At 39.8% G+C, this 229028-nt stretch overlaps 2 protein-coding genes across 4 annotated transcripts; one reads left to right on the top strand and one right to left on the bottom strand.

The window, feature by feature from the left end:
• Positions 1 to 46712: 46712 nt before the first annotated feature.
• LOC126188213 (28S ribosomal protein S35, mitochondrial) lies at positions 46713 to 65426 on the bottom strand. The gene is made up of 6 exons (XM_049929764.1): positions 65164 to 65426; positions 59552 to 59639; positions 49716 to 50067; positions 49463 to 49642; positions 49149 to 49344; positions 46713 to 46866 (listed from the first exon to the last, which is right to left on the bottom strand). The coding sequence occupies exons 1-6, from the start codon at positions 65285 to 65287 to the stop codon at positions 46775 to 46777; spliced, it is 1032 nt and encodes a 343-aa protein (XP_049785721.1). The 5' UTR covers positions 65288 to 65426; the 3' UTR covers positions 46713 to 46774.
• Positions 65427 to 111437: 46011 nt separating this feature from the next.
• Positions 111438 to 219350, top strand: LOC126188960 (beta-parvin). Of its 3 annotated transcripts, none has more exons than XM_049930719.1 (9): positions 111438 to 111921; positions 176240 to 176371; positions 179260 to 179349; positions 184801 to 184974; positions 200973 to 201070; positions 203482 to 203643; positions 216682 to 216822; positions 216897 to 217140; positions 217333 to 219350. In XM_049930719.1, exons 1-9 carry the CDS (start codon positions 111453 to 111455, stop codon positions 217407 to 217409), a joined length of 1587 nt encoding a protein of 528 aa, XP_049786676.1. In that variant the 5' UTR covers positions 111438 to 111452; the 3' UTR covers positions 217410 to 219350. The 3 variants fall into 3 exon arrangements, with proteins under 3 accessions (XP_049786676.1, XP_049786678.1, XP_049786677.1); XM_049930721.1 differs by lacking the exon at positions 111438 to 111921 and adding an exon at positions 175682 to 176011; XM_049930720.1 differs by lacking the exon at positions 111438 to 111921 and adding an exon at positions 175683 to 176007.
• The last annotated feature ends 9678 nt before the right edge of the window (positions 219351 to 229028 follow it).

Below are 229028 nucleotides of genomic sequence, written 5' to 3'. Positions count from 1 at the left end.
CTAACGAGAATTTCTTCCACAACTAATGGTTATAAAATATAAAAACATGGAAAAACAAATGTAAATAAATGCCACTTTAATATTAGACTGATTTGCTACGTTGTTACTTAACAAAATCAGATTTCGAGGATATTAATGGCTCTTGATTCATTTCTTGGCGTCATTTTCCACTACTTATTCGTTTAAACGTTTGTGCAAACTTCTTATAGTGAATATTTTAATTTTTTCCTTATGGGACTGAAATCAAAGCCCTTCGTCGTTGTGCCGCACCTTAGGTTCCTCTCTAGATGAAAACAGGAATTGTTTAATTATTTTCCTTTCCTGAATTTTTCGTTAATTGTCAACAATATTGGCATACAGAGCTTGTATGTATGTTGTAGTAACCACAGCATAAAAAGGTGGTCCAAGCGCATTATATGCACCTTCAAGCGCATTATATGCACCTTATATTTCAAGTAAAAGTGTGTAAAACTTCCAGCATTTCATAACCATTTTATTTATACTCCTTTGAAATGGCTGTTTCTGATAATAGTTTGCGAGTTATCTTGCCCGGATTACAGATTTACAAGCGCCTCCCCCCCCCCCCCCTTCCCCCCCCCCCCCCCCCCGCCAACCACTGTAAAGTGGACAGAAAAATGTTTCTTTCACAATTGTTGGCTATTATGCTGATTGTTGAACTATTGTGCAAAATCTATGCACCTTGCATTTTCTGCTCACTTGACTGTTTTAGCTGCAAAGATGAACACACGCCTAAGTGGCTTGAAAGGGGGGGAGGTCAAGAGGGGGGCACTTAACCCACTTGCCCTCCTCCACCCCTCCCCCTCCCATAACGTGGAATAGAGTTTTTACAAAATTCTCATACACCTCTAGGAGCGTGATTCTGCTACACTTTTCATGTAGCCAGTTATAGCATTACGTGGTTGATCACAGTGAGACAGTACTGTGTCTTTAGTAGTTGCTATGTGCATTTTTTTGGTAGTTAGACTGTTAGAGTAGTGCCTCTCCTCCCCCCTACCCCCCCTCCATTCTCACTCCCATCCTCCACCACCGCCAGCTCCTGAATACGTTTCTGTGGGCTCCTGAGTACATATAATCAATTAGTTCCTGTAGTAATTTGCCAACAGATGCTTCTGTGCTTGCTTCTTATTTATGAATTGCATTCTCAAACACCTACCAAGTGAAGTGGCACGAGGGTTAGCACAAGAGAAATGCATACGGGAGGACGATGCTTCAAACTTTCTTACAGCAGGGTCTAGAATGCCAGGAGGTTGTGAGGCAGGGAGGTGAGAAAAATGGAGTGAAAAAGGAGAGGTGCAGGGAAAAGTGGGTGGGTGCATTGGCAGAGGGTGGCAAACAAAAAGGGTGGGAGATGAGTATGGGGTGGAGTTGACTGGATAGAGGGGTGGAAACTGTTGGGTGGAGTGTGTGGGGACAGTATGTTGCTGTAGGTTGAGGCCAGGGTAATTATGGGAGTGGAGAATGTCTTATATGGATAACTCCCATCCGTGCAGTTCAGAAAAGCTAATGGTGGAGGGGAGGATCCAGATGGCTTGGGTAGTGAAGCAGCCATTGAAATCAAGCATGTTTTGTTCGACTGCATGTTGTCCCACAGGGCGGTCTACTTTACTCTTGGCCACAGTTTGGTGGTGGCCATTTATCCTGGTGGACAGCTGTTTGGTAGTCATACTGATATAAAAAGCTGTGCAATGAGTGCAGCAGAGCTGTTAAATGACATGACTATTTTCACAGGTAGCCCGGCCCCTGATGGGGTAGGATAAATCTGTGATAGGAGTGGAACAGGAAGTACTGGGTGGGTGATTTGGGTAGGTCTTGCACCCAGGTCTTCCAAAAAGATAAGACCCTTGTGGCAAGGGGTTGGGATTGGGAATGGCATAGGGATGGACTAGGATGTTGTGCAGGTTGGATGGTTGGTGAAACACTATTAGGAGGGGATGGGAAGGATCTCAGGTAGGCTATCCCTCATTTCAGAGCATGATTGTAGGTAATCATGCCCCATCAGGGACAGGGCCACCTGTGAAAGCTGTCATGTCATTTACCAGCTCTGCTACATCATTGAACAGTTTTTTTTATGTTGGTATGACTACCAACCAGGATGAACAGTCACCACCAGACTGAGGCCAACAGCAAAGTAGACCACCATGTGGCACAAAACCAGCTGAACACAATATGCTTGATTTCAGTGGCTGCTTCACTGCCTGAGCCATCTGGATCCTCTCCTCCACTACCAGCTTTTCTGAATTGTGCAGATGGGAGTTATACTTACAACGCATTCTACATTCCTGTAACTATCCTGACCTCAACCTGCAGTAACATAATGTCCCCACACCATCCACCCAACAGTTTCCATCCCCTCTGTCCTATCACCTCTTACCCATTCCCGTCTACCACCCTCTTTGTCGGCCACCCTCTGCCGTCCATCTATCACTGCACATCTCCTTTTAAAACTGCATTTTCACAATCTCCATGCCCCACAACCTCATGATGCTGCACCTGTTGGCATTGTAGTCCCTGCACAATCCATCAGACAGCTCTGCTCTCTCCCTCCACCTATTCACTGATATCCCTTCCCCTTTGCCTTCTGTGCCCCATCCAGATTGCTACTTCCATCCCATATGGTAGCTGCATCCTGGTCTGAGCTGCTGGAGTTGGCAATCATGTGTGCATGAGGTGTGCTTGCTTTTATGAACGAGTCGTGTGCATTTCTCTTTTTCAGATGAAGGCTGAAGTCAAAAGCTTATGTGTAAGTGTCTTTTAATTGTGCATCTCTGCAACTTAGAATGTTATCTTTACGGTAAGTAATAATCTGTCTTTTCCTACATTGTTAATAGTAACATTAAAATGTCTTCCTTTTTTTACAACTATACCCTTTTCTCATGCATCAGTGTTAATGCCATTTCTCATGCATACAAAATCTCCTATGCTGAATCAACAACTGTTATTAGGTATTAACTTGGGTTAGAGCTTTGATTGGTCATCAATAAATTTGATTAGGCTTAATCAAGTCCTCAAATCCCTCCCGAACATAAGCACGACTGAGCCTTGGCATGTGAAAGCGTGTTCTGCATTGCAGTATGCAGGTAACCAAGTATACAGTTTATAGAGGTTGGATATTTCATCAAACTTACTAGTTTACAGTGCACGCTTAAAACCGCGAATGCTTGCCCAGCTTGACTATTTGTATTAAGATGATAAGTTGTAATAGTCAAATGCTTAATTCAACTTTTCTTCATGCAAAGTTTTTACTAACTAGTTCGATTCCATTGTCTGACACATCACTTTGGGTAGACCAAACTGAGCAGACAAATGAATTAATGCACCTACTAGGACATAAGTGATAGTAGAAGACATCTTGAATACTTCTGACAACATCATGGGCATCCACTAAAATCAAATATACCGTCTAGCGAAACTCTGTAAAACCGGTATGAAGTCTCCCCTATGGTCCTGTAGGCTATTTTGCTGGGTGGTAAACAGCCTTAGCCAGAGCCCTACAGATCCAGAACATTCATAGTAAGCAGCACTAATTTTCCCTACTTTTTTATTCAATTCATGCCCCCATATAATGCTTGGAGCTACTGACATAATTTTTATGATTGCCAAATGGCCTTAGTGTATTGCTTATAAAATCTGAGGTCTAAGACTATTTGCTTTTACAACTATGACCCGTGTAACAATATAGGTATGAGCAACAATTAAATCATTACAGTACTCTGAATACTCTTTAGGAATGTCTGGCAGAGTATCTGGCCACTGGTTATTGTGATGCAATTCAAGATAACTTGAATATTATATATTTTTGCTTGCCATATAACTGGAGCAGAGGCAGTTCCAAAAGCAATGCTAGTAAACATATACAAGCTTCATGGAGTGATGATTTTGTACAGATCGTGTGCTGGTTGAAGCTACATCTACAAACGTACACTGAAAACAACTGTTAAGATGCAAGGCAGAGGGTGCTTAGTATGGCTAATCTATTTCTATTGATAAAACTGCAGTATTTGTTTTATGTGCCACGTCCCACATTTCATTTCCTACAAGAGTTTCACAAGATAAAGAAATTGATCTAGCACGAGGGGCAAAAGGTTGAGCCAATTCTTTCAGCATTATGGTACCTTTGGCTCCTTTTTAGGTCCATAAATAAAAATAAAAAAAATCAGGACGTCCCTTCAAAAGGTTTTTCACAGATTCTGTTTCTGAGTGGAACACTCCAAATTGTTTGACCTGATATATTTTTACAACATTGTTCCAGGTAAGTGAACCCCTTGAACCATTGACCCTGCTAAGATGAGGTGGACTGTATGCCTCAGTGATATAGATAGTCATATCATAGAAGCAACTACAGAGGAGGGGTAACTGTGGAGAGGCCAGACTAAACTATAGTTGCTGAAGAGTGCAGGAGCCTTTTCAGTAGCTGCAGTGGCAACAGTTTGGATGACTGTCTGATCTGGCCTTGTAACATTACCCAAAACGGCCTTGCTGTGCTGGTACTGCGAACATCTGAAAGCAAGGGGAAACTACAGCCGTGATTTTTCCCGAGGGCATGCAGCTTTACTGTATGGTTAAATGATGATGGCCTCCTCTTGGGTAAAATGTTCTGGAGGTAAAATAATCCCCCATTCGGATCTCCCGGTGGGGACTACTCAGGAGTATGTTGTTATCCGGAGAAACAAAACGTATTCTACGGACTGGAGCATGGAATGTCAGATTCCTTAATCAGGCAGATAGGTTAGAAAATTTAAAAAGTGAAATGGATAAGTTAAAGTTAGATATAGTGGGAATTAGCGATGTTCGGTGGCAGGAGGAACAAGACTTTTGGTAAGGCAAATACAGAGTTATAAATACAAAATCAAGTAGGGGTAATGCAGGAGTAGGTTTAATAATTAATAAACAAATAGGAGCATGGGTAAGCTACTATGAACAGTATAGTGAATGCAGTATTGTAGCCAAGATAGGCACGAAGCACACGCCTACCACAGTAGTACAAGTTTATATGAATACTGGCTCTGCAGATGACAAAGAGTGGAAGGAATAAATATATAGAAGGGAGAAGAAACTTGGCGACAACATTACAGAAAGAGAAGAAGATATAGAAGGGAGAAGAAACTTGGAGACAACAATACAGAAATAGAAGAAGATATAGGTGATGATGAATGAGAGATATTATACTGTGAGAAGGATTTGACAGAAGGCTACACGACCTAAGTATCAACATTGGCCTCTGTAGTAAATGACATTTCCTCAGAAGTTCTCAGATTCCTGGGAGAGCCATCCCTGACAAAAATATTCTGTGTGGTGTATAAGAAATACGAGACAGATGAAATACTCTAAGACTTCACAAAGAATGCAATAATTCTGTAGTAGCCACCAGAAAGATCGCGGGAGGCGCACATTGGCACGGCGCGTCATGGACAGTAGTTGCCGCAAGTAGAGTCCCGTCCACCAGAGGGCACGCGAGAATTCGGACGCGCCCTCTGCCGGCGTAACAACAACAACAACTCCGGCAGGACAGGCAGAGTGCAGTCAGTCAACATCGGGCATGCCTAGGACACAGTCCCGGTCTACGCTAAGTGAAGTGCGACGTAACGTGAACAGTGTTACTACACAATTGGCGACGAGTAGGGTCGTTCTTTCGCGTGTTGCGTCGTTGTTCCGGTTTCGCAGTTTCTCCACGGCATGGAGGATTTGGTGCGGGTTTTGGTTGCGCAGCAGACGGAGCTCATGGCCACCATGAAACAAGTGCTTCCGGCGTTGCTCTCACCGCCGTCTGCTCCGGCGCCGTTCCCTCCTCCCTTTCCCCCGTATGACGAGACGGCGGAGGATTGGGACGCATATGAACATCGCCTTCGGCAGCATTTCCAGGCGTTTCATGTTGCCGATGCGGAGGTATGTCGGGCTCTCTTCTTGTCTTGGATATCTCCCTCGCTGTATCAAGTTTTGCGGCAGCTGGCGCCGTTGCAGGAACCCTCGTCCTTGTCTTTTGACGCATTGTGTTCATTGCTGTCTTCATATTATCGCCGCCACACGCATGTTGTGGCGGCTAGGGTCGAGTTCTATCAATGCAAGAAACAGCCCCATCAGTCTTACCGGGCGTGGGCCACAACCCTGCACGGTCTTAGTCGCAAGTGTCATTTTGTCACGGAGCAGTCGCGGGAGTCGTATGCCCATGTTATGGTACGCGACGTCATTGTTCGTTCGGCCCCTGATAGGGAGGTCCGGCAACGGGCCCTGCAGTTAGAAGACCCTTCCCTCGAAGAAGTCCTGTCCATTGCTCAATCGTATGAAGTCTCTCACGCAGCAGGTCAACAGCTGGAAGCGTGGTGCGACGTCACGGAGGTTCAGGGCGGCGCGGCCGCGTCCACTGTGTCCGGGGTGGACGACGTGCGAGCGGTACAATCCGGCCGTTACGGCCGCTCCCGCGCGGCGCGTAAACAGAATTCCGGCCGCCGGCCCCTGTTGCCGTCCTGTGCGTCGTGCTATATACAACACGATCGGTCAAAGTGCCCCCAGCGTTGGGCCGTTTGTCGCAAATGTCATAAAAACGGTCACATTGCTAAAGTTTGCCGCTCAGCCTCAAAGGAATCGAACGAAGCAAGTACAGAGGACATGGACGTTGACATTCAGGAAGTTTCATCGGGCCAGGCTCCCGACGCATCGGCACGCAAACTCTTTATCGAGGTGTCGGTTCGGTCGCGCCGGTTACAGCTGCAGGTAGATACGGGCGCGGCAGTTTCGTTGTTGAATGCACAAACGTATTCCGACCTTGGATCGCCCCCGTTGGCGCCAGTTTACCGGCGTCTACGCGGTTATGGTAAACAGTTCATTCCCCTCCTGGGTCAATTCACTACCGACGTGACTTACAAATCAGTCACTCGGCCTATTACTTTTATTGTTGTCAGTGATGCGAGCTCCGCTAACCTTTTTGGCCTGGATGCCTTTCAAGCTTTCGGTTTTTCTATCGCTGACACCATACAGTTGGTCTCCGAAGACGTTCCTTATCACTCATTGGAATCTTTGATCTCAGACTTTCCCGATATTTTTGAGGAGAGCCTGGGGCGTGTTTCAGATTTTGAAGCTCACTTAACGTTGAAGGCGTCTGCTCGCCCGCGTTTTCTACGCGCGAGGCAGATCCCCTTGGCTCTCCGCCCTCAGGTAAAGGAAGAGCTAGACCGGCTGACAGCCCTAGGGGTCGTTCTTCCCATTTCTTCCAGTGAGTGGGCTTCGCCCCTCGTTATTGTCAAGAAGCCCTCTGGAAAATTACGTCTTTGTGGCGATTTTAAGGCCACCATTAATTCCCAATTGGTGGTGGACACCTATCCTTTGCCTCGTGCTGATGAATTGTTCTCCGCCGTGGCGGGAGGCCACTATTTTTCGAAAATCGATCTGTCAGAGGCTTATCATCAGATACCACTTGATGAGGACTCCAAACGGCTGGCAGTCGTCAACACCCCGTTTGGCCTTTACCAATACCAGCGGTTGGCTTTTGGAATATCCAGTGCCCCGGCGATATTCCAGCGTTATCTTGAGCATGTCACGTCGACAATCCCTCATTGTATTAATTACCTGGATGACATAATTGTCACGGGCCGCAGCACGACGGACCACTTGCACAACCTTCGCACCCTCTTTCTCAAATTCAGGTCTGTGGGCTTGCGTTGCAACCTGCAGAAGTCAACCTTCTTCCAACCGTCCATTGAGTATGTGGGCTACACCATCTCTCGGCATGGCATCCAGCCACTAGGAAGTTTGGTCCAAGGTATCGTCAACCTTCCTCGGCCCACATCGCTGAAGGAGTTACAAGCTTTTTTAGGCAAGATAGCCTATTACCACCGGTTCATTCCCAGGGCTTCCACTATAGCCCACCCCCTGTACTGCCTTCTGCACAAGGGTGTTCCTTTTGATTGGTCGCCGGCATGCGAGCGAGCGTTCACCTCATTGAAGGGCCTCCTCACGTCAGCCCCTTGTTTGGCTACTTTTGATCCCCATAAGCCGTTAGTCCTGGCTACGGATGCTTCACAGTATGGGGTGGGGGCGGTCCTGGCCCATCGCAATGCAGATGGTTCCGAGCAACCACTGGCGTTTGCGTCGAAAACGCTTAGTCCCGCGCAGGCCCATTACTCCCAGGTGGAAAAAGAGGCTTTGGCCATTGTCTACGCTGTTACCAAGTTTCACCCTTTCTTGTATGGCACGAAGTTTCAGTTAATCACTGACCATAAGCCGTTAATATCGTTATTTGGCCCCGCCTCTCAGATTCCGGATAGGGCGGCCCACAGACTACAGCGCTGGGCCTTGTTCCTCTCTAAGTACCATTATGACATTCGTTTTCGCCCTACAGGCCAGCATGCCAACGCCGACGCTCTTTCCCGTCTTCCGGTGGGCCCGGACCCTACATTTGATCGAGAGGAGATTATGTGTTTTTATTTGGATGTGGCGTCCCGCCAGGCGGTTGATGGCTTCCCGATCACTAGTTCTCGAGTCGCCAGGGAAACAGCGGCTGACCCGGTTCTCCGGCAAGTAGTTTGCCTCATTCAGCAGGGGTGGTCGTCCCGCCCTCCGGGCCGGGCCTCGGACCCTCTTCGTAATTATTTTCTTCTACGAGACCGTCTCTCGGTCTTGGAAGGAGTTCTCCTTCTGGCTACCGATGATACAGCTCCTCGCGTGGTTGTTCCTGCAAGTTTACGACGGGAGGTCCTCAAGTTATTACATGCGGGGCACTGGGGTGTTTCCCGTACTAAAACCTTGGCTCGCAGACATGTGTACTGGCCTGGTATTGACAGAGAAATTGAGCACTTGGTGGCCGCCTGTTCCCAGTGTGCGAGCCAACAAGCATCTCCCAGGGCAGCGTTCTCTTCATGGCCGCCGGCAACCCAGGCGTGGGAACGTGTTCACATCGATTTTGCGGGGCCGTTTCTCAATGGCTTTTGGCTCATTGTCATTGATGCTTATTCCCGATTCCCGTATGTGGTTCGCTGCTCCTCAACCACTTCAGACGTTGCAATCCAGGCACTAGCAAAAATCTTTTCTGTGGAAGGTCTGCCAATCACCCTGGTCTCGGACAATGGACCGCAGTTTCGTTCGCAGACCTTCCAGGATTTTTGTAGGCGCTTCGGTATTCGGCACGTTTGCTCTCCCCCCTTCCATCCACAATCGAATGGGGAAGCTGAGCGCATGGTGCGCACCTTTAAGACGCAGATGAAAAAGTATGTGCACGAATTTCCTGCAGAGGAAGCATTGACGTTTTTCTTGACGTCATACCGGACCACACCAATGGGAGACCGCAGCCCCGCAGAGCTCCTCCATGGGCGTCAACCTAGGACTCTGCTGCACCTCCTCCAGCCTGGTCCTCGCCAGTCTTCCCAAAACGGAGTACCTGGCTTTCCACTGGGTATGTCAGTCTGGGCCCGTGGGTTTGGTCGCAATCCACGTTGGATACCGGCGGTGGTCCTGCACCGACATGGCCGCCGGCTCTATACCTTGCAGGTGGGGGACCGGGTGGTACGTCGTCACCAAAATCAGCTACGTCCACGTTCGGGCACCCACCCTCCGCCCTCTCGGACACCGGCTTCCCCATTGCCGGCACCTGTATTGGTTTCACAGGGGACGTTACCTCCTCTCCCCGCTGTGACTCTGCCGCACTGTGATGGTTCTCAGCCTTGGCAGCCTCCAGTGGCTCCAGCACCGGCATCACCGTCATTCGAGCTGCCCCAGCGAGAGCTGGCCCCCCTAGCCGGCCCGGTTTCGCGGGGGGCTAGTTCCCCTGTGGTCGTCCCTTCCCCTTCGTCCCCGCCACTGGGTCTTGCCCTTCCTGAGGTGGAACAGGATCCGGAGTTCAACAGCTTGTCGCCCGTTCTGTCCCGGGCTCCGGTTATGGGACGACGGGGGCCTCTTCGTGTGGGTCATTTCCAGCCATATTCGAAGGTTCCGGCTCGAGGGTTGGCAGATTCCCTCGACTCCGGCCATCCCATGGATGTGGAGGTCATCGCTCCTGCCCGACGCTCCACCTTTCGACGCAGTGGATCACAGTGGCTTCACCCCCCGAAGGAGGAGGAGTGTAGTAGCCACCAGAAAGATCGCGGGAGGCGCACATTGGCACGGCGCGTCATGGACAGTAGTTGCCGCAAGTAGAGTCCCGTCCACCAGAGGGCACGCGAGAATTCGGACGCGCCCTCTGCCGGCGTAACAACAACAACAACTCCGGCAGGACAGGCAGAGCGCAGTCAGTCAACATCGGGCATGCCTAGGACACAGTCCCGGTCTACGCTAAGTGAAGTGCGACGTAACGTGAACAGTGTTACTACAAATTCCATTGTGAATTCTCTGAACAATCAGTTAAATAAGTTACAGTTGCAAAATACTGGAAAGAATTATTTGCATAAGAAAAAAAAAACTTGTAGAAGCTGACCTTTTGGAAGATCGGGTTGGGGTCCAGAGAAATGTTAGAACATGCAAGGCAGTACTGATCCTACAACTTGTCTTAGATGATAGGATGAAGAAATGTATACCCACGTTTGTAGAATTTGCAAATTTTGAGAAAACTTTTGACTCTTTCAAATTATGATGGTAGCAAGCATAAAATAGAGGCAGTGAAAGATTACCTATACCTTGCACAAAAACCAAACTGCAGTTGCAAGAGTCAGTGAATAAGAAAGGGAAGCAGTAGTTGGGAAGGGCCTGAAAGAGATTGTAGACTATCCCCAGTGACATTCAATATGTGCATTGAGCAAATGCTTAAGGAAAACAACATGGAGTTCAAGAAATACAAACCTTGCAATTTGTCAATGACATTGCAATCCTGTTGGAGTTGCTAAGGACTTGGAAGAGCAGCTGAACAGAATGGGTAGTGTCTTGAAAAGATATAAGATGAACATGAATAAAATTTAAGATTGCTGATGCATGTAGCTTAAGTAAATCAGGTGACATCGAGGGAATGAGATTAGGAAATGAGACAGTAAAAGTAGCAGATGAGCTTTGTTATTGCGACAGCAAAATAAGTGACAATGGCCATAGCAGGGAAAACATAGACTGCAAACTGGCAATAGCAAGAAAACAATTTCTGAAAAATGGGAATGTCTTAATATCTAATATAAATTTAAGTATCAGGAAGCCATTTCTGGAGATACACTATGTGATAAAAATTATCTGGACACACGGCTGAAAATGATTTATGTCTTACAAGTTCGTGGTGCCCTCCATTGGTAATGCTGGGATTCAATATGGTGTTGATGACAGCTTCCACTCTTGTAGACATACAATCAATCAGGTGCTGGAAGGTTTCGTGGGGATGGCAGCCAATTCTTCAAAGAGTGCCGCACGGAGGAGAGGTATTGATGTTGGTGGGTGAGGCCTGGCACAAAGTCGGCTTTCCAAAACTTCCCAAAGGTGTTCTATAGGATTCAGGTCAGGACTCCGTGCAGGCCAGTCCATTAGAGGGATGTTATTGTCATGTAACCACTCTGCCACAGGCCATGCATTATGAACAGGTGCTCAATCATGTTGAAAGATGCAATCACCATCACCAAATTGCTCTTCAACCATGGGAAGCAAGAAGGTGCTTAAAACATCAATGTAGGCCTGTGCTGTGATAGTGCCATGCAAAACGACAAGGGATGCAAGCCTCCTCCATGAAAACTATGACCACACCATAACACCACCACCTCTGAATTTTACTGTTGGCACTACAAATACTGGAAGATGACATTTACTGGGCATTCGCCATACCCACATCCTGCCATCAGATTGCCACATTGGGCACCGTGATTCATCACTCCACACAACGTTTTTCCACTGTTCAATTGTCCATTGTTTACACTTTTTACACCAAGCGGGGCATCATTTGGCATTTACCGGCATGATGTGTGGCTTGTGAGCAGCCACTTGACCATAAAATCCAAGTTTTCTCACCTCCAACCTAACTCTCATAGTACTTGCAGTGGATCCTGATGCAGTTTGGAATTCCTGTGTGATGGTCTGGATAGATGTCTGCCTATTACACATTATGACCCTCTTCAACTGTCGGTGGTCTCTGTCAGTCAACAAATGAGGTAGGCCTGTATACTTTTGTACTGCACGTGTCCCTTCATGTTCCTACTTCACTATCACATGGGAAACAGTGGACCTAGGGATGTTTAGGAGTGTGGAAATCTCGCATACAGACGTATGACACAAGTGACACCCAATCATCTGGCCACGTTCGAAGTCCGTGAGTTCCGTGAAGCATCTTGTTCTGCACTCTCATGATGTTTAATGACTACTGAGGTTGCTGAAATGGAGTACCTGAATGTAGATGGCAGCAAAATGCACATAATATGAAAAATGTATGTTTTTGGGGTTATCAGGATACTTTTGATCACATAGTGTAATGCAGGAGTAGGTTTAATAATGAATAGGAAAATAGGAATGCGGGTAAGCTACTACAAACAGCATAGTGAACGCATTATTGTGGCCAAGATAGATACGAAGCCCACACCTACCACAGTAGTACAAGTATATATGCCAACTAGCTCTGCAGATGATGAAGAAATTGAAGAAATGTATGATGAAATAAAAGAAATTATTCAGACAGTGAAGGGAGACGAAAATTTAATAGTCATTGGTGACTGGAATTCGAGTGCAGGAAAAGGGAGAGAAGGAAACATAGTAGGTGAATATGGATTGGGGCTAAGAAATGAAAGAGGAAGCCACCTGGTAGAATTTTGCACAGAGCACAACTTAATCTTAGCTAACACTTGGTTTAAGAATCATGATAGAAGGTTGTATACATGGAAGAACCCTGGAGACACTAAAAGGTATCAGATAGATTATATAATGGTAAGACAGAGATTTAGAAACCAGGTTTTAAATTGTAAGACATTTCCAGGGGCAGATGTGGACTCTGACCACAATCTATTGGTTATGACCTGTAGATTAAAACTGAAGAAATGCCAATTTGGTGGGAATTTAAGGAGATGGGACCTGGATAAACTGAAAGAACCAGAGGTTGTACAGAGTTTCAGGGAGAGCATAAGGGAACAATTGACAGGAATGGGGGAAAGAAATACAGTAGAAGAAGAATGGGTAGCTTTGAGGGATGAAGTAGTGAAGGCAGCAGAGGATCAAGTAGGTAAAAAGACGAGGGCTAGTAGAAATCCTTGGGTAACAGAAGAAATATTGAATTTAATTGATGAAAGGAGAAAATATAAAAATGCAGTAAATGAAGCAGGCAAAAAGGAATACAAACGTCTCAAAAATAAGGTTGACAGGAAGTGCAAAATGGCTAAGCAGGGATGGCTAGAGGACAAATGTAAGGATGTAGAGGCGTATCTCACTAGGGGTAAGATAGATACTGCCTACAGGAAAATAAAGAGACTTTTGGAGATAAGAGAACCACTTGTATGAACATAAAGAGCTCAGACGGAAACCCAGTTCTAAGCAAAGAAGGGAAAGTAGAAAGGTGGAAGGAGTATATAGAGGGTCTATACAAGGGCGATGCACTTGAGGACAATATTATGAAAATGGAAGAGGATGTAGATGAAGATGAAATGGGAGATACGATACTGCGTGAAGAGTTTGACAGAGCACTGAAAGCCCTGGGTCGAAACAAGGCCCCCGGAGTAGACAACATTCCATTGGAACTACTGACGGCCTTGGGAGAGCCAGTCCTGACAAAACTCTACCATCTGGTGAGCAAGATGTATGAAACAGGCGAAATACCCACATACTTCAAGAAGAATATAATAATTCCAATCCCAAAGAAAGCAGGTGCTGACAGATGTGAAAATTACCGAACAATCAGTTTAATAAGCCACAGCTGCAAAATACTAACACGAATTCTTTACAGACGAATGGAAAAACTAGTAGAAGCCAACCTCGGGGAAGATCAGGTTGGATTCCGTAGAAATACTGGAACACGTGAGGTAATACTGACCTTACGACTTATCTTAGAAGAAAGATTAAGGAAAGGCAAACCTACGTTTCTAGCATTTGTAGACTTAGAGAAAGCTTTTGACAATGTTGACTGGAATACTCTCTTTCAAATTCTAAAGGTGGCAGGGGTAAAATACAGGGAGCGAAAGGCTATTTACAATTTGTACAGAAACAAGATGACAGTTATAAGAGTCGAGGGACATGAAAGGGAAGCAGTGGTTGGGAAGGGAGTAAGACAGGGTTGTAGCCTCTCCCCGATGTTATTCAATCTGTATATTGAGCAAGCAGTAAAGGAAACAAAAGAAAAATTCGGGGTAGGTATTAAAATCCATGGAGAAGAAATAAAAACTTTGAGGTTCGCCGATGACATTGTAATTCTGTCAGAGACAGCAAAGGACTTGGAAGAGCAGTTGAACGGAATGGATGGTGTCTTGAAGGGAGGATATAAGATGAACATCAACAAAACGAGAATAATGGAATGTAGTCAAATTAAGTCGGGCGATGTTGAGAGTATTAGATTAGGAAATGAGACACTTAAAGTAGTAAAGGAGTTTTGCTATTTGGGGAGCAAAATAACTGATGATGGTCGAAGTAGAGAGGATATAAAATGTAGACTGGCAATGGCAAGGAAAGCGTTTCTGAAGAAGAGACATTTGTTAACATCGAGTATAGATTTAAGCGTCAGGAAGTCACTTCTGAAAGTATTTGTATGGAGTGTAGCCATGTATGGAAGTGAAACATGGATGGTAAATAGTTTGGACAAGAAGAGAATATAAGCTTTCAAAATGTAGTGCTACAGAAGAATGCTGAAGATTAGATGGGTAGATCACATAACTAATGAGGAAGTATTGAACAGGATTGGGGAGAAGAGAAGTTTGTGGCACAACTTGACCAGAAGAAGGGATCGATTGGTAGGACATGTTCTGAGGCATCAAGGGATCACCAATTTAGTATTGGAGGGTAGCATGGAGGGTAAAAATCGTAGGGGGAGACCAAGAGATGAATACACTAAGCAGATTCAGAAGGAGGTAGGTTGCAGTAGGTACTGGGAGATGAAGAAGCTTGCACAGGATAGAGTAGCATGGAGAGCTGCATCAAACCAGTCTCAGGACTGAAGACCACAACAACAACAGTGTATTTATCTGGAGTGTAGCCTGAAATATGGATGATAGGCAATTCAGGCAAAGAGAAAATGGTTCAAATGGCTCTGAGCACTATGGGACTTAACAGCTATGGTCATCAGTCCCCTAGAACTTAGAACTACTTAAACCTAACTAATCTAAGGACAGCACACAACACCCAGCCATCACGAGGCAGAGAAAATCCCTGACCCCGCCGGGAATTGAACCCGGGCGTGGGAAGCGAGAACGCTACCGCACGACCACGAGATGCGGGCTCAGGCAAAGAGAAGATAGAAACATTTGAAATGTGGTGCTATGGAATAATACTGAAGATTAGATGGTCAGATTGCATAACAACTGAGGAGGTACTGAATCGAACTGGGGGAAAAGGAAATTCATGACACAGCTTGATTAACAGAAGGGATCATTTGGTAGGACACATCCTGTGTGGGGTGGTAAATGGTAGAGGGAGACTAAAGCTTGAATACAGTAAGCAGATTGAAATGGCTGTAGGTTTCAGTAATTAAGCAGAGATGAAGCGACTTGCACATGGTAGACTAGCATGGGGAGCTGCATCAAGCCAGTCTTGGAACTGATGACCAGAACAACAAAAACAACAAGTGAAATGGATCAAAGCCAATTTCTTGCCAGTACAGTCGAGCTGACTGAAGATGTTACAACATACAGAGGCAATGAATAGCTTACTTTGTCAGCATTAACAGCAACATTAACAAAATACACACAGACTCTCACAGGTTACTTATCTTGCTGAATAATGTTTGTATTGACTTTGTACTACTGATCTTTAGGGAAATATTTTCACTGCTCCTGATATGTCATAAAAGAGGCACATGCACCTGTATCCAGTTCAAAATAGATTTTTTTTTCCACCCACAACCACCTCTGCAACCAAGACATGTTCTACTTGTTTAATTATGACAATTTCATACACAATACCTCTCTTTGCCAATCAACACTGTAACTTTCCTTGCGCATACTTACACTTTCTTCACTGAGAGAATTTTTTTTTTTGTACACACTTGTTTGGGTGTACAATTTACTCAGCATGATATTTTTTAGTGGTGCTTGCATGTCTTCTTCCTCACTGTCTGAATATGGTTCCCCTGAACCAGTGTTGGAATTCCTCAGCAGCTTCTACACTTTCTTGAGATTCCTTTTGTCTCTCTTCTTCTTCTTCTTCTTCTTCTTCTATTGATTTCCATTGTACCTCAATTTGTTGACTGTTGACTGCTTGGAATCTGAGCCTTTTCTGTAACGCATTTTTAGACTCTGTGCTTGGAGTCCACAAATTTTGCAGCTGGAACCTTTAAGAGATCATTAAGTGTATGTTCCCATGACAATAATAATATGATTTTCCATATTGCAAAATAAGGTGATCCATTCTGCTTGATGGAGCCTCATTATACCCTCTGCTTGTCATTGCTGAATTAGCTGCTATAGACTCCAGAGTCATGGCAATTTTTTGACATTCATGGAAGGTTAGTTTGCGTTCTCCAAACAGTTTCTTCAGAATTGCTTCATTTCTTAAACTGCACATTTTTCACGGTGTTTCCATATTTTTGTCCAACCCATGTATATCATAGTGAATGTTAAGGGGACCAATCAGGGAAGAAATTGCAATATGTGGTAGAATAGGAAGTATCTTCTGCCATGCAATTCACCATGAATTCCATAGTATGGTTATAGATTTACCTCACAATGTTAGATCCAGATGTTCATGACATGCTTCACAACTGATGGAAAGATTGATTGGCTGTTAGATGACATTTATTTTGTAGTTGAAGACTGGTCAGATTGCAAGATTTGAGACTTAGAAGCACACAGATATGGGTGGAGATTGCGGTGAGCATAATCCTGCTGAAGCTTATTACAGTTAATGTGTCTCATAAAAACTGTCAGACCACAGGTAGGGTTGTCAAAAACTATTCTGACAGAGTGAGTGCCTGAACACTTATATTCAAACCTGTGTGAAAGAACAGTACCTTGCTAAACAAAGTATGGCTAAATACACTGCCCAGCACAATTAAAGTATCACTTTTTCAAAACCTTGTAATTATCTACCATTGTGAGATATAAGTTTGAAATTTGGCTCAGCAGTTAATGTGAGGTGTATAGTGGGTTACTGATGTTGTCATATTCACACCAAATTTCTGCCCAATGCCTTATGGACATGCCACTTAGTGGGAAGGTCATCACACCTCCTCTTATCCATATTTCATTCCTTCCTTTGACACCTCTGTGATGGAGGTCAGAACTGTGTTGCCCGGTACTTAAATCACATGACTTTCTTATGGGTGGCCTAGGAAAACACTTCAGAGACACTGCCACTCTAAACTGACACAGAAAGACCTGAGGAGGTTGCATAAAGAATGCCAATGAAACCACCCCTTCCCTTGGGGTGTTAATACCCACACATGTTGTTGTTGAAAACAACAGTTTGCAGTGAGATGAGCAACAGTGTGACATTATTTACAATGTTTGACACTCCCCAAATTATTCAACCCTTCTGTAAGGACACTGAGGGGCTGCAGTTACACTGAATGCAATCTGATGCTTTTGGAGTATTGTGTGGCTGCAATTTTCACTCTGGTATACAGGGCGCAACCACTATGGACCATTCAAAACCACTCTATGAAATTTGGATGTGACATGATATAACATGGGACTTTTATGCTCTTGCGGCCCTCCTTTTTTCCACTCTTCTGTGGCATGATTGTGGGGGGAGGGTTGACATTGACACATGCATGAATAAAATGGCAAAGGATCCCTCTAAGACCCCAGTTTGACAATACCCTCAGTGCCATTCATGCACCCTCATTATGCACTTTAAAAGTGAACCTGTACAGATATTTTAACAGAATTCACCTAATTGGCTTTCTGCTGCTGCTCTAACACCTGAGAATGGGCAATCCCTTCCATGTCCCTTTGAAGTGTCGAACACTGTCCTATTGCTCATTGCATGCAAAATGTTTTTTACCATGAAATGCTTGGGAATCGACACCTTAAGGGAAGGGATGGTTTCATTGATGCCCTTAATGCCATCTCCTGAGGATACTTGTGTCATTTCCAAGCTGTGGTGTCTCTGAAATATTTTCCTTGGCCATCCATAAGAAAATAGCATGATTTAAATGCTAAGCATCACATTCTGACCTCGATTGCAGAGTGGTGAAATGTGGCTAAGAGGGGGTGTGACTACCTTCCCATCATGTGGCATGTCCATGATGGAGTTGCGCAGCATTGTTGTAAAATTTTGTGCCAATTTGACACCATTTACCTACCTTACACCTCACATGAATTTCTGAGGTTTTTTTTTTTTTTTTGCCCCCCCCCCCCCCCCCCATCAACATGTTGCTGCATGGAGCATTTCCAAGCCCAAGGGTAACATCACAGGGTGCTACATTTTTGCACCATCACAGAGGAAGGTAGTAGGCATGCTTCAATCAAATTACAAACTTAAATATTGCAATGGGAAACAATTATGGGATTTCAGAAAGTGGTCCTTTAATTGTGTTGCACAGTGTAGACAAGCACATAAACACCATTCATTGATTCTGTTAGGTAGATACCATAAAGATGGAGAACCATCAGGGATTAACAACAGGCAAAGAAATTTAATGTGTATTCTGTATTAATAATAAAAGAACCATACTGCTTAATGCTATTTGTACTAGAAACCCAACTGCTTATACTACTTTTTGTTGAGGGACACTGCAATACAGAACTTTAGGTTGTCAAGATGGGACTGTGAAGATGGAAGAAAAGTTAAATAAGGTAAAATAGGATTGTGAGAAGTGCATGGAAATAACAGAGATAATATATAATTAACATAGCAACAAGTGTATTACCATGAAGTAACCAGGCACAAGGAAATACAAGTATGCTTTACTATAAACAAGTTAACTATAAATAACATTCTAGATGCTGAAGGAATCTCAGACTCAATAGCAGGACTTATTTTACAAATAAACAAAAGACATTCCATGGAATCTTTAAAAAGTGTGTAAAATGAGTCTATTTTGACAAGGGGTAGAAGACTTCTGTGAAGATTTACAATAAGTGGTAAATGACACCAAATTTCACTATAAAATAAAAATAGTGGAATTCATACAGAAATGGGATAAAACCTAAAGAATAATTCTTCAGTGGCAAACTGTAGCTATAATAAGAGAAACTGCATAAGTAAAAAAAATGTAGAATCTGGTGATAACAGCAAAATATTTGCCCTTTAGACATCACCCATCAAAAAACAAACTTACAATCAATTTGACAAAAACCAAATAAAACTAAAAATGAGTTCACTATTTTGTCATACAGTAGTGACATGACAGTTCTGAACTACTTTCGAATTTCAAGTGCTCATAAGCTAACAAGATGCAAAGCAAAAACAGACACAAAGTTAGAAAGAAAAACATCATCAGGCAAGAAATTGTATAAGTAGATTGTGAGAATTTATTTAAGGATACAGAGAGATGCCAAAAAAAGTAAGCTTAGAATCTGAATATTATAAAGAGAGAGACAAAAAAGGGCAATTACTTAACAAAGCTACCTATGCAAAAAGTGAAAGATGTTGCACATATGTAGAAACCAAAATAAAAGAAAACTTCAGATGTGACAAACTAGTTGTTAAAGTGAAGAAGAGAGTTTCAAGCAAATGATAATACGAATATGATACAGTGTGTCAAACTAAACAGACCTATTTGGTAATGTCTTTGAGAGGGTATAACAAAAGTTTGTCTAACCGAAAACCATAAGAGTATGGGAAAAACAAAATTGAAATTGTAACCGTTAATATGGCACAACAAATTAACAACAGAAATAAATTTCTAAAAGCATTCTAAGTTTTTTCTGGAAGTTTATAAAGATCAAGAATTGAATCACAAACACAAATAGTTAACAACAGAAATAATGGCATTCTAAAGTAAATTTGCCAGATTATGGCATTTCAAAATTATTTAGTGTGTAGTATAAGTAATACAGAAGAAGCTTGCAAAATTATTAACAGAATGTCTGTGTAACATGCAGGCTCCCCATAACTGTAACATTTTTGCAGTTGTTCTACTTCACAAGAATGGAGACAAACAAGTCATAAAAAGCTAGGGACCTATCAACCTAATTTCCATAATGGACATGGTATTCACTGAAATTATCACCTATTGCATACAGAGAGAAAAGAAACCATCTTTGGATTCTACCATGCAAAGGAACAAGCACATTTCAGAAGAGGATACAGCAAAATGGATAGTGCACAAGTAATGTTTGAAATTATAATATGGAATTATGAATATGAATTACTATATTTTTTAATATCAACCAAATGAAAAGGGTAGATTGCTACTTGCTATATAGAGGAGACATTGATTGGTGACAGCCACAATGAATAAAGACTGCTAGATATTATTTAGCTATTGGACTAAATCCTTTGTCCAATGTAGGGGGAAAAAAAGAAACACAGGGGTACTGTCATCTCTGGACACTGAGTCAGGCTTTAGTCTTCATTGCATTTAGGAACTAGCTTATGCTGAATGCTTCTGTTCCTTCTAGTACAATGCAACAAAAATAAATACTGTAATGAGAGTATTGCATTCACTTTCCACATTAAAAACGGTATCGTTGGTCAGTAAAGGCAAAGGAAGCTGATATTTGCTATACCAAATAGCTGCTAATGTTTCTGAACTAAGAAGAAATAATACAGAAGTATTAATTGTGTGGACCAAGGGGGCTGCTGGGATTGTAGGGAACAAGATGGCTGGCAGACGGTCAAAGAATGGGATCAATATAGATGCACAGCAACCACAGATCTAATCGCTGTAGTCAGAAATGAATGGATGGAGTGGGAGACCAAAGACCTGCACAAAGCCACTTGATACAGACAAATTAAACCATATATATCAAAGACACGCACAGGAAATGGGAACAAGAGGTTATTGATAATGACCATTGCAGATTGAAATTCAACCACTGCAACTACAGGAAGAGCCAGGACATCAACCACCTATACTTGGGCTGTTCCAGGCACAGAACAGAATCAGACTGGCTTCTTGCAGAGTTGGTTGAAATGGAACAAGAACATATCAACACTGTGTGGATATCACTTATTTAGAAACTAGTTTGTTAATCTAAGATGCAGATACTTTTTGGGCACTGACTTAAAGTGTTATTGATAATATCAGTGGGATTTCTGCCACAAATTACATAGTAAATCATGGAAATGAAGCCCTATAAGTCTAAACTGGCCATACTGACGTACCTACAGGCTAAGAAAATAAAAATAACTGCATAGAATAGGCAACTACCCATCATACGTCGTGCAGAGGTCTCTTCAAAGATTTTAGATTTCTTACATTCACTTTCCAGTATATTTAATGCTTAATGGTATTTGTGAACAGTAATAAAATTCATGTTCAGGTGAAATGCAATATACATAAATACTACACAAGACACATAAATTATTCCCATGTAGACTTTGTGCCTACTGTAGCAATCAGAATGGGGTTCTGCATTCTTGTACAAATGTTTTCAATTAACCACTGGCAGAAAAATAAAAAAAGGAATGATGGATACTACACACTCATAACAAAACTAAAAACATACACTATTAGCCACAACTCTTACAAATGTTTAAAATATCTTGATTCAGGAACTGAAAAAATCTGTTGAGAGTATGACATGCAACAATTTGTAGTGTACAGGCCTCTATTCTTGCAGCACCTGTGTAGTTGTTATTCTTTGGTAATTGCTAATTTAATCATTTAAATATCAAACAAGCTATAGCCAGCAAACTGCAGCTATTTAGTATAATAAAGAAACTTGCTGCTTTTTACAATAATAGTAGTGTTCTTGCTGCTTTTGTAAGTTCATTTCAGCTTTTGTAAGTTTGTATTGTATATAGTAGTTTGGTGATTGTTAATACAGTGTACACAATTAGTTTCTGGCAGCTGATTGTTACAATTTATACTTCTCATGCTATAACTGTTGACTTGTTCTTCTACTCAAAAAGTTCTCTTTCATCTTAGGATCTTTCTAAATGTGATGAGTGAATAAATTAATGTACTTAATTTTGTTTATGTAATGACTCTAAGCACCTGTTTGTAATGCAAACATAGTATAATGTTTGTCTATAATTGTGCAAAATGTTGTGCATACTGATCCCAGCACAGTATTGTGTAATTTCATGTACCTAGTACATAAAACTTTCTTGAGATAAAACTGTTACTCCTTCTGCTTACATCATTAAATGTCACTGCACTGTTTATTCATCTACAGCAAACACTGCTAGATGCTACTCAGAGATAGTGCTGTCAGAATCAGTTGCATGTAAGTCTGACAATTTTAATAAGTGAAGCTACTTTGTCTTAATTTTTATGTAGAAACTAAAAGAAATCCTGTACAAATCAGATACAGCATGACAATGGATGGATAACTATTAAATTACAGTATCCAAGTGTAGCAGTTTTTAACACTTTGTATAAATGACATAACTGTGTGTCTGATAAAATGATCAATGACCTAAAAAAATTATTGTGTGGGTGGAGAAAGTAGACCAAGAAAATCTAAGAAACCTTTTAGTGAACTGACAATTCTCTTTCCACATTTTAAATATTGACACAGCTCAGTGTTGTCTTAATTTTAATTAATACTTCTGAGTTTATTTTCCCAGTACTGGATTATGTAATGCAAATACAATAGAGACGTAAGTAGTACTACATATTTCAGAATAATGTTTTGAGTATTTAACGACTCTAAGAATCTCATGATACATATAGTTCTTCTATATATATAAAGTACTGATAAGTTCAGCAAGATAACAGTATCAGGAATCATCTGACACTAGAAGACAACGGACATGGCAGTAATCAATATAAAATATGCTACTAACATTTAGCTGTCATCTACGGAAACTCATTATGTCGAATGTACTCACAGATCTTTAACACAAGAGGCTGAAGGCTGATCTCACACTGTGCACAAGACTGAAATCTAGCTCCTGCTTTCTGGACACTTATATATGGAAGAACAGAATGAGATCATTCTGCATATCGTGTATGTAGCCAGCCAGCCATCAAGAATGTTCTACATAAACTGAAAGGAATGCTCCAATGCAGACAGAAGTAGGTGACCTCTTGATTGCTTCTTGAACCATGTCATAAGGCAGCCAAGTGATACAGCAGGAGACTTAACTTGTCAAGTGCATGCAAAACAGAGACTGCAAACCTGTGTCTGTGAAAGAAGTGTATTTACCTCTATTCCATATGGTAATATGACAGAAATGTATTGAATGAATGTCTATGGAATCACATCTCATTACCAAAACATGTTCAATTACGTCATAATAATTGCATAGTATGTGCTTTTGTAAATATAATTTTTAATAAAGTGGGGAATAGTGTTGGAGTACACTCAGTAGTAAAAAAAAGTATACTCTTTACAAACTGTCAAAACAAAACTTGATATTGTACAGGACAGACCAGAAGAGCAGGTGAAACATTCTGACCTGACCCCCCCCCCCTCCCCCCCTTTCCTTCTCTCACATGCTGCCACTCACCCCAATATTACAAGAGCTGTATGGAATTTATTGATAAAATAGTCACTAACTTTTGGTATTTAAGTCTTCCACTAACAAGAAATAAATATGAAGCAAGACTTTAGGGGTTAATGTGTTGCTAAAACAATAAAGCCTAAATACTATGAACCATATATACACTGTTTTGTTTCTTTTCTTGAACAAAAATAATAAATGAATAAAAGTTTATACTTTTGGTCAATGTAGTATCTTTCTTTCATCTTTCCTGATTCACACAACAATGTGTATGTTTAAAACTATTTCCTCATTATTTCACACATTTGTTTTCATTGTTTCAGAGCTATTCTCATCATCATTATGTTGGTACTTATCATTATATTCAAGGTTTTTTCTTTGAAATTGACATCTGATTTTGAGTTCATTGATGTGTTTATTTTAAAAGCTGAAACAATGAATAACTGCAATGAATAAAAAATACAAACAAACAAAACTCTTTGCTACTGTAATGTGGCAAAAGAATATTTCACTATCACCAATGAAGTTTACTATAAATGTATTAATGGCATGTTTGTTTGTTACATCACCTCAGTTTCATTTGAGTGACTACAATTCCAGTAAAGATAGGACTTATTTATCTCTACTGCTCCCTCTCTGGGAAAGAATATTGTAATGGAATATTCCTTGAATGGGTGGGGTCTTATCTTCCTAATGCAGTATAATAGTTCACACTCCAGAGGTGCTTCACAAGTGCTCTCAGACCGAGAGACCATAAAATATCACTCCATTCTTTACTCACAGCAGTAATCTGTCAGATGTGTTAAGCACCTGTTCAAAAACTGTTTGTTTGCTAATGACACAAGGTTAGTAATCAAGGGCCCAAAGCATCCATGTTAAACAAATCACAGATGGCAACTTATAAGGTCCTCATCTCTTTCATAGCCAATGGTTTAAGTCTACCTCACTCACCCACATGATAGAAAAAAAAAAATGATAAAACTGAATACATGTAATATTTGATATAGAATGTAATATGAACTTAATTAACTGCAGGCATGTCCGTGTTAAAATCCTGCAATTACCATTGATCATTGTGTTAATAATACCTATGTAGTATTAGTGACAAAAAGCTACCCGAAAACAAAAATTAATAGTGATGAAATCTCAAATTCAATTGGAACACACAAATCACAAGGAAAGGCTGGTTGACAATGACGGTGATTGTGAAGGACATTATTGCATCTAATGAAGATTCTGAATGAAATGTAGTTTGAATGTTAACAGTCAAAATTGACTGAACATAGAAACTGTATATTGCAATGATATACTAAATTGAATATTTTTATACACCACTGGCCTCAGGAGCTGTAGTAGCATATCACTTTAGGAGAAGCTTGAAGAAGGTTGCGAGTAAATTTCCTGATGATGTTAGGGTAAAAGAAAGAGATTTCAGCCTACAAGTCATAGACTAGGAGACACTTGTGATAAGAACAGGTAAGGCAGTCAGGAATTCATGTGATGATGCACTTATTGTCTTATATGAAACTTGTCTTGAACATTGAAACAATTTAGGGAAACAGCTTAAATCTTCTAGTTACAAACAGATCTGAACATTTTGACTATTCAGGCAGAGAAGGCCCCAGGCATCAGGAAAGGGGGAGGGGAAGGGGAAGGGGTGAGAGGATGGGCACTTGACCCTCCTCGAATCTGGATACAACCTTTTTATGCATTACAGATTTTTCTCGAAATTCTAGCAGTCATTGTCTGCTACTCCCCAACTTTGAATTTAACATTGACACTTGCAACAGTAAACAGACAGTCTTAACAGTAACTATATATTTGGGTTTTCCTAGGAGTCACGCTGTTTATAAAAAATCACGAAATTCTCTGGTGTGGCTACAGTTTAGGCGCTGTCCTCCAGTCAAGCTGTATGTGATGCTTTATTAGAAATTGCCAAAATAGTGTCTTCAATCTTTCTCTGTCATTTCCTCGATCAGCTCTTACTGAGCTGAAAACAGGAGCTGGTCCAACATCATGGCATGCACATTTGGTTGTCAGTTCCCAACACATTATAAGAATGACAGCAGTATATGTGTGTCATCAACCCCAGTTCACATTAATCATGCCCCCTCCCTATGGTGCACAACGGAATCACAATAAGAGTTTACCATTTTTGTCTGTGAACAAGGAAAACTCATGATGGACTGCTCAGCTTCCATTCTGTTTTACACAACACAGCTATCGTAACACTCGGAAGGGCAGTCATGCTCTATTTTAAGTGTGTACATCTATAATACATCAGTAGGGGGGGGGGGGGGGAATTCTGCCTAGAATTTCAAGGTTGGAAAGTTGCCCTCTCCAGTAGTGGAAGCTTTTCAAAGTTTATGGATGCAACAAGATGCCACACAGATCTTGCAGGCACAGAGCTATGAATTCTGCATTCCAATTGGCATGGCTGCACAATAATGTGACAAACTGGTGGGACAAGGATTACCTTGGTTCAGTCCTAGATTGCTAACTGTTGACTCTGCAGGTCAATATGAGAGTGGGTTTTGGAGGTTTTCCATGTTTATCATGTCAAAATTCATTTTGTTCAACTTCATTCGTGCTAGTACAATAAGAGCTACAGAGCATGAAAGAGAAGTCACAAATCCATTAAAATCATCAGATCTATAGTTTTATAATAAAACAATGTGTTATAGATGGCATTAAATTTCCATAATCCTTCAGTGAAAGCTTTTTTCCCTCTTTGTCCACTATGAGGAGAATTAATGTGACATTTTCTCAGACATGGTGACTTTTTCCCCCATTTCAAATTTTAATTTTCAATTTCAGCCTAACATTATAGGAATGTGAGTAAATATTTATGTGAATATTTTCTAGCTTAAGTTTATAACTCAATGGATATGCTGGATTTAATCCAATGAGGATATGATTTCAGATAGTTGAATCAAAAAGTTGGCACCCAGTTTTATATTAATAACATAAAAACAAACTTTGCATACACTTTTTTAAATATGCTTATCATTTGAGTATCAAAGTAAATTACTATAAAAATGCTAAGTACAGTGTGCAGCACAGTTAAAGGACCACATTTTTGAAACCCTGTAGTTGCCTCCCAATGTAATGCATAAGTTTGAAATTTGTGGGTTAGTGATGTCACATTCGTATTAAATTTCACCACAATTCTGCCCATCACCACCATGGATGTGTGATGGTCAGAACTGTGACACCCAACACTGAAATCACACAGGTTTCTTATGGGTGGCGGAGGAAAACATTTCAGACACACCACCACCCAGAATCGACACACAAAGGCCTTACGGAATGGCATAAGGGGTGTCAATGAAACCATTCCTTTCCCTGAGACATTGATTCCCACACATTTTGCAGTCAAAGATGACAGTTCACAATTAAATGAGCAATGGGAAGATGTTCTTGACAACCATTGGCATTGCTGACACCCTTGGATGTATCAACCCTTCTCTAAGGACACTGTGGGGCTGCATGCCCACCAAATGTGATCGCACCTCTTTGGAGTTCAGCAAGACTGCACTTTTTGCTCTTATGTACAGGTTGTAACCACTAGGGACAATTCAGAACCATTTAACAAAATTTAAGTGTTTTCTACTCTCCTGTTTTCTGCCCTTCTGTGGCATGATCACATGGGAATGCAACATTACCATATTTTACAGACTATAAGATACACTTTTTTTTCTTCTAATAATTGCCTCCAGAAGTCAGGTGTATCTTATACTCAAAATTAATATAAAAATGTCCCGTGTTTGACTTAAAATTACCACCAGTCTTAAAATGGGCATATATTCGATGCAACAGGAAACCTATCACTATCTGGCAGTATTGGATTCAACTGGCAGCAGCAGTGCACAAATACAACGAACATAAGTTGTGGAGATTCACAAGTTGCTAACACTATCTCCCTCCACCTCCACCATCACAAACCTAGAAAACTGTCTACCCTAAGATGTGTCATTTCAGTCTACTGTGCCAGTGAACCTGAATTGAAAGTGATTTGCGTTATTGGTAACAGTGTGACATTTTTGTTAGTAGCTAGTTTCATAATGGAAAAAAAGGTATTCATATGATGTGGGCTATAAATTGAAAGTAACAGCATACACAGAAGAACATAGAAACAGAGCAGATGAGCAGCATTTTGGCCCTCCACCAATGGAAAAAACCATTTGCGACTGGCGGGCTAGTAAAGAAAGAACTAAAAGAAATAAGGAAGACTAAATGTGCAGATAGAGGACTGAATGCAAAATGGCCAAAACTATAATATGATGTACTGAAATGGAGACAAATACAAAAATGATTCCAATACACACCTGTAAGCTAGTGTTACAGTGAAACTTAACAGAGTTTATGGGTGGATTTCATTGGTGCTACAGGCTTATGTAGTGTCATGGATTTAGCATGTGAACCAAAACTAAAATATCTCATAAACTGCTACAAGAGAATGAAGAGAAAATATTATCTTTCCACTGCTTTATTATTCAACATCGGGGGCGAAAAATAAAAACCAACAGTGTGGAACTAAGCCGAATAGCAAATATGGACAAAAATCCTCTGACATTTGATGTGCCAAGTAACAGAACTATTGCCATGAAAGGTGCTAAAAAGAACACGTGGACATTAAAAAAATGCCCTACACTGTAGTCCTCTCATGTTGTGCTGAGGATGTTAAATTAAATCTAATGATCATTTTCAAGTGCAAAACAATGCCAAAACCTTTTGAAATACTGCTGGGAGGTGGTGTTCACACACAGGATGAGGTTGGATGGACAAGACTGGTATGAAATTACAGATTAATAGAATGTGGGAAAGAATGAAGGTGCCTTCTTGAAGAAGAGGTGTCTCCTTGTGCTAGATCAGTTGAGCTGTCATTTCAAAAATTCTGTGGAAGACAAATTGAGACAGGAAAATACAGAGATTGCTGTTATTTTTTGAATAACTTAAGATTTACTTCACAATTGTAACATCTTGATGTCTTGATAAATAAATCATTTAAAGTGTACATGAAGGAGGAATGGAAGAAATTGATGGTGAATGAAACCCAATATGAATTCACACCAAAGGAAGCTTTAAAACAATCTACAATCAAACAAGTTTGTCTGTGGATAAAACAGTCATGGTATAGCCTGAGGAAAGACATTATTATTAAATCTTCAAGAAGAGCATCATAAGTAACATTCTCAATGGCAGTGAAGACCTTATATGTGAAGAGGACAACAATGTTGAGGAAGACGGAGGAGAACAGGATAGTTTAGATGATGATTTTGGAGATTTTAAAGATCAGTTCAGGTTTAGAAACTAAAATTTTTTTAGTCTGGCTTTGCAGTCTAATAACAAAAATGGTAAAAATGATTTTTTTTCAAAGATTGCTTAAAAGTTAAGCTGTGTCTTGTAGTCCATAGCATCTTGTAGTCTGTAAAATATGGTAAAATTTGTATGCATTACAAAGGATCCCTCTAAGACCACCCAGTTCACCGACACCAAATAAGTCTGGCAGCTGCTCTTGCACCTTAAAGATAGGCAATCCCTTTGGCACCCCTTCAGTAGGTTTGTCAACCTTCAGGTGCTACAGCAACTGCCAGGCTGAATTGGTGTCAAAGTTTCTGACATGTACATTTGTAACGTGCTCAACAAAGTTGTGTAGGTGGCACCGAGGGATTGCTGAACTAGGGGCTCTTAGAGGGACCCTTTGCCATTTCATTCACACTCATGGTAATGTAGCACTCCAGTGTGACCATGCCGTTGGAAGGCAGAAACCAGGAGGACTGGAAAAGCATAAGTACCCTTTGCTGCTTTGGACCACACTCAAATTTTGCGGAATGGTTTTGAATAATCCCTACATGAGAGTAAAAATTGCAGTTGTGCTACACTCCAAAGGGGTGTGAACATGTTGAATGGGGATGCAGTCCCACAATGTCCTTAAAGAAGGGTTGAAATGTCTGGGGATGTCAGCAGTGTTACAGGTTGTCAAAAACATCTTCCTGTTGCTCATTGAATTGGGATCTGTTGTTTTTGACCATGAAATGTGTGGAAATCAAAGGGATGGTTTCATTGACACCCTAAATGCTGTCCGTTGAGGCCTTTTCATGTCAATTCTGGGTGGTGGTATGCCTGAAATGTTTTCCTTCAGTAACCATAAAAAAACTGAGTGATTTCATGCTGGGTGTCGTGGTTCTGACCGCCATAGTGGAAGGGGTGACATATGGGTAAGAGGTGCTGTGATGACGTGATCATGTGACACATGCATGGAGCAATGGGCAGAACTGTGGTGAAACTTTATGCCAGTGGGACATCACTAACTCACTTTGCAGCTTACACGAACGTCTGAGGTGTGATCTTTTATCCACATCTACATCTACATCTACATCCATACTCCGCAAGCCACCTGATGGTGTGTGGCGGAGGGTACCCTGAGTACCTCTATCGGTTCTCTCTTCTATTCCAGTCTTGTATTGTTCGTGGAAAGAAGGATTGTCGGTATGCTTCTGTGTGGGCTCTAATCTCTCTGATTTTATCCTCATGGTTTCTTCGCGAGATATACGCAGGAGGGAGCAATATACTGCTTGATTCTTCGGTGAAGGTATGTTCTCAAAACTTTAACAAAAGCCCGTACCGAGCTACTGAGCGTCTCTCCTGCAGAGTCTTCCACTGGAGTTTATCTATCATCTCCGTAACGCTTTTGCAATTACTAAAAGATCCTGTAACGAAGTGCGCTGCTCTCTGTTGGATCTTCTCTATCTCTTCTATCAACCCTATCTGGTACGGATCCCACACTGCTGAGCAGTATTCAAGCAGTGGGCGAACAAGCGTACTGTAACCTACTTCCTTTGTTTTCGGATTGCATTTCCTTAAGATTCTTCCAATGAATCTCAGTCTGGCTTCTGCTTTACCAACGATCAACTTTATATGATCATTCCATTTTAAATCACTCCTAATGCGTACTCCCAGATAATTTATGGAATTAACTGCTTCCAGTTGATGACCTGCTATTTTGTAGCTAAATAATAAGGGATCTATCTTTCTATGTATTCGCAGCACATTACACTTGTCTACATTGAGATTGAATTGGCATTCCCTGCACCATGCGTCAATTCGCTGCAGATCCTCCTGCACTTCAGTACAATTTTCCATTGTTACAACCTCTCGATATACCACAGCATCATCTGCAAAAAGCCTCAGTGAACTTCCGATGTCATCCACAAGGTCATTTATGTATATTGTGAATAGCAACGGTCCTACGACACTCCCCTGCGGCACACCTGAAATCACTCTTACTTTGGAAGACTTCTCTTCATTGAGAATGACATGCTGCATTCTGTTATCTAGGAACCCTTCAATCCAATCACACATGTGTCAACACCTTGCTGTTTGAACCATCAACAAGCCACAGGATGCACTGCAGAGCACCATGCTTTTGTGCCATCACAGATGAAGGTTGTAGGCACCTTTGAGCCAAATTTCAAACTTACGCGTCACAATGGGAGGAAATTACGCAGTTTCAAAAATGTGATCCTTTAATTTTGTTGTGAAGTGTAGAGAACTACAAATCTTTTGACATACAATAAATTTTATGTACTTCTCATCAAATTTAGTTTTTGGGGGATGTCACCTTCTCAAACTCACCCAATCAGTTATTTTAGTTATTTTAAAACTGGCAATTTCCCCCTCTTGGAAAATTTCGGAGGACACCGTAGAGGAGGCTGTTACAGCATCAATGTCTGCAAGTGTTAAAATGTGTACTAAGAAAGGTAGGAAAATGCTTGTGTTTATCTAGGGCAACAAGAAACTGACCGTAGATTACCTGAGCAGCCAGTATCAAATATCTCAGTTGATAAAATTCAAGAGTAATGTAGAAAAAACTGTAGTCAGGTACAAGCTGAGCGAGAATGTAAGGGATTGTTCAAAAGCCATTTTAGAAAGTTGCAGAGAAAGGAAACAGAGTTTCATTGCAGATTTAAATGAACTCAAAAGATTGATGATGAATTTGAAACTAAAATTTTATGTTCTAGTTTGAAAAAAATCCTATGAAGTTTTGTTTTTCTGTAAACTGTATGAGACAAAGTCAACTATCCAATCACTCAAGATCACGGCACCAAAATGGGGAACGACACAGAAAAGACAAAAATATTGAATTCTGTCTTCTAAATCTGTTTCTCTAAGGAAGACCATAGTAAGGTCTTCCCTTCCAGTTGTCATATTAATGCTGGAACCACAGATATTCAGATAGGATGGCACAGAATAATACATCAATTAAACTAGTAATGATGACTGGATTATATGAAAGAATTTGTTTCTCTTTTTACCAGTAATTTACAAAGAAATGGAGAGAGATAGAGGTCGTTCCCATTTTTATGGAAGTTCATTTGACAGATGTGTGATGTTCACATATATTACATTTTACAGCACATTATGACAGTTTTGTAGATTAAACAGCTCCTCTGCAGAAATCAGAGCATAGGCTGTTATGAAAAACAGCAGTCTTTTTAAACTCAGCTTGCTGTGTTGGTCCATGAAATTTAGAAAGCAGCTGAGGCTGGTGCCCAGGTTGGTACTATGTTTCTTGACTTGACAAGAGGTATTTGATACAGTTCTTCATTGTCACCTAATGAGCACAATAAATGGGTTGAAGCCCTTCCAGCCAACAAAGGTAAGTATATTGTTCTTTACAGGGGAAATCAGTGGATGTGACATTAGCTTTAGATATTACCTGAGGGAATTTTATAGTAACATTGCTATTCAAAACCTATATAAAAGTTTAAATTATGGAAATCAGTGTCTTGGTCACATATTAGTCTACCAAAATTCATTTCCAAATATATAAAAATCATGCATAAATTACTTTGTGGATAATGTGAGAAGCTTCGTGAAGCTTTTCAGGGATGATGCTTTTGGTTTTAAGGAAATTGCAATAATAAAAAATTGTTTTAGATTTGTAGACAATCGATAATTAGTGCAGGGACTGGCAGGTGACCTTCAACATACACAAATGTAACATATTGCACATAAACTGGCAGAAAGATGCATTACTTTTTAATTACATGACTGATGTTTAACCACTGCACACAATCACAGCTGTTAAAATCTCAACAAATAATTTAAAACAGAATAAGCACACAAACTAACTGTAGGAAAGACACATGCTAGACAGAGATTCGTTGGGAGAACACTAAGGAAGCACGAGTCTTCACTTTTAACCAATTTTTTTAATTGTTTCACAATATCATGAAAAGGATACATTGCTACTCACCATTTAGCAGAAATGTTGAGGCATGGACACGCACAAAAATAAGCTTTTGGCCAAAACACATTCTTCTGAGTTAGGCCATGTGTTCATGCAAACACAACTCAGACACATATATGTCTGTGCGAGTTGTTTTCGCATGATTTTTGTGTGTGTGTGTGATCTATGATCACTGAAGAAGGTAGAAAATATCTGTAGAAGTGTAGCACTTTCCATGATAGGTCTAATTTAGTAAGCACGAGAGCATCATTAAGAAGCTCATTTAACTGAAATGGCTAATCCTAAAAGGGAGGTGTTGCACATGGCTGGTTTGATGCAGCTACCCACACAATTCTATTCTCTTCACATCTCTGCAAAATTATTGCAACCTATGTCCATAGGAATCTGCTTAATGTAATCAACCCTTGGCCCTTCCTTTACAATTTTTAAACCAACAGACTTCCTTCCATTTCCAAATTTTTGATTTCTTCATGTCTCAGGATGTGTCCCATCACTCAATCTGTCCTTTTAATGAAGTTGTACCACACATCTCTTTTTTTCCTAATTCAACACAATAACTCCTCACTACTTACTCAATCCACCGATGTAATCGTCAGCATTCTTCTACAGCATCGTATGTCAAAATCTTCTATTCTCTTTTTGTCTGTACTGTTTATTGTCCGCATTTCTCTTCCATATAAAACTACACTCTATACAAATACTTTCACAAAAGGATTGCTAACATTTAAATTTATATTTGACACTAAAAAATTTCCTTTTGTTGATGTTACCAGTCTGCATTTTATATCCTTTCTACTTCAGCCATCATCAGTTATTTTGCTGCCCAAATAGCTAAACTGATCAACTACTTTTAGAGTGTCATTTCCTATCTAATTCTATCCGCATCACCTGATTTAATTCCATTCCATTCCATTGTCCTCATTTATTTTTATGTTCATGTTATAAGGTCTTTTCAAGACCTTATCCCTTCCATGCAACTGTTCTGTCGACATCTCTGATAGAATTTCAGTGTCACTAGTGACTCCCAGAGTTGTTATTCTTCTCCTTGAACTTTAATTTCCTCTCCAAATTTCTCCATGGTTTCCTTTACTGCTTCCTCACTGTACAGATTGCGTATAATTGGGGATAAGAAACAGCTCTGTATCACTCCCTTCTCAACCACTGCTTCCCTTTCATACCCTTCAACTCATGTAACTGCAGTCTGGTTTCTGTATGAGTTGTACATAAGCTTTTGCTCCCTACAGTTTACCTCCCCTAATTTCAGAATATGAAAGAGCATATTCCAGTCAACACCGTCAAAAGGTTTCTCTAAATTTAGAAATGCTGTAAATGTGGCTTTACCTTTCTTCAGCTTACAATCTGAGATAAGTTGAAGGATCAGTACTGACTTATGTGTTCCTACCTTTCTCTGGAGCCAAAATTAATTTTCCCAAAGGTCAGTATCTACCAGTTTTCCATTTTTCTGTAAATAATTCAAATCAATATTTTGCAGTCAAGTCTTTTTTTTAACTGATGGTTCAGTAATATTCACACTCAGCACCTGGATTCTTTGAAATATGAATTATTACACTTTTCTTGAAATCTGAGAGTATTTTGCCTGTCTCCTATCTCTTGCATATCAGGTGGAAAAGTTTTGTCATGGATGTTTCTCTCTCCAGGGGATCTCAATACTTCTGACAAAATGTTGTCCTCTCAAGGGCCATTATTTTAACTTGCATGCTTCAGTGCTACATCATACTCTTCTTGCAGTATCTTCCTTCCATCTTATTACGATCTACCACTTTTTCTCTTTCAACAATATTGTCTTAATTTAGTTTTCTTTCCCCTTTTCAGCCTCTCCCTATTTCCTTGGTAATGGCTTGCCATTTGAGCTCTTAATACTTTTACAGGTGCTGTTTTTTTCTGAAATGGCATCATCTATCTTTCTCCTAATCATGATTGCTTCTATAGCCTTGCAATTTTGCACTTTCTGTCAATCTTGTTTGTTTAGACATCTGTTTTCTCTTTTTGTCCGCTACGTTTGATTGATTTTTAGACCCTCCCCATTTGTCAGTATCTCACATGTTATATTGAGCCTTGTCTTTTTGCCTAGTTGATCCTATATTGCCTTCAATATTCCATACCTCAAGAGTACCCATTCATCTTCTAATGTATTCTAATGTAATCTTTTTTCCAGTTCCAATCAATTGTTGCTTAATATTACCTTTGCAACTCTCAACAACTTCTGCTTGCTTCAGTTTATCCATTTCTACCTTTCTGCAATTTCTTCAGTTTCAGTCTGTAGTTCATAACCAATAATTTATCTTCAGACCCACAACAGACATACTAATTAAGCGGCTGAGTTCAGTATGCTGTGCATTCAGAAGTTTATTTCATTCTCTTCACTAGAAGGTAGAGATTGCTATCTTACTTTTACTCCATAATATAGTGGGGTAAGACAGCTTAAGTAAATAAGATATTTATTCACTAAAGCAAGCAAAAAGAATATTGTGAAAAGTAGATAACTGTGTTTTTAAGTATGTTTGAAGAACTTGGAATTCTTATCTTTGTGACTGTTAACAGAAATAGTTTTAATGAACAATAATTTGCACAAGCAAAGTGCAAGACACTGTAATATAATTTCTTTGAACACTTTGCCTCCTTGTCTTACGATTGAGGATGGGACTCTGGATTCTGATGGAAAGGCCTTTATCTAGACGCTTGCAGACATAAAATAAGGCATCAGGGAACTCTACAGGTTCAACAGAAAATTAAAGACAGCGGACGGGCTATTACTTATGCAATCTATCTCATTAATTAAATTCATGAATTTAAAACTGGGTCAGCAGCTTAAGAAGGAGTAATAATGATTCTCAATATGCCTCTATTCTTACAGTACTTCAATAACTATTATTATTTGACAATATGACTGAGAAAGCTAATGAAATTGACACAGTCATCAAAATGTCATTGATGAAATTATTATAGGTGCTACCATTTCTAATAACGGTAATGACTTTAAGGAATTTTAATTTTCTCACTTTCATGTTCTCATGACAAATTCTACACTGTTATTTTCAATCTTCTAAACTGACGTGTGACATATATACTGCAATTTTAAAACTGTTTCAATTTATATGTAAAAATAGGTGTTTGTGTTTTCTGAGGGTTAGTTTTTAACCCACAGTCACTCTACATGAAGCACAAAAACAGTTGCACTTTCTTAATCTGTCAGCATTGCATGAAGGAGATGGTGCTCCTTTACCCAACAAGCTTGGACTAATTACGGTAACAGCTTGAATAATATCTCCAGTACTTCAAGTTGCAGAAGTTAGTTTTATTCCTAATACATCTTAATTGGTTCTCCATGAGTGGATCCCATGTGGTCAGAATTCATGACAAAAGTGGCTCTTGCCCTGAAGCTACCATGACTATTCCACATGAAACACATTACAGTCATCCTCTACCCCTTTTATTCACCAGACATGAGTTGAAGTAGCTATGAAAACTTCTGTGAGTATTGCCCAAGAAACTGACTATTTTCGTTGTGATATATGGTAAGAAACCTACCACCAGAAGCTCTGGAACTGTTGCTTTGGATATTCAGTGAAATGTGTGGATGGGAGAACTTGTGGAGAAATGGACTACAAAAATTATTGCATCTATATTGAAATCTGGTACAAACTCCAATATACATTCTACATATAAAGAAATTGCCTTGGCCTCTTGTATGAAGAAAACTATGGAAAGAATCATCAAAAATCATTTTGAGCTATGGCTGTAAATTAATGAATTAATGTCTCAGTCCTAGTTTGACTTTATAAAAGTTTTAGCAATGCTAGACAACATAAGAAATCTGTGTACTGACATTCTCTCAACTTTCCAAGAAAGGAAGTTCTTAATAACATTATTCTTAGATGTGACATCAGCTTATGGCAATGTTCCAGTCCTCATACATCTGGAAAATTTAGGTGAATTGGACTTCATCAGCTGGATATATAGTATTAGAACTTTCCTTGCAAAGAGACTGATATATGTTAAGACATCACAGCCAATTTATAGTACCTTAAGTCCTATCCAAAGGCTTGCCCCAGTGAGCAATTCTTAGCACTTTTTACATGTACTTTACTCATGGAATCTCCCAACGCTCAAAATGAAAGTATAGGTGGTATCTTGAGCATCATAACATAAATGGGTTCACCTAGAACTGACAAATGAATTGCAATGTGACAGCTATGGTGTGAGTTGTACATTAAACCAACTGTACTATGCAATGTGCACGACCACACAAGTCTGGCAGTCAACAGTTGTGGCATTGTTAGTTAGGTAAGCCCATCCACCATGGCAAGGTTGTAACACATCAGATAGGAAAAATTGCTTTGTAACTATCCTGAGGCCAAAACCCACATAAAAAGCAACAATGGAATAGGTTTTTAACTGTCACGAGACTGGCACAAGACATGTTCAATATGCTGTCCACCATTTTCTGTCACGAGTTGAAACTAAGAAGCAGTGTGTTTCACAACAGATTGGCTTGTTTCAGGTGTCATGTTGAGAATGGGTTGTGTAGTGCTTTCCTTCAATTAAGCTATGTTTGTAATTAGAGCACTGAACACAGCATCTTTCAGATAATCCCACAGCCAGAAGTCACACAGATTAAGATCAGGTGATCTGGACAACCAGACTGTAGGGAAATGACAGCTGATAATGCTTGCATTTCCAAATTGCCTCTGCAGCATCTGCTCCACTGGCTGTGCAAGGTACAGAGGAGTGCATAAAAAGGATCCTACCCATACATCCACACAGCTGAAGGGCTGGAATGATGCTAGTGTATAAAAAACTCATGCAGCATTTAACAGTGACAGAACACACAACAGATCTTCAGGACCCATCTCCTCAAAAAAAACATGGTCCTATGATAAATGATACCGTCAACCCACACCACACAGTTATCTTTGTAGAAAGAAGCGGTACCAGTTGATGTACGAGAGGATTTTCTGTTGCTCGTATTCTGCAATTCTGTGTACTGACATGTCCTTGGAGATGGAAATGGGCCTCATCTGTTCATAGAATGTTCCATGGACACTCGTTGTCTACTTCCATGTGAATAAGAAATTCTAGATTAAATGTTTGTCTTACTGGCAGATAAGCATGAAGCAATTCCTGAACATGGTTAATTATGTATGGGTAGCTATGCAGTATGTTTTGTAGAATTTTATGCACTGTGCTCACAAGCATATCCAAAGTCTGGCAATACCCCATGCATTGCATGTTTGAATTCCACTGCTCAACCCACTCCTATAGTGCTGCAGCTATAGCTTCTACTGACATCGGATCAATTGTTTTCTTCCCTTTGCCACACACCACTTCTACAGAATCTATCTTTTCAAATTTTCTTGATCATTTTCTCCAGACTCTTGGCAGATGTCAGACCAACCCGTTATTTAAACTCTTGAGCATCCGGAACTTCTGCAGACCTACTGGCATGCAATCATCGTTGTCATAAATGGAGCACGTGATCCTGCATTCAGTCAGTCATGTTAAGCATCTCAGATGCAAAATTAGGAGCAGTTGTATACCTTACAGCTTTTATTTGTGCATATTCTGCTGCTTACAGCACCTTCTGTGGGTAAAATTTTCATTAGTTTTTTTTCTTTTTTTCCTTCCATAATGTTTCCTCCTTCAATAATAGTCTGTTCAAATTTGACGTCAGTCTGCTGAGCAGTTGTTCATATTTTTACAGTGTTTTGAAACTGGAATGTCAATTACAGTCATCCAGTATATGCTTTGGATAAAAGCTGAAACAGGCATTCAGTGTAATGAAACAGAAGACCAGCTGGGCAAGGAAGGTGCTGTATCTGGACCTTACTTTAATATCCTGTTATCTTTGCACTTTTTTCTTACGTCAAGTAAACATTGAGGTTCACTGATGACATTGTAATTCTGTCAGAGACAGCAAAGGACTTGCAAGAGCTGTTGAATGGAATGGACAGTGTCTTGAAAGGAGGGTATAAGATGAACATCAACAAAAGCAAAACGAGGATAATGGAATGTAGTCGTATTAAGCTGAGGGAATTAGATTAGGAAATGTGAGACTTAAAGTAGTAAAGGAGTTTTGCTATTTGGGGAGCAAAATAACTGATGATGGTCGAAGTAGAGAGGATATAAAATGTAGACTGGCAATGGCAAGGAAAGTGTTTCTGAAGAAGAGAAATTTGTTAACATCAAGTATTGATTTAAGTGTCAGGAAGTCGTTTCTGAAAGTATTTGTATGGAGTGTAGCCATGTATGGAAGTGAAACATGGATGATACAAAATAGTTTAGACAAGAAGAGAATAGAAGCTTTCGAAATGTGGTGCTGCAGAAGAATGCTGAAGATTAGATGGGTAGATCACATAACTAATGAGCAGGTATTGAATAGAATTGGGGAGAAGAGGAGTTTGTGGCACAACTTGACTAGAAGAAGGGATCGATTGGTAGGACATGTTCTAAATCATCAAGGGATCCCCAATTTAGTACTGGAGGGCAGCGTGGAGGTTAAAAATTGTAGAGGGAGACCAAGAGATGAATACACTAAGCAGGTTCTGAAGGATGTAGGCTGCAGTAGGTACTGGGAGATGAAGAAGCTTGTACAGGATAGGGTAGCATGGAGAGCTGCATCAAGCCAGTCTCAGGACTGAAGACCACAACAACAACAACAACAACAACAGTAAACATGGAAGTCAAATCCCAGTGGGAAGATGGATGGGAAACTTCAAACATAAATGAAGGATAGTAATATGGTTAGGTTCAATCTCCTATACATCACTTACCTCAGTTTCATAACATGTTGGTACATCGCACCTTCCCTTCTTATTTTTATTGCCTACAGTTAAGAAATTCAGACACCTGTGATTTCAACAATTCAATTGTAGATAACAATCATTTAATCTTCACATGTTCCACGTTCCAGCAATGCAGAGAGAAATTCCTCACAGAACTCAGAAAACTCGCGGTTTTATTCCCTACAAACAATACTGGCCTTTTACTACAGAATGATAAGGTAAATTTTAGGTGTCTGATAAGATTTATTTTAGTAAACTATTTTCAGACCTGATAAAACACTTGTAGAGAAGATGCAATCACCATTTGAGTGGTTAATTAACATATCTGTTTGCATTCCAAACAGTAGTGACAATAAGAATCTGTCTGAAAACAATTTTTGTGAAGAAAAATTTAATTAGTACATTTATATTTAGAGATAGAGATAGAGAGAGTAGTAGTTCTGTTTAGTGTTTTTGAATAAAATGCATATTTCTAAGCTTAAAAAAAATCAGTCATTTTTGTAATTGCTGATGACTACATAATATACATATCAAGAATGCCAAATAAATAAATAGCAGATATGTTGAGTCAAAGAGTGTTAAACAAGTTCGCTCTCAGACAAAAGGCCTTCATCCAAATTAGACAACATACACATACACACATTCACACAAATGCAACTCCCACACACATGACCACTGACTCTGGCTGCCGAGCTCAGACTGCGAGCAGCTGCGCATGATGGGAGAAGTGGTCTGGGAGGTGATGGGAATAACGAGAAAGCTGGGACAGGGAAGGGAGGCATAGCATGATAGGGTTGGGGATGGTAAAGTGCTGCTTGTGGGAGGAGGTTTAATGATGGTCAGGAGGGGGAAAGGAAAAGGAGAGAAGTAAAGTGATTCTGTGCTGGTGGAATAGAGGGCTGTGTAGTGCTGGAGTGGGAATGCGGAACGGGATAGGTGGGCGAAAGGCAATGACCAACAAAGGTTAAGGCCCGGAGGGTTATGGAAAAGCAGAATATATTGCAGGAAGGGTTCACACCTGTGCCATTCAGAAAAGCTTGTTTTGGTAGGAAGGACCCTGATGGCACAGGCTGTGAAGCAATCACTACAATTAACAATGTGTTGGGAGCATGCTTGGCAACTAGGTGGTCCAGCTGTTTCTTGGCCACAGTTGGTCGGTGTCCATTCATGTGGATAGAAAGCATGTTGGTTGTCATGCTCATGTAGAACACAGGACAGTGGTTGCAGCTTAGCTTATAGATCACATAATTCGTTTCACAGGTAGCTCTGCCTTTTACGGGATAGGTGATGCTTGTGACCGGACAGGAGTAGGTGGTGGCTGTGGTGGTACATGTTTGGGACAGGTCATGTATCTTTGTCTATTACAGAGATATGAGCCATGAGGCAAGGTGGGAGGAGGGATGAGAATTTTGTGTGTGGAATGCCACATTGAGAGGGTGAGAAGAATAATGGGTAGGGCATTCCTCATTTTAGGACATGATGAGAGGTAGTCAAAACCAGGGTGGAGAATGTGACTCAGTTGCTCCAGTCCTGGGTGGTACTGAGTCATGATGGGAATGCTCCTCTGTGGCTGGATGGTGGGACTTTCGGAGATGGTGGTTGACTGGAGAGATAAGGCACAGGAGACCTGTTTCTGCACAAGGTTGGGTCTGTGAAGACTTTGGTACATTTCGAGAGGGTCTGCTCATCACCACAGATGCGACAGCCATGGGCAGCTACCGTATTTACTCGAATCTAAGCCGCGCTTTTTTTCCGGTTTTTGTAATCCAAAAAACCGCTTGCGGCTTAGAATCGAGTGCAAAGTATACGGAAGTTCTGTAAAATGTTGGTAGGTGCCGCCACAAGTAACTTTTGCCGTCGAATATATGTAGCGCTACACAGGCATGCTTTGCAGGCACAAAGATAAATACTGGCGCCAAAACCTCTGCGTCAGTAAATAAATTAAAAAAAAGAAAAAAGGTGGAAGACGAGCTTTTTTCTACGCCCCGAGTTTCGACCACTGCATTTTCATACATTATCCAACGAAGTAAATACAAATTCCGTATTGTTCATCTTCGAATGTAGCAGCCTTTCAATGTACTACGAAAATCCGACTGGCAAGACTGTTTGGGATGTTTGTCAATATGGCCAACTCTACGTTCTGAATTTTTTCCTACCTGTGACAAGACATGGTTGCTAATAGGAACTTTTATGAATTGTGAATCACATGCATCATAAGAATAATACGAATATAAACATTTCGCCATGCATTCTTTTGTGTTTGCTGCTACTTCATTTAAATCCTGTCTGCCTAATAAACTACGAAACTAGAGTGAGACAACAGCAATCGCGGAAGAATATACATATTAGTATTATTCTTACGTCGATTAGAGATACAGTCAGAAATGAAGCATGACAATTGACTAGATTTTTAAATCTAAGATGACTCTAATTTCTGTGCAGAAGGTAATGTACTAAAGAGGCATCTGCAAAGATATTCAAACGGAGAAAAATTTTTGCTAAACTCTCCTTCACAACATCTTCTATCACACGCAGTCTATTATTTGGTTCTTGTTGATCATTATCAAAGAAAGCAGCAGTGTAAGTAACAACAAATTGCAGTCTCTTGCCATTGTTTCGCTAATGAGACGATTTTATTTATTTATTTATTTTCAATTGGAAGCAGCGGTAGCGCGTATAAAAGCAAGCCGTGCCGCGCGCGGCGACAGGTAAACACTCATTATCAGAATGCGACAAACAATGCGTGACACAATACAATAATGCATTTTCAACTTAGAGTGATGAAACACCTATAACAAAGTAACGGCACTTATCAGATCAAAGAAAAATAAGCAATCGATTCAACCCAGACGAAGCACATGAAAAAGGAAGGGTACCAGTATAAATATGGACGGAGCGCCTGACGTATAGCAATGGCTACTTAGTAATGCTTAACTGCTAAGCTTACGGCTCGAACCAAACTACTGTAGCTGTATCGTCATTCATTCGACCTAAATTGTGGCTCATATTATAATGGACCAACTTTGTTTCGATTTGGACGTGCGGCCTAAAACTTTTCTCTCCCCTTGAATTTTGAATCTCAAATTTCAGGTGCGGCTTAGATTCGGGAAAAATTTTTTTCCTTGATTTCGAGTCTCATTTTTCAGGTGCGGCTTAGATTCGAGTGCGGCTTAGATTCGAGTAAATACGGTAGGCTGTGTAGTAGGGGTGTCTTGTTATGGAATGGGTAGCAGCTGTAGAAGTGGAGGTATTGCTGGTGGTTGGTACATTTTATATGGATGGAGGAACTGATGCAGCCATCTTAGAGGCGGTGGTCAACATTGGGGAAGGTTGCATGTTGTTTTGAGGACGACCAGGTGAAGCGAATATGGGAGAAGGTGCTGAGATTATGGAGGAATGTGGATAGGGTGTCCTCACCTTCAATACCGATCACGAAGATGTCAAAGAATCTGAACTAGGTGAGGGGTTTGGGATTCTGGGGGGTTAGGAAGGATTCCTCCAGACTACCCATGAATAAATTGGCATAGGATGATGCCAAGCTAGTGCCCATTGCCTTACCCTTCATTTGTTGGTAGGTGATGCCTTCAAAGAAGTACCCCATATGGAATCCAGAACCTAAACAGATCCAAAAACAGTCATGTACCTTTCCTCAAAAGCCTTAGCATCATGGAAGTATCAGCCCTTTCCAAAGGCCTCACCTTTTGGCCCCTCAAATTCAATCCTGCAGGACTTTCCTTCCTCCTCTCAGTCCATACAGTGTAAAACTTTTTCGCAACCAATCACCAATCCTATCAACCACACTCAATGAAAGACCAATGTTGAACCCCACCTGACTCAGTTCACTCCTATATCCAACCATAATCCAACCCCATAGCCCCCAAATCTACAGAATTTCTTAACCTTGAAGCTTACATCTGCAGAAAGAACTGCAATCCACCACCTAAAAGCTGATCCTGATATTATAATCCTACTTGCTGATGAAGGCTCCATCATTGTTGTTTTGAATTGCATGGATTTCCTGGCAGGACTCCACTGTCAGATTCATCCACGTAAAAATCCTGCCACAGTGATCACATTCCAGAAATCCAGCAGGATATCCAGTCTCTACTGAGATCCTTAGGCACATTCAAGAACCTCTCTCTGGAGTCTATCTCTCTCCTCACCACTACCACTCCCTGCAGTCCTACCTTCCTAAAGTCCATAAATCCAACCATAAGGATGCCCCATTGTGGCCAGTCACTGTGCCCCCAATGAGAAAATCTCTGCTCTTGTAGACCAATACCTTCAGCCTATTACCCGCAGCCTATCCTTGCATATAAAAAATACCAATCATTTCCTCCACTGACTCTCCACAATTCCTGTTTATTTACCACTGGTGCCCTGCTTGTAACTATTACTACCACCTCCCTTTACACTAACAGCCCTAATGCTCAAGGCCTTGCCACTATTGAACACTACCTTTCTCAACACCCAATGGACTCCAAACCTACAACCTTCTTCCTGGTCACCACGACCTTACCCACAATTACTTCTCCTGTGAAGGCATCACCTACAAACAAATCAGTGGTATGGCAATAGGCACCAGATGGTACCATCTTATGCTGACGTATTCATGGACAATCTAGAAGAATTATTTCTAACCACCTAGAATCCCAAACCCTTCAAGTGGTTCAGATCCACTGAAGACATCTTCATGACTGGGATTGTGGTTGAGGATACCCTATCCACATTCGTCCATAGCCCCAATACTTTCTCCCCCGTTCACTTCACCTGATCATCCTCGATCTAACGAAACACCTTTCTCAATGTTGACCACCGCCTCTAAGATGGCTACATCAGTACCTCCGTCCACAGCAAACCTACCAACCACCAGCAATACCTCCACCTCAACAGCTGCCATCCATTCCATACTAAGAAGTCCCTTCCACACAGCCTAGCCACCTGTGGCCATTTCAGTCCCTCTCAAAATACGCCAAAGGTCTCACTAAGGATTTCACAGCCCGTAATTACCCTCGTGAGCTTGTACAGAAACAGATCTCCTGCGCCTTATCTCTCCAGTCACACACTACCTCCCAAAGTCCCACCATTTGGCCACACAGGACCATTCTATTCATGACCCGGTACTACACAGGACTGGAGCAACTGAACAACTGAATCACATTCTCCATCAGGTTTCTACCTCTCATCATGTCCCACCCACAATTCTTCCCATCCCTTCCACAGTGGTATTCCACCATCCACTAAACCTACACAACTCCCTACTCCCACCTCCTTGCCTCATGGCCCATATCCCTGTAATAAACCTCAATGCAAGACCTGTTCCATACATCCTCCCACTACCAAATACTCCAGTCCAGTCACAAGCATTATGTATCCCATCAAAGGCAGGGCTACCTGTGAAACCAGTCATGTGCTTTACAAGCTAAGGTGCAACTGCTGCACTGTGTTCTACATGGACATTACAACAAACAAGTTGTCTGTCCGAATGTATATCAACCAACAAACTGTGGCCAAGAAACAGTTTGACCACACAGTTTCTGAGCCCACTGCCCAATATAATGTTCTTCATTTTAATGTCTGCTTCACAGCCTGTGCCATCTGGATCCTTCATACCAACACCAGCTTTTATGAATAGCGCAAGTAGGAACTCTCCCTGCAATACACCTACATTCCCATAACCCTTCTGGCCTCACCCTTTGTTAGTCATTGTCCTTCACTCACTTATCCCTGCCCCAGATCCCACTCCAGCACTACACAGCCCTCTATTCCACCAACACACTTACAGTCTTTTTACTTCTCTCCTTTTCTGCTCCCCCCCCCCCCCCTCCCCATGACCCCCTGCCCTCCATTAAACCTCACAACTGCTCCTAGCTATCCTACCCTCTCTCCACCTCATCCCTGTATGCTCCCTCATGCAACACTTTACTGTTCCCCATTGCTAGCCTGCTGTACCTCCCCCACCCCACCCCACCCTCCTCCTTACCCTCGCCAGCCAAATTGCTTCTCCCATCATGTGCAGCTGCTCGCGGTCTGGCCTTGGCAGTCAGGAACAGTTGTCGTGTGTGTGAGTTGAGTTTGCATGAAGAATTTGGTCAAAAAGATACTTGTTTAACAGTCTTTACAATGTGCTTATTTGTGACTCAATGTCTCCGCTATATGGTGAGTAGCAATCTATCTGTTTCATAATATTGTCATTATTCCATCCTGGATTTTCCATTGTTTAATAAATAAAATAGTTTGTCCCACAGCTGCCTGTGTGCAGGGTAAAGCTACTCTCTCATTTCGCACACACATCTTCTTGAAAAGATAAGGACAATGTGAATAAATAACAAACAGGCAGTTTCTAAGTACTTCTTGCTGCATTCTTCCTTGGCAGATAACAGCAGAAATCACTCCCTTAAAACTGCTCCATAGCTTACTTTATAGGGTATCCCCCAGCTATTACAGAAACTTTCAACATTTCGTAACAATGCAGTTCAGGGTATCCAAAGCACTTGCCCAGTCATGTTTTAGTACTATTGAAACAATTAGGATTTTACAAATGGAGAATCAACAGATGAAGTAGAAGTAACTTTTTGGGTGCCAAAGGGAAGTGTTTTTGGACCCTTGCTGCTCATGTTGAATATTAATGACCTTGACAATATTTGTAGCAGAGTCTCAGACTTTGATTTCAGAGTGGTGCTAAGACTGGATAGTTCCTTTAAATTTACAGAAATGCAAAACAGTTCACTTCACAAACCACAGAAAAGCAGTATCCTATTACTACAAAATCAGTTAGTCACAACTGGACTCAGTCACCTCATACAAATAACTGCTTGTAACAATTTGTGGGGATATGAAATGCAATGATCACATATGCTCAGTCATAGATAAGGATTCTATAAAGGAAAATTCTTATAAAAGTCTTACGCATCACATCCTAGAATATCACTCAAGTGTTTATGATCAATATCAAATAGGGCTAAAAGGGGATATTGAACATATATAAAGAAGAGCAGCATAAATGGTCACAGGTTTTAGGGAAGAGAGAAAAATGAATAAAATTATTTTTTCATTAAATGATTTTTTAATTATTTACACATTGTGTTCATGTAACAAAACTATAAAACCATTTTTTTCATCCAGTAACACCAACAACATGCTTGTCTGGAAGTGAGAAAATTTTCTTCGTTATCTCCTTGTATTTTGCAAGAGTATTCTCATTCTCACCTGGAAAAGAAACATTAATTTTATGAGCAAACTACTCTCAGTTTCAAAAATAGGGCATTGTGACCAGCTTACAAAACATATCTATTTATCTCAGTGCTGACATCTGAAGTACTAGTCAAAAACAAAATAAAGCAAAGTAAAACTGCAATACTAAAACTGCTGTTACTGACTCATATAACTCTGTTGAACAATAAAAATCCAAGAAACTATGAATAAAGTGAATATCCTCAAACACTCTTTTAAACAAATCATTGAAAACATTTCTCATTTTTTTCAGTAATAAAAAATGTGAAACTATTTATACACTGTCTATTTTTCCAAAGTATTAAAGACACAAGTACCAAAATAATAGACAGGGTCACTCTCATATGCTTTGCCTTGAAAATTACATAAAACCACAGAAAAAGCATGAGAATACAGTGACAGCAGGTAACGCAAACAGTAAATTTGCAAATAACAAAGTGCTGGTTTTGTTTGTGTGTGTGTGTGTGTGTGTGTGTGTGTGTGCGTGAGAGAGAGAGAGAGAGAGAGAGAGAGAGAGAGAGAGAGAAAACTTTTACTAGAAAAAGAAGACAATCTGAAAAACTAGTGTGAATACTGTTCCCTGTTAGGTGTTTCTGTGCCCCACAGTTCAGTCCACTGTAGGTGAGTGGTTCCCTTTCCCTTACTTCACTTATTGCCTTTATAACTGATTATTTTAACTTGCTGAGTTTTAACTAGATGAGTCAACCAAGTATCAAATAACTTGAACAGGAGAATAATGTACGAAGATTGATAAAACCACTGTATAATGGATTGAAGACCTAACAGAATGAACAGAAAAAGAGATTTGTAAAGGGAAAATACATAAATAAAAGATGTTTTGAACTAAAGAGTATGATGTAGAAGTTAGCAAGTATAAAGAAAATTATGGGAACTTCAACACACTAATTCTCCAATAAGAAGTGGTTCATGGGAATGGAGGCATGCCTAATGGCATTCCAGAAGTAGTCCATCGGGTTTAGACTGGATGAATTTGGTGGCAAAGACATCAATGTGAGTTGACTATCAGGCTCCTCAAACCCCTGAAGCACGATTCTGGCATTTTGACATGGAAAACACCTTCCATTTTTACCACAGGTCCCATCAAAGCCTAAGTGAAATATTCCCTTAAAGCAGAAATCTGTCCCCCACTAACATGTATCCATGGTGTGGTGCATGTTTCAAGCAGCAGCAGCAGCAGCAGCAGATTTTCGCCTGAATGATCATGCATCCGGGCATGACTATCGCCCTGGTGTAACAAGAAATGTGATTCATCCAGCCAGATGAAGCATTTACACTGAATCATGGTCCAGTCTTGATTATCCCATGTGAACTGCAATCATAACTGATCATGTCATTGGATCATTTGTTTCAGAGCCCCATGTTCAACATCGTGTATTGAACGGTGTGCTCTGAAACATTTGTGCCTGTGCCAGCAGTGTACTCTACCATCAGACTTACCAAAGGTCATCATCTATCCTGCTTCACCAAGTGGGCAAGTCTCTGACCTCCATAACCCATGATGAGGCATGGACATCCAACTTGTCTGTTTTGTGGTTTCACCATTTTCTAATGACTTTCCATAGACGCCACAACAGTGGCATGTGAACAACTGACCAGCTTAATGATTTCTGAGATACTTGTTCCCAGCTGCTAGGCAATAATAATCTGCCCTTTGTCAAAGTTTCTAAGGTCAGTAGATTTCCTCTTTTGTGGCCCATATCATCACAAAACTGATTCTCCGCGAGTGTCTGGTCTGCATGTATACTCTTCTTACAGTGTTATATGTCCGCAACACTACCAGGTGTCATGCAAACTCCCCTGATGAGCAATTGTCGTAATGGCTTGACACAACAATGTAGCATCTTGTGTCTTACAGTACTATTTGAAGTATCCAAGAAACCACAGACTTATATGGGCTCCTTAATGTCATCACCTAATCTTGTTCCTCACTCCTTAGCCAGTTGATTCAGTTCCTCATTCAGAAAAATCATTGCAGTATAGGGAACTGATGCATTCCTATAGATTTTTCATGTGGCAATCAGGAAGTGCTATTCCAAATGGACCATTTCATTAATCGAGCAAATAATACCCATTGTGAACATAACAATGCAACTTAGCGTAGCTATCTGAATAGGTAAGACAAAAAGAAACTAAATTGCAGCTCATTTAAATGAAAATAGCATCTTGATACAGAATATATCAATAATCCTTCTATGTTCCATATGAATATAATGCCATGACTGAGAAAACAGACGAACCTTCATTCCATATGTTTGACACAGCATCCCTGTACTCAGATACATTAGGAATGGATGATATATCTTCATTTATGTCTTCTACATCACCGTTTGGCCATTTCAAAAGTTTGAGAATACTATGACGAGATAAATTGGTGTCCCATCTATAATATTCCATGTCAGCTTCCGTTTTCTCTTTTTCCCAGTCCTCAAATTTCTATAAATCAGAAAATGTCAAACATTATCTGTTGTTCTAATTACAACAAATAATTAATTTCTACAAATTCCATAATTTGCAAAAATAAGAATAACAGCAGTATAAATAAAATACATACAAGAGACTCATGTACAACTGCTGTCAAAAGATACATGGCATAATCATAATTCTGTTTCTTCAGTGGACAACGATCAGCTGCAATGGTCAAAACGTCTGTTTTGGCATCATAGCGTTCTTGAACAAGCCTCTGCAATTTGTCTTTTGCATGATCATCTAAACTAAAGTTTTTAACTTTCACCTGAAAGCAAAAACAACAATTAAAATTTACTGAAGACTCAAAAACTACACTAAAGTAACTCATTTGTACCTACCCGAATTGTAACTATCCTAGCCTTGGGATCCCGGATTGTTGGTGATGAATGACAATAGTCTGATGAAATTACTTCTAAAGGAAAATACTGTTCTATCTTTTCATCACTGTCCAACTCTTCAGGCCATGGAGTACAGAATTTTTTAAGTGCATTGCAATGTTTTTTAACTGCTGGAGGAGTTAGATGAAGAAAGTTAGGAATCTTCATCAATTCAGCATTTCCATATTTTCCTGGAACAACTCCTTTTTCAACATACCCCTGTCGAACAGGCAGAGGTACAACTGCAGGATGGAAGGATCGAGGGCCCACCCAGACATTTGACCAGTCTGCATCAGGTGATAGCTGGTTGCTTCTATTAAGTAAAAAAGCAATACATTTTTAATCCCAAGAAATTACTATTTTATAGCTAAATAATTAGTTCAAGTTCTAGCAAATAACGACAATTTATTTGGATAGTAATTTAGAATTGTATTGGATCACTCCATGAAAACTTGTACCAAGGCTGGGATTCCTAGCTTGTCTCCCTCCTCAAGCTAAATTTCCATTCACACATCAGCCCACTTGGTTTTTCTCCTAAATTCGAATAGCATTCGCGTAATGAAACTAATAATCAGCATTCAAGTTTGCAGATCCCTCTCTCCATGCCAACTGTCAGGCAATTTCAGAATGTTTTTTTGTTCGCTAAACAGTAGCTCTGGTAAATACACCGACAGGAGAAAAATGTAAACGACGTTGGAAGGCATGTTGCTACATATAAAAGATGATATCTATTCAAATTTTGCACTAGTCACATAACAGCGATGCTAGTAGTGCCACTGCCGAGGATGAAAATCAGGTTTGCTTTAAATAAACACTGTAACAATTGCGAGCATTACTTACCTTTGAGACTGCTGTTAGTCAACAATTCCTTTAAGTGACAAAAATGCCATTATCGACACCTCACTGTATTTCAGTGAGGTTTTGTGTAATGCAGAAAGACTTGGCAGGAATGTAGCCAGCCACTGTACATGGTTACTGGCAATGGTGGTCACAAGAATATACACTTGCCACCAGGCTCTGGACGGCCAACGAGGCACTACAGAGGAGGAAGGCCTTTGTGTTCAGTGTCTCGCTCTGGCACATCACACTTCATCTGCAGCAACAACTTGTGCAGCAGTTGGCACAACAGTAACACAATAAACTGTTACAAATCAGTTACTTCAAGGACAGCACCAGGCCAGAAGCCCTGTAGCACGCATTACAAACCACCACCATTTGCAAATTCAGTTGTGTCAAGTGAGAAAGCATTTGAGGCAAGGATGAATGTCTTTCGTGTTTTGTGATTAAAGCTGGTTCTGCCTCGGTGCCAGTGATGGCTGTGTGTTGGTCAGGAGGCGACCAGCTGAGGCCCTGAAACCAACATTTCTGCTTGCTCACGCACTGGACATGCACCTGAAGTTATGGTTTTGTAGGACAGCAAAAGAACTCTTGTGGTTATCCCACAAGCCATGACTGCAAATATGTACATCATTCTGGTGATCCAACCTGCTGTGCTGTCATTCATGAACAAAACTCTAGGGAGCATTTTCCAACAGGATAATGTTCACCCACATACCACTCCTGTAACCCGACATGCTCCACAAAGTGTCAACATGTTGCCACAGCGTGTTCAATCAACGTACCTGCCTCCAAGTGAGCACATATGGGACATCATCAGACAACAAATCCACAACCATACACAAACAGCATTAGCTGTCCCTGTACTGACTGACCAAGCGCAACAGGCATGGAACTCCATCCCACAAACTGACATCCAGCACCGGTACAACGCAATGCATGCACGTTTGCATGCTTGCATTCAACATTCTGGCAGTTACACTGCTTATTAATGTACTACCATTTCACATCGGCAATGGCTTATCCCGTGCTTACATTAATCTGTGATATTGCAATGTAAATAATTTGAATGAGTTTCCTGGGCAAACGTATTCCTGAAATTTCATTATTCCACATTAATTATATTTTGGCATTGCAATTTTTCTTACCTGTAAGCATATATTAGGAGCAGCTCAGGCTGCAGGTTATATTCCACATTTTTCTTAACTTGAGTGTTGACATAGTGTTGGCCAGATTGCTTTTGTTGGTATATACAGTGTAATCCCAGTCAGCGGTTACGTAGGGACATTCGTTTTACAGGAATTCCAATAAATGACTGATTGTCATTTCATCATCTTATTCCCCTTTTTTGTGACCCCCCCATCCCCTACATCACACTGAATATCTTAAGGTTATACTCATACATCAATTTTAACAAACTATGAAAACAATCAATTATTGACAAAATTATTTAATTGGATAAATAAAAAATCTACTCGCCAAGCAGCAACAGAACACACACATAAAAGACAGTTGTAATTGGCAAGTTTTTGGAGCCCGTGGCTCCTTCTTCAGGCAGAAGGACTGAAGGGGAAGGACGAAGGGTAAAGGACAGTACTTTTCCTTCACCCTTCTTCCTTCCCCTTCAATCCTCCTACCTGGAGGAGGAGCCAGTGGCTCCGAAAGCTTGCCAATTACAACCGTCTTTTATGTGTGTTCTGCTGTCACTTGCTGACTAGATTTTTTTATCCATCCAATTAAATAGTTATAATAAACTGATAAATGAGTATTAGCTTCCTGCTTCAATATGAAACACATCATCTGCCTGCTATTATCTCCATGGCTACTTAGAAACCAGATGTTACACACCTTTATATTTATCTGCTGCCAAACCCACTGCACAAAGCACAAGTGTAACAACAGGATGCCTAATCAAAACTTCTACCATAAACTTGAATTGTATGGAGTGGTGATTTTTTTCCCCTTTTAGAGTCAAAACTTTCAAAAACTCAATTCTGAACAAAGTCAAAAAAATTATTAAGTTTAATGAAAGTACAGTAGGTATTAGTGAAGACTGAGCTAAATGAGAAATATATAGCAGATAAAATATACCAGTTTATTAGTCGAAGACACAAATATGAGGATAAACATTTGGGATAGAAAATAAGCCAAACAAATATCTTAAATAGAAAATCAATATGAACTGATAGGACAATAAGCAAAAAGACCAAAAGAGAGAGTCAGAAATTTGGAAAAGAAGAGGATGTAACCAAGAAATGACACTGCTTATAAGGAGGATTAGAAGTAGATTCCCAACAGTGAAGTGTGATGGTGATGATATCAAAACAACTGATTTTCAAGTGAGAAGCAATAGCTGATAGAAGCAAGGAATTAGAAACCAATATGACTTTGGACACCTGCTCAAAAAGTAACAAAAAAGAAAAAGGTGTTTAAAATCCTGTTGGTCATTAGAGACAGAGCCCCAACTTGAAAAAATGAGAATGGGGATGGAAACTGCCTATTGTTTTCTAAGTAACTATTCCAGCATTTGCCTTAATCAATTTAGGGTCACTGCCAGTAAACCCTCAATCCTTTGAAGAACTGAACTCCCAAATATGAATCACTTTGAAATGTCTGATTACCTTACAAATGAATTAAAGTGTTATATATTTGTCTTAAAGCATGTAAATGAGAAAAAGTTTAGCAAAAGTTTGAAATTATACTTAAAGTTTGTTGGAAGTTGCTCAGAGCTCTCATTATGAAACACTGGATGAACGTAAACAGAGTAATCTGTGCTCAATTTTAAGCAAATGCTAGTTTTTCACTTGTCTCAATGTTTACATCATCATATACAAAGGCGATGTACTTGAGGACAATATTATGGAAATGGAAGAGGATGTAGATCAAGATGAAATGGGAGATATGATACTGCGTGAAGAGTTTGACAGAGCACTGAAAGACCTGAGTCGAAACAAGGCCCCCGGAGTAGACAACATTCCATTGGAACTACTGACGGCCTTGGGAGAGCCAGTCCTGACAAAACTCTACCATCTGGTGAGCAAGATGTATGAGACAGGCGAAATACCCTCAGACTTCAAGAAGAATATAATAATTCCAATCCCAAAGAAAGCAGGTGCTGACAGATGTGAAAATTACCGAACAATCAGTTTAATAAGCCACAGCTGCAAAATACTAACATGAATTCTTTACAGGCGAATGGAAAAACTAGTAGAAGCCGACCTCGGGGAAGATCAGTTTGGATTCCGTAGAAATACTGGAACACGTGAGGCAATACTGACCTTACGACTTATCTTAGAAGAAAGATTAAGGAAAGGCAAACCTACGTTTCTAGCATTTGTAGACTTAGAGAAAGCTTTTGACAATGTTGACTGAAATACTCTCTTTCAAATTCTAAAGGTGGCAGGGGTAAAATACAGGGAGCGAAAGGCTATTTACAATTTGTACAGAAACCAGGTGGCAGTTATAAGAGTCGAGGGATATGAAAGGGAAGCAGTGGTTGGGAAGGGAGTAAGACAGAGTTGTAGCCTCTCCCCGATGTTATTCAATCTGTATATTGAACAAGCAGTAAAGGAAACAAAAGAAAAATTCGGAGTAGGTATTAAAATCCATGGAGAAGAAATAAAAACTTTGAGGTTCGCCGATGACATTGTAATTCAGTCAGAGACAGCAAAGGACTTGGAAGAGCAGTTGAATGGAATGGATGGTGTCTTGAAGGGAGGATATAAGATGAACATCAACAAAAGCAAAACAAGGATAATGGAATGTAGTCGAATTAAGTCAGGTGATGCTGAGGGTATTAGATTAGGAAATGAGACAGTTAAAGTAGTAAAGGAGTTTTGCTATTTGGGGAGCAAAATAACTGATGATGGTCGAAGTAGAGAGGATATAAAATGTAGACTGGCAATGGCAAGGAAAGCGTTTCTGAAGAAGAGAAATTTGTTAACATCGAGTATAGATTTAAGTGTCAGGAAGTCATTTCTGAAAGTATTTGTATGGAGTGTAGCCATGTATGGAAGTGAAACATGGACGGTAAATAGTTTGGACAAGAAGAGAATAGAAGCTTTCAAAATGTGGTGCTACAGAAGAATGCTGAAGATTAGATGGGTAGATCATATAACTAATGAGGAAGTATTGAATAGGATTGGGGAGAAGAGAAGTTTGTGGCACAACCTGACTAGAAGAAGGGATCGGTTGGTAGGACATGTTCTGAGGCATCAAGGGATCACCAATTTAGTATTGAGGGCAGCGTGGAGGGTAAACATCGTAGGGGGAGACCAAGAGATGAATACACTAAGCAGATTCAGAAGGATGTAGGTTGCAGAAGGTACTGGGAGATGAAGAATCTTGCACAAGATAGAGTAGCATGAAGAGCTGCATCAAACCAGTCTTAGGACTGAAGACCACAACAACAACAACATCTCTCCCAAACTACATATTGTACAATGATTTAATTTTGCAGGTTCATTCAGTCTGCAAACAATATTGCAAATAGTAGTAAAGAAGTAATAAATTAAAACATCATGCCCGATGCTGAAGTTTGACTGCATGAATAGCAAATAATGTAGGAAGCGATAAGCTTTTCCTATCATCATTAATTGGGAGGGTGGGGTTGTCAGTGAGAAAAAAACTACCTATAGCAGACCTGTAACTGGCAAAACATATACTATCAAAGGGAGAGACAATTGTGAAACGACACAGGTCATATACCAGCTCTTATGTAAACACTGTTTGGCCTTTTACATCAGCATGACTACCACCAAATTATCAATTAGGATGAATGGGTACAGGCAGAAGGTATATACTGGCAATATGCAATATCTTGTTGCTGAGCATGCTCTACAATATGACAGTCATGACCTTGGTGCCTGTTTCACCACACGCACCCCAGACACCAGTTTCTCAGAACTCCACAAGTGGGAACTAGTGCTACAACATGTCCTTGATTCTCACCACCCACCTGGTCTTAATTTCCATCAATTTCTTTCATCTCAGCATTTCTTCTCAGTAGCTACTCCGTTTTAGTTTTCTGCATCTTTCATTGTCTTACCCATCTATTTTTCACTGCCCCCCCCCCCCCCCCCTCCCACATCTGTTACGTACAATGCACTTAACTTTTCACTCTTATTAACTCATGCATGAAATTTAAGCAGTAATCTCTGTCTTGCAAATTACCCTGTTTTCCACCTATAAGCTCTCAGGTTTTCAAATCTCATCTGATGCAGTCCCCAACAATCAGTCTTTCCTTCTCATCCCATGCAGTAAGTCTTCCCTGACCCGCAGTACTTGGTGACTTTTCGGAAATCTACTCCTTTTCCCAGACCTCTCCAGTCATTTTCCTTTGCCTCTCTTCCTTCCCCTTCAATACTTCTGTCTGAAGGAGGAGCCACTGGCTCCGAAAGCTTGCCTAATTACAAAACCTCAATCCATAAAACTTCTCACCGCACCCAAACCATGCACCCCCACCTTTTACCTTCTTCGTAAGATCCACAAACCCAATCATCCTGGCCGTCCTATAGTTGCCACTTGGTGAGTAGATTTTTTTATCTACCCAATTAAATATTTTGTCAAAAATTGATTGTTTTCGTTGTTATAAAAGCTAAGACAGCTTAACCCACTTTGAAAAAGTAGTTTATCACAACTGTTATTTAATCTGCACACTGAAGAAGCAAAGAAGAGAGTGAACGCTGTTTTTTGAAGAATTCTCTAATGGAAGGGACAAGTATATGGCAGAAAATTCCCATATATAAACTAAAATGAAAACAAAAGTAATTAAAAGTATCACAACAGATATATTAAAGGTGGGAAGGAGGGAGGAGGCAGAAGATACATGCTGTATATAATGTAGGATTAGACAATATGGCCAATCTGAGAAAGAAAGAAATGCAGAATGCATAGGTGATGCACATATTCTTCAGCTTCAAAAATTTACCATACAACCAGTTTCAGATGTCAAGCACCCATTTTTCTAAGTTTCAATTATTGGTGAAGTAGCTACTACTTGTAATTGGCCATTCCATGTGACAGAATGGGACATTCACATGACATTTTCACATGGCTCTGAGCACTATGGGACTTAACATCTTTGGTCATCAGTCCCCTAGAACTTAGAACTACTTAAACCTAACTAACCTAAGGACATCACACAACACCCAGTCATCACGAGGCAGAGAAAATCCCTGACCCCGCCGGGAATCGAACCCGTGACCCCGGGCGTGCGAAGCGAGAACGCTACCGCACGACCACGAGCTGCGGACCATTTTCACATGTTTCATAATCCAAAATTAAATTTGTATTTAAACAGGAGCACTCTTAGCATGTCCATAAAATGGTATATGTCTAAATATAATTTCAGTAAAATAAAATGATAGAAATATTATCTAGTATTGTGTAAATAACTAAAACAGACTTGTGATGGATCGAGACTCAGACAGGGCATAAAATCCATGTGTGGTAACATGGTATAAAAATTTTGTGAAATTACAGCCAACTACATTCTGACATTTTTCATGCTATTTTGTCAAAAACTGACACTTTGAGATTGTGGCTGTGTACAAAATACAAGTCGACTCTTACATAGAAGATTACAGCAACCAGCCACTTTTTACAATGCTATTTATTTATTTAAACACTGCCGTTACTGGTTTTGAACTGACAAGTTCATCTTCAGATGGCTATTTCATGTTTTACATTAGATTCCACCTTCTGTTTCCCCAACTGACGAAATTTCCTTGGGGTGGTGGTGCCAATGAAGAATTTGTGCTATTATGTTCCAGTGCAGGCTGCTTATGGGGTTGCAGCAGTGAAAACTGTATAGTGCACTTTTTTATGTATAAATATGCACATAATGTTAAGCACCACTCACACACTAAGAAGTTTAATCACATGGAGGTATGTATACATCTTTGCATATGCCTTTCCCATGAACATATGACAATAATTTATTAGGCTAATATTACATAGAATGTTATCATTTAAACTATATTAAGTTCATTCCTAACTGAAGAAGAAATGAAATGAAATGCTCATATGGCACTGCCAGCCGGGAGGCCCCATTCGGCAAACTTCAGCTGCCTAGTGCGAGTCTTATTGCAGTTGATGCCACTTTGGGCGACTCTTGTGCCAGTGATAGGATGAAATAATGATGAGGACAACACAATACCCAATCTACGAGTGGAAAAAATCTCCAACCCAGCCGGGAACTGAACCCGGGTCCACTGCATGGAAGGCAAGCATGTTACCATTCAGCTAAGCAGGCAATATTAAGAGAAACATGTAATATGTCAAACATTATTTAAGACACAAAAATTTTGAAATTTTATTTTATGAAAGTTCTTTTTTAATTTTATTAAAATAACAACTCAAAATTGATTAAAAGCAGGGAATAATTAACTTTTTAGTGTCTGCCAGCTAGTGTTTTGAATTGTGACAAAATGCAACAAGTTATAAAAAAACATAATTTGAAGGTTAAAAATTTTAAGATGCTGATTATTTCCATATGTGATTTTTCCCTAACATTTCTTTCTTATAAAACAAACTTGCATTGAAATAACATTGGATTGAGACTCAGAGAGGGAATAAAATCCACATGTGGTAATATATGAAAATTTCGTGAAATTACAGCCAACTGGATTTTGATATTTTTCGTGCTATTTTGTCAAAAACTGCCTTATTTTTTGTACTGTAACAGAAATAGACAATAAAACATACATTTTATACTGCATTAAATGTTATTCTTGCATTACAGAACAACAATTAAATTTTATATATCAGTGTTAAAATTACTATGTAAAGAATTTATAAAAACCCAAATACAGGAAGTTAATCATAATATACCTTATAAAACATGTCTTACAAAATTGTTGTTCAAGTGTTTGTTTTCTTATTAGAAGATAACTGTCTTCACCCACAATTACAACAAAATTCCCTGTATTTTATACAGATTTAGTAATTTTGAATTTTTCTGCACAAATTTATCTACAATAATGAAGGATTCAATTTTTTATGAGTTTGATTTCACTTTTGGTAGAATGGCCCGAATCTGAAAATGGCATCTGAAAATGTTTATTCAATAAATTTTATTTTGCAGTTTAGTCTGTGTACTACAAACATATCAAATTCTACACCACTTGCTGTTTCTCTGTGGTACCATAACAAATATTACCATGCACATGTAATGGTGCCAACAACAGAGAAGGGCAGAGCCGAATTTTCTGAAAATGTAGATATGTTTGGAGCACACCACTGGATGTAAGTGAAAGAAAATACATGAAAAAAATCAACACTTTTGATATCCCCTGGATATCACTTAAGAATGAAGTAATTGAATACAGAATGGAAATAAATTAATAGATCGGTGAGGAATGAAATGTGTCTCAAAAAACTTACCAGAAAAGGAAATGACTGCTCAGGACAAATGCAAGATGATGTGGAATAATTACACTGGAAATGATGAGACCAGTAGCAGAGGGGTAAAAATCTGTAGTAGGAGCAGATTGTAGTAGTAACAGTGGTGGGAAAGGGGGGAGGAGGAGGAGGAAGAGGAGGAGGAGGAGGAGGAGGAGGAGTGTGAGAAAGATTTTAAAACAGAATAGAGATGACCACAAATATTACAGTTACAAGGTGAATACAAGATCAATACAGGAAAAATGCATGGTAAGGACAACATTATATCAGTGAAATGAATGATGACAGATGGGACAAAAATACAAATTAACATGATGTTGAAAAATAATAACAATGGTTCAAGAAACAACAATCACTCACTGGACATTTGAGCAATTATTAGCAGGTCGGCCTGCAAACATGTATGACACATGTCATGGAAGGTCAGATGCTGAAAATTTTGGGAGGGTAATCTAAGAACTCCTATTTCAACTTCACTGCGGTTTAGAGTGGACGACATGTTACACAGTTATTATCTCTGACAGCCTCCTTTGACCACAACAGCCCATATTCCTTACCGTGGTGGCAGTACTTCTGGTTTTACAATTTTTCTTCTGGATTCTGTTTGCTCCTTCTTTGGTACCAGATTCAGCACCCTGAACTCATCTGCAAAAATAAGTGGTACACTGTATTGTATCTGACTGCTTTACAATTACTCTTTGAAAGAAAACATTATATGCCTGTACATAATAACTACCACTAGATAAGCCATGTGTTAACCGTTTTTACCATTAAATAAAAAAGAATATGCCATGATAACCACCAAAGTGGACTCAGTGGTTATTACTGACAATAAAGTTAGTGTCCAGTCCCTAGTGAATGAGACAGGAACTAAATTTGAGGATACCAAAGCAAAAGCCGAAATGCTGAAGTCCACTTTCAAATGTTCCTTTACAAGGGAGAACCCAGGAGAGTTGTCCCAGTTTAATCCTCATACTGCTGAAAAGATGAATGAAATAAGAATTATAGTTGGTGCCATAAATGATGGTGGTCGAGTTTAGGCTTGTTCTGCGCACCTATGTCACGCATTCTCCAACACCCAATGAGTGTTGCAGTGTTCTGAGTGCTCCCCTGTGAATGTGTTACACAATGTGTTAAACTAAATCGTAACAAGTTATTTCATGTATTTTTACTCAATTTGTTGCAAGTTGCCATCGCCGATGGTGGAGGTAAGCAACAAATTCTACATAAACAAGCGAGACACATAATTTACAGGATATACGCTTTCTTCAAAGGTAAAGCATGCGTATGCATGTACCACAACTACTGCTTTGAACCAGTAACAATGCAATCCCCGTCCAAGCCTAAACCTGTGCGAACCACCACTGTTTGTGAATCAGACTATAGTGCCAATGGTATTGAAATCATTAAAATTCAACAAGGCTCCAGGGTCCAATGGAATCCCTGACAGATTCTATACTGAATCTGCATCTGAGTTAGCTCCTCTTCCAACTATAATCTATCATAGATCCCTCGAACAAAAAGCTTTGCTCAGTTCTTGGAAAAAGACACAGGTCACACCAGTCTACAAGAAGGGGAGTAGAAGTAATCCACAAAATTACCGTCTTGACATCGATTTCTCGTAGAATCTTGAAACATATTCTGAACTCAAACATAATGAGGTATCTTGAAAATAGCAACCTCCTCAACTCCAACCAGCATGGATTCCAAAAACAATGCACTTTTCTCACATGACACACTGAAAGCTTTGGATCAAGGCAGTCAGGTCGACACAGTATTTCTTGATTTCCAAAAAGCATTTGACTCAGTACCACACCCCTGCTTATTGTCAAAAGTATGATCATGTGGGGTATCACGTGAAATCTGCGACTGAATTGAGGACTTTCTGGTAGGGAGGACGCAGCATGTTATTTTGGATGGAGAGTCATCGTCAGATGTAGATGTAACTTCAGGGAAATATGTTGAGACCCTTGCTGTTCATGTTGTATATTAATGAGCTTGTAGACAATATTAATAGTAACCTCAGACTTTTTGCAGACGATGCAGTTATCTGTAATGAAGTACTATCTGAAAGAAGCTGCATAAATATTCACTAAAATCTTGATAAGATTTCAAAGTGGTGCAAAGATTGGCAACCTGCTTTAAATGATCAGAAACGTAAAATTGTGCACTTCACAAAATAAAAAAAATGATGTATGTATGATATGAATGAGTACTCTTGGAACCAGTCAACTGATACAAATACGTGGGTGTAACACTTTCCAGGGATATAAAATGGGATGATCACATAGGCTCAGTCGTGGGTAAAGCAGAAGACAGACTTCATTTTATCGGTAGAATACTGGGGAAGTGCAATCAGTAATCAAAAGAGATTGCTTACAAGTTACTCGTGCAACTGGTTCTAGAATATTGCCCAAGTGTGTGGGACCCATACCAAATAGGACAAACAGTGGAAACTGAACATATAATTACTGAGAAGGACAGCATGAATGGTCACAGGTTTGTTTAATGCATGGGAGAATGTCACAGAAATACTGAAAGAACTGAACTGGGAGACTCCTGAAGATAGACATAGCCGGCCGGTGAGGCCCTGCAGTTCTAGGTGCTTCAGTCTGGAACTGCGTGACCGCTAGGGTTGCAGGTCCGAATCCTGCCTCGGGCATGGATGTGTGTGATGTTCTTAAGTTAGTTAGGTTTAAGTAGTTCTAAGTTCTAGGGGACTGATGGCCACAGATGTTAAGTCCCACAGTGCTCAGAGCCATTTGAACTATTTTTGAAGATAGACATAAACTATCCTGAGAAAGTCAATTAACGAAGTTTGAACAACTGGCTTTAAATGATAAGTTTAGGAATATACTACAATCTCCTATGTATCACTTATATAGGGATCATGAGGATAAAATTAGAATAATTACTAAACTCACAGAGGTATTCAAACAATTATTCTTCACACACTCCATATGTGACTGGAATGGGAAGAAACCCTAATAAGTGGTACAGTGGGACATCCTCTTACACCTGGCATCCCAGCACCCTATTTATTACTCCATGCCTCACTGGATATGATTGTCGAAAGGACAGACTCAGCATACAGGAAAGTCAAAACAACCTTTGGTGACATTAAAAGCAATGGTGGTAACATTAAGAGTGCAATGGGAATTCCACTGTTAAATGCAGCGGAGAGAGCAGATAGGTGGAAAGAATATATTGAAAGCCTCTATGAGGGTGAAGATATGTCTGATGTGATAGAAGAAGAAACAGGAGTCAATTTAGAAGAGATAGGGGATCCAGTATTAGAATCGGAATTAAAAGAGCTTTGGAGGACTTACGGTCAAATAAGGCAGAAGGGATAGATAAAATTCCATCAGAATTTCTAAAGTCATTGGGGGAAGTGGCAACAAAACGACTATTCACGTTGGTGTGTAGAATATATGAGTCTGGCGATACACCATCTGACTTTCGGAAAAGCATCATCCACACAATTCCGAAGACAGCAAGAGCTGACAAGTGCGAGAATTATCGCACAATCAGCTTAACAGTTCATGCATCGAAGCTGCTTACAAGAACAATATACAGAAGAATGGAAAAGAAAATTGAGAATGCGCTAGGTGACGATCAGTTTGGCTTTAGGAAAAGTAAAGGGACGAGAGAGGCAATTATGACGTTACGGCTAATAATGGAAGCAAGGCTAAAGAAAAATCAAGACACTTTCATAGGATTTGTCGACCTGGAAAAAGCATTCGACAATATAAAATGGTGCAAGCTGTTCGAGATTCTGAAAAAAGTAGGGGTAAGCTATAGGGCGAGACGGGTCATATACAATATGTACAACAACCAAGAGGGAATAATAAGAGTGGACGATCAAGAACGAAGTGTTCGTATTAAGAAGGGTGTAAGACAAGGCTGTAGCCTTTCGCCCCTACTCTTCAATCTGTACATCGAGGAAGCAATGATGGAAATAAAAGAAAGGTTTAGGAGTGGAATTAAAATACAAGGTGAAAGGATATCAATGATACGATTCGCTGATGACATTGCTATCCTGAGTGAAAGTGAAGAAGAATTAAATGATCTGCTGAACGGAATGAACAGTCTAATGAGTACACAGTATGGTTTGAGAGTAAATCGGAGAAAGACGAAGGTAATGAGAAGTAGTAGAAATGAGAACAGTGAGAAACTTAACGTCAGGATTGATGGTCACGAAGTCACTGAAGTTAAGGAATTCTGCTACCTAGGCAGTAAAATAACCAATGACGGATGGAGCAAGGAGGACATCAAAAGCAGACTCGCTATGGCAAAATAGGCATTTCTGGCCAAGAGAAGTCTACTAATATCAAATACCGGCCTTAATTTGAGGAAGAAATTTCTGAGGATGTACGTCTGGAGTACAGCATTGTATGGTAGTGAAACATGGACTGTGGGAAAACCGGAACAGAAGAGAATCGAAGCATTTGAGATGTGGTGCTATAGACGAATGTTGAAAATTAGGTGGACTGATAAGGTAAGGAATGAGGAGGTTCTACACAGAATCGGAGAGGAAAGGAATATGTGGAAAACACTGCTAAGGAGAAGGGACAGGATGATAGGCCATCTGCTAAGACATGAGGGAATGACTTCCATGGTACTAGAGGGAGCTGTAGAGGGCAAAAGCTGTAGAGGAAGACAGAGATTGGAATACGTCACGCAAATAATTGAGGATGTAGGTTGCAAGTGCTACTCTGAGATGAAGAGGTTAGCACAGGAAAGGAATTCGTGGCAGGCCGCATCAAACCAGTCAGTAGACTGATGACAAAAAAAAAAAAAAGAAAAAACCTCACTGTACTGGAACTTCTGAATCGTGTTCTCTTCCAGTAGTCTGTCCACCTCCTACAGCACATTGAAATGAGGAACAGCCTCCTCACTATCCTTTACACCAGTTGTTCCCAGCATGGGGTTAGTTACCCCCTGATGGGTAAAACAAGATTTTCTAAGGGATAAAATATCAAAAGTGTGTGATTTTGTTTGTCAAGAAACTAGGTTACTTTTAAAACATCATCATTATTATTATTATCACAATTTTGCAAGACTTTAATACTGATTGTATAAGTTATCAGTAATTACTTTTTCCTCAATTGCTAGCATTAACACATGACATCATGCAGTGGAGGTTACAGGCACATCACATAGAATACCAATTACACAATTACGTATTATTTTGAACAATTCATCTATGAAAGTAAAAACACAACATATGTAACAAACACTAAATATCTCATGAAAATGTGTTCTGCAAGTTGTAGGTAGTTCCTGCAACAGACTAGAAATTGTTTCATTACTTACTTTGAAATGGATATATAAACTAACTGGCAGCACAACACAGTACTGTACACAGAATTATCATCATTATTGTTGTTATTGGAGAGGTCACACACAAAGTGTTAACAACCTGAAGTCTTGCAATGTCTGGCACTTCAGATGTAAGGAGTCCAGCAGACAAATGATTCAGAAACAGTAACTATGGTGCACACATCTTAACTAAGTGGATTTTAAATGGGGATGCATGGTGTAGGTGAAACAAATGTAACTAGGGTGTGGGATAGTACAGAGAAACCACGTTTTACAACAGGTGCCTACTCTGACTGTGAATGATTGTTACCTATCGTGACTGAGTTATTGGTGCGCTCGCAACTCGCTATTCACGGGGAATTGCTCCATCATTCGTTTAGCGCGTGCGAATGTGTGCTGACTTGAAACTCCCTGACAGATTAAAACTGTGTGCAGGGGCAGGACTCGAAACCAGATACTTCGGAAAGCTGTGTGCACAGGTTGTGAACTGTGCGTGGATAACTGTAAAGCAAGTGTCAGCGAAAGACAAATGTTCTGGGTTCGAGTCTCACTCCAGCACGGTTTTAATCTGACAGTAATTTTCATTACAAGCAGTATCTGTTGCAGTTAGCGTCCACATAGCGCGGCTCCCTGTTCTTGGTGCAAGTGTAAAACGTTACACTGTGTGTAAATGAACTATGAGAAATACAAAAGAAACGTCCGGGGAGCAGGGACAGTAACACAAACCTTGACCACAGTTTGCTTACTTCCTTCCCGAAATTTGTAGCATCTTTATTGTGTTATAATAGTTACAAGCACTAAAAAAAAGTGAGCAGTTACTGTCTGCTCCAAAGTCAAATATTCATACCATCAGTGCTTGTTTGCTGTCGTTGAGAATACTGCCGTCTCGCAAAAACACATACTTCAGAAGCAGCTAGTCTAGCCTGAAGCAATGGACAGGCATTATCACATAACCTAACAAATCCTGCCATCACAACACAAATGTAAACACAAACACACGACTGACGGATGCTCAAAATCCTTAGAGCAGAGATAATACACTACGTACACGAGCTCGTAATCCCATAAGTTTTTATTATTCTTACAAATCTAAATTTCGGCTATAAAGAACCACCTTCAGTGCATCTGAGTTATAATTTATCAGACTCGTGGCAGTATATCCTACCATATGTTCTTACAGGTGTATAGGCAAAAGGAACCTGAGATTCCTTTTGCGTATACACCTATAAGAGCATATAGTGACATGTACTGCCGCGAGTCGTCGAATTTTAACTCAAATGCACTGAAGATCGCTATTTATAGCCGAAATCTAGATTTGGAATAGTAATAAAACTAATGGGATTGCGACTGGTTGCTGCATGCCTTTGCTTCGTTGGAGATGGTATTGGCCATAAAATGAAGAAAAAAGTATAAACATAAAGATAGAAATAAACACTTGTTGAAATATGAGCCTCCATCAAACAATCAATCGCCCATTAATCGTTTGTGTTAGGCACTGTTGTTCAAGGTATAGATAATTACGCAGTGCGCCACCCTGCCTAAACCACATCCACTACTCTTCTGCGTAGGTAATGCTCTGCGTTAGCACACGTAATTTTTTGCTCAGAAATTGGCGTAAAGAGCACATATTAATTTCCCCACTAAAGTGTATAACACCATGAAGCTGTCACCCACAATTATCGCTACACGTTATTATAAAGCAACCCTGATGTATTGTTTCCATTACTTATCGTTCTAGGGTTTGCATCTGCCCACATGTGGTTTTCGTGGTATTTTATCATACCATTCCGTGTAGAATCCGTCTCATTCACAAATAAAATTCAAGCTGTGAACTGCATATCTCACCACTCCACCTTACAATAGACCAACAGAACTACAAAGGTACACTGCTACTTCCTGCTATGGTGGCTGGAAGTGGAGGTGACCACAAAACATAAATGTCTACCGTTAGTGCATGTGTATTTTTGAAACTGATTTCTGTAGTGGTGACACCATTCATTTTGTTGTGAACCTCTGTGAAAAAAGGACCATGTACTCATGTTCGCAATATGGACTGTAATACCTTTCTATCTTTCTTTTTTAAGTAAGAAGAGGAGGAAATTATGGTGATAGCTAACAAGCATTAGTTTTAAAAGCATATTCCACACTTTTTCTAGCTCCCCAGCGTGGAGTAACCTACAAAAAGAAGCCCACCAGCCGTCTGCACCCAAGTGCAGGGACAATGGATGAGTCGACCAGTACCAAGCAGGTGCTGACCAGCGATGCTGCAGGCACCGTCTCCACCCCAGGATGCATCAGAAGACGGCGTCTGCACGCCAGGAAGCAAGAAAGAGATTAAGTAGATTGATCCCCCCAAGGGTCAAATCTTGCCACCACAAAGAAGACAACAACACAGTGGCAGGCAGCAGGAGCGTGAATGCTCCAACTGTCATCAGCACCAATGTTTCATTCTCCCCAAACTGGTTGCTCTGTTGGAGGTGCAAGAGCAGCCACTGTCACTGGTGATGACCTGGCTGCCTTCATCGTCTCGCTGTCTGTGGTCATGGACAAGGTGTCTCACATTGTCGGCACATAACAAAGAGTCGTCAAAGTCATGATGTCAGGCTGTGCTGGAAGGCACACTGGCTGCACTCCCAGCAATGTCCACACTTGGAAGATGTGAAGACTGGTTACACATTGCCACTCAAAAGCTGTCAGTATTGCTACCATAACCAAATAAGACACTGGAGGAACAGACCCATGCTTGTACTCTGCACAGACTTGGGAAGAGGGGTGATTCGTGCTGAAGACCTCTCAGTCAGTCCTCCACAGATTCATCTCCTTCTTCTTTCATTATGGCCTCCATATGACTACAGCTAGCCCATCTGTAGATTCGTTTTCTATTTCTCCTTCAAGAATTTTTTCATCCCATCCTTTATAATCTTCTGCTTTTTTTCAAAGATCTTCAATATCAACGTCTCTTGTTCATATCCCTGGCGAATCTTTATCCTTTTCTTGTATCATTCTCTGTTGTTGATGTCTGGCTTAATGATCTGTGTGTATTTTACTACCCTTTCATCTTGATCCCCAGGTCTGGCCAGTCCTTCCTAAGTTTTAACATCCCACTTGGATACAGTTTTTCTTCTTGTCTTACACATTGTTTCCACACATTATCCTAGGCAAGCAGACCTCTGAAATCTTTATGCTTGTAGTCACTCAGAACTTTCAGTGTAATAGATCATGAATATGAAACGATGTCAATGACGCTAATTCAGAGCGGTTATTTAGTGTTTAGACAGGCATTGCACTGGTTCTCGTGCATAGGATGAATCAGTTGCTGTTTGTAAACAGCTGAAAATCGCTCTGACTGCGGTTACGCAAGGAGACAGGCACCAAGAAGAACTCAGGGTATTACCTCCGCATCCCATTGACCATTAAGGTCAATGTGCTGTCTCGCACTGAAACTGATCGTCAGCCAGTAAGAGCCACTGTACCTGATGAGAAACCTACTGTGTGCCTGTGTCCTCTACCATAGGCAACCAAACACAAAAGGGTAAGGTTCTGTTAGTCACTGGTTGTTCAAATGTACAGGCAGTATAGTAGCAATGGATGGGGAGGATCACCTTGTACACCTACGGGCCTAATTCAACATATTGGATAGGCCATACTGGCAGCAGATTGCTTAAATAATAGCCTCTGAAGGTTCTGTGAAAAGCTAAGCTGTGACTTCCTGGACTTGTGCAATAGGGATGCGAACTGTAGGGTCCACCTAAATGTCTCAGGGCTGTACTACACATTAGAGGCTGCTGTCCAGGTGATGGACTGTGTGTGGAGTGCTCACAAGATTCTTTTCTTTTTTTTCTAGATTAGGCGATTCTCCATCTGGTTCAGATAATGACATCTATACGATACTCTAAAGTATTAGGGTAAGATTCAAGAAAATGGCTCCTACGGATGAAACTGCCAAAACATTTATGCAAAGTCCCAGAGTTTGTAGCAACCCTAAAAAGTAGTGGAGTTCACATAATATGAGGTAAGAAAGCTTGACAGGAGAGGGATTTTTGTTGTAAATCTAGGTGTGTATCGAAATACTAGTTATGGGAAATCGAGTTATTGTATTTGTCACAGTGGACAAGAAAACTAAATCTACAAAGAGAGAAACTGAAGATGCATGCGAGACTGCTAGAGCAATACTGTTTGTCAACGGTGGGCAAAAACGTGTAGATATATTGCAACAACCTATGCTGCATGCAATATGACCTCGCAGTTAGTGTCACTCACCGGCTCGCTGCAGGTTGTCAGTTCATATCTGACCACCAGCAATTATTTGTTATTTAGTACTTATCATTTCTGGTAGGTTTTCGAAATTTCATATGTTTGTAATTTTTGCAAATTACGCAATTTTATGTTTGTGTAAATAGCAGCACTCTCCATCCAGGAAATCAGTATTGTTCTGCCAGTATATTAGTGTCATAAACATGATTTTAGTGGTAAATGTTGTACTATATTTAAGATCCTGGTTTAGATTTGGACCTGACTGTAGTTTCAATGTGATATTGTTTGGTGGTGATACCAGGTACTGCAAAGTAGCTACAGTCCCTGGGCAAATTAATGACCACTTAAGGACAGATAAATGACTATTTTTTTGAAAAATTTATTATTATTTGCAGTTTGCAGATTGATTTGTTCGACTGGAGGTATATTAATTTAATTTAATTAGTGGCATATGGCATTTTTAGGATTTCATAAACCATGGTCAGTTCAAAATTAATATTTCATGAACCATAAGGCCTAGAAGACTGTGGTGTTATCTAAATTGTAGTGGAAACCTTGCTGCCAGGGACGGTTCGTTCATAAGGGGCAGAGGGGCCCAGTCATGCCAGAATTTTATAATATAGTTTTATGCTACGCATTTTTTAGTATTATATCAAATACTTTGAGTATGACATGATTTCGCTGTAGTACACCAGAGGTAATTAGGCACAGTTTCCACTGTTCTTTTGCAGAAATTCACGCTGTTAGTCTGAACTGCCAGTAGCAGGCCACGTTTTGCCCTATTCCTACCTCACCCCTCTACTCATCATTCCACAGTGACAGGTCTGTTTTCCTTTCCCTACTTCATTCAGCTAAGGATCGATGACCACTGCCTCATGGCCCATACTCCCCCCACACCCCTGGCCAAGTAAACTGCAGTCGTCAGATGAGAAGGACCCATTTCCCTTCCTCTGTCTTGGCCCTTGCCATGGCATAGTTTGGGGCCACCTCGAGTGGGCCAAGCAGATGGACCAGCTCACAACACATATCCCTTCCCCCCCGCCATCAGTGAACCTACTGCCTGTTATATTACAACTCTCCCACCCGTCTGCACCTGTACAAAGTGTCTGGAGCCAGCCTGCTTGGGCCCTCACCTACATCATTTCACGAACCTTCCTCTAGAGTAATGGGAAATGTCATGAACAGCAAAAGTAAACATCTTTCAGCATAATAGTTGTGATTTTTGTCTGCATTGTGCTTGTGATATTCTTGGTATAATGGAGGATTCAGGAGCTATTGAAGACACTAGTGTCTGATGGCAAGACTATTATGTGTCGTTTGTTAGACAATATCATCAATCAGCTATCAGAATACCGTGGTCAAGGCGTAATAAACATAAAAACAACCTAGGTGATAAAAAAAAGATTGTGTGGGAAACCTATTTCCATAAAATTCAATATATGACAAACCAATTCACAACTTTCGTTGAGATGAGGGGTGTAATTATAAATAAATATATATCAGCAGAAACACACAAGAAATCTTTACCTAAGGTTATTATGTTGGCTAGAAAGCCAGTTTATAGAGATTTGGCAAATTCAGATCTATTGAAGAAATGTCTAATGGGGAAAATACAAAATGTGAATGAGTTATATAAGAATATAGTGTGAACAAAAGTGTCTAAAAATGTATTTGTGAGTTACCATATATTGAAGCTTGGTGAGTATGATGATGTCATCAGACTTAGTTTGCTAATACTGGTAAACTGAAAGTCTTCGAGGGTCTTGGAGTGAAGACTGGTTAGAACATGCGAGCATACTGGAGGAACTGGACAAGGAGCAAGTTGACAAGGCTGCACTACAAGGCCAAAATGTGTCCAAAGTGGCAAAATCTTTGAAGAGGAAGAAGAGGCTGCATTTGAATAATGTATTATATGATGCAGTCTACACTGCTGCCGTATTTTTCCCATTAAAATGTTAAATATAATTTCTATTAATTTGTAATTACAATATCTGAAAATCATTTCTCAGACAAATGACTTGCTGGCCGTTGGTGGCAGAGCAGTTCTAGGCGCTTCAGTCTGGAACCGCGCGACTGCTGCGGTCGCAGGTTCGAATCCTGCCACAGGCATGGATATGTGTGATGTCCTTAGGTTAGTTAGGTTTAAGTAGTTCTAAGTTCTAGAGGACCGATGACCTGAGATGTTAAGTCCCATAGTGCTCATAGCCATTTGAACAAATGACTTGTTTTCCCAGGAACTATAGAAGATAGACCCTTGTGTTTTTACAACTGATTTATAATACCCTAATTACACAACACATATATAATGGTAGAGATAGCTTGTATATTTCCAGCAAAATGCACAAAAATTAAGGAAAAATGCAATTAAGAAAATATAATAGGAAAAATTCTATACTAACTCCCTGAACATACACTATGTGATCAAAAGTATCCGGACACCCCCAGAAAAACATACGTTTTTCACATTTGGTGTACTGTGCTGCAATCTACAGCCTGGTACTCCATATCGCGACCTCAGAAGTCAGTATACATCGTGAGAGAGGAGAATGGGGCACTCCGCGGAATACACGGACTTCGAACATGGTCAGGTGATTGGGTGTCACTTGTCTGTTGACTGACAGAGACTGCCGACAGTTCAAGAGGGTTGTAATGTGCAATAGGCAGACATCTATCCCGACCATCACACAGGAATTCCAAACTGCATCAGTATCCACTGCAAGTACTACGACAGCTAGGTGAGAAAACTTGGATTTTATGGTCAAGTTGCTGCTCATAAGCCACACATCACACTGGTAAATGCCAAATGGTGCCCCACTTGGTGTAAAGAGTGTAAAATTTGGACAATCGAACAGTGGAAAAACGTTGTGTGGAGTGACAAATCACGGTGCACAATGTGGCGATCTGAAGGCAGGATATGGGTATGGCGAATGCCCAGTAAATATCATCTTCCAGCATTTGTAGTGCCAACAGTAAAATTCGGAGGTGGTGGTGTTATGGTGCGGTCATGTTTTTCATGGAGGGGGCTTGCGTCCCTTGTTGTTTTGCATGGCACTATCACAGCACAGGCCTACATTGATGTTTTAAGCACCTTCTTGCTTCCCACTGTCGAAGAGCATTTCGGGGATGGCGATTGCATATTTCAACACGATCGAGCGCCTGTTCATAATGCATGGCGTGTGGCAGAGTGGTTACATGACAATAACATCTCTGTAACGGACTGGCCTGCACAGAGTCCTGACCTGAATCCTATAGAATACCTTTGGGATGTTTTGGAATGCTGACTTCGTGCCAGGCCTCACTGACCGACATCAATACCTCTCCTCAGTGCAGCACTCCATGAAGAATTGGCTGCCATTCCCCAAGAAACCTTTCAGCACCTGGATGAACGTATGCCAGCGAGAGTGGAAGCTGTCATTAAGGCTAAGGGTGGGCCAACACCACACTGAATTCCAGCATTACAAATGGAGGGCGCCACGAACTTGTAAGACATTTTCAGCCAGGCGTCCGGATACTTTTGATGACATAGTGTATACTTCATCTAAACAAGAGAAGTAAATAAACGAAGGAAGTATAAAAACCTGCAAACGTTTCATTAAGCTGCATGAAGCTGTTGTTGAGAAAATAGGTCACGACAGTATAGGCTATTCATACTCCCCTTCAGAAATTGATGAATTGACATAATATTAGATACTTTCTATGTCAAAAAGCTTTTGAAGAAAATGTAGGTATTTGTCATGACTACTTGTATCCTTGTAGAGGGAAATTTCATTAAAACAATTATTTAATTTTGCTAATATTCAGATGTTGGTATTATTTGTGTTTCTAAAAGAAAAGACATACAGATAGTGTTTTCTGTTGTTGATAGCAGTAATTGAAAATTAAATTGTAAATTGGCCCTAAATAAGCATTTTTATTCATGGAACATATTAAAAATAGTTTTTGTTCACTTTAACATTTTCTGGGCAGGATTATTGTTAATATTTTAGGAAACCTAACTTACAAAATTGTTAAGGCTTTCGTGCCCACTTGTTGACAAACTGCCTATTGGCTTCTGTCTCGGGTTCTTCAGCCGACGTTCATCTAATGATTTTTCTGACGTTTCGTCAGCACGAGTGGCTGGCATTGTCAAAGCTTCACCCTCCATACCTGGCGCGTCAACGTCCGAGGGCTTCTCCGCAGACGTTGACGGGCCAGGTACATATAGTCTGTGGCCTCGAGCTCGCCTCCAGTTCACCACCGGCAATGGAGGGTGCAGCTTTGACTATGCCAGCCACTCGTGCTGGCGAAACGTCAGAAAAATCATTAGATGAATGTCGACCGAAGAACCTGAGACAGAAGCCAATAGGCAGTTTGTCAAACCTAACTTAATTTCGAAATGTTTTCAAATATTAGATTAGCTAAAGACCTTTCACCAAGAAGAAAGAGACATGATAAAGGCTTCTTCACTGAAACCATTCTCTCACAACGAAAGTGTGGGACTTAAAAATCATCTTGCACAGCAAAGTATCCTTGACACTCAAAGGGAGTAGTATATATGGCAGAAAAAAATAAGCTATCTGCTCGTGGCATATACCAGTTCCAAGAGACAGTATTGCAAGAGAGAACAGCAACAAATAGCAACATTAGGAATAAACTTGTTGATACAAGGGCTTCCATTGCTACAAGAACAGATCTTAGAGGACTGACTAACTTGGGTTGCAGATCTATTCATAAACATAGACTAAATCTCAGTTTGGTGAAACGATAATTGGACTGGGCAGTTTACTGCAGACTACCAGAGATCAGTACTTTTTTAAAAAAAATTCTCTTTGTCTTGCAAAAATATTCCATTTTCATATAATATAATAGTTTTTTTACAGGTATGCTTCAGTGACAAATGTACTATTCAAATTTTGATGAACAATACACAGTATGTTAGAAGAAAGCCAGAAAAATACAATGAAGATTGTGCCATAAAGACTAATAAGCACCGAACCTCAGTCATGATATGTTCTGCAATTCGTGATAAGCAACTGGGAAGACTTAATGTTGTTCCAGAAACAATGAGACAGCATCAGTACACTGGAGTTTTGCATATGAGCCTGCTTCCACAACAGATGCTAAAATGATAAACATACCGAGTTACTTTAAGGCCCAAGTAACACAAGCCGCTGGTTGAGGCACTAAAGCTGTAAGATATCACGTTATTCATTTAAGATGTCCAAACAGCTTGTCCATCATACGTTCAAAAGTGGCTGGAGTGTTACAAAGTCCAAATGACATAATGTACAACTCATAGAGGCCATTAGGAGCTACGAAGGCAGTTTCCTGCCTGTCCAACTCGTCAGCCTCTATTTGCCAGTAGCACATCTTTATTGAAAAATAATTTGCTTCTTTCAAGGAGCCTATGGAATCATCAACACACACCATCAAGTAGACTTCTTTGCACATGTTTTTATTCATTCATTGGTAGTGGACACAGAAAAGTCGTGTGTAATCTTTCTTCTTCGCAAAGACTACAGGAGAGGATCAAGGACTCACTGAAGCTTCACTGATGCTATCTTGCAACTTCTCGTCCACTTCCTCCTACATCTACATGGATACTCTGCAAATCACATTTAACTGCCTGGCAGAAAGTTCATCGAACCACCTTCACAATTCTCTATTATTCCAATCCTGTATAGCGCACAGAAAGAATAAACACCTATATCTTTCTGTACGAGCTCTGATTTCCCTTATTTTATCGTGGTGATCGTGCCTCCCTCTGTAGGTCGTCGTCAACAAAATATTTTAGCATTCGGAGGAGAAAGTTGGTGATTGGAATTTCGTCAGAAGATTCCGTCGCAAAGAAACACGGCTTTCTTTTGATGCCCAAATCCTGCATCATTTCTGTGACGCTCTCTCCCATATTTCGCGATAATACAAAAAGTACTGCCTTTCTTTGAACTTTTTCAATATACTCCATCAGTCCTATCTGGTAAGGATCCCACTCCATGCAGCAGTATTCTAAAAGAGGATGGACAAGCCTAGTGTAGGCAGTCTTCTTAGTAGATATGTTACATTTTCTAAGTGTTCTGCCAATTAAATGCAGTCTTTGGTTAGGCTTTCCCACAACATTTTTTGTGTGTTCCTTCCAATTTAAGTTGTTCGTAATTGTAATACCTAGGTATTTAGTTGAATTTACGGCTTTTAGATTGGACTGATTTATCGTGTGACCGAAGTTTAATGAGTTCCTTTTAGCACTTATGTGGATGACCTCACACTATTCGTTATTTAGGGTCAACTCCCACTTTTCGCACCATTTAGATGTTTTGTCTAAATCGTTTTGCAGTTGGTTTTAATCTTCTTATGACTTTATTAGTCGATAAACGGCGGCGTCATCTGCAAACAATCGAAGACAGCTGCTCAGATTGTCTCCTAAATCGTTTATATAGATAAGGAACAGCAAAGGGCCTATAACACTACCTTGGGGAACGCCTTAAATCACTTCTGTTTTACTTGATGACTTTCTGTCAATTACTACGAACTGTGACCTCTCTGACATGAAATCACGAATCCAGTCACATAACTGAGACGATATTCCATAAGCACGCAATTTCACTATGAGACGCTTGTGTGGTACAGTGTCAAAAGCCTTCCTGAAATCCAGAAATATAGAATCGATCTGAAACCCCTTGTCATTAGCACTCAACACTTCATGTGAATAAAGAGCTAGTTGTGTTTCACAAGAACAATGTTTTCTAAACCCATGTTGACTGAGTGTCAATAGACCGTTTTCTTCGAGGTAATTCATAATGTTCTGAAATCCTGCTGTATATCGACGTTAACTATATGGGCCTGTAATTTAGTGGATTACTCCTACTACTTTCCTTGAATATTGGTGTGACCTGTGCGACTTTGCAGTCTTTGGGTACGGAACTTTCGTCGAGCGAACGGTTGTATACGACTGTTAAGAATGGAGCTAATGCATCAGCATACTCTGAAATTAACCTAATTAGTATACAGTCTGGACCAGAAGACTTGCTTTTATTAAGTGGTTTAAGTTGCTTCACTATTCCGAGGAAATTTATTTCTACGTTACTCATGTTGGCAGCTGTTCTCTATTCGATTTCTGGAATATTTATTTCGTCTTCTTTTGTTAAAGCATTTCGGAATGCTGTGTTTAGTAACTCTGCTTTGACAGCACTGTCTTCGATAGTAACTCCATTGCTATCGCACAGAAAAGGCATCGATAGTTTCTTGGCGCTAACATACATCACATACAACCAGAATCCCTTTGGATTTTCTGCCAGGTTTCGAGACAAAGTTTCGTTTTGGAAACTGTTATAGATATCTCTCATTGAAGTCCGCGCTAAACTTCGAGCTTCTGTAAACGATCACCCAATCTCGGGGATTTTGCTTCTGTTTAAATTAGGCATTTTGTTTTGTTGTTTCTGCAGCAGTGCTCTAACCCTTTTTGTGTGCCAAGGAGGATCAGCTCCGTCGTTTGTTAATTTATTTGGTATAAATCTCTCAATTTGCTGCTGATACTATTTCTTTGAATTTAAGCCACATCTGGTCTACACTTCTGTTATTAATTTGGAATGAGTGGGGATTGTCTCTCAGGAAGGCGTCAAGTGAATTTTTATCTGCTTTTTTTGAATAGGTATATTTTTTGCTTATTTTTCTACGATTTAGGGATTACAATATTCAATCTCGTTACAACAACTCTGTGTTCACTAATCCCTGAATCGGTTTTGATGTTCGTTACTAATCCTGGATTATTTGTTGCTAAGAGGTCAAGTGTGGTTTCACAACCATTTACTATTAGCGTGGGCTCATAAACTAAATGCTCGAAATGTTTTTCAGAGAATTTCGGATGATATTTTATGCGTACCTCCGGATTTAAACATGTATTTTCGCCAACATATCGAGGGTAAATTAAAGTCACCACCAACTATTATCGTATGAGTTGGGTACGTGTTTGAAATCAAACTCAAGTTTTCTTTGAACCTTTCAGCAACTGTATCATCTGAATTGATTAATCATCGTTTATGTGGGCATACCCTATAAGACCACTGGCTAGTTAGTGAACGATTCACAGTGTGTACGTGGTTTTTTACTGTCTTGCCTCCATTGTTGTCTGAAAACTTGCGCAGATTGGTTGACACTCGCCGGCATTGTTCCTCAGTGAGGCCAGGTCCTATGGGCAGTTCGATAGCAGCTTACTCTGTAGTGGTAGCGGAGTGTGATTCTTTGTTAATGGCACTAAGCTGCCATGTCTGGAATGGTTTCACTGTTTCAATGCATGTAGTTTGTCGATTGTGGCTGCTCATGTCGGTGACCTGAAGTTCTCCTTGACCATCAGTAATGCTTATGATCGTCACTGGAATGTAGATTTCTTTTGTGAGGCTGAGTAGAGTTTTGAAATCGACGAAAGGTTCATAGTTTAACTGAGCATCTAGACCAGTGACTCGAACCCATCTCCCTGATGACAACAGAATAAGAACGTCTTCAGTTACAAACTAATGCCCAGACAATCTTTGTTTTATATGCTTGTTGGAATAGCTTCATCAGTCTAGAGCTCTGACTTGATGACGGCTTGTGACGTCTTCAAGAAATCCCATGTGAGGATAATATTATGACTACATTGCATTAAAACTAAAAATTCTAATTATATTTATTCTTGCAATACATGTTCCCATATTTCAATACATCTTCCTGTCAAGATGCATTTCCTTTTCCGACCTTCAGCTCAATCCTTTTTGTGTAATGGAATGTAGTCTTCTTCATCTGGTGATGATAAGCATTCAACATTAAAGAAAAAGAAGCCTGTGAGTCGGCTAGTACCTGGACAGGTTGGCTGTCGATGGTGATGCCAATGAGATTTCCTGAGATCTCGATAATTGTCATCCATGGTAGACTGATATCTGTGGCCGCCTCACCTCCACAGACCTTCGTCTCATCTTAATTTGGCAGCTAGGCGAGCGATTGGTACCTCTACATGACGATGAGTAACGGTAATGGCGTGTTGAGGAGCGATATCGTCGAGGGTAAGGAGTTTAGATTCTATTCAAATCTCCTTGTTCGAGGGTATGGCGATGGGCTTCTCCTCACAGGCCGATTATAATCGCCTATAGTTGACTGGCGTGAGTAGGACTGTTGTGATGGTTGATGTCTTGCGGCATAATAGCCATTGAAAATTGTCTTTTCTGCAGTAGCATACACATGTTCAGGGTATGCATAGATAAAACGTACTGGCGTGTTGTCGTCTGTCCTAAAAACGTCTGTTCTTCTGCAGGACTTTATAGTTGGCAGATCAGTTGGTTGTACCACTATTGACCGGATATTAGATTGTCGTTTGATGGCTGCAGCACAAGTCCAAGTCGGCTTTATAGCCATTCTCAAGTGCAAGTTGAAATGTCACAAAATATCTGACCTACCTAAAAGACAGAAGTAAGTTATATACCAATGTAGCGACTGATTGGTTAGCAAATGGTTCAAATGGCTCTGAGCACTATGGGACATAACATCTTAGGTCATCAGTCCCCTAGAACTTAGAACTACTTAAACCTAACTAACCTAAGGACATCACACACATCCATGCTCGAGGCAGGATTCGAACCTGCGACCGTAGCAGTCCTGTGGTTCCGGACTGCAGCGCCTAGAACCGCACGGCCACCGCAGCCAGCTGATGGGTTAGCAATGAATACTGTTCTATTTATACACAAATTTATGCAGACAAAACTTTTTCGGAGAGTGCTTGAAATTTATCTTAATAATTAATATCTGTTCGGAAAATGTCTAACTATGTTAAGACAAACACATTTCCGAGGTGTTACTGGGTCTGTAATGACAGTACGAGAAAACATAACACGATGGCACACTTTTTTGACACAAGGATATAACAGTGACGTTGCTCTGTGCCCAGTTTTCATTTGATGCAGCACATATTGTTCCTCATAGAGGAAGAGGAATATACAAGAATATGACCATTTTGTCTGCATTATCCTAAGTTTGTATGTTTTTCGTCTAAAGCGTGGACTATAATGTGAAACTTACTCGTGATATGACTCCTTCTCTAATGGGAAAAACTTGGAACTGTGTAGTTTCAATCAATTTTCGTGTTACACCCTCCGCAGTCTCAAAGAACACAGCTTAGTTAAAGTACATCTAACCCCATTAGTCAGCTGTTTCGCCTTGTTGGTGCTACTTTGCAGCAGCAAGATCATGTACTCATATTCCATACTAACAAGTCACGACTGGCCTTAAACTCCTACATTTTTCAGTAGTAGAGAACAGGGTCGACGAATATGAAGTGACCGCTGCGCCACAGTTTTCGTATTCGTCATACTCGTGGAACTATGGCAGGAATGAAGGAAGCCTGTTAGCACTGATGTAACAGCAACGCCTTGATTTGGATAAAATATGCAACCCGCAACGTTAGACTCGTAATCGCTCAGTTTATCATCTCTAACAGATGGGCTAATAACATAAAAAAACACTAGAAAAATTCCAAAATGAAAATAAAAGAAATATTGTTGTGATACATATCAAACATTTCCATTTGTTCAATGGATTATGAAACTGGAATTGAATTTTGAGGAGGAAAGGTATTACAAGAGTTATTGATGTATCTTTATTGTTTTCTTAGTTAATTAACGGTCAAGAAAGCAAAATCACACAAATAAAACGAGTTATTAGAATAGAGGTAACAGGACCTTGTGCTTTGATTGAAATAGATCAGTTGTTTCGAAAATGCTAAAAAAGGGCTAAATTAAGATGAGCTTTGCAGGATCATTTGATGGGAGCCAACCGTTCGAAAACCTATTATGTCACTGTGAATAATATGTCATTCTGGTTTACAGCACATGTTAGTAAAATTCTAAATAAGAGAACAGATACAAAAACTTGAACAACACAAAGAAAGCTGATGATCACAAGTAAAAAGATCGATATACAAAGGGACAGATAATTTCAAGAATTTTTATGTAGTGGCTGAGAGTATGTATCATGTTACATCAGAACAAACTTTTATTACATAGAATATTCAGTTATAGGTTACAAAAGAGATTTCATCTGGAGCAAACGATTTGCAAATAGATTGTATTTTTCAAAATCGATCTTGGATCTATGAAAAGAGCACGCATTTTCAGTAAAGTTATGTCACAACAGCTGTTACCATGTGAGCAAGAGAGCAATACAGTTTAGACATAACAGCTAATGCAATAAATGAATCTGCAGTAACTGTTTAGTTTAACCCTAATTAAGAGGTATTTGTGTAATTTTCAGTCCTAATAAAACCGCCAATGCACCAAATACCATGTGATCTAGGCTACTATTCTGCACCGAGCGAGGTGGTGCATTGGTTAGCACACTGGGCTCGCATTTGGGAGGACGGTAGTTTGAACCTGCATCTGACCATCCTGATTTACATTTTCCTTGATTTCCCTAAATCGCTTCAGACAAATGCCGGAATGGTTCCTTCGAAACGACATGACCGACTTCCTTCCCAATCCTCCCCCAATCCGATGGTACCAATGATCTAACTGTTTGGTCCCCTCCCACAAATTAACAAACCAACCAACTAAAAGCCCAGTTCCATACTATTTTTCTGCACAAGCTACTTAGCGTTTGGCGCCTCTCCTCCCGTCTTTTCCCTCACTTTTACCCATGTCAGGTTTCCCTGCTAAATAAGATACACAGTGCATGCAAAAATTTTCCAATTGGTCACACCTGGGGTCCTTCCCAGCATCGGACCTGGCCTCACTACGGAATAATGTCAGCAAATGTAAACCGATCTGTGTCAATTTTCAGATCAGAGTGGAGATACGACACACCAAGCGGCCTGTGGTAAAAAACCATACAAACATTGGGAATCATTCAACAACTAACCAGCACTCATATAATGTGTGCTCACATTAACGATGGTCGATCCAGTAGGAAGCTGAGAAGATGCAGCAAGGTAACATCATTGAACCTTCAGAGAGTCCTTGATCCTCTCCTGTAGTATTTGCAAAGAAGAATGATTGCACATAGATTTTATGCATCGACTACCAATGGCTGGACAAAATCATAAGAAAAGAAGTCTACTTAATGCTGTGCACTGAAGACACCTTAGGCTGCTTGAAACAAGCAAATTATTTCTGAACGAGAGATATACCACTAGTAAATAGACGCTGATGAAGTGAATGGGGAGAAGACTACCTTCATAAAACCTAATGGGCTCTATGTTTGAACTTTGTTACACTCTAACCACCTTTCAACATATGATGGGCAAACTGCTTGGACACCTTTGATACGTGATGTCATTATCTTTTATGCGGAGACATTTGAAGAGCATCTAAGCTGTCTGGCAACCATGGTAAAGTATGTTCAGACTGCAGGCTTTTCATCACTCAATATGTAAAAATCATTGGGCATCCATTTAATGGCTTTGAAATCCATTCCGACCCAGAGAAAATAAGAGCAGTCACTGATTTGCCGACTCATTCGTGATGTGAGAAGTTTTTCCAGACTGTGCTCATAGAGCTGACGATTCATAAAGGACTTACGTATTAAGGTGCACCACATACGGGAACTATTGGAGGTAGACACGAAATTTTCCGAGAGTTAGGTGCAAGAAAGATCTTCCCTTGCCCTTAAGGAGACACTAACATTTTCTTCAGTCCTAGCACTGTGAGACAAGAATGTCGAGACATAACTTCACACTGACACTTGCAAGTAGTGAATAGATAAAGATCTAGTTGAAGAAAATGCTGAAAATGTGATGGTTTAAGCTTTCACAATATTCTCCAAGTGCAAGAAAACTTACAACGATGAAAGGATGTGTAGCACTTGTTTGGGCCATCAACAACGATTAAAGTACTCAATAGGAAAGCTTCTTCATAAAAAGGGAGAAAGGGATAATGTAGACAATTTTAGACCTATTTCTATGCCATAAGTGTTCGCTATTATTGAAAAGGCTGTGTATTTAAGGATAGTTATCATTTCATTCCACAAATTTGCTGTCAAATGTACAGTTTGGTTTTGGAAGTGGTTTAACAACTGAAAATGCTATATTCTCTTTTCTCTGTCAGGTTAAAGATGGATGAAATAAAAGATTTCGAACGTCAGCCACTTCTTTTGATTTAACTGAGGGATTTGATTGTGAGGATTACAAAATATTGCTCCAGAATTAGGACCATTAAGGAATACAGGGAGTAGCTCACAATTTGTTCATCTCTTGCTTTAAGAACAGACAGCAAAAGGTCATTCTCTACAGTACTGAGAATGACCTTGGTAGGGGATCCAAGTGGGGCATGATTAAATGGCAGGTGCCCCAGAGATCAGTGCTGGGATCACTCCTGTTCCTTATCTATATAAATGATATCTCTTCTAGTATTGCAGCTGATTATAAAATGTTTCTGTTTGCTGTCATACTAGCTTGGTAGGATGTTGTGTGCAGTGACGGCACTGTTTCTAATGGTGCAGTTCAAAGCATAAATACACGGCTTGTAAAAAGTAAGCTAACTCTGAATCACAGTAAGACTCATTTTTTACAGTTTCTAACACACAGTTCAATAAAACTTGTCATAGTGTAATGAATAATATTATTGTTATTATCATTTTTCTCTCGTATATATATATATATATATATATATATTTATAAGTTATTTAGTACCAGCAATACTATTGGGTCACAAACAAAACAAGTAGAGATATGCGCTTCAATTTTTTAATTTCTCTATATTCACCTGCTTATCTCTATAAGTGGTAGTGGGCAGACATATTACAAATTTCGCTGCATTAATATTGTTCAAAAATGTGTATTCTAACCAGACATTAAAGAAGTGTTATAACAGTTATTATTGAATGGAAATCAATCATCGGGAAGATTTGCAATGTCGACAAAAGGGAATGGATGGGCAGTAGCTGGTAATGACTACATCACTCGTTATGCTGTCATCAAATGTGTGCTGACTGGAAATGACAAGGTTCCTTGTAGAAGACATCATTTGAAAGCAATAAACACCCCGCCAAATGATGTCTGATCATGGAAAAATATTCCAATCAAGACTAGTTTCAAATATAATTTTACACTGAGACATCACCCATGGGATGACAACTGCCTGCCATCCATAGACGAATGGGATCACAGAATACTTTAATAAGACACTAGCGAGTATGCAACCAATGTACACTCAAGTCAAAAGGAGAGATTTGGATACAATACTGCCCTTCATTACATCTGCATATAACACTGCTAAACAAGACACTACAGGCTTCACACTGTTCTCTCTACACTGCGGATGTAAGGTCGAAATGACAATAGGTACACTGTTTCCATTTCAACTGGATGATACCAAGGATGACTATGTAAAACACCTCATCATTTGGACTGAAGAAGCAAGACAGCTGGCTCGCATACAGAGCTTGGATACCCAGCAGAAGAACTAAGACTGCTATAACATCAAGCACCTTCAGTGAGATACAGCCTAGGAGACGTGGTGTGGATTTTTATGCCTGTGCAGAAAATGAAAATATAGGAAAAATTACTAAATGCAGGCTGCTTCATACCCTTCATCACTTGTTGAACATCACACATGAAGTCAAGGATTATGACCATTTATCAGAAAAACAGAATAGTTGTCTTATTCATAAAGTGTCATAAATATTCTTATTACAGGTTGGATTTGCCGCCTCTCAAATAGAATTTCTACAGCAGCCAGACAAGGAAACATCAGACTTCGATATTTAAAAGATACAGGTAGCTTGTCTGAAAGGACACATATACGATACAAAACTACTAATAAAATGAGGTAACGCAAAAATAAGGCACTACAACACTGTGATTAAGCCAGAGTGTCTGTATGCATCTGAATGTTTAGCAATGAACACTAACAAGGAAATGGAAGCTATAGCAAAAAAGGAGCGAAAAATCATTAGAAGAGTACTTGGGCCGAGGTTTGAGAATGGGACTTGGAAGCTTAGAAGTAATAGAGAAGTGTATGACAAAATTGAGAAAGTGGGAGATACTATGAGGAAGAGAAGAGTAAGCTTTTACGCCCATGTGAAAAGAATGAATGATGAAAGGCTGACAAAGAAAATATTCATGTTTTTTGACAAGAACCCCAGAACCCAAATTACCTGGTTCAAAGAAGTCAAAGCAGACTTAGAGGAGATGGGTATAGGAGAAGATAATATAACCAACAGAGACTTAATGAGAGACAAAATTCAACATTTTGAAGGATTTGAAGTGAAGAAGAGAAGAACTGGAGGAACAGTGTGGACAGAAGACCGAAGGGAGCAGCACAGAGAGAGGATGAAGACATATTGGCAGAAGAGAAAAGAGGAGGAGCGCAATAGGAGAAATGTACATTGAAAAATAGTTGTTTAACGCGGTCCCTAGACGGCCAAAATCGGAATAAAAAAAAAATGAAGTAACGGCCATTATGCTTCATCAGTTACCTCCATACTGATCCCTGATATTACAACATGCATACAAGCTGTTTTTGACAGGAGCAATTAGATTCGGTATACTGTCATTTTAAATAAAACACCAATAATTTTGATGACTTATTTTATCAACTAAATAATTGTGCCACATCTGATATGTTACACTAAGACATTCCTCTCAAAACTCTAACAGACAGAACAGAGGAATAATAACTGTAAGTTTTTGTCTTTTGTTTTAGAAATAAAATTACTTGAAATATTATTTCTTGTGCCTATCACATGTACATAAATTAATTCTTTGCCACTACTCAACAAATTTATTCCATACAGAATTTTTCTTTCTACTTAAAAGATTTATTATACTGCCTCCTAAGTAGTGAGCATGAGTGGCAAACTACAGCTGAAATATTTACTTCTAAGATTTTATTACAATATTCTTCAAAAACATACATATGCCAGTTCTCTTTTACATGCATATACAATAATCAGTTTTAAATTCTCGATCCACGCTTTTTTGAGCATTATTGTAGAATACCTCACAGCTGATGTCATGCAATGTTCATATTTCAACAGTTCTTGATATGCACAGTAGTTCACCGTATGCCACTCTTTCCACAGTTCAGTGTGCAATGGTTTAATACTTGTCAAATGTGGTTAAATATTTGTCTCCTTTTATCAAGATCGTCAATAGAAGAGGAAATCATACACTTTAACATAGAAATATCAAGTGAAATATATAAAAGACAATACATTAAATACAATTTCTTTTTAGATGCAATATAAATGTTGTTTATATTTACAATATATATATTGATATCATCAATTTATGATTTTTAAGGTTTTTGCAGATTGTCTATTATATGCTGTGTTTCCTAAGTGCCCAGATAATCTTAAAATCGTTTTAAGGTTAGTGTTTATGAAGTTAACTGTTTATTCGATGTCATTGTTAAAAGATGTTTATTCGATGTCATTGTTAAAAGAGTCTTTTCTTAAAATCCATGTCCATACAATGTTCGCTTTTTTTACGATGCTCCTTTCTTGCAGATATCACACATACAGAATGATACCCATGTGGTGGTCGTTGTGCTGAGAGGTCATTTGAGAACAAGTGCCAGAACACACTCGTTCTTTTTGGAACTGTGCAGAAGAGTGATAGAATTTCTGTGTCGACCCCTGTTTTCAATGCTGCACTTGGCAGATGAGTTGTCCCATTTCTGAGAACATTTCGCTCCCCAAATTCCACATTAGTTCTCACACCCGTAGTATTCTCTTGTTTATACTTGTATACTTGTTTATACTTGTATTTGCCATAGCCTTACACATGTTTCACTGTATTCTACACTGAACTTCATTGTTTGAATTTACTGCATTTTATGGTGCCTTAGAACATTCCTGCCATCATTTGTACGATTTCGTTCATTCTTTTAAAAGTCGGTATAACTACTTCTGTCATTCTGAAAGTCTACTATATATTTGTTTATGCAGCAATTCTACATTTCTTTTATGTCACTATAGGATTTCTTTAATTATTACTGACACCAGAAAGGAAAGATTAGGCACAGCACAAGCCACTTAACAACACATGAGTTCATGTGCATATCTATGAATTAAATACTACAGTTAAAGTTAGAATTAAAATTCCTCTAAATCGAGCTAGAAGATACAGCACTTAATTTGTTTCTGGATCCTTATCTGTTTTCCAATGTTGTGTAATGATTTCGTTCATCTACAGCATTTGCCTGCCTCCTTTGACGTTTTCCATTATGTTCTGAAAGTATGTGATTTCATTCTGTGTTGAAAAGTGGTTCGTTTCTAGGAATGATTTCTGTTTGTGTCAGGTTCATGTGTGCTCAGTTTTCTGTCATAGAAAATTCCAGAGTGATAGGCATAATCTTCATTATGCAGCATAATAAATTTAATAAATCATTTATTGCATAGAGATGATTTAAATTATAATAAAGTTTTCTTCCTCGCCATTTCTTCTTTCTTCTTAGCTGCTGACCTGAAATAAAATATCTTAGACGATTTTGTCTATTTGTAAGCTCCAGTCATGGTGTTGTGCTTTACATTCATGGTTTGTGATTCTCTTACCTGCTTGTCTCTTTATGATTTTGTTTATTCTTTTATATCAAACTTACGTAAGTTTCTGTGGTGCTACAATCCAACTATTTCTTTGTTCTAAAATTCTTTAAAAAATACGACACTGCAAGTGGAATGCGAGCAATGATGTATGGACCTTCATAAAGAAGTGGCCACTTAGCATTACATCGCTTCAACGTACAAGATTTTGCGTGAGTATGCAAAAGAAATTGCATGTCTATTGTAAAATCCTGAATTCGTTTTATAGTTTCTAATTCGTGTTTTTGGTTCTGGTGTTATTTGCTAAGGTAATTAATACATCTCATGTCTTGTAGTAGGATTCCAGTTGTCCAGAAACCTTTGGAAGGGGATCACACCATTTGTTACTTTCCTTTACATCTAACATAGTTTCGTAGGTATATAATTACATATCTTTACATCTAACATAGTTTCGACAGGTGTATAATTAGAGTCATATATTGGCAAATTATTGTAAATCTCCTCAAAAAGAGACAAATAGTTCACCCACTTGGAATGTTTCCCTGATATGTATGTTTGTATAAAACAGCTTAGTTCCTTGAATACCTTTTTACACGAATTAGACTGAGGGCTAAATCTTCAAATAAAGATAATTTTGGTGTCACTATGTCCTACATCAACATGATGCTATAATTGTTCATATGTTCTAGATCATCTACGACTTGGTATAGTTCCTGAGATAGACACAACATTATACTATTTCGAATGGGTAGTTCTGCAAGATCAATGTCCATCACAATAATAGTGTATGTACAAGTTTAGATGACATTAAAAAGGTTAACGCCTGGCAGTCAGTGTATACCTTCACATGTCTTCCAAAAATGTAATAGTTAAATTTCTTAAAGGCCATTTAATTCCCAAGATTTCCAACACTATGGTGAATACGTATGTTTGCACTTACTTACAGTTCGACTAGCAAAACCAAATTTTTTTTCTCTTGGTTATCCCTTGTTCTTATTATCTGAAAAAGACATGATTCAAGCCCTGTGCATGATGCATCGCTTGCAATACAGAAATTTTCATTAAGATCAGGATGACGCAAAATATTGGAACTTATGAATGTTTCCTTTGTTCTGATAAAAACTCGTGTACATTTTTCTGTCGAAACCGAAACATGATTCTTGCTTTAAAACTGGTATCAAGTGTTTACTGTTGAGTAACTGATTTAGCACAAAGCACCTAAAAATGGGGCAAAACCCAGGAAAGTTTTTAATTGTTTTCTGGCACATTGGTAAGGAAAATTCTTATATGCATCCAGTTTACTAGGATCTGGTGTAATGCCATCAGAACTGATTATGTGTTCCAAGTACTTGATCTCATTTCGCGCAAACTTTGATTTCTGTCTATTTTTTGTAACACCAACTTGTGCAAATTTACATAATATCTTTTCTAAAATGTATTTGCGGTCTTCCCATGTCTGTGCGGCTATAAGGATTTTATAAACGTACAAAGCTACCTTTTCCAGTAATTCTGTGCCTAGAACTGTGTCTAGAGCAGTATTTGAAACATCTGAACTCCCACGAACCGAGCGGTAGTACACAAAATTGGCAACTGTGGCCACCAAAAATAAACGCAGTATATTTCCTTGACCCTTTCCTTAATGGCACTTGTAAAAAGATTTTCTTTAAATCAGCAGTTGGTAAGTACTTTACCTCTAACAATTTATGCAATTGTTCGTCGAGATTTTCTGGTTTTGTGTGAACTAGCATGGTGATTTTGTTGATCACACACAGATTCAGAACTATGTGTATATTTCCGTTTGGTTTGATTACAGTTAATAATGGACAGCAATAAGGAGATATTAATGGTTCTGTGATATTCTACTTAATCATTTGCTTGATTTCTTCACCCACTGCAGGCTGCTTGGATAGAGGAATCTTATATGTGTTATAGCAAATGATTTCGTGAGGTTTAACTTCCATATTATATACAAATGTACTGATGACACCTGGTTTCTTTGTAAGTAAGTACATGTAGTTGAGCAATAGTTTGTGTAGTGTTTCTTGTTGTTGCTCATTAATAGCTGTAGTTTCCTTTAGTTTATCATTAATTAGGGATTGTAGGTCTTTCATTTCATGATCAAATACAGATTCATTGCTTGTAGCGTCATCTTATCCACATAATAACTGGATCTTGCATCAAGAACAGTGTTTATTATGGTTCAGTGTCTGCTTATCCACACTAATGTCGATATGAGTGCCATTCTGCTTCATAAAACATTTACCATGTAAGAAGTCAATTGTACTGTCCTTCTCCCTTAATAAATCTACGCTGGTCAGGCCATTTTATTATACCATTTTCTACTTTCATAGTCACAAATATTTGCTTACTTGCCCTATTTGATTTGCATCCAACTGCAGTCAAGATTCGACATTTCTGAACCGGAAATTCGTGTATCGATCCTGCTTCAACATTTTGTTTACAAAAATTATGAGATACGGCGCTAATTGTCGCACCCATGTCAATCATAATACGTGCTGTTTTTCTAGGGGAACGCTGGAGGATGCGTATGCCTAAACATTTTTGTCGCCAAAATAATTTTTGTATGATGTTGAGAAGTTGGAAGAGTGCCAAAGATTTATTTCACGGGCGAAAATTTTTTATCTCATTTTTTCATGTTGATAATTGAAATACGAACGATACCAGTGCAGTTTTTGGTGGGAAAAGTAATGTCATTGACTGTTGCAAGTATTTCGAAGCTGCGGCAACCGTTCTCGACAACTGAATCGCTGGCAGCCAGTTCAACAAGCATGTAGTGACCTCGCCCGCTAATAGTGGGCGATGGTAGTGCTAAACGGATATGCATACACTGAAATGCCAAGCAGACATCTTGCTACTGATAGCAAAAGTAAAGTAATAAGGCAGTCATGAACTAAAGTCAGTTTGGAAACTGTTGTAATACTATTAATGTACGTTTTATAGTTAAATAAATTTTCAGCTGTACTCAAAATTGGATCAGTTGAAGCATGGGATACCATCCATCATCTATGTCATTTCAGGAGCCAAACAAGGTTACAAAAGATTTTTGTGGTGTTGTTTCAATTGTTGTTGATGATAGGTGTGGAAGGTTTTTGTTGTATTGTGTCCTTTACTGGTGTTTTATAGGTTAAAATATGCGTTTGGTAATATTTCCTTAAATTGTTTTGTATGTCGAAGGGTTGATTGGACTCACTTGTTTCATTTGAGTTGTATTATAGGTCAATTGAAGTGTATCATACTATTTGCTTGTATTGTTCAGGGATTGATGGGAATTGCATGCTTCAATAGAGGTGATGTAAACTGAAATGTTCGATACCACATTCTCTTGTATGTTTGGGTGTTTCTCGGTATCGCCTGCTTCATTTGAGCTTTGAAATGAATGGTTCTGGTTCGAACACCATTTTTTGAAGCCTCTCCTGGACTGAAGCTGATCAGAATTTCTTCAGAAAAGCTACCTCGAATTGTTCATAATATGTACAATGTTCAGGAAAGTTACATGGCCATATGGCTGCTTCACCTTGTGTTAATCTGATGACATAACAGATATTTTGCCTATTTGTCCACATAAGGGGAAAAGAGTTTCTAGAAGCTTTGGGAAAAACAGTTGAATGGACTATTCTCTTGTCTTGGATGAAGACTTGGAATTGCCTGTATTTTAATAAACTTTCATCCTGTGACATTTCTGCTACTATATTCCCTGTCCTCAGATTTAAAATATGCTCATTTCCCAAACACATTGGAGACAGTATGTTATTTGTATTACTGCTGTATGACAGTAGTACATTTTCATATGCTTGTTGTTGCTGAATGGGCTTACAGGAATATCTACCATTAGCACTAAACTCATAGCCATTCTGTTCATATGTATGTTTTGTGTGTTCATTACCTACTTACTCATTTGACAGTCTATGTATGTGTCTGTCGATTTTTGGTAGCAAATGTATGGTATGTGTATCACTCCTCAAAATTTCTTCAACTGTATCATTGACAATCGTTGACAAATTTTGTTGTAAACAACTTTCAAACTGCTTATCCTTTTCCACCAGCCAAGCGTGAAAATCATTATTAAATTGACTAAAGTGATTGTCTGTTTCCAACTGCAAACTGTCTCTCAAAGTATCTACCTAGGTATTTAACTCTGTGACACATGTGTTTACAGAAGCGTGTGTCTCAACAACAATTACTACTTGTGTCCATGTATCTTGATTACAACACAACTTGTCAACATCAGATACAAGTATCTTTTGCTGATCCTCTTATTTTTTATTCTGATTAAACAAAGTTTCTATCTCAACAGTTGACTGATCCTGTTGCTCACTAATTGTTTTAATCTGTGGGTGTAAACCTGCAACCTGACCAGTGAGTCGAGTGTTTATTTCGTCAACTTTGGTATTTAGTGCAGTGTTATTGTTTTGCAGTGTGACTAATTTTGGTTTTATCTCATCATGTACAGTTTTTAAAGTAGTGAGATTAGTTTGTATGTTATTAAGTTAAGTTTGGATTGTGTGCAGTTTGCTTCATATGATTTGCAATGGGTCAGTGACGTTTGACATCAGCACACACTGTACCATAGCTGTTGCATCTAACAATAATACATGGGCCTCGATCAAAGGTTCTGACATAGCTTCATTCATCCTACTAAATATATTTCCTAACAGATTTTCATTATTTTCGATGTTTTATGTGGTTACTGTGACAGTCCGTAAAACACATTGGTCGTTTCCATTGTCTACAACACTGTCCTTGTCAAATCTGCATTTTCAATGTTACATTCCATTTATGTTAATTGTCTATGTGTTTTAGCCATACCTACACAAAAATTCTGTTAATAAAATTTCATTTTGGTAGTAAATGTCTGCAATGGAACTTCATAAACTGAAATTAAAAACATTTTCTGTTCCAGTATCATTTTCTTAAAGGCGGTTCGCCATTTTATGAATGATGTAGCCAAACAAAACCAGCTTGTTAGAGCAATGTTTACGTTTCATTGTTATACTCTATTGTTGTGTGAGTGTATGTTATACGAATTTCAAATGAAAAGTGCTGATCAACTTTAAACTAAACAGCATTTCACATAATAAAATTTACTACACGTATGAGCTGTTGCTGATGCGCTGCCGTAAAGCATTGCTGCACCTTACCTTTTCTGGTCCTTCTCTCGAAAATTATCTTCTTAATTTTCTCGTCAGATAAATTTTACTTTTCAGTTTCAGTGGTTCTCCGAACATCAACAGTTTTGTAGCATGAAACAACAAATAAAATAAACATTAGTACAAAATTACAATAGTCCTTTCACACACTTCGCCAATAAAGGTTGTCTTATTCATAAAATTACATAAATGTTCTTATTACAGGTTGGAGTTGCAGTCTCGCAAATAGAATTTCTTCAGTCGCTGGATAAGGAAACATCAGACTTCGATATTTAAAAGATACATGATGCTGGTAGGAAAGGACACATATATGATATGAGGCTAGTAATGAAATGTTGTTTAACGGCCATTAAGCTTCATTAATTATCTTTGCGCTGATTGCTGTGAAATATTACTACCAAATACAAATTGTTTATGACAGAAGCAATTAGGTTCGGTGTAGTGTCATTTTAAATAAAATACTGATACTCCTGATGACTTACTTTATCAACTAAGTAATTGTGCAGCATCTGGTAGATTACACTAAGACGTTCCTCTCAAAATGCTGACAGACACAACAGAAGAATAATAATTGTGGGTTCTTTTCTTTTGTCCTAGAAATAAAATTATTTGAGATATTATCTCTTACACCTAGCACACATATATGTAAATTAATTCTTTTTCAGCTAGTCGGCATATTTATTCCATATAGAATTTTTCTTTTCCCCTAAAAAGATCTAATACAGTTCAGAAACGAGGACTGACAATGGGAGCTTAAAGGAAACTGAAGTCTCACTCTGTGATCATGAAGCTTCAAAGGGAAAGGGGTGGAGGCGGAAGGGGGGAGTTACGTTCTATGCTTATCGTAGCAAAGAGTAGAGGCAATCAACACACTCAGACTCACTCGTTACTCGTGACCTTGGTAGCTGCTCAGGCTCAGGAGTGGTGTAGTGAGTGAAGTCGTCCTCACACACGATGAGGCACCTAATGCTGACGTGCACAGGAAATACAACCTGAGCAGACAGTGCCAACGTCACATGGGACGCACCACTAGTTAAAGTGGTTTGTGACTGTAGTACACACCAGCGGTATCCGTCAGATGTATCTGGCTCCCAAACAACAGTGTTTGTTTATGAAAAAGAATGCATGTAAAAATCTTAATTTAGCTGTATTAAAAAGCAAATTTTCTCCCTTGTCCATATACTTATCATGTTGTTATGTTTGTCGTATACATAAATAATGTCTCCAATATCCATGAACATATTATAAGACAAAAAGGAAACGTCCTTGTCCAGTCAGTCAGGACATCAGCTTATAACAGTTCACGAAACTAGATGCACTCAGTACTGATAGAACGCACACTTATATGTACATAATATCGAATATTACAGAAAATATTTAAGTTAATTTAGTAAATGTACAAAAATTTACTTTTAGAAAATGCGAAGGTGTAACAGGAAATTAAGATTCCGCAAGACGCGAACCTGCCAGATATTGTTTCATAGCTCATTGTCTCTACCAGCTATGTAACACTACACTTTTAAACCAAACGGCCATGTGTTTTGTGTTAGAATTTTCTGAGACAAGTCCTACCAAGAACGACGAATTTCCCATGGATCTTAAATGTATCATTGCCTTAACACAGAGTTGTTTCGTAACACGCGAGCTGTAATACGCAAATAAATAAATACGGAAATTATTTAACCACCAATATAACGTTTCCCGTCATTTTATTACAACCTTACCATTAACGATACATTCCGAGAGGTCCTCAACGCGCTGGTGCTTAGAAACAACATATATTCATAGGGTTAAGTTATAATAAGAAACCCACCAAATATGTGCTGCAGGAAAAAACGACAAATACAGTACGCTGTCTGGCAAGTTCTGCTTTTGAGGTAGATGGCGTTAGAAAACTTACGTGGCGCATTGCCGAAATATTGGAAAACTTATTTTGTGTTTCACTTGTAACGCAATACCTCCTCAGCGTCAAGTAGCAGGAGGTGATGTCACATGACTCGTACAGCTCCATGTCAAAGTTAGCTAATTCTTTCCGTGTGAGGGAAGGTTAACTCTTGCCTTGAGAGCAAGAGTTCGTGAACTAGGCGAATCGAGCATGCCCGCAGTGGAAGGGAAATCGGTGCAGCGTAATACCTAATGAATAGCTTGCAATGGTAAACGTATGATTTTGAGCACACGTTTAATAAATACGTTATTTCGTCATCTGCAATATTTTATCTTTGCATTTTCTATACCTCTTGCTAATAGACATCATACTATCAAAAAACAACTTCAGTTTCTAGGCACCAAGAGCAATATTTTTGTCTGCTGTAATCATACACTTTTGATGAAGTTATCTGTTCATCACATATCCTTTGTGATATGTGAGTAATGATTTATATTCCTCTCTTTGGCGCTGAACGTCAGCCACAGGACTACAAGTGTCATTTTGAGTCACAATCTGAAATTAAAAATGATGTTAATAAACATTTATCTCGTCGACTGCAGCTCCTTTTCTCCATCTCATACCATTTCAAAATAATGAAGCAAATTTTTCGAAACTAAAAATCAAGAAAAAAAGAAAAGACGATAATATTGTGCTGATTATTCCCATAGTACTTCCAAGCTGAAACTTTGTGAGCACTACCTCGGTAAACAAGAAATATTATTCAGATTTTCGATGAAATAAAAGAAAACTTTTTCTAAATCTGTTATCAAACTTTATTTTACATTCCAGATCCCAAGTTACGCTTTCTTCTTAACACGATTTCTAAAGACATTCTCGAAACTTTGTATTTGACCCTCTTAATGCCGAGCAGAGGTAACTTAGAGATGACGAACAAGAGATATTCGTCAGTTTTCATAATTCTAGCAAGCCATTATTCAGAAGCTATAAGAGGTGTGAAAGCAAATTTGGGCACTCTTATTCGAAATCGTTCTAAGAGTGAACAAGGAAAAACTCAGCAAAATCAGATAGCATTGCTCGCCTCGATCGTCAGACATTAAAATAACGCACATTCCTTATAAAATTAAACTTCTAGTAGCTTAAAATAAATCTAGTTGGAACGGCCTAGGCTTATTCTGAGTCTGTCCAGTAGAATAAAAGCCCTTCTGTTAACTTTCATAGGAAGTCCTTCTTCATCATCACAGCACTGTGGCAAACAGCACACGAAGTGTCGAGTCTCGCAGTCTCGCTGCGCCAGATGTCTGTCGCCAGTCTTTTGCTGGGTTCAGTAAACTTCACACTACTTTTTGCAGTCGTGACGTCACTAGTGGCTTTCGACTATCGATTTTTGCGTGTATTTCTTGTGGACGACCACAGTATTAGCTGTGTGCAGGACAAAAGATAAAACTATCGAATTAATACGTAGAGTAGTGAATAACGTCTTGCTTTGCAAAGTTAGAGATGGTAGATTCGAATCTTGTCACACTTCTTTCCATCTGAATATTAACACATTACGAGACTTTGTTATGAATGTAATACAAGTATGTTCTGCAACATTCGGTCTTGTTTAACATTTCCATCTCATTAGAGAACAGAGCATGAAATAAATATTTGGCTGTCCATTTCCGAATAGGTGGTGATTTCCGAATGTGTGGTTAGGCAAGTACCTAAGAGGATAGCTGCGAGTGTAACGAGGAGCAATAAAATTCCTTTTCTTCCTTTTCACAGATACTTCGCTGTTAATTTCCGAATATGTCACGATTTCGAAGAGAGTGGTTAGGCAGGAGCCATAGAGGACAGTTTTAATTGCTGAGACTGAAACGGTGAGCAGTAACATTTTAATTCTCCCTTGTCACAAATATTTCACACATTGCGCAACCAGAAACACATTCCTGTAACGCATTCTCGCTGCAACTGAGATTCTCCTGTCACTAACTCATCCATGAGCGTCTATTCGGTTCTATAGCGAACGATAAATGGATAGCCTCGTTTCTGGCCGCCTTCACATCACCACTACGTCACTATTACGTCAATTCCTGAAAAAAGTAGTTTGAAAACCGTACTCACTCCCAAGTGCATTTATTTGTATATACCACAAACGTCATGTATGTCTATGGTGTATGCGTTACGAAAGATACTGTGGCTCAGTGAGCTCAGTACTAAACTGGAGAGACTATTACACGAAGCAAAGAAGTGATGCGTGACATCACAGTTGCAATGTTAAACTGTAGCAAGGTGTCAAACTGTTCTGCGGTATAAAATAAATGCAATTAGCATTTATGTATACTAAATGACGTTGTGTGTGTTTAGTTTATATCCGACTGTTATCTTCTGCCTTGTACCTTCTAACCCTTACCTGGAAGATCAATTTCGCAATTATTCTGCTGTGTTTACATACGTAATTGCCATACTGGCGCTAAAGCTGCTGACAAACTATGCTTCTCAAAAATCTACCTCTGTGTAAAAGACTTATTGCTTTCACTTTCTTCATTTTATTTCCTTAATGACTAAACTACACTCCTGGAAATGGAAAAAAGAACACATTGACATCGGTGTGTCAGACCCACCATACTTGCTCCGGACACTGCAAGAGGGCTGTACAAGCAATGATCACACGCACGGCACAGCGGACACACCAGGAACCGCGGTGTTGGCCGTCGAATGTCGCTAGCTGCGCAGCATTTGTGCACCGCCGCCGTCAGTGTCAGCCAGTTTGCCGTGGCATACGGAGCTCCATCGCAGTCTTTAACACTGGTAGCATGCCGCGACAGCGTGGACGTGAACCGTATGTGCAGTTGACGGACTTTGAGCGAGGGCGTATAGTGGGCATGCAGGAGGATGGGTGGACGTACCGCCGAATTGCTCAACACGTGGGGCGTGAGGTCTCCAGTGGTCAGCGGAAGGTGCACGTGCCTGTCGACCTGGGACCGGACCGCAGCGACGCACGGATGCACGCCAAGACCATAGGATCCTACGCAGTGCCGTAGGGGACCGCACCACCACTTCCCAGCAAATTAGGGACACTGTTGCTCCTGGGGTATCGGCGAGGACCATTCGCAACCGTCTCCAACCGTCTGGGCTACGGTCCTGCACACCGTTAGGCCGTCTTCCGCTCACGCCCCAACATCGTGCAGCCCGCCTCCAGTGGTGTCGCGACAGGCGTGAATGGAGGGACGAATGGAGACGTGTCGTCTTCAGCGATGAGAGTCGCTTCTGCCTTGGTGCCAATGATGGTCGTATGCGTGTTTGGCGCCATGCAGGTGAGCGCCACAATCAGGACTGCATACGACCGAGGCACACAGGGCCAACACCCGGCATCATGGTGTGGGGAGCGATCTCCTACACTGGCCGTACACCACTGGTGATCGTCGAGGGGACACTGAATAGTGCACGGTACATCCAAACCGTCATCGAACCCATCGTTCTACCATTCCTAGACCGGCAAGGGAACTTGCTGTTCCAACAGGACAATGCACGTCCGCATGTATCCCGTGCCACCCAACGTGCTCTAGAAGGTGTAAGTCAACTACCCTGGCCGGCAAGATCTCCGGATCTGTCCCCCATTGAGCATGTTTGGGACTGGATGAAGTGTCGTCTCACGCGGTCTGCACGTCCAGCACGAACGCTGGTCCAACTGAGGCGCCAGGTGGAAATGGCATGGCAAGCCGTTCCACAGGACTACATCCAGCATCTCTACTATCGTCTCCATGGGAGAATAGCAGCCTGCATTGCTCCGAAAGTTGGATATACACTGTACTAGTGCCGACATTGTGCATGCTCTGTTGCCTGTGTCTATGTGCCTGCAGTTCTGTCAGTGTGATCATGTGATGTATCTGACCCCAGGAATGTGTCAATAAACTTTCCCCTTCCTGGGACAATGAATTCATGGTGTTCTTATTTCAATTTCCAGGAGTGTATATAGCAATACAAAATGACCTAAACATTGACATGAAAAGATTTTCATTATAGTTACTTCAACAGATATGTGGCGAACTTTTACACAATAACACATGTGATGGAAAGTGCATTTCTCTCTGCATATAAAGAGAAAAGTTCTGTACACATCATTAGGCAACAAAACTGCTAAACCATTGCTTTGTTGCTAATTTCAGCTGCTAAAAGGAAAAAAATCTTTGGTGTTTACACGAAACATGTAACAGATTTTTATGTTAGCAATTAACAGGAAAGAATTTTGGGAAAGGATGGAGGTCATCAAATTAGTAAATTGTAAATACCAAGTGTTAATTTTTATTTACTGTTTTTTTTTTCATTCAATATATAATCACATGTATACACATGTCATACATTGGCAAATGTAATTACTGTCTCAAACCTCTGCCCATGCTAGAATAGCTACCCTGAGAAGCAGCTGTTGCTTTTTTGTGTGTGCCTTCAACCTAATCTAAAAGTTCACTATGAAATACATTGTATTAACTGTGACTCATGAATGTGTTCTCAGTCAGTTGCAGAGACCAGTGTGTGTGCTATACAAGATATGTTCAACTAGGAAACAACAACCAGAATTTTTAAGCCTGTAATAAAAATGGTCTGAGTTTAAGGTAAATCTCACTAGAGCAGAACAAAAGCATTTGTCTGTATGCTGCACTATTTTAAACACTGCTACAGATAGGTGAAGCAAACCATCTCTGTCAATCTTTGTAGTAAGGGCAGCCGGATTTGCCATGGGAGTCTTGCAGTAAGTGTGATCATTTGGGCGTATGTAGGGAACAGTAATAACTTCTTTGCACTCAGCACATCTTAACGTTTGCAAAATTTTTCTCACAATATATCTTGATATGTAATAACTAATATTCTCCTAGTATTCACTTTGTAGTGTTGAGTCAAGAGCCTCAAAGTAATTAGTATCTTCATTATCATCAGTGAACTTCTCACTTTGCTTGTTATGGAACATGAATTCATGAACACTGAAAGAGTTCATTTTCTCAATGTTATCTACATCACTCTTGTCACTTGCAGTAACATTGTTCTTGAGCAACATCCTTCTCAGATCCGACTGGAACTGTAATGGGATGGGATTACTGTTCCAACCAAATCTAGATATGATGCAAGAAAAAAAGAGTTCTAGGAGTTCTTATGAAAGTTTGTATGTTAACCCTTAACTCACGAGATGACTTTCCTGTAATGTGTACTATGAGATGTGGTCTCTACGAGCCCTCCTTTTAAACCATGTAAATCATGTGAAAATGTAATTTATGTTTCATAACTTTTATCGTTACAACTGTATAAGTGTTTTTTAAATACTCTTTGTTGATTTTATTGCACTAAATAAAGATAACCGTATTGTATTTTTATGTCAAGCAAAAATAACATACTTTTGTGAAGCTTTTTCAATAGTACACAAAACGAACTGTTAGAGAACTGTATTTTACGTTCTGAAAAATTACGGTATCTCAGTAGAAAGCAAATGTTCGCATAAAACTAATTTCCAGGGTTTAAACTTGGATATAAAAACTGAACTCAATTTCCAGAAAAAGAAAGGCTGCAAAATTAACATTCAGTACTGTGATCTATATATCTATCTACCACCATCCAGAACACATCTAATTTTAACAAACACTCAGTATTTTGTTGGAGAAACAGAAAAGTCCTTATCACCATTGTCCTGAAGTTCTTCCTCTGAATGGTCCTCTTGTGTGCTAGCAGAATTGTGATCACTGGCCACTGAAAAATCGCTGTCTTCTTCGTCTACTTCTTGTTCTATATCATTGACATCATTCTCCATCCACTGACTAAAAATTTCATCGGACTCAGAGAATGTAAAATTGTCATATTGCTGCTAACACATTTTGTACTGAAATGACGGAAGCAGGTGCTTAGTTCATGAGGCGCAGTCTAGGAGACCCCATCATCTGTCAACAACAATCAAATAAGGCGATAACGCAACAGACAATAATAATTTGTAGGGTTGGCGATTAAAAGAGGTAGGTGGTGTATAAAAACGTTCCGCCATAATTGACCTACGAGAGTGATTTGGAAAATTCTGACAGGGTATGAGAGACAACACCTCTTGAGTTAAGAGTTAAAAAATACCTTAGAGGTTCAGTATCCCAAAACAGAAACAGAAACTCCAGCACAAATGTTTTTCATGAATGTAATAACACACACACACACACACACACACACACCATCAATCCTTAATGTTTGAAGGACGTTTTCTGCATAACAAAGAAATTCAGTCCAGTAATTTACATTTTCAGCTCTCAATGGTTGTTTAAAGACTTTAGCATGAACACTCCTAGAGTTGCCCACGTCAAACAGTTTATCAATAATTCTGAAGTATTCTCAGTGGCAGACGTGCCCTAAGAATCTTGGTGCTGGGAACTCTCTAGAAATTGAATGGCAGAAACTCAATGGCATCAGTAACACTGGAGCTGAATGTCTGGGCTGCTAGAGACATTCATGTTCTTGTTATAGACTTTCCCATGAGAAGCAGACAGTGAATTGGCAAATTCACACTCGTGCAGATAATGTAACTTCAAAAGATAGTCCCACTTCACATCTCCAGCTTCACATTCAATAATTTTGTTTTCAGCTAAATTATTATGAGCTAATTTCAGCATATGGCATGGATCAAGAATTGCATGAACATAGCTGTCACTGGCAGGATGCTTGAAGTAAGGGGCAAAATTTTCCACATTCAGTGAGCATCCAAGATTTTTCAACATCTAAATGTTGACAGCAGCACCCTCACATGTCACTGACTTCTCAAGAACACCTACAGAAAACAGTTTCAGTATACAAACGTTCATAGTTTCAGTCATTACATCTGATGACAGTATATTCACAAAGAAATATGCAACTGGGCACTAAATGTTTCAGTATGTAACACTATCTGAAAACGAAAGCTTCAGTAACCAGTTCACTGCATCTATATTCACAATGTTGCACAGATCAACATAGCCTGCATACAGTTTTTTGTTGTTGTTCCACACAAACTGCTTCCTGATTTACATACTATCAAAATTAAGTGCACAGTCTTTAAGATGTAGCTTGTCACTGGTATTATGCTTTAGATTGTTGAACACCTCTTAGTAGATAGCCAGGTTCACAATTTACTGAAGATACCAAACAACAAAGAATACAGGAGTGGAATAAAAGAAACACAGAGCGTACAAATCTATAAATCCTGGGAGAGTAGAAATACAGAATGAGGGCAAATTGTTTAGTTAGTTCACTGTATCGCCTGGTCTCTTTCTTTGTACCATTGTTTTTCAGTTTGACAACTATAAAATCTAAAGGAAAGCCACTAAAACGTTCCTGAAGAACACTTCCAGGTTCACATTTACACAGTTTCTTTCTTTCTACATTGTAATCAATTCTGCCGTTGTTCCCAATTTTCTAATGCCCCTTCAGCTTCATCTGCAATTGTCTTACTTTTTCCCAAGGGTCACAATTCTGTGAGAGACATCAGTCTGAACACTTACATTTCTCATTATTGTCATTGGATTCACAGAACGTATTTCCAGTTTCGAACTCATTCATTTCTCAACACAAAATTAAAAGAATCCATCAGCAACACCTACATGCTACTAAAAATTCAGAAAGATACATTAACAGCATTGTGTATCCTGGGTGCTAGTTAAATAAATGGTTTTACCTCAGAAACTGGTGGTTTATTCCGAACAAGTTGCCTTATCCGATTGATTTTCACTTGCAAATGGCCTGGGAAACTGAATAAACTTCTTATAGCGTCATCCTTCAACAGCTGTCTATCAGCTCCTGGTCGAAACCTGCAGTTGTCTTCTGTAAAACGAGAGCTACAAATGATGCTATATTTCGATGGAGTCCAGTACTTCCTTCGTACGACATACCCCAATTTCTTTACAAGTTCTGGACGTGAGTGTGGAAAACGGAAAAGATTTTAGGTATCTTTTCACAGGATTTGAATTTATCGAACACTATTTCCTTTAACATATATTAAATCATATGTAACTTACACGTGGAATTGAATACCACTTTCTGTTGTCCATCAATTACTGCATCCGTATGTAAAACAACTCTTGAGCACGTTTGTTAAAGAAAGAAACAGAATGACTTTAAAGTCAGAAGTAGAAGAACGACAAGAAATACTAGGCCCCGTTACAATATGGCGACTCCACCAAAGACTATACGATTTTGTAGGCAAAGACACCTTTGAGTAGTCTCTGCAGTTTAGTATTAAGCTCACTGTTGTAACTACATTCCTTTCAAAGATATATTTTGGATGAAGTACCTGGGTGACGCCATATTCGATTTCATCAGGCTCATATCTGGTGTGCTTTATACACTGAAAAGCCAAAGAAACTGGTAAACCTGCCTAATATCGTGTAGAGCCCCTGTGAGCGTGCAGAACTGACGCAACACGATGTGGTATGGACTCGACTAATGTCTGAAGTAGTGCTGGTGGGAAATGACACCTTGAATCCTGCAGGGCTGTCCATAAATACGCAAGAGTACGAGGGGGTGAACAGCATGTTGCAAGGAATCCCACCTATGCTCAATAATGTTCATGTCTGGAGTGTTTAAACTCAGAATAGTGCTCCTGGAGCCCTTCTGTAGCAATTCTGGACGTGTAGGGTGTTGCATTGTCCTGCTGGAATTGCCCAAGTCCATCAGAATGTACAATGGACATGAATGGATGCATGTGATCAGACAGGTTGCTTATGTATGTGTCATCTGCCAGAGTCCTATCCAGAAGTATCATGGATCATATTCCAACTGCACACATGCCACACCATAACAGAGCCTCTACCAGCTTGAACAGCCCCCTACTGACATGCAGGGTACATGGATTCATGAGGTTGTCTCCATACTTATACACATACATCTGGTCGATAAAATTTGAAACGAAACTCGTCCGACATTTTTCCAGTCATCAATAGTCCAATCTCGATGTTGACAGGCCCAGGCAAGGGATAAAGCTTTGTGTCGTGCAGTCATCAAGGTTACACAAATGGGCCTTCAGCTCTGAAAACCCATACTGATGATGTTTCGTTGAATGTTTCACACACTGACACTTGCTGATGGCCCAGCATTGAAATGTGCAGCAATTTGCGGAAGGGTTGCACTTCTGTCACGTTGAACAATTCTCTTCAGTCATCGTTGGTCCCATTCTTGCAGAATCTTTTTCCAGACATAGTGATTTACCGGTTAGTTTAGGTTAGCAGCAATTATGTTTTATCGGATTCCTGTTATTCACGGTGCACTCGTCAAATGGAATTACCGAATCCCGACTTCATCGCTACCTTGGACATGCTACGTCCCAGCACTCGTGTGCCGACTATAACACCACGTTGACACTCACTTAAACGTTGATAACCTGCCATTGTAGCAGCAGTAAGCGATCTAACAACTGCACGACACACTTGTGTTATACTATAGGCGTTGGTGACCACAGCGCCGTATTCTGCCTTTTTATTTATGTCTGTATTTGAATACACATGCCTATACTAGTTTCTTTGGCGCTTCAGTGTATTACAACCAAACATATTGTAACTTATGTCCTATAAATAAATGTTCCAAAACACTAGGACATTGAGGATGTTTCATAGTTACATTTTATCGGTATTAAATGTCAGATAATGCGTTAATGTCATTTGAAGGTTTTAGGAGGTATATGGCAGAGGACAAAGTTACTAGCTGCACATCATCACCGTGATGAAGTGGGTGACATGGCAAACAGTGGGTGAGAAGATGGAACTGCAAGTATGGTAAGTATGGTTAGTGTCCTGTCATCTGCACAAAATTTATTTATTCACCTTCACATTTCTGAAAGCTTGTGGGACTTGACATTGTCAATAATTTCCAAATGAAGCATGAAACATGGAAATGCTAGTCACTATTCAAAACAAGTTTATTATCTGGAAAGAGCAAACTACCACTCATCGCCAGAACAAAAAAAGACTGAAATATGGGAGAAAGTATTAAAAGGTCACTTACATTCACTGTCAGCTGTCTATAAAGTATAAAAGAAAAATTTCAAGTCAGTTGTTTTAGGAGACTTCTTTTCCAAACGAGTAAATTTTCAAACTGAGTACATATGCAGAAGAAATATATTCTGTTACTCATGCGGGTATATTTCCAGTGGTGTTTTTTCTAGTTGTTTCTGTTATTTTCAAGAGCAAAGGAATAAATTTAATTTCCTCAGAGCGACATTTTTAGGGTAAATTGGAACACACTTCACATAACCAGCACACTTATTCGTACTATGTACCGCAATGTAAATAACGAGTATGCTTTTGGCAGGTTGTCACTTTCAAACAAAGAAAAGATAGCAATAGTTTCCAAATTTGTAATGAGTGAACCAGCTGAAAATATAAAGAACTTCGGCTTTAATTCGTCTGCTAGAATGTGTGTTGCAGTCATGACGAATAGCTTGGCAGCAGACACATCTTTCGATGCCTTCGAGAAAGCCAAAGTACTTGGAAGGTGTGCTGTCAAAGCACCTCTCGTGATGCACATACAAATAAAGGCACGTCTCGATCCCTTATTGACCCACAGAAAATCGTGACTGCAAATATCTGTGACGACGAGCTTACAGGTGAGCCTGTAAGCTAAGACGACCATCTCTAGTACAAAGGATGTGGCAACACGATCAGAAAGTGAGGATCCGCCATTGCTGCCATTCAGAGGACCACTACCAAGACCTTGATCCGAAATGCTGTAAATCACCCCAGTGAGAACTTCTGAAACAGCTGGTCACTGTTCTCCAGGAGAAGCAGCAGTGCCATGAGCTGAGATGCATGCAACATGGCATAGCAGTTGATATCGCTAGTTAGCGTGCGGTTAGGTTAGTTTAGGTCAGGTTAGCAGAAATTATTTGTTGCTAGCTGAAAAGTTCGGCTTTGTCTGGCTATTCATTTTGCGAGTTATCTATTAGAAAGGAAAACAAAAAAATGAACTGTACTTGCAGTGTAATATGTAAAAAAAAATTGATTTTTCCGTGTATTAGTGAAACTCCTTTGAAATTATTCAGTACACTTGGTGTGAGATGATACTGGACAGTTGAGATGATACCGGACAGTTTCTGTATGCTGGGCGATCTGCTTCGTATGTGCACAAGGCAACTAGGTAAAAAGTCTCTATGGTAACACGTCTTCATAGCTCTATAGGCAGCTACTGTTTTCACTGCAGCCGTTCGATCTTAGCTGTTCAAAATGGTCAAAAGCGCTGCCATGGATTTCCTGAACTTGACTCGACTGTAAAAATGTCTTGGTAGTAAACTTCATGTGTGATGCGACATTCTTTTAACGCACCTCATGGCGTCATATCTCTTAAACTATGCATCACAGGGATATATTTGTGTAGGAACATTCATCCAGTGGCATATTGTCTGGAAAATATGTTGTGGACATAGTTAGTAGCAAATAAGTAATAAATTTAAACGTCTTGCACAATGCAGCAGTCTACCATGCATATCCGTGTTTATGAAGTCATATCTCCTGAACTATGTGTGGTACCATGATATAATTTTGTATGTGTATTTAACGGCATATGTGTATACGCCTACGAAATTTATTTAATGCGAATAGAGTTAGTAGCACAGAAGTAATATAAATTTAAATGTCATGCATGATGCAGAAGTTTTCCTTCCATCTCATTGTTTATGACGTCATATCTCCTGAACTATGATAGGTGGGTGGCTCTTACTGCTACAACGATTGTTGACTGACAGTACGGGATATATGTACCTAGTATGGTTGCTATCTGTCCAGCGATTTAGGGAAAGATGTGGTACATACATGCATACACACACATATTTGAATCCATCTACATAATATGAATGGGTTTAGTTTTGATATTTCTCATGTTTGTAATACCTACTTTTTTTCGAATATAGAATGTTTCCTACCCCCATGAACCATGGACCTTGCCATTGGTGGGGAGGCTTGCGTGCTTCAGCAATACAGATGGCAATACCATAGGTGCAACCACAACGGAGGGGTATCTGTTGAGAGGCCAGACAAATGTGTGCTTCCTGAAGAGGGGCAGTAGCCTTTTCAGTAGTTGCAGGGGCAACAGTCTGGATGATTGACTGATCTGGCCTTGCAACATTAACCAAAACGGCCTTGCTGTGCTGGTACTGTGAACGGCTGAAAGCAAGGGGAAACTACAGCCGTAATTTTTCCCGAGGGCATGCAGCTTTACTGTATGGTTAAATGATGATGGCGTCCTCTTGGGTAAAATATTCCGGAGGTAAAATAGTCCCCCATTCAGATCTCCGGGCGGGGACTACTCAAGAGGACGTCGTGATCAGGAGAAAGAAAACTGGCGTTCTACGGATCGGAGCGTGGAATGTCAGATCCCTTAATCGGGCAGGTAAGTTAGAATATTTAAAAACGGAAATACACTCCTGGAAATTGAAATAAGAACACCGTGAATTCATTGTCCCAGGAAGGGGAAACTTTATTGACACATTCCTGGGGTCAGATACATCACATGATCACACTGACAGAACCACAGGAACATAGACACAGGCAACAGAACATGCACAATGTCGGCACTAGTACAGTGTATATCCACCTTTCGCAGCAATGCAGGCTGCTATTCTCCCATGGAGACGATCGTAGAGATGCTGGATGTAGTCCTGTGGAATGGCTTGCCATGCCGTTTCCACCTGGCGCCTCAGTTAGACCAGCGTTCGTGCTAGATGTGCAGACCACGTGAGACGACGCTTCATCCAGTCTCAAACATGCTCAATGGGGGACAGATCCGGAGATCTTGCTGGCCAGGGTAGTTGACTTACACCTTCTAGAGCACGTTGGGTGGCATGGGATACATGCGGACGTGCATTGTCCTGTTGGAACAGCAAGTTCCCTTGCCGGTCTAGGAATGGTAGAACGATGGGTTCGATGACGGTTTGGATGTACCGTGCACTATTCAGTGTCCCCTCGACGATCACCAGTGGTGTACGGCCAGTGTAGGAGATCGCTCCCCACACCATGATGCCGGGTGTTGGCCCTGTGTGCCTCGGTCGTATGCAGTCCTGATTGTGGCGCTCACCTGCACGGCGCCAAACACGCATACGACCATCATTCGCACCAAGGCAGAAGCGACTCTCATCGCTGAAGACGACACGCCTCCATTCGTCCCTCCATTCACGCCTGTCGCGACACCTTGGAGGCGGTCTGCATGATGTTGGGGGGTGAGCGGAAGACGGCCTAACGGTGTGCGGGACCGTAGCCCAGCTTCATGGAGACGGTTGCGAATGGTCCTCACCGATACCCCAGGAGCAACAGTGTCCCTAATTTGCTGGGAAGTGGCGGTGCGGTCCCCTACGGCGCTGCGTAGGATCCTACGGTCTTGGCGTGCATCCGTGCGTCGCTGCGGTCCGGTCCCAGGTCGACGGGCACGTGCACCTTCCGCCGACCACTGGCGACAACATAGATGTACTGTGGAGACCTCACGCCCCACGTGTTGAGCAATTCGGCGGTACGTCCACCCGGCCTCCCGCATGCCCGCTATACGCCCTCGCTCCAAGTCCGTCAACTACACATACGGTTCCCGTCCACGCTGTCGCGGCATGCTACCAGTGTTAAAGACTGCGATGGAGCTCCGTGTGCCACGGCAAACTGGCTGACACTGACGGCGGCGGTGCACAAATGCTGCGTAGCTAGCGCCATTCGACGGCCAACACCGCGGTTCCTGGTGTGTCCGCTGTGCCGTGCGTGTGATCATTGCTTGTACAGCCCTCTCGCAGTGTCCGGAGCAAGTATGGTGGGTCTGACACACCGGTGTCAATGTGTTCTTTTTTCCATTTCCAGGAGTGTAGATAGGTTGAAGTTAGATACAGTGGGAATTAGTGAAATTCGGTGGTAGGAAGAAAAAGACTTTTGGTCAAGTGAATACAGGGTTATAAATACAATATCAAATAGGGGTAATGCAGTAGTAGGTTTAATAATGAATAAAAAAGTAGGAGTGCGGGTAAGCTACTACCAACAGCATAGTGAATGCATTATTGTGGCCAAGATAGACACGAAGCCCATGCCTACTACAGTTGTACAAGTTTATATGCCAAATAGCTCTGCAGATGATGAAGAAATTGATGAAATGTATGATGAGATAAAAAAAATTATTCAGGTAGTGAAGGGAGACGAAAATTTAATAGTCATGGGTGACTGGAACTCGAGAGTAGGAAAAGGGAGAGAAGGAAACATAGTAGGTGAATATGGATTGGGGGAGAGAAATGAAAGAGGAAGCCATCTGGTAGAATTTTGCACAGAGCATAACTTAATCATAGCTAACACTTGGTTCAAGAATCATAAAAGTAGGTTGTATACATGGAAGAATCCTGGAGATACTAGAAGGTATCAAATAGATTATATAATGGTAAGACAGAGATTTAGAAACCAGGTTTTAAATTGTAAGACATTTCCAGGGGCAGATGTGGACTCTGACCACAATCTATTGGTTATGAACTGTAGATTAGAACTGAAGAAACTGCAAAAAGGTGGGAATTTAAGGAGATGGGACCTGGATAAACTGACTAAACCAGAGGTTGTACAGAGTTTCAGGGAGAGCATAAGGGAACAATTGACAGGAATGGGGGAAAGAAATACAGTAGAAAAAGAATGGGTAGCTCTGAGGGATGAAGTAGTGAAGGCAGCAGAGGATCAAGTAGGTAAAAAGACGATGGTTAGTAGATATCCTTGGGTAAGAAGAAATATTGAATTTAATTGATGAAAGGAGAAAATATAAAAACGCAGTAAATGAAGCAGGCAAAAAGGAATACAAACATCTCAAAAATGAGATCGACAGGAAGTACAAAATGGCTAAGCAGGGATGGCTAGAGGACAAATGTAAGGATGTAGAGACTTATCTCACTAGGTGTAAGATAGATACTGCCTACAGGAAAATTAAAGAGACCTTTGGAGAAAAGAGAGCCACTTCTATGAATATCAAGAGCTCAGTTGGAAACCCAGTTCTAAGCAAAGAAGGGAAAGCAGAAAGGTGGAAGGAGTATATAGAGGGTCTATACAAGGGCGATGTACTTGAGGACAATATTATGGAAATGGAAGAGGATGTAGATGAGGATGAAATGGGAGATACGATACTGCATGAAGAGTTTGACAGAGCACTGAAAGATCTGAGTCGAAACAAGGCCCCCGGAGTAGACAACATTCCATTGGAACTACTGACGGCCTTGGGAGAGCCAGTCCTGACAAAACTCTACCATCTGGTGAGCAAGATGTATGAGACAGGCGAAATACCCTCAGACTTCAAGAAGAATATAATAATTCCAATCCCAAAGAAAGCAGGTGTTGACAGATATGAAAATTACCGAACTATCAGTTTAATAAGTCACAGCTGCAAAATACTAACGCGATTTCTTTACAGACGAATAGAAAAACTGGTAGAAGCCGACCTCGGGGAAGATCAGTTTGGATTCCACAGAAATGTTGGAACACGTGAGGCAATACTGACCCTACAACTTATCTTAGAAAATAGATTAAGGAAAGGCAAACCTACATTTCTAGCATTTGTAGACTTAGAGAAAGCTTTTGACAATGCTGACTGGAATACTCTCTTTCAAATTCTAAAGGTGGCAGGGGTAAAATACAGGGAGCGAAAGGCTATTTTCAATTTGTACAGAAACCAGACAGCAGTTATAAGAGTCGAGGGGCATGAAAGGGAAGTAGCGGTTGGGAAGGGAGTAAGACAGGGTTGTGGCCTGTCCCCGATGTTATTCAATCTGTATATTGCGCAAGCAGTAAAGGAAACAAAAGAAAAATTCGGAGTAGGTATCAAAGTGCATGGAGAATAAATAAAAACGTTGAGGTTCCTGATGACATTGTAATTCTGTCAGAGACAGCAAAGGACTTGGAAGAGCAGTTGAACGGAATGGACAGTGTCTAGAAAGGAGAATATAAGATGAACATCAACAAAAGCAAAATGAGGATATTGGAATGTAGTTGAATTAAGTCAGGTGATGCTGAAGGAATTAGATTAGGAAATGAGACACTTAAAGAAGTAAAGGAGTTTTGCTATTTGGGGAGCAAAATAACTGATGATGGTCGAAGTAGAGAGGATATCAAATGTAGACTGGCAATGCAAGGAAAGCGTTTCTGAAGAAGAGAAATTTGTTAACATCGAGTATAGTTTAGATGGGTAGATCACATAACTAATGAGGAGGTATTGAATAGAATTGGGGAGAAGAGGAGTTTGTGGCACAACTTGACAAGAAGAAAGGACCAGTTGGTAGGACATGTTCTGAGGCATCAAGGGATCACAAATTTAGCATTGGAGGACAGCGTGGAGGGTAAAAATCGTAGAGGGAGACGAAGAGATGAATACACTAAGCAGATTCAGAAGGATCTAGGATACAGTAAGTACTGGGAGATGAAGAAGCTTGCACAGGATAGAGTAGCATGGAGAGCTGCATCAAACCAGTCTCAGGACCGAAGACAACAACAACAACATAGAATGTTTGTATATATAGCACCACTCTCTGGCCAGGAAGTCAGTTCCATTCTATCTGTTCTTTCGTGTCCATAACAAATATGCTTCCAGTGAAAAGTGCTGTATTTTATTGACGAACCAATTTTCGCATTTGGACTTCACTGTGGTTATGACGTGAGAATATCTCTCTATTGTCCACCAGATTCACTCCCAGATGTAACTGAAAAATTTAGAGCCCACCTCAGTTCGCTGGCACAAATGTTCCTCTTTCATACTGTCATCACTGACAGAGAATCACTTCATGCAACCATCAATTTGGAAAATTACAGTTTTGTTAGTGGTTGTCATGACAAGATATCCAATGAAATATTACTAAAAATGTTCTCTAAAAACTACCTAGATCTGATATAGTTCAGGACCCCACTCATAGTGGATAATACACTAGACCTAATGGCGACATATATAATTGATATTGACGACGACGAACATATTAAAATGGAAATGTTCAATAACCTCTAGTGGCAGACTCCATGAGAGAGGTGTTGTACATCATAGAGACGTTTACTTTTAAATTTCTGAGAGAGTGTGTTCCAGGAAGAGTCATGCAACATATTACTTCCTTCAACATATGTCTCGTGAAATGCCACAACGGTAAAATTCGAGAAACTAGATCTAATGCAGAGGTTTACCCACAGCCATTCTTCCCACGCCCCAGCGAAGTGGAGGTCAGTAAGTAATACCAGAAGTACCTTTCACCACATACTGTCAGATGGCTTGCGGTGTATAGATGTAGATGCAAAACAGATATTAGTGACTGCAAGACAGTTGTAGCAACAATGGTTATAAAATTACATTGGGTAACTAAAACATGTAGGAAGATTTTCAGATTTAGTAAGTTACACAAAGAGGCAGTCCTGTCACATCTTCAAGAGGATCTCAAAATATTTACCACGTATCTTGTGGCAGGTGTACCTAGAAGAACTATAGTTCAAATTGAAAGGAATAAATTGACCATAAACTGGATAGATATGTGTGTAGTTCATAATGGTCGGGGAGGTGGTGGGGGAAGGGAGGAAATAGTCCATGGTATATAGTTATTATAAAGTAACTTCTAAAGAAACAGTACCTTCTGCATAATGAGCAAAAAACAAAGCATAAGACCGTGGATAAAGACATGCTGAATGAAACGTGTTTGGGTGTCAAGAGGGCAATGGGTGAAACCTTCAATGACTAACACAGCAGAGCATTATCAAAAGATTTCTCACAAAACCCAAAGAAATACTGGTTATATGTAGACGATGTAAGTGGCAGCAAAGTTAGTGTCCTGACAGTCATAGATGAAACACGAACCGAAATTGAGCGTGTATAAAAAAAAATAAACATAAATGCTGAACTCAGTATTCAAATTATCATCTACTGAGGAAGATACACATGTAACCTTTGATGTTTAACGATTTTCTCATTTTTAACCTTCTAACTGAAAAAGTAAGGCGCGATTTAAAAGCTAATGTATTTTCATTTATATTTAATGTAATTTGGTAACATTAGATTGTCACAATAGCTAGTGGATAACTGTATCATATGTCAAAGATATAGTCCATTGTCGCTGTAACGAGAAGTTCGCCAGGCAACAGTCGATGGTACAGACGGCATTCCCTTAATTGATCGCATTTTTTCTACTTTTGCGCCAGTTTCAATGACTTTGGTATAATTTCACTAAAGCAGTGTAGTATGATGAATCTGTACTACCGATAATACTCAAAATGTATGTCTCTTGTGAAGTTTTGTATATATTGTTTCCATGGACTCCTAATATGGGCGTCGTCGCGGAAGCTGCGGCCGCCTATATCGGTTCTCTTCCTGTATGACACACGCAGATAAACTGCTGCACCAGTCGCGCTGATTACGTTGAGCGCTATGGAGGGTGAACTGGAAATGCCCGTATCTCGGACACTGTACCGTCAGTCGTCCATTGAAATGCGCGTGCAGCCAGCTTCTCCCACAGCTTCTGAATACGAGGATGAAGGTGAAGATGACAAGCCGCAGCCGCCTCGTGTAATAGACGTTACTCCTAAAATTCCCCAAAACAAACAGTGTGAAACACAGGGTCATACACAGCAAGTAGTGCAAGATGAAAACGAAAAGTTCAAACTTAAGAAAAGCTCGGATGAAACCACACCGACAGAAGTCAACAGTACGCAAGAACAAGCTCCAAGCAGTGAGACAGAAGAACCTGATTATGTCGTACTGGCAGTTAAAAGTGACGTGGAAGAGAAGCCTGAACAAAAGGAAGATAAGGAGGCACCAGAACGAGGACAGAAATCCGACGAGAAAGAAAATTCAAAATACAGAAACAGTCACTGCGAATCAGTTGGGACACTGAAAGGTATGTGATTCACAAGTAATGAGCATATCGGTAAATCTTCATTTCATATGGTGTAATTGACGTGTTTGACGTTAACTATGCAAAAATGTAAACATTCTGCTAGCAGTAGATGAAGCTTCAGGAATTAATATTACACTATACGTTGTGTAAATGTTTCTACGTGTTTCTTAAATAGACTGTACTACATTATAAAAAAAATCAATATGGCTGCCAGTGGTGACTATGTCTCATGCTATGTCTTACGCTGCAGTGATCTGTCGAAACGTGATGAGTAACTAAATTCTTCCGAATGTTTGACATGTGGAGTTATTACATTAAAATGCATTACCCACTATCTCCTTTACGACAAGCTCCGATTTGTGCAGTATTTAGATGCGTCTCGTTTGTAGGTAGAACGGACTAACATCTAAGATTACATCTATTCATGTGCATGTTATATGCACTCTTCCTGTTATCTTTCTTTGTGTTATTTCTAGGAAACTTACTTGTTTTCGTGCTTTCTATTACAGCGTGATGCAGCAAAGCTATTTTTTACATAGATTTTTCCAATGTTATTGAGGCTCATATATGATAACGAGAAAATCATGTGTGAATTAATACCACTAGAGCAATTTGTCTTTGCTGTATTTATCTTTACAAATAATATTTTATATCTGAGGTACATTTACATCTAAATGACTACTCTGCGATTCACACTTCAGTGTTTGGCCGAGGGTTCAACGAACCAAATTCAGACAGTATCACTACCGTTTCACTTTCGAATAGCACGTGGGAAAATCAAGTACCTAAATCTTTCCGTGTAAGCTCTGATTTCAATCATTGTACTACGACGATCATAACTCCATAGGTAGGTGGGAGTCAACAACATATTTTCTCATTCGGAGGAAAATGAAAATGAGCGTTTGGCGTCATTGGCCGGGAGGCCCCTTGTGGGGCAGGTCCGGCCGCCTTGGTGCAGGTCTTATTACATTCGACGCCACATTGGGCGACCTGCGCGCCGAATGGGGATGAAATGACGATGAAGACAACACAACACCCAGTCCCTGAGCGGAGAAAATCTCCGACCCAGCCAAGAATCGAACCTGGGCCCATAGGACGGCATTCCGTCCCGGTGACCACTGAGCTATCGGGGCGTACTCGTTCGGAGGAGAAAGCTGACGATTGAAATTTCGTGAAAAAATCCCACCGGCAAGAAAAACGCCTTTGCTTTAATGATTGCCACCCCAAATCAAGTATCATATTCACGACACTCTCATCCTTCTTTCGCGATAATGTAAAACGTGTGCCCTTCTTTGAACTTTTCTGATATCTTCCACCAAGCCTATCTGGTAAAGATCCCATACCGTGCGCAATACACCAAAAGAGGACAAAAAGGGAGGTGTACACAGTCTTTTTAGTAGATTTGTTGCATCTCGAAAGTGTTGTGCCAATAAAACGTAGTCCTTGGTTTGCCTTTCCCACAACATTTTCCGTGTCATGGTTCCTGTTTAAGTTGTTAGTGATCGTAATTCCAAGGTATTTATTTAAATAGACAACCTTTAAATTTGCGTGATTCATTATGTAACTGAAACGTTATGGTTGTTTTTAGTACTCATGTGGAAGGTATCACACTTTTTGTTGTTTATGATCAGTTGCCACTTTTCGCACCATACACGTTTTTCGCCTAAATCATTTGCAGTCGGTTTTGTTCTTTCGGCGACTTTAGGCTAGACGATAAACGACAGTATCATGTGCAAACAATCTAAAAGGGCTGCTCAGATTACGTCCTAAATCGTTTATATAGAATAGGAACTGCAAAGGACCTATAACACTACCTCGGGGAACGCCAGAAACAACTTCCATTTCACTCGATGATTTTTCATCAGTTACAATAAACTATACCTTTCTGACAGAAAACCACAATCCAGCCACACAACTGTGACGATGCTCTACAGTCAGGAAATTTCGTTAGAAGCTGCTTGTGAGGAACTTGCAAAAACCTTCGAAAAATTTAGAAATATAGAATCAACTTGGGATCCACTGGCGATAGCATTCATTAGTTTATGTGAATAGAGAGCCAGCTGTGTTTCGTTAGAAACGATATTTACTGAATCCTTGTTGTCTATGATGTATAGATGGTTTTCATAGAGGATTTCATAATGTTCAAACACAGTGTGTGTTTCTAAATCGTACTGCGAACTGATGCCAGTGATATGAATCTATAACTTAGCAGATCACTTCTATTTCCTTTCTTCTGGATCTACACCCATTTTCTGCAAAGCACTCTGAAGCACATGAAAGAGGGTACACCTCATTATACAGTTAATAGGACTTCGACCTATTCACTTCAAGCGTGATGTGCGAGAAGAATGACTGTATAAATGAGTCCATGTGTGCTGTAATTAATCTAATCTTATCTTCACAATCGCTACGAGTTGGATACACGGAGGTTGTAGATATTTCTAGATTTCATCATTTAAAATAGTTTCTTGAAATTTGGATGTAGACTTTCTCTGGAGGTTTCCCGTCTATCTTCAGTATCAGGCAGTTAAGCTTCTTCAGCATCTGTGACCCTTTCCCATTGGTCAGACAAACCAGATACCATATGTGCAATCTTTCTTTGTGTGTGTTCAGCATCCCCTGTTAGTCCTATTTGGTATGGATGCTACAAACTTGAGCAGTATTCTAGGAAAGTCACACAAGTGATTTGTAAGCAATTTTCTTTGTGGACTGATTCCATTTCCCTAGTTTTATCAATAAAGCGAAGATTGCCACCTGCTTTACCTACAACTGAACCAGTGTGATCTTTCCATGTCATATACCTAGAAAGAGCTACATCCAGGTATTTGTATGAGTAGACCGATCCCAATAGTGACTCTTATAAACTGTGCTCATAGGAAACTACGTTTCTTAGTTTTAAAAAGCACACAGTTTTAGATTTCTGAATATTTAAAGAAGATTTCCAATCCTTGACTACTTTGATATTTTTTCAAGAATCCACTGAATATTTATCCGGATTTTTTCAGATAGTGCTTCATTAGAAATAACTACATCGTTTGCAAAAAGTTTGAAGTTATTGTTAACATTATCCACAAGACCAACAATATAAACACAAACAGCAAGGGTGTCTGCACACTTCTCTGGGACACATTAAAGCTATTTTTACTTTTGTCAATGACTCTCCAACCAAGATAACATGCCACTTCCTCCCTACCAAGAAACCCTCAATCTAATCGAAATTTCACTTGATACCCCATTCAATTGTACTTTTGACAATAAACATAACTGTGTTAGAGAGTCAAATTTTTTTTCGAAAATGGAAAGGTACTGTTTCTACTTTACATCCCTGATCTTGACCTTGCGTGTTAGATTGACCTGTACCACTTTCCAGTCCTTAGGTACAGATCTTCGAGTGAGCGTTTGTATGTGGTTATTAAATATGGAGTTCTTACAACAGTATACTCCAAAAGAAATTCAGTTCAATCCTTTGGTCAATATTGACCACTTACAGCGAAATGTGTTAAGACATAACTATACAATTAATAACAATTTTACAGAGAAATTCTTATAATTTAATTCCACTTCTTTTAGAAATATTCTTGTAAACTAGCGTTGATAATGTTTATCTCAGATAGTTCTACTTTCTTGTAAAATGCGTTTTTCAGTAACGAGTCATAAATCCGACCTTTGATTATATTACAGCACAAGGATCAGCTACATATAGGAAATGCTTATTTTGTGTGTGGTTGTAGCCTTCGTCAGTATGTGTCATGGTATATGAAAAATCCTGTTTCTGTCCTGTGTTGTGAAGGTATACATTCTCTTTGTATATTCTCATTTAAGTTGCTTTTGACATAAAGCAAAGCTATATATAAATGTATACATTTACAACAGTCAATATGTTGAGCTTGATAAAGTGGGGTCGTTTGTGCTCCTTAGGTTTCACTTTGCATTATTTTGATTAGTTTTTTTTAATTTTCAGAATTTTAGTGAAATAACAGGAACATCCTATATCAGAAGGCCATAGGAAACATGTGACTGAAATAGTCTACAATAGTCCACCTTCAGGTACTCATAAGTGACTACAGCTCCCAGTTTCCAATTGAGATGCACACTCTTGCTATTCACTTGCAGACATGGCTAATATGTCCCTACCTCCATAATTTGAAATCAACATGACAACCTAAAAATATTACTGGTTTATTTTTTACAGCTTTAGTTTACCTCTGAATTAGTACAAGTGTTTTATTAGGATCACAGACACATTGATTAGAAGAAAATCAATTCATTTCTAAATCTAACTTTTCGTATGTTGCCTGATGTCATGGTATGTATTGAGTAGTGTGTCACCTGCATAATACACTACTGAATTGCCTCGTACCTAGTATGGTAAATCGTTAACTGTAATGATGAAAGTACTGGAACATAGACACCTCTGTGGCACTCAAGTCTGAAGCTTCCTTCAACGAAGAGCATCTATTTTTAATTGAGACTAACGTGTCTACTATTCCTTAAATATGACATGATTAGAGCTAAAGATGTGTTTCTTATGCCATAAAATTCTAGTTTTGCAAATAACATGTCTTTGCTGAGATCACAGAGTGCAACAGATACTAGATCCTTATTTTCAAATGCAGTTAACACCTGGTTAACAACTTCAGTGATAGCGTTTGCCGTACTTTTACCATGTTAGAATCCAAACTGTCTGTTGCAGATAAGGTCATGTTTCTAGAAATAAGTATTTGGCTGAAGCCTTGGGAATGTTTCCAGCTAAGCCATGTCTCCGCAATACCCTTTCTTTCAGGAGTGCTACTTCTGCAAGGTTCACAGGAGAGCTTCTGTAAAGTTGGGAAGGTAGGAGACGAGATACTGGCAGAAGTAAAGATGTAAGGAGGGGGTGTGAGTCGTGCATGGGTAGCTCGGATGTTAGAGCACTTGCCCGCGAAAGGCAAAGGTCCCGAGTTCGAGTCTCGGTCTGGCACACAGTTTTAACCTGCCAGGAAGTTTCATATCAGCGCACACTCCGCTGTAGAGTGACAATCTCATTCTGGAAACATCCACAAGGTTTTGGCTAAGCCATGTCTCCGCAATATCCTTTCTTTCAGGAGTGATAGTTCTGCAACGTTCGCAGGAGACGTTTGGAAGGTAGGAGACGAGGAACTGGCAGAAGTAAAGCTGTGAGGACGGTGTGTGAGTAGTGCAGGGGTAGCTCAGATGGTTGAGCACTTTCCCGCAAAAGGCAAAGGTCCCGAGTTCGAGTCTCGGTCCAGCACACAGTTTTAATCTGCCAGGAAGTTTCATACCATCGCACACTCCGCTTCAGAGTGAAAATCTCATTCCAGATATTAAGCTGGTTGTACATCAGATTTCGAGCTTCTGTGTGACACAGGAAATCTTGGAGATATTGCATTCATTTAAATTTGTTATTGTTTCTCGTTTCTTCTGCGACATTGTCCTGACTTGTTTTGTATACCATGGGAGATCTGTTACGTCTCTAATTAATTTATTTGGCATGAATCTCTCAACTGCTGTCAATACTATTTCTTCGAATTTAAGCCACATCTTGGGTACACTTACATAGATAGTTTGAAAGGAACGGAGACTGCCTCTTAGGAAGGTGTCAAGTGAACTTTTATCTGCTTTTATAAACATATGTGGTTATGGTGGTCGAGCAAACGGAGCACTAGACTCTGACCAAGGAATTCCCAGATCAAGCCACAGATAGAGATTTTTCCTCCTTTTAGTCCCTCCAAGACCACCCTAGGTCCACATAGTCATAACTGAATTTTTATTAAGAGTTTAGTTGGCACTTATGGACTTTTTTTTAAAAAAAGGTTTATTGTGTGAAAGCTTTGCTCCAAGAAAAAAATTGAGTTTATATTTCAAAGCTTTTGGAATTTTCATTCTTTTAACTTTTATCTGGTGAATTATTGTACATCCAATTCCCAACGTGGAACAACTTTTATGATAAAAAGTTGTTCCGCACTCAGTCGGGCGGCCCTTCAAACAGTGAGTTGTTGACACACATGAAAAAAAGGCCAGAGCTCAGAAGTTCGTGTGATGTGGGTTAATGATGTCACATATGTACGAAATTTCACCACTATTTTACCCAATGCCACTGTGGACGTGTGACACGACGGGAAGGTCGTCACCCTCCCCCCCCCCCCCCCCCCCAATTAGTCACATCTCACATCTTCTCGTGAAGTTTCTGCGGTAGGGAACAGAACTGAGGTCCAGGAAAACGTTTCATACACACCATCTCTCAGAATCGACACAAAAAGGCCTCAATGGGTGGCCTAAAGTTCCTTTGGGGCGTTCATTCCCATACATTTCAGTCGAAAACGGTAGTGCGCAGTGCAATGAGTACCTGGATGACGTGCTTCGCAATCTTTTACACTGCTGGTCACATACAAATGCTGATGGGTGTCGAAAGGGCTGCCTGTCCCGCCGGTGCTTATGTATAGGTGAACTGGGGGGTCTTCAAGAGCTCCATTGCTGTTTTATTCACGCTCATTTCCGTGTTGCACCCCTAACTGCATACATCCCAGGAGAAAACAATATAGAAGGGCTGAAAGAGCATAAACACCCTTTGCTATTTCTGCTCACAGTCAGATTTCGAGAAATTATTTTGTTTGGTCATTAGTGTTTCCACACTATATACAAGAGCAAAAATTGTGGTCACTAATTTTTTAGAACATTTCTCCTGGAGCACAACGGTTTCTTTATTACTTAAAAATGAACTTCTTTGTGAAGTTACCGGTTTCGGTCTGTTTTAGACAATCTTCAGATCTGACACCAAGATGGCAGACGGTGACTGTGAATGGTGCCGGCGCTAGACTCCACAAAGGCTGCTCAGTTAGCGTTCTTAGAGTTTGGCCCCTGCTTCGTTCACAGTCACCGTCTCCCATCTTGGTGTCAAGCCTATAAAAAAAGGAAGTTTATTGTAGTTAGGACTATCCATGTTCATTTTTAAGTAAAATTGTGGTCAGGCTACACTCGGAACGGGACAGACCACATTCAGTGGGTTGCAGCCCCAGCATGTCCTGAGAGAAGGACTGAATCGTCTGGGAGGTCGTGTCAACAGTGTCCAAGGTTGTGAAGAACTTCGTCCTGTTGTGCGAACTTTCATTTTTCGACAGCGAAATGTGTGGTAATGAACGCCCCAAGAGAAAGCATGGTTTCATTGACACCCCTCATGCCATCTCCTGAGGCCTGAGGCCTTTTCGTGTCTATTGTTAGCAGTGATGTGTCTGAAATGTTTTCCTGCGTCATCTGTAAGAAATCCATGTGATTTCAACGCTGAGTATCGCTGTTCTGGCCTCCACTGCAGAGGATGTGAGACGCAGGTATAAGTACAAGCAAGTCTTCTGGTCCAAACTGTTTACCAGTTAGCTTCCTTTCAGAGTATGTTGATGCAATAGCTCCATGATAGTTAAATCATATACAACCGTTCGCTCGTCGAAAGATCCGTGCACAAAGACTGGGAAGTTGCTCAGGTCACACCAGTATTCAGGAAAGGTAGTAGGGGTAATCCACTAAATTACAGGCCCGTATCATTAATGTCGATATGCAGCAGAATCTTGGGACATATATTGTGATAGAAAATTATGAATTACCTCGAAGAAAACGATCTATTGACAGGCAGTCAGTACGGATTTAGAAAACATCTTTCTTGTGACACACAGCTAGCTCCTTACTCGCATGAAGTGTTGAGTGCTATTGACAAGGGATTTCAAATTGATTCCGTATTTATGGATTTCTGGAAGGCTTTTGATACTGTACCACACAAGCGGCTTGTAGTGAAGTTGCGTGCTTATGGAATATCGTTTCAGTTATGTGACTGGATTCGTGATTTCCTGTCAGAGAGGTCACAGTTTGTAGAAATTGACAGAAAGTCATAAAGTAAAACAGAAGTGATTTCTGGCGTTCCCCAAGGTAGTGTTATAGGCCCTTTGCTGTTCCTTATCTATACAAACGATTTGGGAGACAATCTGAGCAGATATCTTAGATTGTTTGCAGATGACGCTGTCGGTTATTGGCTAGTTAAGACATCAGGAGATCAAAACAAATTGCAAAAAGATTTAGAAAAGATATCTTTTTGGTACGAAAATTGGCAGTTGACCCTAAATAACTAAAAGTGTGAGGTCGTCCACATGAGTGCTAAAAGGAATCCATTAAACTTCTGTCTCTCCCCCCACATCCACCACTGGTGGCAGCTCCTCTCCAACTGCCCAACACTATGTGCTGTTCACATCCAACTGTCCAACACTACAATAGCGAATATTCCAACAATGCCAACCAGCCACAGACTGCATACAGCACAGTCAGTGATTTTCATACAGAGCACTACGGGGTCTTACCAACATAAAAATCTAAACAGCTTACTTATATAGCCCCAATGCTCCCCACAAAAATTTACAAATTGTTTTGGGCAATGGCCACTACATATTTGCTATTTTTTTATATTAACGGTAATAAATATATCAAATGCACACACTTATTGATACACTGTTGGTCAAAAATTGTCCTCACAGCCGATAAAGACAGTCCTGATCATTCATCACAGTAGTACAACATATAAGCAGTAAAAGAAAATGCACACGGAAGTAGTGGATTTCCATGCAGTCTTGAAGAAGTAGTGTTGTTGCTGACTCTTGACATGCAGACAGGTAATGGGCCACAACAAAGCGAACCCATAGCAGAGTGAGTCGAAGTTTTGAAGAATATTGGTAGGTAGGTCATCACAGAGCAGACCCACTGCAGTTCTTGTAGAGATGGCCAGCAGCCATCCATTACAACTGTGCGGTTTCACAATCACCATCGACGAGTCTTATGGATAATATATCAAGTCCATAAACCACCACTTGTGCATTCACATACTTTTTGGAATGTCGTTAGAACCAGCAGTTCTGTCAACCAGTCCCTTGCTGAATTATCAACACATGTGCGAGCACTAACAGTCCCCCTTTTTTCTCACATATTGTGCATATACTGTGACCAACATAAACGTGTGCAGTAACCCTACTATATACTTAATTTGAGGAACTGGCGTTATTCAATTTTATGACATGAGAATACAGTTAAAATGGTACAAAATACATCATTAAAGACCATAATAATACAGATACCATTTGTAGCGTTACAAAAGAATAGAAATAAGCAAATACATCAGTGTTACAGAAATTATGACATAAGTAAATAAATGAGAATATTCAAAGATTAATTTGACATATGATCATTAAAGGAAAACATAACAGAGCAAATAAAATCTAAACATTTTTCCAAAGTATTTGAGGATAACAGTATTCCTCATCATAGTGAATGTAGCTTAGTAGTAGAAAAATTCTACAACATAACTCTTATCAGACAAACACATAAAGACAGGAAGAACACAAATACACAAGGGTACACAGACATATAGCGGAATAACACAAAAGGAAAGGGAAGGTTTTGTTTTCAGGACAACATTTGGTACTGCAATATTTATAGTATTTGATTTGCAAACAAAATTTTCTTTGCTTCTCGGAGATCTCCCTTAGTTCACCATTATTCCAAAAAGTCCTATCTATGCATGCTTTCTGTATGCTATTCATATCCTCTTTCAAACTAATTATTCTTCATTGTACACTACCTTTTTGGCCAAACCTTTTTCTTATATCTTCTCAATGCGGTCTTTCCCAGTTCTTCATACTTAGTTTCTTATATAGTATCCCCCTCTTAAGCTAACTTAAATCTACTGAGCTCCGAAATACACTCCTGGAAATTGAAATAAGAACACCGTGAATTCATTGTCCCAGGAAGGGGAAACTTTATTGACACATTCCTGGGGTCAGATACATCACATGATCACACTGACAGAACCACAGGCACATAGACACAGGCAACAGAGCATGCACAATGTCGGCACTAGTACAGTGTATATCCACCTTTCGCAGCAATGCAGGCTGCTATTCTCCCATGGAGACGATCGTAGAGATGCTGGATGTAGTCCTGTGGAACGGCTTGCCATGCCGTTTCCACCTGGCGCCTCAGTTGGACCAGCGTTCGTGCTGGACGTGCAGACCGCGTGAGACGACGCTTCATCCAGTCCCAAACATGCTCAATGGGGGACAGATCCGGAGATCTTGCTGGCCAGGGTAGTTGACTTACACCTTCTAGAGCACGTTGGGTGGCACGGGATACATGCGGACGTGCATTGTCCTGTTGGAACAGCAAGTTCCCTTGCCGGTCTAGGAGTGGTAGAACGATGGGTTCGATGACGGTTTGGATGTACCGTGCACTATTCAGTGTCCCCTCGACGATCACCAGTGGTGTACGGCCAGTGTAGGAGATCGCTCCCCACACCATGATGCCGGGTGTTGGCCCTGTGTGCCTCGGTCGTATGCAGTCCTGATTGTGGCGCTCACCTGCACGGCGCCAAACACGCATACGACCATCATTGGCACCAAGGCAGAAGCGACTCTCATCGCTGAAGACGACACGTCTCCATTCGTCCCTCCATTCACGCCTGTCGCGACACCACTGGAGGCGGGCTGCACGATGTTGGGGGGTGAGCGGAAGATGGCCTAACGGTGTGCAGGACCGTAGCCCAGCTTCATGGAGACGGTTGCGAATGGTCCTCGCCGATACCCCAGGAGCAACAGTGTCCCTAATTTGCTGGGAAGTGGCGGTGCGGTCCCCTACGGCACTGTGTAGGATCCTACGGTCTTGGCGTGCATCCGTGCGTCGCTGCGGTCCGGTCCCAGGTCGACGGGCACGTGCACCTTCTGCCGACCACTGGCGACAACATCGATGTACTGTGGAGACCTCACGCCCCACGTGTTGAGCAATTCGGCGGTACGTCCACCCGGCCTCCCGCATGCCCACTATACGCCCTCGCTCAAAGTCCGTCAACTGCACATACGGTTCCCGTCCACGCTGTCGCGGCATCCTACCAGTGTTAAAGACTGCGATGGAGCTCTGTATGCCACGGCAAACTGGCTGACACTGACGGCGGCGGTGCACAAATGCTGCGTAGCTAGCGCCATTCGACGGCCAACACCGCGGTTCCTGGTGTGTCCGCTGTGCCGTGCGTGTGATCATTGCTTGTACAGCCCTCTCGCAGTGTCCGGAGCAAGTATGGTGGGTCTGACACACCGGTGTCAATGTGTTCTTTTTTCCATTTCCAGGAGTGTATATACTAGAGAATGAGGCAATGCAGCAGTACAAAACAATTAACGCAAACAAGAATGAGGAAAAAATGCAAAGTGGCAAAGGAAGCAGCAACAAATATGAATTACCAAAGCAAATGCAATGTTACAACTAATATAAGGGAATGTGCAGCAATAAGACAAATAAATCAGTAGTAAAACTGGCTTAGCATAGTAATACAAAGTGAAATACAGTACAATTATGCCAGGCAAATAGCCGCAGCAAATGCAATAACTTATACCTAAACATGACAAAGCTCAAGCAGAAAAAATATTACAGTAAAGATAAAGGAAATGTCTATTTACACCTTAATACCTATGTCACATCTTAACACTAGAGTGATACATCACAATAACTTACTCTACCAAACAAGTTACCAAATCGTCGAAAAAATTATGTATTCATTTCCTGTGAAGAGAGATGTCTATTTGTGCTCCCTTTTTTAAAGAAAGTAGATCAGAAAATTATTATTTACTGGGTCTGTAGAAAGAAAACATTTCTATTTGTACATATATTAAATTTTATTTCAAACAATGCTACAGTGCAGCTAGAAACTAGATATTAAACAAAATAGGCATATATATATATATATATATATATATATATATATATATAAAGCAAAGCATGAAACGTCATTCACTAGCTATATAGCATCTCCTAAGGCAGTGAAAAAATCTCTCAACAAGACAGACAGTCATAATCAGGTGTATAGACGTAAAATATTTCTCATCATTTCATTAGGCATTTCAGAAAATATCAGAAAGTACGAGCTCCAAACTGTAGTCGTATGTTTTCAAGTATGAGCGTGTTGTATTTGCGATGCTTTCTACAAAGGAATGTCAATATCGAGGTTAATGGCTTCGTTTTTCTCCACCTGTGCCTCTGAAAGGCCCACACTGGTGGCTTTTTCTCCAGGCAACTGTCGTGCAGTTGGGCGCCCACAACGCATTACGTCAAGGTCACCTAACTTCCTTACTGAAATATTTACAATAGCAGTTTCTGCTACAGTGACAGTCTCATATAAAAAATGCCCAAAATTTCTGTTAGCATAGTGGTACTCACAGTCACACACACACACTCACCCTTCATAATGATCACAACCACACCGCGACATCACAATACACATCGTCGTCGCAGTAATAACATCATAACACCTCAATCAAATCTCAAAAACGTCGTAGCTTTCTTAAATTATCACAAAACATTAAAAAATTGCTCTCTGCTCGTTTCAATGAAGTCATCTACCTCAAACATGCTTCAAAGATCATGATCCCATACAAAATATAGCATTCAAAGCTCTCATAGTATCACAATGGTTCCAAAAAATATGAACAGTTCACAAAGTAAAAATACAATTTCATAAGTGTGAATAAATTTAACTGTGTAATTACATAAATATGTGTCACTGACATAGTAAAAAAACCTTTTTCTCTTTGTTAAATAATCAGATGGCTGTGTAATTCTGTGCTAGAGAAATATGATACCGATGTGTAAAGTTGTATAAGCAAATACCACATCAGCTAGGGCTCCTAGCGTTTGCCACACGCTTAGTACACAAAGTAAACGTGTACCCCCTGAGGATTAATGTAATTATACCCTCAGGTGTAACAGATCACAGCAATCGAATGAAATGTATCACTGAAAAGCATCCTTGTATATTCGTAATTAGAGAATCTTTCAAAAAAATGTTTTAAGTACAAAAATTAATCACTCAAATGCGTTTCCTGTATCGCCAAACTGTACATCTTGCTGTAAGATAATTTCTGTCATTGGTTAACGGTAAAAATGTGCCACGTGTCCTAGTTGCCGTTGTACACGAGGAAAGTTTTGCAAAAGTCAATGTACTTACCTCATTATAAGCGAAAGTGAAATGCTATGCGTATAGATATCATAGTTATTACACTCATTGCCGTGATCAAGAAAGTGCTGAAATGTATTGTGCTATGGAAAAGGCTGTCACACTGTAGCTATAACACAAAAGTTACTACTAAAACTTGTTTCACTTTCCAGAAGAATACAGAAAAACTGTGCTGACAAGAAACAGATACAGCGCAAAAGCAATAATATAAATTGTGTCACTCATTAGTAACATCGTGATATAATTGCGTAGCTGTCAAACAAACCAAATGCTAAGTCATCTGTAATCTCTCAGAAAGTACTTTAAATAAAGAATGTCTTTTCAAGTAAACCAAAATGTTGCATTAAAGTCTCATTAGCAGTAGATGTTCTAAGTATGTAAGTCGTTACATAATCGTGCAACCAACAAGCAAGAACGTGCACACAATAATAGTATAACAACACATTCGTAATTACTATCTAAATAAGTTCCCTAGGTTCTTGCCTGGATAGTTAAGTTCAAAACATTGTTGCATATTACCAGTTTATAAGTGTGAAAAAGTGTACGTGAAGTACGTGAAGTGAAAAATTTTATGGCAAAGACTAAGTTAAAAAGCAGATTATCTCTCAATAAACGGTTTTACATGTGAAATGTGGTGTAAACCTTTACTCCTCCAACTATGCAGAGTTTCAACTCCAACGCAATTATCATGTTGTATAAAACTTCCTCGCAGATTAAAACTGTGTACCCGACTGAGACTCGAACTCGGGACCTTTGCCTTTCGTGGGCAAGTGCTCTACCATCTGAGCTACCGAAGCACGACTCACGCCCGGTCTCACAGCTTTGTTTCTGCCAGTATCTCGTCTCCTACCTTCCAAACTTTACAGAAGCTCTCCTGCGAACCTTGCAGAACTAGCACTCCTGAAAGAAAGGATATTGCGGAGACATGGCTTAGCCACAGCCTGGGGGATGTTTCCAGAATGAGATTTTCACTCTGCAGCAGAGCCCGCGAAAGGCAAAGGTCCCGAGTTCGAGTCTCGGTCGGGCACACAGTTTTAATCTGCCAGGAAGTTTCATATCAGAGCACACTCCGCTGCAGAGTGAAAATCTCATTCTGGAATCATGTTGTATACATCGGTAAAGAATGATAAAATTTTTCTCAAAGTTAGCGCCTATGTTATTTTACTTGAGCCAGCCGGCGTATGTGGCTGCCTGCGGCACGAGTCATTCACCTTGTCGATAGGGCCTTGCCCTGTTTGAATCCCGCCAGTTCTGATGAAATTCAGGTCTGTCGTTATGATTATATCGTCTGTCGTTATGTCGGTAGTTTCTTTCTTGTTGGTTACGTGGTGGAGAGTTTCTCCCTGAGTCGTAACTGTGTGGTGAACCGTTGCGTCTGAAGTTATTCTGTCTCTCTTGATAACAATTATTTTGGTTCCCATATTGTCTGTTTCTCTGATTGTCTCTGCCATAGTCATTACGGCGGAGATGTGACCTTTCCCTGTAATTATTATTACTCTGCCAACGGTTGCCATACGGGTGGTGTCTGTTTTGGTCACGATTTGCGTTGTAAGAGTAGTCTTGTCATGTCCAGTTATTATTTCTGTTGTTACAGAATTGTGACAGATGTGACATGTAATTGTTGTTTTCCTGGTTTCGCGTCCCGCGATTGTCAGTGTCAATTTCCAATTCTTGTAAGAGTCCCTGAAAAGCTTCAATGTCGTCTTTGCAACGTCCTGTAAAAATAATATGTCATAAATGTTCAGGCAATTTAATTAACCAAATGCGAATAAGTTCTGAGGGGCTGTACGGATTTGTCAAGTACTGATTTTTGTGCAACATGTCTTCAAAATATTTTACTGGACTGGAAAGTTCAGATTGCTCGAAATGTTTCATCATTATGATGCTATGTTTTACTCGATCTTGAGTAGCTTGAGACCTATATGCTGAGAGGAAAGCATGATAAAATTCTCCTTCACTGTGATAATCGTGAATGACCGATCGCATTCTTACAGCTGGTTCATTCTCTAAGTAGCCACACATAAATTTTCATCTGTGCTCTAATGACCATTTGGGAGGAAAACAATGAGAGAATTGATGAAGCCATGCTTGTGGATGAATGTCGTTGCCGAATTCTTAAATGTTTTGAATTTACGTGTAGTAATGAACAGCTTATAGTCAAAGTCATCATGACGGCGAGTCGCATATCGGTCATTGTTACGTCGTGTCGGCGGTTCCATCTCAAAGTTCGGTGCACCTTGACAATTTTTTTCATAATTTCCGCAATGCCCTGTGTTATTATTTTGTGGCTTTTCCGTATTTCTAAGTCGCTCTTCCCGTATTGGAACGCGAGTGTCCTCTGAAATATGTAATTCTTGTATTACTTGTGCCAACTGATCTTGTACTTCCCGGATTTCTCTTTTGTGTTGCGTATTAATTTGATTCTGTTTTTGTTTGAATTTCCTAATTTGTTCGCACTCTTCTGTGTCATCTACCTTTGTAGATTTTTATTATCTGCCTTTGTAGATAAATTATTTAGCTGATCCGAAAGTTCGACTACTTTCTCTGATAATGAACTGATTTCCTCCGTGTTTCTTTCTGAACCAAGTTTCAGAGTGTCCATTTATTTACTGTGCCCTTTAAGTTTTCCTGAGTTTTTGCAAGTTGCGTAACCAAATCGGTAGATGCAACTAAGTCAATTTTAGCCCGCAAGGTTTCGTGATTTTCATGAACAATGGTTTGCACTTCTTTTTTGGCTGCTTCATGATCCTTTAATGCATTTTCATGCCGCAAAAATATAGGTTGAAAATGCTTACAGATTTGTGTTTTTAGGTCATTACAGACTTTTGACATTTCGATTCGATGTTATGCAACTCAGTAGTTAAATCTTCACATGTTTGTTGAAGTGTTTCTTTAATTTGTTTCTGATTTTGTTCCATTTTTTGCTGTGATTGTTTTTGATTTTGTTCCATTTGTTGCAATAATTGCAATAATAATGTACTAGTGTCTGGAACCTGTTCCTCTATGCTTTTCCGCAGTGCATTTGCACCGGCAACATTCGCATATTGAAAGACAGAAAATGTCTCTTGACTTAATTGAGAAAAAGGTGAGGACGCAAAACCTGAATCTACAGTATTTGCAAGATTTTGTCCTGTCATTTCGGAATCCTGAGGCGAGCTGTTGCAAACCGACTGATCGACAATGCTTCCCTGTTCACTAATTGTTTCACTGTCTACACCATTATTTACTGCCTGGTCCATTTCCCTAAGCACAGTTACCAAATTACTATTCTGAATATTTGTTAATTCATTACACGGAGGCGCTAACACACTACTCTCATCTTCACTGTCATTTCTCAATTTACTTTGCAGCCTAGTGTTACGTTTTTCACATGCCATAATTGTCAAAACATTTCACATGATAGCATAGAAAAGCACAATTTGAAGAGCAAAATAAGAAAACACATTAACATAGCCCTGAAAGTTGTATCTAAATAATTGCAAGTGTGGCTGCGAAATACTTGGTGCAGATCTACATGCATGATACAACTGTGTTACTGTACAACAATGAAAAACTACAGCTACAAAGGAGATTATCTCTACAACTACACGCTAGCAATAAACAATAACTACACTAATTACTCAAACTACAAGAAAAAAATCAAAAGATTCTAGTGAGGTATCCCTGGCTAAGGGTCGACATATAAACTTCCCCTTTGAAAAATTATGAACGACAGTGCTGGAAAACCTCTTACGTTATTTGATAGAGAAACAACTGAGTAAAACTCAACGTTCTCAGTTATTTCTCTCTTTACTTATTCTGATCAACACTAAACTGACACGCAATATTTTTAGCGCAACGCAATCTGACTTTCAGTAACCCCTACAAAAGAATGACCCTGACTAACAATAACCTATACCTTTCATGAATCACTTACCTCACAAAAATCTTCGTTACTCGAACTACTGCAATACAGCGAGCGCCAATACTACCAGCTAAATAAAAGATTCTAACTACTGAAGGCACTAACTACTGATAGGCATAGTTAGCAAATGAAATATTTTGATAGAGAACAACCAAAGTATTTACCTTAATAGCGTTCAAAAGTCATTATATATATATATACATATATATATATATATATATATATATATAATTTTGTGACATCCAATTAAACAAATTTCCTTTTCTGATGGACACACGTCCAGATCATCCGCTCGAAACTCTGGCATCTCCCCACCCACATCCACCACTGGTGGCAGCTCACCTCCAACTGCACAACACTACACGCTGTTAACAGCCAACTGCCCAACACTACAATAGCGAATATTCCAACAATGCCAACCAGCCACAGACTGCACACAGCACAGTCAGTGGTTTTCATACAGAGCACTACGTGGCGTTACCAACATAAAAACCTAAACAGCTTACTTACACAATTACGAACAACTTAAATTGGAAGGAACACTTAGAAAATGTTGTGGGGTAGGGTAACCAAAGACTGCATTTTATTGGAAGGACACTTCAAAAATGTTACACATATACTACGCATACAATATGTTTGTCCGTCCTCCTTTAAAACACTTCTGCACAGTATCGGATCCTTACCAGATAGAACTGACAGAGTACACGGAAAAGTTCAAAGAAGGGCAGCACGTTTTGTATTATAGCGAAATAGGTGATAGAGTGTCACTGAAATGATACAGGATTTGGGATGGAGATAATTAAAACGAAGGCGTTTTTCGTTGCGGAGGAATTTTCTTACGAAATTCCAATCACCAACTTTCTGCTCCGAATGCGAAAATATTTTGTTGGTGCTGACCTACATAAGGAGAAACGATCACCATGACAAAATAACGGAAATCAGAGCTCGTACGGAAAGATATAGTTGTTCGTTCTTTCCGTGCACTGTAAGAGATTGGAATAATAGAGATTAGTGAAGGTGGTTCGATGAAACCTCTGCCAGGCATTTAAATGTGCTTTGCAGAGTATCCACGTAGAGACAGATGTATATATAGGCACAGTGGTTTCTACTACCTTTCCATCATGTAACATGTCCATGGTGACGTTGGTCAGAATTGTGCTAATGTGAGTTCATTAAAACATCTTACGCCTCACATGAACTTCTGAGTTCTGTTCTATTTTTCTCACGTGTCGACATCTTGCTGTTTGAAGTATCGCCAAGCACGAGGATGATGTAGCAGTGCGGGTAGTTACAGAGGAAGATTGTAGGTACTTTTCAGCCAAAAAAATTACTACACCACGAAGAAAGTGTGCGATATGGACGAATGTTGGTAGGCATGTTTCTACATCCGAAAGATGACGTCTGGACGTCCATTCCAGTTTTGCGACGGTAATATAAGAGAGTCGCTAGTAGCACTACTATGCGGATGCAAATCATGTTTGCTTTAAATATACGCTGTAAATATGGTGAGCGTTAGATGTTTTGAGATTAGATGTGGTGACTTGATGTTAGTCAAGAATGCCTTTAAGGCAACAAGGACGCTATTATCAACACCTAACTGAGGTTGGACGAGGTCGTGTAATAGGTTCACAAAAAGCTGGATGTTCGAAACTTGTTGGCAGATTAAAACTGTGTGCTGGACCGGGACTCGAACTCGGGACCTTTGCCTCTCGCGGGCAAGTGCTCTACCATCTGAGCTACCCAAGCACGACTCATGCCCCGTCCTCACGGCTTTAATTCTGCCAGTATCTCGTCTCCTACCTTCCAAACTTCACAGAAACTCTCCTGAGAAACATGCAGATCTAGCACTCCTGAAAGAAAGGATATTACGGAGACATGTCTTAGCCACAGCCTGGAGGATGTTTCCAGAATGAGATTTTCACTCTGCAGCGGAGTGTGCGCCGATATGAAACTTCTTGGCAGATTAAAACTGTGTGCCGGACCGAGACTCGAACTCGGGACCTTTGCCTTTCGCGGGCAAGTGGTCTACCAACTGAGCTACCCAAGCACGACTCACGCCCCGTCCTCACGGCTTTACTTCTGCCAGTACCACGTCTCCTACCTTCCAAACTTTACAGAAGCTCTCCTGCGAAACATGCAGAACTAGCACTCCTGAAAGAAAGGATATTGCGGAGACACGGCTTAGCCACAGCCTGGAGGACGTTTCCAGAATGAGATTTTCACTCTGCAACCAAGAAGCTTCATATCGGCGCACACTCCGCTGCAGAGTAAAAATGTCATTCTGGAAGCTGGATGTTTCTTCAGCGATATTTCAGAAAGACTTGGCAGGAATGTAGGAACTGTACATGACTGCTGGCAGCGGTGGTCAGGAGAATGTTGCATCTGTAGCAGCAATCTGAGCAGAAGTTGGCAACCCGGTGACACAACGAACTGTTAAAAATCGCTTGAAGGACAGCTCTGAGCCAGACACCTTGCAGTCTGCTTTCCACTGACCCCAAACCACAGCCAATTGCAACTTCAGTGGTGTCAAGCGAAAGCTCATCGGAAGACAAGATGGAGGTCTTTGCTGTTGAAAGCTGTTTCTGTCCTGGTGCCAGTGATGGCCGTGTATTGGTTATAAGGAGACCAGTCGAGGGGCTGCAACCAACATGTCTGTGTGCTCGAAACTCTGAGCCTACTCCTGGAGTTATGATCTGGGGTGCGATTTCGTATGACAGCAGTAGTCTTGGTGTTATCAAACGCATCCTGACTGCAAATTTGTACATCAATCTGGTGACTCGACTTGTCATGCTGCCATTCACGAACAGCACTCCAGTGTGTGTTTTCCAACAGGATAATGCTCGGCCACATACTGATGTTGTAACTCAACATGCTCTACATGTTGCCTTGTCAACATGCTGACTTGGCCTTCTCTTTCGCCAGATCTCCAATCGAGCACATATGGGACATCATCGGACGTCAACTCCAGCGTCATACACAACCAGCATTAACCGTCCCTGTATTGACTGACCAAGTGCAACCGGCATGGAACTCCTTCCCACAAACTGACATCCAGAACCTGTACAATACAATTCGTGTACGTTGCGTTCTTGCATTTAACGTTCTTGCAGTTACACCAGTTATTAATGCACCAGCATTACACATTTGCAATGGTTCACTTTGCACTTACATTAACCTGTATTATTACAATGTTAATCACTTAAATATTTTACCTAGACAAATGATTTCTGGAAATTTCTTCACTCTAAATTGATTACATATATATATATATATATATATATATATATATATATATATATATATATATATATATATATATATACACTCCTGGAAATTGAAATAAGAACACCGTGAATTCATTGTCCCAGGAAGGGGAAACTTTATTGACACATGCCTGGGGTCAGATACATCACATGATCACACTGACAGAACCACAGGCACATAGACACAGGCAACAGAGCATGCACAATGTCGGCACTAGTACAGTGTATATCCACCTTTCGCAGCAATGCAGGCTGCTATTCTCCCATGGAGACGATCGTAGAGATGCTGGATGTAGTCCTGTGGAACGGCTTGCCATGCCATTTCCACATGGCGCCTCAGTTGGACCAGCGTTCGTGCTAGACGTGCAGACCGCGTGAGACGACGCTTCATCCAGTCCCAAACATGCTCAATGGGGGACAGATCCGGAGATCTTGCTGGCCAGGGTAGTTGACTTACACCTTCTAGAGCACGTTGGGTGGCACGGGATACATGCGGACGTGCATTGTCCTGTTGGAACAGCAAGTTCCCTTGCCGGTCTAGGAATGGTAGAACGATGGGTTCAATGACGGTTTGGATGTACCGTGCACTATTCAGTGTCCCCTCGACGATCACCAGTGGTGTACGGCCAGTGTAGGAGATCGCTCCCCACACCATGATGCCGGGTGGTCCTCGCCGATACCCCAGGAGCAACAGTGTCCCTAATTTGCTGGCAAGTGGCGGTGCGGTCCCCTACGGCACTGCGTAGGATCCTACGGTCTTGGCGTGCTTCCGTGCGTCGCTGCGGTCCGGTCCCAGGTCGACGGGCACGTGCACCTTCCGCCGACCACTGGCGACAACATCGATGTACTGTGGAGACCTCACGCCCCACGTGTTGAGCAATTCGGCGGTACGTCCACCCGGCCTCCCGCATGCCCACTATATGCCCTCGCTTGAAGTCCGTCAACTGCACAAACGGTTCACGTCCACGCTGTCGCGGCATGCTACCAGTGTTAAAGACTGCGATGGAGCTCTGTATGCCACGGCAAACTGGCTGACACTGACGGCGGCGGTGCACAAATGCTGCGCAGCTAGCGCCATTCGACAGCCAACAGCGCGGTTCCTGGTGTGTCCGCTGTGCCGTGCGTGTGATCATTGCTTGTACAGCCCTCTCGCAGTGTCCGGAGCAAGTATGGTGGGTCTGACACACCAGTGTCAATGTGTTCTTTTTTCCATTTGCAGGGGCTCATGTTGTTAGGCAGTCAAGAGACTAATAATACTTAGAAAGTGAATTTTTTGTGGAGATATGCGCTTTTATTAAATGGAACAGTGTCTATTGATTTTACCAAACTAAAAGAAGTGCAATGAATTAGAATGTCAATGGTGTTTGTTGCAGGATTCGAGTGCGAGTCGTTTACGAGATATCTAATTTTGTAAAGTTTCCACACAATAACTTTTTTGTGCCATTTAGCTTGTATAGTTGCTATGTACGATATTGCTATGTTTGTTTACTGCATGCTTGTGTGTTCCTTGAGTGGATTAGGACTTGCTAGTCAGTTAGTGAGTGATAGTACAAGCAGTGGGTCGTGATTGGGCGATGGAATTTGCTAATGTGGAGAAAGCCAACAAGCTATTCGTGTATGGAGAGTGTAGGAAGAATGCACATCGTTCTTGTACAGTGTATGCAGGAAGATATCCCAATAGATATCAACCATCTAGAAAATTATTTATGAACCTCTTCAAACAGTTATGAAAGTGGTAGTGTAAAACCTAGACAACGTAGCAGAAGGAAACGAGTGACGACAGGAGAGCGGTAAATTAATGTTCTTGCTGCTGCTGACACATGTTAGCTTCGGTGCATTCACAAGAGGAAGTGGTATGAGTTAGACAAGTGTCCTACACATACTCCATCGACATATATTCCATCCTTACCACATCTCTCTCCATCAAGAGCTGTATGGAAACGTGTATGAGAATCGTGTTAACTTCTGTACATGGTCATTAAGACGAGATACTCCAGATGTATCATGTATATTGTTTAACGACAAAGCCACATTTACCAATCATGGCCAGGTAAACCTCTGAAATGTGCACTATTGGTATGTTGACTGTCCCTGTCGGCTTTGTCAGTTGGAACATCAGCGTCCATGGAGTGTAAACGTGTGGAGTGGGGTGGTGAACAGTCAGCTCATAAGCCCATTTTTCAGAGACCGAACACTGAATGCACCTCCTAACAGACTGTCTTCCATAGATGCTAGAAAATGTTCCTCTGCAGACTAGGAGGGACCTGTGGTACTAACATGATGACTTTACAGCCCATAGCGCACGAAGTCCTACAGCATGTTTTCACGAATTGTCTCCAAATGCCGGCCGGAGTGGCCGTTGGGTTCTAGGCGCTACAGTCTGGAGCCGAGCGACCGCTACGGTCGCAGGTTCGAATCCTGCCTCGGGCATGAATGTGTGTTTGCTATCCTTAGGTTAGTTAGGTTTAATTAGTTCTAAGTTCTAGGCGACTGATGACCTCAGCAGTTCAGTCGCATAGTGCTCAGAGCCATTTGCACCATTTTTTTTGTCTCCAAATCGTTGGGTTGGATGCAGAGGACCTGTAGCTTGACCAGTCCATTTTCTGAATTTGACGCCAGCAGACTTTTTTCTGTGCGGAAATATGAAGGACGCTGTCTAAAAGGACATACCAACTGTACCCAATGACATGCAACGACATATTACTGAAACCTGCTATTACATCTCTGCTGGAATGCTATCACATGGGTAGCTGTCTTTCCATACTAGACTGGAAGCGTGTATTGCTGCTGCCGATGGTCATTTTGAACAAAACCTGTGATGGTCAATTTTCTCTGTACTGGTCAGTATACACATAACTAGTGTATGCGCTTGTACTATTCTTTAGCCACAGGTACTGTACAAGTGTTGATGTAGGGACCTTTCAAAATACAATATCTCGTAAATGACTCGTATTAGGATCCTGCAACAAACACCACTAACATTCTGATTTACACTATTTTTAGTTTGTTAACGTCGATAGGCACTGTTACACTTAAAAAGTGTATGTTTGCACAAAAAATACACTTTCTAAGTATTATTACAATCTGTTGGTTGGCGAACCATGCAAGCCCCTGACAACCACTCTGTCCTGTGGAAACGGCACATGAATAGCACTTTCCATTTTCCATTTTCGCAATATTTGCAGTGCAGGTTTTAGTTGATTTACTCCATATATATATATATATATATACACTCCTGGAAATGTAAAAAAGAACACATTGACACCGGTGTGTCAGACCCACCATACTTGCTCCAGACACTGCGAGAGGGCTGTACAAGCAATGATCACACGCACGGCACAGCGGACACACCAGGAACCGCGGTGTTGGCCGTCGAATGGCGCTAGCTGTGCAGCATTTGTGCACCGCCGCCGTCAGTGTCAGCCAGTTTGCCATGGCATACGGAGCTCCATCGCAGTCTTTAACACTGGTAGCATGCCGCGACAGCGTGGACGTGAACCGTATGTGCAGTTGACGGACTTTGAGCGAGGGCGTATAGTGGGCATGCGGGAGGCCGGGTGGACGTACCACCGAATTGCTCAACACGTGAGGCGTGAGGTCTCCACAGTACATCGATGTTGTCGCCAGTGGTCGGCGGAAGGTGCACGTGCCCGTCGACCTGGGACCGGACCGCAGCGACGCACGGATGCACGCCAAGACCGTAGGATCCTACGCAGTGCCGTAGGGGACCGCACCGCCACTTCCCAGCAAATTAGGGACACTGTTGCTCCTGGGGTATCGGCGAGGACCATTCGCAACCGTCTCCATGAAGCTGGGCTACGGTCCCGCACACCGTTAGGCCGTCTTCCGCTCACGCCCCAACATTGTGCAGCCCGCCTCCAGTGGTGTCGCGACAGGCGTGAATGGAGGGACGAATGGAGGCGTGTCGTCTTCAGCGATGAGAGTCGCTTCTGCCTTGGTGCCAATGATGGTCGTATGCGTGTTTGGCGCCGTGCAGGTGAGCGCCACAATCAGGACTGCATACGACCGAGGCACACAGGGCCAACACCCGGCATCATGGTGTGGGGAGCGATCTCCTACACTGGCCGTACACCACTGGTGATCGTCGAGGGGACACTGAATAGTGCACGGTACATCCAAACCGTCATTGAACCCATCGTTCTACCATTCCTAGACCGGCAAGGGAACTTGCTGTTCCAACAGGACAATGCACGTCCGCATGTATCCCGTGCCACCCAACGTGCTCTAGAAGGTGTAAGTCAACTACCCTGGCCAGCAAGATCTCCGGATCTGTCCCCCATTGAGCATGTTTGGGACTGGATGAAGCGTCGTCTCACGCGGTCTGCACGTCTAGCACGAACGCTGGTCCAACTGAGGCGCCAGATGGAAACGGCATGGCAAGCCGTTCCACAGGAGTACATCCAGCATCTCTACGATCGTCTCCATGGGAGAATAGCAGCCTGCATTACTGCGAAAGGTGGATATACACTGTACTAGTGCCGACATTGTGCATGCTCTGTTGCCTGTGTCTATGTGCCTGTGGTTCTGTCAGTGTTATCATGTGATGTATCTGACCCCAGGAATGTGTCAATAAAGTTTCCCCTTCCTGGGACAATGAATTCATGGTGTTCTTATTTCAATTTCCAGGAGTGTATAAACTATGAAAATGCACCACTCTAATTGTAGGCGTGCACGGTCTGCCGGAAGTTGGTCTGAGGTAATATGTGCCCTTATGCCTGAGGCGATTCAAGCAAACATTCTAGAGGAGCAGAACGTCTGGGTTTGCGTCCCATTCCAGTACAAATTTTAAACTCTTGCTGTTGCATTATTTGAAAGCCCTGTGCAGCTGGAAGTCATTATTTTCTTCCTATCTTTTCCCCATCGAATTTCCCCAAATATACTTGTATATGTCACAGCTGCCTCATTGTGAGTGGTGTCTGTTCTGTTGGACATGTCTCACAGAATGGACACCACTCATATCTATAATTCTATGGGCTCAATGGCAGTTTGATGAAAAAGTTTCTGTGTGGACATACAACAAATGTCGAACTACTGTGAGTAGAGGGTTGGGTGAGGGTTGTTGTGGTGCCGCAAGCAGGAAGTAGAGAATTTGTGTCAAATGGAAAGTGTGTACGAATGACTGAGGCGATTAAGGCAATCTTCCTAGAGAAGCAGAGCATCCTGGATTGAGTCCCAGTTCAGCACAAGTTTTCAGCTATCGCCATTGCACTGCTGCAAAGCCCTGCGTGGCTGGAAGCCAGTATTTCCTACCTGGCTCTTTCCCATCCTGTTTCCTTCCATTCCTTTCACCCTAGAAATTCATGTATGTGCCTGTACAGTTTGCAACGTAAGTATATTAGCTGTGGCGTCAGAGGGGTGGGGAAAACGCAGGTTTTTTTAATATCCCGCTATTTTAAACTTAGGACAACTGGGCTTTTGGATTCTAAACTTAATAAACTTAGCACAAGTTTGGATTCTGATCTCAAAAGTGTGGGTGGAAACTCAAGATTTCTGAATTTCCACACATATTTTGAATTCCCTCCTGTTTTATTGTGCTTTCTAATTTCCTGCGAATTTCCTAGCAATTTAAAATGGTTTCTTGGATTTTATGCTCAGCATGACTGACCTAGGTCTGTGAGCCCAGATTTTTCCAACTTTTTCGAATTTCCCACCACTTTTGAATTTCCTGCGATTTTAAAAATGACAAGTGGCCTATATTCGCCATCTTGGAGTCTGGCGTCAGAGAAGTTAGGGGAATCTGGCAATTTTGCACATCATCAGGTAAGGTCATAGGGTGACATTATCGGAAACCTGGCAACAGTGCAGGCTGTACCAGCATTGGTGAAGCTGTACTGTTGTGGACTGTGAACGAGCGTTTTTGGACGACATCCACAAGACAGAGATGATTTGTTTTTCCAGCTATTGTTTTTCCAGTTGTTGTTTTTCCAGCTGTTACAGACGATTATATGTGGATATCCTACAAAAACACAAAATTAAAGCCGAAAACCATGCACTAGTGTCATTCAACTTAGCCGAAAAAATCTATCAGTCTTCTTGTTTCAGATAAAAAAAATTATAGGTAGAGTTTTCAAAGAAGAGAATGGAGTTCTTTTCATTGCTTTGAAGAAACGTGGATCAAGAGTTATAGCTGACATGTTCAGGCACGCACACACAGAGCCAATGAATGACAACCAGCCATTTAGTTGGCCAAGATTTCCTTAACGTGTACGGGCGGCAAATAGAAACTCACGAAGCGGTTGGCCTTAGTTGCTGTAAGGATTGCCAGTGGTAACATTAAAATGTGCTAGTATAGACGCCAGGTCGAAACATCGTTGGCTAAGTAACGATTTACCGTGTCTGTTAACCGGATATGTATTTATCTTGCTTAAAAATGCTGAAATATGGAGTGGAACAGAGAGACAGCATTAAAGCTGGTAGTTTTTTCGTGAATGGGAATGTTTAGGGGATCCTACGAACTGCAATTATAAAAACAAATTGAAAAGATTACACTGCTGGAGGGAATTAAGTGAGATGTTGGAAAGTGTTGTACATAACATGAAAAGGAAATGGACCCTGTATTGAAATTTGTAACTTTCATTCAAAAAAAAAAATTATGAGACAGCCCATATTCCAATTCAGCTTTACAGTGAGACATTAACTTCGTCCCACCACACTGTTCCCTACGTTTTAAATGTGAGGTCACCCACCAGTGCCATTTCTTCTTCTTTTTCTGATGATCAGAATAAAAGAACTGATCAGAATAAAATAAATGTTGCACATACGAAAACTTCCGGATTATTTACTTCCCTTATAATATAGAATGCTGAAATAGTAATTAAAATGCTACTTCATAACAAAAAATGAGCAACATCACTGGGTTATCAGAGCCAACTGTGACTCCACATGGGCAAATCCTTGGCCCTAATCCATTGGTATGGTGAGCATGAAAGGCCAAACACCAATGCCTTGGCGATCAACGTTCGGCTGAATCCATTGGCCGTAGTTGATTGGCCTTTGTTGCCCCACCTTGCTGCGAAACATTGGCCAAACTTAATACATACCATGCATGGTTTGGGAGCCTGTCATCTTTCTCCACAACAGTCTGCATAACAAAGACTGGTAAACCAACATGTCAAAGATTTAGTTTCCTTTTCCTGTGATAAATGTATTATAAGACCATGCTGCATAATAGATTAACATACAAAACGTAGCAGGGTGTACAGTTAAGAAACCATTAAGTAAAAGTGTAAGATCACTCAAACTAATATCCATAGAGCACTTCAGAGAAAATTTAAGAAATGTTAACTGGGAAGACGTATACACTGAGCCAAATGCTAATGATATATGCACCTCTTTTTGAACACTGTTGCCCAAAAAAATTACTAAATGTAACACAAAACAGTTTTGAAAGAAATATCGGATTATTACAGGTACTAAAGTTTCTTCAGAAAGAAATAGAAAACTGTATGAGACAGCAACAATTCGTAAAGACCCAGAAGTAATTTAAACTATAAAAATTATTGTAACATAGTGAGAAAACTTGTCATAAAATCAAGAAATATGTATTTTAAAGATGAAATTAACAACTTAGGCAATAAAATCAAATTAAATGGAATGTTGTTAGAAGGGAGACAGGAAATTCAAGCACTGGGGTAGGTAGTATTATTATTAAAGATAATGAGACCACCTTAATCAACAGTACACAAGAAGCTAATGTATTCAACAACAATTTCTTAAGTGTAGGTGAAAAAATTGGTGAGAATAGCTCAAAAGAGAATGCCGAACAGTAAATGGAAATCTTAGTCAGATTAATTTTCGCCCAACTACCTCTTGTGAAATAAGGACAGTCATTAAATCTTTTAAAAATATATGTTCTGATGGAGTAGATGACATCTCTAACAAGATATTAAAACAATGTGGAGCAGTTACAACTGATGTTCTAAGTCACACATATAATGTATCACTAAGTCAAGGTATTTTCCCAGACAAAATATGCTATTGTCAAGACTCTACAAAAAAGGGACACCACAGATGTCAACAATTACCAGACAGTATCCTTGCCTACAGCATTTTCAAAAATCATCGAGAAAGCAGTGTAGTCAAGAGTTTTTTTACTATTAAAAAAAGTCTTGATCACGATTTATTTTTTAAAGTGATTGGTTTCGACCACTACTGTGGTCATCTTCAGACCATTGAGTAGGAACCTCTATCTGCTGCAGAAGTAGTGATTATCCAACAGAAAGAGGTTCCTACTCAATGGTCTGAAGATGACCACAGTAGTGGTCGAAACTGGTCACCTTAATAAATAAATCGTGATCAAGACTGTTTTTAATAGTAAATATTTGTAACACATTGATCACTGTCACTCCCACAATGTATTCAAAAGTACTCAAGAGTGGTTAGCCATCCCAATAGTAATGGGATACTTAGTAATTCACAGCCTGGATTTCAAAAATGCTGTTCCTCTGAGACAGCATACAATTTCACTGCCCACATAACAGAGTCTTTAAATAGTAAAATGTCACCAATAGGAATTTTCTGTGACCTATCCAAGGCATTTCATTGTGTTACAGAAACTGCAACTCTGTGGTATAAATGGAACAGCATGTGAGTAGTTTAAGTCATATCCACAGAACAGGAAGCAAAAAGTTTCTTTATGTGGTTTAAGTGATTTAAGAAAGTTTGCCACTTCATCTAATTGGGGTGAAATCACATTAGGTGTTCCACAGGGTTTTATCGTGGGTCCTGTTCTGTCCTTGATATACATGAATGACTTTCCTTCTTATCTGAAACAAGACTCTAATCTGACACTGTTAGCTGATGATACAAGCGTCATTATTAATCCAGTAAAAGAAATTCCAATAGAAAATGATACAAATAATGTCTTTGGAAAAGTTACTAATCGATTTTCTGCGAATGCAATGGCTCTGAATTTTGAAAAGACATAGAACATTCAATTTTTTGCTTCAAGGAGTACAGTTCCTACAACAAATATAACACAGCAACACTAGTCAGTAGCCAGGCTAGAGCATGCCAAATTTTTGGGTGTACATGTAGATGAGAATCTACATGGAGAATTCGTATTTTGGATCTCCTAAAGAGACTAGGTTCAACAACTTTTGCAGTCATAATAATTGCCAATTTTGAGGATATAGTAATTAGTAAGCTAACATACTTTGGATGCTTTCACTCTCTGATGTCATATGGAATAATATTTTGGGGTATCTGAACCTTTAGCAAAAAGTATTCTCTGCTCAAAAGATAGTTGTTAGAATAATGTATGGGGCTCATACTTGCACATGTTGTAGGCACAGCCTCACAGTACATTTACTTAGTAAGGAAACTGCTCCCAACTACATGGACCATTTCAAAAACAACAGTGACATTCATGATCATAATACCAGAAGAAAGAAAGACGTACACTATCCTCTACTTAACCCATCTTTGGAACAGAAAGGGGAAAAATATACTGCTATAAAACTTTTCGATAAATTGTTGTTGTTGTGGTCTTCAGTCCTGAGACTGGTTTGATGCAACTCTCCATGCTACTCTATCCTGTGCAAGCTTCTTCAGCTCCCAGTACCTACTGCAACCTACATCCTTCTGAATCTGCTTAGTGTATTCATCTCTTGGTCTCCCCCTACCATTTTTACCCTCCACGCTGCCCTCCAAAATTAAATTGGTGATCCCTTGATGCCTCAGAACATGTCCTACCAACCAATCCCTTCTTCTGGTCAAGTTGTGCCACAAACTTCTCTTCTCCCCAATCCTATTCAATACTTCCTCATTAGTTATGTGATCTACCCATCTAATCTTCAGCATTCTTCTGTAGCACCACATTTCAAAAGCTTCTATTCTCTTCTTGTCCAAACTATTTACCATCCATGTTTCACTTCCATACATGGCTACACTCCATACAAATACTTTCAGAAATGACTTCCTGACACTTAAATCTATACTTGATGTTAACAAATTTCTCTTCTTCAGAAACGCTTTCCTTGCCATTGGCAGTCTACATTTTATATCCTCTCTACTTCGACCATCATCAGTTATTTTGCTCCCCAAATAGCAAAACTCCTTTACTACTTTAAGTGTCTCATTTCCTAATCTAATTCCCTCAGCATCACCCGACTTAATTCGACTACATTCCATTATCCTCGTTTAGCTTTTGTTGATGTTCATCTTATATCCTCCTTTCAAGACACTGTCCATTCCGTTCAACTGCTCTTCCAGGTCCTTTGCTGTCTCTGACAGAATTACAATGTCATCGGCAAACCTCAAGGTTTTTATTTCTTCTCCATGGATTTCAATACCTACTCCGAATTTTTCTTTTGTTTCCTTTACTGCTTGCTCAATATACAGATTGAATAACATCGGGGAGAGGCTACAACCCTGTCTCACTCCCTTCCCAACCACTGCTTCCCTTTCATGTCCCTCGACTCTTATAACTGCCATCTTGTTTCTGTACAAATTGTAAATAGCCTTTCGCTCCCTGTATTTTACCCCTGCCACCTTTAGAATTTGAAAGAGAGTATTCCAGTCAACATTGTCAAAAGCTTTCTCTAAGTCTACAAATGCTAGAAACCTAGGTTTGCCTTTCCTTAATCTTTCTTCTAAGATAAGTCGTAAGGTCAGTATTGCCTCACGTGTTCCAGTATTTCTACGGAATCCAAACTGATCTTCCCCAAGGTCGGCTTCTACTAGTTTTTCCATTCGTCTGTAAAGAATTCGTGTTAGTATTTTGCAACTGTGGCTTATTAAACTGATTGTTCGGTAATTTTCACATCTGTCAACACCTGCTTTCTTTGGGATTGGAATTATTATATTCTTCTTGAAGTCTGAGGATATTTCGCCTGTTTCATACATCTTGCTCACCAGATGGTAGAGTTTTGTCAGGACTGGCTCTCCCAAGGCCGTCAGTAGTTCCAATGGAATGTTGTCTACTCCGGGGGCTTTGTTTCGACTCAGGTCTTTCAGTGCTCTGTCAAACTCTTCACGCAGTATCGTATCTCCCATTTCATCTTGATCTACATCCTCTTCCATTTCCATAATATTGTCCTCAAGTACATCGCCCTTGTGTAGACCCTCTATATACTACTTCCACCTTTCTGCTTTCCCTTCTTTGCTTAGAACTGGGTTTCCATCTGAGCTCTTGATGTTCATACAAGTGGTTCTCTTATCTCCAATGGTCTCTTTAATTTTCCTGTAGGCAGTATCTATCTTACACCTAGTGAGATAAGCCTCTACATCCTAACATTTGTCCTCTAGCCATCCCTGCTTACCCATTTTGCACTTCCTGTCGATCTCATTTTTGAGATGTTTGTATTCCTTTTTGCCTGCTTCATTAACTGCATTTTTATATTTTCTCCTTTCATCAATTAAATTCAATATTTCTTCTGTTACCCAAGGATTTCTAAGAGCCCTGGTCTTTTTACCTACTTGATCCTCTGCTGCCTTCAGTACTTCATCCCTCAAAGCTACCCATTCTTCTTCTACTGTATTTCTTTCCCCAATTCCTGTCAATTGTTCCCTTATGCTCTCCCTAAAACTCTGTACAACCTCTGGTTCTTTCAGTTTATCCAGGTCCCATCTCCTTAAATTCCCACCTTTTTGCAGTTTCTTCAGTTTTAATCTACAGGTCATAACCAATAGATTGTGGTCAGAGTCCACATCTTCCCCTGGAAATGTCTTACAATTTAAAACCTGGTTCCTAAATCTCTGTCTTACCATTATATAATCTATCTGATACCTTTTAGTATCTCCAGGGTTCTTCCATGTATACAACCTTCTATCATGATTCTTAAACCAAGTGTTAGCTATAATTAAGTTGTGCTCTGTGCAAAATTCTACCAGGCGGCTTCCTCTTTCATTTCTTAGCCCCAATCCATATTCACCTACTACGTTTCCTTCTCTCCATTTTCCTACACTCGAATTCCAGTCACCCATGACTATTAAATTGTCGTCTCCCTTCACTATTTGAATAATTTCTTTTATATCATCATATATTTCTTCAATTTCTTCGTCATCTGCAGAGCTCGTTGGCTTATAAACTTGTACTACTGTAGTAGGTGTGGGCTTCGTGTCTATCTTGTCTATAAATTACCAGATGAAATAAGTCTTCAAACAGCAGTAATAGTTTCGAAAATAAATTGAAATCATATCTCCACAACAATTCATTCTATACCATAGATGAAATCTTGAATAGGAATAAAAAAATCTATAGGTATAATTATGTATTTTGTGCCATTTAAAGGAATGGGGTAGTAGGACAAATTTTAAGCTTTTTTTTTAAAGGAAACCTTGATTCATGTGTGTGTTTCTAATCCACTTGACACACTCAACATCAAGACAGTTACTGTGAGGTTAATCACTGTGAGGCGCTACTTTAGACAGCTTTTGCCAGTTTTCTGAATTGCTAGACAGAGGACTTGAGTACAAAAGGGTTGAATAATCTAATGCAATGGTACGAAAAATGTTTAGAAGTGAATGGAAATAACGTAGGAAAGGAAGTAAATTGATAGCAAACTAAGACCGCCACCAAACACTTTTTGTAAAAAAAAAGTTTCGGAAAGATGTCGTAATTCCTTCTTTCACATAAACTATGAATTTTAGAATCCAGTTTTTGTTTTGTACCTGGAAATTGGAACAGAAATTATAGATGACTTATTACACTCATACATGGTTGCTTCTGCTAAAGGCTGTCAAATAGATTTTTTTAATTTATTGTGGTTGCAATGTCTAGTGTTACTATTCATGCTCAGGCAGAAGTTTCAAATACTGATGTCAACACAGGCGTAAGTACAGCTGCTAGTTCAAATATCAGGCAAGTACAACCAGTGTCCAAGTAAAAAAAAGTACATGTACAATTACAAAACCACATCAGAACCACAGCAGTAATATAGAGGTTGTTTGAAAAGAAGTATCATATATTCCTCCACGAGACAGTATTGGTCAAAACTAGAAAGAAAGTTCCTATAAACAAGGACGCAGGCAAGATTTTGCCAAGGGGGATCCGATCAGTTAAAGAGGAGTTTAAGACTCTTGTTTTTCATTTATTCTGAAAATTTTCATAAAGATCGATAAACCATTTTATTCGATAATAATCTCAGAGTTTTCACCAAGAGTAGGTCTAACCTCGATACTTAAGAGTGCAGTATTTGGCAAACTACTAAGAAGCAGTCGTGCTCCAATCTCTCTTCACCCTCCAAGGCCATTTTACACTCATCTTCTGTCCGTCTAGATTTGCGCTGAGGAAGTGATCAGAAATGCATGAGTACTAATTTTTGGGACATCATGATCATTAGCGACAGGGCTTTTGGAATAAAGAGATCTCTGTTCGACAGAGAAGCAAGAATAATTTTTGGTGCCGAAAATCCAAAGGATCTGGAATTACTCAACAATTCTCCAAATTTCCCTATTTAAGTACGCATCTGTCACTTCTTGCAATGTAAGAAAGACCATTGTTTATATTAAAGAATATCCTGGCGGACAAATGCATGGGCCTCAGTGAGGAGAATTTGCACTGTTACTTATTTATCATACAGCTCTTAGTGCTGAGAATCTCTAAAAGGGATGCTCGACTCGTTTTCGATGCAGCTCTTTTCATTTAAGCAGAGGGGCTACATCTTTTATGGAAACAATGGTATTCCGAAGGAACTGGTTGCGGCCTATAGTAAGGAACCATCCCCAGCGTTTGTCTAATCTGAATATGGAAATACAGAGGAAACCACTTTCAGTTTTGCCGGCAGTTGGATTCGAATCACCCCCTCTCCCAAAGCGAGAGAGCACAGCTACCCCAAGTCTGTGGAGAATTTGGAAATAACGGCTCTTGAACATTGTTTTAAAATAAAATAAAATGCATCACAGCAAAAGATTGTATTCTGACAATGCAAATTTTTCTTCTAATTGTGCAGGTGTAGTGACTTGATAGTGCATGAATGCACTCATATTTTAAGATTTAATTGTGCATAAAATTGCTGGCTTCTGTTATTACAGTATTACAAGAGCGTAAATACATTTTGGACGGAAGGGGGAGGGTGAGATGCAGGGTGCAGTTCTCTAGAAACGAACGAATTATAAGAATGTGCTGTCATCACATACCACTTCTGTTCTCCACAAACCCATCCCCAGCGTTCAGAATCAGAACTGGTTCTGATAATTGAGTACCACTTCCGTGGCCAGATTGGGCGATATTATGCCATTTGTGCTGCTAATGATAGATAATTGAAAAAAACTTTTCAAAGAAATGCTACAGTCACCATTTGGCGATATTGTTGTTGATCAACACAGTTTTGGGACGACACAGACAAATCTAAGTGTATCTTTATGCACTGATATTGATTTAATGTTATTTATAATGTGTTTAACGCTCCGCTTCTTACGAAAAGCTGAAATATTGAAGCCCAAAATTCTATCAGCCTCCAGTTAACGACTCCAGTGCTAACATTAAACTGCTATAGATAGGTCATTAGGCTGTTGTAGTATTGTATACATATTTGTAATTTACCATAACGCCAGAGCACGAATCAGAATCGATTTTTCTCCTCTTTCTTGTCACAGACTTATCCACAATTAGAAACTTCCACAGTAGTACACATCACAAAAACAATAAACAGTAGCACTTACCTTCAACTGCAAGTAAGAACTGAACTCATTAACAAAACAACAACTGAGCTCAAGCAAGACAAACAGTTTTTCTTGGCTAATGTAGGCTGAAAAATCAAAATGTGCACCTAAGTCGTGTGTAATTTCATTAGAGTGACAGGGGGGACTAGGGACCCATTGGACATCCCCCACCCCCTCACTTTTGGCTATGTCCTTGCTATAGCTGTATGTTCAGAAACTAATACCTGTTGGAATATGTGTCGTTTTAATTATGACAAGTAATGTGTAGCTTTCGGTAGTGTAGGCCGTCATAGTGTTGCGCAATATGTACAACCTTACGCACATTTATGGAGATGCAAGTCCTTGACCAATCATAGAGATGAGGCATCAGGGTCGCTCGAGTATCGTTACAGCTGGTCTTACAAGGAGATGTCCCCGGCGGTGGGATTTCGATAAAGATTTAAAAATTAAAAAAGAGTGCTGTAGCTGACGAAATTCGATCCCACAATATGGTGAAAGTGAAGCTACTATCCTATCCATTACTCCACGGAACCAGACTGTGCAATATGGCTTTTAAACGTTATGGAGCATCACACAAAATTCAGAAATATATTTTCGTAAATTACATGCAAGTCATGGCCCACCAGGATGAATGGCTGCAGCGTGTGAAACCTGATATCTTAACCTACATCATCATATATTTGGTTTCAAAAACTCGATTCCACTGCTGAGGACCCCTCCTATTAGTGATCCGTTCCTGTTTGAGCTAGTAACGTGGGGCAAAAAGTTTTTGGCTTAGCCCAGACCAGCGGCCATTAGTACAGCCATTCAAACATCTGTCTTACAGTATATCAAGCAATGTATGTACGATGAGCCCGAGCTGGTGCCCAAACAAATGCCTTTTGCAAAAGATTTTGATTGGGCTGAAATTAATGCTCGGTTGATGGCACCATTTGTATGTGCACTGTTCACGTTTGCGTGCAAAAACAGTCACACTCGTTTGGATATTAAGTGCAGAAATAGTCACCCTTAAATAACTCCTGACTGGAACGAGGATGATGGTTTGTATTTGTTCCATTGGTGTTCCGCGCTTTCGTCTAAGACAAGTTTTAACCATTTGAAAAAATTTTGCTTCCTTTGGATTTTATGTACAACATACAGGTTTTTCAGGGAAATTTTTGAAGAGCGCAACTTCTATACTTTAAACTTATACGAGACGGTTCAAACTGTGCACAAAGCAGGTAAATAGATAAAGTCAAAACGATATTTTTAATCCAGTAGTCTTTATCCGTTGTCGAGATACGATGATTTAAAATCGAGCTAATTGCAGCTCGTAAAGTTAATTCTTACGTGAACTGAATGCTCAGAAACGGTTTAAACTGGATCAAATAAATAAAAATGCATTCTTACGATAAATTTGAAAACTCACTTTCAAACATTCAGCTTCATTCGGATTTTTCGTGCATAAAACACAGTTTTGAGAGTTTTTTCTGCTCGTCACTTCTATGTTTCAGACTTGTGCGAATCGGTTCAAATTTTGTAAATGAATAGACAAATACATGTAATTAACAGTTGTCTTATGAAAGCTTTATCCGTTGCCATGATATAAGCCACATGGTTCGAAAGGCAATTAAAAAAATTATACTGGATGTCGTCACCCGAGTCAACAAAAATTTATATCAGGTGCCAAACTGTGGAAATCTGATTCAAAATTATGGTGGAGTAAAAGTTGGGAAGCGGAATGAAAAAATGCTCCCATCATAGCGCAAAAAATGACGAATATGCCCTGGGCAAGGTTGGGATTGTAAAAGAAGGTAACTAGCTTTTCGCCTTATCTGGCAGCTTAAAGACATTTAAATCAAGACATAGTGACATATTCGCGATTTTTTTGTCAGTTAGCCCTTGTTCCCCTGCGCAGTGAACTCTCTTACCCGCAAGGTGTTGGCAGAATGCATATTGTAATTTGTAGCCTAACGCCCTTGATCTTGTGCTCAAACTCCAGAAGATTCACGAGCCATAGTAAACAATATCTTACATCACATGGCTGAGGAGCATACATGCGATAGTTAAAAAAATTTTTTTTTTGGGGGGGGGTTGTAACATTTATGGATGGATTTTTTCTTAGGTGTAATGCTAATTTTTTTTTTTATCTGGGGTTGGGGAGGTTGATTTTTTCCCCAAGGTGACCATTTCTCTCCCACATCCCCCCTTGTTGTATGTATTGTTATGGGTGCAAGAACAAATAGACATAAATGTATGTGCTTCTAGAGCATGGTATGCATCTGTAATAGGAAGTATCCTAGAGTGAGGGAGCACCTATATAGCATATCTACATAGCATAGCATAGCATCTATATACCATTCGTATACAGCATATAGGAAGTATCTCAGAGTGGGGATGCATGCATCCTAAACCTCAATCACATGCTGTGTCATAATGCACATCATGCCAAACGCCATGTGGGGTGACATGATGGCATGTGTCATGTTGTACAACATTACTTTCCATGACGTGATGTACTAATACTAACAAGTAAAAAGCTGCGAATATGTAAAGATGTTTTGATTTAAATGTCTTTGAAGCTGCCAGGTAAGTCGAAAAGCTAGTTTCCTTTTTTTACATCCCTAACTCTGTTCAGGACATATTCGCTTTTTTATGCTGTCATACGAGCATGTTTCATTCTTGTACACTGTACTTGTATGAGCAGAAATCGTCAGTGACAGAATTAGGGCCATATAACAGACAGATTAACAGGTGCTGCGTATCACCGGTTTATGCACGACGAATTACCAGCGCTGCTGGGGGAACACTACGCTTGCAGAAAGACAACTATTGTCGTTAATGCACGACAGAGTACCACTGCATTTTCTATGAACAGTATGACAGTACCTCAACGCAATGTTTCATTGACGACGGATTGGTCGAGATGGTCTGGTAGCAGGCCTCACTTTCGCCGGACGTCAGTTCATTGGACTCTGGCTATACGGACATTGAACAGTTTGGGGCATGCCCAACACATGACATTGTGCAAACATTACAGGAGAGTGTGGTGCAGAGTGAATGGAGCCAAGTGTAATGAAAGAGTACGAGTTCATTGCGAAAATGATCTGTCAAGATGCGTGGTAACCAACATGCAGCATTGTGTGCAGTCTCTACTTATATTAAATATAAAGTTGGTTACTTGACTGGTTGATGTGGGAGGAGGGGACCAAACAGCTAGGTCATCGGATGAGGGAAGGTGGGAACCATCCTGGAGTTTGGTTGAAGTCATGTACGGAATGAGGATGGCCGGACTCCGATTTGAACCTCCCGAATGCGAGTCCTGGGAGTCCAGTGTGCTAACCACTGCGCCACCTCGCTCGGTACAGAAAGATGGACATGAGAAGACAGATCGTCTCGTGTATCACTACTTATTGGCTTCCGGAGATATCGTCATAGGAAATTTTCTTCTAGTTCTGACCAATACTACCTGCAGTAGGATATGTGACTTTTTTAAAAACACTCTGTATTTCTGTCATTTATATGGTCCAACGTGATGGCTGGGCTACAAATGTGATAGACAGGCACTTACTAAAATTATGAGGGTACATTTACTTGTTATATTCTGCAGGAAACTGATAAGGGTTTACAACGCCAGTCTCGAAATCCATAATGTATACACGTTTCACGTTTCTCTGTTGTCGGAATAGGTACATGTAGTATTCAGAAGTGCAGATACTTCCTCGAAACTCGATACGTAATGTCATGTTGAGTATTTAAAAATATATTTCGCTTGAGTCTGAAAACTAGGTGCCCTTGTACATTTTAATATCAGTTTGTTCTTAATGAATACCTGCATATTTCATTCGTAATTTTTTGCAGTAGTGGCTTGTCTGAGAGACGATGTCAACTTTATTAAGATAGCGTCTGTATGCTTGGGTCGCATGATCCTATGAAATGCACATACTAATAGATTTGACTAATAAAATGTCTCATTTATCGATTGCTACTGCGCCTCATGGCACTGTTTTGCCCGAAAACAGAATGTATAATTATAGCCAGAGCTGTTTTTCTGGGGGAACGCTGGTGGATGCATACCCCTACACTTTTTCGTCGACAAAGTAATTTTTTTACGATGTTGAGAACTTGGAAGAGTGCAAAAGATTTATTTCACGGACGAAAAATTTTTATTTCATTTTTTCGTGTTGGTAACTGCAATACAGTGGAAACTCGATTAACTGTCATCTTCGGGACCGTGGTCTTGACGGCTGAGCGAATAGACGGATAACAGAAACACTGGATTCCTCCAAAACATAACCTCAATCAGTTATTTTATGTGTAGACACATATCACTCTCACAGTAATATAATAAAAAGCGAAAATAAATTAAACACGGTTGTAATAGCAAATAAAACTATTTATTACATGATAAAAACATCCGTACAGTGGCTATAAAAGTTGCAAAATACGTAATGTACAGTACTGTACTGTACTATAAAGTTACAGATGAAATATTTTATCTAGCTTGGAAATAGTCAGTCAATTTCTTCTGCCTTTTTGATGTTCAAGCTTTCACCGCAGCAATATTTCGTATTTTTCGGAGCAGTAGTGCCTGCGTTGCATTAGCCTCTTCTTGGCTTTCAAACCATTCTATACACTTGGACAGCATTGTTTCGGTCTCTGAATGGCTAATAGTTTGTTTTTCTTCATGGTTTGAACACTCGTCTTCATCAGCCCCTTCTTCTTCTTCTTTCGTGGCACTTACGCTGGCAACAATTTCGTCATCATTAAAAAATTGGAAAACCTCCGTCCACTTTGTCACACTCTAACCACTCTGATACTTCTTCTGACGTCAAATTTGTGCTGATTTGTAAATTATTGCACAAATTGACCATCTCGTCAACTGTCACACACTCAGGTTCCTCCGATTCTTCACTTCTAGGTTGAGGCCAAAGTTTATTCCAGCCATTCTTGAGATTTGACACTGACAAATCACTCCATGCACTGGCAAAATTGAAAATGGCATCTTTAATACTGTAAGACCTCCAAAACTGCTTTACGGATGTTGATTCATCAGATGAGAGCAAACTTTCGATAAATATTTTTCTAGAACGACGTTTCATGTTTTCGATGATTCCCTGATCCATGGGCTGTATAAGTGAAGTTGTGTTTGCTGGAAGGAAGAGACATGTTATGTTGCCGTCATCACTTTTCACTTCACAAGCAGGGTGCGTTGGGGCATTGTCTAATAGCAATAGCGCTTTCTGTGGCAACTTTTTTCAGCCAAATGTGCTCTAACTTGAGGTACAAACTGTTTGTGAAACCAGTCAGAAAAAATTGATTGATCCATCCAAGCACTCTTCTGGGCATAGTATTGTGCAGGGAGAGCATTCAAATTCAAATTCTTGAATGCATGAGGTTTTCTTGATTTCCCAATCACAAGTAGGAGTAGCCTATGATTGCCGATCGCATTTGCACAAACCATTGCAGTGATGCGATCTTTTTGTACTTTGAAACCTGCAGCAGCTTTTTCAGAGAGTGATGCTAATGTCTTTTGTGGTAAAGCCTTCCAATGAAGCCCAGTTTCATCACAATCGTAAACTTGCTCCCTAACAAGATTCAATTCAGCCATTTTTTCTTTAAATTGTTCCCGGAACTCAGCAATTATAAAGCTATCCGCGCTGAGTTTTTCTCCACTGATATTAAGTTGGCGAATGCCATGACGAAATTTAAACTTGTTGAGCCATCCGATACTTGCTTTAAAAGACGAGTGACCATCAGGTTTGTTGTTCATTTCAACAGCCTTGGCCATTATTATAGGCCCTGAAAGTGGAATCCCCATTGTCTTTCTTGTTCGCACATCTCCATCCATGCTTTGCATTGTTGACACATGTTGTTCTATTTTATCAGCATCACGTTTTATATCGTTAACTGTTGTTCTTCCAATACCATAAATCAGCGCTACAGTTGTCTCAGTTTCGCCCTTTCTTACGCGTTTTATAATTTCAAGTTTTTGATTAAGTCCTAAAACAACACGTTAACGTTTTTCAGACATTTTATCGAGTCACTGCATCACACACACCTGCACTAAATACGGTAGTGTAAAATATTAGTCAATAAAACTTATTCAAGTGGAAAACACGTAACAGGGCACAGCCTGCTAGACACACTGCGACAATTAGTCTCCTCGCCACAACTGGAAACCAATCCAGTGATGATTGTTGACTCACAAGTGAGATAAAGACAAGAAAAGGGGGAGATGTGTTAGCACGTCAACTGAAGATCATATTTTATGTACCATTCTACGGCGGGCGGGTACATTCACTTCCCACTAAAATAGAGTAAATAAACAAAGCGAACGCGTCACTGCACCTTAGAGCATTCTGTTGTTACATTATTATAATGCTGTTACAACAGTGACGGTTAACAGAAACTGACGGTTTAAAGAGTGCCGGTTAATCGAGTTTTTACTGTACGAACGATGCCAGTGCAGTTTTTTGTGGGAAAAACGATGTCATTGACTGTTTCAAGCATTTCGAAGCTGCGGCAACCGTTCTCGACAACTGGATCGCTGGCAACCAGTTCGACAAGCATGTAGGGCCAACGATCGCTAATAGTGGGCGATGGTTGTGCTAAATGGATATGCGTAACCTCAAACGCCGAGCTACCGATAGATGTCTCTATGGTTCCGCTACCATGATACTTCGCCATTCATTGTCATCTTTGTTTTGTTGTTCTTTATTCGTTTGCGTTTGCTGCATTGTTCTTGTCGGTTGTGCGAAGTTTTACAGTGTGTCCTGTCTTTCGTTGCAACTTCTAAGTTAAGTTGGAGGTGAGAGATGAGCAGAAAACTAACAAACTATTTTACGTGTTCTTCTGCATCTAAAAAAAGAAAAACTGTCAATAACTCGTGTGCGAGTGAAAAGCCAGAAAGTTCAACATCAGTGGATGACGAAAGTGAAACTGTAAACCTGAGCACTGAACCTACGTGTGAAAATGCAGTGAACGAACGTGTGCATGATAGAAAATTAAATGATCGTACAGACTGTTGAACTTTGAAACAAGAAATCGAATTTTGTTAGAAAAATGACTGGTTGAACGTTTCAAACAAGAAACTTGGCTGCAGATTTTGCAAGGAAGTAGTAAGTTTAGTCATAGAAAGAAATAAACAGGGCATAAACATTGCACAGCCTTGGGCTACAGTATCTGTCATCTTCAGGTGGTTACAGAGAAGAAGAAATGGTTTATTTGCGTAAAGTCAATTGAAGAGTCCGATATCTCATAATTTTTTTTTTATTTGTAGTTCGACATGTTGATGACGTCATGACTAAAAGCAGACGGGTAGTATTCCATGCTTCAGTTATAAGTAATTTTCGCTGCATTATATCCAATGTCAGAGTACCCTCAAACTTATTTTTAGAAAAAAAAGCACTGATTATAGCACAAGTGAAAATAAAGTTGAATTAGTTTTTCCACACGAACTCTCAATATCTAGATCAAATTTCAATTCTGTAGTAATACAGTAGAATCTCGGCGATTTATGCACAAGTACTCTTCGCCAGAAATTTAGAATACCAGGTATTGTAGATTAGGATGGGTGTAAAATCCGCAGATATTAGCGACACATTGTTTCTACAACATGGAGACCAGCGCGTACAACCACCTTCGAGTGGCATTCTCTGCTCCACAATCAATTCGCGTGAAGACCTCTGCTTGGCATGGCCGTCACGCCATCTGGCGTGTGGCTGTACAAGTCTCCCGCCTGAAGCTTTGCTGACATGCTCCCGTTCCGCTGCAGTACTCTCGGAAAGTGCGCTGCTCCGCTGGCTTGGAAACATCTGTCAAGGTCCGCTGCTCCCTGTGAATCGCAGCCTGTTGCCTTCGCCATTCTGAGTTCGTTGCTGTAACGATTACTTTCGCGTCATTTAGAAATCATGACGTTCTGAAGTCATTACACTTATTTTACAAGTCACCGTCTTGCGTATCTACATCTGTAGTCTGCAGTCCACTGTGAAATACATGCAGAAGGTTTTTCCCAACGTACCGGTACCAGCTATTCGCGTATGAGCTAGAGAAGGGTGAGTGTTTCAATGCCTCTGTGCAGTCAGTGCCTTTATGATCCACACGAGCGCGATATCTAGTAGGCTGCAACATATTCCTAGATAATGCACTTGAAAATGGTCCTTGAGACTTTGTAAGTAGGCTGTCACAGGATAGTTTGCGTCTAGCTTCAAGCGTTTACCAGTTTAGTATTTTCAGCAGCCTCTCTTTGACGCTCTCCCATGAAGCAAACAAAATTGTGACAATCCGTCAGGCCCTTCTTTCTATACACATTCAAAATCCCCTGTTAGTCCTATATGGTATCGAACCCCCCCCCCCCCCCCTGAGCAATATTGTAGGGTGAGTCACAAAACTGTTTTTAAAGCAATCCCCTTTGTAGATCGATGGCATTTCCCTAGTATTTTGGATTAACCGAAGTAATCATTTGTAATGAAAATTCCACCAACATTTGGGAGTTTCATAATTTTTCCAATCAATCTAATAAGAATAAACTGCACAGGCATCACGTTAAAGAATCATCCATTATTCATCGCAGAAAATTTATTTGTTACCGGCACATGTAGCCAAAACTAATACTTTTTCAATTTTATCAGTTATTGCTAATAATTATCATTTACTACACTTAGAATATTACAAGGGTTCGAACTTTAATAGTGGCAACTATTTACTTACAGCTCGTACAAAATAGATAAGTGTTTCGAAGTTTTACTGATCTTCAGCGTAGTCCCAGCATTGTGTATAACCTGTTGCCAGCGATGTGGAGGTCGTAGGATGCTCTTAGCAGTGCCATTTGTGTTGACAGTTCGAGTGGCGCGGTCTATTGCCCGACGAATTTATAGCAGTTCTGTGGGGAATGCTGTGAAGTGTTTCCTTCAGTTTATAAACCGAGTTGAGCTTACGAGGGCTTAAGTCATTTTCCATTCGTCTGTAAAGAAACCGCGTTAGTATTTTGCAGCCGTGACTTCTTAAACTGATAGTTCGGTAATTTTCACATCTGTCAACACCTGCTTTCTTTGGGATTGGAATTATTATATTCTTCTTGAAGTCTGAGGGTATTTCGCCTGTTTCATACATCTTGCTCACCAGATGGTACAGTTTCGTCAGGACTGGCTCTCCCAAGGCTGTCAGTAGTTCTAATGGAATGTTGTCTACTCCCGGGGCCGTGTTTCGACTCAGGTCTTTCAGTGCTCTGTCAAACTCTTCATGCAGTATTATATCTCCCATTTCATCTTGATCTACATCCTCTTCCATTTCCATAATATTGTCCTCAAGTACATCGCCCTTGTATACCCCCTCTATATACTCCTTCCACCTTTCTGCTTTCCCTTCTTTGTTTAAAACTGGGTTTCCATCTGAGCTTTTGATATTCATGCAAGTGGTTCTCTTATCTTCAAAGGTCTCTTTAATTTTCCTGTAGGCTGTATCTATCTTACCCCTAGTGAGATAAGCCTCTACATCCTTACATTTGTCCTCTAGCCATCACTTCCTGTCGATCTCATTTTTGAGACGTTTGTATTCCTTTTTGCCTGCTTCATTTACTGCATTTTTATATTTTCTCATTTCATCAATTAAATTCAGTATTTCTTCTGTCACCCACGGATTTCTACTAGCCGTCGTCTTTTTACCTACTTGATCCTCTGCTGCCTTCACTACTTCATCCCTCAAAGCTACCCATTCTTCTTCTACTGTATTTCTTTCTCCCATTTCTGTCAATTGTTCCCTTATGCTCTGCCTGAAACTCTGTACAACCTCTGGTTTAGTCAGTTTATCCAGGTCCCATCTCCCTAAATTACCACCTTTTTGCAGTTTCTTCAATTTTAATCTACAGGTCATAACCAATAGATTGTGGTCAGAATCCATATCTGCCCCTGGAAATGTCTTACAATTTAAAACCTGGTTCCTAAATCTCTCTCTTACCATTATACTGTACAGGGCGTTTCAAAAAGAAAGAGCAGATTTCAAACATTTATTTCTCAAAAACTACAAATGATAGAAACACAATTCAAACGGTCCTTCACTCAATATGAGTACCAAATGTTACACAACAAATATCAAAACTGTACCTCAATATGAGCACCATTTGTTACACGACAAATATCAAACCGGTATCTCATTTCTTGCCACACACGACGCAACTGGTCTTTAGTTACCGAATTCACGGCCGCAACAATTCGATGTCGTACCTCTTGAAGAGTAGCGGGCATAGGTGGGACATAAACACAGTCCTTTATGTACCCCCACAAATAAAAATCGCAGGGAGTAAGGTCTGGTGACCTGGGAGGCCACAGACGATGACATTGATCTTGTGCTCCTGCTCTTCCAATCCACCGTCCTGGAATGGTGTTATTTAGGTACCGTCGTACAGGTTCAGAGAAGTGTGGTGGGGCGCCATCTTGCATGAAGATGAAGTGATTTGAATCTTCCTGAAGTTGAGGAAATAGCCAGTTTTCTAACATGTCCAGGTAAATGGTTCCTGTGATAGTTTTCTCCATGAAAAAGAAAGGTCCATAAACTTTGTTTACCGAAATTGCACAAAAGACGTTAACCTTTGGTGAGTCTCTTTCATGTTGAATAACGTCCCTCGGAGTTTCACTCGCCCAAATTCGTACGTTATGCCGATTAACTTTACCAGAAATGTGAAACGTTGATTCATCTGAAAAAATTAATCGTTCGGCAAAATTGTCCTCTTCCATGTCCTGTAGAATTGCAGTTGAAAATTCGAACCTTTTGCTGTGGTCGTCAGGACGCAATGCTTGCAATAACTGCAGTTTGTACGGCTTCATGTGCAGACGGTTACTCAGAACGCGCCATACCGTTGTTTTAGACATGTTTAGTTCGTGACTTGCCCGTGTCGTGGATTTTCTAGGGCTCCTTTCGTAAGCTGCACGGACACGCTCGACATTTTCATCCGATGTGCGTGGACGACCCGTGCTTTTTCGCTTGCAGATGCAACCATCTTCTACGAATCTGTGATGCCACTCATAAATTTGCTTATGACGAGGCGGCTGTTTGTTGAATTGACGGCGGAATGCACGTTGCACACCAACAATGGACTCTAACTTTGCAAATTGCAGCACACAAAATGATCGTTCCTGTGGTGTCGTCGCCATTTTCCTACAAACAAACGCCAGCGCCACTGCGGATTTGCATGGAACTTCTGCGCGGACCATTGAAAAACTTTGAACCTTTCTCTGACAAGAAACGTTTGAATTGTGTTTCTATCATTTGTAGTTTTTGAGAAATAAATGTTTGAAATCTGCTCTTTCTTTTTGAAACGCCCTGTATAATCTATCTGAAACCTGTCAGTATTTCCAGGCTTCTTCCATGTATACAACCTTCTTTCATGATTCTTGAACCAAGTGTTCACTATGATTAAGTTGTACTCTGTGCAAAATTCTACCAGGCGGCTTCCTCTTTCATTTCTTACGCCCAATCCATATTCACCTACTACGTTTCCTTCTCTCCCATTTCCTACTGCCGTATTCCAGTCACCCATGACTATTAAATTTTCGTCTCCCTTCACTATCTGAATAATTTCTTTTATTTCGTCATACATTTCTTCAATTTCTTCGTCATCTGCAGAGCTAGTTGGCATATAAACTGGTACTACTGTAGTAGCTGTGGGCTTCGTGTCTATCTTGGTCACAATAATGCGTTCACTATGCTGTTTGTAGTAGCTTACCCGCATTCCTATTTTCCTATTCATTATTAAACTGACTCCTGTATTACCCCTATTTGATTTTGTGTTTATAAACCTGTAGTCACCTGACCAGAAGTCTTGTTCCTCCTTCCACCGAACTTCACTAATTCCCACTATATCTAACTTTAACCTATCCATTTCCCTTTTTAAATTTTCTAACCTACCTGCCCGATTAAGAGATCTGACATTTCACACTCTGATCCGCAGAACGCCAGATTTCTTTCTCCTGATAACAACATCCTCTTGAGTAGTCCCCACCTGGAGATCCGAATGGGGGACTATTTTACCTCCGGAATATTTTACCCAAGAGGACGCCATTATCATTTAACCATACCGTAAAGCTGCATGCCCTCGGGAAAAATTACAGGTGTAGTTTCCCCTTGCTTTCAGCCGTTCGCAGTACCAGCACAGCAAGGCCGTTTTGGTTAGTGTTACAAGACCAGATCAGTCAATCATCCAGACTGTTGCCCCTGCAACTACTGAAAAGGCTGCTGCCCCTCTTCAGGAACCACACGTTTGTCTGGCCTCTCAACAGATACCCCTCCGTTGTGGTTGCACCTACAGTACGGCTATCTGTATCACTTAGGCACGCAAGCCTCCCCACCAACGGCAAGGTCCATGGTTCATGGGGGGTTTCTTGCAACCATTTATTGCAAATTGCATGGGGGCTTAATTAAATACAAATGCAAATAATTTTAATTTTTTGTCGCTGTCTGTCCGGTTACGCAGTCTCGTAACCGGTTGGCCCTGACAAGTATTACTCCGCAATCTGACTGCATAGAATAACAACAAAGAATGAAAGAAAATTTCCGTTAACACAATTAATTAATTAAGTCCCCAGCAACTATAAAAGCTACGAAACAACAAAGCACAAATGTAACTGTTCTGTGTGTGGCAGTGTGATTCAACATACACATCTGGCACGGTTCTTCCACAATACGACAAGATGCTTTAAACGCCATCTACAATGAAGTAATAAAAAAAACCAAAAATACTATAATTGCACATAAAAACCAGAATTACACTCTAATACATGAACACAAGCCAGATGCTTTGTTGACTGAACCTGTGACCAAGAGACATTGTTAGTTAGGACATCTGAAATTAAAAAATTTTCTTTACCTTCATATATATTGACGAAACATACACTCTGATCATTACAACTTCCGCAATCGAACAGCATCGGCTGTCTAGCCCATCAGAACAACTGCATACAACATGCTCACAACTAGTCACGGCTACATCAGAACTCCTACTGCCCACTTCTCAAAAAACACTCTCCACGACGACTTCTCGACAAGCACTGCCAGTGGAGGCGGCTGAATAATACTCTTAGGCGCAATCTCTGGCGCTGTGACTCAGTGTAGCCACCTTTCAAAATGACATGCTGAATCCAATCCACCTGTGGTCCATTTTTCTCATAGTAATTCTTGGCATACTCAGCACAATAATCACTGTCTTTTGCTGAGTTACTTGGTTTGCTAAACTTAGACTGACCTGGAGTTGATTTTTTGCTTTTAGTTCGCTGTGACCTAGCTCTTGCTGCTTCTTTTCGACTCCTTTCTGTGAGAACTTCAGCAGTTTTCTTTCTGCGCTTCGATAGCAGTGCATACTAGACAGGCAAAGGAGTAATTTCTTCGAATGATGTTCCTGGCATCGGCTCATCATCAAACTGTGTTTCAAGTCTTCTATTGTCTTTCTGTGGGAGAACAACCTGAACACATCCTCTACAGTCGGTGTTATATCGTTCATTCTTGACTGCCACACCAGTAGCAACCAGATCAGAAATTTGAAATCCCTCCTCTGGAATTCTTTCCAGGTTGTATGGATACAAGCCACAAGCTTCAAATCCATTTTGAGCATTGGATGGAACTGCAGCTTTCTTCCAGGCTTCGCTGAGGAGTTCTGGGAACTGGACTTTACGTCCAGGATGACACAATGTCCAGTTTCGCATTGTCCTGTAAAAAGCTTGTTTCAGTGATTTGAAAACACACCTGTCAAGAGGCAGAAGGTAGCGTGTTGAATGTGGAGGTAAATAAATCATGATAACATCATTTTCTGTTGCAAGATGAAGCATATCTGGATCAGTAGAATGTGAGATGTGCCCATCGAGAAGCAGAACTATTTTCCATAGTTTTCTGGGAATAAAGTGGTCTTTCATCCAACTCATGAATATATCATAGTTGACATACCTAGATCTCTCATTCATAAATACAATCGAATCATTCGGAAATCCATCCTCCCGTTCAGACTTCTTTCTTTTACCTTTTAAAACGCACGCTGGAGGAATGAAGTTGCGTTCAGCGTTGCAGCAAGTGATTACCATTATGGTTTTCCCTTTTTCTTGGAGAGTTTCTTGATACAGAGAAGAAGAACCTTTTTCTGTTGTCACTATGTCTGGCCTAGGATTCATCTGAAACCCAGTTTCGTCCATGTTGTACAGGCGGCCACGCTTATCCAGTAAAGAATTTGCTGTTAAGACATCCAGAACTAAAGAAAAATATGTTGCAATAGTTTCTCTATTCATTCCCATAGACCTATCAATAGAGAGACCTTGTAGCTTCTTCGTAGCTAGCTGTGGGTTACGTTTCAGAAAGGACTGTAGCCAGTCCCCACCTGCCATTTGATTTTCTTTAGAAAATCTATGAGTAATTCCATTTCTTTCCGCATACTGGAATACCAGCCTACGAAGAGTTTCTCCAGTTGGTGGAAATCCACACAATTGCAACTGTCCTATGTAAGTGAGCAATTGTTTCTCATTCTCGTCACCAAGGCTACCTATAAATAATAACAATAATTATAATCTGACAGTTATTCATCACTGAAAAAAGTTCGTGGAATTAAAAAAGTGTAATTCTATCATTAATTTTTAAATGAATTAATACTTCAGTTAGAAATTATTCTGATTTTGCTCCATAGTCAAAGAAAACATTATAATCAAAGAAAACATTATAATTAATAGAATACTGTTTACTTTGTGGGCCCATGACATGCTTCCTTTCATCTTTCTTCAACAGACGTCCTTTCAGAGTTCTATATGGGATCCCACAATCTTGGGAAGCTCTAAAACAATTCATTCCACCAGTCCTTACGTGTTCCATAGCCATTTGTAAGGATTATTCAGACCACTGACCCCTGTTTGATGTTCTAACATACGTTCGAGGCATTTCCAACGAAAAGAAAGTATGTGTACCTGAGGTATAAGATTCGGCATCTTACCTCGAGAAAATAGTTGCGTTTCTCGCGAGGATCGGAGTGAGATGCCACTTACCGTGAGTGGCACAACATGGCCGTTGTGTGGCAACGGCGGAAGGCAACTTAAACTGAAAAGTATCTTTCATGCTCAACATGTGCAGCATTTGGCTCTACTACGTTATTCAACCGCTCATACGCTCTTGAAAATAGCTGTGCACTATTAAGAAGGTGTCAGTTTTAGCTCTTACCTTGTATTTGTTGCTTCCAAAGCGGAGAAACAATTACCACGGCGATACACGGAGCTGCCTTCGCCCCATACTACAGCTAGCAGGTTGGTGTCGCAACTGTTGAGAGCCGGCGGAAATGCCAGCTTTACGCATCTCACCCCCCCAATAGACATTTCCCCTCGGTCTACTCTACTGCTCTCCAAGTTCACAATCTATTTGGAATTCCACTCTACAGTAACGTTATTGGCCTCCGCTAATACCTTTGCGACATCTGCTGTTTCATTCAATTGGCTTATGTCACCTGCATCTGCCGTCCCAAAAATAGTTTTCAGTATTCTGTCCCCTCTTCTCTCTCCTGGATTCGTGCAGCACCACTCTAACCACTTTCAGCATCTGCTTCTTCAGTTGTATATATTCTCTGAGCAATTTCCTGTGCCCTTTTGGGACTTCTCTTAGCCTCCTGCTACTAACTAATAACTATTGTGTCCCTGAGAACATCTTCTGCAGTCATCTGATTTCATTCCACAGCTCCCACACATTAAGAACTAACCTAATGACCATCTGTGACTGGATAATACTACGTCTGGTTGCCTGGAAAACAAAACTCCAATCAGGCGTTGATCTTGCGGCGCCATCACTCCACTCCTGGAGAAGAGGTACAGCCCTACCAAAACTAGCATTATTCTTTTCCAGTCCTTCTCCTATATGGTAACCTGAGGACAAGGATCAGTATCATATCCCCTCTCCTCAGAAACCCACTGTCTCTGAACAGCATGTATTAACACCCTAACAATAAACCATACCCCAAAATAAATATATGTCTCTAAAACCGTGTTAATGCCCTGTACTATATGCAGAAGAGAAATGTTTCAAAGTTATACGATCACAATATCTATCAATTACTTCTTTATCATCAGTGCATACCGAGTGTGAGGTATCTGTACCTCTCTTGTTCATCGTTCCCCTTCCTCCTCTTTGCCTCCTTCCTAGCCTTCACTAATACCTCTCATGGGAATGCCTCTTGTGTAACCTTGAGCAGTCATAGATGCCCAACATGTACAATTGTTATACTTGTGGGCAGCTGCAGCTTCACATTTACTGGTGATGTAGTTTCACTTACTTAGTATGGACTCTAGTACCATGTTACAAACTTCTTTGTCTTTCCCTTCGGAATATATTGGCTTGACAACCTCACCAACTGCCCTACTCAATACTAAGGTAATGTTCCCACTCGCTTCACCACCTTCTCTTGCCACTTCAACATCATAGTATTTGCTTGCTGGACCTACCCTCACACTTCCCCTATCATTCATGCAAACTCCCGGACCACTTCTCCTTTCCTGCCTACTTTCTAGCTAATCATGTGGAATGGCAGCAGCATTTCTTTTTTCGTTACCACCCTGAATGGCGACAGGCGACAGGCCTGTGCTAGTGTATACTTAAAGAGTTGTATCCACTCACTACGAATAATAGATTATGTCCCAATCTTAATGGTGTACATTCACGTAATAACTAAGCATCTTTTCAATTGTCTGATGAACTCGTTCCATCATTCCATTAGCTTGTGGATGAAGTGTACTTGTTCTCAGTTTTTTTTTAAATTTTTTGGCAACAGACACTATTCTTTCATCAGGTCTGACATGAATTTCATCCCTTGGTCCATAATTATTGTCTCTGGCACCCTAAACTTTTAATGTCCACTTATTAACCAGTGTCCATGTGACTGTGGTTGCCTGCTGGTCTGGCATTGGCACCACATCTGTGTAACACGAGAAATGGTTTATTATGGTCAGCACAAAACGATCACCTACTAGTTTTCAGATGAATGGGCCAAACATGTCCACTCTAATGAAACTCAATGGTTCCATTGCTTCTCGCAGCCTCTTTAACAGTACCTGCTTCTGATTTAAATCTGCACACTGTGCACAATCGACACAATTTCTGACATACTGATCAACATCATTCTTCCTTCCAATACTGTTCAGCTTCTCACCAATTTGTTGATCAGCATGCCCCATGGCCCAGTAAGATGGGATCATGCATTTCATGCCAAAAGACACCTTTCTACATTAGTAGTGTCCCCAGAGCGCAGAAAACGCCATTTTCAGTCTACACTTTGGACCCATTTTCAACTGATGGTATCCACTCCAAATTCCTGAAATTTACTAACTATCGTCTCTGTGATGTTTGGAACAGAGTAAGTGTCTACTGTACTCTTACTATTCAAGTGTCAGTAATTACAATGGTAGTGATACTTTTTTGAGCCATCTGTAGACTTCTTGGACATGATCACAATTCCTGACTGGGTCTACTGCTCTGTTCTGTTATGCTATCAGTCAATTATTGATTTATAAAAGTCTCCAAAAGCGTCTGCAGCGATTATGATACCCTGTATGTCCTGTGATAACACAGTGCTTCCTTCCCTGTAGAAGTTCTGTGTTGTGTTACTAATGTAGCAGGCAATGGGCCTTGTGGAAAAAGCAGATTCTGAAATTCCAGCAACAGATCGTCCATCTACATCCTTCCCATATCCTTTAATTGCTTCACGATTGTAATGTAACTCGTAACATTCCCTTCAACAACTTAACCCTGTCAGCTCCAACTTGTCCACATTGATGTGTACTGCTTAATCTTGGTCCTTATTTCGTAAATGTACGGTACAACATCTCATCAAACAACACACTATATCAAGTACTTCATTACTTTCCATTAGTTCTACTACACATAACATATCAACTGGTGAGTCAGGCTCCTCATTGACTTATAGCCACAGTGCCTCCAACATATAGTCATATGAATCAAGCCTTAATGTTATTACTCACTGTTTAACTGAACTATCTCGTATACTGGACATTTCTCATGGCAGATCAGTACTGACAATAGTTTCCCCTAGAAGGAATATCTTCCCACTATGTTCCACTATAAGTTATCGAAGGTCAATTATGGTATGATGTTAGTGCAGAAAGTCTGATCCTAGGATCATGCTGTAACCCTATCTTACATGAGACACCAGCTCCGCAAATTTATTAAACTTGGTTGTCTCCAATCAAAAATTCATCACTACTCACGCCAAAGGCAATATATCACTATCCCCTATCCCACACAAATTGTAATATGGTGGGTTCCAATGCCTTCTACCTACTAACTTCCTTGAGGCCACCGATACAGGTGCCTCTGTGTCCAAGAAAACTTTGTATTCCCTATCACCAGTCCACCTCTGCATTCGTATTTACTGCATTCAATTTTACTAGGAACTCCTTCCAGTAGCTCTGAGGTTTTCCCTTGAGTTTAACTGGTACTTCTTACCAACCAGACCACCTCCTCCATTATCCCTATAACCCTGCCAATGGTCCATGCAATACCTACTATTATTTCCAGTAAATCGTCTGGAGTCCACGCCACCTCTGTTACCCCTCTGTGGCTGGTAGCTTTGTCTTTGCATGTGCCCTACATGGCCAAAATTACACATTTGACGAAAATATGCTTCTCTTATCTCTTATACCTATGGAAACATCTCCTCATACTCTAATGCTAGCCTAAACGCTGCATGGAGATCTTTTGTCGCCCTAGTGTGCAGCATCCAGACAGCTCTCATGACAATCCTCTCATAAAATCATTGAGCCAACATTGCTTGGTTTCCTGTAACAATCCTTTGTTCACATTCTCACTCTGCATTAACTCATAAGTATGTATGCTTAGTTTACTACTGTTATCCATGAACTCTACAACTGCTTCATTATACCTCCTGGAAACCATCTGTAGCTAATCACTAAAAAAAATATTTTTTTTATTTACACATCAAGTTCCGTAGGACCAAATTGAGGAGCAAATCTCCAAGGTCGTAGAATGTGTCAGTACATGAAATTACAATATAAAAGTAATAAGAGATAAAAATAGATGTTCATGAACCTGAAAAAAGTCCATAAGTTTAAGTAAACAATAAGAAACACCTAAATTTTTCAAGGAACTCCTTGACAGAATAGAACGAGTGACCCATGAGGAAACTCTTCAGTTTCTATTTGAAAGCACGTGGATTACATCTAAGATTTTTGAATTCGAGTGGCAGCTTATTGAAAATGGATGCAGCAGTAGTATACTGCACACCTTTTTGCACAAGAGTTAAGGAAGTCCGATCCAAATGCAGGTTTGATTTCTGCCGAGTATTAACCAAGTGAAAGCTGCTTATTCTTAGGAATAAACTAATATTGGTAACAAGAATATACATATTGAGACGCCAATGTCGAAATACCCAGACTCGTGAACAGAGGTCGACAAGAGGTTCGTGAACGCAAACCACTTATTGCCCGAACCACCCGTTTCTGAGCCAAAAATATCCTTTTAGAATGGGAAGAGTTACCCCAAAATATAATACCATACGACAATATCGAATGAAAATAAGCAAAGTAGACTAATTTTCGTGTCGAATGATCACTCACTTCTGATACCGTTTGAATAGTAAAAATGGCAGTATTAGCCTAAGTCTTTGAACAATGTCCTGAACGAGGGCTTTACACGACAGTTTACTATTATTAATGCGTCAGGATTGGCCAGGAGGGGAAAGCAGTAGGCATCCGTTAAGGTGAAGAATAAAACATAGTTTAAACTGTATGAAGTTTTAATGCCATAAAAAAAGGCAGGCCTGGAGATGCCGCCGAGACTGAATGGGCAGCCCAAGAGAGCAGGTGAGGAGGGCGTCTGATCGGTTTGGAAGCTGCTAGCAGAAGAGAGCAAGCGGTGTGTCCGCTCCCGACAGCTGGCCGCAGTTCCACCCCCACTTGACCACCTCCAAGCCTCCCTATTGGTCAGTCAGATCCTAAGAGTTCGGTAGCGTTACCTCATCAGCAACAAGTGAGTTCAGCTGCTGATGGTTCAACAAATGAGTTTCAGGGTGGTTCTATCTGGTTCTGGGCAACGTGACTCAGACGCTGCAGCTTACTGCCAGGCATAATTTTTTACTAATAAATCCATTCAGTATCGCCCCTCTCGGTACACTATCTATTTGAACACCTAGAAATTTGAACTGTTCAGTTTTACTAATCATATGCCCGTTCTGCGAAATTAAAACGTCAGGTTTTGTTGAATTGTGTGTTATAAAATGTAAAAATTGACTCTTACTGTGATTTAACGTTAGTTTATTTTCTATTTTTATTTTTTTACTGAGGTCATGTACTGCACTATTTGAAACCAAGCCAATGTTGCACACATCCTTTACTACCAAGCTAGTGTCATCAGCAAACAGAAATATTTTAGAATTACCCATAATACTTGAGGGCATATCATTTATATAAATAAGAAACAGGAGTGGCCCCAACACTGATCCCTGGAGCACCCCCCACTTGACAGTACCCCACTTAAACCCCACATCATTCTGTTATCAACATCGTGAACAATGACCTTTTGCTGCCTGTTACTAAAGTAAGAGGTGAACCATTTGTGAGGTATTCCCCGTATTCCGTAATGGTCCAACTTCTGGAGCAATGTTTTGTGATCAACCCAATCAAATGCCTTAGTTAAATCAAAAAATATGCCAAGCATTCGAAACATTTTGTTTAGCCCATCCAGTACCTCACAGAGAAAAGAGAATATAGCATTTTCAGTTGTTAAGTGACTTCTAAAGCCGAACTGCACATTTGATAGTAAACCGTGTGCTATAAGATGATCAATTGTTCTTACATACACAACCTTTTCAAATACTTTTGCGAACACTGATGGCACAGAAATAGGTCTCAAATTATCTACATTATCCCTTTCTCCCTTCTTATAAAGCGCATTTACTACTGAGTACTTTACTCGCTCAGGAAACTGACCATTCCTAAAGGAAAAATTTCAAATATGGCTAAATACAGGGCAAACATGTGCAGCACAGTACTTTAATATTCTGCTAGACACTCCATCATAACCTTGAGAGTCCTTAGTCTTCCGTGATTTAATTATTGACTCAATCTCCCTCTTGTCTGTATCACAGAGGAGTATTTCAGACATCAATCTCGGAAAGGCACTTGCCAAGAAAGTTATATGATTTCCCGTAGAAACTAAATTTTTATGTAATTCACCAGAAACGCTCAGAAAATAATTGTTAAATACTCTACACATATATCTCATTTATCAGTAACAGAAATATTTTTACTGCAAACTGACTTTATATCGTCGAACTTGTGCTGCTAACCTGACACTTCCTTCACAACTGACCATATGGTTTTAATTTTATCCTGTGAATTAGCTATTCTATTTGCATACCACATACTCTTTGCCTTCCCAACAACATTTTCATGCACCTTACAATACTGTAGCTTGATTGTGACTACTTCTAACATTTTGATATAATTCTCGCTTTGTTCTACGTGATATCCTTATCCCACTAGCCAGCCACCCGGGCTGCCCATTACTGCTAGTACCCCATTTAGAATGTTCTAATGGAAAGCAGCTCTCAAAGAGCATGAGAAATGTGTTGAGGAAAGCATTGTATTTATCATCTATGTTACCGGCGCTATAAACATCCTGCCACTCTTGTTCCTTGACAAGATTGAAAAAACTCTATATTGCTGTTGGATTAACTTTCCTTCATAGTTTGTAATTAAATATGACATTGGTTTGAGTACAAAAGCCTTTTAGTGTTAAAATTTGTGCTTCATGGTCTGTAATGCCATTCATGCTTTTACTAACTGAATGCCCATCTAATCATGAAGAGTGAATAAAAATATTGTCTATGGCTGTGCTACTGTTCCCCTGCACCCTAGTTGGAGAAAACACAGTCTGCATCATATCATATGAATTTATGAGATCTACCAATATCCTTTTTTCTCGAACCATCATATAAAAAATTATATTGAAGCCACCACATATAACTAATTTCTGGTACTTCCTACAAAGTAATCAAGAACACTCTCTAGCTTGAGCAGAAATGCTCTGAAGTCAGAGTTATGGGATCTATAAACAAGAAAAATTAGAATTTTACTTTCAGAAAATTCAACTGCACCTGCACAACATTCAAATATCTGTTCAGTGCAATGTCGTGGTACGTCTATGGACTCAAATGGAATACTGTTTTTTACGTACATAGCCACTCCCCCATCCCGCAAGGAACTCCTTGAGAAACAGCCAGCTAATCTGTAGAGTGGTACAGGAAGCTTTGAATTGTCAAATTATTTAAGTGGTGCTCTGATATACCAATAATTTCAGAGTCAACATCTGTAAGCAGTTCACTAACTTTATCTCTAATACTTCTTATATTTTGATGAAATATGCTGATTTCTTCTCTACTTGGAAACATTACATCCTCGGAAGGTGAGCCCTTAGTTAGAGTGACTTCCTTTAAGCAGGTATACCTATCAGCTGACTTCAATTTAAATAAGGTGCAGCTCTAACACCAACTACTACAGGACACAGTTCTACTTCATGTACCTTTGCTGTAGCCCCTGCCTGAATTGGTTAAAAGTCTGTGCATTGTGTAGCACATCTGGGCACCTAACAAAAGACTTCGCTACCTCTGTCAAATGTAACTTCAGATCAACCCCTATGTTAGCCAATTTTCCACAAATGCCAACAGATCCTCAGACATTCTACAAGAGAAGGGATAAACAGGATTAGCGATAGTCAGATACACTCCTGGAGTCTGTGACATTAAAACATCTATTTCCTAATCTTTCTGTGTCAGCTTATTATCTGCCACTAATTTATCTGCCCTTAACTGAGCCAACTGACTCACCAACGACTTTACAGCCTCTTCATAGGTGATACCTTTTGTCTCTGATTTTGCCACTGCCTCCTGCTTACTCAGCTTTACAACTCAGAAATAATACCTCAAAACAACACAAAGCAATAATCTACTAATAACCCAGACAGAACAGGTAGTCACAGAGCGCTCTACCAGCCTACTTATTTTGCCTAATCATCAGCCACCTGCACTTCCACATTGTTTGACCATGTGCCCAAAACGATTATTTGGAAAGCAATTAACTGTTACTGATTTGGCACAAGTGGTAGAACACCAAAGCAAGTTGCCCCACATACTAACCATCACCTCCACACTTTCCCTTCAGCTGGTTCCTCTGGCCTCCTGAAGATAACCCTCATATAACCACGCCCCCTAAGTTTCAATCCCATGACAACACAAGAACGAAAAACAGCCTCATTCAACCCAAATGAAGACAGTGTAGGCTCTGGCTTGGATATCGCTGATGCAAGGTTGCAAGCCTTCTACTGCTGATAATGGCAATGTCGGCACTACTGACACCTCTGAGGAGTGACTGAACCCATTCTGGAAAGATGTAAGGTGGGTCATCAGTGAAAACACTGTTGACAATTAAGATTGACTTTTATTGACTTCAATACATATTGTAATGATTCAAGCACCCCTTTCCCCATAGCCGATGGCTGGTGCCGATGAATGGGTTGTGGTTTCTGCCCATAGCTGCTGAGCTGGTGCCCTGAACTGCTGAGGCTGGTAGCCCATAGAGGCCATGGCTATTGATGTCAGCAGTGTGACATATTGTGCTGAAATAGTGTTCTATTTGGGGACTGACTCCTTGGCCCTGTGCACAGCTGTAGAGGGGTTCAACCCACTGCACTTGCACCGGAGCCAGGTAGTACCTGGTGTTGTGGTGCCGAGTACCTCTAAGAGCTTAGTGTCTGTGGCGGCAGTCTCTAATGACAGTTCAGCAGGACTGTGGCACCAAGTAGTGTGTAAGATTTAGTGCCAGTGCCATGCACAGCTCAGTCTCAAATTCACGGCTGCTGCTGACAGAGCCCAGTTGTCTTGCTGTCTTGCATAGCTCTGGTGTCGTGGTGGTGCTGCTGGTTTCCAGGACGAGACGTGATCCCTGCCTCAAACTCCAGGCTTATTTATATACCTCTAGCGCGCCTAGTCACATTGCCCATAATTTACCTGTCCTGGTATGGTGAGATCAACCTGCTGGCTACATCATTACCACTGTGCGGTGCAATTTACTGTTGTGCTCAGCTCTCCTGGATTCGCAATTCCCTTGTGTGTCTGTCATTGTGGCCCACACGTCACCACACTGACGGCTACCAGCTGCCAATGCTCCATGGCAGCTTCTATGCTACTTCTCATTTTTTTTACTGAAGACTTTTACTGAAACACTAGGCAGCAGCACTACTGTAAACATATTATACCAACATTTTTGTTTTTATATCACCTGTGTCTGACAACATTTCAATTGCAGGTAGAGATTTGTTTAAGCACTTTGGTGTGTTCCTCCCAGTTGAACTTATTATTAATCTGTAATTTAATACTGTCAATTTCTATATATTTGTCATCATTCTTTAGGCTTATACTGGCATCAAACCTCTTACAAGTTCTGAACTTCATGTAATGTGTTTTTTCAAAGTTTAGTGTTAAAGAATTTGTTAGGAAACACTTATTAATGTCCATGAAAATTTCATTAACTGATCTTTCTATGACGATATTTGATATGCTATTTACTGCAATGTTTGTACCATCTGCAAATAAAATAAACATGGCATCTTGCAATGTTAGAGATGAAAGGTCATTGACATAGACAAGGAAAAGTAAGGGTCCTAAGATGAAACCTTGTGGGCTACCACATGTAATAACTGCCCAAGAGGGTGGGGCAAATAGCATAACACATATCTTTTTCTTAATGACATCCTATGTTTCCTATCAGAGATATAGGACATGACCACTTTGCAGCATTTCCTGTTACATCACAATATTCTAATTTACTTGAAAGCATATTGTGATTTACACAGTCAAATGCATTTGACAGATCATAGAATATACCAGTAGTCTGCAATTTATTGTCAAAGGAATTGATTATATTCTCACTATATGTGTAAATGGCCTTCTCAATATCATAATTCTTTAGTAATACAGACAGTGGCTTCGGCAATATATTATTTACTGTCAGATGGTTAAAAAGCCGATTGTATATAACTTCTTCTAAAATTTTCGGGACAGCTCACAAAAGTGAAACTAAGTGGAAATTTGACTATATTTCTTTACCTCATTTTTTAAAACAAAAGCTAAACTTCATTGTATTATAAAAATTCTGTAAATATTTGACTGATAAACGACTGGTTACACAGATAGCTTAATATGTTACTATCCTCAGAAGCACACTCTTTACTTAACTTCGTTGATATTTTATCATAACCACAAGATGTTTTAATTTTAGAGATTCTATGGTGGACATTACTTCTACTGGTGTAGTGAAGGCCATACTCATATTAATGAATCTGTTTGCAATATTTTCTCTGAATCATCTGCTGAACCTGACAACTCAATATATTCAGCAATCGTTATAAAATGCTCGTTGAAAGTTTACAACACTGCACACATTTGTTACCAATGAATCATTTACTCTTAATGTTATCAATTTCTTGTTTAAATGTGTTATATTCTATGAAGCAGAATTATATTCAGTGTTGAAGTTAAATAGCTATTTCAGGAACTGTTCACATAACTTGTGTATGCAATTTCCATGTTCTTGACTTGACCAATATCTGTAGCATACAGACGAGAGCCAAGAGCTAGCTAAATGTATCTTTTAATCTTGTCTCCTCTGAACTGTCAATATGACAGTGTCATCAGGCTCCTACTGATTCTCCTGTAACAATATATATAATAAATCATCTCCAGAAGATGAAAATGGTGACATACGTTGTAAAATCGTTTACTGTTGTCTTTACCAGGTATTTCCAGTCGATTTGTTCTCTCAACACAACTGTTGTTAACTATAATACTTACAGTAAGCACGAGGGTGACACTGTTGAACAAGAATAAAACCTGCGAAAGCAGTATAACGATTAATGAGATTGTAGATAGGCTATCATTTACTTGGTTCTGCACATTATTACAATGATTTTTTTCACGATTTAGGAACAAAAAGTAAACAAATGATTCCTGGATTCTTTCATGTGATTCAGTTTTACATTCATGTTTTAAAATTAACCATAGCCAGAGCAGGAGAAAAATAGAAAGAGAAAAAGCGGGCATTTGCTGTAAATTTTTCCACAATTCCCAATTGTGCAATGTATTTATGAAAGGACTACTCCCTTACTGAAATTGGTGCCCAATGAAAAGTCAAAGCAATGCACCATACTCATAAAGTTTTAGTTTAGATTGCACTTCTGCTGTAGAGTTCACAATGTAAAGTCTCAAAGACATTATTTGGATAATATTTTGTAAGATAGAGCACTCTTACCCCTTGAATTAGGTCAGACACAGTATACAGTTTCAGCTGTGTTGAATATGCCACAAAGTGTAATTTTTCGTGTTTAGGCATGGTTCTGTAGCTTATATAATGTTCATGGTATATCAGTAAAAGATATACCAAGAATATTTAACTGCACTACAAAATCAGCAATATTTGCAAAATATTAGTTTTGAGAGCTCATGGCTGTCTCAGTAATTATAGCTTCCACACAAACGATCTATTGAGTTGTTGAGAAATTGGTCCACATGCTACAAGTGTCATTAATGTGTATCACTCATTCCTAGGAATTGGATCGATTGTAAATAGAATTCTTGCACTATCTTATGATGAGTGTATCAAGCGCACTGTCAAACATGTTTAACAGATTGTGATGTACATATACTGTGTCTCAAAGACAAGTAAAAAATAAAGGCAGTTATTTTAAAGAAAAGAAATTTTATTATTGACTAAACAACGTTGCAAGTAACATAATTTCTCTACATTATCTCAGTCAACCACTAGGCACTTGGTTCACCTCTTGACAAGCTTCCAAACTTTATCTTGGAAGATGCTTTGTGACATTGCACATAACCACTCTTGTGTCACCTTCAGAATCTCATCATTCTACGAAAACTTAGATTCACACAGTTGCCCCCTTACTGGATCGAAAAGATGGAAATTACTTGGAGCTAGGTACTCTGAAGCAAAATCATTCCTTTCGTAAGCTTCCTTCTCCTTTTCGTTTCGATGTTGGGTTTCAGATCTCACAGAACCTCATAGTAGCTGTTCACTGTTTCACCTTTAGGAGTGTAATAAGGCTTCCGTAATCCATGATGCATGTTTCCACTCCTCTACTCTGCCAATATGAGGCAAAGGCATTATAGAAACTGTAGTACTTTCATAATAAAGGTAAACGAATCACACCTCTCATTTCTTCCTTGATGCATATGCATTAGGGGTCTGTCACAATCAAACGCTCTAAAACTGCTGCAAATAGGGATATTCACCGAACCAACACAGTGAAGGCAAAAGAACAATAGAGTTGATAACACACGCTAGTATTGAGTCAGTGCTGTCAACCTAAGGACCATAAAAATTTCCATCACTTAATGATTTGTGGTCAAATTTTTTAGAGATTCTCATGTGATACCATTGTTTTTGCATATCTATATTCGTTTTTTGGAACCTTCCAGATACAAGTTTTGACTACAACACTGAAATCACATCCAGGATGAGTGAAGTTCAAATTTATTTCTGGACTTCCGCAGCAGATTTTCCTAAATAATGTAAGGTAAATGGCGAGATGATACCAATGAGAAGGTCATGGGGATTCCAGCCCATCCTTATACAACAAGAGCTTGTGCTCTGTCATCATCAATGAGATGAGTAACACCATCTTCATTTCTTTCCTTTCTAACCCTTCTGGCATCCTGTGTATGAAATATGGTTCATTTTAGAAATGTATTCAACACTGCTCTTCTTTTATCACATAAAATTTGCCTCTAGAGTTTTGGCAGTTTACTTAAATCACTTATAATTTTCTGATACTTTCTTCTGGAAGTTCATAGGCGTAATTGATATACCAGAAAGTGAGTGCAATTGAATTAACTCATGTGATACTATTATTGCCAATGTAGTAGTAGTTGTCGTAGTATCAGTAGCTATTCATTTGTAGATCACTTTTACGGGGATATCGGCTTATGATAGTACCAGTATTACATATTAAGAACAACAACAATAACAAAATGCATATATACAGGTATTTACATACTTACAGGTCTAGTTTGACAAAGATGAGACAGGTCGTTGGCTGTCGCCTTACTTTAGGAACATCCTGATGCTTGCCTGAAGTTAATTAGATAAACAATGGAAAACGTGAAAAACGATGGCTAGATGAATATTAGAACCTTCACGCTCCCAAACACAAGACCAGTCTGTTTACAACAGTGCTACCTCATTCAGTTTATCCCTAATATGGAAGTTATTTAATAATGTAGAAGACAAATGCTACATTGTTATTTATTTCTCATTCCCAGTTACTGCACACACTACAGGCTACAAACATTATTTCGTAATGTAACACTATACACATTACCAGCTGACATCAACACATGAAATTAACAAACTCCTCGTGAGCTGTCTGATAGTGTCTGTCACGCAACAACCGGCTATGCGCTTATCGCAGAATTCCTGTGTGGAGAAGGTACACAAATACTGTGAACTCCATGGTGAACTCATGAGATATAAAAGAAAATATAAAGAAATATACCCTCTTGTGGGTATACCCCCTTTGGAGCGACAGGCGAGGGAGGAAGTTTTCTGCTTGGACAACATTAAAAGAAATTTTTCCAGCATTTTCGGATAACTGTTGAAAATTTTGATGAATACTTTGAATTACACCTGCCTTATCATAAAAAAAATACGAACATAAGATTTTCAATCCCAGCTGAACACAAGTTGTCCCAAGCACTTGAAAATATTAGTCAACTGATTTCCACCTATCCTTTAATTTTCAGATTTGTGCCTGAACACTCGTTCAAGTTTTTGTTGAAAAGTGCTAGTGTTTTTTAAGATCATTATCGATATCGTCTTCGTGCTCAGCTATGTAGTGCGATATCGTGATTGCGTCCCACTTTATTAATAGTCAGAAAAGAAATGGGGAGCGGAGAGTATGGCGTTGAGAGTGACAATTTTGTCAACAGTCCGCCCGCAGCAATAAAAACGTAGCGCCGCGGTAATAATTTTGTCAAATATTCATGGTTCGGCGGAGAAAAGTGTTATCCCGTTGTCACGATATGCGTGCATCTACATATATAGCCACAGACTGGACAAGAATGATGTCACAGTCACAAAAGTCGCCCACGAGCGCTAGTCCCTACTGTGCGCATTGTTAAGTGTAGGACTGAGACAAGCAGCCGCATCTTCACCGCTCATCTCCCGTTGCAGGAAATTGTAAGTTAGTATGACCTCTTAGTTGCATGATTTGGTATGGAAGTAATGTTCCGCTGATTTACTCGCCTTATGATATAAATTTTTTACAAGTTGTATTATGTGTATAAAAATGTTCGCGCACATTAATTCTTTCGTTTCGTTCAGCTCACTGCATTTTTCGTCTTGTCAGCAAATATCTAGAAATGGATCAGCATTGTGGAATGTTTACATTTTCTTGTTCCGAACTTCACAGGTTTATCAAGCATGGCGTCCCCGAGGCCAAAGTCTCCTAGGCCAGCTGTGGCCACGCCAAAGAAAGATGAGAAAGAAGAATCTTTCTGGGAAAAGATTGGCACGTTAGGAAGAAAGAAGCGCATTAAAGAAGGTAAGATAAGAACTCTTTCGAATGTACTGCGACTGTGTCTGGGTACTGAAATAGATTGGCCACAAGAACAGACCATATTTGGCCCTTGAAAATGGGCGTAGCCGTTTGCTGTCAGTGCTATATTACAATACAGTGAAGAATGCTATTGGAGAATCTTAGTATAAAAGACGTAAATCGGCAACGGATTGTGTTCGTAATAGTTAAATTATTTCTGTAAAGGTTTTTTGTTTAATAGCAGATAACGCCCTTTGATAATTGGGCCTATTTCGGGTGTGTGAACCTTTACACTACGTGAAATATTTAATCGGTAATTGTCAACGATGGTGTGAAAAAGATGCACAACAATAATGTGTATCCAACGCACACGTCCTAGTAATATTTGAAAAGGTCTGTTTTGCAAAGCAATCTCGACTATAAGGCCATTAGTGCATTGGTGTTGGCTAGAAGTGTCACCACAGCCAACTCTAAGATTGGGAATTAGCCTAAACGACTAGAGCCGTCAAAAATTGTTTGGAAATACAGATTTATGTGTGTTTTACCGTTAGTAACGATTTTGGCCCATTGTGTACAGTCTTTAAGTTTGGAAACTTAAGACTACGGAAACACAAGAAGCCAATAAAAAGCCTGGCATCAAAAGTAGAAGACCATGCTCCTGGTTTTAAAATGTGCAAAGATCACTAGCATGCAGCAATGCTGCTGGTAATGACAAGCTGCCTTTAATGCTGAACGGCAAACCTACTAGGCCCAGAGCTTTTAAAAAATGCAACCTTAAGTCCCTGCCCATATATTATCACAACCAGAAAAAAGCATGGATGGATGGTAAGCTGTTGAATGGTTGGTTTCACAGCCAGTTTGTTTCCTCTGTTCAACAGTTTTCTAAGGAAAATCATTTGTCTCCCCGTGCAATCCCCAGCACTGAGGAATTATCTGATGAAGAAATCGTGGCGAAGTTTTTGCCACCAAATGTTGCAACACTTCTACAGCTGATGGATGAGGGTGTACTGCAGACATTAAAACTGATTTACAGAAAATAATTTTTAGGAATGCTGATCCATGGTGATAGTTCCTGTAGTGGACAAAATAGAAAAGACCAACGTGAAGGATGTTGTTTATTGGGCCACTGAGGCATGGCAGAATATTTCAGAAAGTACGCTGAAAAAATCTTGGAGAAAACTGTGGACGTCTCTTGAATGTCAGGACAACCTAGTTGAAAATGAAGAAAAAAATCTGCTACAAATGGTAGACAATCCCTGGTTGTGAAAAAGCTAGTGAAGGAGATGTAAATGTGTGGATGGCAGGAGATGGGGCATGTGTGGAGAACCTTACTGACACTGATTTAGTTGCTGTGACTCAAGACCAGGAAGAAGTGGACTGCTGTGACGGAAGTGACAATGAGCCAGGAGAGCTGGTGCCACACAGTGACGTAGCAGAAGCCCTTGACCTCGCGCTATGCTATTTGGAGCAACAGCCCACTGCTACACCTGCTGATTTGATGTTTATGAGATAGCGCAACTATGTGTCATATAACAGACTGTCTTCATTACGCCAAAAGACAATGACTGAGTTTTTGTCATCTAAAAAGTAGGGATAAAATGTCCACTGTATTTTAGTGGGTTTGACAGTTTTTCTTGCATTGTTATGTATTGTTTAAAACTAATGTTTTCTTGCCAATTTTTCTAATACGTGTTTACTGTACTGTGTAAATTAAAATAGTGTGTATGTACAGCCATTTACCACACAGTTTTCCATACTTAGACTAACATTTTTCATGTTTGGGTTAACTGAAAGTTTGGATGATTACCGGGGTTCAGATTAGCGGGACTCTGCTGTATCTACATGTAGATTTGGGGAGTGGAGGAAGGTCTGTATCGAGAGCAAGACTAGCATAGGGATGGAAATGTTGAAAGGTGACGAAATGACTTTGATTAGGCTACCACTCTTCTTGGACTACAATGAGAGCGAGAGAAGCCTTGGTGAAGAGTGTATTTTAATTGATATATGTTGATTTCTCAAGACTTGGGCGATAAGTGACATTCTGGTCAGTGACTTGTTCTCTTTGGTGGCAGATTTATATTGGAAAAGTGTATTGGCTTATCCAAAGGATCTGGTGAGGTAATCGGTATATTTGAACAACTCTCTAGTTCTTAATTCAGATGCAGTGGCCATAGCTGCCAAGGCTGTGGGGGGGGGCTCTTAATAGTTTTTTTTTTTATTTTTTTATTTTGAAGATGTTCCTTCCCCCTTCCTAGTGTCACAATGTTTTCTCTACTCCCCATACTTCAATCTGTGTACCCAGGCAACCATTGATCACTCTCTCTCCCACACTCTTTTCTCAATTTTTTTGCTTTGCAGCAAAATGACAGATGAATTTGGTTTCGTGAATCATAAAGAGATAACTAGAAAAGATTGGGAGTTGAGAGGAATAGCTATGGATTCATTTTATGTTCTAGAAAAGAAGCTGGTGTTTATAATATAGAAACATATAATTGTGACAAGGAAAACTTTCATATTGTTCTGTGTGTTCTGAAAGAGCTTTCAATGAAATTCTGGAGGATACACTCCCAGATATCTCATTGCTGAGCGAGAAATATCAAAACAGTACTGGAAACGTTTACAAATCATTTTGTGATATAGCAACATAACAACATTTTGCTTGTATCTGATACAGTGTGGAATGTACAAAAATACAAGACAGTTTACTAATGTTGAGAAATAACAGTTTTGTAATCCAAATAGGCTCCCTTTATATACCTGGCCGACAGCAGATGTTTTTAAATAGTCCTTGTGTTTTATGTTTTCACGTTCAAAGTTTTAAAAATATTTGTTTTTATTCCTTGCATGTCAGATTGAGCTTTGTTCTAAACTTTTTGAGGCATTTAATGTTTCAGTGCAAGAGGTACAAGAAGAAGGAAAATATGCTATTGACTCACCTGGAAATCCTACAGCCCCTGATTTACCACCAGAGGAATATGCACTAGGTAAGTTAGCCTACTCCTGATTAAAGGAACAATGCCTTTGTATTAGTCTTCATAAAAAGACAACTTTGTACTGTACTGATAATTATTTGTTAAAATGATGATTTGTCTCTTGAAATATTCACAACAAATTATAAAGAGTAACTGAAACACATTTCAGACAACACTATTTTACGGATTTGTTAGCCTTCTGCTAAAAATGTGGAACATTATCCCAAATCTCTTGGTTTTGATCACATTAGTTTGTATACATATCATAATTCGAATGTAAAAACTTTTCCCACATAAAAAAGAGTTAGCAAAACCTTTTATTAGCCATTTTCATTCCCTAGAAACTTCTTCACTTTTCGACGCAATCATCATACACTTGTAAGGACTTTTCATTACATTGCACTGCATGAAAGTTCTACACCTGAGAACTGAACCAGTTGACAGTGGTAGCCTTGAGTTCCTCATTAGCTTCCAGTTGTTGTCCATAACCTCATTCTTTGAAGTGCAAGAAGAGAGTCTATGGGTATGAAGTCAGGGCTTTAGAGTGGATGGTAGAGAAGTTCCCAATGGAAATGCTGAATCTTATGTGTAGTACTGGCAGATGTTTGTGGAAGCATGTTGTCGTGGAGGAGGACCATCCTGGACAAATGTTTGGCAGTTGTTTCTAAGTATACTTCAGCTGTAACTGTTGACTCAAATTCAATTAAAGCAGCTGAAAGAATTCCTTTTTGTCCTGGTAAATGATGAATATCATTTCTCCACTTATAGTAAGGAGACTGTGAATGTTTTTGGTTCAGCCAAGTTGAATGGTTGAACTAGATTTACTGTTGTTTTGGATCTGAGTTGGTGTGGCAATTGTCTCATCACCTGTAATAATGTGGAAAGCAAATCATCTGTATCTTGTTGGTAGTGCTCAAACACAGTTGTCTGTTTGACATTCTTTGTTGTTTGTACTGCTTGCCAAGCAGTTTTAGTACTACAGAGCAAAGTGGTAAGTCACTTGACTCATGGTCAGAATGCAGTTATTCAAATCCCTGTCCACCTTTCCAGATTTAGGTTTTCCATGATATTCCTGAATTGCTTAAGGCAAACACTGGTATGGTGTCTTTGAAATGGCATAGCCCGTGTCCTTCCCCAATCCAATCTTGTGCTCCACCTCTGATGACCATGGCTTGGTTGTGATTTTAAACCAATCTTACTTTCATTTACAATACCCATCTTGCCAAATTTTGATACCTTATCTTTTCTGTGATCAGTTGTGTAAATGATGGAACATCAAGTATGAAGAAATTCATTAGCCAGAACACTACTCGTCAGTCAAATTACAATTTTTGACCCAGTATTGCATGATTTCATTAGTCTGAATACTGGGCCTCCCATTCTGCTCTTAATCATCCACATTTGTACAGAATGGGGCAAATAAAAATGGCTCGGATAAATGGCTATGACAGGAAGCGAATGTATGCCTATAACCACACCCCGTGACGTGCAGACCACGTGTACACTCGCCACGTGATCCATACCAAATCTTGTAGCACATTTATGCAATCTTCATGCCTGACAGAGTTGTTAGCAGAGTTCAGTCTGGTCACAACCCTAGCTGGCCCACCCAGGTCACCTGATCTGTCAGTGTGTGGTTACTTTGTGTGGGGAGCCCTCAAGTCTAAGGCGTATCGCAACAACCTTCATAGTCTTCAACAACTGTAGCAGAACTTTTTGGATGATACTGCAGCAATTCCAACAGTCCAGCTTTGATCCTCCTTCAGCAACGTGCTGACCAGAGCCCAAAAGTACCAAGAGATGAATGGTGGTCACTTCCGACTTCTGCTATAGTCACGTTAGTACTGTAGCTCCTTTCCTCTACTATGTTTCTTTATACCCTGGAACTCTATCCTCTGGGCCACTTTTATTTGTGTCAACCTGTATAACCTTGTTTAAAGTATAGACACAGTTGTCTAACCTTACCTTCACTCATTACTAACGCATAAGCTACGTAAAACTCCTGATGAATCTGGGAAACTTATAGATCCTTCTGCACACAAAAACTGAATAGCAATATAGCACACACGTGACTACAGGCAGGGGCAACAATTTTTGTTGTCTGTTTTCACCCACTATAGAATCAAAACAATGACTTTAGTTGTTTTTTTAAATAACAGGTGGTCCTTGCTTTTAGAGTATGTCTTGTATATTCATGTTGGATTGTCAACTTTGACATATATGGCTCACTTCTGCATATTTTATTCATACGATAAAATTTATGGTACCATACATAGACAGAGTTGTGGATGGAGGTGGTCTGCACAGGTAGAGCCACAGAGGGCGATTGCAGTATTGCCATTTGCAGATGAAAGGTGTGGTGTCCTCTGTTTTCTGCTGCGTGCTTGCAGGTGATAGGTGTGATGTCCTCTGTTTTCTACTGCATGGTGTCCTCTGTCTTCTGCTGCATGCTTGCGAAAAGCATGTATCCTGTAAATTATGTCTCTTGTTCATATAGAATTTGTCACTTACCCCTGTTGTTAGCCACAACAGCTCGTAACAGATAGAATAAAAATTCACTAAGTAACTCACTGTGATCACATTTAATGCTCACGCTGGCTTTGGAATTCACAGCAGAGTGCTCAGAAAACTACTGAACGCTTATTGGCTGTCAGAGAATACGTGTTGTCAAGTGCAAAGAACTTGCCTGAACTTGGCCACCTCCGTTTGTGACTCCAACTAAAGGAAAGCAATAACATGAGAATCAATTCTTCAGACTTCTTTGGTGATCTGTTGACATGTTCTGCCAGACATCAGCATCGTCCATGCACAATATTTCGACAACGTGGATCTTTGTCATCAGGTGCTACAGGATTCTCCGCAGGAAGCACCTGGTGATTTGTCATCAAAATATTGTCATGTATGATGCTGACATCTGGCAAAACACCCAACACCTCAAGATGTCAAGATAAGAATTGGTTATTTATTTACTCATTAATTAATCTGTTTACAATTCCCATTGTATAAACAGTCAGGACATGGGCAATATCAAGTATGTTTATGCACATAACGTAACACTGGAGTACCTTAATTCACTCTAAACTTATTTTAATTACCTCAAATTAATACCCAGTACAAATCTAAGATTGCTTCAATACAATCTGGATAAGATAAAAATGTTATTAATTTCACTTTTATACTGCACAAATTTACACACTCATCTTCACATTTTTACAATTATACACTTTCACTATTTCACTTTTGCACTGTATGCCATGCTCTAACTAATCTTCACTAGCTTACACTTTTGCAGCCTCATTTTGTAGTGCTAAACCTGTCCAATTCTCACTTGAGAGAAAAAAGAGAGAGAGAACAATCAGCAGTGTTCTTATATAAAGTATGTACGTAATATATTGTATATTCATGACTCCTGGTTTATATATACATAGATACTTCTTGTTTAAATGGAGATCCTCTCTACTGTTTAGCTTGTAGGTATTCTTTTAAGCTATGTAGAAATGGAGAGACTAAATAACCTCGTAATTTATTTCTGAATACAGATGTGTTTTCAATGCATTTTAATCTGGTATTTTAGTTTTATTGATTAAAAAATATTATAATATTGATTAAAAATATCATTGATGTTAGTTGGATCTCTACATTCCTTCTCATTTTTCTCTACAATTACGTTAGTGTTATCTTTTCAGCTGGAACCTTTCCTACACCTATTTGTTTGAGACCATATGGTCTTAGAAATTTTTTTGGTATCTAATTTTCATTTTGATAAAAACTAAATTTAGTTTCTCTTAGTCTCTTCATATCCTTAAAAGTACCAATGCTGGCCATAGTTTAATTTATCAGGCAAAGTTCATATGCCGTTTTTAGTTCACCCTTATTCCATAGTGCTTGATGTGATCCATATCTCAGTATTTCCTGTAATTAAACTATTTAATAATGCAGGCAGTTCATTGGTCAATTACACAAGTTAAGATAGATTTGGTTAGAAGTACTTTTTGTTCTAATGGATCCATAGTGAGGAGATCCTCCAAGTTGTAGAACATCTCAGAAAAAAAGATTACACAGTAAATATGTACAAAGAAAATAAAATGTTTTAATGTATCTTTCACTGATTCCAAGTGAAATGGTACTCATAGATGTAGAATAAGTTACTTAATTAAAAACATGTTCCATGGGTCATTTTGCATGATAAATTGTAATTATGTGACTAATTTTACACACACATCGCAAATTAATTTATAAATGTGGGGACATGCTTAACACTTAGAAGTTTTTTGTTGAAAACATACAGATATGAGTTAGTAATTCCTACTTCCCATCTTTTGCTCATTACAATAATAGAAATTCTTTTTAAAAATAATTTAAACAAGTTTTCATTAACATTAAATTGTTATAAAACATGCAAATGTTCAATACACTGAGGTGCATATGATAATTCATAGGTGATTGTAGCCGTGCTTTAGCAAGTAGAATAACCGCTTGACATCACTTATAAATAATTATTGCATTACAGCACTGAATTTTTACAGAGGTAAATATAATAATAGAAGCAGCAGATGGAAGCAAAAAAATTGTGACAGTTTAGTGATCATAACTAAATGATGTAATGCCATTATCACAAACTCTTGAGTTTTGCAAGATGGTGATAGATGTTACAGAGATATCGAGTGCATAATTCCCTTCTGTATAGTTTGTAATTATTTTTAACTGCTTGTACCTTACTTTCAGCTTTATCCTGTACTTTCATCATTGATATCTTCCTTTGTGACTATCAGGGTTATTTGTTTTTCTGCTTATTCAGTATATTTATCCCTGTCTTTATTTAATTTTCAGTCATACGTATTATTATTTATGGAAGTGCTTTTCACTTATTGTCGACTAACAGTGTAGTTCTTCACAAATTTGTAGTGTATATGTGCAGGTGTGTGCAGCAACTAACTTGTCATAATTTCCATTATACAGTGGTTCACCCATAGAAACATAATAGTGATTGTGTCAAGTTAGAGTCTAGGTGGCTGCTCTGCATGTGTTTCAAGGCAAGAAGCTTAACTCATGTCCTTATTCATGTGATATTAACAGAGGAGTCGGTCGAATCAGCAAACCATCAGAGTTATGCAGAAAACAGTGAGGCTACTAGTTTCCCCTGTATTGCCTCGTGTTGACTGTGGGCGTATTTTCACCATATTTCAAAACTGTCTGTTTCTGTTTTCTGACACCTAGAATGGTGGTACTGTTGCTTTGTTCAAAGTTGTCAGCATTAGCACATTGTGTTTAACATTATTGTTTATTTTACAATTTACTTCCTGTTGCTCTGCATGCTGCATTGTGATCTTATGTCTGTAATTAGTTTTGGGTAAATAATAATATTATCGTCATTATGTTTTTCTTGCCATATCATGAAATGGAATTGGCTTAACATTTTTTGCAAAAATAACAATTATGGACACTCAATATTTGTACTCTTAGAGGAAAATGAGGAGCGGTCAATGATAGAGCCAAGATCCTTTGAAGATCCAAAGCTGAAAGAACTCATTGCAGTGCTCATTGAATGGATAAATGATGAACTGGCAGATCAGAGGATAATAGTCAAAGATATTGAGGAAGATTTATATGATGGGCAGGTACTGCAGAAGCTATTGGGTAAGTGTTCCTAAAATAATAGTAACTTTACTCCTATAATGGAAACATAAAGCAATTAAAGAAAATCTCAAAATTTGTGTTGCACAATTTAATAGAGAATACAAGAACTTGATATATCAAGATGTCATATAACATTATACCACTAATACGTAATTGTTGTATAGTCTTACAGTATAGTACCACACTCAAAGTTGCACGTCAATAGGCAACAAATTCTCTCTCCCTTCATCTGTCTCCCTCTCCCTCCTCCACTCCTGAGGAGGTTAAAGTTACCATGAGTCAGAGTGATGACGGAGTTGGTAGGGAAGTGAACATTATCTTCCAGATCATTGTTCAGTGTCATATCAGACGAACACTTGGTTTAATATTCTGTTGTGGCATTGCATATCATAACAAGTTGTGGCTGTTTCTGATTGTACCTGGTCTTGGCAGTGACCATTACATCAAATAGATTGAAGAGCCCAGAGTAGTATCCATTTGGTTTCTTATAACTTCTCCGTATGACGTAAGGACTTTTAAAGACTCTTCAAAGCATTAAGGATATGGTGTCTTCCCTGAACTGCCTATTGACTTAGTAAACACTTCAAAAAAGATTTTGCACTATCCTTAAGATATGCATAGTTTATTACAGTCAGAAACCTCTTAACTATATACTATTTTCTGTTTTTGACTACAAAATTTCCCTTTGTATAGCCACCTGTTAAGCAGAGGTGAAAATACACCTGCATTCTGATTGCAGTGCAATAAGACATACTGTGTGTCTAATCTTGAATGTGACGGTGCAGCTTGTACAGACTGTTTAGTTTGTCAACATGCTTCAAAAGGTCATTTCAAGTTAAGGCCATGTCCACACTGCCAATTTTTGGCAAGAAGGATTGTCAGCATAGGAAGTTGCCTGCCATATTTGGCACACACCACAGTGACCTCCTTCAAACATTCAGCTGCTATCTAGACAAACAAAGCTTTGAAGCTCTTCCTGATAACTATCACCTGCACCCAACGCCACCAGCCTTTGACCACCACCAGCAAATTGACACGCAGATACTCTAATAAGAATGCAACAACACAGTGCACTGTCTTTTTAGAGGCAATTGGGAGAGCTCTGCAGACCTAGATGGTATACAATCATCTCTGCATGACCGTTTTAGTCTGCAGGTATCAAGTGTGAACAACAGAACAAACATGGTGCTCAAAGAAAGTTGGCATGGGGAAAATCTGGAATGGTTCCTTGTCACCAGTGAGAGCAGGATTTGTCTGACACTAGTTTGTGGTTGTTGAACAGCAGCCAGGTGCCAGTGCATGTCTCAAGACAAGTTCACCAAGGAAGTGGATCAGTCATATTTTGGGCTGTTGTCATAATTTGAGGATGACCTCGGGAAGGCCATTGTCAAAGAGTGGAACAGGCTTCAGTATTGGCCACCTTGTAGACAGTATGCTGGTTATGGATAGCATGCCGTGGGGTGTGTAATACTACATCCTCCTTTTCCAATCTTTATTATGTCTGGCTGTTGTAAAGATCCGTCTTTAAATGAGTTATATCATTGATATTTGTACTCAAATTGCTTAGAGACTCAGTAGCAGGATATTATAAAATTATAGATACAGGTGCCCGCATCTCGTGGTCGTGCGGTAGCGTTCTCGCTTCCCACGCCCGGGTTCCCGGGTTCGATTCCCGACGGGGTCAGGGATTTTCTCTGCCTCGTGATGGCTGGGTGTTGTGTGCTGTCCTTAGGTTAGTTAGGTTTAAGTAGTTCTAAGTTCTAGGGGACTGATGACCATAGATGTTAAGTCCCATAGTGCTCAGAGCCATTTGAACCATTTATAGATACAGGATGGAGGAATAGAGTCAAAAATCTCAAAACTATGATTAATCAATCTTTACAGCACACTGGTAAGTTTTTAAATAACGTACGTTTGGTTATTTTGTCATCACACCAATGAAATAGTATAATCAGGGTTGCCATGGGTTCTGGAAATCAGAATTTCAAACATGTCAGGGAAATAGCAGGGGAATTTGGAAAAAAAAGGGAAGATCTCGTTTTTGTCTCAGTAGATGAAATAGTTTGTTTACTGAGGTGTCGTGCATCGTTGCTGGCTGGGTGTAGCTGAGTTTGTGCACTGCGCTCATTCTTACTGCTTCTTCCCTTATTACCACTTCCCTCAGCTTGCAGTCAGAGCGGCTACCACTTCTTGCTATTAGCCCAGCAGCTGCCACTGAGAGTTTGGGAAGTGTGAGTAGTAGTTTGTTTGGGTCTGATTTCCAGAGACTGTAGACACACCAGCTGGAGATGGCAGCCACGTGTGCATGAGTTGTGTCTGAGTAATTGTGTTAATGTGTGTTTGTGCTCTCATTTTCTGACAAAAGCCATGACAGAAAATTTAGTTGTGAGAGTGTGATTGTCTTGTCTGTGTCTGTCTGTGGCTCAACAATCATCTTTACAGTGAGTTGCTACCTATCCTCATTATTATTCATGCTCAGAGTATTTGAACAAGTTATCTGTTGCATGGATTGATCACTGTGGTCTCATTTCAACAAGATGCTGTCTGTGGCTTGTGAATTTCCATGCCAGGCCAAAACCACAGGCCGTTTCTTTGGGCATATGTAATGGATCGCACCTGCCGATCTGAAGCCATTTGGTTCCCACTAATGTGCAGGCCTTGCCTCTTGGGTCTAGTCTTACTGATCTACCTGCAGGCTGGATCTGTTTGTGTTTGGTGTAATGCAGCAGACTTTCATGGTTTATCCATGGACCCAGGACTGTGGTGCTCCTCAGCAGGCCAGAGGCCATGATCGATGGATTTCAGGAATTGCGACTGTCTCACTGCAAGTATGTTGTACAGTGTGGCATTTTATAGACATTTTATTTGTTCTAGTACATTTTGGCACTTCAAAAGTAGTTTATATGTTATAGAGTATGGACGATAAGAAGAAAATTGTCAGTCGCTGGTAGTTTGTACACTATGTACTCATATATTTCTCAAAAGAGAAATCACATAATACATGTAAAATAATAGATATAACACATGGGTAATAACAGACAGTAATGAACATAGTAGAACCAACATTTTATTGGTGGTCACCTACAGTGTTGGATTACATAATTCTTTTCCACTTATATCCTTCTTTCAAGAGGCCTACTTTTTTGAGGTTATTTCTGAAAGCAGTGAAGGTATTTTAAATCTGTCGTGCGACTCTAAGGAAATGTGTATTCTTGTCACCAAATGTGTTTTGCTTCATTGAAATAAAATAACATCAGTGGTCTTAATGAAACACATACCATTTGTCTTGCTTTCTCCATCTAAAAACAGTTCGTTAGAAAAGATGTTGATGTTAGTACTTAAGATTTTTGCTCACTTTTTGATATTTACTTGTTTGCGCTATTATTTCTTGTACCCTGGCTGCAAAGACAGATTGTCAACGTATGTCTTAGCTCACCCTTGAGATCCCAAATTTGTCATGGGAAAAATGCTAAAACTTGTCTGGAAATCAGGGAATTTCACTTGGGGAAACTTATGGCAACCCTGATAATGTAATTAGATATTTATATTGTCAATAATTGAGTCTTTTCGTAGTTAGACAGTGGAATGGTATGCTTCTCTTACAATTATTTTAAATTCCATTACAGTGGTTTATGTTCTCTAGCTTTTTGTCAAATGGCAGATCCTAACACTCTTGTCTGGTCTTGTGTTATGGCAGACTGGAAACTTGCCCTCTGTTTTTGCTTAGAGCCAGATAGTAGCTAAAGTGCATGTTTGTCATTTTCTGTCCCTTTAAGAGGAAGACAATTGATTTGAATAAATAGCGTAGAGATAGACAGTAAATCCTGTGTTCTGAGAGATCTTACATCATAATTACTCATCAGTAATCAGTGCATCAAAATTGTGGATTTAAATAAAAGTTATGACATGTACAGGCTATTATCACAGCATGGCTTCACCAAACAATGAGTTTTTAAGTAAATGTAGTATATACATGTGTTTCTTCATAAAACTATAAATATTATGTGTAGTAAATTGCATTCATGTCTGGTGATTCCTTCATGGTGGCAAAAGTTTCTTGAATAGTTATGTATGAAGCTACGCCACACTTAAACCATTGGCTGTTCTTGCAAGTTGGGGAATTAGATGTCTCTCTGGAACGTATTTTAATAACTACCTAATGTGCACAGGTACTGGCACAGTTGTACTTTAGATGTGGAGCAGCAACCAGCCACCACCGTCAGCAGCAGTATCTCTTGTTCATGTTCAACACTTACTTTAGTAGTGATGCCAAGAGTAGTGTGGCTGTACTCAGATCGTATCTAGTTTCTGCTTGGGGTAGTGGTGTGTTTGTTGTTGTATAGTTGAATATAGGTAAAGAGGGATGGAGACAATATCTTTTGTTGGATGGGGAATTCACCAATGTCCGTAAATAGTTGGAAGCTGTGTTGGCCGTGGTCGGCTGACTGAAAGCTGCTGCCTAAAGCCATGGTGTCGTCTAGACACCTGCCATGAAAGATGTGGCAATTCTGGTGGACATTTAGTATCACCTGGAATCCCTGATGTTGCAGTGCCTTCTGATTTGCCTGACCCGGCCAACAATGGAGGGATCATGCGTATTTTGGGTGAAACACTAAAGTGTATAAATGCAGATCAGCTGCCCCTTTAGGCCTAAAAACAGATATTGCCCAATTCCAATGGATATTTGCTGCATGGAATTGTCAGCACTTAGGGGCTCAGCCGGGGACAGTTGAATGCACTGGGTACAGATGGCTGTGAATTGTGGTTCATATTGTTATGAGTGACACCTGCTACCTGGGTTCAGAGGTGATCTTTTGTTCCTACAGGCAACTGGATGTATTGATGAAAACAACTAGCCTCACACACAGAGTGGAAGCTGAGTTTCATTTTGCATCATTTTTCCCAGAACTGAAAAAGTCATCTGGTTTGGAACAGAGTGGATGTCCTAAATTAGAGGCCTTGGTGATTCTGTGGTGATCCTAGATGTGAATTCATTGACCTGTGCTACTGGAAGCAGAATTGTGGGATCGCCTTAATAGATCAGGAGCACACTACATATAGGAATGGGTATAAGGCTAATGGGGTGTGTGTGTGTGTGTGTGTGTGGGGGGGGGGGGGGGGGGAGGAGGAGGAGACCTGACATCCCTGTATGGGTTTTTTAGGATAGAGAAACTTCTCCACAGGGCTGATAAATTATTTACTGATTTCAGAGTGGGTGAAACATTCATTATTGCAGATGAGAGAAATAAGATGTTAATATAGTATTAACAATGTAGAAAAATATAGATTGCTACTTACTGTAAAAAGACACTAAGTTGCATATGAGCACAATTAAAAGACTTACTTACAGCTTTCAGCCACAGCCTTCATCAGCAAAAGAGAAAAACACATCATTCATACACACAGGCAAGCGCACCTCATGCACACATATCCGCCAACTGTGGCGGCATGGGCCAGAATGCAACTATCACTTGGGATGTAAGCAACAATCTCGAGGGGACAGGGAAGGGGAAGGGGAAGGGATAGTAGTGTATGGATGGGGAGAGTGACAAACACTGTGTCGCGGAGTGCGCAGAATGCCAGCAGCCACAGGGTCAGGAGGTTTTGGGGGTAAGGAGGTGGGGAAGAAGGAGAGAAAAAGGAGAGGAGCGGGGAAAGATGGACGGGTGAATTGGCAGAGGGCAGCAGACAAAGAGGGTGAGGGATGAGAATTGGTAGGAGATGATATTACAGAGAGGGTGGAAACTATTGCGTGGAGGGTGTGGGGACAGTATGTTACCGTGGGTTGAGGCTGGGATAATTATGGGAGCTGTGAATGTGTTGTAGAGATAACAGCCTGCTGTGCAGTTCAGAAAAGCTGATTGTGTGGAGGGGAGGATCCAGATGGCTTGGGTGGTGAAGCAGCCATTAAAATCAATTATGTTATGTTCCGTTGCATGTCTACTTTGCTCTTGGCTACAGTTTGTTGGTGGCCGTTCATCCTGGTGGACAGTTGGTTGGTAGCCATATCAATAAAAAATGCTGTGTAATGTTTGCAGGAGAGTTGGTAAATGACATGGCTGCTTCAACAGGTGGCCCATCTCCTGATGGGGTAGGATAAATCAGTGACTGAAATGGAATAGAATAGTAAGTGATGGGTGAGTCGATTGGGCAGGTCTTGCATTTGGTCATCTACAGGGATATGATCCTTGTGGCAAGGGATTGGGACTAGGAGTGGCATAGGGATGGCCTAGGATGTTGTGGAGGTTGGGTGGGTGGTGGAACACCACTTTAGGAGGTTGGGAAGGATCTCTGGTAGGATGTCCCTCATTTCAGGGCATGATGATATATCATCAAAACCCTAGTGAAGGATGTAGTTCAGTCGTTCCAGTGTGGAGTGGTACTGGGTGATGAAGGGGGCACTCCTTTGTGGTTGGTTATTGGGGCTGGTGGGAGGATTGGGGATATGAGGGGAAATGGCATGGGAGATCTGTTTGCAGACTAGGTCTGGGGTAGTGCCTGTCTGAGAAGGCCTTGGTGAGATCCAGAGCATACTAAGCAAAGGACTTCTTGTCACTGCAAACATGCTGTCCTCAGATGTCCTGTCCAAGCTGTATGGGAGGGATTTTTTTGTTGTGAAAGGGATGACAGCTGTCAAAATGCAGGTACTGTTAGTAATTGCATTTAATGTGAACAGAGGTGCAGATGGAGCCATCAGAGAGGAGGAATTCAGTGTCTGGGAAGGTGGCATGCTAGTTTGAGGAGGACCAGATGAAGTGGATGGGAGAGATGGTGCTGAGGTTGTGAGGGAACAAAGATAGGCTATCTTGGCCCGGAGTCATGAAGATATCATCAGTGAACGTGAACCAGACTAGGGTTAGCCAATTTGGGAGGCTAGGAAGGCCTTATGTAGATGGCATAGAAGAGGGCCATGGGTCTGCCCATGGCTGAGCCGCAGATTTGTTCGTATACCTCCCCTTCAAAGGAGAAGTAGTTGTGGTTTAGGAAGAAGTCAGTAAGTGTATGATGAATAAAGTAGTGGGTTTGGAGTCTGAAAGACGTTGGGAAAGGTAGTGTTCAATAGCGGTAAGAACATGGGCATGAGGGATGTTGGTGTGTAGGGAGCTGGTGTCAACAGTGATGAGTAGGGATTCAGAGGGTAAATAAGTGAAGTTGGTGAAAAAAGTGATTGGTGTCTTTGACATGGGAGACTAGATTATGGGCAATTGGTTGAAGGTGTTGGTTCATGTGGGACAGAATTCTTTCAGTGGGGACACAGTAACCAGCCACAGTAGGGCGTCTAGGATTGTTGGGTTTGTGGATTTTGGGGAGCATGTGGAAGGTGGGTGTGCAGGGTGTCATAGGGGCGATGAGGAAAATAGATTCAAGGGAGAGGTTCTGGGAAGGCCTAAGGCTCTAAGAAGGTATTGGAGGTTGTGTTGGACTTCTGGGATGGGACCACACTGGCAAAGTTTATAGGTAGAGTAATCAGATAATTGAGATAGTTGGCTGAGGTAGAGTAGTCAGATAATTGGCAGAGGCCTTATGGCAGGTAGTCACAGTGAGTCATAAAAGTAGTGGTGGAACTTTTGTCTGCAGATAAGATGATTAGATCAGGATTTGTTTTTGAGGTTGTGTATGGCTATTCTTTCTTCTACTGAATGTTTGGTGTTCTGAAGAAGGGACCTGGGGAAGGGTGGTGAGGCTAAGTTGGAGGTTTGGAATTCCTGGAATGTGACCACCAGTTGGAGACGGAGAGGTGGAGGATCATGGTTGGATGGTGGTATGAGCTGGAAGATGCATGATTCAATGTTGGAATTAGGTACGTTTTTGTTGGAGGGATTGGCGGTAAAGAATTGCTTCCATTGCTGGGATCAGGAGAAGGAGAGTAGGTCTTTGACAGGTCCAGCATGGTTAAATTTGGGTGTAGGGCTAAAGGTAGGGCCCTTGGATAGGACTGAGGCTTCTCTGGAGCTGACAATTAGGGGTATGTTTTGGCTCCAGATTTCGACAGCTGTCATCCCCTTCACACTAAAAAATTCCTCCCCTACCGTCTGGCCACCTGGGGATGGCGTATCTGGAATGATAAGAACTCCCTGCTCACTATGCTGAGGGTCTCACCAAGGCCTTCACGGACAGGTATACCTCACACCTAATCTGCAAACAGATATACCATGTCATTTCCCCTCACACTCACAATCTTCCCACCAACCCCAAGAACCAGCCCAATCCCAATCCTTTGCCACAAGGATCATACCTGTGTCTAAGACCAAGTGCAAGATTTGTCCAATCCACCCACCCAGCACTTAGTATTCCAGTCCTGTTGCAGGTTTAACCTACTCAATCAGGGGCCGGGTCGCCTGTGGAAGCAGCTCTGCTACAATCATTGCACAGCTTTTTATATTGGTATGACTACCAACTAGCTGTCCACCAGGATGATTGGCCACCAACAAACTATGGCCAAGAGCAAAGTAGACCACCCTGTGGCACAACGTGCAGTGGAATGTAACATGGTTGATTTCAATGGCTGCTCCACCACCCAAGCCATCTGGATCCTCCCCTCCACCACCAGCTTTCCTGAACTGCATGGATGGGAGTTATTAAGACACATTCTCCGATTCTGTAATTATCCCGGCCTCAACCTACGGTAAAATGCTGTCCCCACACCCTCCACCCAACAGTTTCAACTCTATGCCCTATCACCACCTCCCTATTCTTGTCTCCCACCCTCTTTGTTTGCTGCCCTCTATGCCCTCTACCAGTGAGCCTGTGCATCTTTCCCCTCTCCTCTCCTTTTTCACTGCTCTTTTCCCCACCTCCCTGTCCCAAAACCTCCTGACACTGCACTCCCCCCACCCGTACACTTCCCCCATCTGTATACTGCTATCCCTTCCCCTTCGTTGTTTCATTATTTCTTTATGTTGCTCTTTTTCCACTCAGAATTTTTGTGAATGTGAATTCAATTTTATATATCTAAAAAGAAAGATGATGAGACTTACCAAACAAAAGCGCTGGCAGGTCGATAGACACACAAACAAACACAAACATACACACAAAATTCTAGCTTTCGCAACCAACGGTTGCCTCGTCAGGAAAGAAGGAAGGAGAGGGAAAGACAAAAGGATTTGGGTTTTAAATCCTTTTGTCTTTCCCTCTCCTTCCTTCTTTCCTGACGAGGCAACCGTTGGTTGCGAAAGCTAGAATTTTGTGTGTATGTTTGTGTTTGTTTGTGTGTCTATCGACCTGCCAGCGCTTTTGTTTGGTAAGTCTCATCATCTTTCTTTTTAGATATATTTTTCCCACGTGGAATGTTTCCCTCTATTATATTCATATCATTAATTTGAACCCAACAATCACGTTTGTTATTGAATTCAATTTTATATATATTAAATTCACATTCACAAAAATTATGACTGGAAAAAGAGTGAGATAAAGAAATGGTGATTAAAATGATGTGACAAAGGTAAAGAAATAAAAAGTAAATGTAAACCACTTAATCGAATAAAAATAATGATCAAAATCATTTCGATAAAGATTTTTAAAATGAAAATGATACTTCTGACAAGATTCAAACCCACAACCTCCTGCAAGTGAAACCCTTACCCTATCCATTGTATGCCACACGACTTTTTTAATGCTATTGAGGATCACACAGAATTCAGTAATATTTTTGTCAATTAGTCACAAACAATGTTTCACCAGTGTGAACGGTTCCTGGTTGTGATACCTTGGATCTTAACCTACATCACCATGTATTTGGTTTCAAAAAATCACAGGGTGCATATGACCCAGGACAACAGGGAGATCCGGGAAAAACCTGGGAATTTTTTCATCCGGGAGAAAACTGGGAAAAACCCGGGAGTTTTTTAGAATTCCAGGAATTTTTCATTGTTTTAGTTTTCAGTTAAATTTTTGTAACATTGACCGGTAAGAATCAATACTCTAACAAAGGATATTACTGTATTTCACTACTGCAGAATAATACTGCAGCAATAAAACTTGAAAGATAGAGAGAGAGAGAGAGAGAGAGAGAGAGAAAATGAAAATAAAACAAAGTTGTCAAGGAAATGCACCATATACAGCAACAAAACACAGTGCTCACACAAGTGTCTGCAAACAGCAAAATGTGTCAACGGCTTTAGGAAGACGATGCAATGCTTCATAACAGCAAATTGCCTCCGATTAGCGTGACGTCACAACTGCTTACAGTAGATTCATTTGAGCAGTTGCTAGCAAGCTCATGCGCATGCGCAGTTGAGTCGCGTGTGAGTAGTACCTTCTCCAGCTTTTTTGCCAGAACGCTACACTGGTAAAGGCCAGTTGTACAGTCCCCGGCTAGCAGCCGCTGAAGTTCTATTGTGGGAGCAGCGCGGAAAACGCGTTGTGCGAACACGTAATAACACCTAACCAGGGAAAAAACGCAGAATAACTAAAACGGTGATTGTGGCAGGATTAGACAAGTTAACCGGAGAATAAGTTTTAACCCTTGCAGGAATATTCACAGAATTAGTGATGACAAGATTGTTAGAATGAGGAAGGAGAAGAAACGGGGACATCACACAAATTTTGGAAGAATATGATGATTCCAAATTTATATAAAAATTTCGTACTACTGCTTCAGAAGCTAGAGCGTATGAATGAAATGTGAAACTATTTCTTAACATGAAACTTTTTGCTTGTAGTAGGCCTAATAGGCATTGATTATATTCTGTCGTGTTATAAAAATGACCATTTGTGCCAAAACAGTGTCGTTTATTCAGTGTTTGTTACAATTGCTGCAATATTAGGCAGACCTATTTCGTGACCAAATACACGTAATCAGATTGAGAAACCATGCTAGTCTTGGGTTCTATTCGTATTAATAGCATTTTCAGTATTAGACAACATTTGGTTTTTTCATGTAGCAAAACGTTTGACAAACTTTGTTGAGCTAATAGATTCTTACCCAAAAGGAAAGCACGCCATGTAAAGCTGTACTAAGGTTAGTAATAAAAACAATGCAAGGACTTAAGGATTGAAGAAATGTGTACTGTCTTGCTTGTCTATTGTCTTTACTGGTTTCATTTATCCTATATTTAATTTTATGTCACACAAATCATACAAGTTATTAGCTAACAGGCAATAAAGAGTGCAAATTTTCTCAAGAGTTACTGTTCTCCCGGTTACAAATAATCCCATCCAGTATTTATTGTGAGTTTCTTCTAAACGGGGGCAGGTTGTCAAACTGGGCAATCGGGTGCAGAAGAGGCACCTCAGGAAATTTTAATTTCCACTGTCCTGAATATAATTTGATGGCATCCATTACAAAATGTTACATCTTTGAGTTCCACAGAACGAAATACAGAGACGTACGATAGAATGCTGTGTGAAGAGGCGTGGGACTGCATTTGGGCACATTTAAGACCAAACAATGTCTTACATTTCCTCAAACACATATATTTTATGTATCAGACTCTTCAGTAAGATGTGCACTACAAAATGGACATTTTTTGAAAAGTCGAATTTTTTTTTTTTTTTTTTTTTTTTTTTTTTTTTTTTTTCGTGGCCTACCTCAAACGCTCAAGGGGGGGGGGGGGGCGGCACTATCTAGTATTGCCCCGGTTCGGAAATATCGTAGATCTGGTGCAGGTCTACAGAGCAGTCTTAAGTTGTAATGGGTAATTGGGTAGTCTCACGTGACCATGTTTACGTTTGGTGATTTTGCTGTTTTCTTTTCGTTGATTGCTCTTACGTCAAATGAAACAAAACTGGTTTCTGTGACCGGGAGCTATCAAGTGAATTACATAATTACGGAAGGCTAAAATATGTTATTAGTTTCAGATTTTATTTTATTTCCCCTTTCTGATAGTCAAGCATTAATCGCATTGCAGAACAATGAAGTTATTTCTGTCGATTTGCTAAAGAAATTTGGTTTTTATTAATCTTTTCTGCTGAACCAGCCAATTTATTTGAAATGGAGTGTTTAATTCCACACTATTGGCTAGTTTCAACTGTTCACGTTTTCATCTTCTAGAACGTATGGCATTATGCCATAATAAAGAGCCAAACGTGAGATAATGCAGTACTGGTAATCCAAGAATATTTACATACGAATGTGCACTTTAAGCCGAATTATGCATTTTAGTGTGGTTCACGAAATACCCGTGCTTTTAGAGCATCCTCTAATGTCTTGTTTCTTTTATGACATTATGTAAGACGCTTGTTATCAGGCACCCTCTGGCAAGTACTGGAAAATATTGTGAATGGTGGTTTGAAAAGCGTTACTTTCAAAGTAAATTTCATTTTACGCAAGATGAACTATGTGCGAGAATGTACAATGAATTTCATAAATCCCAGAGCTTTTGACTCTTCATTTAAAAATCAACTCTTTTGAGTACGATGATTTAGAATAATTTTGAGCCCAGACGATCTAACATTTATGTCATTCTTAGACATTTTACTGGCACATTTGTGTGATGTATCTTAAAGTGTAACACATGCAAAAACGGGGCAAAATTATATGTGGAAGCTTTTCTTTTCTTGTAGCAACACTACGTATATTAATTTAAACCATTAACTTTCCATATTGTGTGTTCGCGTTACCTAACAGTGATGTTGCTTTTGGCAGACTACATCACGTGTCCTATGTTCTGAATATCCGCTGTCATCGGCTGGCGAGATCACATGACGTGAGCTGTGACTGGCTTACAAAAGCACATCGCAATGACGATTTCAATGCTTCGGAAAGTAACATGTGTTGTTTGGTGGAATTCTATTTATACTTTCGTAATACGAAAATGTGCAGTGTACATGTTGCTGCACCTCAGACGTCTTCCCACATATCCATGATGTCCTACTCCACCTGCAACGGCAGGGGAAGGAGGTTTCTTTCTGCTGGGTGCCGGGGCACGTGGGTATTAGGGGAAACGAACTGGCGGATGTGGCTGCCAAAGATGCATGTTCCCTCCCTCGTGTTGTTGAATGTGCTGTCCCCCTCCCTGCTGTTACCTCCCTTTTGCGTTTTCGTGTTATGCGTTAATGGGAAGAGGAGTGGCTGGCAGTCGGTGAAAATAAGCTGCGTCTGGTCAAGGCCACCATGCGGCCATGGCGTTCGTCCTACCAGTCATGCAGGCGGGATGAGGTTCTCCTCACTCGCCTCCGCATCAGGCACAGTCCCTTAGCGCATGTTTTTTTACTCCGGTGGGAGGAGCCCCCAATCTGCAGTGCTTGTGGTGTCCAGATTACTATCCGCCACATTTTACTTGACTGTCTTATTCTCTGACCAGAGGGTGGCGGTTTCCTTGCCACCAGATTTGCCCTCTATTTTGCGAGACGACGCAACGACTGTGGTTAAGGTCTTATGGTTTTGTGTCCTGTCCAATTTGTTGCCTCTGATTTTAGGGAGAGGATTTTAATGTGCTGCTGGGTGACTGGTTCACCCGGGTTTTAGGTAAGAGGTCCACGGGTCACGATTACCTACTTGTTTCACTTCGATTTCTATTCTCTTTTCCTTGTGTTTCCTTTCCTTTTTAGTCCGTTTCTTCTCCTCTTATTTTGCCTCTGTATGTGAGGATTTGGAACTGCGTCAGGTCTGTGTCTTTTAACCGTTCTCCTTGTTCGCTGTCCGTCTTCGTCCCTTCAGCGCATGTGTTACTTTTTCTATGCGTTTGGGCGCTGATGACCATGCTGTTTAGTGCCCGAAAACCTCAAAACACACACACACACACACACACACACACACACACACACACACACACACACACACATATACTTTTAACCGGGAAAAATCTGGGAGTTTTTTTTTTTTTTTTTTCCTCGTCCACGTATACACCCTGAGTCAGTACCACCACTGGGGACCTCTCCTTATTAGCTGAAGTCAGGAAATGGCGCTGAAATGGAAGATGACAGAGAGAAGGCCAAAATTCTTTATTTTATTTGTCTAAAGTTGTTTCATTCAAGAACTTTGTACTGTTTTTCCTCCTTTCAGTCATCGCATGAACACCAGAATGACAGATATCGAGGTGAGTGACTAGAGAATAGAAACACCATTAAACTTGCTCAGCAGATTCGTCAATCTGATGGACATAACTATAGGTCTATATTGCTGATACCAATGTCTCTTCAAATTTAAAAACATGTTATTTGCTTTCTTGAGACAGAAAATTCCCTTGATGAATTAATAGGATTCAGCAAACATTGATAGTGTGAGGCCCCACTTGTGCTGTTTGTCCATGATACCAAGAAGGCAGTAGGAGCAAGCACTCTGGCTGATGTGTCCCTTAACTTCCAGTAGGCATTCGACACAGATCCGCTGTGTTGCCCAGTTAACTAAATACACTGAGACAACGAAAGTCATGTGATAGGAATGAACTCGCATACAAATGGTGGTAGTATTGCGTACAGAAGGTATAAAACGGCAGTGCATTGGCGGAGCTCTCATTTGTACTCAGGTGATTCAGTGAAAAGATTTCCGATGTGTTTATGGTCACACAAAGGGAATTAATAAACTTTGAACACAGAATTATAGTTGGAGCTACATGCATAGAGTTGTCAGTGCTAATAAACAAGTAACACCGCATGAAATAACTGCCGAAATCAATGTGGGATGTATGACTAACATATCTGTTAGGACAGTGCAGCAAAATTTGGCATTATGGGCTAAGTGCCCTTGCTAACAGCATGACATTTCCTGCGGCACCTCCCCTGGAATTGTGAACATATCGATTGGACCCTAGGTTACTGGAAACATATCGATTGGCCCCTAGAAGATTGTAAAACTGTGGCCTGGTTGGATGAGTCTGATTTCAGTTTGAAAGAACTGATGATAGGGTTAGTGTAGCACAGACCTGACAAAGCCATGGGAGAAGAAAAAGGAAATTGTAAAAGAAGAGTGTGTGTGTGTGTGTGTGTGTGTGTGTGTGTGTGTGTGTGTTATATATATACAAAAAACCACTACCCTTGGTTCTCTTTTCTTTCTTTTCATTCTTAATAATAAAGCCAATAGACAACACACATATGTTAAGTGTAAAAATTTCTTAACGTGTGATGTCAGGAACATTGTCCTATCTCTTGTTGTATTTGATAAAGTATATATTATAACAGTTAAAACTTTTTATGAAGTACTTATTTATATAAATGCCCAGATTTAGGGCATTTAAACCTGTTCCAGGCAAATACCCATTTATAAATGTCCTGCCCACTGGGCATTTATTCAGCCCACACCAGTAAGCACACCAGAGATGATGTCATCATCGTTGTTGATGTCGTTGTCTTCATTCTGATGACTGGTTGAAGCAGCTCTCCACACTAGTCTATCCTGTGTAAGCCTTTTCATCTCCAAATGACCTCCGCAGCTTACATACATTTGAACCTTCTTACTGTATTCATTTTACATATAATGTGAGACTTTATGATCATCTGTTGCCTGAGTGTTTAGGAAGGGTGTTACTGGTTTGTGTGTCAAGGAATCAATAACAGAGAGGTGTAAAAAGTTTTGTAAAAGCAAAGTAAGATGTAACATATGACAGAGTTTGACAATTGAGTAAGGGGCTCAGAAAAAATGATGAGAGTAAAGTTATAAAATGATGGAAATTCCTGGACGGAAACATGTGTAAAATGAGGGAAAAGCAACTGCTTACTTAGAGGCCTGATACATGGCACTCAGAAACACGTAATAGAAAACTGTTAACAGTAGCTTTTGAGCTCTTGCTCTTTTGCTAGTAAGAGTGCACACAGATACTAAAGCGTACAAACTGTGTGTGTGTTGCTGACAAAAGCTATAATTGTGTGAATCTTTTTGTTGTGCCTATCACGACTCAGCATCTCTGCCATATGGTGAGTAGCAACTTTCCTTCTGTAATATTGTTATTCAATAGTAATTATAAATAGAGTAACTAAGGCAAACAGACTGGAAGCTGCACAAAAAAATCCTTCTGTCCAAAAGTTAATATTGATTATTGATAGTAATCAGTTTGAAAATATTGGGTATTTGTTAATGTGAACAGAAAATTATGTATCATATTGTTCTCTTTTATTTTTAGAGAAACTTAGTGGAGAAAAGTTAGATGTGCCTGAAGTGACACAGTCAGAAGAGGGTCAGAAGCAGAAGTTAGGAATTGTTCTAGCTGCTACCAACAGGGTAAGTTCACTTGGTACCTTTAGTTTGTATCACTGCACTCTACATGAATACTGAGGTTATTCTCCTTTGTTTTGCTACTGAAACTGGTATTTTTTAAAATTTCTACAATTTATTGTAAGATAAATAGCAATTGAATTAGAGTTAGCAACTGTGTTAAAGACATATAGTGCACCCATTGCCATGTTGTGGAGCAGTTTGGTTTTTACTTGACAGAGACTGCCGGTATTAGAATACATAGCATGTATGCTGGGAGAGATGTTTGACCTCTGTACCTCATAGTACGGTGGCACTTCTCATTGTTTGGTTGCTCACATGTGGTTGTTATGCAGCATTGAATTGGCAAAAAATGTGTTGTAATGTAGTCCTCCTTTCTACTTTTACAATCCCTGACAGTGGATAGTGCCCCCTATAAACTACACATTGTTGCCCATGGGGGTTGACTAAGGCAGAAACAATTTTCCGGCAAACCATCTACCCTCGACATAGTGACAATTGAAGAGTTCATTGCCTGAAGTTTAGAGTCATCCTTAATATATAATATATAGTATTAAGTCAGTTGCTTATTTCACACTGCCCACCGAAAAGAAAAGATAAGAAACTGATGCTTATTTTTAATAAGCCAAAGTGAAATAATTGCAAGGCAGAACTGCGAACTGTATTACTCAGCAAAGTGAAGTTATAAATCTAGGCACAGGGGCAGCAATATCATGTTTATGCCCAAGAAATAGGGAGCAGGAAGTAATACTGGTGTACACTCCAGTATTACCCGCATGGATAAAGTCATTGCGAGTAATCAACTGAAAGTATTTTGTATGGTGTTCTAGAGTATTTAAAATTATTAATGTTGTTCAGAGCAGTAGTGTGGCATAGAGGTTAAGACATATTTATGACAAACAAGAGGTTGTAAATTTGAACCCCTTCAGGTGCTTATAAAATTTTATTTATAAAAATTTACCTTAATGGCTTTATTCATTAGTTTCATTAAATTTATTGTGTTTATTTTACTTCTAACCTTTGCCGTGTTATTTTAACCATTGTATTAACATTTTTACATGTCCATCACATAATAGATGACATTTTTTCAAAAGTTGATCCCACTCCTCCCCTTGTGAGTTACTGAATGTTTTGTCACTAGCATTGCAGATGAAAGTGTTTGCCAGTAAGAGAAAGTGGATAGAATTATTTTCAAATTTGCATGCTATGAAGGATAATACAGTTGTTGCCAATTAGTTTTGTTAATTTAGAAAACATTTTAGCTTTTTTGTGTTTTGTTTTGTGAAAGATAAAATATGACCCTCTTCAAATAAATAAAGAAAAGATTTCATGGTCCATTTCTGAGTGGTAGTCAAATATTTTGATTTTTGAGTCACATATGAAAAATTAACTCGTAATGAAACCCATGTCAGTGCCTGCATGCACAACAATTAAACACAGACTGGCACTTTTATTCGACAATAATCCTTGTGTGCTGTCACTTTGTCAACATTTATTTACAGGCTAATGTGTGTGAAACACATTTCACCTAAGAAGTAAACCACTGGCAGCTTAGATTCTGATGCTTCATTCTTTCAAAAAAATCTAACGTAGTATGCCCTTCTTCTTTCACACATAACACATTGATTTCGGCACCTTTCAGAACTCAGTCTCATACACAGAAAAGTTCTTCTAAGAGTTCCATCGCTAGCCTTGAAGTTCAGTTTTGTGTAACAAAAGCTGTGCAGGTTTTGCAAAGTTGGTATGTCTTTATATTGTTCGCAATAACTGTTGAAATTGCTATCTGATTGTACATATATCTATATCATCAGTGGAATACTTATTGTGAACACCTTGCCTCTCCTTCTTTGGTGCAGGAATGTGAACTCGACTCTGCTCTGATGTGTGTCATTCCTTCCGTAATTTGCAAACCATCCTCTTGCTCACCTTTAATGTTTTGGCTGCATGTTCCATTGCCTTCTCCACTGGCATGATAAATCCCTTCTCTGCTAATCATCAACAAATGTAATCATGCTAACCATAAACCATCTCGCCTGTTTGCAAAGAATTTTTTGAACTCACTTCTGTTCCTGCACTGTGGTATAACAATACACATTACTTTAATCGGAGTGTGACTAAATAATGTGTTAGTCCCTGCTATTGCTGCATTTCCTCTTTGTCTTGTCGGGTTGTTCTTTAAAGTCTGTTTTCTCTGTTCTGCAGTATATTATTTTGAACATTTGTGGCAATGTAAAGCAGTAAGTTAGTCAGTAACTTGGAGTACTTACACCTTCTTTAAACTGAGCCACTGAAGCATGTCTCATAGTGAGATGGCTGAATTTCATGAGCCAAAGCCTGCAAAAATATCTCACTTCACATGCTTTTACTCTGTTTTTAAATATAATCATTGCTATATATATATTTGTAATATTTTGCAGGTATTGGGACTTCCCCGTTGGTCACAACAAAAATGGAGTGTTGAAAGTATTCATTCAAAGAATATTGTTGCAATTTTACATTTGCTTGTTGCTCTGGCCCGTCATTTCAGAGCACCTGTTCGCTTACCTGAAAATGTAGCTGTCCATGTTGTTGTTGTACAGGTATGAACTATGAACTAAATATTTTATGTCATTCTTTTGCCAATTGAAGTGTAAATAATTTAGAGTCAGTTACATTGATAGGCAAAAAAATAATTTAAAGAATAATATACGTAGAGTGTAGTAAAGCTTGTATGCAGTGTTTTGGCGAAGTGTAGCTGACTCTCATTTCGTCTCTTCCTTGTATGTAACTATTAATTTGACAAAATGCACGCATGGTGGCTACCTTTCTCAGAATAGTTATTATGATGCTTTCCTTAGTTACATTTCTGCAGTGATTTATGTATATCTTGTTGTTATTCTTTAACACAGAATTGGATTAACCATATTCTCAACAAAATCTTCATATAATAGAGTGAGACTGGTTAGCAATTTTCTCCTATTTCAAGTTTTTGCATAGTTTGGTCTGAGCAGCATCTCCTCCTTTGGCCGTGTGCAAAAAATTTAGAATTGAATCAGCAAAGAGGAGTTACATTCGTGGAAGAGGTGTTTAAACAGCAGCTGAAAAAACAAGATGTCCAATCCTTCTCTTAACAGTATTTGCTATTAGTACAAGCACAAACATATATCCCACTGAGAAGGGAAGCCATGTAATCAATCATTAGCTTTATAAAACATCTGAAGAGAGAAGCTAAAGCAGACTGTTGAGTGCTACTATATTACTTTATGCTGCCCCTCTCTCTCCTCTTCAAGTCTGATCTAATAATATATTTTCTTTTGCTGATAGGTTTTAAGAAGCAGACAATGAAAGGCTCGATTGATAACAGTTAATCTACAATCCATTATCTAAATTGTTACGCATTTCAAGATCAGTTTAAGTACACTCAATTTTAACATCATTCTACACGGCACAGAATGACATTAATCACTTCACACTGAAATTTTAAGTCTGTCCCAATGGGACTCAGATATTTCCAGAATGAAATTTTCACTCTGCAGTGGAGTGTGCACTGATGTGAAACGTCCTGGCAGATTAAAACTGTATGCCAGACCGATACTCAAACTTGAACCTTTGCCTTTTGCCGGCAAGTGCAAAGATAATTAGTGCTAACACATTAGTGATGGTGGTCACCAAATGACAACAACAGACTTCCTGGCAGATTTAAGCTGTGTGCAAGATTGAGACTTGAACTCAGGACCTTTGCCTTTTGCGGGTAAGTGCTCTACCAACTGAGCTATACAAACATGATTCGTGACCTGTCCTCACAGCTTTAATTCTGCCATTAACTCATCTCCTACCTTCCAAACTTCTCAGGAGCTCTACTGCGAACCTTGCAGAACTAGCACTCCTGGAAGAAAGACTATTGCGGACACATCGCTTACCCACAGTCTAGGGTACATTTCCAGAGTGAAATTTTCCCTCTGCAGTGGAGTGTGCACTGATGTGAAACATACTGGCAAATTAAAACTGTGTGCCAGACCGAGACTTGAAATTGGACCTTTGCCTTTTGCGGGCAAGTGCAAAGATAATTAGCGCTAACACATTGTTGGCAGCCGCCAATTGGCAACAACAGACTGTAGCCTTCTATTCACCATGAATTCAATGAAAAAGGAAAGACCCAAACAGATAGCAAAGAAATCATAATTAAATATTAATATATTTAAAAAGAAAGATGATGAGACTTACCAAACAAAAGCGCTGGCAGGTCTATAGACACACAGACAAACACAAACATACACACAAAATCTAGCTTTCGCAACCAATGGTTGCCTCTTTCCTGACGAGGCAACCATTGGTTGCGAAAGCTAGATTTTGTGTGTATGTTTGTGTTTGTCTGTGTGTCTATCGACCTGCCAGCGCTTTTGTTTGGTAAGTCTCATCATCTTTCTTTTTAAATATATTTTTCCCACGTGGAACGTTTCCCTCTATTATATTCATATCATTAATTAAATATTAAATAATATAAACCAACAGGTCACATGGATTATATACTCTTAACGAATGTGATTATATGAAAACATAACTTCAGAAAATAAATAAAAGATATTAGAAAAAAATCTTCAAAATATGGTATTCAAGGAAGTGTAAGTGGAAAAACTGGAAAAAATACTATTATTTACAGACTTTGTCTATCATTTAGAACTACAACAATTAATACGAGGACATGCTTTAGTGCAAAAAATCTGAACTGCTTGTTTATAAAAACAAATCCTTATTTATACTTTTAAGAACTGTTATTATTTATTTAAAATTTCCGGGCTGATAGGCCGTGGTCGAAGTATAAAACACTCTCCTGACGTTTCATCTCCGCAGTTCACCGCTTTACCTCCGAGGATGTCTCCCGCAGTCGGAGACGAAACGTCAGGAGAGTGTTTTATACTTCGACCACGGCCTATCAGCCCGGAAGTTTTAAGTGAAGACAATACCGGCCGTGAAAGCTTACATTGTATGTTATTATTTACGTAATGTAATTAGAAAAATGAGTAAAGGATGTATATGAAATTAATCCATTGTCTGCTAATTGCAACAGAGCGAAGAATTGTCTTTTCTCCAACAAGATTTTAAAAAAATATCTTTCACAGAAAGAATTAATAATGTTCAGATCAACATATTCCACCAGCCTATTTTGTTACTTCTAGTCTTTCTTTAAACAAAATCCATTATGTTCAGAAAATTGTATTTTGAGAGAGAATAATCCTCTAACAAGATGGTCATTGTAGACAAACATTAACTAAGTACACAATCATGCAGCAAGAGTAATCATATCAGGTATAAAATGTATCTACAAAATGTGTTATCTTCCAAAGTTAATCTAGTCAGTTTAGAAATGAAGAAAGAAAATTAGAAAGAGGCAGAGATAATTTGTGGCACACAGTTTACATAAGTAAATATGTATTTGTGTATAACTAGCATCAAAGTTTTTATGTGTCCAGACTAAACGCATTTAATATCACATTATTTCATTTGTGTCATTCACTGCACTTGCAGGTATCCGCTTTGTAAAGAACATGGGTAACATTTAATTCATTACACACAATGAAAGGCTCATATTATTGTTGCATCTCAAATGGAAATGTTGATAAACAAACAGCTTTGATGTTGCTCACAGTGGATCGACTGGTGCACAGCCTGGGCTATCCAATGTAGATTGGCGGTGCCACTTAGCAGAAGATACACCAACTCCTGGGGTCATTCAAAGTAATGTCAGACCCCTCCTGCGAACCACCTTATTGCTTGGGGGTGATGTGCTGTGTACCAACACCATTCAAATGATGTGCTGTGCACCAACACCATTCAAACGTAAAGAAAACAAAAACGAAACACTTGCTGCCCACACCATTGAACGTGTAAATGATAGTCACACACAAAAATTAGTTTGAAACCCTGTTAATGAATTTCTACACAAGTCAAAGTCGTCATGTTATCTCTCAGCAGTAAACTTGAAATTTCTTCTTCTTCCCTTTTCAGTTACTTTTTCTCTTATTATTTCCAAAATTAGTTTACAATCCTCATCTTTTTATTCATACTGTTTTTGATCTACCATTCCAGTGGAATTTCTCCTTTGTTGTGAAATTCCAATTCCAGTTCTCATTGTGGATTAGTAAATTATATACAGTGTTCTGCTGATCTTTGCACAAACATACACCTGAGAAAGTGCTTTTAAACTCTGCAGGTGTTGTAAATTATTCCACACTAACTTACAATATGAGTTATGTTCGAAAAATTCTGAAACATTTGTAATTTCGTGCCAGTGTTGTGTTGGAGTGAAACTGAGTTGCCATCCCTGCTCATGCCTGTGTTTGATGTATAACTGCCGGAAGTTTCATTGTTGTATTTCTGTTAGTTATTGTTCAGTGCTGTATTGAGTAGAACGTTGCGTCGCACAGTTTGCAAATTTTGAGGTGATGTAGTTAGAGAAGCAACGTGTCTGCATTATATTTTGCTTGAAACTCAAGAAACCTTTACAGAGACACACCAAATGATGCAGGAAGCCTACGGTGATGAGTGCTTAAGCTGTGCTTGGTGTTACAAATGGTTCATATGATTTAGAAATGACTGGACGGAACTTAGATGACTCTCATTCAGGAAGCCCTTAGACATCCATTGATATGCTCATGTCAGGAACATCAATGAAATTGTGTGTGTTTATTGAAAACTGACTGTCTGAGATATTGTAGAAGAATGTAACATTTCAGTCGGATCATGCCATGAGATCCTGACATGGCACCTTGGAATGCATCGTGCTGCTGCCAAGTTCATCCCATGGCTCAAGAAAGGCCTTCACCTCACAATCTGTGAAGAGCTTTTGGATCACGCAAATGAGAACAAGATCTTCCTTAAGAGAACCATAAATGGTGATGAGAAGTGAGTCTATGGTTATGATGTTGAGACCTGGGTTCAGTCTTCACAATGGGTCGGGAGAGTTTCTCCAAGACCAAAGAAAACTGAAAAGGTTAGGTTAAATGTCAAAGCCGTGCTGATAGTTTTCCTTGACTTTGAAGAATTGGTTCATTGTGAATTCACAAAAACAAAGTATTAATCGATGTTGCTATCGGGATGTCTTGCGATACCCGCAAGAAAATGTGAGAAGGAAACGGCCTGAAATCAGATGAGGTATTTTCGTAGCTCGTACATCATGATAATGCACCTGCATATTCCTCCCTGTTGGTGCGTGACTATTGTACAGAAAATGAATTCACTGTGCTGCCTCACCCTCCGTACTTTCCAGACCTAGCCCCTGCGGGTACTTTTTTTATTTGCAAAGTGAAAACCCCATTGGAAGGTTGAAGATTTGCAATAGATGCGATAAAAGAAAATTTGCAGATGGGGCACTGTGCGGTCCAGCAAGAGGTGTACCAAAACAGCTTCCAGAAGTGCAAATGGCATTGGGAGTCGTGTATCAATTGTGGAGGAGAGTATTTGAAAGTGACCATACACAATAAGTAAAATGTAAAGCATAGAAAAATTTTGTGCTCAAAAGTTCCAGAATTTTTTTGAACTGACCTCGTATGTAGTCACAAACATTACAAGTAGAGTGCACATCAACAGCAATTTGTGAAAACGAAATGCTAAATTGTCCGTCGGTAGCAAAATAGTTGATCCTTAAGTTAAGAGTAGTAATATTATTGCTAAGCACTGTTATTATTAAGTTAGTGTAGCAGTTATCATTGGAGCTTTCTTGCATCAGCAAATCAATATCCTGTCATTTCCAGCTTCAGCCAGTATCAGTATTGCAGTTTTCTTTGATCTTGTCCAATTGATCCAGCTAATTAACTTTAATTTCAAGATTGGAAGAATGTTGTCATACATCAGAAATCTACTTGCAATCTGAATTGCTTTTGTCACATGATTTTTGCATATCAAAATTGGTATAGATAATTATTGTATTTGGTTCAACAATCTGAATTTGTTGTTGCCATGAGATTGAACTTCAGTCTCCTTGGATTCTCTCTCTTCTTGTCATTGTTTACTGTCCTGCGTGTCATCAGAATGCTTGGCATTTGTTGATTACATAAGTTCATTTTTCAAATCCTTGAATAACTCTTACATTTTATAACTTTTTTATTCAACATTCCATCCAAATCTATTTTCAATTTTTGGTTTTGCTCATAGAGCTTTTTTGTTTACATATGCACTTAATTTTTGATTATCAGCCTTCAGTTAGTTACTGAGTTTCATGTTCCATGGATCACACAAGAACTATAGCTACATGCCGAATATCTACAGAGGTTTTTTCTTTAGATCGACAGTGTTGAACAGCAACCTTGCTTGTCAAAAAATTTAGTTTTACATGAGTGTGAAAAAAATTATTATCTTGATATCAAACATGTAAAGGCAACCTTAATGTTGAGTAATGAATGTCATTTTTTGTTCTGCTGTTATAATTATGTACATCATTGTTCCTTTTGTTTATAACAAGTTTAATGAGGGAGCAAATATAGTGTGAAGCAGTAGTCAAAATGATTGTGTGTGTGCACCACATATTACTCTTGCAGCAGGTTTTTGAGCAGTGATGACTTTCTTTCTTAAAGATGAGTAACCACAGAACATATTTGTTTCAGCTCATGCTTATTATCGTCTATTTTCTTGTTCAAATCTACACCCAGATTTTATAATAATTGCATTAACACATTCTGCTTTTCTACATTATCAGCATGATTGGTGCCTATTCCTGCCTCTTTCGATTTTGTGTCTGTTCTCAACTTTGAACTGTAATATTCAGCTATCTCTACAATTTGAATTTTGTCAGTTAGTCCTGATTCATCAGTGACATGTCCAAACTACCCAAATCAACACTGACCTCATTAATTACATCTTGTTTCTCACTTTGACTAGACTCTGTTATTTATAATCAGAAGAGCAGTTCACTATCTACATCTTTCCTCCAGTCCAAAGTTGCTTGAGAAATGGAGGTACCACTGAAAATGGCAAATTAACTTATTATATGTTGACACTGCACTGGGGCTCCAGATCAGAAGATCATTGCAGGATGTCAAGTCCTCGTCACCAGTCTCCATACATAAGAGTATCCCTCAGTGATGCTGTATTAACCAATGATACTTCTCTCCTCTTCAACTCGGTGATCTAATGAAACATTTTCTTTTCTTGATATCTTTTAGGAATCAGACAATGAAAGGTTTGATTAATAACAATTAATGCAGGCTCACATGCTGTACAATTTATTATCAAAATTATTACTCACTTCAAAGCCAATTTAACTACACTTTGTTTTAGCAGGATTCTGTATGTCACAATACAACATTAATCATTTCACACTGAAACCGTAAGCACATCTGAACAGAGTGGGGATAATTATCCCGAATACAGTAGTGAGTGCGGCTACACGACGACGACAGATTCTAGTTATCTACTTGCCACCTTAGTGCTATGCCAAGCACATGCACTAAGCAACAATCACTATACCAGAAAGCATTGTCAGTGGGCAAAGATTATTCTTAAATGCTGGACGTGGTAAACCAGTGGTAGCTGCAGTTATATAACACGCACCCTGTGGTAAAAGTGATCACCAAGGTCTCAAGAAATGTCTTGAAATATAACAGATATTCTTATGTGGGAGGATAAGGGATCCTCACAACATTATCTGTTTAACGTACTGTATGTTATTTAGAAAGATAAGCTAGGGAGTAATTCTTGCTGGAAATTCGGAATGTAGGTGTGGGTGTTCCTAAGTTTGTCTGTTTTTCTCATTTTTCTCTTTTCACCTTGCTTTGTTTTTATTATTATTATTGTTAATGATGCCCATTGAATTTTTTTCCTTGTGTCCATTTTGAACATTTTTATATGATCATTTCTCTCCTACACGAACTATTATATTCTATGGCCAGTGCTGTCTTTTTCTCACAGTATCACTTTTGTGTACTATCTAGTTGTAAGACAATTGCGCCGTAAAGAATCAGTGTGCATAATTAGCACCTGATATCATGTTTCAGCATCCTGTGAAACGTAATTAAGAATTGGACCTTGTATGGCCTGTTACGGTCATCCTTCTCAACCACTTTGCTTGTAAAGATCAGATTGTCGATTGACTGATTGATTGATGTGTTATTGGCCCAGTTTTATCATACAGCACAAATTGTACAAGTGATATTGGACAAGTCAAAGAAAAGTTCAATAATACATAGTATAAGCAAGTAGTAGGCAAATTAAAAGGAGTAGGTGAATATGGACTGGGAGTAAGGAATGAAAGAGGAAGCTGCCTGGTAGAATTTTGCTCAGAGCATAACTTAATCATAGCTGACGCTTTGTTTAGCAATCATTAGAGAAGGTTGTATACTTGGAAGAGAGATGGAGACACCAAAAGGTTTCAGGTTGATTATATAATGGTAAGACAGAGATTTACGAACCAGGTTTTAAATTGTAAGACATTTCCAGGGGCAGATGTGGACTCTGACCACAATTTATTGGTTGTGGACTGTAGATTAAAACTGAAGAAACCGCAAAAAAAGTAGGAATTAGGAGATGGGACGTGGATAAACTGAAAGAACCAGAGGTTGTAGAGTGTCTCAGAGGGAGCATTAGGGAACTATTGACAAGAACAGGGGAAAGGAATACAGTAGAAGAAGAATGGATAGTTTTGCAAGATGTAATAGGATCAAGTAGGTAAAAAGACAAGGGCTGGTAGAAATCCATGGGTAACACAAGAGATATTGAATTTAATTGATGAAAGGAGAAAATATAAAAATGCAGTAAATGAAGCAGGCAAAAAGGAATACAAATGTCTCAAAAATGAGATTGACAGGAAGTGCAAAATGGCTAAGCAGGAATGGCTACAGGACAAATGAAAGACTATGGGAACGATAGTTGCTGCCTGTAGGAAAATTAAAGAGACCTTTGGAGAAAAGAGAACTACCTGCATGAATATCAAGAGCTCAGATGCAAAACCAGTCCTGAGCAAAGAAGGGAAAGCAGAAAGATGAAAGGAATATATACAGGGTTTATACAAGTGCAGTATACTTGAGGGCAACATTATGGAAGTGGAAGATTAGTAGACGAAGATGAGATGGGAGATAAGATACTGCATGAATAATTTGACAGAGCACTGAAGAATGTAAGTTGAAAGAAGGCCCTGGGAGTTGACAACATTCCGTTAGAACTACTGATAGTCTTGGGAGAGCCAGCCATGACAAAACTCTTCCATCTGGCGAGCAAGATGTATGGGACAGGTGAAATACCCTCAGACTCCAAGAAGAATGTAATAATCCAATTCCTAAGAAAGCAAGTCCTGACAAGCGCGAAAATTACCAAACAATCAGTTTAATAAGTCACGGTTGCAAAATGCTAACATGAATCCCTTACAGAAGAATGGAAAAACTGATAGAAGCCGACCTCGAGGAAGATCAGTTTGGATTCCGGAGAAAAGGAGGAACATGCGAAGCAATACTGATTGTACGACTTCTCATAGAAGATAGGTATTTGTAGACTTAGAGAAAGCTTTTGACAGTGTTGAATGGCATACTCTCTTTCACATTCTAAAGATGGCAGTAGCAAAATACAGGGAGCAAAAGGCTATATACAATTTGTACAGAAACCACATGGCAGTTGTAAGAGTCAAGGGGCATGAAAGGGAAGCAGTGGTTGAGAAGTGAGTGTGATAGGGTTGTAGCCTACCCCCAATGTTATTCAATCTGTATATTGAGCAAGCAGTAAAGGAAACAAAAGAAAAAATTGGAGTAGGCATTTAAGTCCAGGGAGGAGAAATAAAAATTTGAGGTTTGCCGATGACTTTGTAATCCTGTCAGAGCCAACAAAGGACTTGGAAGAGCAATTGAATGGAATAGACAGTGTTTTGAAAAGGAGGATGTAAGATGAACATCAAAAAAGCAAAACGAAGATGATGGAATGTAGTCGAATTAAATCAGGTGATACTGTGGGTATTAGATGAGGAAATGAGACACTTGAAGTAGTAGAGTTTTGCTATTTGGAGAGCAAAATAAATGATGATTGTTGAAGTAGGGAGGATATAAAATGTAGATGGGCAATGGTAAGAAAAGAGTTTCTGAATAAAAGAAATTATTAACATCGAGTATAGATTTAAGTGTCAGGAAGTCCTTTTTGAAAGTATTTGTCTGGAGAGTAATGATATATGGAAGTAAAATGTGGATGATAACACTTTAGACAGCAAGAGAATAGAAGCTTTTGAAATGTGGTGGTACAGACAAATGCTGAATATTGGATGGTAGATTACGCAACTAATGAGGAAGTATTGAATAGGATTGGGGAGAAAGGAATTTGTGGCCCAACTTGACTAGAAGAAAGGATTGGTTGGTGGGACACATTCTGAGGCATCAAGGAATTACCAATTTAGTATTGGAGGGAAGAATGGAGGATAAAAACTGTAAGAGGAGACCAGGAGATGAATACACGAAGTAGATTCAGAAGGATGTAGGTTGCAGCAGTTACTCAGAGATGAAGAGGCTTAGACAGGATAGAGTAGCATGGAGAGCTGCATCAAACCAGTCTTTGGACTGAAGACCACATGAAGAAGAAGAAGAACAACAACAAAAACAACAACAACCTATTCTTACAATTAACTAGTAGCACAGTATGTCCTTGGTTCTCCCCACCCACCTGGCCTTAGTTTACGTTAGTTTCTTCCGACTCAGCATTTCTTCACTGTAACTACATTTGCTTCAATTCACTTTAGTTTTCCACATCTTTCATTGTCTTTCCCATTTATTTTTCACTACCCCCTCCCACCTCTGTTACGTACAATGCACTTAGCTTTTCACTCTTATTAACTCATGCATGATATTTAAGCAGTAATTTCTATCTGCATATTACCCTGTCTTCCACCTTTAAGCTTTTAGGTGTTCAAATCTCGTCCGATGCAAACCCCAACAGTCAGTCTTTCCTTCTCATCCCGTAAGGTAAGTCTCCCCTGAACCATGGTTCTGGGCGACTTTCCCCAAAATCTACCCCTTGTCCTAGACCTCTCCAGTCCTTTTCCTTCACCCCTCTTCCTTCCCCATCAACCCTTTTGCTTGAAGAAGGAGCCACTGGCTCCAAAAGCTTGCCAATTGCAACCATCTTTTATGTGTGTTTTCTGCTGTGGCTTGGTGAGTAGATTTTTTATCTATCCAGTTAAATAATTTAGTTTTTAAGTAACTTTTTTGCTACATATTTAGAAATTCTGGTACAGATTAGTAACAGTACTTTATTAGAAATGCCTTTAGTTTAACTTAAATTATTGGATATGTAGCAATTTTTATTTCCTCTGATATTTTATTGTATAGTATTACGCCAATGTTAATTATGCTCCTCTGATTTGCTGTTTTTCTGTGATATTTTTGGTGTATATTTCACTTCCCTCTCGTACAATAGTTGTGTACATCTTTGTTCTGTGGTAGTTTGTTTTCAAGAGGTAGTCTCTGTTGAACAAGATAGTTTCATAAATGAATAAACTTGGAACATTCAGAACATCAAGCTCGGAAAATGAGATTTTCAAGACTGCATCTTTTTATGGCCACAAATTATTGCATTCTAAAAACTCTAAAAACCTTTATGCTGTGAGTTGAGTGTTGCCAGAAACTGATTCCATATTGAAGGAATGAGTTTAACTGTGCACAGTATGCCTGCAGTACTGTTGTTTTGCTTTCTGTTGACTTTAAGTAAGCAATATACTGGTGTCTTCAGCAAATAGGATAGTTTTTTGAGGACTCTTGTATTATAGTGGACCTGAGATTGGGCCCTGCAGTATGCCATATTTTATTGGCAATCCACTAGAAAGGAAGGAGTTGTTTCTTGTTTAATTCTTAGTGTTGAATTCATACTGAAGTGATATCTTCTGCATGTGATTTTTTAGATATGAACACAACCAGTTATGTGCTACACCTTTACTAGCCATCTTTTTAAGTTTTTGAGCAGACTGTTATGATCCAGGATGTCAAAGGTTTTTGATAGTTCTAGAAAAATACCTACAGCTAATATATGTTGATCAAGGGATTTTAAAGCACAGTCTAAGAATTCAAAAATCACTATCTGTGTAGGTTTAGACTTTTAAAACCATGTTGTACTGCAAGAGGAGAACATTTATTTATGAAACTTAAAAGCATGTCATACAAGAAAACGGATAAAATAAAGCCCTAAAACAATTTTCTCTAGAATTTTTGAGAAGGGATTTAACTATGACACATGTTTGTAGTTTGATATTTTATCCAAAGAACCTTTTCTTAGCACTGGCATTCACAGTTCTCAAACATTTTCCTTGTTTCTTGCCATGGATTGTAGACCATGTATTTAGCAAGTAAGTATGCAAATAAAAACAACTGCAATGCCTTTCACACAGACTACTTCTCTACATCCTTTGTGTGACTAACACTGCCTGTGTGATGTAAACATTTAGTAACCATTTCCAGAAAACATGTTTCTTTTCACTTCATGCAGAAATAAATCTTCCATGCCATTACATTCCTGTGACAGTACTGTTAGCCGAAATCTCCAAGATCTAAAACACTGTCTCTCTCACCTCCTTCTGCCTATTTTCTCATACATAATATTCAGCCCCATGTCCAGTTTACATAAACATATTATTCCTTTATTACAACACTCACTTTTCCTTGTCTACTCCATTTCTGCCTCATCACACATACCATTGTCTTCAAAAGCAGTCAGACATTACAGTTATCTTGCTACAATCACTGTCTAGCATTCTGTTTGGATTATGTTCGAGTGAGGTGCCTTCTTATATGAATAGCTCTTTTCCAAGATAATTCCAGTCCTTTTGTTCAGTGTAATGTTATGACAGATGCTTTTTTTTTTCAACTATGGCATCTGCATTGCCCTTCAATAACTAACAACTTCTCTCTGAAACATGTAAATAATATGTCTTCTTGCCCCTCGCCCTCCTGCCAGTCGCGCTACACTTTTGCCTCACTTGCCCCTTCAAGCGCGTTTGGAAGAGTTAATATGATAACTTTTTTATCATTTACTTTAGAAATTGGTAAACTAGCAGGGAAACCGATAATAAAATGCATCAGAGGAAAAAAGAGTTTCGGCATTAAAGGAGGCTAGCAGAACATGTTTTTTGTTAACAAATGCAAAAATTATGTGGGTAAAATAAAGATGTACTGTATTGCAGGATGTAAAAAGGTAGATTGTTTTACAAAAAAAGGAGTTTTGAAACTACTACATAAAATGGCCACTAACCGCAACTATTATTTTGAAACAGGTAGCATAACATTCAGTCAGTCTTCACTGAACTTCTTTCAATTAGTTTGCACATGACAGGTGAGAAAGTACATATGCGATGAAAGACTGTCCAACAGAACAAATCAGTTTGTGGTATTTAATGTTAACGGTGTAAAATCTTATATCTATATAGAAACTGTGCGCGCGCGCGCTCACACACACACACACACACACACACACACACTCTCTCTTTCAATGAAGGTAATTGTATTGCCATATAGTGAGTATGGAAATACCTGATTCAGTTCTGGTTGATGTAGAGACTTCATGAGATGAAATAAAAATGCCATTAGCAAAAGGAAAGCATGCAGCATTAATCATCTGTTTTGTGTATTAAAAAAAAGTTCATGGGACTCAGCATACAGTGTATTGAGGAATTTGTATTGCTTTAGAAACTGGATGGCTCACTGAGCCATCGGACAGTATTAGAAGAAATAACAACTACCTATGATGACCTCGGGATGCGCTGTGAGAGAGATGCCTTCGATACATTATTTGATCATGCACCGGACAAACTGCAAGTTGTAAAAAAGGTATGTTACTAATTTAAAAGTATGCCTTGAATATTAATGATGTCAGAAAATTGAGTGAATTCTTTTGTTTACAGTCTTTGGTTACATTTGTCAACAAGCATCTGAACAAAGTAAATCTTGATGTGACTGATCTTGATACACAATTTCATGATGGTGTTTATCTAACTCTTTTGATGGGCTTGTTGGAAGGTTTCTTTGTGCCTTTATATAGTTTTCATTTAACACCACAAGATTTTGATCAAAAAGTTCATAATGTTGCCTTCGCCTTTGAACTTATGCAAGATGTGGGATTAGCTAAGCCGAAAGCTCGACCTGAAGGTATGTAGACTTCTTTATAACCGACGTTTTTTTAAACTATATATTATTTTACAGTGATCAGTCATTGTCATATAACTCTTTGTGAAATAATTTTCATGACTAGTTAACCATCCTGTTTAGAAATAGTCTATTATTCATCTGTTTTACAGTCAGGTGTTTCAAGAAGTCAATAATAATCTAATTTGTTTCCAGATATTGTCAACTTGGATCTGAAATCAACACTCAGAGTATTATATAACCTTTTCACAAAATACAAAAACTTGAGCTGAAGTTAAGCAGACTGGAGACAGTCACTGTCTAGCATAGAAATAAGCTTAACACTTCCGCTGCGGCATCGGTGCAGGTGCGCAACTCTCCAGTGCGGCCCGGCAACGTGCGAGTGTGGGCCGGTAACACTCTGAAACGGCAGGTACTTTCATGAAACTGATTCGAAAGCTGTGCTTCCACGCTATCATCACTCTGCAATTCTTCTGCAGCCTCTAAATGATAATCTCTGTGGTATGCCTCGTCCTCCCTACACAGAAAATCACTGTCGTCTAGTACACTAAGTAACTGTTCCTCTGTCAGTTTAACACTTTTCCTGCTCCTTTTCACATTGGAAGGTCCAGGTGTCTGTTCATTAGTCACCATTACGAACAATATATGTTCGATAACTGACCACACAAAGGTGTACACGCTCTCATGCTAGCTTAGACGCTGCAACTAGACTGAGTAATCAGACAGTGAGCGCGAACGCTTATAAGCGTCAGCCATACTGGCTCGTGGCCCGTTGTGACGCTTATAAGCATCAGCCGCAGTGAAGGTGTTAAGCCAAAAGCTTTACTAGTTGAGATTAACTATAATCACGGTAAACAGAAAATGAATGGTTGTCATAACAGGAACATTAAATACAGTATTGTCTTCATCAGTTTCAAAACGCATAACTTCATATTTGCTTGACACCACAGATTTAACAAAAATGTCACCTGTGGAGCATTGCTATCAGCAAAAGAACCACAGCCTACCTTTTGCTGACTGTAGATTAAAAATGTGTCTTGTCTTCTGTAACCGGACAGTGCATGTCTGTTCTTAGTTTAAGTCATTATGTGCCTTTGTTCTCCAGAAATGTGTGTTTTTTTCCATATGAATATGTAGAGTAACCAGTGTGTTTTAGTAGTCCCTTGATCTGCAACTTTTATGTACAGTAGATCACAAAAAGGAGAATAGAAAATAAGAATTAATAGGTTAGATAAGAGTTTGACAACTCTTTTTGCAAGTTAATTACTTGCTGTGCCGATAATTCTGATCTCAGATTGTTTGATGTTGTCTTAAACTACATTGTTAGACACATTCAATATGTTTTAATTAACTTCATTACATGTAATTTTTTATTTATGTTTAAAACAAGATTTTGGTAATTTGTGTGTGTCGTGTGCCTTCCATTACTTAAAATACGAATTAAGGTATAAGTAATTAATCAGTGTGTGACAATTGTCTTCCATTATTTAAATTACAAATTAATGTGGAATAATTAATCAGTGTGTGACAATTGTCTTCCATTACTTAATATACAAATTAATGTGGAATAATTAATCAATGTGTGACAATTGTCTTCCATTACTTAATCTACAAATTAATGTAGAAATAATTAATCATCTGTTGATCATTCCCTTTGCATCCCAAAACTATGATTTAATGAGATAATGATTGGCCACTAAAATGGTACTACCAATGTGATCACTGTTTCACTGGTCTGCCAGAATTGCAGTTAGTTTCATTAGATTTTGTTTACAATATTCTTTTCAATCACAGATCCTTACTAATAAAATGATTGTTTGAGGTGCACTAATAGCTTACTGCTGTCAGCTTCTGTTATCCGCTTCTGCAGGCCATTAATTTGTTGGAGTTATGTAATCTCTTACGTAGTTGTAGTAAGACTACTGGTGCTAAACTTCGAGAGGATGGATAACATGAAGAAGACATAAAATTATCACTGCCAGGAAGAAAATATATATATATATATATGTATGTAAGGTTAGTTTGTGAAGTGCCTCTTTTTCACTGTGTCATTTATATTGTGCTTCCTTTATGCTGATATAAAAATGTTTGGGAAAGATGTCGTATATGAACTAGATTCTTGCCATAAGAATTTGTATTACATTGAAAAATCTATAAATGTGTGCTAATCTATGAAATATATGTGCAGTGTTTAATAAAAGATTTTTATAAGATTCTCTCAAAATTATTTTTCTATTAAAAAACACAATCTTAGAACTTATTCTGTCCATCAAAATGGCACATACCTCGCATCAAAACAGTTTACACTGTTTTTTGGTTTCAGCTTGTGACATTAGTATATTGCTACACTGGTATCCAAAATTAAAGAACTGCTATTTTCCTGACCTGTGTCTAATTCACGATATAATCATACAAACTGTAAACAAGACCTCCGTACCATTGTGTTCTGCACAGAAGATGGCATTCTGGTTAACAGACAACCGTGCCAGTGATTATGTCAGGCACCTATGAAACGAGATAGTGTTTGCTGGGTAGCCCGACATCCACAGTCGCTGTGTACACAGTCACAGACAGTGCAGTATGGCACAGAGAAGATGCTACCAGACTCTCTGCAGTGGAGGACCTGAGAAAGAAGAAGTAGGACACTCGCAAACTGATTTGGTCCGATGGCTTAGTGTGAATTATTCTGTTATTTCTTGAATGTAGCAACAGTGTATACAGTCAGAAACTGTGTCCCAAAGACACTGTAACTGAGCACTTGTAACTTCAGAAGAGAGGACCGTTATTTGACTGTAAGGGCACGACAGTACTGCCTTAGCTTAGTACTGCACAGCAAGTGGCATGTGAGTTTGCAGCATACCCTGGACATGTATCGAGACAAATGGTGTGCAGAGACTTTGGCAGAGTGGCCTTTACTGTTGGAGACCTGCTGCTTGTCTACCTCTGACATGTCTTCACAGAAGGGAATGTCTAGAGTGGAGTCACCAACATGTTACCATGTTGGTCGAACAGTGGACCAATGTTGTTTTAACAGATGAGTCCCAATTTGAGAGTGATTCTCAATGGATTTGGGTCTGGAGGGAACATGGAACACCACTTTGGGACCCAAACATTGTAGAAAGAGACCGATATCAAGGAAGATCCCTAATGATGTGGGGAGGGATTATGTTTTTCCCTTGAACCCCCCTTCATGAAATTGTAAGGGTGAAACAGCAACTGCTGACAAGATCTTGGGACCTCATGTGCAGTTGTTGCGAGATGCTGTGGGTCCAGACTTTGTATTGATGGACAACAATGCTCCACCTCATAGAGCATGTGTGGTTGGTGTTTACTTGGTAATGGAACATATTGCACACATGACATGGCATGGCCTGCTCGCTCTCCCGATTTGAATCCCAGAGATCATGTCTGGGATGCACTAGGGAGGTAGCTTCCATCAGTCAGCATCCACCAACCACTCTCCAAAACTGTGAGCAGCTCTGCAGGAAGGATGGGCGTTATTGCCTCAACATGAGGCTGATGACATAATTCATAGCATGCCCCCTTGTTGTCAGGCCTGTACATGTGTCAGAGGTGGTCACACCCCATATTAAGCACATTAACAATTTGGTGGAATGTGTGTGAGAACATTTTTGTCTACCACCATGCCTGTTGCAGTTGTTTACATTTTGTGTTCTTCACATTGGTTTTTACTTTGCTATTACCTGTTCATACTGTTTTGTGGCAAAATGAACACAACCATGCTAAATTTCTGTTTGTTGCTTTAATTTTGGACACCAGTGTATAATAAAGGTAAAAAAAGTTTATATATTGACACAAATTAGGAAGGTAAGTGGAAGTAATGCCGTGGATTTGACTGCAATTGCTTTCTGTTACATCACAACGCTGTTCTTAACTGTGGTTCTCTGTTTCAACAGTTGTGCATTGAGTCCTCCTTATCAGTGATGAAGCCCATCTTTGACTGCATGTGAAACTTAAAAGTATCTACTCCAAATGGCACGCTGTGCGCTTCACCTTAGGTTGATACTTACTTTCTGGTTTATCAAATTTCATTGACTAAATTTCTTAAATTACCCGAAGCAACTTTCTTGGGGCAGTTTCAGATCTTTTGGTTCTGGACCAGGTAATAAGTTTGCTGTGGGCTTAACCCTTTTTGGTTGGGCCTGAATCTTACAAGGGTACTGGTCCATTGCCATAGATGTCATATATCCTGAACTACTTGTTGAACAACGATATAAGCTTGCAGGCACATTCAATAGTGTATATGGGTACTGTCTGCAAAATTTGGTGTGAATAGAGTTAGTAGTAAGTAAGTAATATATTAAAACATTATGCGTGAGAGACTCGGCTCCTTCTCAGAACTGTTAGGCATGAGCCACCGATCTATAAGGCAGAGACTGGTAATTGTGTGTGTGCTATGGATTGAAATATTATTCAAGCAACATTATGCAATTCTTGTCCTTCACTTTAGAAATTGACAGTTAACACACACAAGCATGAGTTGCACTTAGATTGTGTAATAACATTGTATGTGTCGTGAACATTATTTCAATAAATCTCAATAGAACCTCTGATTTATTGTCACTGCAATGTATCAATTCAAACAATGAGCAAATTTGCACCTTTGACAAACAAGGGAGAAAGTTTGACCTTGAAAACATTGAACAGTAAAATATTACACAAAATACATTTTGACGTTATTCATACAAGAAACAGCTCTCTCTAGAAATGTTCATAGTATCCATTATAAAAAGATTCTCACTAATCATGTTATACATTATGCCAGGCAGAATCCAGGATTGCTCAGACAGTCTCTATACTTGTAAGTTTTGTCAGTATACTTGCCTTGTTTGGCACAATTTTATACCTCTTCCTCATGATTTGGTTTTTTTTTTTTTTTTTTTTTTTTTTTTTTTTTTTTTTTTTTTTTTTTTTTCCTCCTTCAGTTGATTCCTGCTTTTGCACAAATTTGTTCTTTTTATTCTGTAAGTATTTGTTGTAAAGGGATTGCAAACTGAAACGTGTCAACATCATCTAGTCCTTCCTATTAGTCCTAGACATATTTGCAATGTATTTGACAATTGGCAGTGGTTCTGAGATTATTTGCTGCCCTGAATTTATCACTTGTGTCGGTCTGTTCTGAAATTTGGTGGAAATTAAACTAACATCACCTCTTCCATCCATTTTCAATGATCAACCTTGCAGATAGCGAGCAATTGTGTTTCCTTGGCTCGGTTTTGTAGGTACTGCATCTTAAGGAGCATTCCTCCTATTTAACTTTAGTGTTTCACAGCAGTGCATTTTCATATTTAGTAATGACACAGCAAACACAAGACTATTGTAATAATCGTACATGTAAATATGATGGCCAATATGCAGCTTCTCTGAAAAGCGTGAAACAACATTTTTAGTGTGAAATTTTCCACCAATATCGCCAAGTAATTTGTACACAGCACACTCGTTTATAAAACCAACTGGAATGTTCAGCATATATATCTTCATGCCATATTTATGCATTTTATTTTGTATATATAGTCGAATCATTAATTCATCTAAAGATAGGTCTCTTCTGATAATATGCTCGACACATTCATATACACGCTCATAATCACTAGCACTGGAAAACGCAATGTTTTGTCCTGTGTGGAATGTCGAAGGCACTTAGATTAACATGTTATGGAGGTGAGCGGTTATTGTTTATTGTGATTCTCTGCAGCACTTTTGTCTAAAGTGCCAGGAATAGACTCTTGGTGTCAAATCTGGAATGTTTATCGCAAACACACTCAGTAAATTCTACACTTGTCGTGACACAGTTCGCTGCTTGACATCTGCGGTGATGCAAGGTTGGTCCGAAGATGTGGTGAACAATGAAGACATTGTCGCTATGTTGTTTGGCACTATAGTATTGTCCAAGCCTTGGTGGATATTTAGCAATTTTGCATGTGGAATTCATGAGCACTTGAGAGATGTTGTCGACATTGCTGAAGAAACAGTGAGGTTGTGCTGTTAGTAATGGCAGCATTCTCAATCGTGTAACCGACGTGGCAGATTTTTGGCTCAACAGCAAAATCGTGGTGATATGTGGAAAATCACCGCTGAGGGAAATTGGATACCAGAGGTGTGAAATTGGAATAGTGACACGCCAGAGATATGATTTCCACACTATTTATTGCTGAGCATAATATACACAATTCATGTAATCATTATAAGCATACAGAGTATACTAACTCTCCTTGCCGTCCAGACCAGTGATCTTCCTTTCCTCCACTCATAGATGTTACACCACCACACCTTGATGACAAATAAAAAGCCAAAATGGGACAAACTTTAAGTGAATTGTCTACTGATCTGTTGAAAAATTTTAAGAAGTTATTGCCATATATAAATTGTCTAAACAGTTCTTCAGCTATCATATTTGCATCCGAGGAGGATGACTCAAAAGAAGACAAAAATACTAAATTCTGTAATTTTCTCATAGCTTAGTCATTATATTTCTCGTGTCAGTTTTTGCACAAATGCTGAAATAATAAATATTGTTATATTTGTTCATGGAATAAGAAAAGCTACTATAATTGCTCAGCACAGGAAAGGAGACTGGGCATTCTATTCTATGTAGATAACATGAATGCACTTGCTCCTGTTCTACCAGTCATAGGTTCCTGGAATAATAGTGTTTCAAGTGACAACAAGGTGACACAAGCCATTCCCATTTATAATAAGAATTATCAGATTGATGTTCCTGACTATAGGTTTACTTCAATGACATTTTATGCTTACATGTTATGACTGGTTTCGAGATTCTGAACCACCTCTAGGAATTGATACCGATCCTACAAGTGGTGATAGTGCGAAACTGTTCAAGTAGTTCAGTGTCTCAAAATAGTTATTTCCAGGCAATCTTTCTTGACTTCCAGACATGTTGCCTAGAGAAGAAAATGCAAACTGATAGAGAACTACACCTGCTCTGTGGTTCAGATTAGCGGGTCTTAGGAGACAGAACTTAGCACATCATTCTTAAGAGTGTCAAAATCATTAGATGTCAAATAGCTTCACACTTACCATAGGGGAATGTTTGCGGTGCCTAGTGTGGATTTTGCAAGAGATTGAGCAACGGAATTCATGATAATGGGCATAGACCAAAGTGAGAGGGAGACTTGCTTGGCTGGATTACATTCTGTAAGGTGGACTGGAGGATGATGATGAGGAGAATAATAAACTCAAAAAATAAAATTAACATCCAATGTTTATTTAGAATATCAGTTACAGAATTAACCTACCTAGCACAATAGTAGCCAAGTCCTCCTACAGATTTTTTTGCATTGAACACACAGTGCGTAGCGTGGCAATCACTCTGTTGTAGAAATAATTCAAAAGCCAAGATTGCTTAAATACTGTTTACTGGATAACTGGTTTCAACACACTAAAGGTGCATCATCGGATCTGTGAAGATATAACATGACAGGTTTGAGGGAGGGCTTACATGAGTTACACTATATACATTACTATTAGTACAGTACCAAATATCTGAATGTAGATTAACATTTATACACCATACATGAGGCAGACCAGCTGATATAAAATCAGTCACAAAAAAATAAAAAACAACTGCTCTCATGGTCATTCTTTTCCATAAGGTATGTAAAACTGAAGTCACAATTTAAAACCATTTGGTACATGACCACTGCTCAACTAACAACGGTCGGCATCACACTGCCCTATTCCGCGCAGGTTTACCTGCCGCGATTCTAGTGGTTTACAACTGGCCACTAGATAGCGCTGTCCGAACAGTGCACACAGTCCCACTCATTACTACTACAATACAACTTTACTATTACTGCTAATCAAATACCCATGCAAAAAACACTTTTGCATACACTTACTGCACATACTGTTAAGTACATCAATTACAGAGTAAAAACATCTGAAACACAGGCATTATCCATATTAGTGCCATACAAAACTACATATTATAATTTACCCTTACTCATCATTCATATATGGAAGTCAGGAATTTACACATAGTAAGCTGTTCATAACATGACTTAGATACACTGTGACGAGTGATTAAAACCTATATTCTGGGCACTATGGTCTTAGGTATTGTAAGCGCTAAAAAAGTACTAACGTGCTATAAAAGGCTCTCACCATCTATGCACTCATTATGTACGTAGTACGGACCAACTATGAAAACCTGCATAGGCACATGAAATTAAGGAAGTGCGCAGACAGGTAAAGCCCAGCATATAGGTTTCAATCACTCGTCACAGTGTATCTAAGTTGTGTTACGAACAGCTTACTATGTGTAAGTTCCTGACTTCCATATATGAATAAGGGTAAATTATAATATGTAGTTTTGTATGGCGCTAATATGGATAATGCCCGTGCTTCAGATGTTTTTACTCTGTAATTGACGTACTAGTATGTATAGTATGCACAGCATGTATAGTATGTACAATAAGTGTATGCGAAAGTGTTTTTGCATAGGTATTTGATTAGCAGTAATAGTAAAGTTGTATTGTAGTAGTAATGAATGGCTATACCATGGGACTGTGTGTGCACTGCTTGGACAGCGCTATCTAGTAGCAGGTTGTAAACCACTATAATTGCAACAGGTCAACCTGCGCGGAATAGGGCAGTGTGATGCCGACCGTTGTTATTTAGTCGAGCAGCGGTCAAGTTCCAAATATTTTTACCTTGTGACTTTGGTTTTACATATCTTATAGAAAAGAATGACCATGAGAGCAGTTGTTTTTTATTTTTTTGACAATGATTTTATATCAGCTGGTCTGCCTCATGTATTGTGATATCGAAATAGTTTATAAACGTTAATCTACATTCAGGTATGTGGTAGTGTGGCTCATGTAAGCCCTCCCTCAAAACTGTCACGTTATATCTTCACAGATCCGACGATGGTACCTTTAGTGTGTTGAAACCGGTTATTCAGTAAACAGTATTTAAGCATTCTTGGCTTTTGAATTATTTCTCCTTCTAAAGAGACAGTGACTGTTACCACTCTTGCCTACTCACTGAAATAAAAGACCAGCAGAGCCTTGCAGGTCACTCAGTGCCTCCAGCCTGTAAATATGGCTGCATCTGTCCAAGATTGCTTTTCAATGTCTCAGACTTCTACTCTGACTTGTAACTGACTTCTTCTGGACACTCAGTCCTGGAATGTTGTTAGTTTTACCATCAGACCCCTGCTGCAGAAGAGGCATAATATTGAAGGGTTTTTATCTCCTTATTTCCTATCTTTGTGCATTGTTTTTAAGAGACTGTGCAGAGGGTAGGGAAGCCATTCCCTGTATGGTCTCAATCTGTGTCCTAAGCCCTTCATTGGCGTCTAATAGCTTAGTGTATTACCCTTCACAAGCACTATCTCTTACGGTTTTTGTTCTTTTTCATTTCTTACCTATTCATTGCCTAAGTACCTCACTTCATTAATTCTGTCTCCTTCCTCATTCCTTTATCATTTAAGGAACTTCCTTGATTATTTATGTCACATAAATTAGTTCCTTTCTACACTGAAGAGCCAAAGAAACTGGTACACCTGCCACTCTGTAGCAATTCTGGATGTGTGGGGTGTCACATTGTCCTGCTGGAATTGCCTAAGTCCGTCGGAATTCACAATGGATGTGAATGGATGCAGGTTATCAGGCAGGATGCTTACGTACTTGTCACCTGTCAGAGTCATACCTAGCTGTATCAGGGGTCCAATATCACTCCAACTGCACATGCCACACACCGTTACAGAGCCTCCACCAGTGTGAATACTCTGCTGACATGCAGGGTCCATGGATTCATGAGGTTATCTCCATATCAGTACACACCCATCTGTTTGATACAATTTGAAAGGAGACTTGTCCGACCAAGCAACATGTTTCCAGTCAACAACAGCCCATTGTTGGTGTTGAAGGGCCTGGGCGAGGCATAAAGCTTTGTCGTGCAGTCATCAAGGGTACTGTGCCTTCGGTTCCAAAAGCCCATATTGATGATGTTTCACATGCTGACATTTGTTGATGGCCAGCATTGAAATCTACAGCAATCTGCGGAAGGGTTGCGTTGCACTTCTGTCAGGTTGAACAATTCTCATCAGTCGTCGTTGGTCCCATTCTTGCAGTGTCTATATCCAACTGCAGCGATGTTGGAGATTTTATGTTTTACAGAGTTCCCGATATTCACAATATGCAGGGAAAATCCCCACTTCATCGCTACCTCGGAGATTCTGTGTCCGATCGCTTGTGTGCCGACTGTAGCACCACGTTGAAACTCACTTAAATCTTGATAACCTGCTATTGTAGCAGCAGTAAGTGATCTAACAACTGTGTTGCTACCTGCAGCACTGTATTCTGCCTGTTTACATCTCTCTGTATTTGGATACACATGCCCATACCAGTTTCTTTGGCACTTCAGTGTATATTGTTTCCAGGATTTGGCTTTTCATTGTGAACATACCACCACCTTCCTTGGGAAAATAGGCGTTACTCTTCAGAGTAGTGTCAATTAACCTGGTTCTTGAAGGACATTCTGAAGGATCCATGTCGGCTGTTGTCTGCACTTTGTTTACTTTATTTAATTTCATAAGCTCACCAATTTCAAACCTACAAACCATTATAAAGTGCTGTAGTATCAAATTATTTAGCAGGGAACATGGTAGTTCTGAAAGCAAGCACAAATGTGAAAAAGTGTCAAATTTAAAGTAGAATGTTTACTGACTACACTAATAACCATTGTAGAAACTATTGTCATGTTGTTAGGCACTGCATGTGCTCACTTTCATTGTTAAAAATTGACCAGTCTAGTGAAATTAAATAAAGTAAATGTATGTAAACAACAGCTGAGGTAGATGGGCACAGTATCCTTAACAAACATGCAGCTTGGTACCTCACATAAAGAAAGTGATTCATCTGATTCTTTATTGTGGATTACTTTTTTTTATTTTGCAAATGAACATATTACTACATCAGTAAGTGTTTTAAATTACAATGTTGTCCCTATAAAGGACACAGTGACATACTCCCTCCCAGGATAACAGTACTTTTTTTCTGAAATTTAATTCTATTTCTAAAAGATACTCATTTGTCTTAGTCTGAGGACTCCTTTAATAAATTATTCTCCTTCCAGTATTTCTGTTAACAGGTTGTCTTGATAATATATTTTCCTGGACATTGGTTTCATCTAACAAAATGTTTTCCAGAGCAGTCAATGTCAAATTAGTTCCATATTGCCTTAAAACAATCTTTGTAATATTAACCCTGTTTACAGCAGCATTGGAATATGGCCAGTATAACCAGTGTTATACTTGCTTATGTAGCAACAAAAATGTGCAAGTTTCTCAAGTGTGTCATCTCCTCCTGCTGTTTTGAGTCATCTATATTACTTAGCAGCTAACACGGTTCATGATATTTGGTCCCAATGCAGGTTGCCCATCTAACAGCTTCTGGGGACTACAAAAATTTGATTTTCAAGTGTTTCATATAAGTACTGACCGAATTTAAAAATTGAAAATGCTTTCTTAGTTACCCATTAAAAGACATGCGAAAAGTCTAACACAGTAGGACAAGTATTATAGTTAGAAAATGTGTATATGCGTTGAGTCAGTGTAGCTCATGGCACACACAGTCTACGTTTATCTAGTATTTGAGAATGAGAACACTTAGCAATTTGCGATGGACTTCAAGAATATTTTCAAACCTTTTACTCGCTTAGATGCTTAACATCAAATATTGAACACATTAACTCATTTGTAAAGCATCATAATCAGAAGTTTGAAGCTGTTTTGTACTTGGGTGTTCGATTCTTTACAAAATCAGGGATTTACTGGTTCTCTTTAAATTATTTAACCTTTCTCCTCTACAATTTTCAAGTCACAGAGTTGGTTAACCATATGGTCT

Source organism: Schistocerca cancellata, chromosome 5 (assembly GCF_023864275.1).
Source record: "Schistocerca cancellata isolate TAMUIC-IGC-003103 chromosome 5, iqSchCanc2.1, whole genome shotgun sequence".
Classification (NCBI taxonomy): domain Eukaryota; kingdom Metazoa; phylum Arthropoda; class Insecta; order Orthoptera; family Acrididae; genus Schistocerca; species Schistocerca cancellata.
Note: the sequence above shows the minus strand (reverse complement) of the source record. Positions and strands in the feature narration are given on the sequence as shown.

What these genes read in the sequence shown, in the direction of transcription:
- LOC126188213 (XM_049929764.1), bottom strand. Translation starts at nt 65,287, where the DNA reads ATGGCAGGATTTGTTAGGTTATGTGATAATGCCTGTCCATTGCTTCAG. An exon ending in CCAGAAGTACTGCCACCACG is followed by an intron (nt 50,068 to 59,551) that starts GTAAGGAATATG and finishes TTTACTTAATAG; the next exon opens with AAGCAACCAGCTATCACCTG. An exon ending in CAGTTGTACATGAGTCTCTT is followed by an intron (nt 49,345 to 49,462) that starts GTATGTATTTTA and finishes TCTGATTTATAG; the next exon opens with AAATTTGAGGACTGGGAAAA.
- LOC126188960 (XM_049930719.1), top strand. Translation starts at nt 111,453, where the DNA reads ATGGAGGGTGAACTGGAAATGCCCGTATCTCGGACACTGTACCGTCAG. An exon ending in TCCATGTTGTTGTTGTACAG is followed by an intron (nt 203,644 to 216,681) that starts GTATGAACTATG and finishes GTATTGCTTTAG; the next exon opens with AAACTGGATGGCTCACTGAG. An exon ending in GCCGAAAGCTCGACCTGAAG is followed by an intron (nt 217,141 to 217,332) that starts GTATGTAGACTT and finishes ATTTGTTTCCAG; the next exon opens with ATATTGTCAACTTGGATCTG.